The sequence below is a fragment of the Phyllostomus hastatus genome, unplaced genomic scaffold (assembly GCF_019186645.2).
Source record: "Phyllostomus hastatus isolate PE091 unplaced genomic scaffold, TTU_PhHast_1.1 phas_contig_308, whole genome shotgun sequence".
In the NCBI taxonomy this organism is placed as follows: domain Eukaryota; kingdom Metazoa; phylum Chordata; class Mammalia; order Chiroptera; family Phyllostomidae; genus Phyllostomus; species Phyllostomus hastatus.
In genome coordinates this window covers 1325630-1578414 of record NW_025333848.1, presented here as the reverse complement: position 1 = coordinate 1578414, position 252785 = coordinate 1325630, and the positions used below count along the sequence as shown (strand labels likewise).

The window sequence follows — 252785 nt, the reverse complement described above, 5'->3', positions numbered from 1 at the left end:
AGTGGCATAATCTGATTTAAATTGTGCATAACTTTTTTACAAGGTTCACTATGTGACTAGATTATTAGAATCTAATACTACTTCCTATTATTCTTTCAATTTTACTAGTCTAATGTTTTTCTTTTTACACACTTAATGTACTTTAACTATACCACATTACAAAGGCCTCTTTACATTTGTAGGGTAGAAGTTTATGTTTCCTTTTCTTTCCCCTGTTTTAAGAGCTAACTTGGAACTCAGTGAGATGACTCAAGATACCCAATTTATTTATTGGTGGGACTAAGGTATAGAACTGGTTATGCCGGTGTGAAGGCTCAGTCTCTTTCCATTGCTTTGAAAAAGCCCTTGATAATCTGGGCCAAAAGCAACCTGCAGGAAAAACATCTTCCACCCGTAACACCTGTGTGGAGAGCACTGTCGTCACTGAGGCAATGTGAAGGAGATACTGCCAGCTGCAGTGCAGATAAAATTCTGACTTGTAAATACTGCAGCGCATACTGGAAGGATGACATCAGCTGAAGGATGTTTGCCTTTTTGCTTCATTGTACTTTTTCTAACCAGAGTTATTAAATGCTTCCTATGATTTCTCTAAACATAGCTCCATGACAATACTTTGAAGAATCTTGAAGACAAACAGCCTTCACTACTAAAAATTGTTATTGTTCCCCCTTTACTCCAGGTTATTGTATCCAGCTGCCCGCTGCCAGCTGTGAAAACTGAAAGCATGGTGTTTTCTTTGCTTGTCTCTTTTCCTAGGTTCAATGGGAAAGTAGAGAAAATCCCTCATATTGAAATCCCCACCATTTAAACTGCAGGTCAGGGGAAAATAAATTAAAAAACAAAAAAACATCCCTTCCCATCCTTACAGGACCTTTTCCTTCAGAAGTCACCTTTTTCTTTCTTTTTTTTTTTTAAAGATTTTATTTATTTATTTTTAGAGAGGGAAGGGAGGGAGATAGAGAGAGAGAGAAACATCAATGTGCGGTTGCTGGGGGTTATGGCCTGCAACCCAGGCATGTACCCTGGCTGGGAATCGAATCTGCGACACTTTGGTTTACAGCCCACGCTCAATCCACTGAGCTACGCCAGCCAGGGCTAGAAGTCACCTTTTTCAATAGACTTCTAGGTTCACTTACGGGATTTGTACTGTTTCAGTGAATTAGTTTATTTTACTTTATTCATTTAAATGGCGTCTTTATTATAAAGAAAGATGAGAATCTACTGTAGCTCAACTACTCCTTGTGCAAATGAAAGATTTAATAAAATTATGCTGACTTTAGTGAGTATTTTATGAATATCTACTGTGTAGTAAGTTGTAGGGATGGTAAATGGAGAGTAACATAATAATAGTGATTTTTTTCTTATAGATCATAACATACTTTCATATCCACTGTCTCTTGGGAACAAGCTAACCCATGTTCAAGAAGGCTGCAGACCTAGGACACAGATTGCCTATAGATGTATTTGAAGAGATTCATTCACTTTAAAAAAGATAACCTCTCCAGATAGTTGCTGGTGTTTTACATATAAACTTTGTCTTATCAACATTCCTGGGACATGAAGAGAAAAGGGGTCATTTTTACCTGGAATGCACACATACGGTTGATATGGTTGATAGAGATGATTAGTAATTTACTCCAGGTAATAATAGCAAGCACCAATACAATGTCAAATTCTATGTGAGGTACTATTATCAGCAATTTACATATATTAATGATTTTGGCCTCAAAAATATTTTGAAATAAGTTCTATTATTATTTTATAATAAAGAAATTGAGGCACAGAGAGGTTAAAAGTGCTGGAGTGCTAAGCTTCTGGGATCCAGACTGTGAGTTCCCTGATTTGTGAGTGGTGGGATGGTCAGTGAGAAAGGAGCGAGGCTCACACACAGCTGTCGTTCACTGGAACCACGCTGGTGTCGGCAGCCTGACTTTCCCTTCCACTTTTGTGAAGGGTTCGTATTTCATCTCTCTAGTAGAAATCTATAGTCCTAAAAAAGGTATTGTCTTATAGGCAGCAGACATCAGCCTCTCTTCCTTCCAATTTGAAAATCCATGTTCCTGTATTCACATCCTCCCAGTCTGATAATGATGCCTTGGAAACCTAGCAAATGAATAAAAGATCTGGCAGACAGGGAGCTTAAAAGTCCACATTTATTTACTTTAAAAAATCAGTCAGCTAGAACTGCATCATTTCCCTAGTGACTTATAGATTTCTGTATGTTTATGGTCACTCTAGATTTTTTAAAAAAGCATGGCAAATCACAATGATTTTTCTTCAGTTTGTTCTCAACCCTTCAGGGTTTTGTCCTCTAGATCAATTTTATTCTTGGCAACTTGAACATTATCAAAATAATGCCTGGGATATACTGAAGAATATTACCCAGTGTAAATGCAAAAATAAGTTTTGAGTCCCAGTTTTGCTAGTTAAGCTCACATATAACTTTACTTCTGCACTTGCTCCTTGGCATTCTGCAACAGGCTTTCCAATGGCCTGTTCCAAATACTATGGCAATAGATCACTTCAAACTCAACTTCTTTCATGTAGAGGATGTTAACACATACTTCTCACAGATAGAGTATTTCCAACGTCCGCAGTCAGTGGAAGAAAGGTTCTTGTTTCTGAGGTATCCACAGAGCTGGAGAGTTGATGGGGGTGTCTTTGTTGGGAACCTGGAGAGGCAAGTCAGGGTATCTGAGGTTAGGTATGGAGCTTACAGTGGTGCTGTTGTGGGTAACTCATGAGAGGTGTGAGTTTTATTTTATTCTATTTTGTTTGAATGTGACACTCTTCTGGAGTAGTCTTGCAGAGCTGTTTTCTCTCAATAAAAATATGTTAATATAACTTGAACAAACTGCATATAAAAACATAAAGACAGTCTCTGAATTAGAATCTTTCCTGACTCTTAATTATCAAAATACGAAAGCATCTAACTCTGTTCACCAATTTTCCCTAGGTCTATCTGAAAACCTGAATTACGGAATTGCTTAATAATTTCTATAATCTCTTTTCTTTAGCACTCTCTAGTCATTAAATTATACAAAGGAAATATACTTGATAATTAAATAATACTGTTCATTCAGACTCTCAGATTTAATGTAAATGTTCTGGAGGATAATGGCAGTGAGGATGAAAAGGAAGAAGATTTAGAAGCCATAAAGCTATGCATAAATTACCTCAGCTTTGATTCTAATCAGAAAGCTATGAATTATGATGCTGGTTGTGTTTCCTGGAGGAAACCTAATATATAAAATAAAAGGAGCATTTGAATTCCCTCACGTGTTTTTTTTTTCTTGTAACTTTGTGATCTTTTCCCCCTTAAACACTTACAGGTCAGGGGAAGGAGAGGAGCCATCTTGCCAAAGCCAAGGTTGGGTGGGTCCAACCTGAACGAGTCCCACCCAGTAATCATGGTCATTTTTGATCTTCCCCAGGCTGCCAATGATAAAGTCCTATAAGAAACAAGACCTGGATGGTGAATGGGGTGGGGAAAACCCCAACAATAAACTACCATGACCTATTGGGTGTGCCATTTTTCCTAGACAGAAATTAATGGGAACTTGGTGGGAGCTTGGTGGGAGGTGGGAGGGATGGGTGGGATGTTGGGGAGTGGGTGGGGGAACAATGGAGACAACTGTACTTGAACAACAATTTAAAAACTATGTATATATAATATAAAAGAAGAAATACATTTTATGGATTTTTTTTTCTGTTGCCATATGATCAATGTAGTGTTGAAGACCACGGGAAAATAAGCATCTGGTCTTAAAATAGTTTTAACAGATTTAGAGTTTGGCAGATATATGTGTCAAAAAAGGTAAATGTCATACTGAACTCTCATTATCAGAAGAAGAGATAAAATATCCTTGACAACACAGAGCACATAGATCATTCCTTCCCAGTAGACTTCTATATGAAAAATAGTTTAAAAGATTCCAGAAGCAACTTAACTAAAGGCATATTGTATTAGAAGAAACATGGCTAACATTTGTCAACAAATTCACACAGAAAACATAGTGAAAACCCAATATTGTAATAAGTTAGTTCGAGTTGCCTTCTTTACTGCATATACTTAATGAATTTCTCTCCCATTATTCTTGTAAAAATGAACTTTGACTAATTACTGAACATAGTTGCATAGCTTTTAATAAGGCCAGTAATGTGTAACCATGCATTCTGTTTCACACATATATATAGGTAAAATGATTTTAGAAAAACATCTTAGTGTTTGCTTGTTAAAATATTAGTAAATTGGGTTAAATGTCAATTAAACAATTCATTTAGTAAATGCTTATTTTCACACACCTTTCCATTTCATGACATCACCTCACTTTTTATACTTCTGATTTTCCATAATAATTGAAAAAATTTAATAGGTTATTATACTTCTTTACATCATTAAACATAATTATTTAAAACACATATACAATCATAATGTATGTGTATCTTACAGTAGATTAGCATGTCACAAAATGGCACTTCTTTTACTCCTTCCCATTTTTGATTAACAAAGGACAGAACTAACATATGCTCCTTGATTTTGGGATAGTATCCTGCTTTCTTGTTGGTTTATCCAATTAAAAGGAACACAAACCATACTAATTTTTACTTTGTTTCTTTTAAACTTTTATTAAATTACCGTTATAAAATATTAAGAAATTCTATTTTATTACAATCATTCCTTTCTTTTAATGGGTAACACGCTATTTTCAGAATGACATGAAACCATAAGACAGTGTTTACCATTTCTTCTTTGCTCTCTATTTGTAGAAGATCAGAGCCCTCCTTCCAACAATCCTCTTTGCTGTTTTGCCAAATTTTCCAATTTTCAAAGACATGGTAACAACTTTTTCCATTCTGAATCCAGTTTTTTGGACAACAGCTGCAGACAGAAGCTTTGAATAAAATATTTTGAGTAATACTGAGTAATTTGGAACAACACTTAAAGAAACACATACATTTAAATGATTGGATAAGACTCTACCTACTAATATCACAAATTTCACTTTGAAATTTGAGTGAATGTTTTTTTTATCTGCGTTTCTTGGAACCTCTGTATTTTCTACATACTGCTGACATACATAAATAAGATTGAACTGAAGAGTGGATCATAGTTATGTCTCTTCTATTATACAATGCTGACTATGATTTTCTAGAGAATGAAATGTGTGTCACTGCTGGGTTGTTATTGTTTTGTTTTTTTTTTAAAAAGATTTGGTGCATACATTCGCACCTGCAAAATAGAAACTTATTTCCAATATCAGTTACCTGAACTGGAACGGCTTTGCATCAAGGTTTGGTAATACTTTATCTGGAGGTCATGGCTTCTCTTCCACTGTGTGAAGTTCGACAGTGCTATGTCCTGCTGGGTGAGCTTCTCTTCCTGCTTCTTTGCAATAGTGGACAGCTGGAACCCTTCAAACAAGAAGAACCAAGAACCATTTCTAATACATTCCTGACAAGTTATGAGTCATTCTTCAACACAGTCTAAAGGTAACCACCCATTACTAATGATTTTTTGTGACTTTATTTGCATGATATTTATTTAAAAATTGCATTATTTAAGAATTATCTACTGTACTGTGCTGTACACATGAAACTAATACAAAATAATGTTGAATTTAAATTGTAATTGAAAAATAAAATTAAAAATACAGATCTATATTAGGGTGCATAGGTTCTTTTGGATTGGTGTTTCAGGGTTCTTAGGATATAATCCCAGCAGTGGAATTGCTGGGTCAAAAGGCAGATTCATTTCTAGTGTTCTGAGAAAATTCCATATTGTTTTCCATAGTGATTGTACCAGTATGCAATCCCACCAACAGTGAGCTAGGGTTCCCTTTTTTCCGCAACCTCTCCAACACTTGTTTGTTGCTTTGTTTATGATGTCCATTCTGACTGGTGTGAAGTGGTATCTCATTGTGGTTTCAATTTTCATCTCTCTGATAGCTAGCAATATTGAGCATCTTTTCATGTGTCTCTGGATCCTCTGTGTGTTCATAGCAGCACAATTTACAATAGCCAAGTGCTGGAAGCAACCTAGGTGTCAATCAGTAAATGAATGGATCAAAAAACTATGGTACATTTACACAATGAAATTCTATGCAGCAGAAAGAAAGAAGAAGCTCCTACCCTTTGCAAAGCATGAATGGAACTGGAAAGCATTATGCTAAGTGAAATAAGCCAGGCAGTGAAAGATAAATACCATATGATCTCACCTTTAACAGGAACCTAAACAACAAAACAAAGAAACAAGCAAAATATAACCGAAGACACTGAACTAGAGAACAGGCTGACAGTGACCAGAGAGAGGGGAGGGAATTTCAGGGTAATTTCAGGGGAGAATGGGAAGGGTTTATAGGAACAAATATAAAGGACACATGGACAAAAACTAGGGAGGGGTCAAAATGGGAGGGAAGTGGGGAGGGATGGGTGGGTGGGTGATGGGAGTAAAAGGCAGAAAACTGTACTTGAACAATGATTAAAATAAAATTTTAAAAAATACATATCTAAAGGAAATGTGGTGATATGGACCCAGCTCATGGGGTCCGAGTCATTATGGATGAAATGAGACATTCATACGGATTATCAAATCCAGTGAAGGAAAATGGATGGCATGGCTTTTCTCTCAAGGGGAGCAAAAGCCTCAGCCCTTCCTCCAACGAGCTTTTATTGTCTTACTGGGCACATTACAAGAAGGTCCTCATTAACTATGCACAGGCTCGCCTTAGGTGGTTACTTTTTACAGAAAACAAAGGAGCCAATGCTGCTAATCACATCACAGAAGAAGGATATTTGCAAATGAAAAGGCAAAAGTAGTTGGACTGTTACACTCATCCTTGGAAGGTTTAGCATGGATTGTAGGAAGTTGCTTTGGAGTAAATGTCCTTAATTCAGGGTGAGGGAGTTTTAGCAAGAAGCAAGACTAGGTTCATCGCAGGCCTGATTTTCCACAGGAGAACCTATTCATGGGCATGGGTCCTGTGTATCTCCAAGTGGGTGCTGGGCCCACACCATGCAGAACAGTCTACTACAATGTGGGAAAGGCTTTATTAGTAAAATTGATACTTATTTGAAAACAAAAACAATTTATATAGTTCAAGAATAAAAAACTAAAAAGGGTACACAGAAAAAAGTGTCTTTGCTGCCCCTGTCTTCTTAGTCACCCAGCTCTATTCCTCCAAAGCAGCCAGGCTTACCAGTTTTATTTTCATTCTTCTAGAGGAATTTTGAATTTTGAAAATGAACATTAAATGCCCTTACTCACATTTACACAAATGGTAGCAATTGGGTTACTTGGTTTTGTACCTTTTATTTTATCCCTTAAAATTTATTTTGGACATAATATTATGCCAGTATATAAAGAGCTTTCTGATCATTTCACTATAACTGTATAGCATACCCTTGTATGGATCTGTCATGTATGGAATGTATCACAATTTAGTTGAGCGATTTTTCATTGACTTTTGTAATCTTTTGGTATTGTAGAGATAAATACTGTAATAAGTAACCTTAATTATACAGAATTTTACATGTGTGCAAGTACATTTTTAAGATAAATTGCTAGAACAGTTTATGTGCGCTTATTTAAGCCATATTAGATACTTCTGAGTGTATCTAATGTGGAGGGCCATATATGCTGACAATGATACCTCAATATCATTTAAATTTGCATTTATCTTATGTTTGATGTTGAATTTTTTGTGTATATGTAAATAAAAGTCAGCTGTATTTCTTTTTTATGCAGTGTGTAATTATATCCTATGTAATTTTTTTCATTGGGTTTCTCGTCTTTTCCTTTCTGTTTCATATGAGGCCCTTATTGTGCCATAAGGGTCAATTCAGGCAGGCCTAGAACCTGCCTGGGCAGGGCTTCTAAAGTTCCCGCATGTAACTGACCTCTGGACAAAGTATCAAGCATACTAATAGCATAGCTTAGTAATCATCAGTCTGAGATTTTGGGGGACAGATTATACTAGCTTGTCAGCACCGTTTCTTGATGACATATGATTGATGATTTGCCCCTGGTTACAAGGAGACCCTGAGAAATCTTTGCTGTTGAGAGTGGTTACTTTGCAGGAATATGCATGTGTGGTCAGGAAAATGTAAATATTCCCAGCAAGACTCCGTTTGGGGCTCCCTGGTACCACGGTGCTCTGTGTATACCACGGTGCTTTTTCTGATTGAAAGAAATTGTGTTCTGAAAGGACATTACAAGGGGAGGAAAGGGTGCCTGCCTATACCTGGTCTCCCCAGACCTCTTACTGTAATCTTTATCCTTACTTTATTGCTGTTGTTAAATTATATCGTCTTCTTGTAGTGAACTGTAGAATTGTAAGCACTGTGACTTAGGGCCTCATGGTTCCACAAGTCCTCTGTAACAGCCAGTCCTGTTTAACTGATTCTAGTAGTGTAACTTATATTTTGATAGAGTTCGCTTCATGTGTGATATAAGCTACAGCGACATTTTCCCGGTTTGTCTTTTGACCTGGCTTGTTGTAGTTTACCCCACATTGATCAGATTTTTTTGGTCACTTTTAGTAAAATTGTTATGCTAGAGATTAAACTTTGATGTTTATTTTATATTTACTTTTTGATGTTGCTGGAATTTTTTGTTGTAAATTGTAAGATATGACTTCAACTTCTTCCCCCTAAATGGCTACATATTTTCTCATATCATTTATTGAATCTTTCCTCTCCATACTCTTTAGTTGCCATCTTTAACTTGTTGTGAATTTCTAATGAAGTACTTCATTAGGCAATATTTCTATTGTTCTAAGTATATTCAATTCACCTACTTATCTTACATGTCAGCACCACACAGCCCTAGTTATTTTAGGGTTTTAATTTATTTTAATATCTGATAAGCCCAATCCTCCTATTTTCATATTACATTTACATGAATTTTAGGTGGTTGTCATCTGAGAAGTCTGGCTAACTTATTGAGCCAGTTCTTTTGAAAAATCATGTTATAAAGCATCTATTCCTATTTTGTTAAATATTTTTCTCAATATTGATATTGATTTTTTTTATCCTACTTGATTTTTGTAGAATTTCTAGAACTGGTGGCTCAGTGTTTTTAGTTAATTATAGAAAATACTTATCCACTGCATCTTACAATATTACTTTTGCCCAGCTGTCCCTGACTTTTTTTGGGTTTATAATGGCACACATGCCGGTCAGCTCTGTCTCAGGGCAGACTTGGCTACAGTTTTGCTCTGTTCCTAATAGAGATTATTGTCATGAAGGGGAAGTTTGCGGGTAAAAAAAGCAATTTGCACCTGCATGTTGTTCGTCTCCCAATTAACTGGTCAAGCCAACATTCGTAATCAAATATTTAATTGCACATCTGCATATTCTGATCTATTTTAGTCATCAACATTGCCACTGACATGAAAACGCTAAAACCCCAGAGCCATGGACTAGAAAAACAGGTGCCCGTGCCCTGTCCATCTGTTGGCAGTGCAAGTGGCCCAGGCTGTCCGTGGCTTTTGTCCTTCCTAACAAAAGGCTGCATCTAACCAGAGCAGCGAGTAGGACAGTGGTGTTATGCATTTTATCTCATCAATAATTTTGCTTGTGTAGACAATGAAAAATAATAATCTTCCTTTTAGGAATTTGAAGTATTATTCTAAAAATTTTAATTTAGTTGAATATCTTAGATTAGCTATATTTTTAAGGTTATTGTTGCTTTGTTTATTAATACTTGAAAGGCTCATATTACATAAAACTGTAATAAAACTGAGAAAGGGAAATGAGACTTTTCTTTAGTTCTTCCCAAGTGAGAAGGAACGTACTGCACCTTTATTACTATTGCGGTTATAGTTAATTTGCATTAAGTAATGAAGATTAAACAATATGATTACCTGGGAAAATATAATACAACATATTTTTATGAAGAAAGAGAAAGACAGTAACAGCATTTGTTTTAAGATGTTATATGTTGTACCTAATTGATGAATCAGGAAAATGAAAAAGAATATTTAAAAACAAATGAAAAAATCTGAATTCTTAGGCAATATTTTGCACTATAGAGTTTTTAAAATAGTAAGACAATTAACTTAAGTAATATGGTAGAGAAAAACAGAAAATACAACAGTAAGATGAAAACAAGAAATTACTTCAATTCACCTTTAAATTTACCACTCCTACTTCTCCCCTCCCTCTTCCTTTTCCTCTTTGCTTTATCATATTCCGTAATGTGTACATGTCATGAATTTAAATGGTCCCTTAAGGATAAGCATTTGAGTTCCATCTAATCTTTTGTCCCCCTTATTGCTACACATGCAGGTTTATCTACAGAAAATAACATTCAAAAGTGGGATTTCTGGGTCAAAATCAATTAATACTATTTAAGATAACCAGAGTTTGTTAAGAACATGATTATCTTGATTATCTAAATAGGTTTTATGAACTATGCAGAAAAGAAAAATTAAGTATCCACTATACAGCAAATTTGTTGAGAACATGAAAAATGCACAGTATTTTTATTAGCATCTTTAGTATGTACTGTATACTTTTAGATTAGGTAATAATTGCTGATTAGATATTAATTTATTTTCATATTAAAAGTTCTATATTTTAGTCATTTGACAATGTTGCTTGAAAATGTTGCATTTTCAGTTAATTTTTTTCATTGAAAGTGTTTTTTGTAGTTTCTTTTATCTTCTTATCCCAAGTAGTTTAAACACTAACATTTATTATGCATAGTTGATACTTAAACCATATCTTTTGATATTTGTAAAGTCAGTTAAATATGAATTCATTTTTAAAATATGGCTTGTTTTAGTTAGAATAAAACTTGGCACAATATTCTATTAAAAGTTCCCAGTTTTTACAGAAGAAACTAAATTATTATATGTCAATTCACTTATCTGCTAGTTCTCTTTCAACTTTGCAGATATGATTCCAGTATATTTCTTGGTAAACAGATATTTAAATGTGAATTTCTTTAAAAACAAGCTGGCATTTGTGATGATATACACACACACATACATATATGTATACACACACTTTTTTTTTTTCATAAAGCACAGACAGAAGATTGGGTGAGATAAGGAAATCTTTCTGGAATCTCTAACACTTAGGATAGCCTGCAAATTTTATTTGGGGAGATAACCAAGGTTATAATTACTTTTTGAGCTTCAACAAATTATTAAATCATTCCTTTCAGTACCATCAGGAAAATGAATTCATAACTAACATGAACAAGGTCAAGTTTCTTATACCTTATGGAAGCAAATCTGAACCCTTTGCTTCCTCATTTCAGGACTCATAATTCTCCCTCACCAGCTAATGCCTGCTAGGTAGAAAATGATTTGCTAAAGCACACAAGAAAGAAAAATTATCTTGACAATAACCTTCATCTCTGTCTCAGCAAATTTCTTAGTGCTACCATGAGTGATGATAAAGGTCTTAGTCATTTTTCTGGAAACCACAGCTTTATAATTACTGTATTTCATAAAAAATTTACTTGCTAGAGGTAAAAGACATATCAAATTTGGACTAAAAGGAATAAATAAATGTGATTGAATATTAGTCAAATAAAGTTCTCAGGCTTGCAGTAAACATTAAATTGTACCTTATCTAATATAAAGTAAAAAATGAACTCATATTAAAATAATTTACACAAGTCAAGTTTAGAATAAATGCATATTAGCAAAGGTAGAGCATTTACTAAAATGTTTCACCTTGCATACTTTGGCGTGCTAACACAATTCACAGACTGAATCATAATATGGGTAAATATTTACATGACTGTTCCCAAAGAGACTTATGGAGTTAGATTTGAGTTAAAAAACAAACAATTGAACATTAAAAGTTATAACAGCATTCAAGTATTCCAAGTGTTAGAGCAAATCAATGTTCCATTAATTAAATTAGGAAGTCATTATTTTGCCATTTATATGCATTTAAATATTTGTAATTGATTTATGTATCCATTTATAAATCATGAAGTTTTATTTATTATAATGTACATATATAATTTTCTGTGAAACTAGATGCCTTGTATAATATATGTAGATTATTTTGAAAGTAGTTTTTATACTTACACTTAATAGCCAAGAAAATGGAGGCTGCTACTGAGCCCACACAGATAATACATGATATCACCATCACAAGACACCGTGTTCCTAAATAAGGAGCAGGAACAATAAAACTGAGTTAGAAAATGTAGGTGAAAGGCTGGGCCAGGAAGAGACTATACTGTGTGAAAGAAGGAATCAATCATAGGCATTTCAACCACAGAATGGTCGAGGGTATGTAACTGTAACAGGAAAAGGAGAACTCAAACTTTTTGAAATTCAAGTTATAACTTGGATTACATTTGATTGCAAGAAATGTTAAATTGAACAGATTCAATAACATACTTCTCTTACCCTCATATGACACCACAACCTTACTAACTAGTTATGTTTGCTGTGTTGTATCTCCTCATCTCTCTTAAGTGTCACTTGAACATGATTGATTCCAAGATATTTCTCTCTAAACATATAGTGTTAGATGAGGAACATTTTTTTCCAGGTAATTTTGCAACTGTTCTGGAAGGATAAATGAAGCTTGTGTAATTGGTTATATTCTAAAATGTATCTTTAAATGGTGTGGTTAGCAGAATAATAGACCAGCCCTAGATACCCAGGTCCTAATCCCTGGAACATGTAATATTACCTAATTTGGCAAAAGAGACTTTGAAGAAGTAAAGTAATGATTTTAGGATGGGGAGATTATTCTGTTCTATCTGGGCCCTTATAAGTGAGAGGTGAGAGATCAGAGGGACAGAGTGTGATACAATGATGGAAGAAGACATGATACTGCTTCTTTGAATATAGAGGAAGAAGCCGTGAGCCTTGAGAAGCAGAAAATGCAGCGCTAGAACTGGAAACAAACAAGGGAATGGGCTCTTTCCTAGAGCCTCTAGAGGGTACGCAGCCCCGTCAACACCTAGATCGCAGCCCAGTGAGACCCTTGTCAGACTTCTCATCTCTAGACCTGTAAGGCAATACGTCTGTGTTGTACTAAGCTCCTGAGTCTGTAGTAATTTGTTACCTCAACGATAGGAAACTAATACAAATATTAAACTTAATAAAGACAGACAGAACTGATTACTATAGCAGACAGTTCCAGGCTGACAAGAGCTTGCCAGTTTTTCACTGTCTGTTTTCTCTTTATTTCTTAATATTTATCAGATAATTTGTGAAGGAGTATTTTATGCAAAAACTGAAGCAATAAAAATATGATTTCTTTCACTTTCCCCCCCAAATCCAGGAATTCTTTCTCTTTGAGAGTAAGTAGTACATATTTGCCAAGTCTTTTTGCCTTTTCATCTTTACTTACCCTTCTCACTGTTTATTTTTTTAATGTTAGCATATCATGCATATTACCATACTCTAACATGGGTTGCCTCATTAGAAAAATCACCTGGGTTCAAAATATAACAGGAAATAAAACATAAATTGCAAAGTCTTGGATTAAATAGAGTGGTTACCTGAACATTTGGTGGAAGACAGATGTTTCTGATACGGGCTTGGCCCCGGAGTATCCCACTGAAGGGAAGTATAGATTTCTTCACCCTGCATGTCTGAGGTGCTTTGATAGGTGAGGCGGTCCATACGAGAAGCTAAGACAAGTAACTCCTTTTGCAGTCGGGAACAGATTGGTGAAAGAACTGAAATTGGCTATTTTTACATAAAATGTGAGGGTTTAAGGAATAGAATAAATGCATCTTCATCCAGAAAGTAGAAGTTTATAAAGTTTAAGCCAAAGCACAACCTGCTAAAGAAGGAAATGAGAAGGGAACTGAATCCAAGCGGCCAATGATCAAACATGTTATTAGTCTGGTTTCTAAGACGTGGCAGATCCTGAAGGTAATCACACTGTATCACTGTTAACATGAAAATAAGTACAAAAAATGCACTTATATTTGGTATAGAACACAAAGTATGGGACTAATCTAAATAGCAAAGATACAAGAACATGGGCAACCCAGGGTGTAAGATGTAGATCACTTTGTATCCTTAAGTAAGAAAGCAGGGAAGGGATTGCATCCCTAAAATAAATTGATAAACTGTATTGCTTAGGCTAATGCAGTTGCTGTGACAAGTAAAGAGCAAAATGTCTGTCATTTGACACAATGGAAGTTAATTTCTTGTTCACATAACATTCTAGCTCTAGTAATCCTGGTTAGTGGGTAGTTTTCATCCAATGGAACCCAGGCTCTTTCTGTCTTGTGAAACATTCAAGTCCTCTACTTCTAGCCATTGGAACAGAAGAGAAGGTGGAAAATCCACATCGGCTGCTTCAAAGCCGTAACCTAGAAGTAACATGTATTACCTTCACATGCACTAATGTAATGCCCTTGGATCTAAAGGTTGGTTCTGATAATATAACTTTTGCCTAGCTAGCAAACTTTCTATGTCAACTTCACTCTAGACAGGGAATATGAATTATTTAGTAGACAAATGGCCGTTTCTGCCACATCCTGTGACTATTGCTCTGGTATTGAGAAATTCAATACTTTGTCATTGGTTATTTGTCTATATGGCCAAAGGTCATATTTCAATAATTTACAGCCTGCCAATCCCAACAGTCTGCAAAATTGCAATGTTCTGTTTTGTTTCAGTGTTTCACTAGATCAGTCATTGATCGCTGTAGCAGAAGGAAACAAATGGCACTCAAGGGTAATATAAGGGCAATGATACAGATGCTGTTTATAAAGTTTTGGGAAAGATTAACAGAAGCAAAGGGGGAAGGTGATATACATTTTGGAATGCTGTTATTACCTTTAGTCCTGAAGGGTTAAGAAAAGAGTGTTTAATGGAACTTTGTGACCTGACAGGGGCCATGGTCCAAGACAGAAAACACCAGCCTTTGCCAAACCAAGACATAGTAGAAAGAGAGCCTGGGGAATGAGTCCCCTGACCACTCTCTCCCTCCACCCTCTGATCACTGACAGCACCTCCCTGCAGCTGGCTTAGCTGGAAGCCAGAGGCCAATGCTGCCCAAGTGAAGCTGTTCTGTTCATTTGTGTTCTGCCTCCCAAGGCACAGTGTGGGGATAAGAAGATCTCTTTAAGCAAATAAAGAATGTTCAGAAAATTCTCCAAATATTTGATGTGACTTTCATGTGACCTGAGATTCTGATCTGAAAACTAATTGTGACTTAATCAGTGAAATGATTCTTATCTTCAAGCGAAAAAAGAAAGAAACCAAAAGTATATCAAATATATATTAGGACTAAAGTCAGGAACAGAGTTTGAAGTGTTGTCAGTAATTTCCAGATTCTCTCAGAATTTATCAGCACCAACTATGAAGCTGAAAAAGATCTGGTTTTTCCAAATACAGTGTATTCTCTATAAATTTCTTTGGGAACCACTGGGCTCTCGCAGTAAAAGATTAATATGTTACTTGTGTCACATTTGATGGTTTTAATCATACTATTTCTTATTTCTTATTCATTATACTCCAAACACTGTTTCAAAGGGCTTTGAGATGAATTATTCTGATTATCACAACAACTCTATAAAATAGGTACTACTATTAGTATTGTAACTTCATTGTAAACTGAGGCACAGAGAAGTCAAGTTATTTACTGAAGTCAAAGAGTTAGTATTTAAAACTAGGTTGTCTGATCACAGTACCTGTACTATTCTGACTTCATATATAAAATGCTTTTGATATGAGTATAAATAATAAAAATAAAAAAGACTCTGGCTACATTTTTTATATTGCATTTTTGCCATGCACTACGATATTGTATTTGAAATTTTGCTCTGCCATAGTGATGTATAAATCTGTTTATTTGATTTAGAAGAGATAAGACATTAGAGTCCAGAGATATGACTGCTTTTTAAGCAGTTTTTAGAATTATAATTTCCTATTTGGTTTCTCTAAAAAACAAGTAAAAATATAAAAATAATGATACTAACCTCCCAAAGCCAAGATCTTAAGACATTTAAAGTAGAAACAGAATCTGAGGTATTTTTTAAAGTGTCTTTAAATGTTAGTATACAAAGCTATAAAATTAGTACATATTTATTACATTCATTACATGCTTGGTACTCTGCTTAATACTTTATATAATTACATTAATAATCCTCACAATTACCTTATGAGTAAGGTAGTAATAGTAAACTCATTTTATAAATGAAGTAACTGAATTTGAATGAGACTAAGTAACATACCAAAAGCCACATAGTGTTTAAGTTCTAAAGTAATGTTTCTTGAAATATATCAAAGATGGCTTGTAGGGGAGCTTATTAAAAGATAGGGCTGTCTCCTCAGCCTTTTAATTGAGTACCATAACTATTTGTATTTGAATATCTAATGTTTTAACAAACATCTCAGCTTAGATGTTTGAGAATCATGTTTATAAATTTTATCATCACTAATTTAAGAAGAAAGATTACATTCAGAAAAACTGTGGCAAGGAAATGCAATTTTTGCCTGTTATCCTGTTAAAGGGTGACTTTCCACATATTTATAAATATTTCATGAGCTACTCAGCAAAAACCAAGTATAGAACTCTCAGGAAAAGAACTAGATAAAGTATTTTGACTGGCTGTTCTGTCTCTTAGCCTATGGCTTTGTTAAGAACCATTTACTCATTTTAAACCCCCATCAGGCTTCTTGCAAACTTTATATTCCTTCTTTGCACACAAAAAAATCACTGCTGTTGAGTCTTACAAGGGTTACACTTGTAATAGAAATTATATTTGTATAGTGTTTTACTGATTGTGGTGCTTTATAATGAATTATCTCACACCATGAAAATCAAATATTTCTGTTCCTTGTGAGGCAGAAACTGTTCTTGGTGTTGGGCATAGGAGAGCAGATAGGAAAGTCATGGTGTCTGCCTTCATGGAGTTTCTGATACAGTTGATGCTCTGAAGTTTTATGTGGTAGAACTGTGAGGTATATCGGCTAGGTATTATCTTATTTTAAATATAAGGAAAAGGAAGTTAAAGACACTACATGGTTGCACTTTAAGTAAGTGATCACACCATCTAAATTATTCTACAGATTACAAGTTTCATATTCTTTCCACTGCCTTATGCTTTCAAACTTAGATATTTTATATAGTTTTCAAACCTGAATCTTTTTTACCGCTTAAGTCAACTAAGCCCTAACTTTTCTTGTTCCAACTTAAAATGTATGTGTTTATGTCTGAAGATGTAGTGAGTCATAAAACCTTGAGATAATTAGAAATGGAAGGCAAGAAGAAAATTAATAAAAAGAGAGAGGAATTTGGAATCTTTTGGACGTATAAAAAGGAGACTTAGTAATCCTTCAGTATAATGGGTTGCATAAAGAAAGGACTAACTGGTACTGGTAAAAAATATAATGTAAAGATGACTACAAGGGGAATAAAGGGAAAAATAAGTAATTTTATGGCTAGTGATGCTTTCATCCAGAACTTTTATTACACAATCAAACACTTGTCTGTGACATCGGACCCATCTTTCTGCATTAAAGTTGTTTGCCCGCCTTTGCCATGCCTGCCTTTCTCTCACACATTAAATAATGTTTGTTCTGGCAGAAGGTAGGATGAATTTTCCCACTATGAAAATAAGCACAATTCATGTTTTCTCCTGCGTTTTCAGAAAATTTAGACCTGTGAATGGAAAAGGTAGAGTGAGTTCTTTGAAAGCCAAACAACAAACAATCAAACTGTATGTGTAATTTTGTTACATAAAATGGAGGCAAAAATACGGGAAAAATAAAGTTAGAGACAACATTCAGATGGCTGAGAGACTACCAACCTTCTTCTAAGTATAAACTATGTACATTTGAATTGCTCAGTGCTATGTACATTTAAATTCCTAATTTCATGTGAAATAAGATTAAGCTGCAAGTGAACAGTAGTACAACTGAATAGTGCAAGTAGTTGCAAGTGAATAGTAGTCTACAGGACGAGATGGATGGGGAGCTGAAGCGATTGGAAAGACTTTATCATTTTATATTGTTATAGATGATAATCCTTGAGTCTGTCTTGAAGAAAGGGTAGGATTTAGATGAGCAGGGAGGAGACAGGAGAGCCTCGTAGGGCAAGTGGCTGCACAGGATGGAAATGAGTTCATGGAAAAATAAGTTGATTAAATATTTTTTAAATAAAAGTTTATGTTATAAGGTAGCAAATATAAGGCTGCACACTATATTGTGGTTGTTTGTTGTTTATTCTCTCTACTACATTGTTTATGATAAGAAAATAAAACATGTGCATTTATTAACTCATTTGCCAAATATCTATGGGATACCTAGCATGTACCAAAGTTGTTTTCTGTGGTGGTGATAAAGTGGTTAAGACAAGGTCCCTTCTGTTGGGGAACTTACATTATAGTTGGGGGATACTGATTTTGTTGAAAGAACAGAGGGAATACCAATTTGCTTGCAATATTGTGAATGAGGCAGCAAGTGCTGAGAGATAAAGTCCAAGGTCCATGAAAAGTCTCGCTGTAGTTGTAGGACCTTCATCTCCTATGCATAATAAATACTTAATAAATATTTGTAAATAAATTAACTAAAGATTTCTGTAATAATCAGATTGTACAAATTTTGGTTAATCAATTTAACTTTTAATGAGAGAGATACTGCAGTTATGATATACTAGATGAACAAAAGGTATTGAGACTGAAGATTGAAAAAACACATTAAATAACTCAACATAATTGGCCCCTTTGCTTGGATTATTTGTGGAACAATGGAGCTTTCTGACGTGGACATTAGAACCACTTTGTGAATGATGATATGCCTGATTCTTGGAGACCCCTAGGGTGGAAGATTAGGTCACTGTTACTAAAAAGTCAAAAAAATCCACAAGTAACTTTCAACCATAAAATTTTGTTCTAAAAATATGTGAAGAGAATTAGATTGAGTTAAAAAATATAATATATTCCATAGTAAAGACTAAAGTAGTTAATAGAAATACATGAGAAAAAATATTGGGAATTAGGGGTGTATGTGATAAACAACAGAGGACTGGGAGAATAGAAAAAGTAGAATTGTCTTACTACCAGTGTTCCTTTGTTAGGATTATGGTGTAAATTGTCCACCTTCTGCTTATGTAACTCACAGTAGGGCATAGAGCCTACCTCCCAACTTTAAGTAACTTGTACTCAAAAGGATAAAGTATCTCAAGAATAAAACTTGGTAGTTGTGCCTTGTACTCTGAGATTCCAATGACTTACACATTTTTGGAGAGAACTGAACCATCTTCCCACTTCCAGTCTTCATTGGAGTTCTGGCGGGACAATCCAACCCAACGAATTAATGAAGTCCTGGATTTGATGTATCCCTGTTGTAGACACAGATAAATATAATGGTCAGAATGCATATACAGTTCTTGGAATTCATAAAGACAAAGCCTCTCATTATAATACTCTGGAACCAAAAAAGTTATATTATATGTCTATGTTAATTAATTTTATTTGATATTTAGAATTGTAGCAAGCTCACTTGTAGAATGAAAAGTACTCAGTAAAAAAAAAATGTAATTTTTACCAAACTTGATAAGTTTCTCAGATCATCACAAACTGGAAAGCATGTTTCACTTCAGGTTTTTTTCTTATGATTTCAAAATATTTGCCATAGGAATTTCCTTACCAGTATGCTCTGGCTGTCAATCTTCAACAGAGTGGCACTCCTATTGATACAGTACTGCTTACTCTCTTCCCAGGTTAAGTTCTGCCTGAAAAACCCATAGCACCTATCTCCATAGAGTCTCCAGTTTGGGGCACATGTGATGTTCTTATGCCCTTAAAGAGAAATCAAGGATAGGAATCTTTTTATTCTAAATAGGGTTTACTTTTCCCCCAAATTCAATGTTTCCTATCAATCTCAAGATTTCCCAGAGATACCATCACAGAAAAACTTCAGGAGTAGGGGAAATAAAGAGGTTACAAAATGATACTTACTGAAATCATCCTTTTCTTTTGATTGTTTTCTTAAACCTTGGGAGGACGGCTTTGTTAACTGTTGTGGAATTCCTGAGAGACTTTTATTCACAATTTGTATGCAGTTTTGCTGCGTGGCAACTACATGTAAAAATTGGTTAATGATTTGTAATAAAGGATATTAAGGGTAATTCAAAGACCATCTAATGAAGTAATTTCACTAGGATTAACAGTGTATAAAGTATTTACAAATGCACATGAGTAAATGAGCGCTGCAAGGGTGGTCAGGGAAAAGAGAGGCATAAAAAAATGACAGCTAAGGATTATCCAAAAGAATAAGTGAACTATTGGAAGGAGATAATCACACATAAGAAAATGTCATGATCAAATCACATGCCCACAGCGGTTGTTTTGAACGTTTCCTTAAATACAGATTTCTAGGTGGATTTCACAAAGGTGAAGAAACTCTGCTATTTTATTTTTCATGTAATGCCAAAATACCCATTTAATTAAAAAAAAACATATTGAAGGCGTAGGAACAAGGAACCAACTGACAGGGGCCAGAGAAGAAGGGGGAGGGGGATAAGGGAAGGACGAGAGGAAGGGTCTAGTTAAAGAACCAAGGATAAATGGACTTGGACAACAGGGTGGGGGTTGACTGTGGTGAGCAGGGCAGGGGAGAACAACAGGGGAAATTGGGACAACTGTAAAAGAACAACAATAAAAAAAGAAATCTTGAGGTAATTTGTTGTATATATGTATATATGTATATGTTTGGAAACTAAGTAAATTTGGGTACTAAAAATACATATTGATTTTTTTAATGCAGAAAGTACTCAGATGTGCAGATAAATAAAAATGGTGAATGTATAATTCTAAAATATCACCAAAATAAACAAGATCACAAGCAACAGCAACACAGATGATATATATGACACTGAAGGGCTTTTAGGAAAAATATTTATAAATTAGGTGGTATATAACTTATCTCTCAGTGGAAGTAAATCCACTTACTAAACAAAATGGGAAGGAGGAAATTTTAGAAAGAGGGAATGGAATGAGCCAAATCTCAGGCAGAGGGACAGAATTTATTTGTGAAACTGAGAAAATTCCATGTTGGCTGGATCTTAAGATATACAGGATAAGGGGAAGAAGTTTCAAATGATTATGTGGGTCTATGCTGAGGAGAAACTCAAGGACTAGTTTAAAGTCATTACAAATAATGTTTAACTAATAAAAAATTAAAAATATGATTTTAATCTAAAGGAAAAAGAGTTTCCCTTTAGTGAAAGGATCTTGGCAGTCATGTATAGGAAGATTGGAGTAGTGACAAATAAACAGTGACAAATTAGCTTAGTGGCATACACCAGGATCCTTAGAAGTTGCCTTTCTCAGATGTAATCTTTGGCAATGAGTCAATACTTACACATCACCCCTAGAGCCACAAGCCCAACAACCAGTGCAATGCACAAGAACAGCAGCACCAAAGCCATCACACGCCACAATGATGAAGAAGCAGGGTCCACTGTGGGCAAACAATAAAGAAGTCAGGGGGCAGGCAGTGTGGCATAGTTCTGGGACAGCCATACTCCCAACCCACCCTCTGAGGCTTCTCTGAGAGATGCGAACATCACTGGCAGACCATGCCAGTGTCCTCCTGGTGATCCTCAACAGCAAGCACAACCCATGCCCCCTCAACATACATTCCCATCCTCAGAGGACTTCTCTCTGAGTCAAAATTTAACTAGCTGTTAAGATCTTGGGTGTTTGTCTTTGTTTTGTTTTGTGGTCATAACCTTAAATAATTGCTTTAATAAGCAAGACATAGAGAATCATAATCATTTGCTGACATCTTTAAAAAATAGGCTTTTCAAACATTTTCTCCCTTTATCCCCATGGTTTCTATTCCCTCTGGCATTAAACTCTATAAGCCTAAAGTAGTGTTCCCTGCTTGTATGTTTTCTTGTTTATAGTCTAAACAAGTCTACCTGATCCTATGTAGATATTATTCAAATGCTGTAGAAAAAGAAGGTTATTCAGGAAAATAAAACCATATGTGCTATATTATTAGTTAAAAAAAGATGGGGGGAACTAGGGTTGACCTTTTCAATAATTAATTTTCAAATCACTGGCTTGGGGCATTCTTACCTGTTGGGAGACCTGGTTTTCGAGTTTTGAAATTTAAGGTCATGTATCCGTCTTCATCCTGCATGGCGTTCTTTGCACTGCAAGTGAGCTCAGGGCCCAATGACTTGGCAAAATGTAGTATCCACTTTTATGATTTCAATATCTGTCAGTCTGTGGTCTTTTTCTCTCATGAGGTGGAGCCATGAGGGTTGGGTTTTGTTTTTTGTTTTTTTTTTTTGTTTTATTTTTCATTTCAGGAAGCCCTTCCTTAGCTTCTTACAGATACATGAACCTTGAACATAAGAACACAAAAATATTAATAACTTGTGGGAAGGAATAGATAACAGCATTTGTTTTGTTTCCTTTTCTTCAACTCTAAATGTGTATCCTTTCAGAGGAAAAAAAGTTCATGTTTGATCTTAACCCTAAGAGAGTCTAAATCATATTGTTTAAATGAACTAATTTCTGATGATAATTCAGGGGTAAAACACCAACAAACATATAGTCTATGCCATTGTGAGGAGAAAATCCAATATTATTTGCCCTAATATGGGCTAAATTGATGTTAGAAAGGACCATTCCTAAGCATGACTTAAAATTCGATCAAATGTGTTCACCTTTCTCAAATCAAATTCTTCAGAAATTCAAGGACTCCACATGAGGCAAATTTCATATTGCTTAGGTTTCAGTGTCAAAGGAAAACAATCAAATAAAGTGAAATAATGCAGAATTAGTGACTTGATGTATTGCCGTTCAGTAATGTTTTTATTTTAAGTGAATTTCTAGGAATAGAAAAATTCCTAATTTGATAAAAATCATGTAATTTCAAGTACAGTGGTGCTATACTTGAAAAACTATTTTAGAAGAAGGGATGGTTTCCTAACACGCTTTACAACATAATAATATATTTATTCCACACATTTAATTTTATAAAATGATTTTTTAATTGTTATTTTAGCTTATATTGAAAGTGTTTATAAGAACAGCCATAGAAAGCTAGTTGTTGTACTTACTATAGGAATATTGGTCAGAGTGCTACTACTTTGCCCTTAGTGAGTTCTTATATTTCTTTTATTAAACCTTCATGGCCACAAAAGCTTCCCTTCTTCTGAAACTATTGGGAACTTTTCTAAGTGATCTTATTTCAACTTCGGTTAGTAGAGCGTTAGGCTTTACTTTTCAGTGTAGTAATTATATAGGATCTCATGGCAGATACTTTGCTTACTTTCCATTAGCATATCTTGTACACATATTTTTTTCTTCCTGTTGTCTCCTTCATTCTGAATTTTTGGTTGATTCTCTTACAATAATCTTTTATTTTAAAATTTCTTTTTATATACACCTCAAATTATTTGCAGGATGGGGTAAAGAATAAACCGAATAAGCATGAAAGGTATTTTTTATTTCAAAAACCTAAACTTAGCATGATTTGAGTATTTTCACCAGAAAATCTTTAATCAAAAATCCAAGCTACTTTAAATAGAAGTTAAATTTGATAATGTCTAAAAATTAAGTAATCAACATTTTTTAAATTCCTAAACCCAATTTTCTCACTGAGTTTCTTATCTCAGTTACAATACTCAATGATTCCCAATGATAAGCACAGTAAATTTAGACCATTCTGCCAATATCTGACACTGCTTCTGTTCGAGTAATTTCTGTTTCAGCCAAAGTAGACTCTTCACTCTTTCTAACAGAGCTGATCACCCTCTCTTCCACTGCCCACATCTACTCACAGACCAAGTCCTGAGCTTTTCCTCTCATCTAACTCCTCTCTTTTTAGTTTTTTTTCTGACACTGCCTCATTTTAGTGTTTTTCCCCCCTAAGATATACAGAAATGCCAAAAAACAATTGTGCCTAAATGACAGAGAGAAGAGTGTGGAGGTTATATTCAAGTGGCATCTTTTCAATGAAGCCTGACTCTGTTCTCTTAGTAAGTAAAAATGTCTGATAATTTACAGTTAAATTAAATCAAATATGTGAATGAGAGATACACAAGTATTTGGAAGCCCTTATGTTTATTGTAAATATTTTCTTGTTCAATTAACAGACAATTTAAGAAGATATTAAATATAACAATTACCTTGCTTTGTTGGAGTTTCCATATTCTCTAGGTCTTGGGCAATTGGTTTAATTATACAAATATTTCCTTCATGCTTTTTATAAACCATCAGGAATATGCTAGACTTGTTTCTTGATCCATGAATGCTTAAAATTGTGCACCACCAGAAGTAGGTAAAACTAAAATGGGTAACACTAAATCTCAGATGATATTAATTTGCTAAGCTCAGCTTCTGTACTGTAATTCATATTGGTTTTGTGGTCTTTGGTAATTCTTTGATAAGTCTAGCCACAGACTGGGAGTCTTATGTCTAGATCTAACTTTCATAAAAATATATTTGCTTTTATTTGTATTTTCCAAGCACGGCTTTGTGGTGTTAAATGTATGCTAGTTGAGTACAGAGACTCAGGCTCAACGGAGTTCCTGACAACATTAAATCTCTATTCTGCTTTCTTCCTCCCCATCTCCTATAAATACAAGCTGAGTTTCTCAGCAACAATGAATCAGAGAACTTCAGGAAAAACAGATAGATATAACAAATTTATTTTCCTTTTTTCAAAATCCAGGGGCTTTCCTAGCTAACTCCTAATCACACTGCAGGGCATGCTATTGATGTATTTTATTGCTCCCTCTTTTCCTAGTTCAGGAAACTGAAAAAAGTTCTTTTTTCCAAACAGCCTTATAAGTTGGAGTTTGGAATAAAAACCTTTATTTAATGTTTTAGAGATTAAGAAGCACTTTTACATAAATTGCTTCTTTTATCTAAAGCAAATAGTTAAGTAATATTTATTGCTTTTCAGACATTCAACTTAACAGTGTTCATAGAGAAAATCATGGTACTAGTCCTGTGGAGCATAAAATCTTAGATTTTTTGTACCTGATGTTTATTTTTCAATATTCATTATTTTCCTCACCTCACCACATACCAGTCCACAATCTTGTCCCTCTGCCTTGCATCACTCTTTTTTGTAGCCCGTATAACTATCTGATGCACATAAACTCTTTTGTGATTTGTCCCCTCAAGAGTGTATTCTGTAACTCTGAATTAGCAACTGGCATACAATTATATCCAGTGGATATTGGTGAATGAATACATACATACATGTATAAGGACATGTTCACTCTACAGAGAAATTGAAGGAACCTTGGGACTTTTCTATTATCACACTTATAAAAAGTAGTACCATCTACTCCAAGTTCTTTCCACTACAGCATAATGTCCTTTAAACATAGGCATTGTCCAGACTTCATAATCTATGCTGATAGCTGAAGAATGAGTGAAAGACAATGGGATCACAATGACACGTTGTAGATGCAATAAGAAAGGTTATTAGTGGAATGCATAACATAGTGAATTAAGACTAATCATATATACTGCATAGCATTCCATTGTGTAAATGTACCATAATTTTCTGATACATTCATTTACAGAAGGGTGTTTAGGTTACTTCCAACACTTGGCTTTTGTAAATTATGCTCCTATGAACATTAGGATGCATAGGTTCTTTTGAATTGGTGCTTCAGGTTTCTTAGTGTGTAATCCCAGTGGTGGAATTGCTGGGTCAAAAGGCAGTTCCATTTTCAGTTTTTTGAGGAACTCCCACACTGTTTTCCACAGTGGCTGCACTAGTCTGCATTCCCACCAACAGAGGACTACGGTTCCCTTTTCTCCACAACCTTGACAGCATTTATTTGTTGATTTGGTTATGATGGCCGTCTGACCTGTGTGGACTGGTATCTCATTGTGGTTTTAATTTGCACCTCTCTGATGGCTAGTGATGCTGAGCATCCTTTCATATGTCTCTGGGCCCTCTGCATGTCCTCCTTGGAGAAGTGTATGGTCATGTCCTTTGCCCACTGTGGAGTCATGAGAGTTCTTTATATATTTTGGACATTAAACCCTTGTCTGAGGTATCATTTGCAAATTTATTTTTCCATATGGTTTGTTTCCTTTTCATTTTGCTGATGTCTTTGCTGATGACAGCATGGATGGATCTGGAGAGCATTATGCTAAGTGAAATAAGCCAGGATGTGAAAGACAAATACCATGTGATCTCACCTGTAAATGGAACCTGATCAACAAAACAAACAAGTGAGGAAAATATAACCAGAGACATTGAAATAAAGAAAAGACTTATGGTACCCAGAGGAGAGGAGGGAGAGAAATAATGTGGGAAATAAGGGAGGGGTTGTCAAAGAACATGTATAAGGACACATGGACAAAGACAAAGGGGGTAGGATCAAGGGTGGGAAGCAATGATGGATGCACGCAGGGGGGGCAGTGGAGACAACTATACTTAAAAAACAAAAAAAAGTAAAATAAAAAGTAGATTTTGAACAAAAAAGACTAATCAATAAATAATGGTGGTTAGTTGATATGTAAAATAGAAAGACAAAAAGAAAATAATCTTGACTAATATGAGTGCTATAAGGGTCTTGAAACTGAAAAAAAAATATGGATAAATTGAGGATTTTGCCATTGGTGATATCTTTTTATAGACTATTTAATGTATACTACCTTTAAGATAATCCTTTGGTGCATTTATTGATGATAGCCTATTCCCTTTCTCAGTCTTCCTCACTAAAATTGTTGGTTCACCTTTTACTTCCTAACCTCTTGCACACATTGAATACTATTTATTTCTTGGAAAAAGCTGGAATTTCCTGTTATAAAAAAGGCATAATTAATGTTTTTTTTTATTTTCAGAAGGCTTAAATGTGTGGATGCATGTGATAAACCTAAAATTAGCTTTATTGCCTGTTAATGAATAAAACAATCAATAACTACCAGACAGCAACTGTGGCAGAGCATTTTGTTACACAGGGTGGAGTGAATAAAGGAAAAACATGTGTGAGAGCACATCCGTACCACTGAGTTTTTCACACAAGCACACACAACATCTGTAAGTAAACAAGTTATATAGTAACCAAATGGAATATATAAAACTTGAAGAAAAGGCAAAGCTTATGTAGAAGAGAGAAAAAAGGGAATGCTTGTCAGGCAGGGCAAACATCTGAATAAAACAATGAAGTTTGAATAAGTATAAGGTGATCAAGGGCAAATGAACTGATCAAACATATTTAAACTGAGAATTCATGTCACAACGTATTTGAGTATAAGGTGTCATGTTAAATTCATTATAAAACATACATGACTGGTACAATTAATAAATCATTTGAACATATGTTTATTAGTTATTGTGTATGTCCTAAGCACTGTTCTATTTTTTTTTTGAGATCAAGTGATAAACAAAACATACAGAGTTGTGTTCTTATTGAGCTTTTGTTCTAGTGGAAGGTTGTGAACACAGATAGCAAATAAGCAAAGAAATAAAAGAGCAACATAACTTCAGAGCATGATAAATTCTATGAAAAAAAAATGGATATAAAGAACCTCTAGTGGTCAGGCTTAGAGCAGACCATGGTTGTGCTCATTTCAATTGTTTTTAAGTTTTACTAGAAATGCTTGGGCAATTGTACAGGTTTATTCTATTTTTAAGGTCACCCAAAACAGTCTAAGCTTCCTTCTGATATAATAATAGTGATAGCTACCATTTATTATTGTTTCTATATGCTTATATTAGTCACCTTTATTGTGGGTATTATGTTCATGCCAGTTTTACTAATTAAAAAAGTAGAGCACAAAAGTTAAGTGACTTGTCGAAAGTCGTAAGGCAAACAAATGTTGATTCCAGGATTTGAATCCATGTCTTCTTAGCCCTTATTTTAATCACTGTATTTTATTAACCCTGATGGGAGGAATAGCCATTTCAAAAGAAATTCCATCCAGTACTCATCCTCTGGCTCCTCCTTGTGGTCGTTTGTTTCTTTCTGCTTTTATTTTTATTTTCTTTAGGTCTTTGAAGCCTCCAATTTTAATTTTCACTTTTCTTCATTTTTTCTTGTAAATAATTTTGAATTAATTCTTGTGGCCATTCTTTGGGTACTAACGGATTCTTCCTTAAAAGTGTTCTCTGACATAGGCAAAATATGTGGGAATGGAATGGTCATTAAAGAACAGAATGAGAATATAACTTTCTATGGTGTGAATTTAGTATTTCTTCTAAGTATCCCAACTCAAAACTATTTCTATATTAAACACTTATGCTTTCCAGGTTTTTCTGTTTGTTTGTTTGTTTTTCAATAAGCAATATTTTCTGATTTTTTAAACACATGAAAGCAACAAGAAAAGTAATTCTAAATTTTTGGCTCAGAAGCTTTAAGTATGAAGTGTTTACTTACTGAGATGCGGAAGCATACAATGAAATACACTGGGAAAGAGTTGTTCATTTTTTATGTGTTAAGTTTGAAAATCCTATAACACATCAAAATAAATATGCCAAGTTTCCAGTCAGTTATATGAGCTTGGAGGTCAATAGAGATGTATATTTGGAGACCATCAATATATGGCTTACTTCAAACCATGAAGCTGGAACAACTCCCCCCTCCCAGAGGTGAGTATAAACGGGAGAGAGAGTCCACAAACTGGAATGTGGGGCACAGGAACATTTTGAAGTCAGATAAAGAGGAATCAGCAAATTTTATGAAGAATTAGGTGGTGAAGTGAGAGAGAGAGAGACAGAGAGAGAGAGAAAGAGGAATGGTATGCTGGAAAACAAAGTAAATTTTTTTTGGAAAATAATTTTAAGAAAAGGAGATAATCAGTTATGTCAAATGCTGCTTGTAAGCTAAAATGAATCCTTAGAAATAGCCTTTGGATGTGTTACTATGGAAGTTAATGGTGGCGTGGACAGAAATGTTTTCATAGAAGTAGTGAGAGAAAACCCCTGATTAGAGTGGATTCAGGAACACTAGGAAGAGACAGCTGGCACAAACAGCATTTTGAACCATTTTGATGTTAAAAGAATTAGAGAAAGGAGGTGATAGTGTTCATGTGTGTGTGAGGAGATGAGCCAGACCTTATTTTTTACTGATTATTTTTAAAATAGAAGAGGGTGGGAACCCACAGGCCACACCATGGCACAGCCTATACTCCCTGCCTGGGCCACCAAGGCTTGGAACATCTTCAAGATAAATGTTCCCTCCTGCCTCACAATGACACTTAAAACCTCAATAAATTTTCATTTTTTAAAGAAAATAAATAAAATAAATGAATAAATAAAATAGAAGATATTATATCACATATTTGTAAGTTGAGTGAACCAGTAGAAAACATTAATGATTCCTGAGACAGATTGAGATAGAAAATTACAAGTTAAATTCTGAGTAGGTAGATGGAACAGATTTCAACATATAGGTGGAATTGACCATCAATAAAAGTTTATACAATGTAACCATTGAAAATAGTTGAAAATGACATTGCTGTACATACAGATGTAAATGTTTTGTATGTTTGGTAGGTGAAACAGAAAATGCTCTTCCAATTGTTTTTATGTCTTCAAGATAATAGAAATCCAAATCACTCACTGATTTTGAAGAAAGAAAAAAAATTGAGAGTTAAAGAATGAAGAAAAACCGGAAGTAATCTTCCAGGAGATTAACAAGATAGACTGATTAGCGAGAGCGCTGTCAAGTTAATTGAAAATATAACATAAGACCAGTTAAAACAATCACATCCAGCTACTCGTATGCAAGTGTAAAGTAGGTCGAGTTGGATTTAATCAGGCTGCATTTTCCAGATGTGTATAATGGATGAAGAGATAAGCAATAAAGCTGTGGCTGTATGTAAGAAAACGATCATTATAATTGACCCTGGTAAATGGTTTAAATCAAGTAAAATAGGAAATGAGGCATGAAGGATTTATAGTAATAAAATGGTGATGTCATTAAATTTGATATCTTAATGGGCATCAAAGTACTGTCAATCATAGAATCACTATAAGGAGTGGGCTGGAAACATCGGAGCAGAGGTTGGAGAGTGGAGCATCTGAAATTGAAGGAAGAGAGGAGGTACTTATATTGGTAATGAAGTTGTCTAGACTCTAGCACAGCACTGTAGAGTAGAATTTCCCGTGATGATGGAGATGTTATATATTTGTGCCATGCGAGTCCATAGCCAGTAGCCTCCTGGGCTATAGAGCACTTGAAGTATGATTAGTATGACTGAGGAAATGCATTTTTAATTTTAATTAATTTAAGTTTAAATAGTTACATGTGGCTAGAAACTACAACATTGCAGAGCATACTTTAAAATATGATTACCATAGTAGGTGGCTGATATATGCATGTGATTAAGGTTATTGCAGCTAATTCCAGCAACTGGCAGCCCAGGGTGAATTATCACCTACACAAGATGTTGAAATTGCTGATAATCATGACAGACATACAGATGAACAAAGAGATTTAAGACAGTTGAAAAATGGTAAAGAAATAAGAAAAAAAAGTCCTAGAATTTGGTATACGTCTGCAACAAGGTATGCTGTTTGACAGTGTAGTCTGATAAAATGAGCTGGAGATGCTGGAAATGCTTAAGGAAGAAAAGAATAGACAATACTTTCTAAATCAATAAAATTATAAAATACTAAATTATAAATTATTATCTTAGTAATAAGTAATATAGTCTTTTAGGAAAATAATAGTAGATAAAGGATCATTCTCAGCCAATAGTAATAAAGTGTATAGAAAGTGTGATCAATCATCTTCTTTATAGAAATAATTAGGAACCAGATGAGAATTTTCATTGTTATTTTATCCAAGCATTATTTCATAAAATAATAAGAGGTTGAATACTTTCTTAGGGAACTGAAGGTATGTGAAAAAAATAAGGAAAATGAAAATGAAAACTCAGTCTTTGCAAATTTTGGTGAAAGTGAAAGACCAGAACAGAGACTGAAAGCCTTGCCAGTGTTCATTTCTATAACTGCCTACTTGAGTTAACTTATTTCAAGGGTCTCCGCCTTTACCTGATTCACCTAGAGTAGTAAACATAAACATAGGTTAATCATTCATTTCCACATTTTTGGCTGTGGAGTTCAGTTGAGTATGACTCAAAGCCTTCAAACCTGTCTTTCCTGATTGATCATGCCATCAGATTAAAAAAAATGAACATGAACAAGAAATATATGTACATTTATGTATTCAGAGAACATGTACAAATGTCACTGAATTATTATTATTATTTCATTGTATTTCTGCAACTCATTGGGTATTTTTTCTCAACCCTAAGGTGGGTACAGCTCATTCTGGAGTTCTTTGACTAAGATAACCTTTACACAGAGGTGAAACCTAGCAGGTTTTGGATCATTCTCAGCCATTTGAAAGCAAAAACCCACACCATGTCCCTGAGTATAGTTATCTAATCTTCTTTCTATCATTCAAAAGGAAACTCTTACAATAGCCAGGATTTGGAAGCAGCCCAACTGTGCATCAGTAGATGAATGGACAAAACAACTATACTACATTTACACAAGGGAATACTACTGGGCCATAAAAAAGAAGAAAATTTTACCCTTTGCAACAGCATGGGTGGACCTGGGGAACATTATGTTAAGTGAAATAAGCCAGTCAGAGAAATACAGCTACCACATGATTTCACTCATATGTGGAATCTAATGAACAAGCTGAACTAATAAACAAAATAGAGACAGACTCATAGATGGAGAGCAGGCTGACATCTCAGTGGCAGGTCGTTGGGTGGTGGGGGGATGGAATGGAAAAGAAAAAGGACTCATGGACACAGACAACAGTGTGTTGATTGCAGGGGATGGGGAGAAGAGGGGGTAAGGGGGATAAACGGTAATGGAAAAATACTATAAAAATAAATAAAATATCCCAGGAATAACAAAAACAGAAACAAAACAAAAAATATTCCGTGGTTTCCTAATGTTCATGGCTAGCTGCCAAGTATATTTTGAGTTCTGTGTTTCCTATTTCTGTTGTACCAAATAGCACAAATCGAGCAACTTAAACAACACATATTAATTATCTCATACTCTGTAGATTACAAGTCTCATGTGGGGGCTCACTGGGGTCTCATGTGGGCTGTGGGCTGGGCTGTGTTCCTTTCTGAAGGCTAGATGGGAGAATCAGTTTTGTTAACTTTCCATCTTCCAGCTGTATTTCTTGGTTCCTGGACCCCTTCCTCCATCTTCAGCCAGCAGCGTTGTATTTCCCCAACACTTCTGTGTCATCACATCTCTCTGTGACTACATCAGAGAAAGGTACCCCACCTGTATGGGCTCATGTGATTTAATTGGTCCACTCAGATAAGGCAGGTCTGTAATCTTAATCATATCTACAGTGTACCTTCTGCCATATAAAATACCATATTCAGAGATTCTGAGAATTAGGACATCTTTGGGGAGCTACTATTCTGCATACCACGAATTAACAGCAGTTGACTTTCTTATATAAATGAGTAAACTTTATGGAAAGTTACAGTGAGATTATACAGTCCTTTAAGAGCTCTGACTCTGATGCCTTTTGTGACTAAATGAGCAACCACATGCATGTGCTGTTTTTCTTGTGTTCTTCCAAACAGTAACCAGAACTCTTTCTATACAACCTGTCAACTCGCTATTGCTCATGTGATGGTGAAACTTAGAATATCAAAGCGGCAATCCTTGTGCAGTGAGCTCACTTTAGTTTTATTGGAAACATCTTTTCAGGGCCTTATTAGGCCTAAGACAGAGAAGTAGTTGTTTCTTTTTTATGAAGTTATTTATTAATAAAATATAAATAAATTTCAGCTTAAAGAGACATCAAGGCACAAAGACACACTAGAGATTCTCTTGTGTCCAGTGTTCTGAATGAATATCTAGCACTATTCATGTCTGTGGTTGCCCCAAATTCTATCTCTTGATTTTTCAGACCTGAAAGACTACCTGTTCTCTATGGGAGTTTTAGTTACCTTACAACAGTGCCTGTGGGCTGCCCTCAGGCCAACACCAACCAAACAAACAAATTAAAGACAAAAATAAAAGCACCATGTGCCACTCTCATTCTCTCCAGAATCTGCCTGCTGTTTTTCACTCTCTTGGAAGTTCAGATAGTTATTATTTCACATCTCATTCTGAATATTAGTTCTTATTTGCAGGAAGATTATTCTATTAGGAGCTTAGCCATGCCAGACGGGAACTCCTTTCATACACAGTTTTAATAGCTTTCAACGTCTTCTCCATGCCCTATTGCCAACACTGCACATACCTCTCTCTCCCTTCTCTCTCTTCCTTTCTCTCCACAACCTCTCACCACACACAGTTGGATATCTTAAAATGCCAGCCACATGTGGGTAGTTTTTAACTATACAGCTCTCAGTACATGTGACTACACACTCCTTCCTGTCTTAGGATATGTGTCTGCTTTATACCTAATATAGGTGAGTATAAACCACATCTAATGTGTCCATACAGAATAGCTGACTTTTAACACGTGTAAAGAGGACAACCTGACCCTCTATAGAAACATTGACAATCGTGGGATTTCCTGCAGGAAATCACCATTCCTGCACTGACTCCAAGTACCACCTCTTTGTTTCATAGCAACAAACAATGAAAAAGAGCAGATAGTTTGAAATCTGTAATGCACTAGTTCTGAGGAGAATATTTGGCTTTCTCTGCAGAATAACTGATGGTCATTGTCCTTATGAAGGTTGTAGTGGGATGTGTCTTGGGTCAGTTCAGCGTCTATGTAAAAGCTCCCAGCCTTGGAAAAAACATCTTGTTCCAGGCCTGAAGATATTGAAACATTAATTAACAATTGATAGTAGTGCTTTCTTCTACAATGTCTGAAGAAGTGACCTATGCGACACTCACATTTCAGGATTCCTTGGGAGCAGGAAATAGAAATAATCTAAGAAAAAGAGGTAAGGATTCAGAGAAAGCAAGATTTGACCTCAGGTGATGGATAGATTTTTAATGCTTTGAGGTTCTGGTTTTTATATCGATGCTAAAGAGACGGGTGCTGTGGAAGCCTTGAAATGGAGACAAAGTTGTGGAATATGTTAATAGAACGAGTGTTCCCAACATTGAGGAAAAATGTGTGATATCACTGTTTCATGAAGTCCTGTATTAGTGAAAAATGTTTATTAGACATGCTGAAAATTGAGTTTGGGGGTTAAGAGATTTCTTTTCATAAATGTAGTCCTTTATGCTTATACCTCATGAAAGATGCCGGAACAGTTTTCTTTGGAAAGCAGATTGGAGGCCTGTAAAATAGGGAAGGTAGGAGGAATTTTTCTTTTCAAGGGTACAAATAACTGAAGAGGAAAACTAGAGGGTTAGCAAGTCAGAAATAAAAAAGATAGCTTCTGTTTTATAGCATTTAAAAAAATTAGGGAGTTGAAATTCCCAGTATAATTAGTAGTGTTTAATCAACAATAATGTCATTTTTAGTATTTTATATGTAGTGTATTACTTCTTTATTAAGATGTAGTTGCAAAGCAAATGAAATACTATTAGTACTTTTTAACATGTATTAATGAGAAAACTGAGGGTGAAAAAATTTGAATGATTTAAACAAGTTTATACAACTGTTATATGATGGAGTTCAGACTCAGTTCCAGCCTTTCACTCATTGCCTTATACCTAATTGGAAGAAATAGTGGTCTTTGTGGTCAGGAATATGATTTAATATATCAGGCTACATCCCTCACCTTCAAGAATCTATTGACTATTCAAGTTGTTGTCCTTAATCATCTAAAACAGATGAACAACGTTCTTAAGAACCCTTTAGATTTATTTTTAGTGTGTGTGTGTGTGTGTTTTGAGAGGGGGTGCTACATAAAAAAGGGTGGGGATAGACTTTGCATGTGTCTAACAAAGATGACTATACATTATTTTTTAGAAAAATTTAACTTTAACCTTTAAGAAAGAGGGAGTAGTGAATGTGATGTATATAGTAGTGCACCTAGAGATTACACCCATCATTCTGAAATATTAGGTTAGATGCCATTAGATCCTGAATAAAGAAGAGGAAAGTGAGGCAAGTGAGAGAACCATTTGTGGTACATACAGAGTTGGGCAAAATAGGTTTACGGTTGTGAGTATATGAAACACAGAGTTTATACTTGTATTATTATTTACTAATTATTCTGTTATTTTTCATACAATTGTAAACTTACTATTTCCCTAACCTGTATATATAATATTAAGTTTTGAAGAGTAACCACTGGTTTTCTGGGTTTTTTTTCCCCTGTGGTTTGTAGGTGAGATTGCACATTGATTTCTTCTTTCATTCAGTATTGATTCATAATCTACTAGGTGATAAATAAAATGCATAATGGGTAAAAATTGTGGAGGTTTGTAATTTCAAAAACTTGGGATCTCTTCTATTGTTAGGGACATCAGGGGAACCACTTTCCATTATGGCTTGTTCGTGAATTCAGGAAACTTGGAGAAGGAAGGTGTGTGATCATGTAAAACAAAAACCTAAAACTTAGAAGACATTTACTTTAAAGGAAAGGAGAATGGTAAAAGAAAAGAGGAAGGAAGGAAGGGAGGAAGGAAGGAAGGAAGGAAGGAAGGAAGGAAGGAAGGAAGGAAGGAAGGAAGGAAGGAAGGAAGGAAGGAAGGAAGGAAGGGAAAGAAATGGAGGAGAGCTGATGACGGGGCCCTTATAAGCACATTGGTTTAGGTATTTTCTAGATAAGGGCATTAAAGAACATTAGGAAGCTTCCTAATTGTGAAAAATGAACAATCACATGTTAACCACAGGCAGCTCTGTTGGCTCATTCCTCTGTCGACATTCTTCAGGGTATCCAGCTTCATCCCCCACATGGCGGTGGGCAGCCCTGAGTCTGCTAACTCTTTGTCTGTTGCTGCTGTTGGGGCTGGTGACCTTGGGGATTATGTGTAAGTATACTTGTATCAAACCCAAGAAAACTGCTTAGGAAACATATTTGTACATTATGAAATTCCAGGTTGGATTTTGTGATAGGTGCTACATTCTGAATGCTCTAATACTTTCTGCTACTTCCTATCTCTCATTCCCCATGTCTCCAAGGCAAACCAACAAGGAAAATATTATTATGAGGATTGTATCCCAAATCACTCTCTTGCTAACCTAGACTAGGCTATGAAGACAATTTTTATTTTTCAGTTATTGGTTAGAATAAGGAGTCTCTTTTTTTGCACAGAAACACATCCACTTACTATCCCAATAGTGAGAAACAGAAAGCCAAGGAGAGTGGATTCAAGAAACAGCATGCCCTGGCTGGTGTGGCTCAGTGGATTGAGCACCAAACTGTGAATCAAAGGGTTGCTGGTTTGATTCCTAGTCAGGGCACATACCTGGGTTGTGTGCCAGGTGCCCACTAGGGAGCACACGAGAAGCAAACACACATTGATATTTCTCTGTCTCTCTCTATGCCTTCCCTTCTCTAAAAATAAATAAATAAAGTCTTTTAAAAAAAAAGAAAGAGCATGGCATTTTATTTACCCTTAAGACTTTGTACAAGACTGGCTTAATCTGCTCACCTAAGACTTTCCTAGAATAGAGACTACTTCTAAACTGCAGCAGCAGCCTGCCTGCTATAAATGAAACAGAGGTACAGACAAGAAGGAAGAATTGCCTGATATACCTTATCCAGTAGACAGAAATCTTTACCACCTCCAGCAATGGAAGCTCCACTTCTAAGCACAATAGTGAAAAAAAGAATATTTTCTTTATTCTGACCCATCACTGGGCAGTCAGAGCTGGACAGAATAGGGAATCCTGAACTACCAATTACAAAACATCCTGAGGATACACAGTCTGTAGGATGTTGTTAAGTATGTGATGTACAGAAGAGTGATTTAGCACAGTGTTCAATTCCAGAGCATTCATAGTCAAATTTGCAGTCATTATTTGTTGAATGATACCAACAGCTCCTCTGCTACTTTCACTTCTTTTTATGTATGTAAAATTTCATGGATAATTAGGATTTAGACATACCTGTTTGGACATATAAATCAAAGCTAATGTTGTAACTTGCTCTTTTAAAAAGAAATATAATGTTCTAACAGCCCTAACAAATATTCAGTAGCTAATCATAGAGATTAACAGGTGATCTGCAGTGATATATGTTTTAAAAAATGAAGATACCATGTGTTTTCATTGGTTGTCCATAGAAGAATGAATGTTTTCCCCCTAGTGCCGTGCTTTGAGTGCAATGGTTCTTAAACTTCTTTTATTGGTCAATTATCTAAAGTGCTTATTATAATGCAGATTTTATGGACCTAAGACCAGAAATGATTAGGTGTGGCATTAAAATCTGCTAGTTTTTTTTTAACAAATATCCTAGGTGATTCTGATACAAGTGGTCTGCAGACCATACTTTGAGATACCCATTGCCCCCAAAGGATCCTGCTCCTATTAAAACAATTACACAAACCAACTCCAAATGAATGGCAAAATGACTGGCACTTCCTTAGGTGAAATGTCAGAAATATATGTTGTAATTCATTATTTTACTACAAGAATGATAATAATTAAAATAACCATGAAATTATAAGGATGAACTCTAAACAATTTTAAATAGAAATGCATCTGGTGCATTTCTTCTATGATATCTCTATTATTAAGACCTACTAATAAATCTTAAAGAATGTCAAGAAATATTTCTGTGTTAAGAGAATTATCTAGGGCTATCATGAGAATAGAAGGATGTATAAACTTGTCTCCTGTTATGTCTTGGAGTTTTGCAGACTTCTAATGAAATTAACTCAGATTCAGAGAAATTGAGTCAACTTCAGGAAACTATCCACCAACGGCAGGATAATTTATCCCAGCAGCTGGGCAACTACAGAAACTTTTCCATGGAGGAGGAATTTCTCAAATCACAGATCTCCAGCCTATTGGAGAAGCAGGGACAAATGGCCATCAAACTCTGTCAAGAGCTGGTCATTCGCACTTCAGGTAATCAGGACTTGCTGACCAGCCAGATCAAGTCTGTTGTCCCGGTTTAGGTTAACTGTGTGCACTGCCTCTGGGAGCCTGAGGGAGTCACACTATCCAATGGCCCCTAATGATGTCATGTTAATTTTACAGAAGGCGAGGGAAGATATAAGTTTATATTTTATGTTTTTGAAAACACAGAGGCAAGTTTGGGGAAGCGTTGTGGAATGACAGCAATCTGGATACTTCAACCCCTTGCTTTATAAATTATTTTTAGGGAAGCCTGTTGTTATAACAAGTTAAAGATATAACTGATGATTCTAAGGCCAGAAGACTGAGCCCTGTAAAGAGAATTTCAATCACATAATTGGAGTGACCTCGTTTTCAGAGGCTCCCAAAGCAGCATGTTTTCAGGGTCCTGGGTCTCAAACCCTATTATCAAATTAAATAATTTAGTTTCCAAAACCTTCCCCAATCACTCCAAGGTTGTTTAGTTTGTATTTTTTGGTATAATTTCTTTTTCAGACCACAAATGTAATCCTTGTCCTAAGATGTGGCAGTGGCACCAAAACAGTTGCTATTATTTTGCAACAAATGAAGAGAAAACCTGGGCTAACAGTAGAAAACACTGCATGGACAAGAACTCCACCTTGGTGAAGATAGACAGCTCAGAAGAAAAGGTCCGAATAGCATTTCCTAATTACAGAAATTATCCATATGATGGAAAATAAATAAATGGAATTTCTGACTCACACAGTAGGAATTCAGTGCATTTTGAATGAGAATTAACTAGTGAATTTAATGTATGTTCCCATTTATCTTACTTCTGCAAATGAAAATGTGGCTTTCACAAAATATTTTTTTTCTTTTCTCTCCCTCAGGATTTTCTGAAAATGCAACCCTTACCTAAGTTTCCTTTCTTCTGGTTGGGATTATCGTGGGATCCATCTGGCAGAAGTTGGCTTTGGGAGGATGGCTCTGACCCCTCTCCATCCTTGTGAGTCTCTGTTTGGAAAAAATCCAAGCTAAAAACACAAAGAAATGGAATAGTGAACAGATAAGTGATCTGATTTGTATTTCATAATGATAGGGACGTGGAACATCTTTTCCTTTGCTTGTTGTCTCTTTGTGTATGTCATCCTTGGAGAAATGTCTATTCAAACCCTTTGTCCATTTTTTAAAATTTTGGTAATGAGAATGCTATAGTGTATACAGTTACCAAATTATAAATATATCTGCAATTTGTTATTAATTAATATTATCCCAGTAAGAAAGTTAATTGTAAAAGTTATGAATCAAGATACAAAATAATACAGCCTACAAAGAAAATAGAGCTTCAGAATCAATACTGAAAGGAGGAGTACCAACTTTCATGTGTGTGACAAACTCATGGCAAGACATTGAACTTCATCTATTAGTTTAAATTATTATTTAACAAACACAAATAACACTATGTTCAAAATGCTTTATAAATGTTAGCCCTATGATTAAAGCATATAATACTCCAATTTTATAGATGAAAAATTGTCATAGAGAGCTTAAATAACTTGCCCATGGTCACTCAGGTCATAAGTGGCAAAATCAGGACTAAGTCTGTGATCATGAGCTCAGCTTCTCAGCTTCTCTGGCTCCCCAGTGCTTACAGCCCAGAAGGGTAATGTTTATTATAAGAACACACATTCAACATTGAACAATTGTCAGCTATTTTCTAACAAAAAGAAAATCTACATTGGTTGATTAGTTAAAATTTTGGTAATGAGAATGCTATAGTGTATACAGTTACCAAATTATAAATATATCTGAAATTTGTATTAATTGGTTGTTCAATTACAGGAACACCTGTAATTGACAATTAATTTTTTTAAATGATGGGGACTTGGCAACTAAATTATATGACAACTGTTTCTCACATATTAACATGAGGCTCTTCATGGTTTTGATGAAAATATTTAAAGTACTTATAGAATGTATAATATTTTTAAAATTGTATTTTTGATAACTAGAGATATGAAAAAAGTAGGTGTCAACATAAAAATATGTCAAGGAGCACATAGTTTTGCAACATTCTTTTAATGATTGACTACAAAACCAAATTTTTTGTGGGACAAATATAAAGAACAAACTGACAATGACCAGAGGAGAGGGGGGAGAGAGATAAAGGGGGAAAGAAGAGGAAGGGTCAAGTCAAGGAACATGTATAAAGGACCCACGGACAAGGACAACAAGGGGAAAGGACTGAATGTGAGAGGGCGGATGGGAAGGGCAGGGGAGAGTAATGGGGGGAATGGGAACACCTGTAATTGAACGATCAAAAAAAAGGAACACTAAAAATAAAAAATAAAACATAAATTCTACCTGGGATTATAATTAACTTGAAAAAAAGAACTTACATATACCACCTTTAGAGATTTTGTTGTGTTGTGAAGCAGAAGTCTCTCAACATTCAGATATATGATATTTGGTAACTGTGAACACTGAATTGTGATCAAATTTTAATATTTGATATATAAATTAATTTTTTACATTTATAATTAATTTTGAATTGATTAATTTTCAGATTTAGTACTAAGGAATATGCCCAAATCAATGGATCCAAAGGATGTGCCTATTTTCAAAATGGAAATATTTATACTTCCCGCTGCAGTGCTGAAATTTCTTGGATTTGTGAGAAGACAGCAGCATTAGTGAAGATTGAAGATTTGGATTAATAAAGCTTTGTACAAATTCAGCAAAAAGTAAGACACTTGTGATTAAGTTCATGTGAGGAGGGAGACAGCATCCTACCAGAACCAAAACAGATTAAGAAGCGACTGTGTGTTGAAACTATCAGTCAAATAAACTTGCTTCACAGAACATTCTCCACCTCATTGCCTGGTGCTTTCTGATCTGATGTTCTGGGTATTGCAGAAGACCTAAAGGAACAACTGTTCTAGGTCCCTATCGTTCTGTCTCTGAATCACTTTATTGACCTATCTCTCAGATAAAACTCTTTTCTTGCTTTGTTGTTACATATGCACAAGTGCCCTGGGGTGTTATGTAAATATTTCATCAGCCAGAACTGACATAGGCCACAGCCCTGGAATGAGGGCCAGGAGACCTTGCTGTAGGAGCTGCTGGACCATGTAGAGGTTGGGGGGTCCTGTTAGGGGTCCTAGTTGTTGGGCACCAGCACTACACCAAACGATTTGGAAATATCTCAGTCGATGATTTGCCTGTACCTCTGTATACCAGGTAGGCATCAGCCTGAACATACAAGATACCTTGTCCTCTTCCATCTCCCTATGGAAATACATTTCAGTTAATCATTAAAATTTAAATAATTTGTAATCTAGGTGAAGTGGCACATCATTTAACATTTATATTCTCTTTTATTTAAATTAACAATGTTGAGGTTATTCATGTGGTAATCTGGGTATTATTATTTGAAGTTTAGTCTCTTATAATTGACACTTTATTTCATTTAGAAAAGTTTTAATAAATTAAAGAGATTAAGATATTAGAGTAATTATTTTTAACTTTTCGGAATTTTCCTTTGACATTGTTTGCCAGTGTCCTTGCACACTAGATGATAAACATTGTAAATTTAGAGGTCAGGTGTTTTTCTGGGGCAAAATGACTGATTTGAGGATATCAACTAAAAAATATTATTCTTATGTTCTCATATAGTTGTATTGCTATGCACAAGCTAAAGAGAATGGGAAACTAATCTGTGATGCTGATTTTGCTAGAACAAAGATCTAAAATTTACTAGAACAACTGATATGATCTGAATTCAAAGCTAGTTGCATTTTAGAATACTGTGACAGTTTTTTGGAAGAATATCTCCATACATACCACCTAGTAGCCTGCTATTCTCTAAATATTTGAAATTATGAGCTTATCAACACTTTATTTCTGAACCAACAGAAAGTCTAGAACAAAGGAATTAAAATCTAATGTGAAAATTTATCAAGAATTTTAAATAAAATGTATTTAAGCACAACTTAAATACAATTATTTCATCGTTGTTCACATAAACAAGCTTTATCAATTTCCATACAGGACTGATATTTATAAAACAACTTTGCTTCATTTCTCTTTAGTAGCTTACTGCCATTGTCATTCTCACAAAGATAAAGTTATTTACTAAAGGTCAAGAACTCTGCCCTTGACTCCCACACATCTGAGTTTTTCTTCATTCCTGTAGTAAAGATAATTCCTTCTTTTAGTCTTCTATTTGTAACCATAGAAATATCTGATCTTAATAGTTAAAATATCTGCTTTGGTTATTTTGTTCCTATAAAGAAGTTACAAGTTTTTTTTTCTCCTGGTATGTGGTATCTTTTAATTCATACCTCACGTACGCTCTGACTTTCACACTCAGTGGAAAAAAAAAACAAAACAACACTTCTGTCTCTGACCTTCGAGTGGCCCTGGAATTTGAAGAGATCTCATTGCTCATAGACGTTTCCACTGCCCTGCCACCATCATGGCGTCCCTGGCGTAGATGAGTAGATGAGTAAATCCAAAGCTTGGGACACCTCATGTCACGGTAATTAATCTCTTATTGCTTACTGATAATGGCTTATGAAACATGGTGTGTCTCAGGAATTTCAATCTCTTTCTTTCTCTCTCTCTTTCTCTTGCTTTCCTCCTAGTCAAAATTCCTGAGAGATATTCACTAACATACACACACATAGTTAAATTTCTTGGCGAAAGGCTGTGTTGTTTTTATTTTGAATGCCTTTTCTTCCCTCATTGAGTAGTTATGTGGTTTCCAAACCAGCCTTCACATTAGATTGACATCAATAGTGTCTTAAAGGTTCATGTCTAAGATCTAGAGACTCAGAATGGCTGGAGTGGGGGGGGGCAGGACTAAGACACTTGTGAATTTAACAGTCTTCATAGGTGATTCTTAACTCAGCTAATGTAATGTTTGGGTAAATGACCTCAACTTCCTGAGCATGCAGAAGCAAATGCTGGAACCATCCTTAAATTGGATGGCTCTTTCTTTCCTCTCCCTTTTTTTTTTTATATTTTGTTTTTTCCAAGTTTATTGAGGTAATTGACATATAACATATTGCATAAGTCTGAGGTGTACAGCATAGTAACTTGATATATGTATAGACTGTGACATGATTTCCACAGTAAGTTCAGTTACCACTTCTATTACACCACTGGAAAGGCTCTTTTTTGCAATGATAGCAAAATTAGTTTGGCCTGTAGAGGTCAGAGCAGATCAAAACTGGGAGAGAAGTAACTGCAAATATCAGATATTTTATTGACGTAGCTTTGATCAACAACTCCTTAAAGAAGGGATATTATTGCATGGTCAGAATAGATGGGCAGTATGTAATTGGTCTATCTGATCTTTGTAGAAGTAAAGCAATTCTCAATTTAGCTGCACACTGAAATTATACTGAGGAACTTTGAAAACACATGATGCCTGAGATTATCCCATCTCTTACAATTCTCATTTGTTTCCTCAGTGGTGTGGTTAGATTACTGAAAAAAAATTGAATTTCCTATGTGATTCTAATGTGTAGCTAAGGTTGAAAAACCTCTTCAGAGAGATCATTCTAGTGACCCTTATGTTGGTGTGGGGGTAACATACTGGTAAAATAGCTGATCCTCACTTATGTACAAGGGACTGTCCCCCCCAAAACCATAATTATGTTCTGGAGGGTGGGCCCCCTTGTAGTACTGGCTTTCACCACTATGTGAGTATTCTAGGAACCCATCTATATCAGTGTACCAGCTGGCACCATTGTGAGAGGCTGCATTTGGCTTCTATGAATTTTTTGGAAGACTCTTTCAATGCATTTTTCTATTTCATGATGGGTGATTTATGAGTGTATCTGCCCACACTGCAGTGAGTGTTCAGCAGTTTTTGACCAAAAACAGCATGACTCCTGTGTCACATCCTCCCTATTCACCCCATCTCACTCTGAGTAACTTTTTTTTGTTTCTCTGGATGAAAAAGTCCTCAAAGGGAAAACTTTTACTGATGTGAAAGAGGTGAAACAAAAAAACAACAGAAGCACTTAAAGGTATCAATATTTATGAGTTCAAAAACTGTTCTGAGCAGTGGAAAAAAAGTCTCAATAGGTGTATTACATCAAATGGACAGTACTTTGAAGGGGACTGAAGTTTAAACATGTAAGAATAAATACACAATTTTTTATAAATAAATTCCAGGGTTTTGGGGTACCAAGTTTTGGGGGTATTAAGAACTTAGGTGAGCTAGTCCCATTGGCAGGTCCCATTCTATGGTGTTGGGACAGTGAGCACAATGACTGTTATCTCAAGCTAAGGTTGATGATATATTCAAAGCAGGATGAGGACTGATTTACAGGTAATCATGCATGTGTATGTTTGACCAGGTATGGAGAAAGATGTGATGAACGCATGGTTTACATTGTTTTCCTCAAGGTAGGTATGATGGTAGCAAAATGAGACAGGAAGAAGAAATGATTGACTTTGTAAGTTGAGAATTTATTGTGAAGCTGAAGACTGAAAGTAAGACACAGATTCTGCACAGGTGGCCAAAATTAGCAAGGTGGTCTTACTAATTTTGAAGCAACTGTAACTCTTTATTCTTCAGATATGTTAGTCTTTCTGAACAAGCAACTTCAAGTAATAGCATGGGTTTTTCACTCTCCTTCAACATATATAATAATATAAATATGATAAAGTGCATCTTCCCTGAGTTTTCTCAAACTATGTATTAGCTTCCAAGATTTAAATGTGCCCTAGCCTTTTATTGGGGGATCATATCACTTGGTGCTTAAGACAACATATTTTCAAAGTCAGACAGTTGCAGGTTTATGTTCTTACTCTGCATTTAAGAGCTATATAAGCTTAGATAAGATTCATAAACTCTCAACAGCACAGGGTCACAGAAGTAGTACCTGTTCCCCATGGATTTTGTGAAGAAAAACCATGCCACATGAAACGTGTGGTACAGGGAGCAGCCTATGCAGTTTAGCCATTATTACTGTTACACTCCCAGCTTCCCCTTGAAGAACGGATTCTTGTGACCCTTCCAGGCCTGTGCACACTGCTGCATGGTGTTCCGTGATTTTCACCACCAGAGCCTGTTTTTGCATGCAGGTGCTGAATATTTACTTCTGTACCTCCAGGGTTTTTAAGAAATTCATCTTGGTGTAACAGAAAGGCAACCTTTTGTCTTACAAATGTAGTAAAAGCTAGTGCATGCAACTAAACATCAGTTCATCAGAGTACAAAGGGCGGGGGCAAAAGGGCAAATTGTAGGTGGGAGACAGCCCTAAGTAATGCCCTGAGATCGGTGCTGTTTCCCGTGGACTATTTTTGTGCTTTCTGTGCTGCCTGTCATGTTTCCAGTCAGAAATGAAGTAGGCAAAGGGAGGGTCCAGGCCCTTTGATTTTTTAAATTACTTAACACTGACATTGTTAGGAAACACTCATTTTTATTGTACCAAATGAAATTGTTAGGTAACACCCATTTTATTGTACCATCATTTTCAGTTCTCCAACTTTCTTTGATTATAGGCAGAATTTGTTCATGTAAACAGTTACTTTCTATGGGTGATCTTGAGGTTGCAAATTCCTTCCAACTCAGGTTTTATTTCACAAATTACCTTGGATACGGTAGTCACATGACCTTGAGCAGGCCAGTCAGCATATTTCATCTCACTGGCTACAATGACTGGCTCAGGGCAGGGCATGTGACCAATCAGCTCCCATGGGTCAGCCGGTAGTGTTGGAATCCTGGGGGAAGAAAAGCTCTTTTTCCGTTGGAGAGCTGAGGGATGGTGATATCATTCTGTGGCAGTTGGTGGCCATCTTGCTTTCATAAAAGGAAAGCCTCCATGAGAATGACAGCAGCAGAAAGGGAAGTAAGCTAGGCCAAGGGGCCAAGAGAGATGGTTCCTGCTGAGGTCCTCAAGCACCCAGGTACAGTTTGCCTGAAGTTATCTGCCTTTAGACTTCTTAGTTACATAAACTATGTTTTTCTGCTTTGATTGTTTGCTTGTTTTTGCCACTTTTGGATTTTTGCCATTGGCTAGTGCAACAATTCTGACTGTTCCTTCTAGCTTGCTAAATAGAATACCTTGGAACTTCAACTCTATGGATTTAGGCTATCTTTAAGGAAGATTTTCCAGATAACACTGCAAGGCTCTAGTCCAGTCTAGGATCCGAATGGATTTGAGCACTATCTGTTGAGGGCTGGCCACGGGCTGGACCATTCACATTACCCCAATTAATCCTCATGTGCTTAAGCTTGTTAAGGTAGCAGTTGTGTCCTAATTTTTGAGGGCAAGACAGAGGTTCAGAGAACGGAAGTAACTAGACCATACTGAGGAAGTGGGGAGCCATACTGCAAACCCAGAGTCTGCACCCTGTGATCTGGGAAGACATATGGTATGCTTTGTCCATGTGACAGGTGCTAAGGCACCCAGCCCCACACCCAGTGGGCTCCTGAGACGTGGCTACTACCATGTGGCCATTAGGACACTCACAAAAGCAATTTGCATTTAATGGAGGAAGGTGACCTTCCTCCATCAGCACCACCATACCCTCCCAGATCCACGACATCCAACATCCCTTTCTCATTCTTTGCTTGGCAATTACAGAGCCATGTTCATTTGACCCCTGGGCAGTCCCCCATTCACAGGCTGGCATCTGGAGCTGCTACAGGATAGGCCAAGAGCCTTCAGCCCCGCCATACCTGGGGACATCTCCTTCCTTTGGACCTTGGGAGACCCTACTCTCCACTTGCACACAAGAGGTCTTTTCCAAAATATGCAGAGAATCTCACTCAGTGTGGAATGGGATATATCCATCATTGGTCTTTCCATATCTCACTTAAAACTCAGCGGATACACTCTTTTCTTTTTACTGTGGTCTCTGATGACTGCTGCAAGAGAGTCAGATGACCAAAAATCAGCAGCACCTGAAGGTATGCTTGAGGTGGGATCTGACAGCTCTGACCTCACACAGGCCACATGCGGACAAGCCAGACAGATCACTGTAGCTGATGAGCTGATTTCATAGGTGGAGGTCCAGAAGACAGGGGTCAGAGAGCCAAGTCTGCTGGGGAACTAGTTTTCAGCAGCCCATATCCCCAGGAGACCAGTCATCCCCAGCAATTAGAATCACATGGGATAAGTACAAAGAGGGTTGAGTGTGCCATGGTGGGGGTGGGGACACTGGACAGGAGAGTCAGGAACAAATTTTCTAGAATGAGGGCCTGGATAAAGAGGCCAAAGATGTGACAGAGGGCCATGTTCTGAGATTAAGATCCAGACAAGAAGGGGCAGGGGTGCAGTGAAGAAGGCTTGAGTACATCTAGACCTTCATTAACTTGGGTTGGCAGGATGGACTGTGGTATTCATTTCACAGCCTGCTAGTGCTCAACACACTGCTGAGTCCATGGAGGCCACCCAATAAACATGTGCTGACTTGACCCACATTCACCCACTTTTACATTAAATCACTGGGATAGAATCTGCTGAATTTAATAGATAGATGACCCAGATGACCCAGGTTGGGTTAATTAGCTAACATAAAACTAAGGATTACAAATGGAAGCAAAATACAGACTTGAGACAGAACTAAGAATCCACACTAATAACTAAGACTTTCAACATGCAGCCCACCATGACCTCAGGGCCTTTGCACTTGTTGTTCCCAGCTTGGAACACTCAGCCCTCTACATTGCTTGCTCCCTAAACACCTTCAGGAATGTCCTCAAATATTCTTCCTGACTTCACTTTTCTTCGTGGTACATATAACTGCCAAATTTGCCTATATTTTAATTATTTTTTTCTCTATTTCCCCCACTAGTCTGTCAGATGCACGAGAATGGAGACCTCTGCCTTCACGACCCACTGCGGTGTCTCAGTGCCAGAAACTGGCCCAGCATGTAGTAGGGCCTCAGTGAATGGGTTCTGGGTGAGTGAACACTGTCGACTAAGACAGGAATGTTTCAGGTAGTGATAACTTGTTTATTCACTATTTGCCGAGCCTCAGTTAAATGGCTGACACTGACCTAGGCTGTAGACACAGAAGTGAATGAGGAAAAAAAAACTGTACTGCTCCTGTGGAGCTGACATTGTGGAAGGGAGACAGTGAAGACAGTATGTTAGAAGGGATAAGTGCTATGGAGAAAAGCAGAGCTCAAGGAAATCTGCAGGGCTGAAGTGGGCCAAGAAGGGAAAGAGGGGTGGGAGAAGAGATGAGAGAGGTCAGGGGTCTCAGATCATGCAGGGTCTGGTGCGCCCTGTGAGGACTTTCCCTCTGGCTGGAGGTTGCTGCAGCTGGGTGCTAAGTGGGGGAACAAACCCTGAATGCTGTGAAGGGAGTGAAGTGGGTAATGGCTACAGAGACTGTCACTGTGGTTTGCACAGGCAGGGAAGGCTCCTCTAAGGAGCTGATATCTGAGCTGTGCCTTTGTACGGACTACGATTCATGCTTCTCTAAAGTCATCTGCCGTGCATGTACCAGTATATGCTGGACATACCTTATTCTAAGTCACCTTCACTTGGCCTCATGCCTCTGTTTTTGGCCACCTACCCTCTGCCCCCGTGGAGGAATTCTCTCTCTAGGGGCCCACTTTTCAAATACAAACAACCAATCCAGTGTCCACAGCCCAACCACCTCCTCTTTGGACTATCATATTCCTGACATTATCCCCCTGCCCTAACCACCCAAAGACATTAGCAGACAACCTGCGGACAGCAATAACCCTAGAGCTCATGAAATCAAAAAACCTGCCAATCCACCTGCTTACCGCCCTTTATTCCCTCCATCTCACAGAAACAATAGTAATAGCTCCTGCCCACAGCTCCCTCTGCTCCTGACCTACCCTGGGGCTTCTCTGTGTGGCATGACTTGCCCTCTACTTTGGAACTGTGAGTAACGAGCTATCTTTTCAATGATAGTCACCTCCTGATCTATTGACCTCACTTAACTTGACATTCAATTAATGCATTCTATTTTAAACCAGTCATACAACACAGTACATACTTTTTAATAATATCCTCATTTAATATATATTAAGATTCCTTTTCCCCTTAAAAATCTCAGGCACTATAAGAGTGGAGGGCAAATACAAAATTACAGGGACAAGACCAGACACTGACAATGAAGAAGTTCAAAATATCTTTCTCTCCAAACTGAGATCTCAGGCCAAGGTTGACCAAGTCCCCAGTCTATGCCTTTATACAACAAGTGGGATTTGGTTGGTTTTCCAAATTAAGCTTTTAAACTCATCAGCTTAGCAGGGAACTTGTCAATTCTGAACTCATCTTTCTAACAATAACCAAGTTACACCAGACATGAGACAGTCTGTTCCCTAAGTTATTTCATTAGAATCTGCATATATTAGCATGGAAAAGTTAGCATAGCATATTTCAAAACAAGCAGTATCTTTGGGAGAGAGTGTGTGGTGCACTCATGTGGGAGGAAAGAACAAGATGACGCCCCTAGAAGAAGTTTGCTCCAGACTAGTTTAGTGGGAGCATTGGTCTTTACAGGTTAGATCTCCAGAGAAAAGCCAGGAGAGGAGGGTAGGTCAGAGCTGAACTTGTCTGTCACCCCATGAAATGCAGGGTTCAACATTTTTACACAAATGTGGTTCTTCAAGCAACCTGACCCTCCAGAACTGCTGCCCTGGTTAGGATAAGGTTTACTTGTTGTAAAAAACGACACCCACTTGAGAGTGGAAAATAGAAGATTCCATCCCTTTCCTCTTCAGTCTGGCTGGGCCACCCCAGGAAGCTCTCTCCCACAATGCCCTGTCATACTAGAGTACTCGCCCTCATCCACACAAACCAGGAAGAGGCTCCAGCCTCAAAACTCACCTTTCCAACAGCAGGAAGAGGAAGAAGCAAAAAGAAGGGCCTGATTCTCTCCCCTAGGCAACATCCTAAAAGCTGTACAAATTGTTTTCCTTCCTATCCTGGAGAGGGGCTTGGTCACACACCCAACCTAGCTGCAAAGGAGGCTGGGAACTGTGCCCCATTATAAATCAGGTGTTTGGTTGTTCTCAGAGGGAGGTGGACAGGGCTTTTGGGAGACACCTGGACATATCTTCCATACCCCCTTTTAATGTTTCCTTCCATCACCTGACCACTTCATACCTTGGGTTCTTGTTTTATGAAAGATTGTATATCAGACAAGTTGCAAATAGTTCATAATTCAGGAACCAGCTGAAAATCATGGGCTGGTGGGTACTTTTCACTAGATTTTCTGGCAAATCTCTGGTAGGATTCCATTACTGATGCTGAGTCCCTCTCCCACTGAAGCCCATTATGCACATGCAGCCAGAAGTGTCTCATCCAGTGGAAGTTGATAATGTCAGTATCCCTGCTCATGGATCCCCTGCTCTGTGGAACAACACCCAAAGCCTGTCTTATATTACTGAGCTGGGAGTAATGAAGGACATCAGAGGCAGCCACTGGCTCAATCAGTCAAGGTCAAAGTTCATAGGAAGAGAAAGTCTCCTTAGCAGACCATTTGGTCATCAAAGGTAACTGTTTTCCATACCCTGAGCTGGGGATATTTCATTATGGAGACACAGAGCAAAATGCACCAGTGAGGGTGGTCCTGGAAGCAAGGGGTGCTGTCCTACTCCTTACTGCCAGCCCCACTTCCCATCTGTGTCCTTTATGTGCCTAATACTTCAGCTTCCTCCTGACACCAAGCCTCCTCTCCATTTTCTGTGGTAAAATGTGGATGGATACCGGCCAGCAGGATCCATCTCGGCTGCGGATGTTCATCAACACGCGAGAAAAACATACACAGAGACAACCAGGTCCTGTGGGGGAATAGGAACAGCAGGGCCACTCCTCACATGGGGAGAGCCTTAGCCACCCTCTCTCCTGGAGGGCACCATGGCCACTCCTCACGTGGGGAGAGCACCGCTTGGCCACGCTCCCAGGTGGGGAGAGCACCCCATTCCCCCTCCGGAGAGGCTTTTTATTGGTTTTGTTTGAATAATAATTCAGATAAAAGCTTATTACTCATTGCTAGGAAGTAAGGATCAAACAATAGATAACAAGGAACTCTGAGGATCTATTTTGAGTCAGGGTCAAAGAGCTGTAAGACTTTAAGGAACAAACTAACTTCCTCCTTGGACCCTTCTCATTCAACTGAGAGCATTCTAAACAAAGCAGGTTTCACAGGACTTTACATGTTCTTTCTTAGGCCTGATCACCCGGGGAACCCGTCCTTTTCAGCACAGAGCTGCACCACCCTGTCATTGTTACAGGCTTAGGTGGAGCAAGGGAACTAAGGCAACCAAGCGATAAGGAGATTTTCTCCCAGACGAGGAGGACTCAGGCCTTGTCAAAGCCAAGGAGCAAGGGTCCATTACCCCCTTTTGCTGTAGCCCCCAAAGTCCTTTCTTGGGGGCCTTCCATGTGATCGTGCCTGTCTTAGATTGTCCACCCCTTGGGGAATCTTACCATCATTGGCTAACCGACCAAGCTTTGGGGTTCAGTTATGAATGAAGCAGCAGAAGCAGCCCTCCTGCCAGGGAGATAAGCTTTTGTCTCCTTGCTGGCTTATGGTCCAAGGCCACGCCCTCAGCCTTAGCCTTAGTGGGGGTTACAACTTCTGATACCAGGCAGGGCAGTTCCCAACAGTAAAACCCAGGCTGCACGGCCCCTTCCCAGGGGGAATGGTAAAAGGCCTGAATCCTGCATTGTAGTCAGGAAACTTAGCTGCACAGGTCAGTGACCCCTAAGCTGCTTGGAGGCCCACACCTCCACCACTTCTCTGACTCCCCAAATAGACTGGTTCATGGGACTGTGTTATCTTATTTGGACATCTTTGTCATAATTAACATAGACAAGTTCCCCTTAGTCCTTCTGCAAATGTTAGGTAATGTGAGTGTAGGAAAGGAACAAACACAGTCCTGCATGAGGTTCACAGCCTTTTCCCACACCTGTTGCTACTGGAAGTTACCATGATAATTCTCTTTTTTTCCCCATTTAGTTGTTCTGATTAAGTCCAAGTACTACATCACTACGTGCTTCTCAAACTGGAGGCTGCGTGGGCCCAATTCTGTGCTGGGAGGATGCAAAACAGAGCTTTTCATACGTCTTCCTGAAACATCAAGTTTATTACAAGATTTGGTAAAACCAAGTACTTGAATAAGAACTGTCCCTTTCCGACCCATGGAAGAAAAAAAGAGAGCATGGGAGGCAAGAAGGGCCTCGGGAAGAACAGTCCAGTCTCTGAAGTTTCACCCAGGTTGGAGCCGAGTGGAGAACCTGTAGTGAGAGTGTCTCCTCTTGTCGCCTATGGGCTCCAGGCCATCCTCCAAGGTCACCAGGTATTTGGATATAATGTTTCAGAAGGCCATGAAGGTGACAGTTAACCTCCTCATTTTACTCCCACACAGAAACTGTTGTGGCTGTTTGCACACCTCCATTGTCCGCTGGATCAAGTCCTCTTGCCCAGGGTCCTTGTACACACAGTGTACACTCCTTGCACCTCTCCAACCCTGTTTGGGTCCAGTCTCTGGCTAATCTCTCACACCACATGCCTGTGGCCAACATCTCCAAAGCTCAGCATCTTCAAGTTGATCCTTTAAAATCCAGGGAGCCCAGCTTAACCTCCCAGGAGTCCTTATGGCTCTGCTTTGGTTGTCCACAATTTACATTGGTTCTAACCTGTTTTTTGACATCTGCCTCTTGTAGGATGGCCTAAAGAAGAACTTTTTAAACATAAAGTTTAAGAACCTCCCAGCAACACCCCTTCCTTGTTCCTCATCTGGCTAACCCTGGCTATGACAGAGTGAAGAGCTGGGGTCATACCATCAGACTACCCATCACAGATGGAGATTTTCTTGTAGGCCATGGCTTGGGGGCATTTGGTTCTTACTGGGAAACCCCCAGATCCTCTTGGGGGTCTGGGCTTTGGGTGTCGATCCTCAACTCCTAGGTGGTCAGAGGAATGGAAGGTTCTATAATCTTCTGCCCTGAATCCTGGCATTCAGGCTGCTGATCTGTCTTGCAGATTCCGATAGAAATAGTTGACTCACTCCAGTTTTCTTTTATTGGTGGGGAGGAGTAACAGAGACCTGCTGAACCTCCCTGGTTGGGAAGGAACTACATCTGTTGGGTTGATGAAAAGACAAGGGTCTTAACCTTGATGGTGTAGACCTCCATATTGATTTCTTTGTGCTTAGGATACGGTATGTGCCCTTCATGCTGTCATACCTCCTGCTTCTTAAAGAGTCATTCACCTGGTCCCACTAGAACCTCATGTTCCTCAGGACCTCTGTTATATGGGTGTCCATGCTCTCACAAAGTCGCTCACTGTAAAGCTTAAGTTCTTCCTCTTGGCCCATGCTTAGTCATGGGTCTGTCACAATTTCTTTTAAAGTCCCTGTCTTATGTTACTGAGCTGGGAGTAATGAGGGACAACAAAGGCAGCCACTGGCCCAATCAGTCAAGGTCAAAGTTCATAGGAAGAGAAAGTCTCTGTTGTTGGGGTTAAAGGATCCTCAATGTTTAAACAGTTTATTTCATTGAAAAGCTATAAAAAATGGTGTGTCATATTGTCAGCTCAGTGTTCCGTGGCAAAACCCCCATAGGTCCTCCTCACAAAAGGACAGGTTCCCAGTGAACAGCTCACACAGCGCCACTTCCAAGCTCCATACATCTACTTCGGGGGAGTCACGGATTTGGCCCTGAGAGCAGTTCTGTGGCGAAATAAGAGAGTCTGCCACAGAAAGTGCTCAGCATATGGATGTTACATCATTGCTGAAGTTAAAGTTATGTCATATCAAATATTTTTTATTGCCTCATGGCAAAGTGCATTCCCTGACTTCAGGTCCCTGTGCACAAAGCCTTTTTGGTGGCAGTACTGCCCAGTGAATTCCAGCAGCTGGAATTTGTGTCAAGCTACCTTTTAGGTAATGCTACAGTGGTCCTGTAATTATCTACACGTCCCCTCCAGTCACATTCTCCATAAAAAGGAAGTGTTGTTCTCAAGGCAATCACCTTGAATAACTTCGTAATATCAGGGTGATTTATAGGTATATTTTATATGTATCATCTGTGTGCATTATCCACAACTTTTAAAATGGAAGAAAAAGCACATTTTTAAAAGAAAATAATGAATTTTCATTTAAAAAAAGGGAGACAGAGTCCATGCTTTGCTCCTCCAACCTCCAGCCATGACGTCACAGACAGATGAACCAAAGCCTCCCGTGGCCGTGCCCAAACACCACATGCTATCAACTGTAACAAATGAGAAAAGAGGCAGGTAACTGCCCAACACCCTATATTCCTCTTCTATTTATGTTTGGATGGGAGTGAAAATTTTCAGGCTCTCTATTTAAGGGTGAAGAAAGAAACATTGGGTAAAAGGAGAAGTTATCCATCCATGCAGTGCCATTGCAACAGAGGCCTCCGTTGATCTATGGGGACAGCTGGCTCTGAACTGACAGTAATTCCAGGAGACCCAAAACGTCACTGTGGCCGACCAGTCAGAGTAGGGGCTTATGGAGGTGAGGTGACCAATAGAGTTATAGCTCAGATCCTTCTCACTGTGAGTCCCAGGGGTCCTCCAAACCCATCCTGGTATTTTCCTTTTCTGGAATGCACAATTAGAATAGATAGCCTCAGCAACTGGCAGAATCTATACATAGTTTCCCTGATCTGTGCAGTGAGTGCTATTGTGCTGGGAACATCAGTCCAAGTGGAAGCTCCTTTGCTGATCTGACTTACAGATCCAGGTTGGAATAGCAGACTCACTATAGCTTCCTTTTACTGGGGGGCAGAGATGTCCCACTAAATCCCCCCGGTTGGGGAAGGACAATGACTGACCGGTTAAGAAGAAAGGAAGGACCTTAACTTGATGGTATAGACCTCCAACTTGGGTTTCTTGGTTCTTAAGATACTGTATGTGCCATTCATGCTGTCATACCTCCTGCTTCTTAAAGAGTCATTCACCTGGTACCACTGAAACCTCATGTTCCTCAGGACCTCTGTTATACGGGTGTCCATGATCTCACAGAGCTGCTCACTGTAAGGCTTAAGTTCTTCCTCTTGGCCCATGCTTAGTCATGGGTCCATCACAATTTCTTTTAAAGTTTCTCTGTTGTTGGGGTTCAAGGATCCTCAGTGTTTAAACAGTTTATTTCATTGAAAAGTTATAAAAACAGTATGTCATATTGTCAGCTCAGTGTCCCATGGCAAAGCTGCCATAGGTCCTCCTCACAAAAAAAGTTCCCAGTGAGGGAACAGCTCATACAGCACCACTTCCAAGCTCCATACATCTACTTTGGGGAAGTCATGGTTTTGGCCCTGGGAGGAGCTCTGTGATGAAGTAAGATAGTCTGCCACAGAAGGTGCTCGGCTTATGGATGGTCACTCATTGGTGAGGTCAAAGTAATGTATTTTTCATGGCTTTATGACATAGCACCATCCCTGACTTCAGGTCCCTGTGGACAAAGCCCTTCTGGTGGTAGTACTGCCCAGTGAATCCCAGCAGCTGGAATTTGCCTCAAGCTTCACTCTCGGTAATGCCACTGTGGTCCTGTAATTATCTACATGTCCCCTCCATTCACATGCTCCATGAAGAGGGAGTGCTGTTCTCGAGGCAATCACCTTAAATAACTTTGCAATGTTAAGGTGATTCATAGGTACACACATATATTTTATATGTATTATCTGTGTGCATTACCCACAACTTTTAAAATGGAAGAAAATGCACATTTTTAAAAGAAAATAATGAATTTTCATTTAAAAAAGAGAGAAGCCCCCACTTCGCTCCCACAACTCTTCCCTGTTGTCAGAGGCAGATGAATTGGTCTCCTGTGGCCATGCCCATCTTCCCCCATGCTATTAACTGTCACAAATGAGAAGAGAGGCAGGTACCTGCCAAACACGCTGTATTGCCTATTATTATATATGTTTGGAATGGAATGAGAAATTTCAAGCTCTTTATTTGAGGGTGAAGGAAGCGATATGGGCAAAGGGAAAATCCATGTTGTTTCGTTGATCCATCCACATGGTTCGGATGCAACGGAGGCCTCAGCTAATCTATGGGGACTCCTGCATCTGAACTGGCAGTAATTCCAGGAGACCCAAAACGTCACTGTGGCCAACCAGTCAGAGTAAGGGCTTATGGAGGTAAGGTGACCAAAAGAGTTTTAGCTCAGATCCTTCTCACTGTGAGCCCAGTGAGTCTCCAAACCCATCCTGGTAGTCACCTTTCCTGGAATGTACAGTTAGAGTTGATATACTCAGCAGCTCAGTGCTGTCAGTGAGAAAGTCCAAGTGGAAGCTATTCAATTGGCCAAAAAGTTCATTGGTATTAAAGTGAACATAATAGGCACATTTTTCATTTTCATCAATAACTTAGTTGAACATATGCACTGTTTTGTTCTACTACCCGCTGCTTTCAAGCAACTTTGTAATTCCAACTTTCCAACAACTTTTTATCTTTTTGAGTAAAGAATTCTTCCAGGTACATTTTGCAGTCTTCCAGGGAACTGGAATTTTTTCCCATTAAGAGAATTTTAAAAAGACAGAAATAACTAGCAATTTAATGGTGCAATGTCTTGTAAATACAGTAGATAAATGAGAACTCCCCAGCCAAGTTGTAACAGTTTTTGCCTAGTCATCAAAGACACATGTGGTTTTACATTATCTTGATAGAAGATTTGCATTTTCTATTAACTAATTCTAGTCAACTGCTGCTTCCAGTTGATATAGTTGGGAGCAGCATTTGTTAGAATTAATTGTTTGGTTTTCTGGAAAGAGTTCATAATAGGGGACTCCCTTCCAATCCCACCACATGCACAATATCACTTTCTTTGGGTGAAGACGGCCTTTGGTGTGGTTGGTGGTGGTTCGTTTTACTTGCCCAATGATCCCTTCTGTTCCACATTATTGTAAAGTATCTACTTCTCATCGCACATTACAATTTGCTTTAAAAACAGAACATTTTTGTTACATTTAAGTAGAGAATCCCATGCAGAAATATGGTAAGGAAGGGTTTTTTTTTTTGCTTCATTTATGTAGAACCCAAACATCAAAGTGATTAACATAATCAAGGTGGCATGAAGGATTTCCGATGTTTGATTTGGGTTATTTGGGTATGTCGGCTATCTCCCACGTGATATAACATTGATTGTTTTCAATGTCTATTTAATCGCCATCAACTAATGTCCCTCTGTGACCATGGAGCATTGTCCAGCAAGAAATCTCCAGCATGAAATTTTGCAAAACACTTTTGATACATTCAGTCAGTCACAGCATCTTCCCCACACACTGCACAAATCTTCTGTGTGTGTGTGTGTTTCAGTTGCATTTTTGCCTTTCTTGAAATAATAAAGCACAATATGCCAAAAATGTTGCTTATTTTCTTCCATCTTCAACATTAAAATGGCTACACAAAAATTTACCAATTTTAATGATTTTTTAAAGAATGCACACTGATATGACATCTGTCACATTACAATCTAACAAAATTGTTTCAAATGAAGTCGAAAATAACTAAGTGCTACTACAGCCATCTTACAGGAAAAAAAATGAACAAACTTTTTGGCCACCCTACTTTGCTAATCTGACTTGTAGATCTAGGTTAGACTAGCAGACTCACCATAGCTTCCTCCTATTAGGGAACAGAGATCTTGGTTGGGCAAGGACTATGACTGTGTGGTTGAGAAGAAGGGAAGGGCCTTACCATGATGGTGTAGACCTCCACCTTGGGTTTTTCAGTGTTCAGTATAAGTTATGTGGCCATGCTGCTGTCATAACTCTTGCCTCATAATTAGTCATGGATGTGGTTTTATTCAAACCGCATGAACTACAGTAATAGTAAATCAGAAGCAGTACTATATTTCTACAGGATTTGTAGAGATTAGTGCCACCTACCATCAAGGTCTGAAAAATGCAGGGATGGTGATTCTTACCCCATCTCTGTCTAACTTGCCTATTCGATCTGTGAAGGAGGCAGATGGATCTTGGAGGATTATAATACATTATTGTAATATTTATCAGCTGGTCATTCTAAGTGAAGCTTCTCTACCAGCTCTGGTTGTTTTGCTAACCAAGTTAATGCATTTCCTGGTATTTGGTATGAAGCTATCAATCCAGCAAATGCCTTTTTCTTCATTCTTATCAATAAAACAAATGATGCTTACATCATAATTTAGTTCACAGAAATTGTGGTCACCTTTTCCTTCCACAGATTTCATGCTGGCCCATTGCATTGATGACGTTATTCCAATTGGACCTTATAAGAAAGAAGCAGCAACCCCTCTCAATTTATTAGTAACATATTTGTGTGTCAGAGGGTGGGAAATAAATTTGCCAAATAGGGGTATTCTTTTTCAGTGAAATCTCTAAGGGTACATCGGTGCAGGGCATATCAAGAAATCTAAGATAAAACTATTTATTGTATGTTGGCTCTTCTACAACCAAAAATGAGATGCAATGCCTACTGGGCCTCTTTGAATTTTGGAGGCAACACATTTTTCATTTGGGTATTATTTAGGTCTATTTATTTTTAGCTAGAAATAAAGATTTAAGTATTGTCCATATTTTCTATTTAAAGCCATGTACAAAGGTGAGGCTTTCCAGAGTATATGTATTCAACAAAAAGATTAAATACAAGGTGGGGCAAAAGTAGGTTTACAGTTGTGAGTACACAAAACAGAGTTTATTCTTGTGTAATTGTTTATTGATTATTGTATTATTTTCCATATGGACAACAGGGGTTTGCCAATCTGGAAATCACTGATGCTCTTTGAAAGTACAGTTCTGGTGTAGTGACAAAGGCTGAAGACAAAATATGGTGGCAAATGTTTTTGAGAAATAGGGAAAGCTAAGAGACGCTTTCCAGATTCTTGACTCTAAGACTTCACCTCCCTTTATTTGAAATATCTTTGCAACCAATCTTGTATTTCCATGTAATTCACTTGTATTAGATTACTGAGGTTTTAAATTTTTATGTTAACTTCTATTGTCATAATTTTCATCTTTCCAGTAAATAAAGATAATTGTAACCAATTGATAAAAAAACAGAGATAAATTAATTTACTAAGGACATGAACTGAATGTGTCCTAGAACTTCTTAATCAATATCTTCTTAACACTTTTTTTGATTTCATATCTACTTTTATTGAGTAACTTCAATCATGGAATGATATATAGTCATAATGTTCCATTTATTCCTGTTCTGTAAATTCTGTAGTAATGTAATAATGTGGGAAAAGACAGAACACTGAGTATAATAATGTCTTGGTTTCACCATGTGTTAAATACAATCTTAGGCATAAAACCTATATTCTAAAGTTCAATTTCTTTTTAATTGTGATATTCATAATGACAACTTATGTAAATCACAAAATGAGACAAGAAGAAAATATCTGATAAGTTGTTTTTAATGTCAAGTGTCCTACAAATAAAATTTTTTCATTAGCATCACTTTCTTCTTCATTCTTTAATATATTGTTTCAAAAGTATAACATGTAGATTGCAATAATATAAGTGTAGAATTAGAGGTAGATCCTGGTTTCACATTACACATGAAATTAAACTTCAAATTCAAATATAAATGTAAAATAAAAATAGCAATACTTTGAGAAAGCCTGTAACATGGAACATTTTATCACAAAGAACACCATCAAACATGACACATGATAAACAAACTGAGGGGTCGTAAGTTCAACATCTAAGCATACAGGGAACAGAAGCTGTTGTGCTGCAGAAGTTGTCCACGTTCTGTTTCTTCTCTGTGAAGTCCTTAGCAAAGTTTAGGAACTTGACTTTTATGCTGCCATCCTTATTTCTGGTTTGAACTTCAGATTGACCTTATCTTCTTCTTCCTCATCAGTCACTCTTCAGACTTTTTCCTCTACCTTTTTCTGTTATTCTATGCCTTATGAAAGTAGGAAGAATATCTTGATTTCAGCACCAAAGACTAGGCTTTAAAATTAAAACTAACAATGGAAAATACATTTTTTCTACATCCTCCCAGATTAGTTTTATTCCGCTATTTCACTAAAACTTGGCATCATTTAACAAAATCTGTTTTCACCCAATTCCTTGAAAAGGACTCTTGTGCTGAATAATTCTTCCAACTTGCAGTAGAGCAGTCACAAGTATGGTAGAATGTTTAGATTTGTGTCTCTGTGAAGGCCTCCAACACAGGACTAAAAGGTATAAAGAAGAGGATGTGACTTAAGAATCTGAGAGTAAAATTTGTTAATTGCAATAGATATAAAGAACGAAATGAAGGTTATGGATATAGTTTTCAGGGAAAAGCTGCATTTTTTCTGTAAAACATATCCATTGTAGAATACTTGAACTATTGACAATAAAGCTCTCCATGGAAAACTTAAGTGCACACCTTTCTAAATCATAAAAAGGGGAAAGTAAACTAACCTTTTTCTCATTTCTTATGTTAAAATTTTGCATTTTTAACACCAAGAAGAAATTTTGTTTGCTTACTATAGTAGAAAGCAATAAAAATTTGCAAAAAAAAATTGTTTGCATGTTCCCCTTTAATCTATTCTTAATATTCTTTATTTCCTCTAATTACTCTAAATTGCATGCATATTCTAAGGGGAAAATTCCCTTAAAGGACATTGGCTTGAGAAAAAGATTGAATTACCAAAGACATCCTCTGTGCTAATCTCACAAAAGGTAACAACACTTGAGCAAGTATGTCTAGTCTATCTTCAACACGTCATTCTTTGATAAACCAGAAGTATTTCCAAAGGACTCTAGTAGGTTGGAGTGAGGAAAGTATATAGTAAACATGTCTAGACTGAGCTGAAACTCATGCTCTATATTCATCCTAAGAGTTCAATATTAGCAACCATAATTGTGTCTAAATGTTTGTTCATAATCAGTAAACAGCTTGCCATAACTGATTGGAAGATAAATAGGTAAAATTAAAATACAAAAAATACTTAGAAATTAACAATGAAGTACAGGGAAGGTTTTCATTTTGTTTGTTCTGCTGCTACTTCTGTAAGAAGTCACCACTCTATCTTTTCTCAAACATTGGTGTTGCGCGTGGGTCACTGGCCAGCAGTGACCACGGAACGCTGAGGATGGCTCGACGATAAACACGCGAGAAAAAACACACAAGCACAGAGACAGACTAGTTTCTGTGGGGAAGTAGGGACGAAATGGCCACCCCCCCTAGTGGGGAGTGCGCTGATTTACCGTCCATACCTGCTTTTATTGGGCTCACTCTGCATAATAATTCAGGTAAAGTACAGTACTCATTAGGGGGAAGTAAGGAACCATAGAAAACAATGAACTCTGCCGGTCTATTGAGTTGGGGGTCAAAGAGCTGTAAGACTGAGGAACAAAATAACTTCCTCCTAAGACCCTTCTCATTCAACTGAGAGCATTCTAAACAAAGAAGGTTTCACAGTAATTTACATGTTCTTTCTTAGGCTTGATCACCCTGGGGAATCCACACTTCTCAGTACAGAGCTGCACCACTCTGTCATTGTTTCAGGCTTAGGTGGAGCAAGGGAACTAAGGCAACTGGGAGACAAGGAGGTTTTTTTTTCCCAGATGCTGAGAACTCAGGCTATGTCAAAGCCGAGGAGCGAGGGTCCATCACCCCCTTTTTGCTGCAGCCCCCCAAGTCCTTCTTTTGGGGGGGCCTCCCAAAAGTGATCGTGCCTGTCTTAGGTCATTCCCCCCGTGGGGAATCTTACCCGTCTTTGGCTAACCGACCAAGCTTTTTGGGGTTCAGTCATGAATAAAGCATCAGAAGCAGCATTCCTGCCATGGAGATAAGCTTTTGTCTCCTTGCTGGCTTACGGTTCCAAGGGCATTCCCTTAGCTTTAGCCTAGGTGGGGGTTTCAGCTTCTGATACCAGTCAGGGCGGTTCCCAACAATTGGCCAATTAATAATGTGACTAAAATTTATTTATTTATTTACTAACTTACCTACTTACTTCCTCATTTTTAGAGAGAGGGGAAGGAAGGGAGAAAAAGGGGGAAAGAAACATCAATGTGTTGTTGCTTCCCGTGGGCCCCAACTGTGGACCAGGCCTGCAGCCCAGGCATGTGCCCTGACCGGGAATTGAATGGGTGACCCTTTGGTTCACAGGCTGTCACCCAATCCACTGAGCCACACTAGCCAAAGCTGGAGTTGATTTTAATGGGTTAAATGTTTTTTGATATGTTCCACAAATATGAAGTCACCTGCACTAGGTGTGAAAGAATGATTAGGAATTAATATGGTAAATATAAAATATAATATTAAATTTTCAAGGAGAAATAGTCAAAGGCTTTAATGTAAGATATGTACTTTCTGGGTTTTAGGAAAGTAAACACTATAGATACTTGTTTTATGAAGAAATGTGGTACATAATAACATTGGAGATATGTTTTTTTTTTCCATATGATTGAGAACTTTATATGGCAGATAAGAACAGACTATTCTGGGAGAAGAAATGAAAGAATGGAAGATACCAAAATTATTTTATACTAGAATTATATATAGAATGGAAAGTAAGGAATAAATAAAAAAGTTACAGGGCTGTGGGTTATCTCAGACTGATGGTTTACTATACAAATGGCATAAATATATTGAGTATAGAGATCATGTATTTAGAAAATATACATTCACATAACATAATATAATTGGTCATAAGTTCTATGTAATGATGTCATAGTACATAATTAAGACTTTATAAAATGTGCTAAAAATTTGGTTATATCTAATGAAATACATGAATTAGGGATTGGATGTTTTCTGATTTTTTTAATGAAACCTAATAAATGGATATTAGAATGGAGGAGATGCAGAAAATGGCATTTCCACATAGGACATGGAATGAGCTAAATTGGAGAATGTGGAAGATACAAAAGAATAGAATAAAGTTTCTAGATTAGACATTATTTGACTTTGGTAGGAGGGGGTAAAACTGTGGTAGGAAATATTTCCCATATTTCTCCACTGAAAAATTAAAAGTTGGTATAATAACCTTGTCTTTATTGAGTTTGATGTTATTTTGAATTAATAAAAAAAGCTGCTCAATTGGGAAGATAAAACGTTTAGAGTTTAAGAGAGAGGACTACTTGAAAAAATGATTTGGACATTATCAACATTTCAGTTAAGTGTTAATACTTGGGCATATGAAGAAAACAGCAAATGTAAAGAGAAGAAGGTCTCATGTAGAACCTCAAGAAATGACAGTGGAAAGGAAAAGCCTGAAGAAGCAGATAAGTAGCCAAAGAGGCAATAGGAGCACCATGAGTGAGGTTAAAGATGAGAGAATTTCAGAGGCATGTGTTATCTATAATATGAAATTTTCTGAAACTGGAAATTGCCTGTTTATCAATTTTATGATCAACAGTGTTCTTAAGTGTGACTAAAGTCCTCTTAAAGTGTATTGAGAAGTAATCTAAAGGTGAGGAAGTACATAAAAATTACCCATTAAGAAGATTCTCTTAAAATGAAAGTTTTCCATATTTGTGATAAGAAAACATGTAATTGCCTGTACGTTTCACATTATGACTCCTAGAATATGTTATTCAGTGTCATTTTATCCACTACTATGACTTTGGTTAAAGTTGCTGAAAACAGCTATTAACTTATTATCATCTCCACCCAAGTTTTTTTTCTTCCTTTACTTCCACTTATTCCCTTTTGACAATGCGACTTTCTAAATATATCACTTATTCTTTCCTAGACTGATTGTGATAGTTAATTTTATGTATCATTTTGCCTGGGCTAAGGGATGAACAGATAGCTAATACAAAATTATTTCTGGATATATCTGTGAGGTTGTTTCCAGAAGAAATTAGCATTTAAATCAGTTGACTGAGTAAAGAAAATCCACCTTCAACAACAGTCAGGCCTCATCCAATTTGCTGAAGGCCCAAATAGACCAAGAGGAATGGCAAATCTCTCTTCATGAGCTGGGACATTCATCTTATGCCATTACACATCAGAGCTACTGATTCTTGGGCCTTCAGAATCTGTCACTAACACCAGCCTTTGTCCTGTGACTAGGGCTTATATTGTACTATTGACTTCTTTGGTATTCAGATTTGGACTGAAGTGATTTATAATATTGGCTTCCTGGATCTCCAGTTTGCACATGGCAGATTGTGGCATATCTATGCCAATCCCATAATAAATCTCTCTTTTTTTTTTTTAATGGAGAAGGGAAGGGAAGGAGAAAGAGAGGGAGAGAACATCAATGTATGGTTGGTTCTCATACTGGGAACATGGCCCACAACCCAGGCACATGCCCTGACCAGGAATCCAACCAGTGACCCATGACTCACAGGCTGGCACTCAATCCATTGAGCCACACCAGCCAGGATGAATCTCTTATTTTCTTATATCCTCTTGGTTCAATTTCTCTGCAGAACCTTGACTAATACATGGATTTTTATCGACCCAATTTTAATAGCTTGTGTTCTCTTACACTCTTGACCATTTTTTTCTAATTCTTCACTCATTATTTTAACTAGCACCCATTTTTCTCTAATAATTCTAACATCCTTTAAAAGGAGGCTATAACTTACCTTTGCATTCAAAGTGGCTTCTGCAAAATTGCTGCTTAACACATTTTCTCAAATATTTAATAAATGTATGCATTGATGGCCCAAAATTCATACCTCCAGATTCTTCTCTTCTTCTTTCTCTTTCTCCTATCATCCTCTCTGTTCTGAGCTCTAAACTTATATGTTTACATTCATGTACTAAAAACTGAACCCAATAGAGTTCACACTACAAATTCACCTGTTTTTATATTACATTTTAATGAAATGTATTAATATCCAATCATTGAAATATAAAGTTGATTTTATTTTGAATTTCTTCTCCTACCCCCTCTAAGAAAATTGGATTATATAAGATTGAGAAGAGAGGGATTAACACTATACAATGATGGGCCCATTTGCAACAACAACAAAAAATAACAACAAAAATGACAGGAATGGTGAAAAGGTTATTTCTAGGGCATGATGTGTATACTAGAAAAAGAAATTAGATGTGACCAAAATAATAGAATGGAGTAGAATAGTACAGAACAGTATAGAATAGATGTAGAAATAGTGACTGAAGAGACATTCATGATATGGCAAACAGATAGGACTAAATTTTTTAAGTAATTGAGAGACAAAAGAGATTTCTAAACAAGAAGTTTACTAGGTCATATTTGTTTTTCCTGACAGTGACTTTAGAAATTCTATATCATCCACTGATAGGCTCCTTCAATTAGAGTTTTATTTGAGTCACTGAATTTGCTCCATATTTTTTGATATTGCACAACTACTATTTATCTCCTTGAAGCCTGTATTAACCTCAGTTCTTGTTGTTTCTGTCAGAGTTATTAGAAAAGAATTTGGTGTTATGGTAGAAAACTTGGTTAATGTTAGTTGAGGAAAGAATAACCAAAGAAGAATTAAAGGTAGCATGTATTCTCAAATCTAGAATTTTTTTTTTAAATGGTAGAAAAGAAATGATGCAATAGCCACAGAAGACATACATGTTTGTATGTACTGGGGAATGATTTAATAAAGAGGGACATTTGATGATACAGGACAGAGAAGAAAGCTGCTATAATGATGCCTTGAGTAGATAAAGGAGGGGGAGAATGTGGAAACCTTGGTTAAGATCAGGGATAGTCTATTCATAGTAATACTGTATGAATGAGGGCACAATATGTGGACAATGATATATGCAGCTTAACAGCTATGGTGGTGGGACTTTGTGGAAGTTATTTTTTTCTATTTTTCAATAATATAGGAAGTAATGTTATTAGATGAGAGTGAGGATAAGGCATAAAGAGTTTGAGTTTTGAATGGAAAATGTATGGAAAAATTGGCCCTAGGCAAGTTTGTGAGTAAATGCACTAGTGAGATTAAATATAGATTTTGAGCTGCATTAAGGCCTATGTGAGATTAGTGGATATATCTTTGTCTAGTCACTATTAACTGAAAGGGTGTACGTGTGGGCTAGTCTAAGATTCAGTGTGATTCTTGGTGTTTTTTCAGTATAAGGAAGTAAGCAAAGGAGTTAAAGTATATTTGAGGGGATGATTAAGAACTGTTTACTATTTAAGTGGTCAATAAAGAGAGTGAGAATATGAGGAAAGCAAATGGCAATGAAGAAGGTAAAGGGTCATTAGATAATAAGATCTGACTCCAACAACATTTCTTGGAGTCAGAATAATGGAGGACATGATTTGGGAATGTAGGAGGCTGAATTTAGACCATAGGTCACTTCAAATTGAGATTATGGAAGGGTTCCAGGTATTAACAATAATAAAATTTTAGAGTATGACCGAAAGGGTTAGCAGAATAGGTAAGAAAACATGCAAGATCACTGGAAGTCAAGGAACTGAGTGTCTAGAATGTCGGAAGGATCACTAAACATTAGCAGAGTACTAGTGCTAGCGATATTAACAGTGAGCTGAAATCCTCAAGGAATAAGGAATATGATCAAGGGTTGGAAGGTGACTGAAATAGTCAGTGTTGTGGAGTGACTGTAGTAGCCTGCAGTCAAGGGAGTCAACACTAGAATCTTTTTAAATTATTTTATTGCTGTTCAATTACGGTTGTCTGCATTTTCCCCTCACCACGCCTCCCCCCACAGCCAAACCCACTTCCCTCCCTTGCTTCCACCCTCCCCCTTGGTTTTGTCCATGTGTCCTTTATAGTAGTTCCTGAAAACCCTTCCCACCATTGTCCCCTCCCCCTTCCCCTCTGGCTATTGTTAGATTGTTCTTAATTTCAGTGTCTCTGGTTGTATTTTGTTTGCTTTTTTCTTTTGTTGATTATGTTCCAGTTAAAAACACTGGAAATTTTTAGAGATGGAGGGAGGAAAGATGTTCTGGAAACTGTAAACAAGAGCAAAAAGAACTTTCAGGCTTAGTTGTACAAGGAATGTGGGGGAAAAAAGCCACCAACAAATGTTTGTGAAAGCTGCAGAAAACCTAACAGAGAAGTGGATTTCAATTAAAGCAAGAAGGTAAAGAGATGTTCAGTGAGTATTTGAGTTTACACAGATTTTGGTGGTGAATGAGAATGCCTTTCAGATGATGGAAAAGCTAGATTTTTAGACACCCACAAGGTTTTCAGAGTCAGAATAGATGTTCAGAGCCATATATATACCATTGAAAACTGTAGGGCAGCCACTACGGAATTTTAAAAAGAGGTGTAATAGATATTCTAAGAAAGGAGAGAAATAAAATTATATAAAATGCTCAAATAGAACCAAAGAAGGTGAAGGCAAGGGAGGAGGGAGAGAGGGAGGGTGGGGGAAGAGAGAGAGAGAGAGAGAGAGAAAATAACCCACCTGGTTCAAAGAGTAGAAAAAGATACAAACATGGCAGATATTAATTCAACTATATCAACAAACACTTTAAATGTGAATGGTCTAAGCACATCAATTAAAAGCCAGAGCTTTTTAGAGTGGATTAATAAAAGATACAACTATATGTTGTCTACAAAAAAACACTTTAATTGTAAAGACACTGGTTATATATAAAGGGTGGAGAAAGATGCATCATTCTAACACCAATCAAAATAAAACTGAAGTAGCTATATTAATTTCAGACAAAGCAGACTTAAGAACAAGAAAAATTATCAGATATAAAGAGGGGTATTACATAATGATAAAGTGGTCAATTCTCTAGTAAGGTATAATAATTTAAGAGTGTCTATACCTATCAAAGTAACATCAAATTATAAGAAGTGAAAACTGGTAGAACTAAAAGGAGAAATATTTTATGCCCCTAAAGGTGAAGTGAATTTCTTATTATTCATAACAAGTCCCTTACAACCAATTGCCTGAGTTCACATTAATAAGATGACTTTTGGACATCTAAGAGGGTAGAGGCTGGTTGCCAGCAACTACGTCAAGGGTACATTGAGACTATAAACACTGAAAGTGTGTGAGGACTATCTGAGAGTTTTGATTTGAGAGAGGTGACTCTTTCCTAACCTAAAAACTCTCTGAAGGCCCTTTTGATATTTGCTCCTACTGTGGCCAAGATGACTCCTTCATTGGCAGTGGTGTTGAAACCAAGCAGAAGTCTCAAGAGAGACAAGCTTTGGAGCATCTCAGCTTGCCTGCTAACACTGGTGTCACTGTTACCTTACAACATGATCTAGCTACGAAACTTTTGCTTTGTGCAGGAAGCTGCAAGTCAGCTCTTGATTAGTCCCTGACTCTCTCAAGTGTGCCTCCTCCTTGAGCAAAAAGGCACACCTCATGTCAAAATTTTTACTTTATTCTTCTCATCTCCCCTTGCCTAAAACAATAGTGTGATGAATTTGTCATAGGTTTGGAGTATGTTATTTCTTTATTTGGCTTATTAAGAGATATTACCTTGTATGTTTTGGCTTATAAAATTATTGTATTTCTCACAGTGAACCTGTGCTAAATAAATTGCTGGCAGGCAAAATCAATTTCTGGAGCCTAATTTTGCTGCCTCCACAAAATAAAACAAAAAGGTCACACTGATTCTCTTAGGGCCTAGAGTGAAAATATGTTTCTTACCACCAGACTCTAAATCTTATTCTTTAAGGACATTTGGATAGGCTATTGACTCTACATCATGCAATTTCTTTAGCTGAATTAAAAAAATAATATCAAGCATACCACTGAAAATATTCAAGCATCCTAACAGGAAGTAATAGTGAAAGAGGTATGGCAGGAACTTTTACCACACTGTGCAAATGAGAATCTAAATACAATTAAAGAAGGGATCGCTAACTGGATTAACGGTGACACTGCCATCATTTCAGTCTTGATACGCATTCGGAGGACCTTAATGAAGGAAATGTATTGACATAAATAAGAAAGGTAGTTGCAATGAAGAAGACTCAGACACCTGGAGGAAACGATGCCAGCCAAAAACATCACATGAAAGGAACTGTTGAAAATATTTCTTGTCTTTAAGACCACAGAGGATAAAAATGTTAAAAGCTGATCCCAGCCTAGAAAAGAGCATGGCAATTTGCTAAGGCATGGAAAGGATATTCAATCTGCTTAGTAAGTTGGACCACAGAAGAAGTTGCACCATTGTTCATGCTACTCTTAAAAAAATAAAATAAACCACTTTAATTCTCAATGTTTCTAATATACTAATATTATTTTTATTCCCATATTTACTTATAATCAAAAGTAATAGAGTTTTAATGTCTTGAGAAAAAGATTTTAAGGTCACAAAACAATAAAATTTTTTCCTTTGATTCTGAGATTTTTTTTTTTGCATAGTTTCAGCTTACCTGTGATATTTATATTTTGTAACATAATAAGCTATAAATTTGTGTTTACCTAGGACTAAAAATGTGGCATATCTACTTTGTTTTCACAAATATTAACTACTAGAGTCATTCAATTTTCCATTTCCATTGCTTCAATTGCTTCATTTCCATTGAATACTTCATGCTTCATTGTTTCAGCACTTGACACATTTAAAAAGATGCCAAACCTGTAACAAAAAATAAATAAAAATGAGTTGTATGCTTTATTTATTTTTTTTAAAAAAGAGACAGTTACCTCACAGATCCAATCTGCTATATCCAAAACATATTATTCTTTCCTTGATAAAAGAAAACAAAGTGACAATAGCTATGGTGATTCTCTACCCTCCTGTGAGAATTCACAGGAGACCTCAACTGTCTAGGATCCCGAGCTACCCTCTTGGCCTTGTGTTCTCAGTTTCACCTAAGAAGTTACTGAGTAACCTTGGCTTGCCCAGGACACTTCTGATTTATGCCCAGTGTCTTGATGTAATTATTAACAGTATCTCCTTTCACTCTCAAAAGTGTCCTAGTTTGGACAGTAAGTCATATGGTTACCCTGATTATAACTCTCTTAAAATACTTGCATAATCTTCATTTAATGAAGTGTGTAAACATATTATTTTATACAACATGTAAAGTAGTAGAATCAAAGCAGAGTTTTCTTGGTTCCACAGGGGCACTTTATTTTATATCATACAGGGTAATACCCTTGACTGTGATTTGATTTTGTGTTTATACTTTAGTGCCTTAGAAAATCAAGGGATGGTAATGTGAAAGGAAAGGCAGAGAAATATAGCAAAGCTTCTGACTTTCTACCTCCTGTGTTCTTAATTCCAAGGACTCCTTTTACACAGGTGATAGTCAGAGAAACATTCAAAATTAGTATACCAGGCATTCCTTCATTATTGACAAGATAGAAGGAACAGATTAACTCACAGGTCAAATTATATAATTTTGAAACATTATCTGCCATGCCATCTTTTTCTATCTTGGTGGATGTACAATTCAGATCCTTCAAGGAGACAGGTGATTGAAGACATGTAATGAACAGCTAAATACAAAAGAAACATCAGCTACTGCTCCTTTATACCTCTGGGAGCTAATTCGAGTACAATAAAACTGGATTCATATCATCAAAATTCCACTCAACAATCATTTCACTTATTCTTGGTTCCTTGTCCCCTTTCGCCTAGTGAAATTTTAAAACTTTCTTTCTTTATTTTCAAGTTTCCTATTTAATATCACTGCACTCTTAACATTCATCAGATGATAGGCAAAAGCAGAAAGTATCAGATGAGCTAAGTTCCTAGTCCCCCAAATACCACCATATCTACATCTGTAGGGGTTGTAATTTTCTTTTTTGCATTCACTGCAGAATGGTTCCCATTCATTCAAGACTAGACTTTCCAATGAGTACCCCCACAAATTTCCAACTTACTACCTCTCTCCTACTCCTTCAATCTTTCTCACTTCATTGGGGCCTACCCTGAAGTAAGTAATAATGTCTTTAAAGCTCTCCTGTTCTCATTTCTTTAGTGATATAAAACATAACTTCTCTTCCATTAACTTAAAAGACTCGAAAGAGAAAATCTGGAGTTTAAGCTTTATTTTACTGCTTCTTCCTCATTCCGATTTAAAGCCATCTCTATTCTCTCTGAGCACTGTACTTTTCATTTTAATATATGAAAGACCATTATTGAGTAAAATAACCATTTGCATGATTTACTGTTTTGATTCACCTTAGATAAAAGCTTCTGTAAGATGTATAAAGGTAGGGCTTATTATTACATCCCCAGAATTTAGCCTATGTTGCAGACCTTAGTAAACACAGGAGATATTTGTTTGAAAATAATCAAATGTTATCAATATTTAACCCACATTATTTTATTTATAACACTCTTGCCTGAGTCATCTTTTAATTAACTAACACTTTATTTTGAGTCATATGCTGGGCTTCAAAAATGGGTAGACTATAATTTGAGCCCACATTCTGGTACTTATTACTCATGTGACCTTAAGAAAATTTATTTATTCTCTATGAACTTCAATTTCCTCATCTGAAATTTAGAGTTAATGATAGGTATATCATAAATTGTTTTAAGGCTAAATAACATATTAGATAGAAAGGACTTTTCCAGTCTGTGGCTCATTATAAGCATATAACACGTAGTATTTGTCATCACTTGTGCATTATGTAACATTTTTTAGGTATTTTCACTGTTTTTTACAGTATTCTTGAAACTCCTTTTTTCCCATCAGCTTCTGTTCTTTCTCCCTTTTTCTTTAATCATTTATTCTTAAACAGTTGTGCTAGTTTCCTATTTATCTGACCCACATATAGTGTGGATATGTAGGTTTTTATCCTGTGGCTTCTCCTTTTTTCAATTTACCAAGTCATTTTGGATAGTTTTTAATTTACCAAAGCTTCCTTACCAAGCTCAAATTCCCCTTGATGGTGATGACTCATGTGTTATTCCCAAAAATATGGTAAACATTGATAAATGTTTGATAAGTAATTAATGTTTAATAAAATCATTGGTGGATATGTTTTAAAAAAATTTCTCCATTACTGTCATCTCCCATTCACCCCCAGGCTTGCATTTTATGTTCACATGATTCTCACAAGTACCATAAATTTGACATATTAATGTTTACATTCAATATCAGTTCCAAACATAAAAATGCTATACATATACTTGATAATTTTTTCTTTTTTATTTCTTGTTGTTCAGTTACAGTTGTCCTGCCTTTTTCCCCATTGCTATCCCCTACTCCATAACCCCCCACTCCAACAGTCAATCCCCGCACTTGCATTGTCCTTGTCCATAGGTCCTTTATACGTGTTCCTTGACTTGACCCTTCCCCTTCTTTCTCCCTGCTATGCTCCTCTCCCCTCACCTTTGGTCACTGTCAGTTTGTTCTTTATTTCCAAGTCTCTGATTCTACTTTGCTCATTTGTTTGTTTTGTTGATACATTCCACTTATTGATGAGATCATATGGTATTTGTCTTTCACCACTTGGTTTATTTCATTTAGCATAATACTCCCCAGTTCCATCCATGTTGTAATGAGGGATAAGCATTTTTTTTCTTTTTGCTGTGTAGTATTGCATTGTGTAAATGTACCAGAGTTTTTTGATCCACTCATTTACTGATGGGCACTTAGGCTGTTACAAGCACTTGGCTATTGTAAATTGTGCTGCTATGAACATTGGGCTGCATAGGTTCTTTTGAACTGGTAATTCAGGATTGTTAAGGTATAATCCCATCAGTGGGATCACTGGATTGAAAGGCAGTCCATCTTTAGTTTTTTGAGGAAATTCCCCGCTGTTTTCCACAATGGCTGCACCAGCCTGCATTCCCACCAACAGTGTACTAGGGTTCCCTTTTCTCTACAACCTCGCTAGCACTTGTTTGTTGATTTATTAATGATAACCATTCTGACCAGTGTGAAGTGGTATCTCTTCATGGTTTTAATTTGCATCTCTCTAATGCCTAGTGATGCTAAGCATTTTTTCATGTGTCTCTGGACCCTCTGTATGTATTCCTTGGAGAAATGTCTGTTCAGGTCCTTTTTGCATTTTTCAGCTGGATTGTTTGTCTTCCTGGTGTGGAGTCATGTGAGTTCTTTATATATTTTGGAGATCAAACACTTGTCTGAGACATCATTGGCAAATATGTTTTCCCATACGGTTGGTTCCCTTTCCACTTTGTTGATCTTTTCTTAGCTGTGCAGAAGCTTTTTAATTTGATGTAGTCCCATTTGTTTATTTTTTTTCCTTTATATCCCTTGCCCTAGAGGATGTATCAGTGAAAATATTGCTGCATGAAATATCTGAATTTTTTTGCCTATGTTTTCCTCCAAGACTTTTACAGTGTCATGACTTATAGTTAAGTCTTTTATCCATCTTGAGTTTATTTTTGTGTGTGGTTTAAATTGGTAGCCTAATCTCATTTTTTGCATGTACTTGTCCAGATGATAATTTTTTCTTATGTGTAAATTCAAGATAGAAAACTTAAAATTATCATAATCTGCTCTCTTTTCTTCATACCTCATACCTAATTAGGTTTAGCCTAAAACAATTTTATTTCAAGTTTTCTATTTTAATTTTTTATTGTTATTCTATTACAGTTGTCCCAATTTCCCCCTTTGACTGTTAATCCTATCTCTTAATTTTTCTCAATTTCTTAACTATTTTTTAATTTTTTTCTCGATTGAGGTGTTTCTATCCTTAATAAATTATCAAAATAATGCGTTAAACCAATAAAAAATCTTTCCTTTGACGTTCTAAGTACTCATTTTCTTATAGAAATAAGACCACAATTTTTAAAAATCAAACATGTGAAGAAGCCTTGTATATACTTCAGCTAGATTTAAAGTATTCTCAGTATCACAAATGGATATACAATAATGAATAAGACACATTTTCTGTCTTCAAGAAGCTAAAATCTAGCAGAACCCATTCAAAGCTATTGACTAAAAATATAATGATGAAAGAGAAAGCCCTGTATTGACAATAATATTTGCAAAGAAGCAACAAAATTGACACCTGAAAACTGAGTTGGATTAATCAATTCAAAAGGAACAAAATAATAAGGTAATAAAATCATAAAGGGCAAAAATCACAGAGACATGAAACTCATTCAAATTAATTATGATAACAAGATCAGTTGGGTTGGAGCATGTTATTACAGCAAATTAAACAACTAGATATTGATGGATAGTAAGCATTTGAGCATTCCACAGTTAAGAATTTGGCATTTTTTTCACTCAAATATTAATAAAAACAGTAACAGCAAAATAATCATGAACATTGCAGTAACTTTATCTGATTTCTTTGTATTTTAACTTTAATAATGCTAAGTAGGGCTGTAACATGTAAAAATAAGACAAATTATTTATATGATTGTACAAAGTGGACTATAGTCAAAACTATAATTTTTCATCAGTGTACAATCACCATAAGAGGGAGGAGAATTCCATGCTTTAGTTTTTATCTAATGTCTATTAATATATGCCTCAAAAGTAATTACAGGGGACAAGAAATGCCACAGATGTGTGTGTGTGTGTGTGTGTGTGTGTATACTTCAATAACTTACCTGTTGTGTCATGGACTGGTTACTCTAACAATTGTATATTCTTGCTATTTGAACCTGTGATATAAGAATTCTCCAATGACTCCCCTCAGAGGGAGGGGTCACTCATAAAAGGCATAAAGGCCATTTTTTAGTAACAGCCAAGGATTAATATTTGTCTTACCTGTACCCTTAACAATACCAAAATATTTCTGTGGACAGACTACAAATCATAACACAGACCTGAGTTATATTCCCAAATATTTCACTGTCACATCTCAGGGAGGAGGAATTACTTTTGCTCTCATTCTGACATTCGCATGCCTTTGAGCATGAGCAACATCTGAGGTCTGAAAAGCAAACAAGGAAAGTCTTTCACACTGTTACACACATATGCACAATATGCATGCAGAGATATACAATCAGTAAGCATATATATCAGAATTTCCAAACACCTGCATTATATATTGAAATGATTAACAAAGCATATGTTAAATGAGGTGATTGTTTAACATATGAGAGAAGGAAGAGAATATGATATGAAGTTAAATGGGATATGGATCTGAAACAATCTGAGATAGAAGAATTATAGATACGGAGGAAGAAAAATGATGAAGGGATTATAAAAAGCACTCAGAGAAAACTTCAGTGTGTTTAGATCATTGCAACAAGACCCTAGTCCATCTCTATTATACTAAATTCTCTACAGAAACCTCATCACTTTGCTATTTCCAGTAATGTTGCTTTAAATTATTTAGTGTTCTGCCATTGCTTTCAGGTTAAAATCCAAACCCTCCACATTATTTCCATGAACCTTAATGTCATTCTAATTTTATTCCTTATCAGTCTACACATATTTTGAATACCTTGAACTTTTCCTGAGAGTGTCAGGCTATTGCCCATCACTGTTATTTAATATGCTTTCACTTCCAGCATTGAATATTATACCCTAATCCAGTCTTGACTATCCATTCCAACTATATTTTTTTTGCATTATATATTTATGATTAGGTGCATTTCTTACACTGAGTTATAGTTATCTGTTCACTCCTCTGCTTTTCCTATCATATCACAAGATCTTCAAGATGAAGAATTGTTGAACTGTTATGCTGAAAACTGTATATTATCAAGGTCTCTTCTCAAGTGCTTGACACTTTTTTTCATAATGAAAGAAGGTAAGAAAGGAAAGAGTAAAGAGTGAAAGGAAGACAAATTAGTGAGATGGTATAGGATTTTCAGCAGGGGAAATGATGTGGTTCCTCCCTGAAGAAACTGAATAATCTAGTAAAGCCTAAGTGTATGCCATGATTGTTAGTGCCACACTTTATAACCATCTTCATTTGGGAAGTTTTCTGTTCATACATTCCACCCTGGTTTCCACTCTGAAAATATCCAGGTAGATTTCTCATCTCCAGAGAAATCTAAGAGAAAACCTATCCTGTTTTAATAGCAATAGTGTCAACCCAAACCAACCATTCATTTCTTTCTTAAATGTGAACAGAGAAGCAAGAATTATAACATATATTAGAGCACCAGCACATGACAGAGAATTCCAATTATAAAAGAAAAAGAAAAAACCCTATCTATCCTCACCCCCTGAAAAATATAGGAAAGACAAGAGTCATATTTTAAATGACTCCTCTAATTAGCATACTTAGATGATTCCCAAAGTAAAAACAAGATGCTACAAAAAACAACTCTCAAGAATCACATAAGATTTTATCGGGTTAAAAAATATGATTGTCAAAATAATAATCAATATAAATATTGATAAATAAAGTTTAGAAAATCCCCCATAGTCTAAAACCAAAAAGAGACGACAATTTGCAAATTTTAACATTTTAAGCAGAGATGTTATGAAAACAAAAGAAGAAAAAAAGTAGAAAACATAAATTTATTAGTAATAGCACATATTTTCCCTAAATTTGACATAAACTTTCAGATTGAGAAGGCCCACAAAAGGCACTCCAAATAAATGATTAAAAAATACTCATACCCAGAACATCCTAAGATTTCAACTCCTAAAAAGTGAAGAAAGTATTTAAAAGCTAAAATCAGGTCATTTTTATGGAATGAAAATCACACTGGGAACAGACATTAAAAACATTATTTGCTAGAGACAATGATGCAATCTTTTCAATATCCTCAAAGAAATTAATTTTTAACCTTCAAATTTTTATCCAGCCAAAAATAAAGACCTTCTCAGACATGCATATATACAGAATACTTATTTCCCATATACCCAACAAAATTACATTAAAATGGGAATTTAAATTAAGAAAAAAAGAAGAAAGAAGGGATTTAAGAGAATCCCTTTAATGAGATTTACTGAATTTAATGAGAGAGAGAAGGAAATTAGTTTGATAAAAGTAATGGTTAAATAACATACAAGGAAACTTAGTCAAGAAAGACAAAAAAAGGTTTTTTATAAATGGGTAACATATTCATAAATGGGTAGCATATTTCCATGTTTTTTTTTTAAATTTCAGAAATTGTTCAAGATTTTGAATCCAGTGAAAAGGCTGGAGAAAATTAGAGAACCCTAAATTACTGATGAGACTATATGAAACAAATAGATGATTTCACTCACCTTTGTCCGTCTGGTTTACTCTCTCATGCCATTTTGAGGTATACTCTTTCAACTCTTTTAATGTGCTTTCTAACGTCTCTTTGAAAGAAATGTGCTCACTTGAGATATTTTTATACATATCCAGATATAATGTTATACTTTTCTCCAACTGTTCTGTTATGTTTTGTTCCTTGTCATGTGCTGTTCCATTGCTGAAGGAGAGTTTTTGGTAATCTATAATTCATGGCAAGAGATTAGGCTTTAACACAAAATTTTGCAATAAATTATAATAATATTATAGTAGTTATTTAACAGTTTAATAGAAAACATATTAAAAGATAGCTACATGCATGTAGAACACCAACCTTACATACTTTTAAGATTAAAATTAATTGAGCTAAAAATGATTTATTACTCAATGGTGCACTAGTTCCTTGTTTATGGAAATGCCCAGATAAGTTTAAATGCAAAATGGAAAAAATCTACATGAAGCAGAAATTTCAAAATTAAAGACAGTGTAATTCAGTGTATTCCTGAGCCCATGTGTTGTGAATTTGAGTTTTTTGAAAAGTTATAACCATAATTTAAGGAGAGTTTGTAAGCACATGCCTCAGAATTAAAGAAAAAAATCAAAAGGCAGGGATCATGTCTCTAAGAACTTCAAAAGATTCATCCTTGCTTCGTGTGGCTCGGTGGATTGAGTGCTGGCCTACAAACCAAAGAGTCACCAGTTCAATTCCCAGTCAGGATACATGCCTGGGTTGCAGGACAGGTCCCATGTATGGGACACTCAAGAGGCAACCACCCATCAATGTTTCTCTCCTTCTCTCCTTCCTTTCCTCTTTCTCTAAAAATAAACAAAATCTTAAAAAAAAAAGAACTTCAGAAGATCCAGAAAGTTTCATAAGCTATCTATTCTGTGAATCATTACAACATAACCTGGCTTTTCTTGATAGATAGATGTTAATTACCTGGCAGCCCTGCAAATTAATAGAAACTTTAATTTTTAATTTAAGTTCTATAAAGATTGAATGAGATAAAAATCACCAAGATAAGCATTCAAGAAATGTTAGCAATTATAGTGGTAATCAGTTTCTATTTCCTCAGGATGCCTTTCTTCTTACTGTTGGGGGAAGGAATGAATGGGGAAGGGCACTTCCCACCAGCATCCAGGCTCGGGCAGACTCATGCCAAAATATGGAGTGTTTAAAAAAGTCTTTTAATTCTCAAATAAATAATTAATGGATATTTAAAGAAACAAATTATGGCAGAGGTTGGGGGAGTATTCAAGGAAAAGAAAAAATATGATCAATGTAGCAAAAGATAGAAACATGAAAGGCAAAAGGGTATTACAACTATAAAGTGTAAAATAAAAGGACACATATATGATCAAAGATTTTCCACTGATCATTTATTAATCATACAGAATTTAAAAAGTACTTTGGATACTCTGAACTGGAAATTGAGGAAAAACGTACCTATAGGTTATGGTTTGGGTGAACATTAAGTGAGACTGTGTGTGAAGAGCTTGAGAAAACATTAGTACTTAAAATATTAAGTAATACAATATCAAAATAATGTGATGTACGTGATAAAATGAAGGAACAGCCTCAGAGAAAAGGGGAAACTTACCCATTAACATCAGGGTTCCCAGTCCAGCCATCACTGCTAAATTAAGCATCAGCACAGTGAAAGCCACAAGGCCCCACACTTTCCATGGATTACAATGTCCTATGAGGAAGCACAAATTCAGAAGAATGAGATGAAAAACACCCTTGATGCTACTCTCTCTTTCCCTAATTCCTCTGCACCTCTGTGTATAAGACCATTTAACTCTACTTTATTTTAATGAAAAAAATAATTTGCAAAGTCAAGCAGTCCCCATTTATGTGAATTCTCTAGATTCACATCTAACACTAAAAGCACAATTTCACATAAATGTAATAGTCATATTCTGAGTATTTTTATGGACACTGCCTGGTTTATAATTTATCAGTCTTCCCCCTACCCCATCTTCCTAATCTTGCTTTCCTTGGTCTATCTTCCATCTCCATGTAATCAGTGTTGACCACCTGCAGTATATTCTTCCTTACTTGTCCACACTAGTATTGAAGTGTATTACTTAATCCAATTTCCTGCTCATTCTCTGATGATTGATCTTTTCAGGTGTTCTCTTTAATATCAGCTTCCTAGGAAATCATCCATTTCCTTTAGATTTTCAAATTTGTTGCCATTATTTGCATAGACTATAGTAATATGTATTTATTCTCTCCGAGTTTATGGGTATACTTTAAACTATTCCTAATATCTGATAATTTTGCTTTTGTCATTTTTCCTTAATTTGGTATTGGGTTCCTTTAAATGAAACCAGTGTTCAGATTACATTCTGTCTTCAAAATTATTCTATTTTTAACTTAAACTTTTAAATTTGTTGATTCTCTCTTATTTTACTTTTATTAAAATATGTGTTAATATTCTCCAGGTCCAGCCCTGGCTGGCGTAGCTCAGTGGATTGAGCACGGGCTGCAAACCAAAGTGTTGCAGGTTCCATTCCCAGTCAGGGTACATGCCTGGGTTGCAGGGCATGACCCCCAGCAACCGCACATTGATGTTTCTCTCTCTCTCTCCCCGCTTCCCTCTCTAAAAATAAATAAATAAAGTCTTTAAAAATATATATATATTCTCCAGGTCCATCCAGAAAATTATGTAAGTGAATTAAGCCACTCAGTGAAAGAAAAATACCACATATTTCACTTATACATGGAATCTAATGAACACAATATACTAACAAACAAAACAGCAGCAGGAAGTAGGGGGATGGGAGAAAGATGGGATGAAAGATGGTGAAAGGATTAACCAAAGAATATTTATGTACATCCCATGGACATGGACAACAATGTGGAGATTGAAAGTGGACAAAGGGAGAGAAAGCAGGAACTCTAACAGCATAAACAATAAAAATAAAATTAAAAAATAAATATATATATAAGATAATAAATATATATATAAATAAATATATGTAATATTTATATATAAATATTATATATAATATTTTATATATATAAAATATTTATTAAGTTTGGCTAGTCTTTCTTCTCTGATAATGAAATATTTGAGGTGATAAATCTTTCTCTTTGATAGCGTTAGCTGTTTTCAAAAAGATATTTTTGTGTTACTTTTTTAAAATATATTTTATTGATTATGCTATTACAGTTGTCCCATTTTCCCCCTTCATTCCCCTCCACCCTGTACACCCTCTCCCACCCATATCCCCCCCTTTAGTCTTGTCCATGTGTCATACTTATAAGTTCTTTAGCTTCTACATTTCCCATACTATTCTTACCCTCCCCCTATCTATTTTCAACCTACATTCTATGCTACTGATTCTCTGTACCTTTTCCCCCTCTCTCCTCCTCCCATTCCCCTGTTGCTAACCCTCCATGTGATCCCCATTTCTGTGGTTCTGTTCCTGTTCTGGTTGTTTGCTAAGTTTCTTTTGGTTTTGCTTTAGGTGTGGTTGTTAATAATTGTGAGTTTGCTGTCCTTTTACTATACATGTTTTTTCTTTATCTTCTTTTCTTAGATAAGTCCCTTTAACATTTCATAAAATAAGGGCTTGGTGATGATGAACTCCTTTAACTTGACCTTATCTGAGAAGCACTTTATCTGCCCTTCCATTCTAAATGAGAGCTTTGCTGGATAGAACAATCTGGGATGTAGGTCCTTGTCTTTCATGACTTGGAATATTTCTTTCCAGCCCCTTCTTGCCTGTAAGGTCTCTTTTGAGAAATCAGCTGGTAGTCTGATGGGAACTCCTTTGTAGGTGACTGTCCCCTTATCTCTTGCTGCTTCTGGGATTCTCTCCATTTTTACCTTGGCTAATGTAATTATGATGTGCCTTGGTGTGTTTCTTCTTGGGTCCAACTTCTTTGGGGTTCTCTGAGCTTCCTGGATTTCCTGGAAGTCGATTTCCTTTGCCAGAATGGGGAAGTTCTCCTTTATTATTTGTTCAAATACATGCTCAATCTGTTGCTTTTCCTCTTCCCCTTCTGGTACCCCTATAATTCGGATGTTGGAACATTTAAAGATGTCCTGGAGGTTCCTAAGCTTCTCCTCGTTTTTTTTGAATTCTTATTTCTTCATTCTTTCCTGCTTGGTTGTTTCTTGCTTCCTTCTGGTCCACTCTAATGTTTTGAGTCCCAGTTTCTTTCCCTTCACTATTGGTTCTCCGAGCATTTTCCTTCATCTCTTTTATGGTAACCTGCATTTTTTCATGTAATTTGCGCCCAAAATCAACCAATTCCATAAGCTTCCTGATCACCAGTGTTTTGAACTGTGCATCTGATAGATTGGCTATTTCTTGGTCGCTCAAAAGGATGAGTCCTGGGGGACTGATCTGTTTGTCTGTTGGAGACATGTCTCTCTCTTTCTCTCTTTTATTTTTCCGGTCTGGTCACTCTTGTTACAGTGAGGGGCGGAGCCTTAGGTGTTCATCGGAGCTGGGCACCCCAGTCGCTAGATTGTGACGTTGTATGTGGGGGCAGGGGCGGGAGGGAACAATGGCGGTAGCTCCGCTCTCCTGGGATCTCAGTCCCTTCCCTGAGATCCTGGGTTGCACACTCTACCCTGGTCCACAATGCCACCTCACTGGGTCCACCAGCCGCCATTGGCAAACTCAGGGTCCATCGCTGCAATCTTGTGCATCCCAGAAGGCTTACGCACTCCCAGTTGCCTTATGCGCCCAGTTCTCCCTGATCTCCTCGCACCCGCTCCTCCTCTCTGTCCCTCCTACCGGTCTGGATGAACAGGTCTACTTCAACTTCTTGGCTGTCCAACTTCCATTCAGATAAATTCTCTATCACTTCTGAGTGTTATTCTGCCTCTAAATTGTTGTTGTTCTAATCTTGGTTGTGCATGGAGGTACGGTGCGTCCACCTATGCCTCCATCTTGCTGGAAGTCCTGTTACATTTTAAATATCTGTAATTTCATTTGTTTTGTTTTTTAATCAAAATATTATTAGAAATATATCTTTTCCCAAGTATTTAAGATTATTTGGATTATTCTAATATTATAGCTCTTTTATTGTATTATAATCAGGAAGATAGAGGTCTATTAATTTCTAAAATTTCAATATTTAGTAGCTTTTTAAAAAGTAAATTACTCTTTGCTCTAAAGATACACTATCTGAAGAATTTACAATTATATAAAATATGTGTATTTTATCTATTAAGTAAGTGTAATAATTTAATTATTGAATCACTTATTTCATATTTATCAGATTTTTGTTAGGTATTCTATAGTAACAAAAGTAGTATATAAAAGCCCTGAGTCAGATTTACTTCAAATAAAACCTCCTTTTATAATTTTTGTTTTATATATTTACCTCAATCTTTTTGGTGTATATGGGTTTATGGTTTTTAGATTTAGTTCATGAATTATAAATTTGATCATTACTAAACATGCATTTTCCTGATGTAATCCAGACTTAATTTTTTTTACTTTTTCTTAGTACTTGAGAAGTTCCACTTGTATATCTTTCTTCTTCTATTAGTTACTAGCCCTTAGACAACAACCTTACTGCCTCCACCAAAGTACTCTAATAATTTACAGTTTGAGTTACAATAATATAATATTATATATAATTATCAATCCCACTGCCCAACCTGAGCTTTTATAATATCTTCCTCACCCTTTCTCTCCCTGATCTTAGGTTTTAATGTGAGAATTTTGTAAAATTTGTCCTAGATTATTAAAAACTCTCTCTTGGAATACATTTATTTCATTGCAAAAATAATTTAACACTTACTATTATAATTTTTATTGTAGTCATCCATCATCAGCTATTACTTTTTTACATTCCTCTAAAGTTTCCCTTATTAATTCTGTGTTTAGAAAATTTCTTGAGTATGTTTCTCACTTGAAATATATGATGATTTTCTATTTTATTAGAATGGATGAATTTAGGATGAGTAAATGGTAATAATTTCTCTCCATTTTTACTTAGTATTAGAAGGTATCTAATTGTCCTTTCATTATTCCCTTGTTTATATCTGTTATTTTTGCTGTTTACAGAATCTTAGTATTTACCTATTAAATCACTTGGCTTTATTACTCAAGTCTATCATGATTTTAATATCTCTTTAATTTTGAATAATTTCTTCCATATGATCTTCCAGGATATGCATGGGGCCTTAAGGATCTTTACTTTTTCTTTCAATTCATCCACTAAATTTATTACAGTGAAAGTCATATTATTTCAGTTTAAATTTTTGTGAGGCTATAACTTAATATCTTAAATGATGTTATTATGTTGGGTGCTTATTGTGCTTGTCTTTCTCTTCCAGGAATTGTTTGGAGTCTTTGGCTTTTTGTTCCTCTTCTGGCCTCTGAGTCCCCTAAGACTAGTAGCTATTTTTAATTGTTTTGTCTTAATTTTATTTACTCTTGTGTTTGACAATAAGCTTTGGAGTACTTTGAGAACCATTAAACCTTTGCATGATGGAAAGCACATATTTCTTTCACTATGTGTCAAGGGAATACCAGATGACAAGCTGTTAATTCTATGATCCATGAAAAATGATACCCGGTCCAGTATTTTCTCAGATGCAAAGGTTAGCATGCTCTATGATTTAGAATTACAGAGGACTGGTTCTGCATGCCTGTTCAGTTTGGATGCTAATCCTCTGAGGCCAGAAAGATAAGTAAGTCCTCTTGAGACGACACAAGAAGACTGGCACCACTTTTCCTATATGGAGTCCAATAATCTCAAGAGACTAGGCCCTTTTCTTTTCTGGGAATCTCTTAACTAACACAGAAATAAACAAATCCACTACCCCTTCATCTCATTGGAATTTCGAGTTTTGGACATATACTGTACATACCTTCAATGCTCTGTCTATGCTAGCTCCATTCAGGAGAGGTATTTGATAATAGAAAATGAGGAAAAAAGAAGAATAAAAGTACATTTAAGTTAACTGAAATGTTGATTGATCAGTTTTGAATTAATTGTTATACATAGATCTCATTCTTCTCTCCTGGTTTTCTCTAAAAACTCCAATAAAATGTAGAAAGAGGATTAAAGAAGGCATAGATTCATGATTAAAAAAAGAGGAACAAAACCAAAGAAATGAAATTTTGGAAGGTAGACTAGTAACTTTGTGAGCCCTGAGAAACTGAAACAAAGTCAGCATAGGAGAAACAAAAGAAGCAAGATAATTCTCATTTAAGAACCCAAAACAGCTCCAGGAATTGATGATATCAGGTACTTTCCATGTGGAGGTATAAGTGATCTGAAAACTGATCACTTATGTGCCTAAATATCCATGTAAGATACAAGCAGACTCCCCTTATCAGTATTTTTCTTCCATTCCATAAAACTGAGTTACCCTCTCTCATCCATTCTCCTAGGAGACTGCCTGGGGCAGTATATTGGAGGATTCATCTCCAGAGCAATTAACTGGCCAAAGACAGTGAAAAAAATCTACCAACATTGACAATGGAGTTTTTCAGTGAATTGCCCCAGTCCATGTAGGCTATATTTAATAAGCCAATGACATGTACACATGGGACCAACAAAACTGATTTGTTATCACACTCTTACAGGTAACCAAACATCACCAGATATTTGAAGAAAACTGACAACATGAAAGACTGAGGGAAAAATAAAACACAGATGAGCAATTTAGAAAAAGCAAAGCTAACACAATGATGAAATTTCAAAATTTCTGTAAATACACTTCCTGGTGGAATTGTAAATGTGGAAAATGGTTTTGACAATTTATTATAAAGTTAAACATACTCCAATCAAATCTAGAATTCTACTCCTAGGTAGATAGTTACCTAATATAATTTCTAAAAAATATTTCTACAAAAAGACATGCACATAAAAGCAGCTTTATTTATACTAGTCCCAAACTGGAAGCAACTAAAACATCTACCTACAGGTGAATGGATAAATATTGTGGTGTATCCATGCAATGGACTGCTACTCAGCAAAAAAGGAATTAGCTACTAATCTGCACAACATGGGTGAATTTCAAAAACACTATGCTAATGAGGACTTCCAGCCAAGACAGAGGCATAGCCAGATATGCTTTGCTTCCTTGCACAACCAAAAGAAGGACAACAATCAATTTAAAAACAAAAACAACCAGAATTGCCAAAAAATCAAACTGCATGGAAGTCTGACAACCAGAGAGTTAAAGAAGAAACATTCATCCAGACTGCGCCACAACACAGTGAAGTGGGTTGTCCTTTAAATATAGTGAATACTTAAAGCTCTGCCCCTTACATTGCAACAGGTGCACCACGACAAATAAATGCAGCCCAAATAAAAGAACAGATCAAAACTTCAGAAATAGAACTAAGTGATGAGGAAATAGCCAACCTATCAGATGCAGAGTTCAAAATACTGGTAATTAGAATGATCACAGAAATTATTAAGTATAGCCATAAAATAAAGGAAGAAGTGAAGGCTACACAAAGTGAAATAAAGAAAAATATACAGGAAACCAACAGTGAAGGGAAGGAAACTAGGACTCACATCAATGATTTGAAACAAAAGGAAAAAATAAACATTCAGCAGGAACAGAATGAAGAAACAAGAATTCAAAAAAAATGAGGAGAGCTTAGGAACCTCTGGGACAACTTTAAATGTTCCAACAAATGAATCATAGGGGTGCCAGAAGGAGAAGAGGAAGACCAAGAAGTTGAAATCTTACTTGAAAATATAATGAAAGAAAACTTCCCCAATCTGGTGAAGGAAATAAACATGCAAGTCCAGTAAGCTCAGAGTCCCAAAGAAGCTGGACCCAAGGAGGAACACACCAAGACACATCATAATTAAGTTACCCAAAGTTAAAGATAAGGAGACAATTTTAAAAGCAGCAAGATAAAAGGAGACAGGTACCTTCAAAAGAGTTCCTATAAGACTGTCAGTTGATTTCTCAGAAGAAACCTTACAGACAGAAGGAGCTGGAAAGAAGTATTCAAAGTCATGAAAAGCAAGGGCTGACATCCAAGATTACTCTATCCAGCAAAATTATCATTTAGAATGGAAGGGCAGATAACGTGCTTCCCAGATAAGATCAAGTTAAAGGAGTTCATCATCACCAAGCCCTTATTATATGAAATGTTAAAGGGACTTATCTCTGAAAAAGAAGAAGATCAAAACTGAACAGTAAAATGACAACAAACTCACAAATATCAGTGACCAAACCTAAAAAAACAAAAACAAAAACAAACTAAGTAAACAACTAAACAGGAACACAATCACAGAAATGGAGATTACATGGAGGGTTATCAGCAGGGAGGGGGTGGAGTGAGAATGGGAGGAAAAGGTACAGGGAATAAGAAGCATAATTGGTACAAAATAGACGGGGGAAGGTTAAGAATAGTATAGAAAATGGAGAACCTAAAGAACTTATATGTATGACCCATGAACATGATCTAAGGGTGGAGGAATGCTGAAGGGAAAGAGGGTACAGGGTGGAGGAGGATAAAGGGGAGAAAGAAAATGGGACAACTGTAATAGCATAATCAATAAAATATACTTGAAAAAAATTTGAGTTATGCTGATGAAAGAAGATAGTCATGAAGACTATATGTTATTCAAATTAATTTTTATTAAATTCTAGACCCGGCCGAATAGTCCAGTATGATGGAAAACAGGTCAATGATTATCTGCAGCTAAGACTGTTGATAATGCAATGATGGTAGCTTGGAAGTCACACAAGTGTCTTTTGAAGGTGACAAATATATGGTGTATATTAATTTTGGTGGTACATAGATATGTATTTGTTAAGTACAATAAACTATACAGTAAATATGAGAATATTATTTTGTATTTAAATTATACTTCAATAAGGTTGACTCGAAAATATAATTTTTAAAAAACTATCAGAGAAGTTAAGATTTTTCTATATACATAAGAATAAAATATTATAAAGAGCCTTTAGAAAACAAGAATTTGATGAAATAAAATAATACTAAGAACATATTTTCTGATGGGAAAATTAAAAGACAATTTAAGAAAAATCACCCATAAAATATAAGAAAAGGACATAATCATAAAAATTGGTTTGTTTAGTGTTATAAAAATAAGAAAAATCCAGAAAAGGATATGAAAACTCTGGGGGTAGATGGAGAAAATAATAAAAAAAGAGATGGCTTCCCATATAGGGCATGAGTGCATCCCCTTGTGTTTACCCTCCTTATTTCATTTCTCAAAATTTTTCTACCTTTTACTTTTAAAAGTAATCTCTAATTTTTATGCCACAACATCTCACATAATGTCTCTTTTTAAATTTCCTTTTGACCCAGTGGCTCTATTTATTCCAATAGTTCTTGCCTTTCATGGCTCTGCTCTCTGCCACCTCAATTGCGCTCTCAGCTGCCTCTGGTCTGTTTTCAGCTGCACCATTCAGCTCCAATTCTGGCATTTCATGATTATCTTTACGGGGAGAAAAATGTAAAAACATTTAAAAAATTTAAAAATCATTCTTTGTTCTAGTCCTCTTTTTACTTTCTAACTATTCAGATATCCCCACTATTTTTGACTTGATTTTGATAACAGATATTTTTCTTAATACACAAACTCTTTGTGACCCTTTACAAAAGTGAAATTCAAGCAACCTACCCAGATCAATAAACAATAAAACAATAAAAATATTATGAAAAATTTAATAACAATTGTTTAGGATTGGGAAATATGTGACTGAACATAAATGGCTTCTCCAGTTTTATAACCTCCTGAGATCAGTTGTCTATGATATTAATTGGATGGTAATGATATAATACCTCTATACACACATATCCTTCATCAAACATCATAAAAAGGATGACTCTATTTGGGAAATTTGTCTCTAAAACGTAATCTACTAACCCGATGCCTAAAATTCTATAATCAGATTTGTTTATATGGACTGCTTTTTCTTCATCATTTGAATATGAAATACTTTGGGGTAAATAAGCAAATTAAAAGTTCCACATATCTATAAATGTAATTTTATATTAAAACCTAAAGGACTTAAAAACAAATTTAAAAACATACAAAAATATTAAAATATATAAATAAAAAGTTATAAAGAACAAAAATAATCTCAGGAATGCACAAGAAACCATATATCTCATTGCAATAACAATATTTCAGTAAATATGATTTTGATGTTTTCAAAAGTTATCTTCCTACTGTTTCAGTGTTATATCTAACTTTCTAGGGGTTGAATTGTTGGATACAACAAACTGCAATTATGTGGACTGGAATTATGTTGGAATACGGAGGCTTCAGTCTATTCCATTTTAGAAAGAAATGTTTGCATCACTGAGTAGAGTGTGATGGTCCTTTGAATTTCATAGCATATGTCTATTTAATATCTTTTAGCAGTTAAATTAAAACCCTAGAGAATTATTTTCATGCTGTTACTGTTTTTCCTTCCCCTAATAGCCTATAATCTCTAAAAAATACAAGAAATGCTATTGTGGTGACACCAGGAATCTGGATTTCCAGAAGCTTTGACTACAGTCTTCTTTTATACTCTATAATGATCTTACAAACTAAATAAGATAGATAAATTTAGGGTCTGGCATAGCAACTTTATTATGAACTAGCACTCCATAATGGAATCTCAGAAGAGTCTAACAGCCTTGAGTTGAAGCCAGGAGGACCCACCAGTAGTATAGCTGAATAGTCTTTGATCTGTCTGATCCTGCATAGAGGATCTTACCTGTTCTCTTGAGACTGCAGCTTTCCTGGAGTTTCTTTGACTTAGAAGGATTCGGAAATTGGAGAGTAGCATAGGTCACTTCTTCAGACATTACTGAACAAAGAAAGCACAATTCAATCACTCTGTGCGCTGTGCTATCACCCCGAAGTTGTTCTTGCTGTTGTTGGGTGATTCGTGCATATGGGGACTAGGTTGAGTGAACTGCCTTTGTAAAACACAAGGAAAAAATAGTGTGTCAAAAACAGAACTGTTACTTCTGCACACGTCTTATCTCCCTTTTCTAACTTCCTTCAGTAAAGCGTCAAGTTGAAGAAATGATCTTAAGAGAAAAATGTGGGTTTTAAGCATAAATATATATTTTTTAATTTGTGGAAAAACCATACAGATACCCAGACTCAAGACTACCCTGTGAAAATACAAATTCAAGTATATTTATTCCTGCATATATGAAATTGTTAATCACATTGTGCCTGTGAAAACACTGTTACAATTTCACGTAGTACTTAACCCACTACTAACTCCCAGAAAACCACAGGTGAGTTAATTCTGAACAAAATGTTTTTCTTTTCCTTTTTTACTTCCTATTTTTTTTTAATTAAAGAAAGTCCTGAGAAGTTAGTTACAAACAGTATATTAATGGACAAGAAAAAAGGCTGGTATAGTTTAAAGTGGCAGTTCTTTCTTTAGAGTGCACTCATCAAGATAGGATCTGGTTTCTGATTATTTGAGTTTTGGGAGGAAAGTAGTATATATATTTATATTAACCTATTTTAAAGATTGCAGAATTGAAATTCAGGGAGACCGAGTGCCCTGCTTGTGATCCAGCACAAGATTAGTCAGTGGACAGCATGCTCACTGTGTCCTGATTATCTGGCATATTGACAACCATATGATACATCTTCAATTGGTATCTCTAAATGGATAAAGTATTAATTCATTAATAAATAATCCCAGTATTGCTCAGTGTAAAGAAACTGTTAAATGTTCTCATTAATAAAGACACCTGTATTGACTTTCAAGAGAGATTAAGCATTGTGCAATAGGCTTACAGAGGAAAATCACACGTAAACAATCTAACCTTACACATAGAGGAACTAGAAAAAGAAAAACAAACACAGTCTGAAGTGAGTAAAAGGAAGGAAATGATAAAGATCAGAGCAGAGAGAAATTAAATTGAGTCTAATAAACAATAAAAAAGATCAATATACCAAGAGCTTGTTCTTTAAAAGGATAAACAAAATTGATCACATTTTAACTAGACACATCAAGAAAAAAAAGATGAAGAGCCTAACCAAATAAAATGAGAAAAAATCCAAGATGAGGTTGGAGTAGGTGGAAGTTACACTCACTTCCTGTCAAGACCCATTTGGAATTGCTGCTGAAATATAGAGCAAGTAACCTGAATAACCAACTGAAGACTACCTCAAGAGAAGTGTTACAGCCAAGGATTTCTGAAAGAAGCCATATTGATACTACTAAGAAGGATAGAAATGTTCAAAGGACTGGTCCCACTCTTTGGAGTCAGCTGCCTGGATGGGGTGTAGAGGTCTGGGAAAATTCAGGGTGTGTCTGTGACTAAGCTGTGTGGTTTTGGGGTGAGAGGCCATCGCCTCACTTTCCCATGAACCTGACTGACAACTTCCCCTCATAAGTGATTCCCTAGCCCAAGTATCCCAGTGGCCCCTCCTCCTGACTCCTGGTGGCCCCACCATGCCAAGATCAAGACAGAATCTAGGACAGACTAAGTTGTGTGGCTCTGGCACAGGGACCGTTTCCCCCACCATTCCTCCAAGCCAGACCAGCACCTCCCACTCACAAGTGATTTACTAGTCCCATCCTCCCAAATCCTGGCGGCCCATCCCTCCTGAGATCAGGCTCCTGACAAAATCTGGAACAGACTGAGTTATATGGTTTTAGGACAGGGGTCATTTTACCCTTGCGTGCCCAAGCAGTGCAGAGCACTCCCTTCATAGGATCATATTTGGTCTGTTTTGGCTTGATAAACTCTGCTGGCCTGACGTTGATGACTCCCTAAAACCCTGCCCCGTCACAAAAGTGTGGGAGCAACTCAATAGGCAGCAGCTAGATATGGTATCCTTGGGACATTTGAGGAGCGGACCAACCACCAGCACCGAGTTTGAATCTGTATCAGTCTAGTGATACACGCCCTTACTTGGTGACTCACTGAGAACATACATCATGCAGAGCCAATACTGACAAAAGCTCTTTCAGTAACTGAACCTAACAGGAAAACAACAGGTACAGGCAAGCAGAGGAGGATCTCAAGGTGTTTTAGGAATTTTGCTCAATTTCCCCCAGGCCTAGTGCTGGTAAAAGCCAGCTTTTGAAGGGCAAATAGCTTTGCTTTTCAAAATGCAGCATTTCAAAACTTGGGTCATTCATTCCCAAGTAAAAATATGTTCCTTTACATATTGGGATTACAATGAAAATGGGGTTACAATGAAATTCCTTAAAAATTCCCCCACGAGAATACAGTAGTCTCTGCCAGACTGCACTGTGGATAGACCTATGGTTACTGTGGGTTGGCAAGCCAAAAAGCCAGCAAGAAGAACTGGATGTGGCAACGGAGGAAATGATAACCTGAGGCCTCCCAGGCACTTCAGCTTTCACCTGCATACTGTTTGACTAGAGCAACCCTTTGAAAATAATGATTTCTGCTTCCATGTTGCCTTCTAGTCATTCTATGAGTTCTCTTCATTGCCTAATTCTAACCAGTACCTAAAGAGGTCAAGGGATTCTGGGAAAAGTGTTTCCTGGATTTAAGAATACTGATAATAGTGTGACCACAGAAAATCCAGTGCATTATACATTTTGCTAACTTTTAGTATTGACAGACTTTAATTTTACTCATTCTGGAGAGTACCCCACTATATTTTTATTTTCAATTACTTTCTAATTAACAGTGATATTGAGCAACTTTTATATGTATTTAGGCTCTTTGAATATCCTTCTTGATAAGTACCTCTTTAACTTTCTACCCATTTTTAATTAGTTATTTTTAATCATTAATTTATAGGCATTAATTACATCTTTATTATGAGCCCTATGGATATGGGCTCATAACATATATTTATGGATATGTATATGTTATATTAATACAACATTCAGCACATATCAAAAAATTTGGCACGTGTCTGAAAATTCAGCACATGTAAAGACACGTAAGGTTATGACTTGCATTTTCACTCTCTAATAGTGTTTGTATTTATACAATCTAATTTTTCTATCTTTTTCATTATTGGTATTTATTTAGTCCTGTTAAAAAAAAATCTTGTTCCCTTTCCATTTATTGGTGTTTTCTTTAGCTGTGCAGAAACTTTTTAGTTTGATGTAGGCCCATTCGTTTATTTTTTCCTTTATATCCCTTGCAGGGACGTCAAACTCATTTTCACCAGGGGCCACATCAGCCTCTCAGTTGCCTTCAAAAAGGCCAACTGTAATTTTAGGACTGTATAAATGTAACTACTCCTTACCTAGAGGCAAGGAACTCAGCACTGCCGCCAGGTGGAAACAAGGTGCTGGGCAAGATAAAACAAGATGGAGGGCGAGATTCGACCTGAGAGCCTTGTGTTTACCACCTGTGCCCTAGGGGATGTATCATTGAAAATATTGCTGCGTGGGATATGAGATTTTCCTGCCTATGTTCTCCTCTAGGACTTTTATGGTGTCATGACCTAGATTTAAGTTTTTTATCCATCTCGAGTTTATTCTGGTATATGGTGTAAGTTGGTGGTCGAGTGTCATTTTTTCGCATGTACTTGTCCAGATCTCCCAAAAAACATTTTTTAAAAAGGTTGTTTTTACTCCAGTTTATGTCCCTGCCCCCTTTGTCAAACATTAACTGACCATGTTGACATGGGCTTATTTCTGGGCTCTCTATTCTGTTCCATTGGTCTATGTGTCTGTTGTTATGGCAGTAGCAGACCACTTTGGTTACAGTGGCCTTATAATCAAAATAGTTTGATATCAGGTATTGGGTTCCCTCCTACTTTGTTCTTCTTTCTGAAAATTACTCAGGCTATTCTGGGTTGTTTATGGTTCCATATAAGTTTTTGAAATAATTTGTTCTATATCTGTGAAATAGGTCATTGGTATTTTGATAGGGATTGCATTGAATCTATAAATTGCTTTGGAAAGTATTGGACAATTCCATTTTCTATCTTTCTCTTTTTCTCAAAGTGTAAATCAGGCTGTATTACTAGAATAAGCCCCAATTGGTCATGATTTATTACACTTCTATATATTCCCAGACTCAGTTTTTTTCTGATTCTTCATAAGGTTGGTATTTACCTTGTTTATGTCTGGAAAAACAAGAAAAAAGTACTTTCCTTTTTGGTATTCTCACCCAAATCACTGTGTTGATGCTTAATAATATCTGACTATATCTAAATGATATGATTTCATTTTAGGTATGACTTTGGTTTCTTTTACTTGGAAACTAAGGAGAAAGAAGAAATTTGAAAATATAAATTGTTAGGCAAGAAGCAGAAATTTGGTTTCACAGCATCTTTATTCCATTTGTGTGGTCCACAAGATGTATGTTTTTTAAAGCGGCCTTTACTTGAGGACGCTATCTAAGGCAAAATAATTACACTAACTATATCCTTCCATCTAGTTCTTCATCCATGAGTGTACTCTCAATCTTCACTGGATTAGCTAACTTTTCACATACAGAATGTTTTGGGGAAGTGCAGGAAGCATAATAAACATATTCTATACTTCCTATAAATCCACAATATTTTCCATCATTTAAGTCACTTGTGTTTCTTGTAAACCTGAAAGAGAAAATATAGAATTACACCTGGCTAGTCAAACATTTGAAGCATATTCACACAAAAATTACTTTTCTAATATATCATTGCTCCTAGGCTCTGCATTGTCTAAAAAAAATAATTATCATTCAGAATATCACGAGTGTCCTCATTTTTATTGACATATATAATGTCAAAGACTGCCTTATTTTTCCCTTTTTCCCATCTGGAATATTTGCTGTTCTTTCAAACATGATACTTCCCTTCCCTAATACCTAATATGATTAGAATGATACCATTCCATTAGATCCTCTAGTGTAACTGGCTCAGTAGTAAATGATCGACACAGTCCTCCTTAAATGTTTTTCAGAATCATCAAAATCAGGAATTAACCTAATGCATGATACCTTAAGCTTGACATCATTTCCAAGTGACATATCCCTCTAGCCATGTTTTTAGAGATTCTACACTGAAATTCTGAATTTTACCAGCTCCTTATCCAAGATTATTGGTTAGGGATTATGCATTAAGGCAAACTTGTAAATTGAAAATATTATCTTTTGGGAAAAATTAGTATTAATACTTGAGCTTATAAATAATGATTATTAGTCAATAAATAAGTTCATCAAATTTCCAAAAGTAAAAATTTCTATTTGAGGTGACATACTACAAATGTCATTGATCACACCCCTTTTCGGAAACAAGCTCCAAAATAACATTTAGGATAAAAAACAAAAGGGAATTATATGTATATATGTAATTACATATTATATACAAATATAATGTGTTATATATATACATACATTATTATATAACTTTTATTTTAGTGCTATTTCTTTATCATTAGAAACATCTATTATATTTTGGTCCATTATAGAGTATCTTCCCATTAGTAAAAATTATAAACACATGGAAATTCTACTTTTTCAAAACAAGTTTCCATCTGTACTCTCCTCTGACACACACACTACCTTTATCCTTAGTGCTTTACTCTAAATGAGATTTTTTAACTATATATCCTTTAATCCTCTGTTTGTACTTATTGCCTATTCTGGCCTATCATTGCAAACTGCCAAAGATAGAGCTGTCTTGTCTTTTTGACCCATACGCCTTTAAAAAAAAAAAAAACCTCACCTACTATTTTTATTAGAAGAAAAACACAACCAAAACAAAAAAGCAAAGCTCCTACGTGCTGTCTGGCCAATGTGGTGAGTGTACAGGAATCACAGAGCTCAGAGTCAGTGTGGCAGCACCGCACCACAATCGCCCTGAGTTCACTCCTGCTTCATGTGTCCTCAACCCACACACATGTGTAAATTCGTGGGCTTGTGGCAGTATGCAGCAGGTAACACTCTGGCTTCTTTCTTTAATCTAATCTGCTTCCCAGATTGAACATATTATAAACTGCAGATAAAATTTTGACATTATTTTTATGTAAGTCTTGGGTTTTTTTCCCATTACATGCAGAACAAATACAACATACGAATGCATTTATAATCACATTTTAATTTATTACACAACAAAATATTCTATATATGGCCTATATGCAACATATACATTCGGGAGCATTTTATACTCTTTATCAGAAATGCTAGTCTATCTCTAAAATTTTCATTCAAAAATGGCCATTTCAAGTGTCAGTTATAATACAAATTTCAAAGCTAAAATTTATTTTTTGTTATTCTGACTGAAGCATTATCATGTTCTATCCTTTTTTATCTGCAGATTTTTAAATTTAGTCTGATTATACCATGAATAGTGAAGTAACTAAGGGCAGAATTACTCTTTTGTTCATCTATGAATCCCAGCACTTAGCATCATTTTAGACATGTTCAAACCCAATAAATTGTTTTGGCTTCTATAATGCTCCTAGATAAAAACACTATTTACAGAAATTCTCCTTTATTTGACTACTATAAATTTGTTAGTGGCTTGTCAAGATAGTGAGAAGACATTTTTGACAACTTCTTGCATTATTAGATACATAAAAATACTTATAGAAAAGAATTCTTTATGAATGCAATTTTAATTGAAGCCACTTTTAATAGTAATCTACAATGCTCCTGAGGAAAACTCCTTTACTCTTATCAACCAGAAACATTCAAGGAAAACTAAAGACTTACCAATCAGAGGAGATTAATGTCTCATCCAAGTTTTTGTATGTTGCGTAACCTTTCCTGGGAGATAATCCTAGCCAATAGTTATATAACTTCTGGGACTTTATAAATTCCTATGGGAAATAGATACGGTTTATTAAAATAACCACCTCCTGTTTCTGTATATTGACTCACATATAAATTCTTATAAATAACTATCTGAATGTAGCATTTTCTAACACTATAATACTATTTTTCAATGTTATTAAAGAAAACTGAGACTTTTTTACTATAAGACTTCTTCTAGCATTTATACATCAGTTACTGTAGAAGGATCTACTTATTCACACAAAACCTTAATTTAGGGTCAACGTAGTTCACAGGATTCAAATACTGAGCAGTCTGGGGGCAAAGAGGTGGCTACTCACTATAAACATATGTTAATAGAAACAGAGAGTAGGGGAAAAACATAGCAAAGTGAGATGATAGGGATTATAGAATAAAATTTAAAAACAGTCCAGATTTTTGTAGCCATAATAATAACATTTTTTTTGAGTAAATAACTGTGAATGGATCATTTGAGGAAGAGCTATGGATTGATTTTTGCCCTTTTTATACAGAAGGCAAAGTTGCTTGACTAAGGAAGCTGAGTTTTTTGAGAAAATGAATTTTTGGCTTAAAAAGTAAATATGACTATTATCTGAGAGACCAAAAATTTTGAGTGATAAGTAAAATATGGAGATACTAATTAGATATTAGAAAAATAAATATATAAATAAGTCTTCCAGGGAACTCACTTTTTCTTGGATTCAGGGACTCCGTGCAATATATCTACCTTTGTCATTCCAACTTAATTCTGCTTTTTATATTTTACCCAAACTGTCTTCTTATTTTAGTATGTGTTGGCTTTCTCTCTTAGTTAAACAAATGCAAAACGGTGGAAATAAAGAATCTCCTCCTATGTACATTTTACGGAATTGGTAACCCTCAGGAATAATTTCCATATTTTCTATTATTAGATAAATGCTCATAAATTGTGTTCTGCAAGTTGATCCTTGCATTTGGAAATGTTTACAGACCTGATTCTCAGTGCCCCATTACTACACATCTGCCCAGTCTCTCAGATTCCACTGATGCTAAAGTTCTAAGCTTAAGGTTTTATATGTTATACCTTAGCTATCTGAGATAAGTGTGCTAAGTCTCAGTCACTTCATACCCCAACTAGAATAAGTCACAGTCATGTCTGGATTAATACATATCTTCCCTAGCATGCATCACTCTTCCTTATTCTATCTTGAGAAAAGTGACTTCCTCCCTCCCAAGCAGAGATCCATAAAACCTTACCAATATACTTTTGTTCCTAATCTTCAACAGGCTGGCATTGTGAGCAGAACATGTCATGCCACTATTTTGCCATGTGTCATAATTGTGAAATAATTTATAACAGCTGTCCTCATGCCACATCCATTCTTTTGGACAAGGTTTACATTTATGCTCTGGAAGAAGAATGCAGTTTCATTTGGTGTGTGTTGATAGTCTTCATTATTCTCATGATTCTGATTGTCCTCTATGTTGAATTAACCAAATTTACTTGTCTTTCTTCATCTTACAACAAAGACAAAGAAAATCCATCTTGTATATTAACCCCATATATATATATTAACCCCATAAAATATATTGGGTTACCCAAAAAGTCCATTTATTTTTTTCCATAAAGTGAAAGACACATGTTTTCATTTTCACCAATAACTTTTTGATTTGGATATTTTGCATATGTCAGCTATCTCCTGTTATTGGCGTCTAGTGGGTAGAGTCCAGGAGTGCTGCTAAACATCTTCCAATGTTTAAGACAACACCACAACAAATAATTATTTGACAAAAATGTCAATAGTACCAAGAAACTTTGTAAACCACTTTTGACATGTTCGATCAGTCACAGCATGTTTTCCATATACTGCACAAGTCTTTTTTGTTTTGCATTTTTGCCTTTCTTGAAATAATAAAGCATAATACACTGACAATGTTGCATATTCTTTTATCTTCAATATTAAAATGACTGCACAAATACACCAATTTAGATAGGTTTTATTTTAAAATGCATGTTGATATGACAGTTGTTACAATACAATCTCACAAAGTTTAAATAAAATTAAAGACAACTAAGTACTACTAGAGCCATCATATGGAAAAAAAACTAAATGAACTGTCTGGGTAACCTAATAATTTGAACAACATATTTCAAATTAAAAACTTGGACTCCATTATATTTTCCCACCTCAGGAGCCCTGGATAATGATTAATTTGATTCTCTTTTTGTCATTCTTTAAAATTCCTACATGGTAATAAAGGCTAATCACAAGAAACACTGGGTGGTAAGAATCAGCCCCACAAACATCAATCCTGCCTTCTCCAACTATGCCATTTCTAGCTCTGACTTGTTGAATATTTGGGTGACTTTGCAAGGGCACAAAGAACATACTTTAGTTATTACAGTGATAGAAAGTGTTAGAGATATTGAAAGACAAATGTCTTCCAATTCCAAGGGTAAGGCTTAACTTTATTTTCTCCCAACTCTCATTAAAAATTCACTGAGGTGAGCAAAAGGGGAAAGGTGGGGCAACTCTTAATTGAACAATGGTAAAATAAGATAAAATAAATACATAAACAAAAGTGAACAATTCACTGAAATTTAGGGTGCTTATAAAAAGATACCCTTTTCTATCAATTGTTGACCTCAGTAACCCCCAAAATCTAGTGAATGTCAGATTAGAGAAACTGTACATTGTTTAAAGTCTCATTAAGTTATTGCCATCCCCTGTAATTTTGGAGCCTATGCTATTATTACTTTTTCTGTTTTTCTTCTAACTGCATAGAACTATCAATTCCTCTGTCAACTACACTTAATTCCCTTTCCCCAAAAATGACTTCCTAGGAAAAGACTGATTCTCAAATGACACCTAGGTTTAGTTCATTGTCTACTAAATAACTTAGAGATGAATATGGGATTACCTGGTTCTCTTCTATATAGCTCATAACATAATTTGGTGGCCAGTTCTTGCAGTGTGGTAGAGATGTTCCTGATCTTCTTGCAAAGATCCATATTATACATCAGTTGTAGAGAAACATTTTTCTGAAGTTCTTCTTTGAAATTTTGTAGTTTTTTTAATTTTCCCATTTCTCTCTTTGAAGTTAGGTGAACTCCAGATGAGAAAAAGAAAATTATTTAAAAATTTTAATCCTTTAGTAGAACCATAACTTCCTTTTTGTTGAAATAGGAGTAAGAGTATTAGGAGGATCCAAGGTGGTGGAGGAGTGAGTAGAAGTTACACTAACTTCCTCCCAGAACCAATCTGGAATTACAGCAAAATTATGGAGAAATCATCTGCAATAAACAACTGAATAATAGTGGGAGAGAGGTCTTATAACCACAGACAGACAGAAGAAACAGCTTCAACACAACGTGACTGGTAAGGATTGTGGAAAAGATGTGAGAGGGATGGCATGGCTGGGCCTGCATGAGTGGCAGTTAAAGTACTGGAGGGATATCTCCGCAGCCAGGGGGATTCCCCCTGAGAAGTGCAGAGTCTAAACCCTAGGCTGTGCTCCCCAGCTTACATCACTAGAGCTTGAAAAGTATACAGATAACATCAAGCTGCAAAAAGTGGCAGGGTTTCTCTCTGACAAAGATGGATGGCTGGAGAAGCAGAGAAGCATTTAAAGGGCCAATGCATAAATTTTTCACATGCAGCCACTTACTCTGGGTGCTGGTAAACAAGGGGAGATGCAGAGTGGACTAGAGATGCTTGAGGAAAGACTAGAGATGGTAGCCTTGGGGAAAGAACTGAGACAGGAGCCACCAGGATTCCAGTGCTAAGTCATCCCCCAGACTGCAGGAGCCATTTTGCTCAGCCACACCATGCCCCTCTGAGTGGCATCAGCCTGAGGGGAAGCAATAGCCCTGCCCCATGGGAGATACTCTGCCTGACCCTGTGGTGCTTAAGCCTGACTGCTGAGTGGAGAATGGCTAGGTTAACAACTGAAGGACTCAGCCACAGAGGGTAGATCTCTGGTAGTCCTGAACAGGCTGCCAAAGTCCAGACTGGGATACCATCTGACATTACCAGAGATGCATCCAGAAAGAAAAAAAAACAATGGTAAATACTAGATGCTACTGAGATGAATTCCACCCTGGTTTTTTCCATAATGTGCAATATTTTCTTTCTCGTATAGTTTGTTAACATTCATTTCTGGTCCTTAAAGAGAGTGCATATTAAGTCACTAGATTTTATATTATAGTTTATTTCAACATTTCTTACATTTTGCTCCTGCCTTCTCTTACTGCATTTTACCTTCCCCTTTCCTCTTATTATTTTCAATTTAATTTTGTTTTCTCTCTTGCTATAACTTGTTTCCATTCTGCACTCTTACTATTTCTGTCCTGTCCAGTCTCTCAAAACCAATTGTCTTATAAATAGTCATCTCAGTCTTTTTCTTGCTCTTAAAATACCCACTTTCTTTCTCCACCTTTAGCAATATTTGCTCATTGTCTGTGGATAGGGTAGTTGTTGTTGCATTTTTTTCAATTTTATCTCCAGATCTTAATTATTCTTATGTTTCAAATCTCAAATTTTACCATTCCTCTCTCCTACTCTATTCTGCCTTCATCCAGCCCATTTTTTTTTCATCTCAAAGTTTAACTTTTCTCTGTCTTAGCCTGGTTTTCATTCTTCACTCTGAGTATTCTTTCATCTATCATCTCAAAATCAATTCCCTTTCCTCTAGCAATCTCTTAAACATTTTTCTTTCTTTTTCCTCTCTTATTCCCATCCCACTTATATTAATCTTAGCTCATGTGTTGGTGATATTTACTGTGGTGGATTTTTTCTCCAATTTGTTTCCTATTTTTTATGATTTATTTACTTTTTTCCTTTTTCTTTCTCTGTCTCACTTTATTTTTTATTTTCTGTTTAAACTTAATACTACACAATTCCCTTCTCCCCAACTCCACTCTGCCTTCATCATTCCCTTTTTTACTTATGGTGTAAATTTTACTTTCTCTCTTTGCATTGTTCCAATCCCCTACCCTTATTAGTGCACTTCCCACTACCCTCTCAAACCCATTTTTCTTTCAGTAAGTCACCTGAAAGAAAATATTTGCTTCTCCTTTATTATATTAGTCTTAATTTCTTTACACCCTTATTAACACTAACTCATTTGCTCTTGATAGTGTAATTGTAGGTGGGTATTATTTTTGCAGGTGTGGGTTTGTTTCCTGGGCTTTGTGGTTTTGTTCTGGCAGCACCTACACAGCAGCATACAAGACATGGTGGGTGGAATGACCCTCAGTCAGCCAGCTGGAGGGGAAGAGCCAACAAAGAATGACCCAACAACAATCAAAACCCTATTACATCCAGAGAGCTAACATAAAGAGCACATAGAACATTCCAAGAGCATCCAGTTCAGGAGATCAAGGAGACTGCAGCACTGAATCTCACAGGTCTCTTACCATAGCAGTTCATACCACAAAGACAGGCAGTCAAAGCAGATCAATTTGAGAAGCAGAAACAAACAAGAAGAGTCTCCCCTAGAATGGGGGACAAAGAAACAACCCCTAATTGAAAGGAAAGGAGGAATCCCCAGAAAGTTGCTAAATGAAATAGAGGCAAGTAAACTATTAGATATTGAGTTCAAAACAACCATTATAAGGCAACTCAATGAGCTCAGTGAGAATTACAAAGAGCTACAGGAAAGCTACAAGGAACTTACTGCAAACTACATCAGCATGAAAAAGGACATAGAAACTATGAGTAAGAGCCAGGAGGAAGTAAAGAATAAAATTTCTGAATTGAAGAACACAGTAGAAGGGATTAAAAACAGGCTAGATGAAGCAAACAATTGAAACAGCGATCCTTTTTTATGCCTTGGAGGACAAGGTATAAAAAATTCCCAGAAAGGGCAAGAAAATGAGAAGACTGAAAAAGAATAAAGAAGGGTTAAGAAAGCTGCAAGATAACATGAAATATAATAATATCCATATAATAAGGATACCAGAGGAAGAAAAAGAGGAGCAAGGGGTAGAAAACTTGTTTCAAAAGGTAATGACAGAAAACTTCCCTAATTTGTTGAGAGAAAAAGTCATAAAAGTCCAGGAAACAGAGAGGGTCTCCCAAACAAGATGAACCAAAGAGGACCAGTCCAAGACACATCATAATTAAGATTGCAAAATTCAAAGATAAAGAGAGGATCTTTGTCAAAGAGAGACAAAGGCAGCAAGGAGAAATAGGAAGTAACATACAAGGGATCTCCCATAAGAATATGAGCTGATTTCTCAACAGAAACACTATAAGCCAGAACGGAATGGCAAGAAATATTACAAGTAGTGAAAAGCAAAGACCTGCAACCAAGACTCCTCTACCCAACAAAGTTCTCAGTTAAAATGGAAGGTGAATTAAAGTGTTTCCCAGATAAGAGAAGGCTAAAGGAGTATACCCCCACCAAACCAGCATTGCAAGACATGCTGAAGGGATGCTTTAAGAAGATAAAGAAAAAGAGTGTGAGAGTGAGACACACAGCACAAAGGGGGAAAATGACAATGAATAAGAGCCTATCAATAATAACCTTTAATGTGAATGGATTAAATGCTTTGATCAAAAGACGGACGGTAGCTGAATGGGTAAGAAAACATGACCTGCATATATGCTGTCTACAAGAGACCTACCTGAGAACAAAAGACCTACAAAGATTGGAAGTGAAAGTCTGGGAGAAAATATACCAATCAAAAGGACAGTAAAAAAAATGTCAGCATTGCAATAACTTGCAATAGACTAGATAAAATAGACTTCTAAACAAAGGCCATAAAGAACATGAAAGGACACTTCATAATACCCAATGGTAAAATCCATCAAGAAGAAGACACAAATATCATAAACATATATGCACCCAACATAGGAGCACCCAAATACATAAAGAAAATCTTGGAGAACTTCAACAAACATATAGACAGAAACGCACTTATAGTAGGAGATTTTAACAACCTACTGTCAATAATGGATAGATCTTCCAAACAAAGAATCAACAAGGATATTGTGGCACTGAATGACACACTAGATCAAATAGACTTAATTGATATATACAGAACCTTTCACCCCGAAGAAGCAAAATACACATTTTTTTCAATGCACGTGGAATACTTTTAAAGATAGACCATATGGTATGTCACAAAACAAGCCTCAACAAATTCAAGAAAATTGAAATGATACCAAGCATCTTCTCAGATCATAATGGCTTTAAAATAAAAACCAAGCTAGAGAAAAAAACTCAAAAACAGTCAAATTCATGGATACCGAATAGCACATTATTAAACAATGAATGGATTAACAAGATCTACAAGATAGATCTACAAGAACTGGAAGAACAACAACAAACAAAGCCTAGAGCAAGTAGAAAGGAAATAATCAAGATCACAGCAGAATTAAATGACATAGAGGCTAAAAGAACAATTCAAAGGATCAATAATACAGGAGCTAGTTCTTTGAAAAGATAAACAAAATTGACAAGCCTTTAACCAGCTCATCAAGAAAAAGAGGATGAGGACACAAATAAATAAAAATCAGAAAAGAGGAGATATTACAACTGATACCACAGAAATACAAAGGATTATAAGAAATTACTATGAACACTATACACCAAGAAATTTAAAAACCTAGTTGAAATGGACAAATTTCTAGAAACATATAATCTTCCAAAAATGAATCAAGAAGAAGCAGAAATCCTGAACAGACAATAACAGCTAATGAAATTAAAGCAGTAATCAAAAACTCCCAGCACTCAAAAGCCCTGGACCAGACAGTTTCACAGAAGAATTTTACAAAACTATTAGGAAGAGCTAACTGCTATCCTTCTCAAATTATTCCAAAAAATCCAAGAGGAGGGAAGACCACTGAACTCTTTTTATGAGGCCAGCATCATCCTAACCCCAAAATCAGATACAGACACAACAAAGAAGGAAAACTACAGGCCAATATCATTGCTGAACATAGATGCTAAAATCCTCAACAAAATATATTGGCAAACCAGATCCAGAAATACAGTAAAAAGATCATACATTATGACCAAGTGGGATTCATCTCAGAAATGCAAGGATGGTACAATATTTGCAAATCAATAAATGTAATCCATCACATAAAAAAGGACAAAAATCACATGATCATATCAATAGATGCAGAAAAAGCATTTGATAAGGTACAGCACCTGTTTATGATAAAAATACTCAGCAAAGTGGGAGTAAAGTAAGCATTCCTCAACATAATAAAGGACATATACAAGAAACCTACAGCCAGTATCATACTCAACAGGCAAAAACTAAAAGCTTTTCCCCTAAGATCAGCAACAAAACAAGAGTGTCATCTTTCACCACTTCTTTTCAGCATAGATTGGAAGTTGTAGCCACAGTGAACAGACAAGAAAAATAAATAAAAGGCATCCAAATTGGAAAGGAGGAAATAAAACTGTCATTGTTTGCAGGTGACATGACAGTATACATAGAAAACCCTATAAATTCCAGCAAAAACTATTCAACTTAGTAAGTGAACTTGGCAAAACAGCAGGATACAAAGTCAATATAGAGAAATTGAATGCATTTTTATATACCACAATGAAATATCATAAACAGAAACTAGGAAAAAATCCCATTTACTATAGCAACAAGAAAAACAAAGTACCTAGGAATAAACCTAACCAAGAAGGTGAAAGACCTGTACTCAGAAAACTACACACTAAAGAAAGAAATTAAGGAAGACACAAATAAATGGAAGCAAATACCATGTTCATACATTAGAAGAATTAACATCATTAAAATGTCTATACTATCCAAAGCAACTTATAGATTCAATGCAATGCCTATTAAAATACCATGATGTATTTCACAGATATAGAACAAATATATCAAAAATTTATATGGAACTATAAACAACCCAGAATAACCTCAGCAATTTTGAGAAAGAACAAAGTAGTAGGGATCACAATAGCTGATATCAAACTATTTTGATTAGATGACCTCTATAATCAAAACAGTCTGGTACTGGCATAAGAATAGACACACAGACCAATGGAACAGAATAGAGAGCCCAGAAATAAACCCATATCTCTATGGCCAATTAATATTCAACAAAGGAGCCCGGGTATAAAATTGAGTAAAAATAGCACTTCAGTAAATGGTATTGGAAGATCTGGACAGCTACTTGCAAAAAATGAAACTAGACCTCCAAGTTACACCATATACAAAAATAAACTCAAAACAGATAAAAGATTTAAATGTAAGTTGCGACACCATAAAAGTCCTAGAATAGAACATAGGGAGGAAAATCTCAGATATTCCATGCTGCAATATTTTCACCAATATGTCCCCTAGAGCAAGGGATATAAAGGAAAGAATATACAAATGGAACTACATCAAACTAAAAAGATTCTGCATGGCTAAAGAAGCCATCTGCAAAATGAAAAAGGAACCAACCAAATGGGAAAAAATATTTTCCAATGAACTTCAGACAGGGGTTTGATCGTGAAAATTTATAAAGAACTCACATGACTCCATTCCAGGAAGACAAACAATCCAATTAAAATATAAGCAAAGACCTGAACAGACACTTCTCCAAGTAAGACATACAGAGGGCCCAGAGACATATGAAAGGATGTTCAGCATCTCCAGCCATCAGAGAAATGCAAATTAAAACTATGAGATACCACTTCACACCAGTCCAAATGGCCACCATTAATAAATCAACAAATAACAAGTGCCATTGAGAATAAAGAGAAAATGGAACCCTAGCATACTGTTGCTGGGAATGCAGACCGGTGCAGCCACTGTGGAAAACAGTATGGAATTTCCTCAAAAAACTGAAAATGGAACTACCTTTTGACCCGGCAGTTCCACTGTTGGGAATATATCCTAAGAATCCTGAATCATCAATTCAAAAGAACCTAGGTACCCCAATATTCATTGCAGGATTATTTATAATAGCCAAGTGCTGGAAACTGCCTAAGTGCCCACCAGTAAATGAGTGGGTCAAAAAACTCTGGTACGTTTACACAATGGAATACTATGCAGCAGAAAGAAAGAAGGAATTCCTACCCTTTGTCACAACATGGATAGAACTGGACAGCATTATGCTAAGTGAAATAAACCAGGTAAAAGACAAATACCATATGATTTCACCAAAAAGTGGAACTTAACAAAACAAAAAGCAAACAAAATAGAACCAGAGACTTGGAAATAATGAACAGTAACCAGAGGGGTGGGGAGAGGAGGGTATTGTGGGAAGAAAGGGTAAGATCAAGACAAGGAACATGTATAAAGGACCCATGGACAAGGACAATGGAGGGGAAATTGATTGTGGGAGGTGGCATTGGACAGGGCAGGGGAGAGCAATGGGGAAAAAATGGGGCCAATATAACTGAAAAACAATTAAAAAATTTTTAAGAATATTAAAGGTCTAGCGCATTCATTTCACAGGAGGGGAAAAAGACTATCATACTGCAAAGACTTAGGTATAAGTCCTCTTTTTGTTTATATATAACTTGTAATCACTCCAAAGCCTCTGTTCAAATAGTGAACTTCCTTGTAAAACTCGTATAATTCTGGGTGTCTTTCTTTCCAATCAAAACTTGGGTAATACATACACATGCTTCCTAAGATTCCCAATCCAGTCATCAGCAGAAGGCACAGAAGAATAAGAGCCAACTCTCTTTTATGCAACCCATGGGAAGGAGCAGAAGGTGCTGTGGAAAGCAAAATTGGCAAAGAGAACAGGAAATGACATACATCTGCATTTGATTGATTGATTGATCCATTCATTCAGGTTGCATTTTCTTTCTTAATATATACATGGTAAAGTAATGAAACTCAAGGACATGTTAAATACTTTTTAAAAAATATGTCAAGAAGTAGTCAAAAACATTTTTTAGCTTTTTTGCATTAAACTGGTTTTCAAGAAGAGTTGTTAATTGGTAGGCTGATTTAAGAAACACAGGCAAAAAAAGAGTTTAAACAAGAAAAGTAAGTAACCCAATCAATCTGGACACAGTACATCTTTTCCATAAAAACTGGAGGAACTGAGTACGAGGCAGGTAACAGAAGTCAATTTGAGTATTCCCTTGTCTGAGTGGACAATTGTGGGATGTCAAAGATGTCAAAGAAAATAACTTCAGTTACTTATGTTTTCCCCAGAAAATCATGTCTGTGGAACATAAGTGATAGGCTGTCCCTTTCAATGTCTCTGAATGTCCATATGAAGCTATATAATTTCCTCCTTAAATTTAGTTTATTGTTTTTTAACAACAAACTTCTGTTGATTATTTTCTTTTTACTAAAGAGTAAAGCCCAAAGCAATTTCCTTATTTCAAAAAACATGATTTACGATATTACAATTGAAACCACAGAAGTACAAGATCATAAGAGACTGCTATGAACAATTAATTATATGCAAACAATATTGGATAACCAAAAAAAGAATAAATTCCTAAAAGTGTATAGCTCACCAAGATTTAATCATAATTAAGTAGAAAATTTGAACAGATTTATTACTTGTAAGAAGATTGAATCAGTGATCAAAAATCTCTTAACAAACAAAAGTCCAGGACTAGACAACTTTACTGGAAAATTTTACCAATATTTAAAGAAAAATTAACACCAATATTTCTCAAAATCTTCCAAAAAATAAATTTTAAAATTTTGAAATTTTTATTTCAAAAAATAAAATAAGAGTGAACACTTCCAAACTCACTTAAAGGGCCAAAAGCAGACAAGGATACTGAAAGAAAAGAAAATTATAGACTAATATTCCTTATGAATGTAGATGAAAAAATCATGAACAAAATACTAGCAAACTGAGTTAAACAATAATTTTAAAAATTATATACCCTGATCAAGTGGAGTTTATTCCAGGTATGCAACATCCTGGGTCAACAGCCACACATCAGTCAGTGTGATACACCACATTAACAGAAGAAGGATACAAATCATATGATCTTCCCAAAAGATGCAGAAAAAGCATACTACAAAATTTAACCTCAATTTATAATAAAACTCAACAAGGTGTGTATAGAAATAATATACCTCAACATAATAAAGACCGTATATGTTAAGCCCATAGCTAACGTCATACTCACTGGTGAAAAGCTAAATGCTTTCCCTCTAAAATCAGGAACAAGATAAGGATGCTCAGTTTTGCCACTTTTTATTCAACATAGGTTTGGAAGCCCTAGCCATCCAAATTGGGAAAGAAAAACTAGAACTGTCTCTATTTGCAGATGATATGATATTATGTATAGAAAATCCTAAACCCTAAAAAACTGTTAGAACTAGTAAACAAATTCAGTGAAGTTGCAGAATACAAATTGAATACACAGAAATCTGTTGCATTTCTATACACTAATAATGAACTATCTGAAAGACATATTAAGATAAAAATCCCACTTACCATGGCATCAACAAAGAATAAAACACCTGAAAATAAATTTAACCAAGGAGGTGAAAACCTGTATATTGGAGACCACAGTACATTAAGGAAAGAACTGATGAGAACACAAATAAATGGAAAAATTTCATGCTCATGGGTTGAAATAATAATTATTAAAACATCTGTACTACTCAAGCAATATACAGAATCAGTGCAATTTTTAATTAAAATTCTAATTGCATTTTTCCCAGAAATATATCAAACTGTGCTAAAATTTGTATAGAACCATAAAAGACCATGAATAGCCAAAACAATCAATCTTTGGAAAGAAGAACAAAGCTAGAGATGTCACATTCTCTGATTTCAAAGTACAGCTGAAGTTTTTCAAAGGAAAAAACACAGTACATTGAAAGTACAAATACAAGATAGTAAGGATAGATATTACATAATATAAAATTCACATTATACAATATAGACTTTAAGTTAGATAATGAGAAAAGTAGACAAAACTCAGTAGTGAATAAGGCATGATTTCAAGTTTTCTGGAGAGGCAAAGAATTTCCAAAGTGGAAATTAAGGATAAGACAGATTAGTAGAACAGGAGATGAGAATGAATGTATTATAAAATAAAAAAGATAATTGTATATTAAATTAATGTTATATGCATCTTCTTATACTATAAAATGGAGAAATACAAACAAGGAAATTAAGATAGAAAATATTGCAAAAATTTTAATTGCTCCTTCTTTAAAAGAAATCTGTATTAAAGGACAATCTCACAAAATTGAACTGTTTTTCTACCTCAACTTTTACCATGCTGATGATAAACAGATCTAATATCTAACAACAAAATTGTACTCAGAGTAATGTTAGCATTTAAAAGAATGTTACATTTTGTAGGGAAATAACTTAATAAAATATGAAAATTCTTCTATTACTCCTCTCTCATAATTTCACTATTTCTATAAACTTCTTGAGTACTCTGTAACTACTTTTATGTTATTCCTAACCTAAATACATTGGGTTCAAATATGGATATGCTTGGGCAGATTTTATCCAAAAGGCCAGGAACCAGGAGGTAGGAACTGTGTATATTAAGAGGAATATGGGATAATAAGAGGAGTAAGTAGGATGGAAATTAAAGTATTTTTTATTGAAGTATAAACTGGTAGTCATCATAGTTATTCCATTTATATCATGATTTAAATTAGAATGGAAGAATACAAAACTTCCAGATATAGTGTAGTTTTGAATGTTTCATCTTCAAACATTTCTTTGTCTTTTTTCTTCCTTAATCCTTTAATGTGTCCTTTATTTAACTTAAGCTCTTCTATATTTTATTAACTTAGGGAAAGATTGCCAGAAAAGGAGAAGTATTAGAACAATATATGCTTGACTTGGTAGAATATCAAATAAAATCAGGTATCTCTGACTGTCTCTGTCTCTCTCTTGTACATACACACACATATACACACACACAAGCATTTTCTTATAAAAAGAGATATACAAAACTGACTTTTCTTGGCTTCCTTTCATGGGGAAAAGGAACATTTCACAATCTAGCCACATAAAAAATAGTATCCTATTTATTATCTTGAGTATGATATTAAAAAAATAGAACATTTTTGAAATTTTGAAAGATTGGATTTTCAAGATGCTGATCAATGTCTTTAAAAAACCCCTATAATAATTTTTATGAACACTTCTGGTGCCTTTGATAAAAATGAGAAGTTTAATTAAAATTTCAGGTTGAAGGGTCATTGTCAATTTATTACTATCTGCAGTGCAGGACTCCTACCTGTACCCTCCTATCACCTTCTATACTCCACTTGTACCAGCTTACGAACCACCCATAGTTCAAAATCTTACCTTTTATACCAACTTGGTCAAACTTCTGCACATGTTCTATCTTGCTGGAGTCCTGGAATTTTAGATCTGCATAAGTAACTTCTTCAGACATTGATGGTTATAAAAAGAAAGCTTAACAAACTTTAAAAAATGAAGGTAACCTAGCAGTTGGATACTAAACAGCAGTTGTGATTTTGAATTCAGTTTATAGACTGAAGCTGACACTTACAAGCTTAAAGTTCTGGTTTTGTTTTTAAATCCACTGTACCAACCACCCATACGTGTTCAAATGAGGGGCTGCCCTATTGTGGCCTCAGATAAGAATAGAGAGCTGGTACAGGAGAGAAACCCTTCCTCTTGTCTCTTCCCTTTTCTTATTTCTCTGTGTCTACCAACTGCAGAGTAGTTTTCAAAATTGTGTCTGGGTATTACGAGTGTTGTGCAAGGTGTATGAATCACTAGCGCAACATGATGCAGATATAACAGAATTTATTGGAGACAAACTTTGAAGCAGAGAAGTAATGAAAGGGGCACAATCCTCAAACACTCACTACTCTACAGAAATGGCCTGGCACCATGTTCTGCACGTGTGATGGCAAAGGTTCTGATAGGCGGGGTTTGCCATAGCCAGGAAGCTGCACACACACACACAAAGAGCACTGCTAGAGAAAGGAGGAGTGTAAGTTCCACCTTACCACCTTGTTACAAAGGCGTAGGCTAGCTGAAAGGAGATAAGGAACACCTAGTTTCTTAGCATCAAGAAATATACTAAGGAACCCCAAGGCCCTGGAACCACGCTAGGGAATGTGCATACCAAGGTTGGCATGTCAAAGGTCCTAAAAATAGCTAGCTGTGCAGGCCAGGAAAGCTGAAGTCAGCCTTGCTGTCTTTCTGCAGACTGGCTCAGTCATTTTCAGCCAGCTCTCAGCTAAGCTACCAAAAGGAGGAAGGAAATGAGTTTCCAGAGTTACGCAGGCAGCTGTTGGGTAAATATCATGTAGCATGCTCAAGGGGCAGAGGTTCATTCATTTCTTCATCAATATGCAAGGTGGAGGTGGGGGTTGTGGGATGATTGTTTTTGAGTACAGTAATTTCTTTCTAATTTTCATTAGTAACTCTAACCTTAAAATTCATATTAGTATTGCCACACATAAATACCATAAAATAGATAGGCAGGTTTTTCTTTTGCTAAAGAGAATGTATACAGATTTTTTAAAGTATTTAATAAAAATTAACTGTTTTGTTATATATTAGAATAGACAGTAAAAATAAAATTTAAAATGTCTCTTTCACAAGAGGTACTAAAGAAAAAACACAGATTCAAAATAATTAAGAATATATACAACCAAAATGAAGAAAACTTTAAAACTGTTAAACAAAGGAAAAAAATTAAAAATAAGAAAACATGCTTCTGGATTACAAGCATCAATATTATAAGAAAAAGACACTTCTCCTAAATGTATCTAAACATGAATGTCAACTAAATTAAAATGCTAATAGATTTTTCCCCTGGTACACAACTCAGGCACATGCTCTGACTGGGAATAAAACCAGCAACCATTTGGTTTGCAGGCTGGCATTCAATCTACTGAGCTATACCAGCCTGGACCCAATTATTTTTTAAAACTCAGTTTTCTCCTGTTTTTCAACTATCACATACACATACACACATGCACACACACCCAGTCTCCCTCTAGCTAGGTAGGGTCTCATCATCAATTCAGTCCACTCTTAATTCTTCTCTTTCATTGAACAAAATGAGTCTAACCAAATTCAACAAAGATTATATTTTCACTATATCCATTAACTATTTCTTGTCTTTTAACTTACAGGTAAGTAGTTTTTCTAGGATATTTACTTCAAAACAGTATCACAGATACAGAAGCAACAATATTTGCTTAGCTGTTCTCCCTTAGAAGCATTTGATGCCGATGGCTCCTCCTGCCTTCTTAAACATGTTTACCTCTTGGATTCCATCTTGCTGTCACTTGATGCTTGACAAAATTATTTTTAACTTCAATTATGATTTATCTCAGTTCTAGAACTTTTATTTGGCTCTTGAATTATTTCCATGTTGTTGAAATTCTTTATACTTTTCTCTCTTTATTTGAACACACAAATCATTTTTATTTTAAATCTCTTGTCTGATATTATCTGTGTCTGAAACATTTGGGTTATCAACCAGTGTTTTGCTGTTTGTTCTCTTTCATTTTTCTAAGGCTTCCTCATATTTTTTTTATTAAATGCCAGATATTTTATACAAAAACATATCTTTCTACAAAGAAGTTATTTTTTTCTTCCAGGAGGTAAAATATAAACAGTAAGTCATGACCAACTGGAGTCCCTCAAGTTCTATCTTCTTAGTTGTTTTAGAATTTTTATCCAGCTTTTACAATAATTATCTTTGGTGGAGGTTTCATGCGATATATGTCACAGGTCAACGGCTAAAACTTGAGATCTCCCTATTGCTCATTTTATAAAACCTATTGAGCATATAAGAGCTAATGGTCAAACAATACATTCACATCAGTTTTTCTAGGACAACGTTTAGTAGGTGACAATAGCATAGATGCAGAAGCAACAGCAGCTGTCTAGCTGCCCTTTCCCCTATCCCACCCTAGGACGATGCCCAGCAATCTGGTAGGTCTGAATGTCAGATGCCAGGGAGGAATTCTAATGTTGTACATGGGTGTTTTAAATGCATGGCTGGGGGAATCAGCCGCTTCTCTGCTGGAAGGTTTAAGGGTTACATTCTAAGCATTTCGGTGATGGCATTATAGCATGGGAAAATCTTTCATTTCCCTTATTCTGCTGCCTCAGCATTTTCACCACAAAAACCACCAGCTTCACTTCTTACGTCTATAACTGTAATAAGCGTCAGAACCTATCAGCTGAGACCTCCGTGAAGCACACTATCCACATTGACTGTTTTAGGCACTCAGCTGTAGTCAGTTACTTTGGAAACTTACAGGAGCTAACCCTGCTGCAAATCCTTTTTGATGAGTTAGTTCTTTCCTCTTATTTTAGTCTTGACTCCAAAATGTGGCTGACATTTATTCCTCTCCAGTTGAACCCCTGCTTCAGTGTGTAAGGGCTGCATGCCTGCATCTCTGGAGCACACAGCCCCTGAAGGGGAAGACTCGAGTTCACTCAGTGTATAGAAAACTGGAAAGAGTGTCATTCCTGTTTTCATGACAACTAAATGCTAGGTAATTTGAAACTTAAAAACTTCTCTTACACTCAGAAATCTGAGGTCACAGGGCAGTTAACTAAACTGAAAACTAAGGAAAGAAAGGCACCTTCAAGGAGAGACAGACCATGAAAATTTGTTTATCTGGGATGATAAATAACAACTCGTAAAAACTGTTATAAAAAACTCAGCCAAAGTTTTTAACCAGTTGCTAAAGGTAGAGTGTGGATTCGCATGAGAGCACAGAACTCTCAGAGCTGCAGATCCAACAGCAAATCTCGCTTACTTGAAGGGACTTTACAGACCTCACCGGATGTGGAAGTTTGAGAGCAAGTTTGGAGACTTTAGAAAGTTTCCCTTCTGTTGCAAGCCTGGGGGAGGGGAAGAGCAGTCTTTGCACAAAAGACACATAGCCGGGACTGGAAATTTCTCCCCTGTGGAACAAAAGCCTGAAGCCACTGGGGGCAAAGCAGCAAACTCACCCTCTCAGGCCACAGGTGAGGGACATGTCAGCTGGAAATGAAGTAGAAACTTCACATTCCTGAGGGAAAGACAGAAAAACACCATGATAGCATTCACACTGGTTTCTAGAAGACCTCTGCTAAATTCAGCTCTAGCTGCTCTCAGTGGTTACTTGCTTGCTCTCTGGATTCCTCAGGGCCTGCTTCCAGGCATCTCATGCTGTCCTTTGTTCCTTCCCTTTTCCAGGTCCTTTGCACCCTTGCAGGGCCAATGATCTGTGTGTCCTTTGCTGGCTGCTCCTGTCCTGGGCCCAGCCCCTGGGCTATATCACTAATTTGGGGTTCACAGAGAGGTATAAACAGAAAATTGAGAAAAAAACACACCAGGCTGTGGAACACCTAACAATTTAAAAGATAAAAAAATTTCCTATGACCTGAGCAGGGCTGTCATGTAAAACAAAAAATATCCAGTTAAATTTCGGATAAAAAATGGTTTATTTTTAGTGTATTTCTCATGCAAAGTTTGTATTTATTATATTTGCAATGTTTTCAGTTGATCTGAAATTCAAATTCAACTGGACATTCTGTATTTTAATTTGTTAAATCTGGCCACCCTATGCATACATTGAGTGAATTGGCTAAAAAAAAATGAAGACAAATTTGTATAGGTGGCAAAAAATTCTTTTAGTGAGAAGAAAAGTTTACTCTGACCACTAACTCAAAAGTATACTTTGCGTATACATATTAGCCAATCTATCCATTACCCAATTCCATGCTTTTCATAGAATTTATCAAGTAGTAAGGCCCAGTTAATATTTTTCAAAGGACTGAAGGGCATCAGAAATTCACTGTGGTTGGCTGGTGATTGATCGATTGATTGATTGATTGATTGATGTCAGGCTCTGGCCTTTACAAGTCACAGAAAGCTTACTAAATAAAACAGGGACACAGCTACTAAGATTTCTGCAGTCAATTAGCTAGTAATGGGAACTGCATAGCACAAACCTTCTAAACCCAGGCTGTCACAATAAATGAAAAGAAATAGTAAAAAAACAAGGCCGACGTACTTACACAACAGAAAGTTTGGTCCAGTACTGACCAGCCCTACCTTTGCTTACTTCTAAATGCCACTGGAGATCCAGTGGGAAACAGCACCGCACATGCTCCGTGCAGCAGTCGTGGGAGTGAGATGAATGAAGTGAATGTTGCCAGGCAACCAGCTCAACCCCAGCCCATCAGATCCTTGCACACAGGACACTGCAGGCTGCGATGGCTATCTTCCGTATTCTCGGTTATTGCGCTCAAGGCAGTTGGATTCCAAATTTCATAAAATATAGCTATCAATAATATCATATCAACAATAATTTTTTTCATTTTCTGCTTTGGGTCTAAAACATTCAAAACTGTTTCTGCAATAGCTCATCTCAAGATCCAATCCTGGAAAACCTGAGCAAAATGTAGGGGGGAAAGACTAGGTCTGTGTAGTGATTTGAAGGTTTAAAAGAAGCAATACATTCTGAGAGATCAGAGGAAACATTTCCTTATGAAACAGTAAATGAAATAAATACGGGAAAACTTCAACACAATCATGAAATTCCAGGACATACTGTAATTATTTCAAAAGTAATTTGTATGATTGGGATACTTCTTAAGGCTCTGACTCCCTTCCTACCCACCTACCAGTAACTGACATCACCAAGCTTATGGTCAAGGAAGCACCATTAACCCACAACACTCAGCCACATTAGAAGGGAAGAATGGGTAGACAGGCATCAAAGGATAGGGGAATAGAAGTGAATGATCAAATGTTTTGAAAGGACTGTGGCTCTGCATGTGCACACAGAAATTAACTTGATTCTTTTGTTGCATTAAACTCACTCTGAGACATCTTCACACATCTGGATAGTTTGGAGTCACTACCATCATTTTTGTGGTCCCTTATAGTAACAAGAACAGTTATTAGTTCAGAAATTTTATGTCTAGCATAATATCAAAACTGCAAGCTCTTCTATGCAAACTGACACTTTAATTTAAAGCCTCTTTTCTCCTCTGACCCAAAGTATTTCAGCCCTGGAGGCATTCAGAGGACAGGATGTTCTGCTTGCTTCCTCTTTTCTCCTTACATCAGGACCCCTACTTAATAGCTGCTGTTTCTGATCTCACTTGAGGAAGAGAAAGCTGTAGGAAGAAAAGCACAGATGTGTACTGTTGATGGCTTTCTTACTGAGTCATTTGGGGGTTTTTCAGAAATCACCTTATCTGACTGCTCTTAGCTCCTGTCAGTGATACTTCTCTTCAGCTAATTCCACCTCAGCTTTGAAGATGGTATCAATACTTACTGTATTACAGTTTCATTGCCTAGAATCCTCTAGGTTACATTTCCTTTTTTAAAAATTGTGGTAAAATATACATAACAAACTTTACCATCTTAATCATTTTAGAGGAGCAATTCAGTAGTGTTATATACTTTCACATTATTGTACATCCAATCTCCAGAACTCTTTTCATGTTTTAAAACCAAAATTCTATACATGTTAAATAGTCCCCCCACCCCCATACCCTGCTAACCACCATTCTACTTTCTGTCTTTATTATATGACTAGTCCTGGTACCTCATGAAAGTGAGATAATACAGTATTTGTTCTTTTGTGACTGGCTTATTTCATTCACTTAGGGTAATGTCTCTAAGGTTCATCTATGTTGTAACATGTGTCAGAATTTTCTTCCTTTTAATTCTTAATAATATCCTGTTGCATGTATATACCACATTTTGTTTATCCATTCATCAATCGATGGATACTTGGGTTGCTTCCATTGCTTAGCTTTGTGAACAGAGTTGTTATGAACATAGGTTTACAAAGATTTCTTCAAAACCTGCTTTTAATTCTTTGAGGGTATATCCTTACAAGTAGATTTGGTAGTTCATATAGTAATTCCATGTTTAATTGTTTGAGGAACACAATACTATTTTCCATGCAGCTGTACCATTTTACATTCCCACCAACAGTGCACAAGGTTTGTGTTTTATGCACATCCTCATAACATTTCTTATTTTCTGTATTTTGAAAGTAGCCGTCCTAATGCTTATGCTAATGATATTTTACCTCATTGTGGTTTTGATTGTGTTTTCCTAATGATTACTAATATTGAGCATATTTTCATATATGTCTTCTTTGGAGAAATGTATGTTCAAGTCCTTTCACATTTTTTTAAATTGGGTTATTTAAATATTTTTTTCTGCTGTTGATATGTAGGAGTTCTTTATATATTCTGAATTTTAATCCCATATCAGATATGATTTTCAAATATTCTCTCCCATTCTGTACATTACCTTTTCACTCTGTTGATATGCTGTTTGATGCACAGGATTTAAAAAAAATTTGATGTAATTTTTATTATTGTTATTTTTACTTCACTATTATTTTTATTTTCGTTGCCTGTGATTCTGGTGGCATACCCAAGAAATCATTGCAAAATTCAGCTTCCTGAAGCTTTCCCCCTAAGTGTTTTATAGTTGTAGCTCTTACTTTAGGTCTTCGATCTATCTTAAATTAACTTTTGTATACAGTGTAGGGTAAGAGTTCAATTGACTTTTTGGCATATAGTTTCCTCAACACTGTTATCCGAAAAGAGTGTCCTTTCCCTGGTGAATGGTCTTGACCCTATTGTTGAAAACGCTGGAGCATATATTTGAGAACTGATTTCTGGGCTATCTGTCTTGTTCTATCAGTCTATATATCTGTCTCGATACCAGTACTACACTGTTTTGATTACTGTAGCTTTGTTATAAGTTTTGAAATCAGGAAATGTAAACCATCCAACTTTGTAATTCTTATTCAAAATTGTTTGGGCTATTTGGGATCTCAAGTTTCCATATGAATTTTAGAATGGATTTTTATATTTCTGCAAAAAACACTGGTGGTGTTTAATAAGGACTGCATTAAATCTGTACTGGATACATTTTTTATAGTCACCTCAACCCAGTTTCCCAAAGTGAGATGCACATTGGGGTTCACTTTGTGATTGGTGGGAGTGAGTTAACTCCCTTGTAGCCCTTTATCACTATTCTCTGTCAGCTTCAGGTTACTCCACAAGTAGTCTTCAGACTTCCGTAGGTAGGGTCAGATAATGGTCACTTACTCCATTCAAACTCTGGGGAACACATTTGTTATCCATCCAGTGGCCCCTTTGGAGCTCTTAACACTTATTTAGAGATAAGTATGAAACGGTTTTCCTCCCTCACTGTGGGTCATTGAAGTGATACACAGCATAATGAAACTCTTTCCAAATACATTTCCCTTTTGTACGTTTTTACTTAAATATCTTTGTACTCATAAGGAGAATCATGATTTCATGAAAGTCAACTTGATTTTATACATCTTAGCCACTCCTGCATAGGTGATAGAGCACCTGGGTGCAAAGGTGCTTAGTATTTATGAATTACTAACCTTTGATACCTCAGCTGAAACTGAACTTTATGATTTTGTTATAGTGTGTATGAGGAGAATTGGTACTACCTCTTTCTTTTTGTCTTGAAATTAGTAAGTAACCACTGACATACACACATATTTTTTAAGGCTTTTGGCAGTAATACCACATCAAACACTATTGGTTTCATATCCCAATACATTCTTCTTTTCCATATTTAAATAGAGTCCCATCTTGGGTTGGGGGGGTGTGTTGTATATTCTCCCTTCTATGAATTAATATAATGATTGATTTGATTCAGTAATGGATATTTATTTAACTTGAATTACATACAGAAAGTCTGCACTTGTATTCCTCTTCTACCACTTTGCATTCTTGTATTCAAAGTTGCTGCTTTTCATATTGTGTATCCATTTACACAAAAACAGGTACTGCATGATCTCATTTCTGATCGCAAGCAGAAAGCAGAATGGAGCTTCTCAGGGTCTAGGGGGAGGAGAAAATGGGGAGATGTCAAAGGGTACAAGGTTTCAGTTATTCAAGATAAGTTCTGGAGATCTAATGTATGGTAATATGTTGACAAAACCATACTATATACTTAAAATTTGCTAAAGGGTAAATCTTAAGTGTTATTACCACAAAAATATAAAATTAGATAAAATAGAATGGTAACTATGTAAGGTGATGGATATATTATTAATTAGTATAGTGAGTATTCCACATATATCAAAACATCAGGTTGTATTCTTTAAATAGATACAATTTTTATTTGTCAATTGTATCTCAATAAATCTGGAAGAAAATCTATGGCAGTCAAGTCTTTTTTTTCTACCAAATTATCCGCTAGACTGACTTCAAATGTCCCCTAGTCTACTCTAATCCACACATTAATTCTTATTACAGCAAATGAAAGAAAATACTCCAGCAATAGTCTGGCATCATACTTGAACATTTATCTGTATTTAAGTCTTGCTGTTTCCTTTCCTTTTATCGTAGATGATCCTACTAGTGAGGTTGTATGGGTATTTCTGAAAACAAACCAACTCAGATCTCTGAATAATCAGCATAGTGCATGCATTAGAATAATGTCTTTAATTTGTCCTAATTACCAGATTGAGTAGAAAAAAATTAATGTAGATACAATGCACACACATGCACACACACATTATGGAGACTCTACCTTCATCACTTCATTAAACTTAATTACCACTCAAAGTCCTCATTTTCTAAAACCATCACATTGGGAGGAAGGGTTTCAACCATGAATTTTGGGGTATAAAAATACTTAGTACATAATACATGTGTACAATAAGACATATATATTGAATGTATGTTTATATGTGTATAAATTTTTTAGGTACATTAGCAAGAGAATGTATGTATGTGTGGGGGTGATTGTGAATTGTTTTGCATGATTCTGATAATGAACAAATTTTATTTACCATGATTAAATTAAATAACAGCACTCTCAAACTACATTTTTACATGTACATTTACATTTCAGTTTATAGTATGCTTATGAATATTTACAATATTTTTATAATATATTTATTATAAGTAATTATATATTATAACTTAAAAATTTCACTGTTAGTTTTTATTTATAATTTTTTTACATTTAGACTTCAAATCAGTGTGTGTGTATATATATATATATATATATATATATATATATATATACACACACACATATATGTGTGTGTATAATATATATGAGGCCTGCCCGGAAAGTATCTAGCTATATAGTATAAATAATAGAGATTGAAGAATTGAGAATAGAAATTGAATAATTGAAGAAGATACAAGATACAAAAAAACATTGTACACAGGACAATGATACCTGAGTCCTCTTCAAAGTAGGCACCCTGGGACCTCACACAGTTCTCTCAATCACCATCAGCAGCCCCATTGTATTTTCCTGAATTTCATCAACAGTCTAAAATCTCTTCCTTTTCAAAGGTGATTTTAGCTTTGGGAAGACCCAGAAGTCACAGAGCACCAAATTTGGGCTGTAGGGGGGCTGAGTCACCTGGGTATTTTGATTATTCATCAAAATACTCTGCACAAGGTGTGGTGCATGAATGGGCACATTATCATGATGAAGCTGCCAATCACCAGTTACCCAGAGCTGTGGCCTTCCTAATCATCCAAATAATTTTTGCAGAGGAATGGTCAAGTTTAATGCAAAATTTGATGCAGATTCGTTGCTCTACTAGCTCAGTCATTTGCAATGTGATGGCTACACAGTACACATGCTCACTCAATTATGTCTATCACCACCACTGACCAGTATAGTGAAGTGGTCATTGATCATGCAATCAATGCATGCACATTCCAATTCATTCTCCTTGGCTTCCAGGTTACATAAATGTTGTATAAACCATTCTTGTTATATTAACAATGGTTGGACTTTTTCCAGACAGACTATATATATTCAGATGTACAGGGTGATCAATGATCCGCAATGTCACTTCTTTCTAAATCTGTCAATGAATGATTAATGTGCATCTGTTATCAGTTGACACACAGTCAAGTGTAGTGTGTTACCACTTTGTCTTGCAGTGATAGATTCATGTAACTCGTTGCAAAAATAGATAACCAAAAGGAGGAATTCCTCAAAAATAATCAAAATGCAGCACAGAAACAGAAAGTCATAACTCTAAAAGTGAAAATAAATAGGAGGTAAACAGACTTATAAAAGAAATAGCTCATCAGGAGGACATTGACACTTCCACTTTTGGAGAGACTCTATATGTGCAGCCAGAGGAATTTAGTGAAATTTTGACAAAAAAAAAAATAAGGAAAGTGTTTGCAATGAAAAAAGCATGGAGATATCCCAGAAAAGTTACAACCCACAAAAAATATTTACATCAAAGGAATTCTCAAAAATATTTCATAACATTTCAAAAGCAAAAAATCCAGTGTTGGAGGCCATTTCTGACTTAGAAGTACAAAAGTTTGAGAGAGCATAGGGAAGATGCTTTCCCAGTACTATAGGTTATATACCAAGAAGTCAACCTATTCCAAGTACCCTTGATCGGATTTTTCTTTTACAAAATAAAATGAAATACTTGAACTCTCAATATTTCTAATGTTTTAAATTACAGTGTTCTAAAAAAACATTAGTTATACTGGTTTTCTATTCCCTATATATTTTTGAGGGAGAGTAGAAGAGTTTTCAATGTTTCAACAAAAATTTTTAAAGGCTAAGGAACAACCATAGTTTTTCCCTTTGATTATTAAAATAACATGGCATGGTTTTAGCTTGTACAGTCATTTTTATCATCCTGCTTTATTTTGCAAAGTGAGAACTCCCTGTGTATGAAATGAACCCTCTTCATTCAAGTACTGTGGAAACATGCAGGAACAATGAGTTTGATTCCCCCAAATATCCCTAAGCAGTCCACAGGTAACATTAGAACTCAAAAGTTAACAACAGAAAAACTTATTTTAAGAAAATGTAGGGGGAAATTGGCAGAGTCATTTTGTGGTGCTGGAGTCTTCACGGTACACAAGCCAATACTCATATGTTGTAAAATCGTCTCCGTGTGAGATTTTAAGGAGACTACATAAAGGCATTAACTGTGGAGAGTTTGGGCCTCTCCGTTCTCTGCTTTGAGTAGTTCCCAGGTGGGAGGCTAGCAGAAGCCAATCAGAGGTTGAATTCTAAGAGTCCTCAAGGTGCTCCCGCCAATCTCAGGCCACAGAGCTATAACCACTGGGGCAAGGGAACGACTGTTGCTTGCTTGGTAGCCGTTACTGCCCCAGCCTGTTAAAAATGTCAGAGGAAATGGCAGTTGACATCTACTGTCCGCGGGCGCTTCTGGCCCAAGTCCAGCCGCGGGCCTGAGTGGAGGGTGCTAGATTCATGCGCCATTTCTACTTCAGTCTTGGGAGCATTGCCTCCTGAAAAACTGCCGTCTCTGTTTCCTGCAGTGCGTACCAAATACAATTAGCAATTTGCAATTCAGCCCCAGGATTATCTCAGTGGCTGTGACCACAGATGAACTTCTCTGTGAGTGCAAAAGAGATGGAGAAAACAAGGACTAAAAATCCAGATGGGTCAGAGGCTGTGGAGCAGGAGGCCAAGAGGCCAGGTAAAGGAGAAACAGAACTTGACCATGAAGACAGGAACTAAGCCTCATATTATCATCCTAGCATCTTTCCTTGATCCCAGTTTGCCCCTTCAACATTATTTTAAATTATAAAACATTCATAATATAGCCCTTAAATACACCTCCACCCCTACCCCTACCCCCATTTGGACAAGGCAGTCTTTTATTAAAAAGTCCCAGGGCGACACTGGTTTTCCGTTCTGAAAGCAGAGCAGAAGACAGAGTAACTTAGTTCGCAGAAGTGGCACCAAAAAGTGGAGCCAATGGGATTTGAGGCTGCTGCTGCTGAAAATGTAACCCTTCATACCCTCTCTTCCTTTCCTAAAATATTAATTACTGGGTTGTGAACAGAACATGGAGAAGACAGAGGAAAATATAAACATTACTTGGGTTTTTGGTTGGTGTGCTTTTCCGTAGAAGGTAAACAATGACGTGTCTTTTCCCTAGGTATAGTATCAAAGAAAATGCTAGTCATAGCAAGTATAGTATGTGGAGGCATCGCCTTTCTTCTTTGGGCAATGTTAGGATTTCCTAGAAAATGTAAGTAAACAATTTCTGCTACAAATATTAATGATATTATTACTGATTCTGACTTATACCAACAACTAGACTTTTCATCCCTTGCACTGAACATTGGAACAGAAAATATTCTCCCATCCAGAGTGTTAATGTCTCTTCAAGTTTTGTCTCTTGCTTTGCCTTCTAGAATGATTATTCTTTCAATAAATATCTACCGAACTTCAGGCAAGTATTATATTAGGTGATGATGATACCAAAACAAAAAAAATGGGGTATCTGGCCTCAAGGTAATTCATCTATATCTAAGAAGCAAGCATATCAGCAAATAGTAATGACACAATCAAATAAGTACAAATACAAATGTGTCCAAATTGAAGTAAAAGAGGAGATTATAAGTTTGCTCATGGTAGTCAGGTAACGCTTTATGAAGAGAAAAGTATTTTTGTTGGATCTTAACATCAAGTAGGCATTTTTCTGAGTATTTCAAATGAGAGAAAGAACATGAGTATTGGAGGATCACACCAGTTGTAGTCACGATAATTACGATAGGGTTAAAAAGAAGTGGGGTGGGGACTAACAATTGTATTATATTTCCCTAGTACATTAACACTCGCACTCTCATAGATAATTATTTTACACTTTCTCTTTTCTCTCCAAAACTTTAATGCCTCTATCCTCATCTTCACTCTCAAATCTATACCTTTGCTTCCAATTTTACTTCAGAAATTATGGCAATTAGTAGAAAACTTTTAAATACTTTCATTATCACACCTACTTACTTACCTCCACTTCTGTCTGTTTAGACTCCTCATACTATTGATGAAGTGTTCATGTTCTACACTAAATCCTATAGCCTTTCACCTAACAATCCTAAAGGAATGTTACTTTAGCAATTCTCTTTTCTTTGTCCTATATAATCAGTTTGTGTGTGTGTGTGTGTGTGTGTGTGTTTAATGAAAACATCCCTTCAGCCATACAATATGGTAGTATATATCCTACCTAAAAATAATTAGAGCTCTTTTAGTTTCCAATATATTTATTTTCTACTCTACAGCAACTACCTTGAAAATTTTTCTTTGCTGTTTTTTTTCCTAATTTTTATCTTTCCATTTTTTGTTATGTCTACTCTGATCAAGCTGTCACTTCCTCTTTTTCCACCCAATTTGTCTTTTAAGTTCATTAGTAACTTCCATGTTGCTAAATACAGCGATCCTCTCCCAATCTTCATTTTACTGGACCTATTTGCATCAATCAACCCTCCCTCTTCCTGGAAATAATTTGTTCATTTGGCTTCCAAAACACCGTTTTCTCATGGCTTGCTTCCTGTCTAACTTGTCGCTCTTTCCAGGTTTCCTTTGCTTATTCTTTCTTTTCTCCCTGATCTCTTAATGTTGGTGTGCTTCAGGGGTTAATCCCTGAAAAACTTACCTCTTTATCTACTCTTGCTTCCTTGGCCCTCTGAACCAGACTTACAACTTTAAATGCCATATAAACACTGATGACCTCCAAATACCCATTTCCAAATATACATCTCCAATCTGGGTCTCATCCATGAATTCCAAATTTCTACTTGATTGTCAAATATCTCAAACTTAACCACCCAAGGTGAAATCCTAATATACCTCTTTCCCATAACCTTTTATCTGTGGTTCGCCTCATCTCAGGAAATAGCAGCTTTATGGTTTCAATTTTTAGGCCCAAAACATTACGGTCATGTTTTGATTCTTTTCACCCCCATCAAACCCAAATATAATCAGCAAATTCTGCCTAGTCTTTCCAAATATAACCAGAATCCAAGTACTTTTCACCACCTCTATTACCACTCTGTTCCTAGCCAACATCCTTTCCTTACTAAATGTTTCTCCCTTTTCCACCCTTGAGCTTCTAGAGCAACATTTTCCAGTAAAAATATAATTTAGCCATAAATGTCATTCATATTTTAGAAACCACATTTAAAAAGTAAAGAGAAACTAATGAAAAGTTTTATTGTATTTTTAATTGACCCAGTATAGTCAATATAGTATTTCACCACATAACAAATATAAAATTATTATTGAGATTTTTACATTCATTTTTGGTACTATGTTTTTGATATTTAGAATATACTTTATACTTATAGGACATCTAGATTTGAACTAGCTATATTTCAAGTGCTCAACAGCTGTATGTGGCTAGTGGTTACCATACTGGACAGTAGAGTTCTAGAATATATTTCTTAAAATGTTTTTAAAACAAATCAGATCTATTCACAATGCTGCCATGTTTTATTTACTTGGAATAATACCAAAAGCCTGCAAATAGCCTACAAGGCAGTATTGGATCCAGTCACCCAATTACCTTTGTGATGCCATCTTCTACTATTTGCCTCATCTTCAGTCATATAGGCATCTTCACTATTTTGTGAATAAGCCAGACACATTCACCTTGGTCCTTATCTCTTCTCTTTGCTTGCAAAGAGCTTCCCCTGGGTGTGCTAATGCCTCATTAGCTCACTGACTTCAAGACGTTAGTGCATTTCACCTCTTCATTACACCCTGTCCTGACTATATCTTTAAAATTGCAACTCTCTCCACAAACAATCCCAGTCCTCTTTACTCTGATATATTTTATGATCAACTAATAATTTCCTAGACATATAAGTCCCATAAAACAAAGATTTTTGTACATTATGTACACTGTTGTATTCCTAGAGTTACAGAAGTATCTGGCACATGAAAACTCATCTAATAGTTGACAAATGAATAAGAGAACTTGGCTTTCTAGTAACTCAAGTTCTAAACCAAATACTTGATTTTTGTGTGAGCTATTTATTTAAACTTGACATTTTTTAATCACTTTGAACTTGATACTTTTAATTAATTTTGCTGGCCTGATTGTTTCACATGGTTTTTATACCAGTCCCACACTGCTGATTTATTGACCATCTGAAGGTTTTCCCCTTCATAGGCTTAACTATGAGCCAGTAATTTATTTCAGCTGTGGGTAGGAGGCATTCTTTTGGTAAACCTTGTTTTTCTCAGGGTTGTACATTAACAAGTAACTTCATTTATGTAGTTGCAGAAGTAGGAGAGTAAAAAGTAGAGAGTAAAAGCTAGTAAAATTTCAACATTTATTTGTTCCATTGTCTTGTGTTTAAAGACAAAAAAAACAACAACAACTTCAACTTCTGGGGAAATGCAGTTCTAGAAGCACAGTCCGGTCTCAGTTAAGTCAGTGAAAGGGAATCAGCCCCCTGCAGTTATGCATATAGAATATTGGTCTATTTACAGCGAGACATGTCCCAGATGCCATAATAAGTTATAAGCAGAGAAGTAGATAAATAGACAAAATGACAGTAATGCGAAGAAACTGGGAAGGAAAGTGGCTAGAAAAGTTTGTGTTTCTGGAAATTTGTTTATTTGTTTATTATTGCTATCTTTAATTATGCAAAGATATGAAGCTTTCAATTATGATTTTAATGCTTTATTCTTGATCTTTAATTTTTTTAGTGATGTTTAAAGTTAAACCATTTGAATTGAATATGGAAAAATACATTTTTTCAATCTGAAATATATGATAATCTTTTCCCTTAAAGGTTAAACTCTGTTTTTTCTCTTATACGTAATTCATTTTTTTCTCTATCACTGTTAATTTTAGTTAAATATTCAAAGAAATTGAAAGAAACCAAATGCGCTGTGGACACAATCATATGTCCAAAAGGCTGGCACCGAGTCTATAATAGATGCTTCTTTGAATCTGAACAACAAGCAACTTGGAAAAATGGCCAGGCAAACTGTATGGCCCAACATGGATCTCTGCTCATATTCAACACCCAGAATGAAGTGGTTAGATTTTTTTCTTTGCAATATAAGCTTCATTTAATTTATTGAGGTACTGTATATCAGGTATACTTCAAGGGTATGATATATCATTCAGCAAAACAAAGACCTTTGCATGTATGGAGCTTACATCCCAAGGGAAGCACAGGGAATAAAAAAATAATCACAATAAATCAGTAAATTATATAGTATATTAGAAGTTAGTAAATTTTATGCAAAAATATGTATTTATACTTTAAGTGGTATGGTGAATGTTCCACATGGGTAGACTGCAAGAAATAGAGTCTTTTTTAATTGAGATGATGACACTTGAGCAAAAGTGTGAAGCCTGTGAGGGAGTTAGTCAAGGGAGTCTAGGGGATAAATGTCTCAGGAAGAGGAAGCAGCAACAACACAGGCATTAAGGTAAGTCTATGCCTCCAAGGAATAGAACAGAGACAGCCCGTCAGTGTGCCTAAAATAAGGAAGCGAGGGAGGGATATGGATCATTAAGATTTTGTAGACAGTTATAACGATTGGGTTTTACTCCAAGTAAAGTAGAGAGATAATGCAGAATTATGAGCAGAAGTATGACCTGATCTGACTTAAGTTTTCAAAAGTTGTTTTCTTTGCTCTGGCGGACTTAGTCAGTGGCAAATATAAAAGCATAGTGTTGTTACAAGACTTGCAATAACCGTAATGAGAAAATAATGTGCTCAAAGAAAGATCATAGCTTTGGAAATAGTGAGAGTGAGAAAATGAGAAGAGATCCATCACAGCACTCTGTATTTTGTAAAAGGATTTTTTGAAGTACTATCTGGGGACCTCTTCATATTGGATTGGACTAAAAAAGCACAATGTAAGTGAACGCTGGATGTGGGCAAATGGAGATGCACTAAGTGATAGGTAAGCCTTAAAACATTTATTTGTTATTAAACATATTAAGCGTGGTAAAGATTCTGACTCTATAATCAGCTACTTCCACAGTTTCCTCCATGTCCCACTTTCCTTGTCCCAAAAGGCCCTCAACAAATAGATGCCAGAGAATTTTCAGACAAATATATGATCTTTAGTGAGGGTTTAGCATCAGATACCAATATTTACTTCCATATGGTAAGTTGGACTATACCACGTGTGAGCCATGGGTATTCCTTTCATCCTAGACTACACCAAAGTGTAAGTAGTTTGATCCTTGCCTCTTTCCATCTGTACTCTGCCTTTTGTTTTTTGCTGCTTTAGACTCTCATTGACAGGGGAGTCAGAAAATATTTTCAAGCCTACACTTACTCCACCCACTGGTGGCCTGAAATGGAAGAGAATAAGTGAGAAATAGAAAATGTTTGTTTCTCTTGATTTTTATTTAAAATTTGAGAACTTCTCTATGTTCCTTAGCTTGAGGAACTGATTGTATCTTCAGACTGAACTTTTGTTCTCGAGACTTAAAATGTTCCCTGACTTTAGGGAGGAAAAAGAAACAAGAAGGATATTGTGTTCCCTGCAGGAGGGCCACTAGCTACCCTTTATGGAACACATACTGTAGACAGGCACTGTCCTAGATCTATGGCAATCTGTGCTAGGTATTATATGACGTATAGATGACATAAAAAGAGCAGCAAGGTGTTTTATGATATTTCCTGGATTATAAAACAGCATAAATTTAGAGAAACTTCTGTCACCATTGTGTTTATGATGAATTTGGAGTGAAAATACGCGATGATTTGAAGGTAAAAATATAGTTGGTAATTAAATTTTCAACTTGGAAAATGTAAGAAAAAGTACAACAAAGTTTCTGACTACAAAACCTAACACACGGTATTTTCTTGAGAGAAAATGTTGACAGCTTAACATAGTATATATTACATGTAGTTCACTTAAAAATTGGGGAGGGAGATGGGGAGGGATGGGTGGGTGGACTGGGGTGGGAATAAAGGACAGAAAACTGTACTTGAACAACAATTCAAATAAAATTTTAAAAAACTGAGAGAGATGTAAAAGAGCTTTAAGTTGCTTAAAGTTGGTGTGTTAGTCTGCTTGGGCTACTGTAACACCACAGACTAGGTATCTTAAACAACAGTTCTGGAGATTAGAGGTCCCAGACCAAGGTGTTGGTTGGGTTGATTTCTTCTAGTGCCTCTCTCCTTGGCTTGTAAATGGCCATCTTTTCTCTTTGTGTCTTCACATGGTCTTCCTTCCAGATATGCCTATTTGTGTTGAATTTTTTTTCTTACAACGACACCAGTCATATTGAATTGACATCATTTAACTTAATCACCTTTGCAAACACTCAGTCTTCTAATAGAGTTACATTCTGAGCTACTGGGGCTTAGGTCTATAACATAATAAATTTTGGGGGGTCATAATTCAGTCAATAAGAGCTAGTGAGTTCTCAGTTGGCACTAAAGAATATATAGGCACAGAAATACACATACAATTTGAAAACAGGAATCATAAAATTTTGAAGTGAAAAAACTACACTAAGTGCTACAAATTTCCCCCCAAAAGAAGTGCTGAAAACATTTTAATGACCATATAATCAGAAATTCATAATTCGCCATTCTATTTTTCTCTTCCTCATTTTGAATATTTAATTTCCTATGCTTCTATATGACTTGAAATATGAGTGTAAAAATTCTTTCTAGATATTTCATTTATAATTATTTATGTGTATCATAGGCACTCAAGTCCAAAATATGTATTTTACCATGGTGATGGTTGCAAAGAGTGGACAAGTGGGCACCTGTTTCAGCCTTAACATAGACCAATATTTTTAGTGTGTGATGGGTGATCAATGAAATATCAGTTATACTCTCCCTCAATATAACCTTTAAACAGCAAAATTAATCTATTACTTTTTATTTGAAAGTATAAAGAGAAGAATATAATCAACAAAATGATGCAATGTTTAAAACAGCATAAAGTTCCAGGACTGTCTCGGGTGTGGAAGCAGTGAAGTTCCCTAGTACTTGTTCCTTCCCACCACTGCGGTCCGAGTTAGAGTTCGAAGACTGATATGAGAGCAGCTCATTTCACTTCCTCTATGCTCTCCACTTTGCTCATTTAGAAACATGGTCACCAAAGTTTACAGTATGTATGTTAGGCTGTGTCTAGTTATTTTTCATGAGGTTCAGCAAAAAAATCTGTTTTGTTCCAGGTTCACCATTGAAGGAAGTGGAGAGTGTGCCTTCGTTTTTAAGGATGGCATAAGTACTGCCAACTGTGGTGATGAAAAAATGTATATATGCAGCAGAAAAGGCCTTTGTCCCTAGATAAAGAGTCTCTCCGTAGAAGAAACAAATTAAAGAAAACCTTCCTTTTATGTATTATAAATTCATATACATTGTCCCTCCTATCAAACATATGTTTTAAGTTCACCAATAAAATTTTAAATGATTTTTATCTTTATTTAAATACATAACTAACAAACCAAAAAACTAACCTGAGATTTGAATCTTTCTAGAATGAGGACAAGGACTTCTGTTTTGTCAATGAATATCTCTCAGGCACCCAGAACAATGTCCAGCACATGTTAGACACTCTATACATGGTAAAATAAAAAAAAAAAAGAAAGAAAAAAAAACAAGAAATGAATGTGTGCATATATGTTTTTACAATTTATACTAGACCACATCAGTTGGTGCATCTAAGCCTATGGGCGTAATGGTGCTCTTGATCATAACTGATAATAAATCAGCATGTCTTGGTGGAACAGATTGGAGGGTAAAAAGAGGGAGGGAAAGATACCTCTACTTATCCAAAATTCAATTAAGTCTGCCTAAAGGAGATAAAGATGAAACATGAGTGAGCATTAATGGTCCACTCAGCCTTGGGTGGATATGTAACATATTTAAGATATGGAAAGAAGGCCTTGGGAGAAATATTCAGAGATTAATTATGATTTTTTAAAATTTTGCATCATGATCAAAATGGTAAATTTGGCTTTATTAAAATGAAATATTTTTACCATTCCACATAAACTATAAGAAAAATGAGAAGTTAAGCCACAGGCTGAAAGACAATGTTTGTAAAACATATGTAGGATGAGGTATTTGTATCTAAAATACATAATAACCTCATACAACTAAATAAGAGATTAATAACTCAGTTAAAAATGGGCAAATATTAAACATTTCATCAAAAGAGATATCTAAATGACAAATAAGAACATAAAAGATGCATAACACAATTAATCATTAGAGAAATGTAAACTAAAACCATATGAGAGATCAACATATTTCTATTAAAATAGCTAAAAAAGAGTCTAACTAAGTGTTGTAAAGTTGTAGAGCACCTGAAACATTACACACATTGCTGATGGGAACTGGAAATTATATGCCCATTTTGGAAACCAGTTTGACAATATGAATAGACACTTGCCTCATGATGCAGAAATCCCATTTCTGAGAATTTAAGAGAAATGAAACATATGCCATGGAAAGGCTTGTTATGAAATGTGCAAAGCAGATTCATAATAGTCAAATACAGAAAATAGAAGTCTATCATCAGATTGGTGGATAAAATGTGATATAAATAAAAAATGAGAATACAATGGGAGGGAAGTGGGGAGGGTTGGGTGGGTGGGCTGGATTGGGAGTAAAAGGGAGAAAACTGTACTTGAACAATGGTTAAAATAAAATAAAAAAAAAGAAACAAAAAAAATGAGAATACTACTCAGTAAAAAAATAGAAAGCACTTGTACTTATGCACAACTTGGATGAATTTCAAAAACATTATTGAAAGTGAAATAAGCCAGACACAAACACTATGTATTATTCCATTAATATAAAATTTTAGGAAAGGTAGAACTATATTGGTATAAAGCAAGTGAATTTTTGCTAACAACCAGGTAAAATATAATATTTTACACATACAGAAGAACTTATAGCCTTAGATATGTGTTATATGAGAAATCTTTAAGGTACATTATTTAAAAAATGAGTTACAAAATGATGTGCATGTGTTAACATTTAAATAATAAAAATGTATATACCTCTATGTGAGCATATATATAATTTTATTTTTATTTATTTCATTTAATGTTCTGAAATATATGTGATTATATATAACTTCCTTTAAAATTTACAGAGCCCAAACCCAAAATACAAATTGAGGCCCACATCTCCTGTGTTTAAATATTCATGTTGATAATTAAAATAATAATAATTTTATACTCTCTTCTACACAGATAAATATAACTCCATAACCATAATATTAAAAATAGGTAAAAAGAGCATAGGAATATTGAAGGGAAATGTCTTCTTTCTTTTTAACTAAGCAGGAAATCAAGATATGCTTTCTGCATAAAACAAGAATTAGACTTTCAGTGTGCTGTGTAAAATTATAGAGGTGACCATTTGGAAAACATGTATATATATGAATTGTATGGAATTGGATAAGGAGAAGAAGGGTTGCTGTTTCCACTCATCTTCAGTTATCAATAAGGAATTTTAACAGTCAATATATGATGACTAACATAGTGTATTGTTACTTTATTAATCACTAGAAAAACTAAGAAGCATAAGTTCAGTCTTCATTCTATTTTTGATTGTTTATTTTATTTTAAACGCATTTTATTTCATGGACAATTTTTTGAAACAAAGCTTTCAAAAAAATAAAGCAAAACAAATTGCCAGTTTTTTAGATACACTATCGGTTAATAAAAGACGGCCTTCCTGTTGGTGCATTTTGTGATAAAAGGTTGGTAGACTTCTGTTCCAGTATGAGCCCAACCCAGACAGCATTCCATCAGATTACTACTAACCAATAATAAAGCATAGAGCAAAATACCTACAAAGTCAGCCAAGAAAAACCACAAGTAGGCTAAACATTTAAATTCAACAGATGGGAGTATAAGCAAAATTACATGTATGGATTACTGAAGAAAAAATAATGTATTTATAAACAAGTTTTGATATATGTATTAAATCAATGTTTATTGAGAATCTGGAATATAGAAAATATCCTAAACATCTTTGTTTCTGGACATGCCATGACTATTCTTCCCTGAAGTTAGAGTGGGGAGTCTGATTTGATGTTATTTCAGAAACTGAAGTGGACCAAATAATCCATGTTTTTGAAGTGTAAAACAAGTAATTCACAGCATTCTGAAAAGTCCAGGCCCTAGGAATACAATGTGAGTAGTCAGTTACCTCTGTCATGCTTGGGGAAAAACAAACAGCAACAACAAAAGCAGTCAGTAGTTGCAATGCAAAATGCAAGGTGACTTAATAGATGTGTATGAGAGATTATCAGGGAGCCTGTGGGGGAGAAAAGTTTCTAAAGCTCACTGAAGACCTGCAAAGCCCTTTCTGTTTCCAGTGTACATTTTATGTTATCTCATTTAAGAGCCTTCCGAATAGAATGGGCAACCAAGAATATTCAATAAAGAGAATTCATGTAACTTTCCAGAAGTTAAAAAAAAACAACTAGCAGATTATAGACCCAAGATTAGTATCAGGTCATCCCATTCCAAAAGTGGCTCTTTCCAAAAGTCCACAACGCATGAACCAACCATACTGAAGGTACCCAGACCTTTACCATGACTGAGCAAAATTTAGGGGATGTTCTCTATTCTCCGTATATAATTTTACAGAAATAAATGGATGAAGGGCTCTGCACACACAGCAAACACAAAGTCTGCAGAGATTTTTGGTTGTCAGATTTGGGCATGTTTATATATATTCAAATCCAGAGAGAAATTCTGACTCTCACCAGAAAGGTAGGTCAGTGATCTAACTAATTTCTGAATTCAAAATATAAAATGTTTAAAACATAATACAGCTTCATACACAAAATGATCTGTGAGGGATGTAAAATAGAACTCTGTTTTAGATTACATATATGCTGTAATTTGTAAGCAGATTTTAAAGTGATAAAGTGTCCCTGATTATGTGGATAGAGAGACAGACAGACAGGCAAGCAGATGGAGATACATTTGACATAAATGCCAGGCATCATCATTCTAAGCATTTTCCATGTGGTATCATATTTGATCATTAACATTCCTACAAGGGAAGGACAGTTTTGCTCTCAGTATTACAGAAAAAAACAACAACTGAGCAACAGAGAGTTTAGGCAACTTTCTGAAAGTCACACAATCAATTCATTTGAACCTGTACAGAGTGAATATGTGCATGTATAATTATTATTTAGGATTTGTGTATGCACTTTCTATAGAAATGAGAAATGAGAGAATTCCAAAAAACAGTATGGAGTGCTACAATAACATGAATTCTACACTCCACGTGGTAGCACACGATACGCAATGTAACATGTTTTTTCTTGTCTAAGGATAAAAATATTTTGCTAATTTCATGATACTCCTTTTATGGATGAGTCAACTTTCCTTTCCTTTCCCTAAACAAGTCTGTCTAGTATTATCTCTTACCAAAGCAAGTGTGAATTTGTTCATACTCTGTATGGTTTATCACATTTTCCATGATCATCCCAGAACCACGCGACACCAGGCATGAGAGTAAGTTTCAGTGGGTGAGTGAGAATAAGGGAGAAGAAATTAAAAAAAAAACAACCACCACCACCAGAGGACAGCTTGAGAATGCAGACTTACTTACTTACAGAGGAAAACTAGTAAAGTAAGTGAGGTGGGGGGGAGCATTTCTGTAAAGTACTAAAAGATTTAGGGGAAATGTGGAGTATTGTATCTGCAAGACAGGGCACGAGCTTGTGCATGTGAAGACATTTGGTGTAAATTTTATGGTATGTGTATTATATCCCCATATAAATGCTTTTTAATGTACTTCTATAGAAAAGAAAGAAGCTGGTGGCCACAGTTTTGCCCCGTCCTGTAACGATGAATGTTTTCCCTGTCTCAGCCTGCGCAGCCCAAGGATGGGTAGAAATAGCTAACATCTGGCCAACATGAATGAAGATATATCTAAATAATCGAGAACATGCCCTCTCTGGCAGAATTTTTGGAGAGTACAAGCATTAGCTGTTGCCAGAGGCTGTGGTGATTCTGTGGTGCCACAGCAAAAGTAGTTTAGAGACACTGGCAAAGAGGAGTTTAGCAACAGTGACAAGATTCGAGAGAAAAGTGACAAGTGATACTACACCCTCGGAGAGGCAGAGAGCGGGCTGGCTGCAGGGTCTTTGCTAGGACTGCATATATTTCCTTGGGTCTGAGAGAAGGAGAAGGCTTTCTTTCAAACTCTCCGATCTCCTTCTTGGCTTGTCCTGGGTCTGTGCTGGTGCCTTCCCTCTCTCCAGTCTGTTTCCTAGCCTTTCCCAGGTTAGTGCCCTTCCCCTTTTCGTGGTCGCCATCTTGGCTCCTGCTGCTCTTGCTTCATAGTTCTGAGTCATCTTTCTGGGCTTCTCCTGTGCGTGTGCTCAGCGGGAGGTATTTCAGGTAACTTTTTCTTTCTCTCCCAGGTAATCTGGAGCAGCAATTTGCGTTACCCCCTGGGCGGCCGTAAGGTTGTCTTTCCTGCCAAGTTGACGAAGTAGGATGTAGTCCGGAACAATGGGTGAGTGTGAAGCTGCTGTTTCTCAACGCAGTCAGACCTTGCCTGCTCCCTTCTCTGTGGTGAACAACCGACTGCCTACTCTGACATTACCATCTCATTGTCTATAATATTCATTTCAATCATTTCGTCGTTCTCATTAGATATATGGCATCGTAGACCTTTCAAAATTCTATTTTCTTTTATCTTAGTTTATAAATGCTTTGGTGTTTTAGTTTACTGGAACTGCCACAACAAAGCATGACAAACTGGGTAGCTTAAACATCAATTATTTATTGTGCCACAGTCCTGGAAGCCAGATGTCTGAAACTGAGGCGTTGGTAAGATTGGTTCCTTGTGAGGGCTGTTAGGAAAGGAAGGGCCCGGTCCAGCCACTCTCCTTGGCTTCTAGATGGTCACCATCATGTCAATGTGACATTTCTTGCCTGCATGCAAGCCTGTCTCCAAAATTTTCCCTTTCTAACCATCATTTAAACATTTCTAAAATTATAGTTGATACACTGTTGTGCCAATATTATGTTAGTTCCAGGTATACAACATAGCGATTCAACATTTATATGTCCTATGAAGTGGTCACCACAATAAGTCTAGTAACCATCTGTCACCCTACATAGTTGTTATGATGTCATTGATGTTATTCCCTGTGCTGTACTTTATTATTTTATAACTGGTGGTTTGTACTTCTTAATCCCCTTCCCTTTTGACACCCAATCCCCCACCCTTTGAGAAACCATCAGAAATATTTAAAAATCGGGGTGATCACTTCCTGAGATATTTTAATGCCTAATCACTATGTTGTTGGAAGGAACAAAACTCTGCCACTCTGAAGCTGCTTTGGGGGATATTGATTTTAAGCTGTTTATTAAGAAACAAAAGACGCAGAAAGAGCCTTTGACCCTCCTTACCTTCTTGCCAAAGAGATTCAGGCACAGAAAGCTACTTCAGGAAGGAGAATTTAGGATGTCGTTTTAGCCTAATTTTAATTAATTGTAATAAACAAAAGGGCTTCGGGCAGGTTAGCTAGTTACCCACCCGTGTCTCATTGTTTCTGATTTTCCCAGGAAGGATTTTCCTGCCTTGTGCTTTCTGCTCTTTCTCACCTGCCTGTAAATGTCTATTCTCATTTCTGATATCTGATACCCTGTTCCTTTCTCCTTTGTCCAAAATGTTTTGTATACCCAGTGTTGCCCCACTATCTAGTGCCACCTCATTAATAGACTTCAAAAGTAAAACTACAGGATTATTCAATAAATACATATAAAACATTTGGTAACATTCAGTGTCTAAGATACACCCTCTTAGGAAACTAAGAATAAGAGAATACTTCCTTTAATTGCTAATGTCTTATGTTAAATTTATACAGCATTTTATGTTGTTTAGCAATGAAATTTTATGCAGATTTTTAAAAGATTAACAGCAAACAATAGACAATTGCTCACGGGCACTATTTAACATAGCATAGCATTAGCAGTTGTAAGGAGTGATACAAGAAAAGTAAAGGAAATAAAAGTTGCTTCTGTTGTAACATCTTTTTATATAATCAAATTGTTTGAAACTTTTGCAGATATATTTCTTTTATAAGAATCCTTTTCCCTTTTAGTGTGATCATAAAATGGAAGGAAACCAGAATATGTTACCCCAATGTATGCTTTTTGACATAGAAATTATTTTGAGCTAAAGGTTATTAGCAAGCAGTAAATGCAGGAGAAACTCGCCCTACCTTTTCCCCCCTTTTCTGCCTAAAGACAGAATATAAATTCTCCCTTTATTGGAGACAGACTTCTGTCAGCCCAGAGACAGTATACTTCATTCTATTTAGTTCCCTCCTGAAAATTTACCTTCCTGGAGTTGCCACCTTTGGCAGCCTGAAACTGCTTTTTCTTTGTCCTGTCATTTCTCTACAGATTTATGTATTTATTTTTGTTGAAAATGCTATAGAAGCCAGAGTTCTAAGCTACCGCTTTGAATTTCTCTTCCTTTAGGTTTCTCTCTGATAACGTGTCCCACACCAGTTAATGAATTGTTTTACTCTTGTCAATCTGTTTTTTCTTTTTGTTCATGCCAGCTGAAAATCTAAGAAAGGTGGGTAAAGGTAAAGATTTGCCTCCCCTACAAAACCTAGTAAATTTTCTCAGCTTTCACTCACTAGGTCTGCTGTGCTCTTTTTAATTTTTTCTTCAAATCTTTTTCTTCTGATATTGAAATATGTTTGTGTGTGTACACACTATACACTCACATTCTTCCCATATTATTTCTACATCTGCTAATACTGTATCAGAAATGATTATCTTAACCAGTAGTAAAACTATTACTGTTTGTTCCTAACCTCCTAACATTTCCATGAGTACCAAATCCTATCTCCTTTCTAATTCATTCTCTTCCCCACAAAATACTGCTGTTACTGACATCCTCTTGCTCAAACGCATTAAACTTCTTCCCCTTATTGCTTACAGTATAAAGAAAACAACTTACCCTACACTTACATTCTTCTGTCATATGATGACTTTCCCTTTTTCCCTATCTTTTGTTTTTATAAACTGATGTATGTGTTATAACCATTTGTCTGATCATAATCCTTTTTTAAATGAAACTTTTTATCCTCACCCGAGGACATTTTTGTATTGTTTGTAGAGAGAGAGGAAGGGAGAGAGAGAAACATCGATGTGAGAGAGAAACATCAATTGCTTGCTTCCCCTATGCTCCTGGGGCAGGGATCGGATGCACTTGGACCAGAGGTCAGACATGCCTGGACCCCGGACCAGATCCAGAACCGAGGTATGTGCCCTGACCGGGAGTGGAACCCACAATGCTTAGGTTACAGGATGACACTCCAACCAACTGAGCCACAATGGCCAGGGCCAATCATAGACCTTTTGATGACCCTTGTACTTTCTTGATTATAATTCCCACTCATACTGTTTCCACCTTTTGACATAACTTTGCCTTACCTCCAGCCCTGCATCGTATCTAAGTGATCTCCTCATCCCACACCACCCTTCTGAACAGCTATACTAATCATTGCCACTTACCTTCTTTGCACTTTGTAAGGTCATTGTATCTTTTATTACTTCAAGAGATTGATGCTTTTAATCAGAGTTTCTTGAGTGATTATTATGAAAGAATAAATGAATAATAAATATCCAGTCAGAGTTTCTCTGGAAATTTTATTATAAATGTTTTATTTTGCAGCTCACAAGTCAAAATGCAACTGGGTGACTTATGCACTCATCGTTTTTATTATTATTCCAATATCCTTTATAATAATAGGTGAGTGGATTCATTCATAAACTTTCTATGGTTATTTATGGTTAGCAAGCCTAAACATTTATATCTCAAGCTCTATGTGGAATCTCTCAGTTCTGGAGTAATAAATAGGTTTGTACAGATTTCTCCTTGGGTTCTTATCAGTTCAGCAGGTTTTATAGTCATCTTCTCAACTTTATAGGAGCTCTTGATCTTGGAGTAAAATAATCATAAATTCTCAGATGATAAGATAGCAACATCAATAACTATTTTTTAATTGAGAGTATTTTGTGTGAGTTAAAGAGCCTAATGTCAAAAACATTACATTTAATATTTATATTTAATTCTTATAAGACTATGGAATAGGTATAATTATGAAATCCATTTACAGACAGAGAAATAGAGATCAGAGTGAGTAAGTTGTGTCTCACAAATAACTTCCAGAGCCAAAATTGTGACTCCCTTGTAATTCCTGATATTTTAACCACCATGCAACACTCCCTCTGTAATTACAGTATGTCTTTACTCTCATTTCTTTTGGAGCAAGAGTAAGTAATATTACTAATAGTGGTTATATGAAATATTTGTTTGTTTCTATCCTCTTTTGATGAAAGAAAAAGATAATAACATAAGTGATATTTTGCAAGATTTTCTCTGCTGCAGTAGATTTGTAAAAAGGAAGATGTTTACTTTCCCTTCTGGGTGTTCTGGATTCATTTTGTGGAAAGAATTCAAAGATCAAATTTAGTTCCTAAGCTAAGGCTAATAGTCTTCAGTACTTGATTGCCCGTGTGCATGCTTTGCTTAATTTAGCACTTAAACTAGCACTTAAAGTAATACTTTACACTCTTGATTTTTGTCTCCTTTGTCATTTGCAAGAGTACTGGATACACTTTCTGCTCACAGTTTCCTCTGTCACTGTAGAATCCTAGGAGCTCAGTATTGTCAATATTTAAACATCTGCAATTTAAACATTTGTAGAGAAGGGTCTCTATAAGAAGTCTTTATATATATTGATTAATTTTTAAAAGTGTTGAAACAATATATTTTATTACTCATGGGTAGTAGCCTGGATCTACTTCTGAGTATTACAAAAACAAACAAACAAACAAATAAACAAGCATTGCAGAGTGAGGCAAGAAGGCTTTGGAGTTATCTCTACATTTGAACATTTACTTGGCTCTTTTTTGAAGATTTTATTTATTTATTTTTAGAGAGGGGGAAGGGAGGTAAAAAGAGAGGGAGAGAAACATCAATGTGAGAGAGAAACATTGATTGATTGCCTTTCACATGGCCCCATCCGGGGAGCTGGCCCACAAACCACGCATGTGCCCTGACCAGGAATTGAACCAGTGACCTTTTGGTTTTCAGGATGATGCTCAGTACACTGAGCCATACCACTCAGGGCTACTTTGAACTTTCTTGGTCACATTAACTTACTTAAACATTTGGAGGGCAGACACTTTATCTTATTCTCATTACTCAACACCTAACTAAAAAACCTGAACGAGTGAATTCTCAAAACAGTGTACATATACTCATTATTATTCCAGTTCCTTTGGCACCGGATGTTGTGGAAGTAGGACAGATGTTTCGCTAACTCATATTTCAGTGACTTGTTATAACTGATGGAGAGTTTCACTTCTGTAGCTTTTATATCCTCCTCTGTCTATGATCTTCTCATTTCTTCATGGTAAAATGTAACCTTCATTTGTTACCTAAATCCTTGAGGCTTAAATTATATTCAGGTTTCTAGGTCCTTCCTTGATTGCTAACTTTTATGCATTCTTTTTGGTAGCATGCCAGTAGAGACCATGAGTGTCTAGTGGTTCCATTTCTCAAAATAGAAGCCAGGAAAAGAGGCTAAAGTATAGACTACTTGGCCACTAAGTGTTTTCCTTGCAGACAGAGGCATTGAATTCATTCACCACGTGAATGAAGTTAATTTTACAGGCCTCAAACCATGGGAGTAAAAAGTAAAACTGATTCACCAGAATGAGTAGAAACACATTTTAACTTTTTAAAAATTTGATCATTTCTTTCTTTTTTTTTTTCCAGTAATCATGGTAGTACCTTCAAGAAACTCCCAAACTATAATAAATCCCCAAACTATAAAATGTCCGGGAAAATGGATTGAAGTAAGATCTAAGTGTTTCTATTTTTCTGATGGTACCAGAAACTGGACAGCCAGTAAAACATTTTGCAGGTCACAAAGATCAGAACTTGCTCAGATTGACACACGTCAAGATCTGGTAAGAAAAAGGGAAGTTTTCAATCATTTCAGAGTTTAAGCTTGTAAGAGAATAAAAGAGAGTAAAAATGGCAAAAGTTAATACTGAATAATGTAAGTCAGACTATGTTTTAAGCACTGAAACTATAAAAACTCATGTAATCTTCAAACAATAGTTTATATGTTACAACTAGAAGGATAAGATGTCAAATGTTCTCATCAGTATCCCAGTGGAGACATTGTAGTTACCTTTAAAGACAATTTAAATCAGGGTAGCTCAGAGAGTGTAAGAAGTAAAAGAGAAAAGTAAAAATCTTCCAGGTAAAACTAAGCTGAGCATTTGTGCTGTTTGTTGTCATAGAAGCACTGGGGCGTGCAAATTAATATGTAAATCCTAAAATCTGACTGGGACAAGAAGCCCTTTTAGCAATGTGCTCTAAACTGTTAAATAGAACACGCTGTGATTTTTTGAAAGGAATTTTTGAAAAAGTACACAGGAACATTTATGCACTGGATTGGGCTGAGCAGAAAAGAAGGAGAGCCTTGGAAATGGACAAATGGCAAAATATTCAACCCCTGGTGAGTTTCAAATGTGGAAGGGAAGATTTATTCTGGTTGTGAAAAATATTAAACCATTTTGAACTGTGAAATGTGCCTTTTCACACTGAAACATACTTTCGAACATCCCATCTTCTTTCTTGCTAAATAACACAGTGGAATTTTCCATTTTATTTTTATTTGCTTCCTATTTTATTTTTTCATTGTCAAACTTTTGCTAATCAGCACTCATATTGCTAATTCAAATTCAACTATTTTGCCAATTTCAAGCCAAAGCACAAACATTTCTTGAACCTTTTCTAACTAACTGATTTTATACAAAATCTCTCTTATTTAAACAGAGAACATACAGTTGTCTTTAACTTTCCAAATGTCCATCAAAATCAATATTATTTAGTTAGTTAAGAGTTTCTTGAGTGAATATGGTTTCCTCACTTACATACCATTTACCGACAAGAACTGTACTTCTTTCCTTTTGCACACATGTATCCCTGCCTTAATATTTCATTAAGTGCTAGATAAAAATTAAATAAATATTGAAATATGTACAATAGGAAAAATTATGTTTATGGGAAAAAAGGGAAATTTCAGTCACCAAACAGAACAAATTAATAAAAACAATATTATAAGTAGTCTTTCTAGTTTTTATCTGAATATGCTGCAAAAGCACCAAATAAATAGAAATCTTATTACTTTCAAAAAGGAACACTGGCTAAAAATAGACCCAGGGAACTGGTTTTATTTATTTATTTATTATTTATTTATTTATACTCTCAATTACAGTTTATTTTTAATGTTATTCTATATTAGTTTTAGATGTATAGCATAGTGGATAGACAACCATGTGCTTTACTGAGTGGGCCCGCGATGTTTCCAGTGCCCACTGGGTCCTATACATAGTTATTACAATAGTATCCACTATGTTCCCTATGGTAGGATTTACAGCTCTATGACTATTGTGTAACTACCAGTTCCTATTTTTAACCCGTTAACCCTTTTTACCCACACCTCTGGCCCTTGCCCCTTGTCAACCATCAGTCTATGCTCTGTATCTATGAGTCTGAGAAAACTGTTCTTTAAAAAAATTCCAGAGATCTATGGATTTAACAACTCTAGATAGATAGATAGATAGATAGATAGATAAAAGTAGATATAGGTAAATGTATATAGATGTAGAGATATAATTATAGCACTGATTTATCTATGCCCCCCCAAATCAATCTTTCTTCCTATTGTTCTGAATAAGGTTACACATTACACTAATAATAAATACCTACATTCAGTCTTACAGTCCTTTAATGTACCAGATATTTCTGTGTGGCATATGGTGATGGGTGAGTATCATGCTCAGTGTTTTATATGAAAGATTTTAAGTCACTCTATTTTTTATTTTATTTTTGATTACAGCTGAAAATGGTTTCCAAACTGATTTTGGTTATTCCTTTTTTAGGTTTGAAATTAGTGGGAATGGATATTTTGCTTTTCTGAGTGCTGATGGAGTCAATAGTTCCAGGGGGTTTGATGACATGAAGTGGATTTGCAGCAAACCTCAAATTTAATAGAGGAAAACATTGGGAAATTGTTACTGAACCCAGCCAGCAGAAGTCCCACCACTCGCCATCATACAGGCAAAACTTTGGAAATAAAGTTCGACAGAAAAAAAAGGAAACTTTTATTTAATGACCATACAATTTGAAATAAAGGCAGGTTTCTGTCCCAAAACCCATTCCTTCGTAAAAAAAATATATATCTGAAGAAAAATAACACTGCCACCCACTGCCAGGCCAGACCAGTCCTAGGCCACACCTAGAATTCCCTTTCCCTTTAAAAGTGCCGTCCTTGGGAAAATACAGGTGGCTGAAACATGCTTCTGGTCGTGGTCTGTTCCAGGTGTCCCTTGGAACCTGTGCAAGCTGCTCCTTGTTTGGCGTCTGCCCATTGGTCCAGCCCTTGCTGCCTGTCTCTTTTGTGTCATCTCACCAGTGCAGCTGTGCTCCTAGCCAGGCAGTTTCCAGACCCCGCTGGGGCAGCTGCTGACCAATACAGCAAATGTGCAGTGCAGTGCTTTGGGGACCCGGTGCCAGCTGCCTAGCCACATGGCTTCCAGAGCCAGCCAAGGCACAAAGCACCAACTGGCTAAGCACCTTCCCACATGTCTGTGCAGTGGGTCCAAGGCCCTGCCCAGGCTGTAGCAGGTGGAGCACCAATGGCAGCTCCACTGCTCACTGGGTCTGTGCTGGAGGAACACATGTGGGCAGCATGCCAGAGGCTGCCAGGCACAGCGGGGCTTGCTGCCCAGTGGGGCTTGCTGCCCAGCTGCACAGCACCCAGAGCCCACTGACCTGGGCCTCCTCTCCTCTCTAGTGCCCACTGCACTCCAGGAAGGCTCTGTAGTGCTGGCGAAGGGGTGCTGAGAATGTCTCTGGACCACATGATCTCCTTCTCCTGCCAGCCTGGACAACTGAGCCCCTAGTGAATGACTGGGCCACTAGGGGAGGGGACTGCAAATTATGCAGTGTTTCTACACACTCTGCTTTTAAAGACTGCCCTCAGAATCCCCCATGTAGTGGAAGTAGTCATATGTGCTTTGCTCTGGTTGCCATGGCAACATATACTCACATACACTGGTGGTGTCCTTGGCACTTCCCAACCCCTCCCCCATTTCTGGCAGATGCCCTTCCCCTTACAAAATGATTATGAGGATTTAGAAGATAAAGTGAAAAACTAAAGTTGTTTTTTACTTCGTCTGTGAAAGTGAGGCAAGATAGGAAGAATTAGGGAAAACTAACAAGTAGAATGAGGAAGTTGGTGGGACAGCAGAGGCAGATAAGCCCCTAGGTTCTCTCATCAGAGCCCCCTCTGCCAGGTATGATCAAAGGGCAACAGTTAGGGCAGGAAAAACTCCTTTGGTGGTCACGGAAGTCAACCACAACAAGGACTGGCTACAAACAGATGGATCCAAGATGAAGGAGACATTGACCAGCGAGAAGGTAAAGGGAGGTAAATGGTGATGTAGGAGACTTGACTTGGGGTGGTAAACCCCAAGTGGGGTTTACCCCACGTGTGTACCCACGTGGGGTACACACAATGCAATACATAGATGATGTACTGCAGAATTGTACACCTGAAACCTGTAAAATTTTGTTAACCAATGTTACCCAATTTAAGAAAAGAAAAAGAAAAAGAAAAGAAAATGGCATTGTTATAATGAAAACTCGTACCACAAGTAGGAGAGGAATGGGGGTGGGAGAATGCCATGACTCTTCCAGAGCAAACCATTTTAGGAACAAGACCCTCCTCCCAATTAGAAGAGAGAGTCAGAATTAGGTGCCACCAAGTTCAGAAACAACCCACCCTCGTAAACACACAAAATCCCAAGAACTGACCCCATCTCACGTGTTCACTGGAACCCACTCTGGGAAAGCCAGTCCTAGGCTCAACCTTTGACCCTGTCCCAGGAGCCTGAGTTCACCCTAAATAAAAGTTGCTTTTCTTCCAACTCAAACTAGTTTTTGAATTCTTTTTGGCCTGAGTCAAGTGCTTTCAGGTCGCGGATGGTGCCAAAGCAAGGCCACATCAGCTCAGAACTGGTCTGGTGACAAAAGGGGCTAAAAATTGTTGAATAAATGAATGAATGGTTATAGGCAAAGTCTCATCAATTCAAGACACATAATTGCCCATTATGAGCACAAGTCAGGAAACTTCTGTTAAACAGGACCGAACAAAGTAAACAAATAGATGCTCTGTGCCTGCAATGATGGTTATTAAAAAACTAATCTAAATGGATCTATATTGATAGGTCAGCCAAGACTTAGGACTTAAAAGTTAGAGAAATATAAGTGCTCTATATGTGTAAATATGTCTTCGACTTTATCCTGAAAACAAGGGAAAACCCACCAGGAAGGATCCTAACTCTATAAATAACAATCACTAATACATAATTAGAATTAACACATTAAAATTACAAAACTTAGACTGTAGAACATAAACTAGAAGAACATCAAAAGTGACAAAACTATAGGTTGTAAACATTTAATTGTACAAACAAGGACAAGGAAGGATAGGCTTATGACACATGCCTGAGTGTGTCATAAAATTCAAATTGTGCAGAGCATGTGAAATATTATATCAAAACTGCATTTGTTATATTAGCTTGAGTTCACTTTCCTTCCTAAATAACTGTAATCATGAGCACAAGAAAGAATGAGAGCATAAATGAAGAGAGAGACATTAATCAGGATAGAGAATCTGGAGAAAAAGGGTGTACCTACTTTACCGGGCCAACACACACACACACAAGTTCTTCTATATCTTTAATGAAGGCTTAATTTCTTAATTGCAGGTGAAATGTGTGATAAATGATAAAAGGAGAATTTTATGTGCCCCACCCATCATTGCTTTTACTTGGCATTTTCATGGGACTGCAAATGACTTAGTAATCCTGGCAAATGTCAGCATGTAATCAAGTACAGACATTCTCATCTGTGCATCATGTTGTAACTGACAAAACCTGAAAATGATCATTTTTAGACACCACTGCATATTACAGGTCAATATATTAGATTTTGATTCATAATATAGGTTTTATTTTTATTGTTGGTTCATGACTACAAGTTAATTCATGTTAAATGCTTAGAAATGTAGAATAACTCATCCCTTTTAAAAAAAATGCTTCACAGTTACTAGGATATAAATTCCTGATAATTTAGAATGAACTGCATGCAACTTCTTCAAATTAAATAACTACCCCATTTACATAGTAGATGCAAACTGCTGCATTTATTTTAAAATATGAATGTGTTTTGATTAAATGAAAGAAAAAATAAGAAACTTTACTTTTATAAAATTCCAGTTAGAAGACTAAGGAACTAGAAAAGTTCTCAATATAATATTTAAAATAAATTTTATTAAAGGAGAATAAATAGTAAAAGCACATAAAAAACAAGACTATATATTATCTGAAATAAACATCTTATGCTTATAACATCTAAACACATTACCATTTGAAATTTGATTTGTCTTTGGTAAAAAAATTGAAAATAATCAACTTGGGGTAAAGGCCCATGGTAAAGAAGAAATGGCATATATGTATGTATGTGCCTGGTTTATTACTTCTCCAAATGCTCAGGAAGAGTTAAAACTCAAGGAATAGAACACACATGGGGAATAGATAGGATTAGGAAAAGATTAAATTTATTTTTTTAGACATTCAAACAATAGGGAATTATGTGTTCTTGTTTTTTTAAAAAATTATATTTTTCATTTGAGTCTTATTCCTGTATAAAATATTTGAAAATTTTATATTCAAATAAAAAACATAAATTTGCATTCCTCTAAAAAAATGGACAACCATTTATAACCTCCATCCATACATACACATTTCTTCCACTTTCTTATTCAAATGCACAGATTTTCTTTTATTCAGACAATGTTTCTCTGGCAAATGCCATAAAATTTAGAGTCACAGTCTTCAGAACTCACTTGATTTCCTGTTGTGACAGCACAGTTCATACTATCAGTTAGTCCAATAATTGAAAAGCTAGGAGATAAAGGGCAGACTTTAGAAAATTTATCTTAAATTTTCTTAAATTTCTTAATTTTTCTTAAATTTATCTTAAATTTTCTAAACATCAAAGTGTGGTGGAAAAAAATTTCAGAGGGATATCTCAGGAGTGAGGAGTCCCACCTCACACCAGGCCCACCAGTCCAGGGTTCCAGTGCCAGGAAGATAAGTTCCCACAACTTCTGATTACAAAAAACTGTGGGGATTAGGTTGGTGGGAGAAACTCCTGGAGTCCCAAGAAGTTCCTCTTAAAGAATCCACACAGAGACTTCTCAGACTCACTCCTTATGAGCTCCAGCACCAGGGTAGCAGCTTGAAAGTCACCAGTGGCATACAGAGAGAAACTGAAGTGTGGGTCATCAAGGTGAGCAGAGGCCATTGTCCCATTTCCAAACCCTCCCCACCCAGAACCACAGAGCCAGCAAGCTGGTGCCATTATCTGGGATTCCATCAAACTATCTAACACTGTTTGACCCACCTTGGAGATCCCCAGAAATTCCACTCCACCTGACTTCAGGACCCACCCAAGCTGCTTTTCCATATAAATGGCTGATGTTGGCTCATGCTTCACAACACCTAAATCTTCTCAAACAAGCAACAGCCAGCCTCAATAAGCCTCTAGCACCTGTACCTCTTGTTAAGTGGCCTGAGGCCCTGAGCTAGCAGCAGCCGGCCTACCTTCAAAGCTTGGCTTTGCCTGGGAATCTCCAAGCCCAGCACAAGCAGCAGCTGTCTCAGATTGCTTATGACGCAGACAGGGTGATCCTGGGCAAAACATAGGTGGGGGTGGACCTTGCTTGCACCACCCAGGAAACCACAGAGACAGTGCACCCAATGGACAGCTACAGAACATGTTGGAGCACTTCCAACCTGCCCCCACACAGCTCATCCTCCTTGTAGGGTGGAGGTTGGTGGTAAGTGGTCACAGCCAATCATTACAGTTGACTGTGCTCATTAAATCCTACCCATTGACCTGCCAACAGTAATCAAGGCTCAACTACAAGAGGAGGGTGCACTCAGTGCACACAAAAGATGCACCTCTAGTACCCACCTTAGGTGCTAGGGGAGGTTGTGCCACTGGACCCAATAGGACACCTACTACATTAGGCCACACTACCAAATCAGGGAGGGAGTCTAGCAGCTCTACCTAATACACAGAAACAAACTCACAGAGGCTTCCAATATGAAGAGATGAAGAAACATGGCTCTAATAAAAGAGAAGAACAAAACTCCAGAAAAAAAACTAAGCAAAATTGAGATTAAGTGATCTACCGGATGCAGAGTTCAACACACTGGTTATAAGGATGCGAAGGAGGAAAAATTAGGACAACCGTAATAGCATGATAAATAAAATAACTTTTTTAAAAAACAAGAGATATCTTGCCCTAACAATACCCTGGTTTCCAAATTAAAAAATAAAAAGTGGGGAGGGGGCAGCCTACACATTTCTTACTAAGTTTTTCAAAGACTACCATCAAAATAGGTATAAAAACTGAGTAGTATTTCATGCTTAAGCTTTATATTCATGAAAGATGATGGATATTAGAAGCATAAATATCTAGATTGAAATGAACTATCAGTCCATGGCTTTTGCTTTAACTTGCAAGGTTTCCAGTGTTCTTTGCCCAGTCTCAGCTACTCTAGTCATGTAAGGTGAAAAGAAAATGGGAGCGCAGAGGAATACAGGTAAATGTACATGACACTTAAGAATTTTAAAGCACTCTTCCACTCATTACCTCCTGTTGTTCACACAAGAACATTGTGAGAGAAGCTTCATTCTCATATCAACAAGCTTGAGAGAATTTTTAAGGGCAAAAGTTTAAATTTAAACCTTCTTTTTGAAAAAATAAGTTAGCATTTATTGAGTGCCTCTTCAAAAAGTACAATTTATTGTAATTTGTTTAATCCTTTTTCATCAAATATTTTTATTGTTCTGTTAGAGTTGTCCTAATTTTCCCCCATTCATCTCCCCTGCTCTGCCCAACCCTTGCTCCCACAGTCAATCCGCACCCTGTTGTCCATGTCCATGGGTCATTTATACTTGTTCTTTAACTAAGCCCTTCCCGTTCTTTCTTCCTTTATCCTCCTCCCACCCCCCTCTGGTCACTGTCACTTTGTTCCTTGTTTCCATGCCTCCAGCTCTATGTTCCCTCATTTGTTTCTTTTGTTCATTAGGTTCCTGTTATAGGTGAGATCATATGGTATTTGTCTTTCACTGACTGGCTTATTTCACTTAGCATAATGCTCTCCATTTCCATCCATGCTGTCACAAAAGGTAGGAGTTCCTTCTTTCTGCTGCCTAGTATTCCATTAGGTAAATGCACCACAGTTTTTTGATCCACTCATTTACTGATGGACACTTAGGCTGTTCCCAGCACTTGTTATTGTAAATAATGTTATTATGCACATAGGGGTGCATAGGTTCTTTTAAATTGGTATTTCAGGGTTCTTGGGGTATAACCTCAGCAGTGGAATGGCTGGGTCAAAAGGCAGTTACATATTTGATTTTTTGAGGAAATTCCATACTGGTTTCCACAGAGGCTGCACCAATCTGCATTCCGACCAGCAGTGCACTAGTGTTTTCTTTTCCACACATCATCACCAGCACTTGTTGTTTGTTGATTTATTCTGCTGTTTGTTATTTGTTGTTTGGCTATTCTGATCAGTGTGAAGTGGTATCTCATTGTGGTTTTAATTTGCATGTCTCTCATGGTTAGTGATGCTGAGCATCCTTTCATATGTCCCTGGGCAATCTGTATGTCCTCCATGGAGAAGTGCTTGCTCAGGTCCTTTGTCCATTTTTTAAATTGGATTGTTTATCTCCCTGGCACTGAGTTGTATATGTTCTTTATATATTTTAGGGATCAAATTCTTGTCCGAGGTATTGTTGGCAAATATGTTTTCCCATACAGTTGTTTTCCTTTTCATTTTGAAGATGTTCTCTTTAGATGTGTAGAGGCTGTTAATTTGATGTAGTCCCATTTGTTTATTCTTTCCTCCATTTTTCTGGCCCTAGAGGATGTATAGGTGCAAATATTGCTGCATAGGATATCTGAAATTTTACTGCCTATGTTTTCCTCTAGAACTTTTATGGTGTCATGGCTTATGTTTAAGTCTTTCATCCATTTTAAATTTATTGTGGTGTATGATGTAAGTTGGTGGTCAACTAACTTTCTTTCTTTCTTTCTCCCTTCCTTCCTTCCTTCCTTCTTCCTTCCTTCCTTCCTTCCTTCCTTCCTTCCTTCCTTCCTTCCTTCCTTCCTTCCTTCCTTCCTTCCTTTCTTTCTCATTCCAGATCTCACAGCACCATTTTTTGAAGAGGCTAATTTTACTCAATTTTATGTTTCTTCTCCCTACTCAAATATTAATCAAACATACAAACATGAGTTAATTTCTTGGCTCTCTATTCTGTTGCATTGATCTATGTGGCTGTTCTTATGTTGGCACCAAACTGTTTTGATTACTGTGGCCTTGTAGTATAATTTGATATCACATATTGTGATCCCTCCTAGTGCATTCTTCTTTCTCAATATTGCTGTAGCTATTTATGGTTATTTTAGGTTCCATATAATGTTTGAAATATTTGTCCATAATCTGTTAAATATGTCACTGGTATTTTAATAGGGATTGCTTTACATCTATAGATTGCTTTGGGTTGTATGGATATTTTAAATATGTTGATTATTTCAATCCATGAGCACAGTATGTACTTCCATTTGTTTGGTTCTCCTTACTTTCTTTCTCCAGTGTTTTGTAGTGTCTGAGTACAGGTCTTTAACTCCTTGGTTAAGTTTATTCCTTGTTACTTAATTTTTCTTGTTGCTATAGTAAATGGGACTTTTCCTCTAGTTTCTGTTTTTGATATTTCATTTTTGGTATACAAAAATGCACTCATTTCTGTATATTGACTTTATATCCTGCTGTTTGCACAAATTCACTTATTAGGTTGAGTAGTTTTTTGGTGGAGCCTATATAGTTTGCTCTATATACTATTATGTCATCTGCAAGTAATGACAGTTTTATTTCCTCCTTTCCAGTTTGGATGCATTTCATTTCTTCTTCTTCTCTGATCACCATGGATAGAACTTCCAACACTATTTTGAATAAAATGGGGAAAGTGGACCTCTTTGTCTTGTACCTGATCTTAGGGAGAAGGCTTTTTTTTTTAAGATTCTTTTTTAGAATTTTTAATTCTCTTTAAATTCTATTTTTTTTAGATTTTATTTATTTATTTTTAGAGAGGGAAGGGAGGGAGAAAGAGAAAGAGAGAAACATCAATGTGCAGTTGCTTGGGGCCATGGCCTACAACCCAGGCATGTGCCCTGACTGGGAATCAAACCTGCGATGCTTTGGTTTGCAGCCCACTGAGCTACGCCAGCCAGGGCTGGAGAAAGCTTTTAATATTTGCCCATTGAGTATGATGTTGGCTTAGGTTTCTCATATATGGCCTTTATTATTTGAGGTATGCTTCCTCTACTCCCACTTTGCTGGGCATTTTTATCATGAAATGAGAACTGTACTTTATCAAATGCTTTTTCAGCATCTATGGATGTGATCATGTGATTTTTGTCATTCATTTTATTTATGTGGTGTACTACGCTTCTTGATTTGCAAGATTTGACCATCCTTTCATTCCTGGGATGAATCTCAATTGACCAAGGAGTATGATCTTTCTGAAGTACTGCTGGATCTGGGTTGCCAATATTTTGTTGAAGATTTTAGCTTCTATGTCCAGTAGCTACATTGGCCTGTAGTTTTCTTTCCTGGTTGTGTCTTCATATGGTTTTGGAATTCGTTTAACAATGACTTTTTAAAAAGAGTTTGGGAGTCCTCCCTCTTCTTGAATTTTTTGGAATCGTTTGAGAAGGGTAGGAGTTAGCTCTTCCTTAACTGGTAAAATTCACCTGTGAAGCCATTTGGTCCAGGGCTCTTTGTGTGCCAGGAGTTTTTTGATTACTGCTTCAGTTTAACAATTGTTATCAGTCTATTCAGGCTTTCAGCTTCTTCTTGATTCAGTTTTGGGAGATTGTATTTTCTAGATATTTGACAATTTCTCCCAGGTTGTCAAATTTCTTGGCATATAGTTGTTACAATTCTTTGTATTTCTGTGGTATTTGTTGTTATTTCTCCATTTTCTTTTCTTATTTTATTTATTCTAGTTCTCTCTCTCTCTCTCTCTCTCTCTCTCTCTCTCTCTTTCTCTTTCAGTGAGTCTGGCTAAAGGCTTGTCAATTTTATTTATTTTTTTCAAAAAGCCAGCTCCAGGACTTACTGGTCTTTAGAATTGCTATTTTAGTCTCTACATCATTTAAGTCTCCTCTGATCTTGATTATTTCCTTCTTTCTACTCACTCTGGGCTTTCTTTGCTGTTGTTCCTCCATTTCTTATGGATACAGACTTAGGTTATTTATTGGAAAATTTTCTATCTGTCTGCAGTAAGCCTATATGGCTATGCGCTTCCCTCTCTAGACTGTCTTTGCTGTGTCCCATAGGTTTGGGGCTGTTGTGTGTTAATTTTCATTTCTTTAATGAAACTTTTTGTTTTCTTCCTTGATCTCATTGTTAACCCATTCATTATTTAATAGCATACTATTCAGTCTCCATCAATTTCAATGTTTTGAGTTTTTTCTTTGAGGTTGGTCTCTAGTTGCAAGCCTGAGTGATCCAAGAAGATGGTTGATATCATTTAAAGTTTTTTGAGCTAGCTGAGGCTTGTTTTGTGATGTATATGTGGTCTATCTTTGAAAATCTTCCATGTGCATTTGTAAAAATGTATATTTTGCTTATTTGCAGGTAAAAGGTTCTGTATAAATCAATTAAGTCCATTTGATCTAGAGTGTTGTTCAACAACACAATATCCTTGTTGATTCTTTGCTTGGAAGATCTATCCACTGTTAACAATGGTCTATTAAAATCCCCTACTATGAGTGTGTGGCTGTCGACATCTTTCTTGAAGTCCTCCAAGATTTTCCTTATATATTTTGGTGTTCATATGTTAAGCATATATATATTTACAAGGGTTATCACTTCTTGATGAATTCTTTCCTTAAGTATTATATAGTGTCCTCCTTTGCCCCTTTTTAATTAATTAATTACATTACTTTTCTATAAATAAAACAGCATCATTATACCATTCCTCTCCCTCAAATAATGACTTACTCTTTTTGTTCCACAAAAGGGTGTTCATTTATCCACATCCATTGGTTTTCTGGGGGCATAATGTATAGTCCAGTCCAACTAGGATGTCCAGGTTTTAAACTCTTCTGCATGAATTCCTACAAAAAGAATAGTTCATTCATTTATTCACTTATTCATTTATTCAAAAACATACCAATGCCTTCTACAGAGTAAGGCACTGTGCCAGGCATTAATGAGGACGTAAATAATTATTTCTTTCCTAAATAGTAGGCTTCTTATCATAAACAACAGTAATTATATTAGGGATCATGAATGTTCAGATCGATGACCATAAACTACCCACACTTATTAGAACTGCACCTAACAATTCTTCCTGGAGCACTTAGATTCCATGTTTGATTCCTCACCAGCTCTTTCAAAGTGTGAATCACTGGCAAATGTGCCTGGAGCTTTGTGCAATCACGTTGACTCTCATTCCAAGTTTTAGAAGTCATCAAAAACTTGTAACACTTCCCTTGGTTCAACAGCCAGGCATTTGGGCACATATAATTGTCTCCTAAAAGAAAATGCAAGAAAAAGTTAATAAAACTCTACAAAATTAATATACTTTGTACCAGGCCAAAAGTTGTCAGTCCTGAATAGTTACATTTTTGCCAAAACATAATTTAAAGACTCAGGATAACTGGATTCTAATTTCAGCTGTACCAGTACATAACTAAAAGGTATAAAATAACCTCAAATATCCCTCACAGTTTAAATTTGAGGGGAGTTATTCACTTACTATTATTAGTGAGAAGGAATCATTTGGATCAAGTGATTCCATTAGGTGAATATTGATAGAAGGTGAATGAAGTACAGTTTGGAGCTGCAAAATATATTAAAAGTAGTCCAAATAATCAGTGTAAGATGTTAAAACACCTACCCATGATTCAAAATGTGGACACCAATTGTCCAAAGAGCTACTGGTGTTAACTTAGCTTCCAGTCTTATCTTCTATACAAAGAAATATTATGGGGATGAGGGTGGAGAAAAGAAATTTATTTAGCTATTTGGTATCAATTCTTGTCTCAATTTTTTACATAATAATAACAAACGTATTTACAAAATACATCTATTATATATTTTTACGTGATAACACATATAACCATTATTGTGGGTTTCTAAGCACCTAGCATATATTTATGTTTTAAAATAATTATAAAATAGCAGAACATGTTAAATGACAAGATTGATATATAAGCAGTATGAGATATTATACAGAATCTTGACCCATTTTTTCCAACAATAAATGGCAAAGAAAAAATAAATAAGTAATGAGGACCTGAAGATTAGGAGATTCAAGAGACACCAAGGTGTTTTAAACATATGCAATTGTGGTTTTCCTTTTGATTATGATTTTAACAAATCAGAGGAAAATAAGAAGACATTTTAATGGTGACTAGGTAATATATATATTAATAAGTTAGGCATTGTGGTAGACAGAACTCTAAAGTGGTTCCCACGATTCCTGCCCCTGGGGTACATGGCTCATGTAATTCCCTCGTGTAATGAATCTGAGTTGGGCCTGTGACTATGATGGGATATCACTTCCATGGTTAAGTTTTATTTTATTACAAGGTAAAGGGATTTTGAAGACAAAAAAAGAGTCCCCAGTCAGTTAATTTTGAGTTCATGAAAAGAGAGATTATAACAGAAGGGCATGAGTTAGGTATAAGACCTTATAAAGGAGACTGGGCCTTCTTTGAAAAGAGAGAGAAGTCCTATTGGCTCTGAAGAATTAAACTTTCATGTCCTGAGAGTCTGTGCAAGAGTACATGATGGCAAGAAAATGCAGGAGCTTAGAGTAGCCCTGGGTGAAAACCAGCAGTAAAGCAATGACCTCAGTCCTACAACCATAAGTAACTGAATTGTACCAACAACAACGTAAGTTCACAGGAAGAACCTTAGCTCCAGAAATGTGTGTGGTCTGGAAAACACCTAAACTACATGCTGTGAGACCCTGAAGAGGAGACCTAGTTAAGCTGTGCCCATGCTCTCAACCCATGAAGGTTGAGTATTAAATAATTTTTTATTTAAACTGGTAAATGTATGATAATCTGTTGCACATCAAGAGAAAACTAACACAGGAGTTATAATAATGTTGTGATTGAGTTAAGCACAAGGAGCCTTTAACTGTAAGAATCATGTACTGAAATATTTAAATATTAAATGGCATGATATCTGGTAACTGCTTTAATACAATCTAGTTTGGGAGTGTGTTAATGGAAGAGATATAGATGAAATAATACTGACTATGTACTAACAATTTTTGAAGCTATTTGAAAGGTACTTAGTTTTACTTCTACTTTTCATAATAAAAATCTAAGAATATAACAAAAAAACTTTCTAAAATAGATGTTATTGTCACCCCCAATTTATAGAGGAGAAATTGAGTGATATATTGAATAATTTTCTCAAAGTCATACAACATAAATATCGGATCTAAAGTTCCAATCTAGTTGTTTGTCTCCATAGGCTATCTGGTCAACTGAAGCATTATTATATTGCCTTATAATATAATATGCCTGCATATTATATTACTTGGTGTATTAGTCAGGGAAATAGAACAGAGAGAGAGAGAGAGAGAGAGAGAGAGAGAGAGAGAGAGAGAGAGAGAGAGAGGAACTTATTTCAAGGAATTGGCTCACATGAAGAGCAGGTTGGCAGGCTAGAGACCCAGGGAAGAGCTGATGTTGCAACTGGAGTCTGGAGTGTGGAGGCTGATTCCCTCTTCCTTTGCAGAACCTCAGTATTTTTTCTCTTAAGCTTTTCAGCTGATTGAATGAGGCCCAGTCACATCATGGAAGACAATCTGCTCTCCTTAAATCTACTGGTTTAATTGTTAATCTCATCTAAAATGTACTTTAACAGCAACATCTAGGTTAGTGTTTGACCAAATATCTGGGTACCATGATATTTTGGTCAAGTTGACAAATAAAATGAACCATCACAGCTGGTTTAAACTACATTAAATATTTACTATGATGCGATTATTATATACCCATTTTAAAGTATTAAAAACCTGATATTTAATCTGTGTAACCAGTTGGTTGAATTTTTTTTATTCAACACATATCAGACAAAAACATTACCTGCTAGACTGTTGGTATTTACATTCTTTGAGAAATCCATTTTTTTATCTGTATTCAGTGCAAAGAAAAAATACAATGAGTAACATGAAGAGCAACTTAGGTATATGAGAATAAAAAAGTGAATGCACTTCTCTTCTACCAGGCTTCTACTCCTCTCCTTCGCCAGAATTTGCCACCTTTTCTAATATTTTTATTCCTTTGAGAGCTAAACACAATTCTAAATATTGTATGCATTCTTAAACCTCATACTTATTACTCCTTTATATATTATTTTTGATGTTATCTTTTTTTGTTCCAGACTCACCCTTTGTATCACACCAAGCATCTTCAGCTTCTTGGTTTCAGTATTCATAAATTGTTTTCATGCAGACTGAATTAATTACTTTCCTGCAACACAGAAGAGCTGATAACCTGCAATGTACATTTCATTACATTCTTGGGCTAGCTTTACTCCATCTAATATCAGCCCCCCTCTTCCTTTATTTGTTCCAAAAGAGTACATAAGAAATTATATTCAACTTAAGTTATATCATGTTCAGAACTACTGCAGTGGTGTCGTTTTATATACATTTAAAAATGTGATGCCAATTTGTTTCTTTTTGCTTTGGCAAAGAACTAATTCTTTATGTAAACAATTAGGATTGTATATTTACTGATTGTGCCCTGAAATATAATGAGGATTTATCTGTCTGTCTATCAGTCTATTTTACCTATTTATCATCTATTTATTATATCTATTTTTGCATTTTCTTCTAAATTTGATGGGCTGTTATAAATTGAAAACTTCTGTTTTTTGTTTGTTTGTTTTTTCTCCTGAAAAATTTTAAACATTTATTTTATTATTTCCCATGTACTTTTTCCCCTCTTCTCTTCTGGAAATTTGTCAGCGATGCTGTCCTTCTGTAACAGGGTGCAGCCAAGAGGGGGGCCCCAAATAGGGATTCGAAATGGGGTCCAGAACTCAAGGTGTTCAGGAAATATTAGGATGTTCTTACCCCCTCCACCCCCCACAGGTGTGGGTTCAGGGAAGGGACAAATGGAGCAGGGCCATTAAGAGCTGTTTCACGTAGCAACAGTTTTGCAGCTAACCTCTGGCATGGTCATTTAACATATCTATAACCTTTAACTGGTTACATAGATATGTTAAATAGCTGTGGCCATGATCTGAGCCAGGAGGATGGAAGTAACTTCCCCACCAAGATGTAACTGGGGGGCTGGTCCCCCATGTTACAGCGCCTGTGTGGGAAGTTGGAGAAGATTGGCTTCATGACATGGGGCCATCCCTACCCAGATTCACGAAGGCAGCCCAGTGAAGCTGGAAGGATATGAGAATGCTGGCAAGTGTAGCCAATTGTGGGAGAAGTGTGGGAGGAGTCAGAAATGGGGCTGCAGAGCAAGATTGGCATGGGGATTTAAATCGAGCCACAGCAGCCAGTGGGAGGAGAACCATGCAGCTTTGCCAGACTGGGGACTCCCACAGTGATTGTGCAGAGAGAACCACATGGCTTTGCCAGAGTGGGAACTTCCGAAGCCCTGAGAGAGAATCACCATGCTGCTTTATCAGAGAATCGCCACTTGACTTTGGCAGAGTGGCAACCCCACTTCCTCGCAGCCCTGGGAGGGAGAACCATGCGGTTTTGCCAGAGTGGGGACCCCTGCAGCTTTAGAAGAGGGAACCACCACCCGACTTTAGCAGAGATCCCGGCGACACGGCTGATGGTGCTGGGAACCAAAGGAGGCCTACCAGATGAGGTGGATTACTGGGAAGAACCGGGGGCTGCCTGAGCCACTGACTTCTATTTCTTTTCCTGAGATACGGTACCCCAGACTGGGCAAAGGGGGAAGGAAGGACTGTGTGGGTTTGTGGGTATTTTAAGGGACTTTGGGATTTTGATGAAGACATTAGGTCACTACTTTAAGTTTGTATAGCATTAAATAAACATTTCCTTTCCTTTTCATGAGTCTCTGGCATTGAGAGACGTCTTTCCTCTGGTGGCAGACATAACAAACCTGGGCAGTTCCTTTCAGTAATAGTATATCGCCCTTGGCCACCCCAGGCTCCCCTTTGTTCTGTAACACTTCTGGGATAATATGTTGAGATTTTATCTCAGATAATCTCGATTTATTTATACTTACTAATATTTTCTGACATTTTTCTCTGTACTCTGAGATATTTGGATAGATTTCATGAATGTTTAGATAGAATGGGCCCAGGATATAACCAAACTATTCAGTAAACCAACATTGCATGTTCCCTGGTTCTCTCCAGAACCAAGACAAGGGGGCCGATACCTACCACCACTCCATAAAAGAGGAGCCCCAGCTCATTTAGTTATACAGCTGATTGTTTGAAAGGGATTTTTGTTGGACTTTTTTGTTTTGTTTCTTTTTTTTGCCATGATATGGTACCAAATACCACTGCATGAGAGGAGCAAGAAGTTGTCAAGAGAGCAATCAAAAAGAACATTCTTTAGAAAGTCTTTTAGTTAACTACATTGCTTTCAACCTTTGTTTCTACCCTACCCATCTCTGAAAAGGAGGTTTTCCCTGGGTTTTGCCGTGAGGAAGACCTTTCATCCCCATTATTACCCTTTGTTCTTTGAACTGTGGTTCTGTCCATTGATTAATTTGATAGCATTATCAATAGCATTATCCCATCTGTTTTTCATTTTTACAAGTTTTTCTTCCTTTTCTACTTCTGTGCTTTTAATTTATGCTGTTATCTTTTACTGTTCTGATATAGAATCTTAGGAAATAGCAGATGTAAATATTTTATGATCAATAATTTGTTTTGAACTGAAAGCCATGAAAAATATTTCAAACTGGTCAAAGTATAAGCACAAATTTACTAGAAACACAAATCTTAAAATTGTCACTAATTTATAAGAATTAAAACCTGCTAAGAAAAAGTATTGTCCCTACTTATATTTCATCAATTTTTCAAGTTTTACTGATTTCTTGTAAAAAGTATCTTTCTCTGAAAGAATGATGATGGCACCAACTATGTAATTTTACTATTTACATTTTACAGAGGAGGAAACTGAGTCACAGGAGAGTGGTGCTGGCCTGTAAATATCACACCTGGTGCCCGAAAGAAACCATTTGCTCCTGAATTTAGGATCTTTTAAAAAAGTTTTAATATTACGGTGTAGTCCATATCCTAGAATTACTGGTTAAATGATTCTTACTTAGATAAACTCATGAAAATGAATAGTCATCTAATATTGAATGTTAAAGAAGTGGACAATTTCATATGATCAGTAATTGATTTCAATATAAGGACTGAATATATTAAGGGATATGATTGGTTGACAACTTCTCAGCCAAAATGCTGTTACAAGTACAGAAGGATTACCTAAAGAAGACTGTTTAGTCTTAGAAAAATCTGACATTTTCTGTTGCTGGAACAGGAAAAACATAAGAACAGATATAATTGCCCAATATAAAATAGATGTTTCACTTCTTTGCCTCCCACAGAGAACTAGCTTTAGGGTTCCTCTACATTTAGATATCTCATTCATGTTCATGTTCCAGGTCGACATTATATATGATAATCCCCATTTTAGCCCTGCATTTTCAAGAATCACAGTTTCAAGAGAAACACAGAAAACTACAGAATCATGCAATGGTCTGGCTATTTCAGAAGAATGAACACAGATTAAACACATTAAATACAACTTCAGGGAGAAAAATCAGGTGCAGGAGTCCATCTAAAATGACTTTCAAACAGGTCATTTTTTTAAAACTAGCACATTCATACATTTAAATTATTATTTTTCAAAGTGATGAGCACATAATAGCCTGTAAACACACATCACTAATTTTTAAATAATATAAGTCAATCTTTAACTATAAGTCTTTAAAAATATGCAGAATAAATATGTTTTATACTTGAATGTTTCTTAATTTTTCTTAAATTGAAAATAATTGTGTAACATGACATGTGAGTGGAAAGTTTAATTTACCAACTTTGGACTACAGTGTGGATCTGATTTTAATATTAAGAGGAATTAAAGATCAATTTATCTTCAGAAAATGCAAAAACAAGTAAGAGCTGCATACTCACTTGAAAAGTTCAGGCCAATCACTGTCATCACAAAAATGAGGATCCCAATGCATCCAACTACCAGAAAAATGCAGTAATAATATCGATACAAGGCGAAATCTGAAAGGTTGAGATTTTTTTCATGAATTTTAGAACTCTTGTGATGATTCACTTTAAAAACATTTTCCTGCCTTGCTTTGTTATTCAGTGATTTTTGATTACTTAAAATTAGTTCTTAAATTAAATATATATTAGGCCTTGGCTGGTGTCACTCAGTAGATTGAGAGCCAACCTGTGAAGCAAAGGGTCGTATATTCAATTCCCAGCCAGGGCACATTCCTGGGTTGCAGGTCAGGTCCCCAGTAGGAGGCACATAAAAGACAACTACACACTGGTGTTTCTCTCCCTCTCCTTCTCCCTTCCTCCCCCACCCTATAAAAGTAATTAAGTTAAATTAAATATATATTATATAGATATATAATTTATAATGCATAGTATTATATGTGTTACATACTAATATATAAATATAATATAAACATATAAGATTTATTTTATATATTACATATGCAATAATACACAATAATTCATAATATATAAATGTGTACATATAATATATTTTATATATCACATATATTACCATATTTTTCAAACCATAAGATACACCAAGGTTTTAGAGGAGGAAAATAGGGAAAAAAATTTCTAGGCAAAAAATGTCGTATTTAATAACATAAATAACATATTTCACCAATGTAAATGTAAACAGAACTCAACAGCGGCATTAACAACCATTATTCCTCCCAAATATGTTGGGGGAAAGGTGTGTCTTATAGTCCAAAAAACATGGTTTATATATAAAATAGAAATTATACATAATATATGATAATACTATATAATGATACTATAAATGGAATTATTTTTCTTTTTTTTAAAGAATATGCACATTTTCTTTTTTTTTTAAGATTTTATTCATCCATTTTTAGGGAGGGAAGGGCGGGGAGAGAGAGAGAGAGAGAGAGAAACATCAATGTGCGGTTGCTGGGGGTTATGGCCTGCAACCCAGGAATGTACCCTGGCTGGGAATCGAACCTGGGACACTTTAGTTCGCAGCCCGCGCTCAATCCACTGAGGTACGCCAGCCAGGGAATTATTTTTCTTAATTTCATTTTGGGTTGTTCAGTGTCAAGTGTATATGTGTTGTGTGTATTATTTATTTTAATGACCCACTAAAAAACAAAAAAAAGGAAAGGAACATTTATTGAAGTCCTGTTATGTATCAGTCATGGTACTGGGAATATTCACCTGTTATCTCACCTTCAGATATGATATATAGTGTACCCCTGACTTTGACTTTTTGGACAAGAATCAGTGCCAGCTTAAGTAGCATAGATCTCCAATTAATGCTGTTTGAACTGAACTTTTGCCATAGTACTACTTTGGATCAGAGTTGGCAGGAATGGCCTCTTTAAAGAGGAATAAATGGGGGAAGTGCCAGCGACATAGGAATATATTTAATGTAATCATAGGAATATTATTTAAATCTAGAAACATTCAAGTCAATTTGTTTTGCTAGTGCCCAAAGAGAAAATCAAGTAATTTGATGCTCAGATTATTATTCCCCAGTTTTTATTGGTTTATAACAAGCACTTAACAAGCACTTAATTCTTCACTGTAGTTATATATCTCACAAATAGTTCTAAGTTGGCAATTTTCAACTGGATTGCCACAAAAATGTTTAAAATATGCAATACCTGACTACTTAGTCAGGGGCACTGACCCCTTTTCCCTTAGGAAAAATTAAAAAAATGACAACAGCCAACACAACAATAACCATTCGCTGTGAATGAATTAAATTATACCTATTTGTGGTCAAATGAGGAAAAACTATATTTTTGGTGTTCTGCAGAATTTTAGTAATTATTTTATGTTTTCTATGAGATGAAAAAGGTTTAAAATTACTGTTCTCAGTCATAATGAAAGAGAGGTCCTTCTCAAATTTGGATATTTTATTTCAATTGATTTTCATCGATTTTTATGGACTTAGTGCATCTCTTTATAACACATAGTTCTAGGGTATGCTGTATATTGTAAAAGTTTTGAAATTTACCCAGTTGTCTTTATTACAAAATAAATCCAAAATGCATTTCTATTTTTTTCTTGCCTGTGGATATTTCTTTACTCAAACAAAAGTGAAAAGACCTCTATTTAGCTAAAAACTCTCAAAATGTACTTCTGCAAGTTATGAGGGAATACCTATTCCAGGCATATTTATCGGAAGTTAACTGATCCCATATGTACATACCAAGAAGAAAAAGTTTTAACTCATTGCCAAATCATATTATAGCTATAAATTAACAATTAATATTCTTTTACCTAAGCTACAATGGGTGAGACCCTTGTGTCCCAAAACTTCTGGACTCCATGTCATTGGCGTCCATGGGGCAATACTACAAGATTACTCTGTGAAACTTATCATCATCACTGCTGCCAGAACACTACTTATGTTGTGATTGTATTTGTTTTATGATGGAAATTTTTTCTTTCTGGACTTAGTAACAAGATTACTTATATCGACCTTTTTTCTATAATTATATTTTATTATATTGAGGAAATATATAATTGTGATAAGTACTAGTGAGAAAAATAACATGTACTATGAGCATAGCAGTCCCTATTTTGCTCTCTAAATAATGCTCAAGTTGCTAATCTCACCTCATGGTTTTACATGTTTTACACAGATCAAATCTACAAATTCATCTCTAAAATCTTAGCTCTCTTTTCAACTTCCACTCTCCAACCTCCTATGAACATCTCCTTTTGCATATTCCATTAATGCTGAAAATATTTTTGCAAATACTTGCACAAGCCAGCAATTTCATGCATCCAGGAACTACCAGTATTTGTTTGGTTTACTCAAGGCTGTAGGTTTTATTGCCCCTTTTCTCTATCCTCAACTTTGACCTCAGACTTGCTAGTTTTCTCTGACATTTTCCCTGATCTAGGTGTTGGTTTTTACTTTAGTTCTTATGCTTTTCTAATCTTGCTTCACTTCTACTCTTATGTGGCTAACACTTTTAGTCTATTCCCATGGTAAGTTTCATATCCATCTTAAAGAATAGGTGTAACTGTCTTACAGTGTGTGCCCAATAACTGGTTGGATTATCTTTACTCATAATTACAAAGAAGCTTAGCAACAAATTTGTGGCAGGCAAAAGCATGTTTACAGAAATGTAATTGTTGCTTAATTGCAGGCCTAATTCATGTTCCTAACCCTATTCTTCTTTCACTAGTAACTTAAAGGACTGTTAACCTCTACTTTATGTACTTACCTTCAAATTTTATATATCTTTACTCACCTGTGTATTACACGGTGGTTTATAAACTTTTTAAAAAGTTAATAATTTAGTTTAACCACTACATCTATGGGGTTTAGAGTCCAATTCAATTAAAGTCCAATGGTCCTAGTTTTCACTAAATAAGTTACTAGTGAAAAAGGAAGTATTAGTTTTCTATTATTGAGACTATGAAAAAGACCTTGGGTCTGCAGATGATGACAATAGTATCATGTTTATGGAAAAAATTTGAATTTGATGGATTGAAACTGGGATAATACATGAACATGTATAGCAATAGTGCATATGGCAGAGCTGTGGTTTTTCCCAGCAATTCTAAAATTTCTGGGCCATGTCATCCCAGTTTTGATCCTGACTATTTTAACATAATTATCTAAAAAATGAATTGTAAACCTACTGGATTTAGAAAACACATGTTGTATATCAAACTTGCCTATAAAACCTGTTACAGCTTGAAAACAAAACAATCTTGACCCTATACAACAGTCTGAAACAGCAAAGATTGATGTCCTCTTTTATTTTCCCCTTTCTCATCCCCAATAGACTGTTCTGTCATTCCATAGCTCCTTTCAGAAGATTAATGAAATACCATATGTATATACAAAAATGCTTTTGTAAGTTGTAAAATGCCATGGGACCATTGCTACTCCCACCATCCTCACTAGATCTTTACTTCTGAGTATCACAGGCATCTTCAACAGATACCATACCCATATAGTTGCTTTGAAGAATCTTGTGTTTTGTAGGAGGAATAATTTTTTGTAAGAATGCTAACTTTGACTCTTTACTTGAAAATTATTTTTATATTCTTATTATACCACATCGAGGAGATTATACACTATCTTATTAGCATTTCCCTGGCCCCATGACTGTAAAAGCACTACTGTTGCGGGGGCGGGGGTTGATTATTGATGCTTATATGAGTCTAAATAAACTTAGCTTATGACCATTTTTTTAAAATCTCAAAATAAAGTTAAATTTAACATTGCAAAATTATTCAAAGATCATTGTTTTTTCCTGAGAGAATAATGCAATTTTAAACTGGAGCCTGGTTGAGGGATAACAATATTCCTACCTTTAGATCTCTGCTGGGATTTGACCTGAGTTTTGCCCATCAGCACCATGTAGCCATCTTCAGCCTTCATCTGCTCAAACGTTTCCCTGGACACTACCTGGAAAATAGCACAAGAAAGTGGAGAAGAGTTTCAGACTTGGATATTTCTCCTAGTACAGTGTACCAAAGGCTAAAAGGAAGTCCAAAAATAGTCTAAAACCACACAGGATGTGTTGGTGAATGAAAATGGGTGGACATGTTAATTTCTACCTAAAATTCTCTATGCTGCAAGATGAAAGTGGCTCTTCTGTTTCATCCTTTTCAACAAATATGTATTGGGTACTTACAGTGTACCAGCCACTTGTGTGCAGTGTACCAGGAACATAAAAGTGAAGAGGACAAACATATTTTCTATCTTTTATATTCTACTGAAACAAAAGAAAACATACATAAATACCAATAAACAAGTAAAACAGGTGCTTGGCTGGATAAGAATAAAGATTTTAAAGGATATTGTCTTTATCATACTTCACTGTTATGCATGCATACACACAGAGGAAAATGTCACTTTTTAGTAAGTCACAGGCCAGTGGCATGGAGCATATAATGAAGGCACAAAGAAAGGTAACATCAGACCTGCATTAAGCCAATTATCATAACAGTAATTTAAATAACTGTCCAAACCTCCCAAGAGAAGTATGGCTATGGTGGTTTAGAAGTATGGCTGAGGTGACTCAAGAAATGATTAGTGCAGAGACAATGGTAAGTTGAATCCAGGAGAGATGAATCCAGCACACTGAGTCCTTGTGTCTATGCATGAAGGTGCTGAAGAAGAACTGTGGGCAGGAAATCAAATTCATTATTTGATTAAGAGTCTACCTTGTTAAAGCCTAGTATTGCCTTCTTCAATGTGACAGTGCCAGTGTAATCCTGTCACCTAGCCATCCTGCTGTCCCACCCAGAATTGGTATCTCATCTGGTACCCAGATTTGCCTATGGCATTTGGCAGATTGAGCGCTCGTTAGTTCCAGGGTGGCCTCGGGTATTGCAAGACAACTTCGTTGATCCCATGCGTAAGATTCATTTTAGCTGCATGAACTGGTTCTGTATTGGTTCATTAATCAAACATCAGAGTGCCTGGAAAAAGAAGCTTCCTGATGCACACAGCACATATCATTTTATCCACTTGATTATTGAAAGTCTCCTCTTCAACTGTGGTTAAAAATTGTGGGTATTTATATGGGAATTAACTTCTTCACAAACCCCTATACATACTTCTCCCCCAAATCTCTCTGTCACTAGTTTTCTAATTTTGTTCTTTTTGAGTTCTTGACCAGTCACTGAACCTATTAATCTCTGACTGTGAGTCATTTTAGATTTGCATCTCTGGGTACTCATCTTTCCTGCCAGATGGACGACCAGATATATCACCCAAGTTTCTGTTTAATGCAAAGATTTAACTCCACTTCTGTCTTTCAAGGCCACCCCCTGAATGAGACTATAATGCAGCATCTACTTCTACCTGTCATACATTTCATATCTGTTGCAGATTCGAACCTGCAGAGTCTGGGTGTTGTGGCTGATGAACAAATGCACACAGACTACAGAAGTCCTGTGGAGAAAAAGGAATGACACAGGTACTCTCTACAGATGAGAGTCCTATGGCTGCTTCTCTCAAGGAGAGGCTTTTGCCTGGACAGGCTTTTATTGTTTCTCTCGGGTCTTCCTATCTATTCCACGGAATGTTGTCCACATTTTAGGTACAATCAAGGCAACAAAAATAACAAATGCAGAAGGGAAATGTGGAGAGCTGATTATGCTCCATTCTTGAGAATATTCATACAGGCTTTGGAAATTACCTTGAAGATAGGCAATAAACATCTACTGTTTCAGACCAGGGCGAGAGATGTTTAGCAAGAACAAGCCCCAACAGTCTAGATACATTTTCTAGGCCTGGTTCCCACTGGAAAGCCTGTCTGAGGTTTCTGGCTCCTGCCCACCACTTCGCTCCTGTCGGCTTTCTGATGCAGGGTTGAGTCACATTCGCCATTTTCAAACAAACCAATTCCTTACACATATCCAGTGATAAAACTTTTCTTTTTATTTCTCCACTGTGTGATCATAAGGAACCCTTTCCAACACTTCCCTCTCCTGCCTCAAGGCCATATACATGGTTGAGGTGAAGAGAGAAAATTAAAAAAGAAATACACCTTGTGAGTCTGAGCCATCTGCTCATGTAGCTTACTGTGCCTTTTTGGAAATGCTCAGGCTTAGCCTACTACATGCCCCTTTTGAGTTTATGGTAGAATGTTGCTGTTCATGTCAAATCTTAGGGTTTACTGGGTCAAATTGGCCACAGAAGATCTGGTTCTTGCTGGTAAACAAATATACTAAAGTTGCAGAATGTTTACTGCTTATTCTTTACCAGGTACAATTAGCATAATGTCATCAATGTAATGAATCTATTCTGCATAATAAAGCCTAAACTATATCATATTTTGAGATATGTCAAGATGATCTAGTTCTCAGTAAAATATGGCAGAGATCAAGAGAACTGACATATGCCTGGACAAGCCTAAAGAGATAGGCTCTTGTTTTATGGAATTTTATGAAAAGACACACTGCAAATGATGGAAAGTATTTATAATACATATATCTGACAACAGGATTGTTTCCAAATTATTTATATATTATCTTATAACTCACCATATACATATATAGATATAACTATGTGTCTACATATCTTATAACTCAAGAAGACAAATAATCCTATGAAGTGGCAAAATATTTAAATAAAGAGTTCAAAAAATACATATATTAATTGCCATAAGCACATGAGAAAATGTTCAACAGATTGTTATAAATATGTAAATTAACACTACACTTACACATCATCATATACCTATTTGAATAGTTGAAATTTAAGACTTCCCATATCAAATACCGTGGTTGAAGTGGAGCAACTGGAACTCTTCTACATTAATGATGGGAATGGTACAACCTCTTTGGAAATGTTGTCCGTTTATAAAATTAAACGTATACTTTCTTTTAAAATGTAGCTTTATTTAAATATAATTTATATATAAAACACAGAGCACATTTAATGTGTGCAATTTAATGAGTTTGGACATATGCAAATACCCATGATACTAACACCACCATCAAGACAATAGACACACCCATTACTAGATTCATGTTAAGTGTTGTTATCACAAAAAGAGAGGGAGAGACACAAACATAAATTTTCTATATGACCTAATAATTCCACCCCTAGGTATTTCTTCAAAGATTAGAAAATAAATGTCCAGAGAAAGGCTTCAACATAAATATTTTTGCTGGTTTTATTTATGATGGCCAAAAATCGGAAACAACCCACTGGGGTAATGAGTAAAGATATTATTTTATACCCATATAATAAAATACTACTAATTAATAAAATGAATGAACTGTTGGTCTCTGCAAGAAGATGGGTCAAAAACATTGATCCATCTCAAAAACATTATGCTGAGCAAAAGCCACCAGACTCACAAAAGTGCATGTTATGTGGCTTCATTTATGTAAAATTCTAAAACCAGCAAAACACATCTATCTATATGATAGTGGGTTAATGGCTGGCTGGTTCCAAAGGTAGGCGAAGGAACTGCAAAGGTACATCAGGGAACATTTTTAAGTGATGGATATCTTTTATATCTCCAGTCAATATTTTAATATCTTCCCTTAGCAACAAAAACAAATTTCACTCAACCATGGTAATGAAATCTCTATATTTTCCTAATTATTCATCCTTAGTAGTTAGTTCTATGAATAGAATTTTTTTGGTGATGACACAGGTAGAATATGTTTTATTTTTCCCCAGACATTTAGTCTTCTTTCTTTCTCCAGACAGGAGTAACAATTTTGTAACTTGTCTTTTCCTTCTGTATTTTACCTTGCATAATTTTGTTCTGGGTGATGACAGAATTGACCAGAGAAATATATTTGCAGCCACCCAAAAGAGTTTAATCCTGAACTTTTCTTTGTCTTTGCATTTTCTTTCTTTCTTTTTTTATTGTTTTGTGTTCCCCTTTCTTCTTTTCTCATTTCCTTTTCCCCTCAGAGCATTCCAGTCAGGACAAATGCTGTATTACTCTTGAAGCAGTTTGTGAGAATCAGCTATATCCTTTAGCTTTCTCCCTTTGACATATATGAGGTCTGTCTAGAAAAAGTCCAACCATTGTTAATATAACAAGAATTATTTGCATGACATAAATGTAACCTGGCAGCCAAGGACAATAATGATTTCATTGTACTAGTCAGTATGGGCTGTAGATGCTGTTGAGTGAATGTGATGCTGCCCATCACATTCAAAATGACTGAGCAAGTAGAGCAACAAATTTGCATCAAATTTGTGTTAAGCTTAAACATTACTCCATGGAAACTATTCAGATGATTGAGAAGGCAGTAGCTATGGGGAACTAGTGATTGGCAGCTTCATCACCATAACATGCCCACTCATGCATCACATCTTGTGCAACTGCACAAGATGTATTTTTGGTGAAACATCAAATCACTCAGGTGACTCAGAACCCTTACAGCCCAGATTTAGCACCCTGAGGCTTATGACTTTTCCCCAAACTAAAATCACCTTTGAAAGGGAAGAGATTTCAGACCATCAGGGAAATATGATAGGGTAGCTGATGGTGACTGAAAGAATTGTGTGAGGTCCTGAGGCTTGAATCTTCTTCAGTAAGTGTCTCTATTTTTCATATTACATGGGCGGCTGCTTTCTCATAAGAAATAATTTGAAAATTCTGATGAGGACAGATTTGAAAAGGAAATTGTGTCCTGATAACACTAGCATAACATTACCATCCTGAATATTCATGCTAACGTTCTGAATATTTTTAACTACCTTTTTCTTTTCCTCTCTTTGTGATGTGAGTGTGTGCATACGTGTGTGTTCATATGATGTTTATGTTTGAAAGAAAAAGTTATTTTTGTCCTTGTTTCAGTAGCCAGTTTAAAGCATAGCTTTCTGTTTTTTGCTTTAAACACTTTTTAGATGGACTTTCTTAACACATGATGATGAAGCAATAAAGTCCTAAAACATGCCTTTTAATTAATTCACATTTTTATCTCCTGTGGTTCTGGAAAAACAGTAGTTATGTACCACTCCTGGGGGAATTGAAAATTTTTCTGCTTGAATATGTTTTGCTCTGTGGTTCAGATGTGGATTCTTTATTGAGAGATAAGAATATATAAGTTCCAGTAGCTGCCTGGGAGCACATGGACTCCCTGCAATGTCCAGGCTCTTCTGGCTGGTGGGAGGCTTCATTACATCTGTGGTCAGGCTGCTGCTAAGTCTGTAAGACACCTGTTCCAATAAATGGTATGGAAGGTCACTATGCCACTGCACATTATTCTGCTGCATCTAAAAAGAATAAGCTGGAACAAGTAGGAACGGAATTATTGACACTATAGTACAGATCTTGAAAGAACCCAAAATGGCTGTTTCAATTATGAATCCTGATGTAAAGCATTCCAATTGAGTGAAAATCCAAAATGACATGACCACACAAGAGAGGTTATCTCCCCTCATGTCCAATGTTTAGACATGACATTCCAGTCAAAGTCTTGATTATAAAAACCACAATTGGAAACTAATCTGATTGGATTCATGTGAAGAAATTTATTGCCATGACTCACTCATTAAAAACTGCAAAATCTGGAGGGATCAGCTAGGATGAAAAATAAAAAGCAAAAGAAAAAAAACTGACCCTTTAACAGAGTGAAAAAGACCAAACTCTAACTCTGTATTAGACTTCTAAAAGTAGGCAATTAGCATTCTTTAGATTGGCAAACACATTTCATAATTTTTAAACATATATACTCCTCTACTCGTAAATACATTCACACTTTTGAGAGACGAATTTTCATGACATAGGTATTATAGCACAAAGTTCACTGGTTTAGAAGGTTATAGGTGAACTAAGTTAAATTGATTTTCTCAGATGGCTAAGCTTTTTTCACTCTTGATAAAATTTATCTTCCAAGAAATTGCATTTTAAAAAGATGACTCAGATAAGAGTTTTTGGAGACTAGTTATTTGCATTTTAAAGTCAGACTTTGGTTTCACAAAGCCAATTATGCAAGAGCCCTTTCAGGTGGAGAGCACTCTAGAAGGGGTCCCTTGAGGCATTGTAGATAGAGATTATATTGCTTACTGTCTTTGAGGAGAGAAAACTTTATTCTCGTAAATGGGGGGGGGCTTTTATTCTCATAAAAGAGGGAGATACTGTTTTTTTGAGGGAGACATGAGCATTCTCCATGCTCCCTGGCCTTGGTCAGACAAAAGCTAGGGATGGCCTGTGACCTGTTTGCTGGCTATGGCTGTTCCACAGCCTGATCCCGCCTGTGCCAGCTGTTGGGTCCCTCCCATAGCCTCTGCCTTGCCCCTCCCACACTGGAAGTAGGGGCCTTCCCCAAGTGGCAATACAATTGTCTAGGTATTGCCATATGTAGAGCCTTATTAAAAGTCAGTGGTGAGCAAGCACTGTTTAATTGGATTTATTTATTTAACTCCACATGAGTGATTCTGACGGCCTCTGACATTTTTGGAGGTGTCTACCCTAGTAGCAGTAAGGGGTGCCTAGTACCTCCACTGCCTTGGGTAGAAATCTCTTCTCCTAACTGACCTTAAGCAGTTGGGCAAATTCTAGCAGCCTCTGTCCTGTAGGAGGCTTGGTAAGGTGAGGTAGCCATTTTCTGTGAGTAACTGCATCCAAGGCTTTTTACTTATTGTATATCTGTAGAAGCATTAGTGAGGACTAAGAATTTGGTGCCCCAGAGGCACAGACAGGCAGCTACATTTGCAGGAGAAGCTGAGATTTACCAGGCTCCATACTACATGGCCGTGGTGACCAATGAGCAGAACACAGCTATGGCTACAGCTGCCTTAGCAACACGTGGCTGCTAGTTGCTGGACCATAGGTCTTGGCTAGCTTTCTTTGCCACCTCTCCCTCCATGGTGCGCAGACCCAGGTTCCATAGAAGCTGGGACCCACAGAGCTTTGGCCTAAGCCTGTGGGACAAGGGGCACCAGTAACTGACACTGTCGAAAGACAAGGAATTCCGAAAAAAAGGAAAGGAATTCTCAAGTCTCATTCTGAAGAGTGGACCCCAGAGCTGAGGAGAGGGCGGGGCTGGGGTGCTGAGCCTCAGGAGGCATGGAGCCTGTGCAATCTGAAGGGCAGGGAGATGGCATTCAGAAGCAAAGGAGGAACTGAGCTATGTGTCTGTGGTGCTCACAGCTTGACTGGACTCAGCATTGACTGAAGGAAGTCCCCCATTCTGTGAGCTAGGCTAAAGCTGCCACAGAGGATGGGGATGGAACAGCTGGGCATGCTTGGGTTTTGGTACACCAGGAGTAAAATCCAAGGCAGCAGTGGGTGTGTGCTCACTCCCCACATTCTGGGGTCTCCTGAAACCCATCTGCCCATTACCCTGCAGGGACTCACAGCACTGGGGCCATTTTGCGCGCAGGACAGGGCATTCCTAAGACACAGTCTGGGCTGTGCAGGTTAGAACAGAGAGAATATAACATGGAGAAAAGCAGGTTTTCTTATGATCAGCCACAGCTTCTCTTACTCCTGTTGTCCCACCAAATGTTGTTGGTAGAAATAAAGTTCTGCCACGGGATTTCCAGGAAAGCATTCCAAGGACACATGCATGGGATATTGTGGTATGGCAAGAAGGTTTTTTCAAGTGAAGGCTGTCCTTGTGTCCTCTTTCTGTCCATCCTCCCCCCAAGGAAAAAGTTCAACCATGTCCTCAGCAAGGCCAACACAAAAACCAGTGTCCAGAGTTTTTGCTCCACATTGAAGCTTAATCTTTCTGAAGCTCACACTGTCTGCTGTGGGCCCCAAAAGCTACTTGAGCCACATGGTTACGAGTTCCAGGGTGAGAGAGAACCTGCCAACACATGGGGCAAGTTGGCTATCTGGTGGGTGAGAGAAACAGAGAGAGATTCTTTGTTTCCCTAGCTTGGGTTTGGAACGTACCAGGTGCTTTTTCAAAATAACCAGTGAAATTCCCAGTTTTCTAAGGGTTTTGATATAGGTCCACAACCCGTAGTTAGACTGACAGACATCTATGTTTAAGCACCTACCTTTGCACAGTCCAACAATCTGACACTGAAGAGGGTGAAGATAGGAGTGTTAAATCCTCTTGGCCAATCAATGCTATGATTCCCTGGGGTGTGATGCTATAGCCACCCGGTGAAGCAAGCAGGCTTATGTCCCCAGTTCACGATGTTCAATGTCCAGTTCCCTTTGCTTCCCGTTCTTATTAATGATCAGCCAACTACCTACGATAATGTTAGGACTATCCGTACTGGAGAAAAATATGTTGAAAAGTAGCAAAAACTAAGATTTAGAAGCCGAGCAAGGTTATGGAGGATGTTTTCTGCAAGTGTTGATTTTCTGTCTGTGAAAATTCTTAAACCTAGAGCAACAATAGAATGCTTCCTGAAAAGCATAAGAAAGAATATATGATTTTCCTATTATTCTTTTTTTAGTTTTTTTTTTAATTTAATGTATTGGGGTGACCCTGGTCGGTAGAGTCCCATGGATTTCAGGTGTGCATTTCTATGATACGTGATCTGCATATTGCATTGTGTACCCACCACTGAAAGAAAAATCATGTTGTCACTATATATTTGGCTCCCTTTACCCTTTACTAACCCCTTAACCCATTCCCCCTGGTAACCAGTGTACTGCTGTCTGTGTCTATGAGTTTCAGTTTTAAATCCCACATATGACTGAAGTCGTGTGGTGCTTAGCTCTTTCTCACCAACTTATTTTCTTTAGCATAATATTCTCAAGGTCCATCCACGCTGTTGCCAATGGCAGTATTTCATTTTATGGCTCAGTAGTTTTCCATAGTACGCAGGTATCATTACTTTCTTTTTCTAATCCTCTACAGAAGGACATTCGGGTTTTCTGCAAGTTTCTTTTTTATTTTCAAAATTATTATTTTTAAATTGAACTTATTGGGATGACATTGATTAATAAAATGTATAGGTTTCATGTATACAGTTCTATCATACATTATCATTATACTGTGTTGTGTGTTCTGCCACGCCCAGTCAAGTCTCCATCCATCACCATTTATCCCCCTTTTACCCTCTCCTACCTTTCTCTACCTATCTATCCCTCTTGTTATCATCATACTGTTTGTATCTATGAGTTTTCTTTTCTAAGAAAGAAGAAGCAGATGGCTTGATTTTTTTAAGTAAATTTCCTGTTTTTTTTTCCACGGCAGTACAATAGTATGACTCAGTCATAGTCATGTGATTGGTTACTTTCGTTTTAAGAAACAGCATTTAAAAGTTTATTTTCCTTTATAAAAGTAGTGTGACTATAGTTTGAAACTGTGATGTAAAAACAACTATAACATCTTTGCTTTAAAGTGAAAACTTTGAAGAAAAGTTCTGGAAGCTATGGCACAAAGTATATCCTTCTATGACCTACCGGGGCCAGAAAATGCTGTCAGCAGCCAAGAGACTGGTGCAAATATGCAAGGTAAGACTGCTTTGCAGTTTCATCATTCAAGGGGAAAAAATCTTATTTTTAGATAACAAGTCCATAAAAGAAAATAATTTTCTTTTTTTCTTTTTAATACTTCACAATTAAGATTTGTAATTGAGTATTTTGTGCTTTTAATTCAGATTCACTTTATCTTATCTTAATTAATAATGGAGAAAGATTAACCACAGCTTAAACCTTTTCAAGATTTAGTTTCACTTTTAGCATTGCTGGCTATGTAACACCAACATTACTGGAGGAGATGTTAGATATAATCTGTATCTAACAGATTAGATACAGATATAATCTGTATCTAGTCATTCAGGGCAAAGAATGCACTCAAGATATGAAAAAATTGTCCAATATTTATAATTTCTTAAAAGATTGTTTATGGACTGTGAAGAAGTAAAAATAAACTGGATGTCAGAGGTAGTTTATAGCAGAAAAATTTTCTCCCTCCCTTACCTTTATTTAAATAATTGCCAGTACCCTGATATATTTTAGGATGTCTCTGGCAACATTAAAAAGGGTGAGTAAAGATAATGTACCAAAAAAATCTTAGAAAACAATGTGGTATTATTGGGTGTATTAAATTACAACCTCAGAATATATAAGATCCCAATTGTAAATCTACAGGAAAATCTTTTAAAATTACTTCAACAAGGTTATTTATAGTCAAACTTTTGTGAAGAAGGCAAGGAATGAAGCTAAAATGATTTAAATACACCAATCCATGATTTAGGGACTGCAGTGAGTCTTAAACACTCGCCACTTTATTTTATTTGAACTGATCAGTACGTTCAAGTCAGAAATTATTGTTGCAGTTCATATTAGAACACATACATACTTTACTCTTGTTTTACAATTTAATAATTCTTTCTAAGGTTAGATCAAAGAGAATTGGAAACAATGTGATTAAATATTTTATGGTAACATGAAAATATCTAAACCAAAATTTCAAGAATGCTTTCTCGCCACACATAAAATCTGTGTAAGTTTGACCTTACATATCAATCAACACTGAGAATTCTTTCTTTGTCATTAATTTTTGACAGTTTTTTAAAATTTTTTAATGATTTTATTTATTTATTTTCAGAGAGGGAAGGGAGGGAGAACTAGAGAGAGAGAGAGAGAAACATTAATGTGCAGTTGCTGGGGGTCATGGTCTGCAACCCAGGCATGTACCCTGACTGGGAATCGAACCTGCAACACTTTGGTTCACAGCCCGTGCTCAATCCACTGAGCTACGCCAGCCAGGGCAATTTTTGACAGTTTTAATACAGTGTGCCTTGAAGAAGACCTCTTTATATTCAGGTAATAGTGTTCTGTTTTCTTCTTGGGTTTGAGGATCGACCTCTTTCCATAGGTTTGATAAGTTCTTGTCAATTGTTTGAATAGGGTCTCCATTCCCTTCTCCCTCTCTTCTTCTGATATGCTTATTATTCTTATACTGTTTTTCTCTAAGGTAGTCAAGTAGTTCTCATAGAGCTCTTTCATTTTTTGTGCTTAACTAAATCTCTTCTTTCCTCTGCATCATTTCTAGATTTCTATCTTTCATTACACCAATTATTTCCTCCATCTGGTTGCCTCTATTTCCTGTGCTTGCTAGTTCATTTCTAATCTCTTGTATTGAATTCTTCATCTCCAAAATTTCTATTTGATTCTTTTTTAAAGTTTCAATCTCCTTGGTAAAGTGCTCATTTTGTTTATAAATTTGATTTCTCAGCAGATTAAATTGTCCCTCTCAGCAGATTAAATTACATCTCATTGTATATTTTGCCCTAATTAGATTCCACTTATAGGTGAAATCATATGGTATTTGTCTTTTACCACCTGGCTTGTTTAACTTAGCATAATGATCTCCAGTTCCATCCATGCTGTCATGAAGTACAGGAGTTCCTTCTTTCTTTTTGCTGTGTAGTATTCCATTGAGTAAATGTACCACTGTTTTTTGATCCATTCATTTACTGGTGGGCACTTAGGCTGTTTCCAGCACTTGGCTATTGTAAATTCTGCTGTTATGAACATTGTGGTGTATAGGTTCTTTTGAATTTGTGTTTCAGGATTCTTAGGGTATAATCTCAGCAGTGGGATTTCTGGGTCAAAAGGCAATTCCATTTTTAATTTTCTGAGGAAATTTTGTACTGTTTTCCCCAGTGGCTACACCAGTCTGCATTTCCCACCAACAGTGTACTAAGGTTCCCTTTTCTCCACAACCTCTCCAGCACTTGTTGTTTGTTGATGTGTTTATGATGGCTATTCTGACCAGTGTGAAGTGATATCTCATTGTGGTTTTAATTTGCATCTTTCTGATGCCTAGTGATTCTGGACATCCTCTCATATGTCTCTGGGCCCTCTGTATGTTCTCCTTGGAGAAGTGTCTGTTCAGATACTTTGCCCACTTTTTAATTGAATTGTCTGTCCTCCTAGTGTGGAGTTGTGTGGGTTCTTTATATGTTTTGGAGATCAAACCTTTGTCTGAAGTATCACTGGTAAATATATCTTCCCATATGGTTGGTTCCCTTTCATTTCGGTTATTTTTTTTTAGCTGTGCAGAAAGAAGCTTTTTATTTTGATGAAGTTCATATTTGTTTATTCTTTCCTTCATTTCCCTTGCTCTACAGGACATATTGGTGAAAATATTGCTGATATATATATATCAGCAATACATATATATATATAATCTTTTCATCCTAAAGAAGCTAAAACACACATTATTTTCAAATGCACATGGAAGTCAAATACTTATGTTACTATATAGCACTTAATGTTCCAGGATGTTGTAAGTCAGTCTTGAGCTGTATTTTGCAACAGGTTAACAACCTAATAGAATCTCTAAGAACTAATGCGCAAGATGTGCATAGCCTCCTCTTTTCCTAAATGGCCTTCAGACTGTATTTAAGTAACTCTCTTAGCCATGATTATCCCATTTTTTTCTCTGTTATCAGTTGTTAGCTAAATGGTTTTTTTGTTGAGCTGCCCTCAGATATTATGTTTTTCACATTCCTTTGTTGAACACAACTTCTTTGAAATTCATCTTTTTAAACAATAAAGTACAGTTGACATACCATATTATATTAGTTTCAAGTATACGATGTAGTGATTTGACATTGTCTCATATTTATCTTACCATGTACTCACCACACTAAGTCTAGTAACCATCTGTTAATACTAAATTTATAGTGGGACACCAATATTTTCTGTTTGTTTTTTTTTTATGAGAATAGCAAGAAGGGCCTTATAAAATGAAAGATATTTGTACTGAGTTTAGAAAACTAGATTTTAGTGCTCAAGCGGAAAATATTCCAAAAGAGCCTGACTGCCCTACTTAAAATAATGAAATGCATTTAAAATTTCTACTTAATATGGCTGTAAATAATCTTTTGTCCCTCCTCATACATAAAGATTAAAATATGGAAAGATGGGGCAGGTAACATAAGAAAAAATAATAAGAAAATTTTCCTTTTATATGATTTCTCTTAAAAGACCTTCTGAAAACAGCATATATATATATATATATATATATACACACACACACACACACACACAATTACATGTACATATATATGTACTATTTATATATACTATATATATACTATTACTAGTATATATATATGTACTATTTAATGCATGAGGAGATATATGCTAAAATGGGGTAATAAAATAAAATTGTGCATAGTAAATATTTAATCAAGATTTTGAACCTATAGTATTGATAACAATAAAACTCTTTGTCCACTATACTAATTCACCGATAGACAGTGCCATAATGACATATCAAGCTGACCGATGGCAAAGGATATGGAAAACAAGTATTTGTTTTCTGGATACCTCATATTTGAAGAAAATTGATAAAGAAAAAAATTAATAAGGTAATATTTGAAAAGAGATTAAAAGCTTGAACTTAAATTGTCACCTGAGCCATATGACAGCCCCAAAAATGGCTGAAAAGACAGATGTACTCATCAAGAACTTTTAAAAACATGAATCTGCTAATGCCAAAGAACCACTAAAAAAAATTCAGTGGCCTCCCACTATATTTACAAAAAGATCAAGTGTTTTTCCAGCACCTTCAAAGCTTATATCATCTATCTCCTGTATTATCTCTTACCTAGTCACTGTTGTACTTCGCTGCATTCTTTTCTTTTCTTTCCTGATTCAAGGCAACTGCATTTGCTGTTCTCTCTGCTTGAAAAGCTCTTTTTTGTTTATTTGGTATGGTTAATGTCCAGTATGTCCATGGAAACATTTGGTCCATGCTTAACAGAACTCCTGCTCACCTATAAGATTGGAACCCAGACCCATCCATCTGAGGCTCTCGGACATGAAGGGTTATTTTGGCAATACAGCTGCAACACAACTATTGGACCAAGAAAACATGATAATATTTTTAATGTATGAATTCTATAAACCCAAAGTAGAAATAAAGGTTATGGGCTCTTTGAACGCAGGCATATTTGCTTAAATGTGGACATTTTGGACCAACGTAAAGGACCATTTGTGGATTTAGTGAATACCAAATATTTTTATGGACATTTTGGACAAGACCAACTACTAAGGACCTTTAGGCATAAACTAAAGTGTCTTCGTGAACATTTTGGGCAGGACCAAATGTCCTGCAGGATTTGATGTAGATGGCTACTGCTCAGATTTTAGATCTTGGTTTTAATGTAGTTTCCCCAGAGTGAGCCTCCTGCCTACCGTTTTTAGGCTCTTCCCCTTCTTAAATGAGAGCACTTTGCTTATTGCCTTTCTCACTCTTGTTGCAATTTTATAATTTTAAATTCATTTTTACCAGTTTCTCAGTCTTGTTCAAATGTATGTTCCAAGGGATTATGCATTGTGTCTTTTTGTTTACTATTATATTAATGGAAAGTAGCACACAGTAGGTGATTAACAAACATTTGGTAAAGGATGAAAGAATAAATAAACACAGTGCTGTGTCAATGGTGAGGCACTGCAGTTACTAGACATTATGCTTATTGTGTAGCTTTGAAATTCCAGATAAGCAGAAGAAATGCACAGCTAAGGACAAGGCTTTTCAAAAATTTGGAAGAAATACACAAAACTAGACACAACTCCATAATTACATTTCTCAGATAGATGAAATAATAAAAGCTGAATGACTCCAAAGCAATGTTGATATTCTTTTCTTCATTTCCTTTCCTTCTTTACAATATTCTTTAAAAATTACTTTACTGTGAATTCTCACCAGTACTAGTATTTCCATGTATTACTCCTGATAGTTTAGATTAGTACTATATGTTTAGAAAAGCATTTAACTGATATATATCAATACTTGTTTTTCAAAATTGTCTAATCAGATAGATAAGTGTGCAAAAACATTTAACTATATTTATTCTAGTTCTAATTTAAAAAAGAAATAAAACAGCTTAAATATCCATCAGAAGAGAATTAATGTTTATTTTAATGGTATAGCCATATAAAAGAGTATTGTCAGCCATGGGGTTGGGGAGGAGAATAATGGTGCAAAGAAGGGGCAGAGACTAGACAAAGAACACGTATGAGTGACCCACAGACATGGACAGCAGTGTGGGGATTGACTGTAGGAGTAGAGGGGTGTGATGGGTAGAGAAGGGCAAAGGGTGAAAAATTGGGACAACTGTAATACAATAACAACAAAATGTGATTTAATAAAAAGTGAAAAAAATAAAATATCTGATACTAATTTTTAAAGAAAAAGTTGTGATGTAAAGTTACATTTTTACATGATGGATAACTTTATCTGTTGCTCTGAATAGCCACTCTAAAGTTTTAGTGGCTTAAAACAACAATCATGACATTGCTGGCACTTTTATGGGTTAGGAGTGTAGACAAGAATCAGTGGGAATGGCTGGTCTCTTCCACATTATGTCAGCAGGTATATTTGGGCAGGGACTGGAGATCCAAATATCACCACTCACAGATTTAAGCCTTAATGGTGGTTGTATTCAGCTATTTATCCACCATATTTCCTTTCTCTCTTTGTTTCTGTCTCTGTCTCTGTCTCTCTCTGTCTCACTGTCTTTCTCTCTGTTTCTTTCTCTCTCTCTCTGTCACTCTCTCTCCCCACTTCTTTAGATGTGGCTGATCTCCAGATGAGTAAAAGCAGAAATTGCAATTGCAGTATCTCTTCAGGTCTGGGCTTGAAAGTCCCAGACTATCACTTCTACCATATTTTATTGGTCAAAGCAAGGCACAAAATCAATTCAAATTTGGGTGTCAAGAAATGCAATAAACCTCTTGATGGGAGTAGTAGCAATATTCTGTGTGCAAGGGATGGTGGACAGAGGGACGCATGATTCATTAAAGGCCATTTTTCATTGTGTGCCACACATGGGAAGAACAGACTGTCAACTGAAAACATTGGGTTATGCAACAATGGGTACAAGGTAATTGTACTCATTTAAACTTATGGTTCTTTTGGGTGAAAGGCTGTATGTGTGAAAATAGGATTAGAGAACCACATAAGATGTAAGAATGTTAATACAAATGGAATGCTGGTCATCTCTAAGTAGTGTAAATTTGGATGCATTTTAAATATCATTTCTTTAATATATATACTATGGAATAAAGTATTCAACAAAAGAATAGTTATTTATTAGGGGAAAAGGATAGGAATGATAAACACTCATAAATTTATAGTCTAACTTAAAGTAACTTCTATATTTTTAAAAATTTTACAAAGTTTTGCAATAAGAACAAATACTTGATAATCTTATAAAATAAAAAAATATTTCATTTCAAAAAACTTATGTACTGTGTTTTCCAAAATGGGCACTAATGAAAGAAAACCAATTTCTGATCAGAAATGAATTCTGTTCTGTGACTTTGCAGATAAGGAAATACAGGACCAGAAACAAATAAAATGACTTATCCAAGTTCCCAATGTTTGTTTGTGGCAAAGATCTTAATCTCAAATCTTTTGATTGATTATTCTATGATCTTTCAAATATGCTATGCCATCAATCATTTAACATGCACTTTTCATTAGTTAGGAAGTATATTTTCTTAGAAACATTCAAAGAACATCAAGATGTGCTGATACGTCACCACAGAGCAGAGATTTTCAAACTGTGCCATGGTGTGAACATGCAGGACCTGACTATTTAGTCAGGGGCACTGACTTCTTTGTCCTTAGATTGTCAAATTTAAAAGAAAAATGACATCAGGCAGCACAACACAAGCTCTCTGGTGTGAATAAATCAAAATTATGCCTATTTTTGGTCAGATCGGCAAAAAGTATAATATATATTTTGGTGTGCCACAGAATTTTACTAATTAGTTTGTGTGTGCCAAAAATGAAAAAGGTTGAAAGCTGCCACCATAAACGACGGTAGTGAAGGCTGGGGGGTGGCCCCAGGCCTGAGGAAATTCTGCCTTCTTTAATGGTGCATATTTAATTCCTCAGACTGTGCCAGTAAAGTTCATGGTAACACTTGGATCAGATATAAGGATGTCCTGAGAAATTTCAACCAAAAATTATCAGATTTTCTTCCTACAACAAACAGGAAAAGTTTGATTTGTGTCATGTCCTTGTGAAATATCAGAATAAAATTGCCTAGAGGTTTGTTAGATGTAGTTAAGAATGCAAATTTTAGTGCTTTTAGCTGTTTTTTAAAAATATATATAGATTCATATATTTATATGTATATATTAATTCCAGAGAAAGAGAAAAGGGGAGACAGAGAGAAACATCAACATGAGATAAACATCAGTGGGTTGCTCCCCACAGGCACCACAACAGGGAATCAAACCTGCAACCCAAGTAAGTATCCAGATCAGAAACTGAACTCATGACCTTTCAGTGCACAAGACTGCACTCTGTCCAACAGACCAGACTGTTTCTTAATCTAAATGTATTTGTCTTTTTGTTTTTCAGATGTTGTCAAGAAGACTGCACTATCTGTATTATTTATAATACCATGTATTGCTTTAGTTGTTGTATTAAGTGAGTAAACTACATATTTTATTTCTCCAATTTTTTTCCTTGTTCAGGGCTTTCTATTGCATGATTATTTTTCTTTCTGTCTCATTCATGATTTTTTCTTATTATTCCCACTCCCTTCCCATTAGTCATGATATACTTAATGGGTATCAATAAATGAATTATTATAAAGTATGTGACCTATGTAAGGCACTGGGAGATGCAAAAATGAAGTCAAAATTATTTACCCTGATAATAGTAATCACTATTTTGACTTCTGTTTCATAAGCTAGTTTTTCCCACTTAAAACTTTTAACATGAAATCATGTAATTTGCGTGCAAACTTTGCATCTCATTTTTTAAAATTGTTCCACATTATGCTGTGTTATTCTTCCATGTCATAGCATGCAAGAAAATTTCATTGATTCATTAATGTAGAAGGGGGTCGGAAATTTTTTTATACAAATACATTTTTATTTAAAAACATAGTAAATAACTTAGGGTTTCTTAGCATTACAATCTCTGTTGCAACTTCTCAACTCTGTAGCAGTGCAAGAAGCAGCTGCAGAAGATACATAAACAATCAATTATAGCTGCGTCAAAGCAAAATTGATCATGGAAATTGGAATGTTATATAAATTTCATGTATCACAAAATATTCCTCATTTTATTATTTTGGCTAATTATTTTATTGTTTTTATCATTTTAAAATACAAAAAGATTTTTAGCTCTGAATGTGGCATCAGGTTGTAGATTACAAATTCTTGCCATAGAATATTTCATGCTATATATTATTACTAATTTTACTTTTAATGACATTTGGATTATGTCACATTTTGACTATTGAAAATTGTATTGCTTCGAATGTTTTCATTCTTTTAGTCTTTTAGTGAATAGTAGGTATCATTTGGAATATACTTAAAAAATATTAAGCCATAGGGTGTACCTATGTCAGATTTAGTAGATAATGCATAGATAGTAATCCAACCAAAAGTGTATGAGAGTGTGAGCTTGTGAACATACTTGTCAAAACTTTATTATCAGTTTTGCCTGTTGTTGTTATTCTGACATGGAATGTACGTATTGCTACCTTTTCATGATCTTAATCAGAATTTTCTTGATGACTCATACTATATTAAGCTTCTTTTTATATTTATTTTTCATTTAGCCACAATATTTTGTGATGGGCATGTTCACATACTTTTCCATATTTTTACTGAGTTAGCTCTCAGGACTTGTAGAGTTTTGTGTTTTAAACTAGGTGTTTGGACTATTTTTAGTTAAAAGTCTGTGTCCAGATTTATTTTCTTGCATGTAGATGCCCAGTACCATTTGCTGAGAAAACTACCTTTTATTCCATTGTATTGGCTTAGTTTTTTGTTTGTTCATTTGTTTGTTTGTTTTGGTTTGGTTTGTTTTTATCGAGGATCAGTTGACTGTATTTATGGCTGTTTATTTCTGAGTTCTCTATTTTGCTCTATTGGTCATTTTGTCTATTGTTTAACCAATACTATACTCTCATGATTATTATACCTTTAAAGTAAGTCTTGAAGTTGAGTAGTGTCAGTCTTCCAATTTTTACCTTTTCCTTCCATATTGGGTTTACTCTTCTATCTTTGTTGTCTCTTCATATAAATTTTAGAATCAGTTTATTGCTATCTACAAAACAACTCGCTGAGATTTTGATTGGGATTTCATTGGATCTATAGATCAAGTTGGGCAAGAACTAACATAGTGAAAATATTAAAGTTTACTATCCTTGAACATGGATTACCTCTCCATTTATTTAGTTCTTTAATTTTTTTCATCAGTTTTGTATTTTTTCTCATATATATCCTGTTCATATTTTATTAGATCTATACATAGTCATATCATTGGGGGAGGGTTCTAATATAAATGATACTGTGTTTTTAACTTCAAATACCACTTGTTCATTACTGGTACGTAGGAAAATGATTGACTTTTGTATATCTACCTATACCCTTCAGTCTTGCTATGATCACTTACAAGTTTCCAGGTTTTTTATCCAGTTTTATCAGACTTTCCACAAAATAATAATACCATCTTCAAAGATTATTCCTTCCTTCATAATTTGTATGCCTTTTTCTTTCTTTTCTTATTGCATTAGGTAGATATTCCAGTATGATATTTAAAAGAAGTGGTAAGAAAGGACATCCTTGCCTAGTACCTAATACATACTGAGAAAGCATACAGTTTCTCACCATTAAACATGATATTAGGTGTAGTTTTTTTATGAGAGTTTTTGTCATGAATGTCAGATTTAAGCAAATTCTTATATTGATATGATTGTATGATTTCTTTTTTAACTTTTTGATATAATGGACATCATTAATTGATTTCCAAATGTTGAACCACTCTTGCAGATCTGGAATAAATCCCATTTTTTCATGGTGCATAATTGTTTTTATACTTTGTTGGATTTGATTTGCTAATCTTTTGTTGAGAATGTTTGCATTTATGTTCATAAGAGATACCTCACAGATTTTTTAAATGTTAAATTAACATTTCATGTTTGAAATAAACTCAATTTAACTCCAAAATATTAACTTCTAACACTCTAAAATGAAAAAAAAAACACTCTTGAATTAAACTGGCTAATATTTTAAAATATATGCACATATGTTTCTAAAAGACTGAACTGTAATTCCCTTTTCTTATAATACTATTGTCAGGTATTGATATTGAGATTACCTTGGCCTCAAAATTTGAATTGGAAGGTAATTCCTCCTATTCTATTGTATTTTCTGAAAGAGGCTGTGCAATATTGTTGTTATGTCTTTCTTAGAAGAGTAGAAGGATTACCAGCTGAAGCCATCTGGCCTGAATGGTTTCTTTGGTGAAATTTTTAAAATTAAAGATTTAGTATCTTCACTAAAAAGTATTATTCACATTTACTATTTTTCCTTTTCAGTTGTGATAAGTTGGGTTTTTCAGAAATTCCTCTTTTTTAAAAATCCATGGTATTGCTAGTCCTTCTTTTAAATTTAAATTTTAAATCAGTTTTTCTACTGTTCTATATCATTTTAATTACTGAAAAAGCCAAGTTATGATTTTAACTTTTTCTATGCCTGTTAATTTTTTCTTCAACTGATTTCTGCTCTTATTTTTTAAAAGGTTTTATGTATTTATTTTTAGAGAGGGGAAGGGAGGAAGAAAGAAAAGGAGAGAAACATCAATGTGTGGTTGCCTCTGGCATGCCCCCCACTAAGGACCTGGCCTACAACCCAGTCATGTGCCCTGACTGGGAATGGAACTAGTGAAACTTTGATTGACAAACCAGCATTCAATCCACTTAGCTACACCAAACTGGGTGATTTCTGCTGTTATTTTTAATTGTGTTTTTCTGTTTTTTAATTCACCGCTCTTACTGAGATAGATAATTATCTTTTTAAAAAGACTTTCTTCTTTCTTATTTTTAAATTACATTTTATTGATGGTGCTACAACAATTGTCCTGATTTTTCCCCCTTTGTCCCTCTGCACCCAGCACTGCCCTCTCCCTCAGGCAATTACCCCACCATTGTTCAGGTCCATGGGTCATACATATAAGTTCTTTGGCTACTCCCTTTCCTTTACTGTACTTTACATCCTCATGGCTATTTTGTAACTATCTATTTTACTTCTTAGTCCCCTCACTTCTTCACTCATTTCCCTATGACCCCCTTACCATCTGGCAACCCAAAAATGTTCTCCATATCCATAATTCTGTCCCTGTTTTTCTTGTTTGCTTAGTTTGTTTTTTAGATTCAATTATTGACAGATATGTATTTTTGCCATTTTATTGTTCATAGTTTTGATCTTCTTTTTCTAAAATAAGTCCCTTTAACATTTCATATAATAATGGTTTGATGCTGATGAACTCCTTTAGTTTTTCCTTGTCTGGGAAGCTATTTATCTGCCCTTTCATTGCAAATGATAGCTTTGCTGGGTAGAGCAATCTTGGCCTATAGGCCTGCCTTTCATGACTTTGAATATTTCTTGCTAATCCCATCTAGCCTGCAAAGTTTCTTTTGAGAAAAAAGCTGACAATCTCATGGGAACTACCCTGTAGGTAATTAACTGCTTTTCTCTTGCTACTTTTAAGATTCTCTCTTTATCTTTAACTTCTGGCACTTTAATTATGATGTGTCTTGAGGTGAACCTTTTTGCATCCATATTGTTTGGGACCCTGTGTGCTTCCTGGACTTGCATGTCTATTTTCTTTCACCAAACTAGGGAAGTTTTCTTTCATTATTTTTTCAAATAGATTTCCAATTTCTTGCTCTTTTTCTTCTCTTCCTGGTATTCCTATGATATGAATGTTGAATCTCTTGAAGTTGTTTCAGGGCTGCTTATACTACCCTCATTTTTTTCTATTATTTTTTCTTGTCATTCTGATTGGTTGTTTTTTTTTTCTTCTTTATGTTCCAAACCACTAATCTGATTCTCAGCTTCATCCACTCTACTATTGTTTCCCTGTAAATTGTTATTAATTTCAATTAGTGAATCCTTCATTTCTGACTGGATCTCTTTTATGCTGATGAAGTACTCACTGAGTTCCTTGAGTATCCTTATAACCAGTATTTTGACCTCTGCATCTGATAGATTGCCTATCTCCATTTCATTTAGCTCTTTTTCTGCAGTTTTTATCTATTCTTTTATTTGGGCCATGTTTCTTTGTCTCTTCCTTTTGGCAGCCTCCCTGTGTTTGTTTCTATGTATTAGGTAGAGCTACATTGAGTCTGTGTCTTGATAGTGTGGCCTAATGTAGTAGGTATCCTATAAGGTCCAGTGGTACAAACTTTCCTATCACCCAAGCTGGGTACTCTAGATGCATCCTTTGTTTGGGCCGAGTACACCCTCCTCTTGTAGTTGAGCCTTGGCTACTCTTGGCACATCAGTGGGAGGGATTTATCCAGGCCAGTCAGCTGCAAGGTTTGGCAGTGACCACTTATGACCAACTGCTGCCCCCTGTGGAGAATCAACTGTCCAAGAGCAGGGTGGTGGTACTCTGATGTGGTCTGTAGCTGTCCACTAGGAGCACTGGCCCTGGAGTGTCCTGGGTGGTATAGGCTAAAAGTTCCATGCCCACCTGTTTTACCCAGGACCACCCTGCCTGAGCTATAAAGCAATCTGAAATGGCTGCTACTTGTGGTGGGCTTGGAGATTCCCAGGCAGAGCCAAGCTATGAATGTACGCTGGTGGCTGCTAGTGCCAGACCTGGGGCTCACTAAGTCTGGATGTTGCTTATTTGAGAGGATTTAGGAAGTGGTGAAGCATGAGCCAAGATGAGCCATTCATATGGAAAAGCTGCTTGGGTGGACCCATAAATTGGGTGGGACAGAGTCTCTGGGTATCTCCAAAGCAGGTCAAACAGTGTTAGCTGGTTTGATGGAATCTCAGATATGGCACCAGCTTGCTGGCTCTGTGGCTCTGTGGGGGGAGGGTTTAGAAAAGGGACAATGGCCTCTGCTCACCTTTATGCCAGACATTTCTGTTCTGTATGCCACCGGTGCTTTTCAAGCTGCTATTCTGGTGATGGAGCTCAGAGGAAGTGAGTCTGAGTAGGTGAGTCTTTGTGTAGGTTCGTTAAGAGGAACTATTTGGGGTTCCTGCGGTTTCTTCCATCACCTCAATCCCCACTGGTTTTCGCAGCCAGAAGTTGTGGGGACTTATATTTTCTGGCACTGGAACCCTGGAATGGACTGCCTGGTGTGGGGTTGGGACTCCTCATTTCTGAGATATCCCACCTGAATTTTTATTCACCACACGTGTATGTGGGACCAACCTATTGCACATCTGTGCCCCTCCTACCAGTCTGGATAGATGTGGTCCCTTTAATTTTGTAGTTGTCAGGCTTCCATTCAATTTTATTTCTGGTGGTTCTGAGTGATGATTGTTCTATATTTTAGTTGTAATTTTGATGTGGTTGTGCCAAGAGGCGAGCCACATCTGCCAACACTGCAATCTTGACTGGAAGTCAAAAAGTCTTTCTTCTTTTTTAAAATAGTTATTTAAACCAATAAATTTTCCTCCAACTTTTAAGATAATGTTCTGTTTTCTACAAGTTTAGTTTTATATCATAAGTTTTGATATAATATATATAATACATATCAAAATATATGTAACTTTCTTATACTTCAACATATTTTTTACTTTCCATGTTTCTTCTTTGATTCATGAGCTATTTAGCCTTGCTTTATTTAATTTACACACTTTGGTGATTTTTTAATTTTGATTTTTGTTATTAATATATGACTCAGTTTTACTGTATTCAGGTTGCATACTGTAAATGTGTTCAGTTTTTTTAATTTGGTTATTACCACATTATTGCCATTCATTTTGGTAAATGTTTCATGTGCATTTTAAAGAATGCATATTCTGTACTTGTTTCATGTGGCTCTCTCTGTTTGGCTTACTTTTGTTAATCATGCTGTTCTGATGTCATCTTTTTTACACTTTTTGCTCATTATTATATCCGTGGTTAGGACAAGGGTGTTATAGGTACTTGGCATCCAGTGACTGTAAATGATGATTTAACCAAGTGTTTTACCTCTGTTCACTGTTAATCACCAGCATCCCATTTACAGCTGGTGATTAGACTAATGCCTTTAAAGCAAATGACATGGGAAAACCAATATGATGATATCTCATCCTTATGGTTGTTTCTTCAGAACCACTTTTGGTACCAAAAATTGATTCAGCCTGTGTGTGTTCAGAAAAGTTGACACTGCAAATGTTTGAAGACTGACTTTGATATAGAACTTCGGGACAACATGTTTGTGAGAGGAGCTGGGGAGTGATGGTCTGAAAGGCTATGTCGCTAAAGGAGTAATAGCAACTAAAACTTTTGGCACATCACTCATTTGCTAATGTGTTTGGAGAACCCAGAGATTAGAGGAAAATCTAAGAAGCTAAGACATCTAGCTGCAGAGACTACAAAAGGGAAAAGGCCTGTGAACTTCCTGTGCCCAAGGTCTCTAAGAACAAAGGCTCCTGCTTCACTTCCACCTTCCAAATTTACGTGGGTCTGCACTGGTTTACCCAGGACTGTGCAATGAGGGTGATACCTACTTGACAACAGGCAATCCAACACATATCTTCTTAGTCACACATTCTGTTTTATTATTTTCATTGTTTCCTTAGAGTTTAACGCCTTTCCTAGATTTTTAGCAGTCTAGTATAAGTTTGTGATTTCATTACTTGCAGAAAATGCTAGGATTTTGTTGTATTTCATTTACCCAGAAATGACAAGGGCGACGGAACATGAGTGAAAGTAATACAAATTCCACTGGTTACTCTGGAATGCCAGTGTGTTACAGTTACAATGAATTTAAGTATCTGTTAAAATCCTGAGCTGCTGTCATTTAACATAACATGAAATTTTTAAGCACTTGTTAAGTGATTGACACACAATTCTAACCATAATCATAATCCTTTACATCACAATCTTGTCTTTCCCTAACAATTGCAAATACAGAAGCGTATTATTTCATCTGGTTCTTAAAATATGTATTTGTCTCATTTCCAGCTTTTCTATATCAATGTAATCAGTGTGTTTGCCCAGATGAATGGATTGGTTTTCAAGATAATTGCCATTATTTCTCTAATGATGAAAAGAATTGGACTTCAAGTAGAAATTACTGTCTCACTAAACATGCTGATCTAACTGTGGTCGACAACACTACACATGTGATGGTTAGTAATCTAATATACATTTCTTATGAATGTTATTGCACAGGGACTCTGGAAATATTCAAATTTTATTATGATTTTTACAATTTTTACATATGCCTGTCTATCTACACAGAATATTGAAGATGTTCAAAACATGCCATGGAACACACCTGGTGATATTTTTGTTTGGATGCTGTAATACTTATATCAAGTCGTAAACCTGAGAGTTATCTTTATCTTTTGAAAAGTATGAATAGAAGAGCTTGAAATATTTGGAAACATTAAAAGCCAATAGTCCACAAAGACAAAATTGCCTCAGGATGGACGGGATTCTTTATTCCTTCTTCCTCCAGAGTCTCAGCCTTGCTGTGCCGTCTGTCTCCAAGGTCCCGTAGCAGCCTGCACCGCCTTACTCACTACTAGTCATGCAATGGGTGTGTAATCAAAAGTTCTGCCCTAGACAAGAATATGACCTTCCAGTGAGCAGACATTATGTTTTTCTTGAAATAGCATCTTTTGCTGTAGCATAATGGCAGATATCAATAAAAGCTTAATGGATCTTTCTTGAATAAATATTAATTTATATGGCAAAAACTTTATGAGTGAAGAAAATGTCCAACAACTTTAATGACAGAATGACTCTGCAGTTCTGCATTTGTGAAATTTGTTATTTTCACAATCATTTCTGCAGTAAGCGTGTGGTGGGTTTTTTGTTTTGTTTGTTTTGTTTTGTTTTGTTTAACCTCATTAAAAGGGTCATTATAAGAAATAATGTAACTTGATTTAAATATTTCTATGAATAATGTACAATGAAGAAGTGTTTAAAATGTGAAGAGTACAGCCCAGCAGTCAACATTGTTAGAACTGTGTGTTATTTCTGTGGTGAATGAAGTTTATTTATGTAATCAACCTAAAGACTGGTTCAAATTCAAATGGATGTGAACCAGGCTGGGACAATTCATAGATCAGTGCAAGGAAACTAAACTATTTTGGAAGCAAGAAAAGGTATGGAAGCCTGAATCAAATGAGAAAAACTAGATATGATAAGACAAACAGAAAATCAAATACTCAGGCTCCTTTACATGGGAAGAACCTCTTTGCCAGAATCAGTAGTTTCACTTGTGAATTTTGCAACACTTTTGCAATGAGCATTCTGAGAAATCTTTAAGCAGCCTTTTATAGTTCTTCTTGGGAGGAAAGAGGCTAGATTAGCGGCAGAATGAAAAAATACAGAGTGTTAATAAAATGTTTGAGAGACCAAAAATTAACAAGACAAGCTTTTTAAACTCTTCACTTAAAAGAATCATGTTGACAGTAACTGAAAAAGTGGTGAATATCACAGAACACAAGGAATAGAAGTACACAAAAATAATTAATTAGTTTTGAGTTTAAGAGAAATCATTAAACATATAGAATGATGATATTGTTTGGATAAAAGAAGACATTGTACAATATCCTAATATATTTTGAAGATCATAGAAGCCTATTATGTACTACATAATCTGGGCAAAATTTAAGTGACAATCAGAAAGAGGTAAACCTGTCTGTCAAGGAGTGATAAAAGTAATACATTTTGAAAGACGGTTTATTTTTAAACAGTTAAAAATAATATGTATTTGTTTAAATTACAAAATGTTACTCTTAGTTAAATGAGATAAAACTTGTTTCATGAAAAATTTGTTGTATGCATTTCTACCTACTTAAAATTATCTTGCATCTTTAACAAGAGGCTACATAGGCACCCCTGTGTAGAACAAATAATGATTAATACTTACCACAGGACCGGCTCTAGAAAATATGCCTCCTAGTGGCCTGTCACCAAGACCACAGCTACTAAACGTCATCCAGTTTTCATTATCCAGTAATAATTCGTGTGACTTTTTCCGGTCAGTTTCCAATACATTTATTCTTTCTTACATATTTTTTCCTGCATTTAAAGAAGTCCTTCACTAAGTCTAGACCATGAATGTCCTTTTCTCTCCCCCGCCCCCACCCCCGTGTTCATCGTGCGTAGTACCTTCGCTCCCAGGTCTACCTTTTTGATGGAGCACATCCGGTGTGGAAGTCTCCCATAAAGACCAGACACTTCTTCGGGGAAACTCAAATTTTAATTTGTTTTTATTATATTCATCATGTTCTCCTTAACAGTAGGGTATTTTCTAACTCTATCTTCACATAATTTGAAATCCAGGGAGAATGTTGTATTAATCTGTTCCTTTGTAATCCCACAGTTTAGCTCAATGAATTGAATATCTAAACAATAAGCTCATAAAATACTGCAGAAGATTAAGATGCCAAAGGTTATTAAATGTCACTGTTATTAGATAGAAATGAACCATAAATGTGCAATATCATGATTCCCTTATATTTACCATAAAATTGAAACCTGGAGTGATATAATGTAAAATTTATGGTTTTTCAGGCAGCAGAGGAGACTCAGTGACTTTTTACATACAATATAATTCTATGGTAAAATGAGCTCTAAGGTAGCAAGAAATTTTAACATTAAATTAATAAGAAGAAAAGGAGAAATATCAGGAAAATTATACTTTCCTTTATGATGGCTTTAAAAATTGAGATATTTGCAAAAAGCACAATTTGAAAATTAGATTTTGAAAGAACTAGTTATATGGGGGGGCACGTATGTATGCTTGTGAGCAAGCCTGGATGTGCGTGCATCTGTGATAATTTTGGAAGAGAAGTTGAAATAAAATACAGCATTGAGCTTAATACACTAGTTGGAAGAGGAAAACCATGATAGTAAATGGCTAATGATTAAAAATGGACAAACTCTGACTTTCCATAAATTTATTATTTAAAAATCCTGGAGGAAATTATTTCCATACTGTATAGTTATCTATTTGGAATCAGAATGTATCTTAAAGAAAAGGTGTCTCATATCAAAAAAGAAAGCAGGATTAGAGAGTAAAAAAATGTTTTTTCAAAATGCCATAGGTATTTTTCTGTATAGCTAGGACTTGAACGCTAGTGAAAACTGAGAAGTAAAATTATGAAATCTATGTTGTTTTGAAGGGTTTTCTAAGACGATTCAAAGGCACTTCTGATCACTGGATTGGTTTGGAGATGGAAGGAAATCAAAAGGGAAAATGGGTAAATGGAACAACACTTAACGAATCGTAAGTTTTTTCTTTCTTTCTGGGGTTATTTAAATTTAGACAGTGCAACCAAAAGAACTTGTGCATTAGCTACATTTCTCTAGAGCCCAAGATTTGAGAGAATGTTGCAGAGATGAAATGGGAAGATTGTATCATGTACTGAGTTAGTTGCACAAGTCAACCAGAGAATCTGGGAATCCAGATATAAGGGAAAGATCTCCTAGTTGGTTATTTGGAAAATAAAGACCAACTATTCAGAAGCACAGTCCAAAAACATTAAATGTTCCTCTTATTCTAACTTATCTTCTCCAATTCTATATCTATTTTTCAAGCTTTATGCTACATGTTTACAGTTCATGAAAAGTTTAGTGTTTATTATAACCTGATTGTATTTGCATTGAAGCATGATTTATCCTGGCCTTTGTATTTTCTATTTTATAGTAAGAAAAATTGGACCTAAAGACCTGAGTTCATGTGCACATGATCTCAGCATGACCACCACCCCAGATGATGAGTGCCGGCCACTTTACCCCTTAGTTTGTATTAGATCTCTCACTGACCCAGTAGGCTAAACCATTCTTTGTTGTTAGGAGAGGGCATTTTTTTGTGCATTGTAGGATGTTAACAGTATCTCTGGCTTCTACTCCCTTCATCTGTGACAACCAAAAATGTCTCCAGTTTTTGCCAAATGTCCCTTGTGAAGGCAAAATTGCCCCAGGTTTAAAACCTTTGGTGGGTATGAAGTGCTAGCTCCACCGATTACATGTAACTAACTTAGTATCATTTCAACAAATATAAATTCTTGAAGACAGACTTTTATGGTCCAGTTTACTACAAATATCTTAACTGTAGCCAGAAAGTACATTGTCACAGTACACTTTTTTTGGACTCAGATATTTTTAAAAGGTATTATTAAGCACGGTAGAAATCACGGAACTCCCTGGTACATAGTGTTTAGTCTACTCTTTCTGTTGTAGATTTATAGTGAGTGGAAATGAAACATGTGCTTACCTCAATGATGATGGCGTAGCAACAGCTAGATGCTACACAGAAAGAAAATTCATTTGCAGAAAGGAAAAAGGCACTAGGTAAATATTTCTAATGATGGACTTCTAAACATGAATAATATAGTTTTATTTGTATGTTTCAATTTTATTTATTTATTTTTAGAAAGAAGGGAAAGGAGGGAGAAAGGGAGGGAAAGAAACATCAATGTGTGTGAGAGACATTGATTGGTTTCCTCTTGCATGCCCTCAACTGGGGACCTGGCCCACAACCCAGGCATGTGCCCTGACTGGGAATTGACCTGGCAACCTTTTGGTCCACAGGCCAGCACTCAATCCCCTGAGCCACATAAGCCAGGGCATGGGTAATATAGTTTTGATATCTGTAACCTTTTATTCTTTTCTTCTGTACAACTTCATTTTTGTTAAAGTAAATTTCAACTTAGTTTTTATTTACTTTACAGATGGCTTGGATCTTTGTTTTTCTATATCAATTTTAGAAGAATCCCATAATTTCACAGATTCTATAGGTCAATGTTGAGAGTGTTGTATTTATAAGATCATTTTCTTATTAATTTACAATATGTATCTTGTATTGATTTTTATATTCTTATATAACTTACAATTTTTATAAATAGTTACTGAAAAATATTTACTATGTTCATCCCTATTTTTTGCTATTGACATTATATAATCTTATTATCTTTTAAAATAGTTGTTTCTATGTAGAAATATTTTTTGCATATATTTATGCAAAATATAGTACATGATAAGTTTTACTTTTCTTTGTCTTACAACTATTACTTCTTGTCAAATTAAAAAATGTAAGACTGCCAAGAAAATATTGTTGGTAACATTCTTGACTTGCTGCACATTTTAAGGAAAATTTTTCTAACATTTCAACACTAGTAGTGTTTTATCTAGTTTTTGATAATATAAATTTTAACTTAGTTAATTTCTATTTCTCTTTTGTTAGGTGGAAGAATTGTCCCCTGGAGCCATTTGGAAGAACATAGACCAGCAGACAACTTGATCTGGGTCTTCTAGGTTCCAGAAATACGGACAATAAATTTCTATTTTTAATTACTTGATTTGTGATATTTTGTTACGTACATCATTGCTACCAAGCTAAGACATTTTATTTTCAAGATCTGCTTATTTTACTTCTGTGTTCCACCTTTCTCAGATATATGTCTCAGCTACAGTGTCCCCTTCTTGTTTCAAGGTTCTTCTTTCAGTTAAGGAAACTATATCCCCCATGCATATCAGTCCAGCCCAACCTAGTTTTACCCAGCACACCGCAGATGTGGACAAGAGCCATGCTCATTGCATATCTCTGGTGTCCTCTCAAGAAGGATTGAACATTTACCTTTTGTTTCCTTCTTCAAATGCTATCTTCCAAAATTTCTGTGTTACCATTTTCCCCTGAGATTCCTCCTTGCTCCCTGAATTCTCTGCTCTTTATGACTTCAGGACACTTTTCTTTGTCTCTGCCATACATACTAGCCTTTCTATTGTTTTAGGACTTCTTTTCTTCTCCATTGGCACTCCTCCCTAGGCCATCTAATTTATATATTCAGGGTCAATATCTTCTCTAAAGGGTCCTAAACTTCCATATTAACAATGAAACTCTCTCTGAGTTCCAGATTTAATATCTAACTTCATACTCCACTTCAATGTCTAAATTATATCTTAATCTGAGTGTCTAAAATTTAATTTATAATCCCCTCACCCAATAAGGCCCTCCTCAGTGCGTTAAATGGAACCACTATCCAACTAGTTGCATAAAAACAGAAACCTGGTATTTTCCTTAACATTGATTTCTTCTTTATCTACCATTCAGTCAATCAAAAAATGTTAATATGTATATTTCAATTCCTTCTTTTTATCTTCAAAGTTCTCATACTAGTACATCATCTCTTGTCTAATAATGAAGACTCTTAAGTATGCACTTCCTCATATTTCTTTTTCCACACTGTAGCCAGAGTAATGGTTTTGAAACTCAAAACTGACCAAGCTACTCTGCTAACTGGTTTCCCATTGCTGTTCAGACAGAAGTGAAAATACATGGCCTGGTTGACTCCTATTTTTCACCCATGTTTCACACCCAGCTTATACTGTTATGGCTTTCAGTAACACTAACTCTCTTTGCCTTTTTTTTTAAAAAAAGCACAACATACTCACTAAACTCAAAAGGCTTTTTTCTTTTTTAACCTGTTGGTGCTTTATCTGGAGCCACTTAGTAGATTTCTTCCTTCTTCTGCTTAATTCTACTCACTACAGATACAAGTTTATCAATAACATATTTAACAAAGGGTTAACTAAATTCAGTGGCAACATCAGATCCCCCTACTTCATATTATCATAAGTATCATGATAATATTATTTATAGCACCTAACAGATTCCATTCAACTAATACTTATTGAGCACCTATTATGTGTCAGTCACTGCTTTAAATAATAAAGACATGACAGATATCCAAACAGGACACAACATGGAGCTTAAATACTACATGAGGAGACAGAAAATAAAATAAATTTTGAAAGATACAAAGAAAAACAGATTATTTGGAAAAAGAGAAAGTTATTTTTTTATTTCTCTGGCTAATTATTTAATTAATTATATGAATCAGGCTAAACAGTGATTTTCAAACTTTCTCACTGCATGGCACACATAAACCACTAAAATTCTGCAACAAGCAAAAAAATATTTTTTGCTAATCTGACAAAAAATAGATATAATTTTTTATTCATTTACACCAGAGAATTATTGTGTTGGCTGCTGTCGTTTTTTATTTCAAAGTCTAAGGGAAAAGAGGTCAGTGTCCCTGACTTGGGAGGTTAGGAGGGTGGCACCTTCAGAGAGGAGAGGTGAGATGAGGTGTCAAGGGAGAAAAGAGAACTCGGTCCACTCTTTTCAAGGGTGTTGTAACACAAACAGGCCACAGGAGAAAAGCTGTGAACACCCATGAGTCCCAGGTCTTGATGTGGATTCCTTTTACTTCTATCACTGTGGAGGTGTTCAGCACAAACATACGGTTGTCTCAGCCTCAGACACGGGGGACAGCTGATTACATGCAGAGCTGGTAAAACAAAAAGAGGTCAGTGCCCCAGACTAAATAGTCCAGTATGGCATGTGTTGATAATTGTTACTGCACACCAGTTGAAAATAGCTGGTCTAGAACATAAAGGCCAGTTCCAACATTGGCAACAATGTTACTGGTATTTGTGGAAGGCTATTACCATTAAAAAAAAATAAAACTACAAGCCAGCAAAAAATTATGGTAATCAGATAGATATACAGATGTCACTTTGAAGGATAACTCCCATGATTATATTTGGAACAATTTTATCATTAAAATAGAAGATTATGAGCCATTGAACAAAATGTGAAAATGGAACTCCACAAAGGTGCAAATACAAAACTGAACAAATTGAAATTTTAATGATGAATGGAATATTTATAAAATTTGGAAGTACTTCCTGTCAAAGCAAAAATTGCATGGGCCAGTCTTACAAAGGGAATAAAGGCCTTATTCAAAGCTATTGAAATAGAGGAGATTGGCCAGAACTCAGTCTGAACTACAATTTGCTAATATAAAGGGCAGCAAGAATTTTTAAGAGCTGGGTAAGGGAGGAGAACATACGCCTCTGTGTTTGTTACTTGGTTTTACTTAAAGGAAAATTGAACTCTCTCAGATCTTCATAATACAAGGCCGTTTTACAAGTTGGAGCTAGATACCCACTTACGTTAGGCTCCTACCCCTCCAGAAGAGAGAAATAAGGGTTCTGTCCTTTTTGATGATTACATTTCAAAGGGATGACTTCCAGCCCCTTGAGAAAGAGATTTCTGGGTTACAAAACCTTCAAAAGGCTTAAAAACTTTTTCACATCTCAAAGGGACAGAGAAAGAACTTACAATTATAAGTTTCTAAGGTAAAATCTCTTTCAAAAAAAAAAAAGGAAGCCAGAGGTGCACAGTCAGGCAGAATGAGACTTATCTAAAGTTTAGTCAAGCTGAGGAGAATGTTAAGGCTTAGTCACTCCCCACAAATATTAATCAATTACAAAGGGAAAGAGTGACTTTACAGTTAAGTGTGTTAAACAGCACATTAATCATGTAAATAAGGTGAAGAGGATCAATTATGGAACAAATAAATGTCTGTAGCATCTGAAAGGATGCATTGAGAACAGTTTTTGTTGTTTTTGTTGGTGGTGGTGGTGGTGGTGGGAATTAGGATCTACATGAAATTACAAGCCAAGCATTCCAAGGACCCACACACAGGAGACTGTGGTGTGGCAAGGTTTATTTGGGTGGAAATAGAAGTTGCCTCATGGGTATCCAATGTCCCATCTCTTTCCATCTTACCATGGAAAAAGTCTAACTGTGTCCTCAGCAAGGCCAAAACAAAAGCCAAGGTGCAGAGATTCTGCTTCAAGTTAAAGCTTAACCTTTTGGAGCCCATGCAGTCTGCCACAAGCCCTAGTAGCTGCCAGACCCACATGGTCATGTGCTACTGGGTGAGAGAGTATGGAGATGCGCGGGGCAAAGGAATTACTGTGTGGGAGAGAGAAAGAGGGAGAGAGTGTGTGTGTGTGTTTCCTTGTTCCCTTGGAATTATGGGGAACCCAAAAGAAAAACTGGAATTATCTTCTGGAGGGTGGGCCCCTTGTAGTACAGGCTTCCCCCTCTAGTTGGGAGTTCTAGGAACCCATCCATATCAGTGCACCAGCTGGCATTGTGGCAAGAGTCTGTGTTCGGCTTCAGTGAATTTTTATGTAGACTCTTTCAATGCGTTTGCTTATTTCATGATTTACCAGTCCACCTGCCCATACCACGCTGAGTGTTTGGCAATTTTTGACCAAAAATGCCATGACCCCATGCCCTAATCTTCCAATCCACCGAATCTCTCCCTGAGAGACTTTTTCTGTTTCTCCAGTTAAAAAAAAAAAAAGTCCTCAAAGGGAAACATTTTGCTAAAATGGAAAAGGTATAACAAAAAAATGGCAGAAGCACTAAAGGGATCAAAATTGATGAGTTCAAAAACTGTTTTGAGCAGTGGAAACAGTGTCTCAATAGGTGTACTGTGTCAAATTGAGAGAACTTTGAAGCTGATTGAAGTTTAAACATATAAGACTAAAGACACAATTTTTAATAAATACATTCTGGGGTTTTTGGGTCTCCCCTCATGTATTAGCTTGGGTTTAGGATAGACCAAGTGCTTTCTCAAAATAACCAATGAGTTCCCAAGCTTTTGCAGGCTTTTTGATGGATCTACCCCCTAGCTAGACTGACAAGCCTCTTTGGTCCAGCACTTCTCCCTGCACCTTCCAACAATCCGGTACCAGAGCAGGGAAAGAAGGAGTGCTAACCCCTTGCTGGAGCAATGCTGTAACACCCTGGGGGGTAAAGCTATACCTTCCTGGTAAAGCAAACAGGCTCATAGTCCTCAGTTTATTAAGCTCAATGTCGAATCCCCTTTTCTCTTTGTCTTTTATTAATAACTAGTTAACTATAGTACCTACAGAAACAGCTTCACTACATCACTTCTCTGCTATTCCTGTCAAGGAGGTATAACTTGAAAACAACCATGAGAAATAATCACACAGATTCTCATAAGTATCATGCAACTTTTATTTATAGCAAGTATCAAAATCAATTAATAATTATTGAGTACCTATTATGTGTCAGGCATTGTAATCAGGCAGATTCTCATAAATGTTATTCCACTTTTATTTTATTTATTCAAATTGAAGAAAATTTTACAGAATAATCAGCTTGTAGTTTTGAAATGTCAACATCTTAAGTGTCAAGGAAGGCTAGGGAATTCTAGGTAGAAGGAGATTAACTAGACCCCTTGAACTGGGTGTTTTACTCTAAAGAACATTACTTTGACAATTGGCAAACCCTGAAGGTAACCTGAGAATTAGTTGGTAGTACTGTGGCAATGTTAATGTTGATTTTAATCACTGTATTGATTAAGAAGAATATTTTATGTAGGAAGTATAACATCATTCAATGATACTTGAAATTTCATAATAAAATGCATCAGTTTGACAACTAAATCTCAAGACATTCATTAAAAGGTTTAAGTTCCTTTTTTTCTGTACCCATAATCTTCTTAAAAGTTTGTAATAAATTCTAAGTGTATATAAAATTTTTATAACATTTTTACCCAGAATTTCCAGTTTTAAGGTTCATATCATAAAAATAAAAATGCTATTATCTAAGAAAAGAGTTAGAATATTTATTGAAGCATAGATTATATTAACAAACTTGAAAAAAAAGTTGCTGCTCATCACTTAAGGAGTAAAGAATCTATAATTCCACACTATAATGCAATTCAGATCTACATAAAATTTCACAGGGCATTGTTAATAATAAAAAGCAAAATACAAAAAGCAGACATCATTAATAACATTTGTTATAAATGAAAAAATGAATAAAAATCCTTAATATAAATGCATAGGCTTACACTTAATATTAAAAATTGAAAAGGTATAGTTTAGATTAACAGGGGTTATTCTAAGGCTAGGTCAATGTAGGTGATGAAGGGAAAATAGAGAAAAAATTTTGGTGTTTAATTGCAGTTTTAAATTCTTACTCATCAAGATGAATATTAGAACCTAATAGGCAAAAAAGTTGATCATTGATTACTCCACTCTTAATATTTTAAAATTCTAACATTGACAAATCCATTTGAAAACACCGCTGCAGGTTTCAGAGTAAATTTTGTTTCCTTTGATGGCAGCACAGCTGTTTTCCATAGCTGTTCCTTGTATGAAGATTCTGCAGAAGGGAGGATAAATACATTGTTAATCCTTGTTGCTGAAGAAATCCATTTGTATTTGCAGCTAATACACTCTCTTCACACCAGTCAGAATGGCCATTATAAACAAATCAACAAACAATAATGCTGGAGCAGTTGTAGAGAAAAGAGAACCCTAGTACACTCTTGGTGGGAATGCAGAATGGTACAGCCACTGTGGAAAACAGTATGTAATTTCCTCAAAAACCTAAAGTGGAACTGCCTTTTGGCTCAGCAATTCCACTGCTGGGACTGTACCCTAAGAATCCTGAAACACCAATTCAAAAGAACCTACACACCCAAATGTTCATAGTAGCACAACTGATAATAGCCTAGTACTGGAAGCAACCTAAGTGCCCATCAGTAAATGAGTGGATCAAAAAACAATGGTACATTTACACAATGGAATACTACACAGCAGAAAGAAAGAGGGAGCTCCTACCTGTGATGACACATGGGGCCTCCTACCTTTGATGACACATGGGAGAGCAGTATGCTAAGTGAAATAAGCCAGGAAAAAATAAAATAAAATAAAACAACAAACACACTAACAAAGGTTAAAAAATGGAAATTTGCACCAAAAACAATATTATTACTCTGGGGAAATGGGAGAGGATATGATAGCACTGGGGATGAAGATCAGAGTTTTAAAGTTTCAGGTCTAACCTTTTTGAAGATGTAAAGGATTTTGGAATTATGTATTAGTTGTGCAATTAAAAATGAATTAAGAGTCTCATGAACATTTTACTTATATATGCAAACTTTGATGGTGTTCATTTAAAGGGTACAACTACAAAAAAATAGTAAGAAGAAATAAGCCATGAGATGAAAGACAACTACCATATGATCTCACCTAATTAAGTGGAACCTATAAAATGAATGAGCAAGCAAAATACAACCAAAGATATGGAAATAAAGAACAAATTCTAACAGTAACCAGAGAGGAGGGAAGAGGGCAATAATAGGGCAAAGAAAGGGAAGGGTCATCAAGGAATGTACATACAAGACCCATGGACAAAGCCAAAGGGGGGAAGGAATGAGGGTGTGAGGTAGGAGTGGGTGGGGGGGGGGGAAGTGGTGGCAGGAAAATGGAGACAACTGTATTCAAACAACAATAAAAATGATAATGCAAAAATTTCAAGGCATTTTCAAATACCTTTACTTACTAAACTTTACAGTTATCTCTGTAACTTATCATTACTGTTCCTCATTGGCAGAAAGTTCTCACAGAGTTTGTTTGCAAATGACAGCTAAGAATAAATGTGTACCCACATTCCCATTTTAGTATTCTTTGCATTGTTCCATGTGGCCCCTTAGATTTAAAAAAAAAAGGAAAACTAAGTCACATGGACAGCTTACTTAATATTTATTGGCTTCTCATATCAAATTGTACAATGGTTTTAGTAATATTTATCTCATGATACTATTACTAGGTTAAATGAATTGATGTTTGTAAAGATTCAGTACACAAACTCATTCATGTAAACTCTAAATAAATTATTCATTTATTGTATTATTTATCCATAAAGAAGAAGGATAAATACAATAATAAAGTTATCTACAAAATGCTGTAATTTTAGCACTTTTATTCTGTCAGGAATTTATTTAAACTGAGTAAAAAGTTTAAGAAATATTATGGGAAAGATGCACAAGGTCACCAAAACTTCCACGTGAATAAAGGGCAAATAGGTATTGGAGTCTCACATTAGAAATGCACCATGCCCACATTCATGTTTGACTTCTGTGCCGAATGTGTTTTTAACAAAAATGCCAATGCATGTTCTAAAGTTAAAACTAAACCTGACAGGGTTTGGCCTGGGAAACACCTAGGCTAGCACCTTCGTAAGTGATCTATTAGGTAATGCTGAGTGATGCAACTCTACCCTCAGATGGCGCCCACTCGTAATTTTAGTTTCCATTCCAATATTGTCTTCAGTGGAACTGCTTAGATGGATTCATTTAGTGCAGTGAAATAGAAAATAAGTAATATTTCATGACAAAGTAAGGGTGAGTGGAAAGTAACACAACAGTTTTATTAATTGATTACTTGGTTATATAGTGTATCAGTTTATCACTGCTATGATGAATTACCACAGACTTCGTGGCTTAAAACAACAAAAATTTGTTATCTTGAAGTTCTCGATGGGAGTAAAATCAAATGTCTACAGAGCTGCCTTCCGCAGGCACTAGGGGGAAAATTTGTTCATTGCCTTTTGCAGCTTCAGAGCTTGCGTGTAATCCTTGGGCCTTGGTTTTATTACTTGGACCTCCATGTTTATCTTTACATCCCCTTCTTTGACTCTGCCTCGATTTTCTCCCTCACATCAGGACTTGAGTTTACATACCTGGATAATCCAGCGTAATGTTCCTGTCTCAAGATTATTAGCTTAATCATACCTTTGAAGTCGTTTTTGCCTTGGAAGGTAATACGTTCATAGGATTTGGGGATTAAGATATGGACGTCTTTGGAACCATAATTTTGTCTACCAACATCAGGATAAAATTTGAATTTACTGGTTTTACTATTTCATTATAAAATATAAACACAAAAATATTGATAAAATTTTTAAAATCCTCAACAATCTCATGGAAATGTTGAAAATATTTCTGTATTATTTTGTTTTGTCTTACATTTCTCATTTGTCTTTCAGTGATATGATAATCAAGCATATAATACAAAAAAAAGTACAGATTTTTTAAATTATTAAAGATGGCTAAAGTAAACACTGGGAATTTTGAAAACACAGGAGTACATTTGTTCAGTCCACCTTTCCATATAAGTTATGAATAGTTTTTAAACAATAATAGTCCAACCATTATCATTTTTGAGTCCTTTTGCTTTGAAAACCAAACCAATATATTTTTTGTCTTCACTTTCTTTAGTACCAAGAACTATTTCACAGTTGACTTTGGTGAATTTAGAGATGTTTTTGAAGGTAAGTTTTACAACAGACAATAAATCAGATTGCTTTAGAGTAAAGACTCACATCTCTGAAGCTAATGGAGAACCATCCACCCAGTTCCACGTCCTCTTCTGAGCCATAAAGTTCAGCCCAATCCACACGTAGTTTGATTGTTTTAGGTTTTTTTGTATAAAAGCCTGAAATGTAAGTAATGAATAACTAAATGAACAAAACATTTTAATAATTCATATATGCTAAATAAGATTTTAGAATTTATTGGAATATTGGACTGCTAGCACTCCAGATAGGAATTTTTATATTAATTAATTCATATATTATTTAGACACATTACATTATATACATACACATATTCTACTTGAAAATTGAATACAAGTATTGAGATCAGGACTAGCATGAGGCAAAGGGAGGCACAGGCTTTGAGCACAAAACTTAAGAAGGCCTCCACAACTCAGTTATGAAGATAAGTGATAATTTAATAGAAGAGTGATAACAAAGTTCAGGAAGGCCATTTTGAACTAGCAAGAGGCCAATGCCGTAACCATGATACTAAACCACTTACCATTTCAAGTTGGTCTTGAATGATTAATAGATGAGATTTTCTCCCCAAACAATACCTATAACTGTCACGCCAACTTTTTAACTCATTAGAGAACCAATAACACTTTTCTTGATATTTGAGCCATTCTGATGGGCATGATCCTATTGGGAAATGGAGAAAACAAAAAGAAATTAAATCACATGTATATCTCTGAAAATTGACAGTGAAAATATTTGTGTTATATAAATAAGAGTGTAGCTATAATAACATTACTCATCACAAAGTGTTCAGACTCACAGTGTTAAAAATACATATAATAATTCTTGGGACTTAAGAAAATTAATTTAGTAAGATAAAGCAAAACTGAGACATAAAGAAATTTTTTTCATGCTATGACCTAATATCATTAAATAACATGAACCAATTAAGATATAGATTGTATTAATACATTTGAGAGATTAAATAGAATATCATCTATACCATTTGCTTGGAATTTATCCATGTAAAGTTTTAGAATCTCTATCCTTGTTTTTTTTGTGTGTAATCTCTTTTATTATCTTCCTTTTGTTATTAAATAACATCGAGATTAATTTTTTCAACTGCTTTGTAATTTCAACTTCACCAAGACTTATGATTTTCTCAAGTTAAAATTAAATTGAAGTCTCAAATTGAAAATCCTTGAGACTTTTGGCATAATAATGAGGGAAAGTGAAGTATATATAAAAATATAACTACAGGCCAATATAACTATCCAAACTTGTAGCCATTATAATCCCCTCTTTTAACTGAGGTAAAATTCATGTAAAATAAAGTTCAATATTTACTCTTTAAAAATGTAAATGCCATGGGTTTTAGTACATCCACAGTGTTGTTCAAACATGACTGGTAGATCACTCCAAAATATTTTCATGACCCAAAAATAAAACCCCATAAGCATTAAGCAGCAACTAACTACCCATTCCTCCAATTCCCAGACTTGGCAATCACTAATCTATTCTCTATTTTTATAGATTTGACTATAATGGACATTCATAGATATGGGATAATATGTAACTTTTTGTGTATAGTTTTTTTCTCTTAGCATAAAGCTTTCAAGGTTCTTTCAAATGAAGCACACATCAGTACTTCACTCCTTTTATGGCTGTATAGTATTCCACCACATGGAGGTGGCATATTTTGTTTATCCATTTATCAATTGATGGACATTTTGGACTGTGCTTAATTGTTATGAATATTCTTTCTACAAACATTCATGTATAAAGTTTTGTGTGAACATATTTTCTTTTGGGTATATACCTCAAATTTTAGTTGTTAGGTTATATGATAATTCTGTTTAACTTTCTGAGGAACTGGCAAATTATTTATCACAGTGCTACATCATTTACCATTTATATGCCTACCAACAATGTATAAACAATTTCTCCACAACACCAATACTTGTTATGTTTGTTTGATTATAGCTTCTCTAGAGGGTGTGAAGTGGTTTCTCACTGTGGTTTTGATTTCTTGTTTTCTAAATAATTAATCAAGTTAAACAACTTCTCATGTGCTTATTGTCCTTCTGTTTAGGTTCTTTGGAGAAGTGTCTTTTTGTATCTTTTGCCCATTTTTTATTGAGTTGTTTTTGTTTTGTAGTTAGAGTTTTTTATATTTTATAAATATATATGAGTTTTTTGGATACTACATACCTATTAGATACATAATTTGCAAGTATTTTTCCCATTTGATGTGCTGTCTTTAATTCCTTGATAATATCTTTTGATGAACTAAGGTCTTTTGATTATATTGATTTTATCTATTTTTGATGATATTGATTTTATCTATTTTTTGTTTTGTCACTGGTCCTTTTGATGTCATATTTGAAATTATTGTCTAACCAAAGGTTCTGAAGATTTATATCTATTTTCCCTTATAAAAAAAATTTATAGTTTAGCTCTCACATTTAGGTCTTTGATCTATTTTAAATTTATTTTTCTATATTGTATGAGCTAGGTGTCCAAGTTCAGTCTTTGTATCTGGCTGTCCCGGTGACCTGGCCCCATTTGTTAAAAAGATTGTTCTTCCCACATTGAATGGCTGGCATCCGAGGCAAAAGTCACTTGGCCAGAGGTGTATCTGGACCCTCGACTCCATTGCATTGATCTGTATGTCTGTGTTAAAGCCAGTATTTGATTGCTGCAGATTTGTAGTAAGTTTTGACACTGGAAAATTTGAATCTTCCAAATTAGTTCTTTTTTAAGATTGATCTTGCTATTCAAGATTCCTTGCAATTCCATGTGAATTTCAAGATCACCTCATTTATTTCTTTAGAAAAAAAGTTCATTAGAAATTTGATAAGGATTTCTTTGAATCTGTAGCTCACTTTGGTTAGTATTGCCACCATAAACAAGTTGTACTATATAAATACATAGGAAGATTTTCTCAGTGATAACAAGGAATAGCATGCTGACACATGCTATAACATGGATGAACATGAAACTGTCATAAGTAAAAAAACAAGACACAGAAGGTCAAATATCATGATTCCATTATATGAAAATCTATAATTGGTCAATCCATAGCAACAGAAAGGATATTAGTTATTTCCAGAGGACAAAGGGCAAAGAAATGGGGATGAATTGCTTATTGGATGTGAGATTTCTTTTTTGGCTGATGAAAATGTTTTGGAACTAGACAGATGTGGTGGTTGCACATTTGAATGTCCTAACACCAATGAAGTGTTTAGTTTTAAATGGCTTACTTTATGTTTGTGAACATTTCCTCAATTAAACAAGAAGAAAAAAGTAATAAGAAATTACTATCTTATAGTAATTTAGTGTATAGTATTTAGACTGACTTGAATGGAATTTTTAGTGGTGATTATATGATTCCATGTTTACCTATGAAAGCTTCCTTACCTCTGAAAAGGTTTCATTATGATACACAACATAATGAGGATTTAGCTAGTCAGAATGTGAAATATGTGATAAAGATACAATGTTTTAATTCATTTGGGACTTGTACATATAAAACACACAGATAAGTCAAAAGAAAATAGTAAATCATAACATTTTATATGTGACATTTTCACAATTCACATGTGATAAAGAGGACTACAGAAATTAGAGATCAAAAAATATTTTTGATAAAGTTATAAAATAAGTTAATCTGCTGCTCCATAACATACTATAAAATAAATGTCCAACTCTTAAAGAGTTAAGTGTTAAAAAGTTAAAATAAAAAATGAAATTTGATATAACAGCTTTTATCTATTTTATATTTCATAAAAGGATATTAAGAAAAAAAAATATTTATTTACATATTACCTTAGCCTATAATGAAGACTTTTTAAAACATTTTTTAATTGTTGTTCGAGTACAGTTTTCTGCCTTCTCCCCCACCCCAGCCCAACACCCCAGGCCTTCCCACCTCCCTCCCCTGTTTTCACCCCCTCTCTTGTGTCCTTTATAGTTGTTCCTGCAAACCCTTCACCCTTTTCCCCTGTAATCCCCTCTCCTCTCCCCTCTGGTCACTGTCAGCCTGTTCCCAGTTTTATATTTATATGTCTCAACTTGCTTTTATATTTTGGAGGGAAGAACCTAATTTTTACATTTTGTTTTACAGCTCTCCTCCCACTGCAAAAATATATGTATATGTAAATCAAGTTTTTAGTGAAAAGAAGACATATCAAATATTTATTTGTTTATTTAATTTATGTGCTCAGTAAGATATTCCACACTTGGAAGGTTCAGAACATTAGGACAAGAGCATGAGAGAGACCTGAACGATACCTCTACGGCCTGCAGCACTTGAAACACAGTGGCCCACGTCTACATGTTTTATATTTCCTCCTGTGTCATTATTCATTTTCAGTTTTCCAACATCTTCCTGGGTGTTATTTGAATTATTTCCTTTTTGACAATTTAGCAACACTCCTTGAGAAACTTGAAAACAGGATTATTTTAAGGTTGGTTAAATATCTTCTCTGTGCAATGTCTCAGAGACCAATTCTTTAGAATGATTCTGATGGTTGGAACAAGAAATCACTGAAGGGGTAAGTAGAAAGTGGTTTTTATTTTCATGCCTAATAAAAACTATTTCAAATATTATACAATGAATTCATTTATATAGTATATGTATGTTAAAGATCTATTCAGTGCTAGGCATTGTTCTAAAAATTGACAAATAAAACAAAGTTCTTGCTCTAGGGCACACACATGCTCTTTCCATGCTTTCTTAACATTTTGCTGAAACTTATGATATTATGTTTAGCCCATTCTACTGTAATTTTAATATAAAATCTGTTTTTTTTTCTGGTAGAATATGAGCTTCCTTAGTATGATTATTCCTTTCTTCAACTTTGGGAACTTGTAGTAATTTTTGTGGTATAGTAGTTCCTCAGTAAATATTTATAGAAAAAAAGCAAGAGTAAACTAAATAAAATCTTACATAAATATATAAGAAAAATTATGGATATTTATCTATTTCCAAAATGCTGACAAATTAAAAAACAAGCTCTCCAAATATTCACCTCAACCATAGACACACACATACACGTACGCTTTCCTCTTATCAGATTGTATGCTACTTAAGAACAAATACATATCTTATTTGATGACATATTAAATACATTACTATGAAGTATATAACCTATGGCTTTATACATAGTAGCTCCTTATTAAATATTAGTTAATATAAGAAAGAATGAATATGAAATGAGATATAATATGGTAAAAGACATAAAAAGTACATATGTTCATATGTTTATTTATTAAAGAAATTTTAACTTACCCAACAATGCCAGGGAGATAAAAGTCAAAACCAGAATACCATTTACTGTTCCAGATATTCCCAATAAGATTTTATACCAGTGCAACATCACAGAACAATCTGAGAGATCAATCACATGAGTTAGCTTAGAAAAGTGCACTTCCAATAAGTGATAGCAATTATAATAATAGAATTTTATATATTTCATAATATTGATTTTGAAGTTCAAAGGATATTAGCCAATCAAAGGCATAAAAACTAAATAAATAGAAAAATATTTATTTAATAATGATAATATTCTGGGGGGTCAGAAGTTGTGACATTTTATATTAAATCTTTAAAATGCTAATGTTTGGCATAATTTACCATTGGAAAAAAGAATTTTAATGTGTATATGTAATAATTCCCTCCAGGTGTGTGTGCATGTGTACTTACAGATACACATATGTATTCACACAAATGAGAACTTTCTAATTAATCACTTGCTTTATATTTTTATGGTCATAGCAGTTTTATTTGTAATAACCATAAACTGGAAATAATCCAGATGCCCTTCAATGAATGGTTAAGAAAACTTTACATACATACCATGGAACATTACTCAGCGATATGAAAAATTAACTATTGATACATGAAACAAGGTAGATGAACCTAATAGCATTATGCTGAAAGAAAAACAAAGAAGGCCAATCCCAAAGTTAACAGAGTACTATGTAATTTCATTTATACAACATTATTTTTATCAACAATTATTTTTGAATATCTATTTATATAATTACTTTTCCCATCACCATTTATTCCCCTTATACCTTCCTCCACTTCCACCCACCCTCCCCTACCCCCAAAATCACCACACTGTTTTCCTTGAAATGACAATATTATAGGAATGGAAAACAGATTAGCAGTTGCAGAGATTAAGGAGAGAGTAAGGCTGAGAGGGAACTGGATGTGGCTATAAAAATGCAAAGTGAAGCAGGGAAGTATTCTGTATCTTAACTCCATCAATATATCTTTTCTATGATGTTGTACTATAATGCTGCAAGATGCTTACACTGGTGAAAAATGGGTAAACAGTGTACATGATATCTGTATAATATTCTTTTTTACAATTTTTATTATTATTAAAGTTGTTGGGATGACATGGTTAATAAAATTATGTAGGTTTCAGGTGCACAGTTCTATACTACAGCATCTATGTATTGTGTGTTCACCATGCAAAGTCAGTTCTCCCTCCATCACCATTTATCCCCCCTCACCCACCTCTTCCTCTCCCCACTTCCCTTTTCTCCAGTCACTGTACTGTTATCTATGTCTATAAGGGTTTCCTTTTTTGTTTAATCCCTTCACCTTTTCACCCAGCCCCCGACAACTATCAGTCTTTTCTCTGTATTTATGAGTCTGCTGCTATTTTGTTTATAAATTTATCTTACTCATTAGATTTTGTTCATATAAGTAAAATCGTATGGTATTTGTCTTTCTCCAACTGGCTTATTTCACTTAGCATAATACTCTCCAGGTCCATCAATGCAGTCACATAAGTTAAAATTTCTATTTTTTTATGGCCAAATAGTATTTATTGTGTAAATGTTCCATAGCTTTTTAACCCATTCATATACTCATGAGCACTTGGGCTGTTTCCAAATCTTGACTATTGTGAATAATGCTGCAGTGAACACAAGAGTGCATATATTCTTTCAAACTAGTGTTTTGAGTATTTTTAAATATATTCCCAGAAGTGGAATTGCTGGGTTATAAAGCATTCCCATTTTCAATACTTTGAGAAACCTCCATCCTGTTTTCCAAAGTGGCTATACCAATCTGCATTTGCACTAGTATTCCTTTTTCTCCACATCTTTGCCAACACTTGTTTGTTCACTTATTGATGATAGCCATTCTGACAAGTGTGAAGTGATATGTCATTGTGGTTTTAATTTGCATTTCTCTGATTATTAGTGACATTAATCATCTTTTCATATGTGTATTGGCCATCCATGCATCCTCTTTGGTCCTTTTGAAGGATCAAAGTGTCTATTTAGGTCCTTTACTCATTTTTTTAATTGCATAGTTTGCTTTTTGGTATTGAGTTTAATGAGTTCTTTATAAATTTTGGATATGAACCCCTTATCAGATGTATTCATGGCAAATATGTTCTTCCATTTAGTGGGTTGTTTTTATTTTGTTGATGGTTGCCTTTGCTGTGCAAAAACTTTTCAGTTTGTCGTAGTCCCACTTGGTTATTTTCTCTTTGTTTTCTTTGCCCAAGGAGATATATCAGAAAAAAATGTTGCTACAAGAAGTGTCTGGGATTTTATGCCTATGTTTTCTTTTGGTGTCTTTATAGTTTCAAGTCCAACATTTAAGTCTTTAATCCATTGTGAGTTTTTTCTTGTGTATGGTATAAGGTGGTAGTCTAATTTCATTTATTTGCACATATCTCTCTTTGGATATTTCTCTTGTGAAGCTTATTGCATTAGCTCATATGTTGTCTGAAACCAGCCACTGGGCGTGTTGGTTCTGAGGCCTCTTGGGAGGTACTCCTGTCCATAGCAATATCTGATGCTGCCTGTGACTTGCTCTGGGCAACCAGTTTAAAGTTACAAAACAATACACAGTTAGTGGCTACCTCTTCTGGGCCTGTGTGTGTGAGGAAGAGACCAAGCTGCATACCAAGGATAGTTTTTACCAACACAGGGCTGGGGGCAGGTCAGCAAAAGTCTAAGGCACCCAAAGATCTGCCTCCACCTGCCACCATCTGCTGGCAGTAACTAATAAGCCTCTGGCAGTACTCAAGTTGCATGAAGTAAATTCTCAGTGAGTCATCATGTAGGACTGAGTTGTGTTCATCAGACTGATAGAGGTTCCAACTCGATGGCAATGCTGGGTCTGAGGCCACTCAGCAAATGTCCCAGAGTATAATACCAAGTCTAGTTTTTACCCACTGGGTGTGTGCACACATCTGTTGTGGGGTCAGGTCTCAGGGAATCATCAGGGTGAGGCTAGAAGAGTTTATCAGGCCTAAACAGACCAAGATTTGGGCACATGAAGGGAAGGCTCTGAACTGGTTAGGAGTGCAAGGGAAAAATGGCCCTCATCCTAGAGTTACACAATTCAGTCTGGTCCAGATTCTGCCAGGAGCCCAATCTCAGCAGGGGGATGACATGGGCAAGATGAGGCTAGTGAATGTCCTGTAAGGGTGGTTGCCAGTCAGGCTTGAACTGAAGGTGGAGAAAGTGGTTCTTTCCCAGAGTCAACCATCTCAATTTTCCTGTGTTCTGCTTGGACCTCAGCACAGTGGAGCCATCAGGAGCCAGGAGGGTGGGGACTCTGGAGCCAGGCACATGGGGCTAGTGGATTTCCCTAGTGGATCGCCTGTGATGGAGGAGGTGCTAGTCAGGTTTACAAAAAGTGGGAGAAATGGCCCCCACCCCAAACCCACACAACTCTGTCACTGGCATCCCATAAGCCTCCCTAGACCTTTACACCTAGGCCCAGGCAGGTAATTCCTCAGCAGGACACATGCTCCACAGGTGGAGAAAGAAAGATTTCAGAGGGTGGGGTTATTGTTTCTCCCAGACTGATGCTATATGTAGGCGAGTGCTCCACCCAAGAAATATGGTGTCTGCTGTGTGGGAGAGTGATTCAGCACAGGGATCCTGGTGGCTGAGACTTCAGCTTTCTCCCCAGAGCCACAGACCCCAGTCCCCAACATGTGACTTTAGTCTGACCCACCCTCACTCTACTAGAGCCCAAGGTGAGTGACCATGAATGATATTTTGTGTGTTGATTCTTTAAGAGGGTGCCAGTTTCACTAGAGGACTTTCTTCTCTTCATGGCAGACAGAATTTATACTGATTTTCACAGCCAGATGTTATGTGGGAGGCCCTTCCTGTCTCTGGTGTTCTGGGCTCAGGATCCCAGCTTAGGGCTGAGACTCTACACTTCTCAGTGGAAAACTTTGCAGCTGAAATATCCATCTGGAATTTCAGCTCCTGCTTGTGAGATCAAAGCCGTCCCTTTTTGTGTCTCTGCCCTTCCTACCAGTCCCCATATGGCTTCTGTAAGTCCTTGGTCATAACACTTCTCTTCAGCTAGTCTTCAGTTGGTTATTCCAGTTTTTGCTCTATATTTTAGTTGATATTCTCATTTGTTCCTGGGAGACGTGAATGTAACATCTACCCATTCCACCACCATCTTGGTTCCCTCTTAACCATTTGCTTTAAATGTAGTATTCCCAAATCATTTCACCTGCTTCATTTGCCAAGGATGTAATATGAGTCAGGAATAAATAGGCAGCTTTCCAAAGAAGACACACAAATGGCCAAGCACCTGAAAAGATGTTCAACACCACTAATCATCAAGCAAAACAACAACGACTTACCTTTTCACAGTTGTTGGAGTGGCTTTCACCAAAATGACAAAAGATCGCAAGTGATGGTGAGAATGTGAAATGATGCCACCACTACAGAAAACAGTACGCAGCTTCCTCAAAAAATTAAAAATAGAACTACCATATGATTCACAAATCCCACATCTGGGTATAACCAAAACAACTGAAAGCAGTATTTCAAAGAGAGGTTTGCACTTTTGTCACCAGTGCAGCATTATTCACAAGAGTCAAGACATGGAAACATTCGATGTGTCTGTCTACAAAGGAAAGGATGAAGAAAATGTGGCATACATACAGACTGTTGGGACAACATGGATGGAACTTGAGGGCAGTATGCGAAGTAAAAAACAGACAAACACAAATACTGTATATGTCACTTACATATGGAACCTAAAAAGGTTAAAATTATAGAGGCAGAGAGTAGAATGATAATTTCTAAGCACTGTAGGCAGGGGTGATGGGCAGATGTCCAAGTGTATAAACTTCCAGTTATAAGGTGAATAGAATAAGTTCTGGGGAATCTACAGATACCAATTATAGTTAACAATGCTGTATTATATACTCTAAATTTGTTAAAAGAATAGATCTTAAATGTTCTTACTCCAAAAATGTTATAATTATGTGAGTTGGTGGAAGTGTTTACTAACTCTGCTGGGTAATCATTTTGCAATATATAAATGTATCAAATCAGCACACTATACACCTTAAATTTATACAATGTTATATATCAATTATATCTCAATGAAGTTTGGGGAAAATCCCAAATCTCCATTACTATTTCATATTTAGAAGGTTTTATTTAATGTAGTCACACAAGATAACCCAAACAAAAGTGAAAACAATAAAAAAGAGGTACAATTATTTAAAGATAATATCAGTATATGTCCTGCAAAACTAAAAGAATACCACAAAGAATAAAATAATTAGTAACTGCAGTCATACAATTAACATACTGAAATCAATTACCTTTTATATACAATATCATTTAAAAATATAAATAAAAAAAAGGCATTACTTTGGTTAACCAGTGAAAGACAAACAAGAAGGTTAGAAATAAAAAGTTCCCCCAAACTAATCAATCAATCAATAAAAATAAATTACCCCAAACCAATATGAGGAGAACTAGACAAACATATAAATAACTGAAAAGCATAAATGTGGACTTGAAGAAATAGAAACTCAACCATGTTTGAACTGTAGGCTAAGTGTCAAAGAGATAAATTTTGACCCAGCAATTCCACTCCTAGGATTATATCCTAAGAACCCTGAAACACCAATCCAAAAGAATCTATGCACCCCAATATTCATAGCAGCACAATTTACAATAGCCAAGTGTTGGAAGCAACCTAGGTGCCCATCAGCAAATGAATGGATCAAAAAACTATGGTACATTTACACAATGGAATTCTATGCAGCAGAAAGAAAGAAGGAGCTTCTACCCTTTGTGACAGCATGGATGGAACTGGAAAGCATTATGCTAAGTGAAATAAGCCAGGCAGTGAAAGACAAATACCACATGATCTCACCTTTAACAGGAACCTAAACAACAAAACAAACAAACAAGCAAAATATAACCAAAGACACTGAACTAGAGAACAGACTGACAGTGACCAGAGGGGAGAGGGGAGGGAATTTCAGGGGAATTTCGGGGGAAAAGGGGAAGGGTTTACAGGAACAAGTATCTTTAAAGGACACAAGGACAAAAACTAGGGGTGGGTGGAAAGGAGAGGGAGGTGGGGAGGGTTGGGTGGGTGGGCTGGGATGGGAATGGGAGTAAAAGATAGAAAATTGTACTTGAACAACAATTAAAGTAAATTTTTTTAAAAAAGAGATAAATTTTTCCTAAGTTAATTGATAAAGTAGGAAGGAATTTAGTACACTGAACTACACCAGTTTGTTTTGGTTTAGATGTTTGGGCTGAATGTCTGCAAAATTTATTGTAAAATTAATTGGAAAAACAAACAAGTGACCTAACCATGAGATTAAGCAATTAAGAGATTTAAAAGATGGAAATGTGAAATGGTACAATGCTAAAGAGAAATATTGAGGAAAAACAACTAGCAAAATTCTATAGGTATTTACATGGCTACGCAATAATATGCCTTCTAGAAATATGCTCCAGTGATATATTAGAAAAATATGAAAAAATATATGTGCAATGCCTTATAGTAGAAATATAATAAAAGATGCAAACATCATAAATGTCCAACAGCAGGGGTACTGGCTGAATACACATGTGGAATAAGATGAAAGGGACAAGATGGGAGCTGGAAATCTCTGCAATTACCTTGTCATACAGATTTGACTTTGAAAATACATGTTTTTACATAATTAAAAAATAATTATATTATACTGTTTGACATGCATAATATAATTATCATTTCAAAATGTTTACCTATACACAAATAAAAATAAGATAAGCCAAAAATTTTAAAGTGTTCCATAACTAAAATGAAATACAAAGTAAAGAACCCTAACTGGGCATTAGTTAGTAGAAATATTTCAAGTAATTTCATTTTTTAAAATATTTATTTAAAGATTATTTTGAGCAAAAAGGAGGGGAAAAGAGAGACAGAGATACCTATGTTCAAGAGAAACGTCGATTGGTTGTCTCTCTCATGTCCCCAACCAGGGACCTGGACCTCAACCCAGGCATGTGTCCTGACCAGGAATCAAACTGGCAACCTTTTGGTCTACAGGATAATGTCCAACCTGCTGAGCCACACCATTCAGGGCTTAAGTAATTTCAAAAGATAATTTGACTGTGAAAGTATAATGGAGTATATACAAACGATTAGAAAACCCTCGGGTACATTTTAATCTGTTTTAAATTATTATATTATTAGTAATACTACCTATAATTATTCTGAAACTTTATATATATGACAAAATATAACTTTTTATTATCATTATTGCCATGATTTGAAAAATGGTATACAAATATACAATTACAAAGTTAGGTAAAACACTATGTATAATAACAAGGGTTAAATCGTCAATTAGATTCAAATGTAATGTTTTACCCCAGCTTTACTAAATTTTACCAAGCTTTATTAAATATTAACAAAGGATACATTAGTAAAACATAAATATTAGCTCATACTACTTAATTAACTAAAAGTTGCAAATTTATTATTTGTAGCTTGCTGAGCTCCTTTTTTGCACAAAACACATTTGGTTTCTGAGTGATATCTACAAAATGAATGTGAAAAGGTTTGTACAGAGGAGCCACTACATTCTGTGACCTTTCAGGCTAATATCTCTATTTCTGAAAAACAAAATTATTCACCTGGTGCAAAACATATTTTAAAGTCTTGGCAGGCTGAATTAAAAATTGGTATTAAAAATACCATATTTTATGAATAATAAGCAGATGAATGACCGACAGCAAATAATAACTTTAATTATTTATTTTAATTTAATGCATATATTTTTCTGAGAGTCTCCTAAGAATAGAGAGACCAGAAATAAATCTGTGTCTTTATGGTCAATTAATATTCGACCAACAGGGCAGAAGCATAACATGGCATAAAAATAGCATCTTCAATAAATGGTGTTGGGAGAGCTAGACAGATATATGCAAAGAAATGAAATTCAACCACCAATTTATACCATACACAAAAATGAACTCAAGATGGATAAAAGACTTAAAGTCCCAGAGGAGAACATAGGCAAGAAAATCTCAGATATTCCATGCAGCAATATTTTCAGTTACGTCCCCTAGTCAAGGGACATAAAGAAAAGAATAAACATATATTTTATGTTTATTATTTTATATTTTATGAGATGAGACCTCATCAAAATAAAAACCTTCTGCATGGCTGAAGAAAACATCAGCAAAATGAAAAGGGAAACAACCTTATGGTAAAATATATTTACCAATGATACCTCAGACAAGGGTTTAATATCCAAAATATATAAAAAACTCATGTGACTTAACTACAGAGAGACAAACAATTCAATTAAAAAATGGACAAAACCTGAACAGACATTCTCCAAGTAGTACATACAGAGGGTCCAGAGACATATGAAAGGATGCTCAGCATCACTAGCCATCAGAGAGATACAAATTAAAGCCACAATAAGATATCACTTCATACTGGTCAGAATGGCCATCATAAACAAATCAACAAACAACAAGTGCTGACGAGGTTGTGGAGAAAAGGGAACCCTAGTGCACTGTTGGTTGGAATGCAGAGTGGTGCAGCCACTGTGGAAAACAGTATGGAATTTTTTCAGAAAACTAAAAAATGGAGCTCCCTTTTGACCTGGCAATTCCACTGCTGGGATTGTACCCTAAGAATCCTGAAACATCAGTTCAAAAGAACCTATGCAGTCCATTGTTTATAGCAACACGATTTACAACAGCCAAGTGCTAGAAGCAACCTAAGTGCCCACCGGTAAATGAATGGATCAAAAAACTCTAGTACATTTACACAATAAAATACTACACAGTAGAAAGAAAGAAGGAACTCCTACTTTTCACCACAGCATGAATAGAACTGGAGAGCATTATGCTAAGTGAAATAAGCCCGGCAGTGAGGAACAAATACCATATGATCTCATCTTTAACTGGAACCTAATCAATAAAACAAACAAGCAAAATATTACCAGAGACATTGAAATTAAGAACAAACTGACAGTAACTAGAGAGAAGGTGGGGAGAGATAATGGGGAAAGTCAGGGGAAGGGTCGTCAAGAAACATGTATAAAGGACACATGGACAAAGTCAAAGGGGAGTAAAATTGAGGGTGGGAGGTGAGGATCGGCGGGGAGGGGGAGAGTGGTGGCAGGAAATGGAAACAGCTGTACAGTAATTTTTATTGAACAACAATAAAAATTAAAAAGTAAAAGTCATTATATGAGAAAAAATATTATTTTAAACACAAATGTTAGTCCCACATTGATAAATGAAAGAGGCAGATAAGAGACAAGATGAAGACAAACAGAAAAAACATCAAAAAAATAAAACAAAACAATTCAAGAACAGATATTAGAAATCCCTAACCACATTAATATTCATGTTAATATTAACCTATATTATATCCACACCCATATTAATCTGCACCACCTGGAAAAACTGAATTCCGTACCTTTATATGTAAGTTCAGATGTTTGGATCGACCTCCTTCTTTTCAAATGCATGTTCAATGTCATGTATCTTTCTTCATCTCGCATCTTCAGTGTGATAAGCGTGTGTGTATGTGTATATTTTGTTTTTTAATATGATGTATATTAAGAAAATAATAAACCTGATGCCAGTCAGAGAATTGTCTTCAAACTACTGACTTGTCCTCACATTGTCCACCCAGGATACATACAAGGTTTCACAGTTTCATCTCTGGTGAAAACCTCAGAGGAAATGTTTTGCTTTATTTTTCTCATGACCTAGATACCACAATTTCTCAAATTTACACTATATATTAAATTTAATATTATATTTGTCCTTTTAAAAATTTCTTCTGATAATTTGTAAAGTCAGGGGAATGGAAAATATGTGAGTATTTTCGATTATGTTCCCTAATACATTAACATGTCAATATGAGAAACATCCAAACCAGTGAGAATTTTTATGAGTTTTTTTGAGCCAAACTGACAATTGCTGAGAAGCCAAACCTCAACAGACTGAGAAATCACTCTGGAAAATGGCTGTTTCGCACCTTATTTTATACGTTAAAATTAAAAGAGGAGGCATAATTGGGTTACATGAAATCTATCAATGATAGATTAAAGATACAGGAGAAAGCAAACTGGTGCTTGAATAAAAAGTAAAATGATGAACACATACTTCTTTCACACAGGTGGTACATGATAGTTAACACTCAACAATTAACAATAACAATGAGGAGGTGTGCAGTGTTTCTCTGGTGCAGTGCCTATGCTTTGGGGGATCCAGAAAAAGGAAATTTGACACTCCAAATGTGTGTTATCATAGGTACAAAAAGACAGTAGGCACAACTGACGTAAAGGTTAACTTTTGTCATGGAAGATTCCAGCGTAAGACATTACCGCCCGCCACGACCCGCTTTTAGTTAGAAAGTTTTTCACTTCACACCATCCGGTGTGGCTACTTTAGGCTTCCGAGTCTGCAAGGCCATCACACAGGCCTCCCCTGAGTTTGTCAGGCTTAGCATTTTCATCCACAAATATTTAATTCAACATACTACCTTGCAATTACCTAACAGTTAAATTATTTTCTGATCCTAAATCAACATTGCAAATTATAATAATGATATAATTAGATAACTTGAACAGAAATTAACTGACAATTTTTGGTTTTCTAAAGACATTCAAAATATACAGTGGTTGGCAAAACCAGGATTACAACTTCAATGATGTGAAATGCAGAGTTTATTCTTATATTATTTTTCATTAATTATTATATTATTTTCCACATGAACAACTGTAAGCCTACTTTTGCCCACCCCTGTATTTAAAATATTGGGGAGAATTTAGTAAAGAAACCATGTTTTACAATGATCCTTTTTGATATTTGAAAAGAATGCCCAATATTTATGAAGCAGGGCAGAAATATGAATTTTTTTCACTTAGCTTTAGTGAGGTCTAATTTAAAAACCAAGTGCATTTATTATATGTACATGATTGGATGAATTTTAGCCAATATATAAATATTCATAATCATCACCAAATCTAGTTTGCAATTTTTCTATCAATGTAAAATATTCACTTTGGCCCAAACTAAAAAGAGTAACACAGTTCTAGAAAAACTAACTTCTTTCATTAAGATAAAGTAGTTTAAAATTTAAACAACTAGATCCCAAATCTCTGGCAATTGTAGCAAATCTAGAATGGAAACCCAAAGACTGGAGCAAGGAGGCTTCATTAGTGTTTGGCTAAAGATCAAATAAGAAGGTAGAACTTGGTAAATGTATTCAGTTGGGGGAAGGAAATATTTGCGGGAAGAGCAGCATGAGAGTTTTGAACTTCATTCTCCACAGGTTTGTCCATCTCACAGTGACAAAGAAGCTGGCTCTTTCCTTAAGGCCTCACACAACCACTAGAGAGCACCAGTTCACAAGTGGATCTGAAGGTTTTGCTCATGTGAGTCCCTGCTGGAATACAGAAAAAGAAGGTTGAGCACTGTGGTAAAGATATGAAATTTCCCCAAAAAACTAAAAATGGAACTGCTTTTTGATCCAGCAACCCCTCTGCTGGGACTATACCCTAAGAATCCTGAAACACCCATTCAGAATAACCTATGCAGCCCTATTTTCATAGCAGCACAATTTATAATAGGAAGCAACTTAAGTGCCCATCAGTAAATGAGTGGATAAAAAAAACTGTGGGACATTTACACAATGGAATACTATGCAGCAGAAAGAAAGAACACCTACCCTTTACAACACCATGGATGGATCTAGAGAGTATTATGCTAAGTGAAATGAGCCAGGCAATAAAAGACAAACACCATGTAACCTCACCTAAAAGCAAATGAGCAAAATAGAATCAGATACATGGAAATAAAGAACAAACTGACAGTGACCAGTGGGGAGGCAGGTGGGGCATAATATGGGAAAGAAGAGGAAGGGTCAAGTCAAGGAACATGTACAAAGGACCCATGGACAAGGACAATGGGGTGGGGAATGTCTTTGGGTGTGGGGGTTGGATGGGGCAGGGTAGAGCAACTGGGGGAAAATGGGGACAACTGTAACTGAACAACAATAAAAAAAAAGAAAAAAAAGAAAGTTGAAAGGTACTTGTGTCAGAAATCAGCCTGCCAATTTCCTTTACACTAAGCTGTAGTCAGAACACCAAATCATCAAGTGGTGTGTTTTAACTCACTGATATTCACTTATATTATTTCACTTATATTAACATTTGCTTTTATTAATTAACCTAATTATATTTGTGAAACATGCAAAAACAATCTATCTAGTTATGTTTGCTTAATGTTTAATAATCATCTATGCTGATCTGGTCATTGTGCTCAGTGCTGCCACACACTTGCTATTAATATCTGCCTTTACTCACCAAGTCTGTTTTGTTGGGATAATGAATGAATCATTCTTTTTACAATTTAGATTTTCATTACCATCCCTACCAAAAAAATAAAATTCTTAAAATAAAATGAATTCAAGTAATTTCAATTTAGAATTTTTTGTTATTGAATATTATATGATATAACAGAATTCTTATTTCTGTTATTATGAAAGTAATAGATATCTATGCTATAATTTATACTTTTATTATATTAAAGTCAACTCCCCTGAAACTGATAATAAATCTAGGTTTTTAATTGATTTTCATATGAAAAAATACATATGTCAAAAGTAATTTTTTGCTTTATAAACTTATTTCCTCTTATGAATGCTAAGTAAAAAAAATCACAAAATTTAAGTTCAAATACTCTCAATGCTAATCAGTTTTGAAGTCCCTGTGTCAGCAGGCCTAAAAACTCCAATAATACTGCAAAGTTCATTTCTTTTCTTTTTAAGGAATGAAAATGTAATCAATGAATCATGTGTTAGGTATTATGTCAAAGTAAGTTGCATTAAGATCTGTGTAAAGCTTTGTTAAAAAGTGCACTTTGAAATTGCAACAAATAAAAATGTGGTTTTCTTCTGATAAATCATGGTCTTAAATGATTCTGACTTCCTATTTATAACCCACTGAAAAAATAAAGGGTAATGTGAGCCAGCATAGATAATGCCTGCACACTTTATATTGTTCTGAATTGAAATAAAAGGAACAGTGAAAAAAAACTAATTTATTTCTAGTTCTAATCTATTCAGTATCTTGGAATTTGAAATTTTGATCTCTTTGTTTTAAACAAAATAAAAATTAGACTATCTTAGTGAATGAAGACATAATTCTGGCAATGAATATGTATGTGAAATTTCACCAGTAAGTATGCAATTTCAATACAGGCTCATAAAAATAACATTCTGCATAAATCCTCCACTATCAAATCAGATCACATAGGATGCTCCATATTATAGTTACAAATATGGCTAATTTAAAAAAAACCCAAGAACATTAATATGAGACAAAAATCATTGTTATGTATATTTCACAGGAGAAGATTAATAGTGGTGGAGTCTGTGGAAGCCCTCTAGAGGTAGTGAAGATGGGAATTTTAATATTAATGGTATTGCTAGCAATATTTCTTTAGCAGCCACAAGAAGAATGTTTATAAAGGAAAGGAAAATATCAATCGTGTCAAATTATTCTTATAAGTCCATTAAGAAGAAAATGGAGTTATGAATATAGAATATAGAAGATAGCAATAGGTCAATAATGACCTTGACAATATTCAAAACAATGATTTTAAGATTTATCCAGAAAAATACAGCAGAAAAACCAAGATTTCTTTCCCACTAAAGAAAGAATATTATGATATCTTCAACTCTCAGATATTAAATAAAAACAATAATAATATTAATGTTTTTCCAAACTAAAAAACAATTAGTCTCAGCTCAATTTTGAGTCCTTGAATGGTTCCACTGGATGTGAAGTCTAAGGTGGATCTCCCTAAAACCCACATAAGAACCAACATGTTCATCATTACATCGTTGCAGCAATCTGCGTTCCACTGCTCCTTGGGTTTTAATCATTCTCCTATGGCAAAGATAGGAAAAGTCTTGAGGCTATAAACTTAAATTATGATAAACATTTGGTGATTAATTGACCCAAGGAAAGGAATCAATGCAATACAAACTATAAAAAAAACGTAGATTGTTTAGACTAGGTTCCCTACAAACATACTACCAATATCATCTGCCCAGAAAACAAACAAACAAACAACAAACTGATTTTTCAGCAAACTCAAGCTGGGTATCTAAGAGACTATTGGTAATGAAGTTTTTTGAGAGCTAGTCTCATGGCACCTTTCAAAGCAGAGTACAGCTGAAAAAGGTACATGGTACCTGAAGTTACAAGAAATCTGTGTTCTATTTTTTGTAATTCATATTTGTGCATCACTTCTACAGTGTCTTATTATTTCCTGGGCATGATTGTAGCTACAAATGCAAAGCCTAGAATAAATCTGAATTATTCATAGAATTCCTTTCTGACCACCTTTTCTAATACTACCACCTGGATCTACTCATTGTCCCACTCACTGTCATATGCACACATTGATTTATTCATTATATCAATCAAAAATTATTATCTGTCTGGCAATGCTCTGAGGACTGGAGACATAGTAGTGAATTCAACAAAACTGTTGCTTTCATGCTGCTTACAAATAGAGACAGGCAAAAACAAAACAAAACAAAACAAACAAAACTATATAACAATTCAGTTGGTAAGTGGCCTGAAGAAAAATAAAGCAAGGCCAAGGTAAAAAAAGGAGGATGCTTTGCAATTTCTGTAAGAACAGAAGCAGAAAAATCATAAGACCCTACAATAATGGAAGGCAAGAGTTGGTGTTAGATTAGTTTTAAACATTTGAAGGTTAAGATGCCTATTTGACATTGAAGTAGTTTGTAGTTTATAGGTAGTATTCCTATAGGTTATATGAATATGGGTAGTATTAGTGCCATAGGGCTGGATGGGGTCATCTGAGAAGCTCAGAGAGTATGTAGAAGAAACAAAAGAGGAAAGAAAGATTCTGCAGAGGAGACAGAAGGAATGTCCAGTGACTTAGAAGGAGAGACAGTTTCATGCAAAACCAAATTGAGGGAGGGGGGTGGGGAAGGATGAGAGAGAGTTATGAAGAGAGGGAAATATATATTTAGAGCTGTGTATACTTTTATAATGAGACATTTCAACATGGTTTTGTGTTATACCCCAGCTAGATAAATTTGTTAAGGTGCAGATGTGGTGTAGGCAGAAAAGTAGATTTGACAGCAGAGGAATGGCCATGTTACGTTAGTCAAATCATGTGGCTGTGATGAGACACTATCATTATGATGCAAATGTGATGCTATTGTTACTGAAAGGATTTTGCATTTCCAGCCCACTTGTTGCTCAGATAGACACAAACATTTTAAGAAAAATAATTGTTTTCCTTCTGTAGATTTTAAGATGCACTGGGTTCTACATTTATGCTTATTGTAAAGCTAATTTTATCTTCTTTTAAATTAACTCAGTCATTTGCTAGTTTGACTTATATTTTGTTTTTATTTTTTTACTTTATTTTTTGAAAATCCCCCATATCTCATCTTTTATTCTTTTTTCTTTACATAAGATGCTTCCATTATTGTATTTTTCCATTACCATTTAACCCTCCTTACACCTCTCTGCCCCCAGCAGTCACCACAGTGTTGCCCATGTCCATGCGTCCCTCCTCTTTTCTGCTCCATCTCTCCACCCACTAACCCTGCCCCCGCCCAATAGCTGTCAGCCTGCTTTCTATGAGTCTGTCTCTATTTTGCTTGTTAGTTCAGTTTATTCATTAAATTTCACATATAAGTGCAATCATATGACATCTGTGTTTCTCTGGCTGGCTTATTTCACTTAGCATAATGTTCTGCAGGTCCATCTGTGCTGTACCAAAGGGTAAAATTTTCTTCATTTTTATTAGGGTTTTTTATGCTAATCAGAATTACAAATGATGACCTAATTAAGTGACCCTTCTTCTTAAGCGTTAAACTTTCAGTACTCCTGAAAATACCCTTGAAATTTACTTCTTGTTCTAACTAAACTGACTTCCTATAAATTACGTAGCTTTTGTGGTCTAATCAAGAGACACGTGTAAAGGAAACAGATGTATAAGTGTTACATGCTTATTTGGTTACAAATGATTTCTGAGACTTTAACAAAAAGTGAAAGGTGTTTTCCTAGAACCTGGCCAGCTTGAAAAATTGTTTCAGCATAAAAAGTAATATTGTGAAATATATTTTCTACAACAGGTTTATCATACAGTTAGAGCTTACTATTACTTTTTTACTTTTTATTATCAAGTATAATTATGTACTTAATTAATTTTATAATTACATTTTTGCAGGTAAAATGATTTATTTATGATGCTTGTATCAAGACTTAGACTGTAGACATCCAGGGCAGGGGTCATGCCATTCATTTTTTCACTTTGATGGGTCTTACCTTTCTGATATTCATTGAAAAGAAGGGGACAGTAGTAGTTTGTATGTTGAAACTCTGGATAAAGGCATTTCTTATTTTATTCATCAATTTAATACTGAGTATGCTCTGTTATACTTCTGGATATTAGGTGCCCAAAGATTTTATCATTTCATCACATTCAAGTCAGTACACCTACCATTCAAGCCAATTATTTAATCAGTGAAACACAGCATCAGCCATGATGGTCATAATTATAAAATGTGCCTTCCCAGCACCTGTTATTCTATTTCTTTGGAAAAAAATCATCTGTTCACATACTATGGTCTTGGGAGATTGTCAGCCAGACTCTACCATTCCCCTGGTTAAAGTAACAATTTTAAATATGGATACATGAGGCTGCTGATGAAATAGAATATGGATCTATATACTCTGACATCAGTAAGAAGAACCACGTCTGCTTTTCTTTTGTATGAGTCATTTGATGGTTTCTAAAAATGTAACAGGTTTTATGCAAAATATAAATATCAAGTCCTTACTGGAGTGTTAAACATTCATTATAATCATCCTCCAAAAATGTTAAATGAAAAAAGGAGTTGGAGAAGCAGCTATTGTTAAGATACAAGCTGCAGAGAAATTTCACATTTGCTCATTCCTTTGTAGTATTGCTCCTCGGGGGTAAAGATTACATGGATTATCCAGAAAATACCTAGATCAAGGATAAAAATTCACTTTTGGGTAAGATATATCCCAGTATTTTTTAGGCTATGTTGCAGGTCAGGTTCTTCAGGGAACAGATTCTGACATAGAGGTTTCCATACAGGATTTTGATAAGGGAGGTATCTCAAAATCTACCTCTGTGGATGAGAAAGACAGAAAGTTCTGTCTGGGCAAAGGAAAACTTGGAACTGTGCTTCCGTCCCAACAAACGCTTTAGCTGAAACCATAGAAAGCTCTGTAGATCAGTGGCCCTTTAAGTTTGTCCTGATATAAGCCAAGTGGTTAGGTTTTTGTAGTCTCACATCAAATAATAATTTGCCTCAGTTCATCCAGAGAGACTGACTTTGAGAAGGTGGTATATTTTGGCTGAAAGCCATTCTGTAGATATTCAGCTGTAAACCTTGAGATGTCAATTCTGTCAGCTGAAAGAATGAACACTTTAGTCCAGTGTGACACACTACTGCCTTCACAGCAGATGAAAAATCACATTTTAAATCAAAAGATTAAAATGTCTATCCAAATGTCTATCCAAATGTATATCCAAATGTCTATTAAAAATATTTACTTAAATTCCCTCACAGTTTCCAGAAACTGACTTCATCATTTTGATTTTCTCCTAAATTTAATCTTTACTCTCTATTTTATTTAAGGAGCACTGCCCACAGTTGTCTGACTCAAAACATGAAGACCGTCTCTGACTTACTCTGTCTCTGCATCTCATCTCCTTGAATTCCCTCATCTAATCAATCGCATTGTGTTTACTAATCATGTATTTAATTCAACAACTTTTCTTTATCTGTACTTCTACCCCACTAGTCTTGAATACAATCAACTGTCTATGCTAACAGCCCCAGTCCATCTTGCATTAGTCAGCTTGAGTGATATTTCTTAAAATGAATATCCAGTCCAAGTTATACATAATTTTTAATGCTTTAGAGATTTTTCACTGCACTTAGAATAATTCTAAACTACTTAACAGCACTTATTTGGTGCTTTGTTGTTGGGAGCCATCCTGCCTGGTTTCAGGGACTGTAGCCTCATTAACAAACAAGACACCCATGGCTAGGGCTGAGTGAACAGGCCTTGGGGCCATGAGCCACTGAAGATACAGAACATTTCCTCCTGGCAGGAGCACAGTCCCTGCCTGCTTCAATTCCCCTTGGTTAGCCCAGGTGGATGACTGGTTAGCCAATGACAGGTAAGACTCCTCAAGGAGAGGCAACCTAAGACAGGCACAGTCACTAAGGGCCATCAAGGATGGACTTAGGGGTCTACAGAGAAGGGGCAGAAGGAACCTCACCCCTCGGCTTTGTCATAACCTGAGTCCTCATTCTTTCTGTAAAAGTCTCCTAATCTCTTGCCTGCTTTGCTCTCCCACCTGACTCAGCCTGAAAACAATGCCAGGGGCAGCTGTGGCCTTGTACTGGAACAGATGGCTCCCAGGGGGGGAATCTGGCCAGAGAAAGAATATACATTGTTTCCTTTGAGTGTTGCTCTGCCCTGTTGCTATGAAACAGACACTTGAGCTAAAGCCTACCCTGACAAGAGACAATCCCTGTGTTTCTTCAACTATTATCTGTAAATGACGTCAGTTTTTCATGACTGTAGCTTTTTAGACATTGGTTAATAAGCTTTAATGCATACTGTATATCTCCGTATGAGCTGAATTCAATAAAGACTCAGGGAAGGAGGTGTTCAGGACCCTTTTCTGAGAGATTGGTCACCTTTCTTCTCCAAGCAGAACATGTCTTGGTAGATTTATTCTCATCTGGGATGGGGAGGAGCTCTGCAGGCAGAGCCCTCCTACACTTTGTAATTGGTCCTTATCTACTGTTTTGCTCTCTAGTCTCACTTTATTTCAGCTTACTGAATTTCCTTCAGTTTCTAAAATTGGCCATGCCCACTCTCATCTCTGAGACTTGTACTATTCGTCAATATCTAAAAAGCTCTTCTGCCTTATTCATCTAAAAAAATTCTGTTCATTTTTACTTCTTATAACATAGTATATGTTACTTTTTACACAAGGCTATTTTCATACCAAAGTAAAATCCCCAATATGTTTCTTTAATTCCTTTTACTTTTCCTATTAAAATAATAAATATATGTCATTATAATACATTTTTGTCTGGCTAGACATCAATAGGAATGGTGGCATTAGGACCTATGAATTGCTATTTCTTTATAAAATGAACAAGAATATTGACAAAAGGTCAAAAACAACTTTCTTAGCATGCTGAAACATAATCAAAGATTTGCTAAAACCTGCAAGGGTTTGTTCAACAAAATAGTAAGTCTCAGTAAGAACAGTAACAGTTGTGGAATTTTGAGTTGCTTTATTCCTTTCCCCTTCTTTTCACCTTCACAGTAACCTTGAAAGTCAACTGCCTTGCAACTACAGTAGCTGTGGAAATCAGTAGCATAACAGGAACTGGAGGAGGCAAGAAGAATTTAGAAGTCCTCAAAAGATGAATCTCAGAGTAGTCATTATTTGAACTATCTGGCATTTACCTGGAAATTCCCACCTGTAGGGCATGTCTTCATTGGAACCAAAACAGTCATACAGAGCTAGATCAGTACAAACAGCCATTTCCCCTGGGGCATTTTTCAAAAACAGTTAACATCAATTGCCTAATATTTTAGCTGCCTGTAGTGGCAATAAAAGATGGGGCAAATAAATAGCTGATAAAAAATCTTAAAAGGGAAATGGGGGATAATATGTTCATAAAGGGGTTTCAAAAGGACTAACCTATTGCAAGGAATATAGGAGGCTCTATGTGCATGGGGAGGGCTGTGCACGTGCCCACAAAAAGCCTGAGAAGGCCCTTAATTTTCCCTTCTGACTGATTTTAAGACTCTACACAAACAGAGATTAAGGCAAAGATTTTCATTTGGCTATTTTAATTTTTTCAAACAACGAAAGTAACCATGTTTAAAGAAATAAAATAATATATGAGAATGATGTGTCACCAAGTAGAAAATATCAACAAAGATGCAGAAATCGTTAAAAAATATAAATTTTGGAGCTGAAAAAGTACAATAAATAGAAGAAAAAAATTACTAGAAGGGTTCAATAACTGCTCTGAGTTGGCGGAAAACAGAATCAATGAACTTGAATATAAATTAATTGAGATGATCAAGGCTGGGGACAAAAAAAGAATAAGAAAAATAAACAAAGCCTCAGAAAGCTATGGAACACTAACAATCACATCAATCAATGCATAGTAGGATTCCCAGAGCAGAGAGAGGGAATAAAGTAGAAAAATTATTTGAAGAAGTAATGGTCACAAATTCCCAAACTTGATGAAAACATTAATCTATATAATCAATAAGCTCAATGAATAAATTCAAAGAAATCTCCTACTAGATAATGCAGCCAGAGAGAACTGACTCTTAACGTACAAGTAATCCTCATAAAATTAACAGCTGATTTCTCATTAGAAAGTATGTAAACCAGAAGGCAGTGGAATAACATATTCAAAATCTAAAGTGCTGAAAAGACTGTCAACCAAGAATTCTATATCCATAAAAACTATCTTTCAAAAAATAAAAGAAAAGCTAAGACATTCCCTGATAAATAAAAACTAAGAGAATTAATTGCTATAAGACCTACCCTATGAGAATTCTAAAGAGAGTTCTATAGACCAAAATGAAAGGCTACTATACAGTAACTTGAATACACATTAAAAAATAAAGAGAAAAGTAAACTATATGGGCAAATATAACAGTATAATTTTATTTCTGTTTATAATTCTATTTTCTCCTATCTTATATATTTAAAACATAATTATATAAAGCAATTACAAATTTGTGTAGATGTGTAATTCATAAATTTTTGTAGATATTTAATGTATATAGGTATAATATGTATAATAACAACAGCACAAAGGATGGAAGAAACAACAGGGCTATGTAAGGGTAAAGTCTATGGATACAACTGAAAGTAAGTTTATATTCATCTGAACTGGATTGTTATAAATTAGGACTTTAATTATATTTCCCTGAACAACCACTAAGAAAATAACTATATATTTATAGTTATGTATTTATTATTTAACTATATATATAGTTATTACATATATATGTGTTACACATATATATGTAATACATTTATATATAACTATACATGATATATACATATAGTTGTATATATACATACATACTACATATACATATATAAATATAGATATTGATGTGTAGATAGTAAAGTGAAACAAGATAATTAAGTTGTACACTGGAAAGTTTCTAACACAAAGAAAGGCAATAATAAAATTATGGAGGAGTGACAAGACATAGACATATGGAAAACACATAAAATGAAAGACCTAAATCCTAAGAAACCAGTTTATAACATTAAATGTAAATGGATTAAACACTCCAATCAAAAGGCAGAGATTGAAAGAATGGATAGAATATAAACCAATGATAGATATGAGATACTTTTAGTTACATGAAAGTAAGTGTGTATATGAGACATATTTTAGATTAAAATATAAAAACTTAAAAAGCATGCAATATAAATAGTAACCAAAGAGAGATGGGATGGTACACTAATATTAGATAAAATAGAGTTAAAACACTATTAGAGACAAAAAAAAAGACACTTTACAATGATGTGAGATCAACCCATCAAAAAGACACAACAATTTTAAACATAAATGCATCTAAAACATATAGCTCAAAATACATGAAGCAAAGACTGACAGAATTAAAGGGAGAAAATAATCAATTTATCCATAATAGTTGAAGATTCAGTATCCTACTTTTAATAATGAATAAAATTAAACACAGCAACAGAACAACAAGCAAACAGAAAACTTGCAAAGCACAGTAAGCCAACTAGACTTAACAGATACCCATAGAACACTGAACAACGTAACAATTCTTTTCAAGTGAACATGAAACATTTTCCATATTGGCCACATATTAGGTCAAAACAAGTTAAACAAGTCTTAATCAATTTAAAATAACTAGTATTACATAAGGTCTGCTCTCTGATCATGATGGGATAAAATTAAAAACACTGACAAAAAGAAATTTGGAAAATTCATAAAGATATAGAAATTAAACAATAAACACCTAAATAACAATAAGCATTAAAAAATCATGTGAATTAGAAAATACTTTGAGATGTATGAAAATTAACACACAACATAGAAAAAAAATTGAGATGTGGTAAAAGCAGTATTTAGGGGGGACATATTGCCATAAACACCATATAAAAAATGATAGATATCTAAATCAATAAGCTAACCTTGTAAGAAACTAGACTTCAAGAGCAAATTAAGCTAAATAAGATGAAAGGAAATAAAATGTGAGAGAAAATAAAGGATAGAAAAACAATATAGAAAGTCAGTGATAGCAGAAGGGTTTTTTTAAATCAATGAAATATTAAAATTTTGACTAGAATGACTAAAAGAAGAAGGAAGATTAAATTAATAGTTGTATGGATACTTGCTATACCGCACACTCTTTAAAAGCACAGATATCATAGTGGTTTTGTCCAGTTCTGTTTGTATAGTATCTAATCCGTGTTTTGCACAAAGTATTATATGTTTCTTAAATAAATAAATGAATGAATAAATGAATGAGTGCAATTCAGTAATATACGGCAACTTCTCTAAGATAATGATAGTAGTCAGTCTTTAAACTGCATCTATTTATGATTTCCAGCCCAAGGCCCAACCGCTTTCCTTACATAGTATAGTATAGCCATTCCACTTCAAGCTTTTACTACTGGTGGGAACTAGCTGTCTTTTGTTTCCTTTTTATCTGATCTCACTACTCCTCACCCACTCTCTAAATTCTATGTCATAAAAAATGTCTACGTGTTTGGATAGTAGCACTTTAAATTTTTTTTCAAGTTACTCATGTGGTTTTAAAATTTCCTGTTAGGGGACTAAGATAAGCGTTAGCTTGGGACATAAAGTCCCAGAACTTAAATATAAAGATCAGTAACAAAGATTTCTTTCTAGCAAATCTTGTTTAGGAACTGTTTCAGGTTGTTATGATTTCCTACCCAGTAGGCAATTCCTGCCTTCATCCTTCCTAATAGAAATTAGAGTATATTCAGGCATTCACTCTTTTCCCTGCAGCCATGGTGTTTCAGAAGGCAGGAGATACTACCCTTTAACTCAGTAGATAAATCCTAATTGGTCTTGATAATCATGGTGGTTCCACTTTTTGGCAGCAATTGAGTTATGAAACACCAATGAGGTATGACAGCTAACATTTGTTTAGTACCAACTTTCAGCCATGCACTGCTGTGTTTTACATGTATTAGCTCATTAAATTTTTAATTTTTATTCCAACTAATAAACAAAAATAGCAAAACAGAGAGACAGACAGTTCTTGAGTCCTTGAACTACTGAAATTACCAGCTTTGAATCTACCACTAGTTAGTAATGTTTAAACCATCACGAGTTGTACATCCAAACGATTGTAATTGATACAGACACTTTACCTCTAAATTTCTTATTTCAGAAGACAATGAGTCTTTACTGTTTTAGTCAACTGACACATTTTATTGTCTCTTATACAGTTATCCTATTTATAGATAGAAATACAAGGAAAAATGCAAAGACATTATAGGTGAAAAGTGAAAATGTAGGGAATCATCCTGAAGAAGAATTTCAATGTCTCAGAAGTAACAGATTGAACATTAAGAAACAATGAGTAAGTTTTTGTTTTTATTATGGTAGTGTTACTCACTGCCCCCACTACAAACACACACCCGGCCCCTATGCAGGGAGGCAAACACATATTCACAATTATAGTAAACGATGTTAATACTCCTCTCTCAACAAGTGGTAGAATAGACTTAAATTAAACACTAACATTAAAAAACTCAATAACACCATCAACCAACAAGTTTAATAGATATTATATAAACCTAAAAGGAGCAAATACACCTTATTTTCAAGAGCTTTATAAACATATGTTAAGGTAGACCATATCCTGGGCAATAAAAGAAACTTCTTCAATAAATTGAAAAGTATGGAAAGAATACAGAGACTCGCTGTGGCTGAAATGGATTCAAACTAGAAATTGGTAAAACAAAGAGAGTACAAAAAATCTCCAAATACTTGAAAATGAGATAACACATTTCTAAACCATCCATGGATCAATAGAGGATCAAATGAGAAACTTAAAAAAAATGTTGAACTGAATGAAAATGAAAATACAACATGTCAGTATGTGCAGGATAAAACTAGGCAATAGTATGAAGAAAAATTATAACCCAAAATGCTGTATTATAAAAAAGGGAAAGTATGAAATCAGTGATCTAAGCTTCCACCTCAAGAAATTAGAAGAACAAAATAAACTTACAACAAGCAGAAGACAGAATGTTATGTAAGTGTAGAAAGCAATGCAATTGAAAATGGAAAAACAATAAATGTGTGACAAAAAGAGAAGTTAAAAACTTTGCTCTGTAAAAGACTTTACAAACAGTATGAAAAGGCAAGCTGCAGACTGGGCTTAAATATTTGCACACACACATCATACAATCCAATGAGGTTTGGGAAAAAGACACAGTGCTTCCATTGCAGAGGACATATAGGTGGCACCTAAGCACATGAAAAGATGTTGAACATCATTAGCCATTAGGGAAATACAATTAAAGCTGCTATGAGATGTCACTGTACACCTGTCAGTACGGAAAATATGAAAACAACTTTTTAGTCCTCACCCAAGGATGTATTTGATAGAGAGAAAGAGAGAGAGAGGTCAATGTGAAAGAGAAACATCAATCAGTTGCCTCCCATACCTGCCACAAACAGGGATCAAAATACTCAGCCTTTTGGTGTAAGGAACAATGTTCCAACCAACTGAGCCACCGAGCCAGGGCTGGATAAAATAAAGAACAATAAAGAGTGGCAACATCAATATTGGCAAAGATGTAGAGATACTGAATCATCCATACATTGCTGATGGAAACGTGAAATGGTACAGTCACTGTAGAAGAGTTAGCCAATTTCTTAATAAACCAAATATGCAGCTACCAAACAAACCATTAATTGCATGCCTGGACATTCATTCCAGAGAAATAAAAATTTATTTTCACAGAAGGATGTACACATACATGTTCATAGCAACCCCTTTTATCCATAACAGCCTCAAACCGGAAACAACCCAATGTCCTTCAAGGCATGAATGGCTAAACAATTTGTGGAATATCCTTAGGGTGGAGTATTTTAAGCAATAAAGAACAAACTATTGGTGTCCACTTGAATCTATCTACACAGAATTATGCTGAGAGGGAAAAAACCAACCCCCAAAGGTATAAAACCATTTATGTAACATTCTTAACATGACAAAATCATAATAAAGAACAGGTTAATTGTTGTCAGAGCTTAAGGACAGGGGGCAGGGCAGATAAGGGTGAGGGAGAGGCAGAAGAGAAGTGGATTTATCTACAAAAACACAACCGAAAAGATTCATTTAGTAGTGGTTTCGCCCTGTACCTGAGCAGTATCAGTTTCCACATCCTGGCTGTGACATTGCACAATAGTTTTGTAGAATGTTGCCTTTGGGATAAATTGGTTAATGTTTTAAAAGATCCTTTACAACTCCATTGCAATCTACAATTACCTCAAAATATTAAAAAGCTATTTTAAATTGTTTGACTCTCTATTCAATCCTTATCTGCTTGTTTTTTTTATGGTTATTCATTTATTGAACCTCCCTGCATTACTACATCATGTCTCATTTCTGATTTCACAGGAAAACTTTCTCAATTATCTGTCCTTAAGTATGACATATTTTGTAAATATCCTTTTCTAAAATCTATAAAGATGTTCATATGATTATTAATAATGTGTGGTATTAAAATAATAGTGTGTTATAGGTTTTCATTGTGAATTTATAGTTACATTTATCAAGTGCTGTATTTTACACATTTTGAGTTAATTTTTCCCTTTAATTTGGTAATATGACATATTGCATTAATTGCTTTTTTGTTAAATTTAATGGGGTAACATTGCTTAATAAAATTATATAGGTTTCAAGTGTACAATCTTATGATGCATCACATTGCATTGTGTTTGTCACCCAAAGTGAAATCTCCTTCCATAACCATATACTTGACCCCTTTTACTCTACTACCACACCCCACCCTTTCTCCCCTCTGGTAACCACCATACTGTTGCCTGTGTCTGTGAATGTTGGTTTGTCTGTCTTGTTTATTTACTTGTTGCTTTCAGCTTTATGCCCTCCATATGAATGAAATCCTATGGTTCTTAACATTTTTTGTCTGACTAACTTGGTACGATATTCTCAAGATCCATCCATGTTATCGCAAATGGCAGTATTTCATCTTTTCTTATGTCTTAGTAGTATTCCATTGTATATTTGCACCACACTTTCTCTATCCAATCATCTGTCAGAGAACACTGCTTGTTTCCACGTCTTTGCCACCATGAATAATGTTGCAATGAATGTAAGGATACATATAACTTTATAAATAAATGTTTTCAAATTTTGGGATATAAACCTAAAGAGAGGTGCTGGGTTATATGGTACCTCTATTCTTAATATTTTGAGGAACCCCATATGTTTTCCATAGTGGCTGTACCAGTTGACATTCCCACCAGTAGTGAATGAGGGTTCCTTTTCCTCCACAACCTCTCCCATATTTATTGTTACTTGTCTTGGAGAAGTGTGTGTTTAGGTTCTCTGTCCATTTTTTAATTGGATTGATTTTTTTTTCTAGTAAAGAAAAAGCAATATTGTATTCTTAGTACAAGCCCAATATTATGTTTTATTATTTGTTACATATTGCTGAGTTCAGTTTTCTCAACTTATTTTTAGCAGTTCCTCTATGTTCATGGGTGAAATTGGCTGGGCAGGTTCTGATTGCAGTGTTTTTCTGACCTGACTTTTTTTTATATTCTCTGGAAGAATTTACACTTTCTTGTTTCTTTCTGAAATGTTTGGTAGGTTGGAACATAAAATGACCCACAGATGGAGTGTTTGCTGGTCTTGATTTCCATATTTTCTTTCTTTCCCAAGAAAATGTATTTCATTTTGGATTCAATTTATTTCACATGCAGAGAACTATTAGAGATTTTTGAAATTTATTTTTGTTTCAGTTTTGGAAGAGGTGTTTGTCTGGAATGTGTTTGGTTTAGTTAGAATGTATTCGTTTTATTTAAATTGTCAAGTGTGCTTGCTTAAAATTATTCGTAATACACAACCATAATTTGTCATGATTGTTTCAGCCTCTCCTGCTTTCCGAAGAATTCCTTTTCATGGGATCCTAGTATCTTGCCTCAGTAAAAGACAATCTGATCCATCATAAACAGTTTAACATATTTAAACTTCAAACTGATTGGGCAGAATAATAACAATCCCTGAATATCTTCATCAAGGCTTTTTTCATCAAGGCTTTTTAAAGTAAGTAGAGACTTAGAGATGTACAGGAGGTGGAATAAACAGTTCTCTTTAAATTCACTGTACATCTATAAGATTCAAATACAAATGTATACATTTTAAATCACTTACTTGCACAGGCTCTGGCCTACCTAAAATGTCCATAGGTTACATTTTCAATTTCCATACCACAGTGTTGGGGAATGTTCCTCCAAAATATTTTCCACATGTAATAAGCCTGGGATTAATTTACATAAAGTTCTATGGTATAAGCATTGTATCTCATCTTTGATGTAGTTATTTTAGGTCTTTTACTATTAAACGTCAAAATTTTTAGATTCCATATTTCTGTATATGTGAATGCTATATTTCACCTTCCCCATCTGAATCAGGAAGAAGAAATAGACTGGTTCATATTTTCCAAACCAACCAATTTCTGTTTTTTTAGGAGATTTTTCACTCAAGGGGAAAATTAGAAAGTTCAAAGATTCATTGAGAAGGTTGGAAAGTGCTTAGAGCTGGAAATTCCCCCACTTACTCACAGTTACCTTAATGAGCCCTTTATGATAAACACCTGAAAGCACACATGCCTTTTGGTTTAAAACTAAATTTTACCAATTTTCATAATTTGCCTTAAATGAATAGAAGATAAAAGGTTATAAATTAAAGTTTTGGTCTCCAAGAAGATTAAGAGGCATTCAGAAACCTAATTCAGTCACTGAAAAAGAAAGGAAATTGAAAAAAAACTGATGAACAGGTTGTGTCAGGAAACCGTCTTAGGTCGGAAGTTTGCGGTCCCTGTGAACAGGTGCCACTGAAAGCATCCTGCTGAGCTGCCGCTGCCTGATAAGGACTGTGCATCCTGTCTTCTCAGCATCACTTTGCATCTAGCTCACATTACTTCATTTCCTTCCTGGGACCTTCCCCCGGATTCTTCATATAAGGTCAAACTTAAAGAGCTACCTTGAGTTCTGGTCCCCTCAGTGGCTTCTTCTAGCTTTGTCCAAGAACTAATTTCTCTAAGCCTCAGCTTTCTCAACTGAATTATGAAATGTCAGTGATAATCTATACCCATGGATGTCCTTAATTTTTTATATATTTATGAAATAAGACATAAAATATCTGTGGAGAACTGTTGAAAGTGATGTTATTGTCATATGTTTTATAAAGAGATTGGAAAAAAGAGCTTATTTGCACGAGTTTTTTCTTCAGTTTTCATTATGTGTTTCTTTGCTTTGGAGAATCAAATCCCTCAGGGCTGACCACACAGGAAGCTTGCTTCCACATTTAGATGAATAGGGACAATTGAAAAACCCTCTAACCTCAAAATTTCTCCCACACTACATCCTGACCTTCTAAACTTCGCTTTGTCCTATTTGCTGTCATTTCTCATGTATAGATACCATTCTTTCATTTAACAAATACTAATTAATGATATGAGCATATAAATGGTTGTACAGAGGAAGACACTCATGCAAGTGAAATGACGTGCTTCTATAGTTACGTCAGAGCAGCAGGTGTCAACAAGGGCCATGCTGGGCAACCCCTAGTCAGTGTTCACTTCTTTACAGGAATTGAAGTTGATTGCTTCCTCACATCTAAGGGAGAATTACACTTAAAAAATGACTGTAGGAGGGAAAGGGTAATTAATGAAGGACTTACTCACTTTGCATTGAAGTTTAGACTGTCAAAGAGGACTCAAAACAGCATGAGGGCCAATGGATACTCAGGAGGCCTATTGATAACATGTGCTGGGTACTTTGGCTGGATTTTATGTTTGCAGTGGCTACTTACTCCCACCCATGCAAGTGCTGATTTCAACAAAATACTTTGTTCCCAAAGACAGAGAAATGATTTCAGAACACAGGTAATAGATTGTAATCAGTGTGATGTTTATTTATTTTTTATCCTTACACAGAATAATTTTCATTGCTTTTAGAGAAAGAAGAGGGTGGGAGAGTGAGAGAGAGAAACATCCACATGAGAGACAAACATCAATCAGTTGCCTTCTGGTTCATACCCCAGCAGGGTATTGAACCTTGCAACCTGCTTTGTGCTTTGACTGGGAATAGAACCTGCAATCCTTCAATCTATGGGATAATGCTCCAACCAACTGAGCCAGGGCTCAATGTGGTCATGTTTAAAGATATTTATTTTCTTCCAATAAGATCTCTATCATTTTTCTGTTCCCAAGTGCATATAGAATATATGTAGCATATACATGTGTGGGTTTATAAATGTAAACATATATAAATATATGTAAAAATGTATCCTCCTGACTAGGGCTAAAGAAGCAAAAAACCCTGAGCACGTACACAAGTTTCTAGCATCAGGAAAGCGGTCAGAGGCGACTGTGGGATGTGCAGCTTCCTCTGTCAGTGTGTGGGCTGCACAGACAAGAGCTCTATATCAGCAATTATGCTGCAAATTCTGTTTTAATTCTTGGTGCCTTACATCAAATAAGAAACTTTCCCTTTTCATGACTTATATCAAACTGTTATTCATTTATATATCATTAAATGGCTAATATATTGTAGTATAAAACTATTTTTCTAATTTATAATATTTGTTCACAAAAGTGTAAGTTGGATGTTAATATTTTTATTTCACAGATAAAGCCAAAGGTGCACAGTTAACAAACGCTTAGGTCAATATTCGCACATGTTCTTTCATGTATCTACCCAACAGTCTCGTTGAACTCCTATGTTTTGGGCCCTATTACCAGTTGAATAATCCAGAGGTGTTCCTGTTCATAAAGACCATACACTTTAGTTATGGAAATAAATAATATTTAAAACTATATGTATTACTTTCCATAAGTCACCATTTATTACCTCATTCTCTTAGTTTAGATAATTTATCATCAGAACTGTTCTATAAACTAAACTAAGAAAGTGAGATAATAAATGGTGACTAATGGGAAGTAATTTATACAGGTGGTCAGGGAATGTCTGGTGAGGAGGTACGTGTGAGGTAAATATTAATGAGAAGAGCTTTCCATGAAAAATCTGAGAACAGAAAGAGCAAAAGCAAGAATTCACCCTATAAAGTAAAAATAAATTTAGCTTTTTCAAAGAATAGAATAAAACATAGCTGGCCTAGAGGGAGTTGAGGGAAAATTGTGGAAAATGATTTATCTATCTGGACAGCATACACTATTTTCATTATGTTAACGTGTCTAACTGTTGGAATATTCCAAATTCAAAGACATAATAGTTGGTGTCCAGCTCAAAAAATTGTATTTTCGTACTTATGCAGGACTCATCTGGGGGGAAAGGTACATTAGTAAATGGTATAACTGGACCAGATTTTTGTTAGCCTAATCAGCTGTTGAAAAGTCCTGCTTTTCATGTGGAAAAGACACATGGCAAGGATTATCAGTGTGTGTAAGGATATATTCTTTCTCTTTCTTTATACTTCAGACTGAGAAGAGATCAAATAATGTTGCAGATTTCTAACAGTAATATTTTTTATACATTTATCACAATATAGTATGTATAGCTGGTGTCAGATACGGACATGAAACCAGATCTCCCAACTCTAGAAGGACAAATACACATTTAAAAGGTCTAAGCTGTTTGGCCCTGCCCAGGTAGCTCAGTTGATTAGAGCATTGTCCTGATATGCTTAGGTGGTGGGTTCAATCCCTAGTCAGGGCACATAATAGCATAATATCAGATATCCAAAAATTATACAGAGAAAGAGAAGGTTTTACAGAATCTTAGAGTATGACATTTTATTTTACATGCAAAAGGCCAGTGAAGACCTCTCTGGGCTGATGAAAATTGAACAATGAGTGAATTGAATTAAAGGGAGAGCAAGGCATTCAAGCAGATAGAGGAGGAACATCCAGAGAAAAGCCAAAGACCAGAGTGTGGAAGTAGGCTTGACAATTTTGTGGAAGAGTGAAGAGATTACTGTCAGAGAGAACAGTGGCTAGTAGGAACAACAGGAGGACAGGTAGCCAGGTTCAGAACATGGACCTTCTAAACATTAAAAAGCTGATTCAGTTTTACATAAGCTTGATAAGAAGTCATTGAGGGTGGAAACAAGGAAAAACTTGATCGCCTCACCAAAACGATATCATATATTTACAAGACAAACTGTTCAACTGCTATCTGGAAAACGTACTAGGATACTGGCAAAAAATTAGAATGGAAGCAAAGAGAGCCTTTAGGGCCAACGTGTACCTCTTCATGTCTTAGATAAACAGATAAATATCATGCCCTAACTCACCTATAGTAGATGATAATTTCCAACCCACTTAAGCTTGACATTTTCACAAAGGCTTTATTGTAAAAACAGAATTTCTCTACTCTATAGAAGTGATATTAATGATCAAACTTTTGGCACCATTGTTAACCATGATGTATTTTGATCTCCTCCTTAAATCACCACACGTGGACATTCTGCATTCATTTTGTGCTGAGCTTAATAAGTTATCTGTATAATATTCATACTATGGCCACATGTCTTTATAGTGATCATATTCCAAATGTCTTAATACTCAGGACATAAGAAAAATAACCCAGCAGATAGGGGAAAATCTATTACTGAGGAAAAACAAGAGTGGTTTAAATGACAGTAAAATTTAACAAAAAAATTAAAAGAAGATAAATGAAACAGATAGCTCAAGATAAATAATTTTAGAACACAGAAAGGAAGTTCCAGACCACAGGTTTCTATTTCCTGCATTAAAGCAACTACTTACCAAATGATACCTTTAGAAAAAAACTCCTTCAGAAAGGAGTGAATGACAGACTTCTGAAAGCCAATTTATAGCTCCCTAAGGAAATTTTTCCATGCTGAAGAAAGATCCATGAGGATAGAGATCTTAAAATTCTTATTCAACAATAAGTTATCTAGCTTTAAATAGTGTTAAGTTCATAGTGAATGTTCAATAAATATTAGTGAAATAAATGAATGAATGGGATTCCAGAGAAATATTACTCTCCAAATTATTTCCATCTCAAAGTTGGAATCCCTAACTTTGAATTCTTTACTTAGATACGCTGTCTCCTAAATTATTGTTTATTTTCTACAAATTTAAGGGGATGTCACAAATTTGGGGAAAACCCCAACTGCCTCTTGATGCTACACCTACAGTTGTGAGAAAGCACATTTCAGACAGCAGGGAAAACCCATAACTCACAACAACACATTATACACTGTCTGGGCCACTGGAGCATAAATTAAAGTGAACTGGAGTAGTTAAGTGATTAGAAGGCAAGAGGAAGGGGGTGGAGCCGCATATGCGACTATAAATGCAACTATAAAAGCTCAGAGACTCAGACTGAACTAGAGCTCCAGCGAAGACTCGCTGTAGACTGTCTTGAGCTGAGATTAACCAGAGAATCAAACCAGAGTAAAGATGATTGCTGAAGATTCTTCCCTAACAGAACACAACATCTTGGAGAGAGGACAACAAAGTAAGTCAGATCTTATTTTTATGTACTGGTAATAACTATATATGTAGATGACATGTACTGGGTGTGGCAAAAGTAGGTTTATAACTGTGAGTACATGAAACACAAAGTATATTCATGTATCATTATTGATTCTTGTATTATTTTTCATACAAACAACTCTAATCCTACTTTTTCCCCACCCTGTAACAGTACTTAGGGAAGAAAATGAGACTTTGTTTTTTGAAGAACTTGGTTAGATACTATTTCACTCAGGATAAAGGAGAAAATGGGAAGAAGTAAACATGTCTTTATCTATGAGAAGATAGGATTCCTGAGACAAGAGGAAACACAAAGGTGAATGGCAGATCTTCGAGGATCTGTTTCTCTATTTCAGTTTATATTATCTCAATTTTTAGATGCAACTAGAAAAACCTCTGTACTAGCTAGGAGCACTCTCCCCTTTTCCATATCCATCTGACCATATTCCAGGAAACACTGACTTTCGATACAAAGCTTCTATTGTCCACATAAACCATTACATTCTTGATTGCCTTCACTTTGCATCTTTCTGTGCTCCCTGTGTGCCTCATTTTGTGTTCTTATGATAGCATTTCCCACTTGTTGAAAGTGAGCGTTTCTAATCTCTGAAAGGGCAACCATGTAAACATCTGAACTTCAAGCTGTCCAACAGTAATTTATGAAGAGAATGTCATAAAAGAATTCTCGAAAATGCCATCTTCTGCTTCTATATTCTTTTTCAAGATTTTATTTATTTATTTTTAGACAGAGGAGAAGAGAGGGAGAGAAACATCAATGTGTGATTGCCTCTCACATGCCCCTGACCGGGGACCTCGCCTGGAACCCAGGCATGTGCCTTGTCTGGAAATCAAACCAGCCACCCTTTGGTTCACAGGGTGGTGTTCAATCCACTAAGCCACACTAGCCAGAGCTGCTTCTATATTCTTTATGGGACTCTTTTCATAGATTTCATCCTTCAATTTTACCATCTAATTATTGACTTCAAATTCTGCATGAATCAGGCATTTTTTTCTTTTTTCTTTTCATCAAAATATGATAATCATAACTATATACTATTTTCCCTCTTCCATTGGTCTATTCTGTCCGTGGATCCATTCTATTTATTATTACTAAAATTTTACATTGTTTTCCTATAACTTGTTTCAATGAGACTTTCTTGATTTTTTTCATTTATCTCTCTTCCTTCTTTAATCATTGAGGTACCCCAAAACCTAGCGTGTAGGAAGTAGAGTTTATTTGTAAGCAGCAATAGAGGGATGTGTTATGAACAGCAGAGCTCAAACAATCTAGAGGAAGGGATTGTTTTCTGAGAATATGTCTACTCAACTGTTTTGTGTTAAAAAAAGTTTTATCTGCCCTGGCTGGCGTAGCTCAGTGGATTGAGCTTGGGCTGGGAACCAAAGTGTCCCAGGTTCAATTCCCAGCCAGGGTACATTCCTGGGTTGCAGGCCATAACCCCCAGCAACCGCACATTGATGTTTCTCTCTCTCTCTCTCTCTCTCCCCCTCCCTTCCCTCCCTAAAAATAAATAAATAAAATCTTAAAAAAAAAAAGTTTTATCTACCACAAACCCATCTTTCACTTAAGAACACAAAATGCAGCATGGATAACAAGTGCAAGCTATCCAAAATTTTTGGTAACCACATAACCATAAGGCTATAGCCCAGTTGAGGTGCCAAAAAGTAAAACTAGTATAATAATAAAACTACTCAATAAACAGAGGTCACAGTTCAAAAAGGTCCTAATTCAGAAACTCTTAACTTTTCCTGAGATCATCCCAAATTTCCATTGAACATTTAGTTTCTGCTCACCTTAAAGTTGCTTTATTAGTATGAACAACCAAACCATCAAGCATCAGCTTTCTGTGGGTCACTATGTAAAGGTGGATTTGTTTTCAATTTCTCCTTTAATAAGAAGAGCCTATAATCAGAGTGGAAGTATTGGGGGAGTGTTTTGTCATCTAGGTGATAAATCAAACTGAGTAACAATAGTCCTCACTAATGAACAGAAAGTGCAATCTGAAAAGCATCTGTACAGTTTACCCGCTGGATAAGCCAACAGACTGAGGTGGACTTTGCGGTCCCTGAGCTATTTGGATGTGTTAGTACTGGCTCAGGAACAAGGGCTGTTGCTGCACTGAGTCCAGGCAGCATGATGAGAAGTGAAACTAGACAGAGAGCTCTGAACTTGCTAGCCTGCCTGCCCTGGGCTTCTGGTAAACAACTGGATGCCGGTAAAAAGAGAAAGAATTACTTTGAGAAGCTGAAAGCAACAGAACTAGGCACAGGAGAAGCAAAGGCATCTCTTGAAAAATCCGAATCCAGATCTATGGTGGAAAAGACAACCCCGGAAGCAGAAGCTGATGTTGACATTCATGTGGTACATGACTGTTAGAGAAAGCAGCATCTCTTTGCCCAGTTTAACCTTAGATAAATGTTTTAAGACAAAAATACATGCATTTCAAGATATGTGCTTTTAATTGTAAAAGTCTTCTTATTGAAAAACAAGACATTTTCATATTTTGAGACTTTTTATCATAGATTTTAATATTAATCAAGTAGCAATTTTACATTTTACTTTCTCAGGATGTAGAAGGGAACTATGTGTTACTTGTGAAGCCAAATTTTAAAAAAAGAAACTGATAGCTTTTTCTAGCAAAATCCACTTGAAACTTTGAGTCGCAAAATCCCCTTTTCTCTTTTCTCAATTATTTTTTTATATTTTAGAACAGATGTTCCTCTGGGTTTGTGTGTGTATGTTTGTGTAACTAAGAATCATCATTCACATTATATTTACATTCTAAATCTTTCAACAAGTAATTTTATTGATGAAATCAAATTTTTACTTTGTTCCATCATTATACAAAGGGTAAATGAAAAAACTTCTGCCAAATATTCTGTCTTTAACACTGTTTTGTTTCCTCTATTACTGTTTATTCACATATCATTTTAGTCGAGGTATTATTAGCATACATTGGATGCACAGATTATAAGCATACAGTTTAATCAATTATAACACCAACTCCAATAAACATTTGAAATTTTCATCAACCTAGAAAATTGCCCTGTATTTCTTTTCATTCAAATTACCTTTCCTACATAGATAGAAGCAATCACTTTTCTGAATTCTGTCACTGTAGTTTAATTCAGCTATTCTTGAATGATATATTAATTGAAATAAACAGAATATAACTATAGATGGATTTTTCACTCCAATTATTTTTAAATTCATCCATTTTGTTACATGTATCAGTTTTTCTTTTTCAATTGCAGAGTAGAATTTCTTTGTATGGATAATAGCATAATTTGTTTATCCATTTTCCTGTTGATGTGTGTTTGGGTTATTGTTAGGATTTGGATCTTAAGAATAAAATTTCTATGAACATTCTTGCACAAAGCATTTTAAAAACATATTTTCATTTCTTTTGAGAAAATACATAGGAATAGAATGGCTGGATTATAGTGTAGGTATACAATTAATTATGTAAGAAAGTTTTCCAAAGTATTTTTCATTTTACTCTCTTATCAGTAACATATGAAAATTTTAATTGCTTCACATCTGCACAAACTTCACCAAAAACTACTATCATTCTTTTTTATTTTCAGTCATTCTAGTTGTATATATTTATTTATACATATATATCAATTCCAGAGTTTTGTTATATTATCTCCCTTTTACCCTCATTTGCATCATCTCTCTTAAGCAGTAAATGCAGAGAGGTTAGAGATTATGCTTAGGACTTTTTGATATGTCATCTAGACTAATCAGGTATTTAATAAATGTTTTTATAGTGACTAAAGTAATAAAACTATGCTAGACACAATTTTCATAGCTATTAAGTATATATATATATATATATATATACACACACATTCGAGAGATATTGTATGATCTCATTATTATACCTAGATTGTTTCATTTTTATCCAAAGTGAAACTAGCCAAATTCACTCAAAAACTGGGGAAAGTTAAGTTATAAATTTTATACGCTTACAGGATAGGGAGACACATACCTCCTTTTTAAATTAAACGTATCAAGAAAATATCTAATGTTGTTATTGTACTTCTGCGGTCTGCCTGAATTCACCAACAACTCTCTCTCTCTTCAGGAAGTACCTCCAGCCCTGTCTTTGTATCAAATAATGAAGGGTCCCTTCCGGTTCCTATTCCATGCGCTGTACTGAATGTGGTCTTCATCACCGTTCTGGTCATAACTCTCATTGCTCTATCAGGTGGGTCTGTACTGTATGAATTCATAGAATTCCTTTTCTGTGAGCATTTGTTGTAAGCCCAGCTGAAATCAACAGGGATTACTTAGTCCAATTAATCAGAAATTTTGAGTAATTTAGGATTATCCCATACATCATACATGGTGGATTTCCTAAAAAATACTAGGTATAATCCCATGTTTCTTCAATGATTAGTATAATACCATTCTGAGTTTTCAGTATGAAAATTGCCTATGATTTATACATTATTATGGAAAAAATTACTTTAATATAGGTTTAAATATGGAATGAAAGGAGCTGATTCACATTCTAAATAAATCAACATTTACTTAGGAAAAATGTGGGCTGCACACTTATTGTTGACAGAAAAAATAAGCCATAGATGAATCAGGACTTGGTTAGGCATTTGCCTTTCACCTTGAAGACCACTGCCCATGGTTATGAAAATTAAGAATAGATAGATCTAGACACTCTCATAGTCAATGTCATATAGTATTCAAAACACTGTTATACCAGGATACATTTGTGTCTTTTACATGCATGAGTTGTTATAATTTTGTGAAACAACTCAAGTCATAGACCCTTTTGTATCCTGAATGACTGATTCCCCTGCGAGTTTTCTTCCATCTCCCTACACAGTGTTCTACTGTCTACTGCAAGTTTGTTCCTCCACCCCTGCATTCAGACCCAGAATCTTACTTGAAATGTTTAATGCACTTTGCCCTTTCTAGTCCAAGGCTATTTACAAGATTTTTCTATTTTTTCTACCGCTTTTGGACATTATAGCCAAAGAGCCACCCTCTTTTTCTTTCTTATACCCTATACGATGATCATTAGGCACAATGGGAGATGTGGTAAAGTGGGAACCTGCTTTCTTAAGCTTTTTAAAATTTGCCTCTCTTGCCTTTCATTTTTTATTTTATCACTTAGTACAGAACCGCATTCCCTGAGCTAGGTTTGTGTGCTGTGGGTATTCAGTTCCTTTTGTAACTAAAACAATTTTCCTGTCTACAGTGGGCCAGTACAATTGTCCAGCCCAGTATGTGCCTTTAGAACCATCGAGCAGCCCTATTTCTTCATGCTCAGATGACTGGATTGGATACCAGGGGAAATGCTACTTCATTTCCAACACAACAAGGAATTGGACCTTGGCCCAAAACTCTTGCTTGAAGCATGGTGCTACTCTTGCTCTCATTGATTCTGAAAAGGACATGGTAAGATAGTATTCAAAAACAATTTCATAAAATATTGCAATTTTCTTTTATATGGCTCATCTGTGATTTCATTCTGTTTCCTGATTTATGAAGAAGACATTGTACCTGTCTCCCATGTAGGAAAATTTTGTCTCAGGTCAAAATCAGGGCTCTATTTAACCCTGTAAATTTGATTTGAATGCTTAGCTTCAAAGGCCAGAAATCCAAATGAGTTGATTCTATACAGAGCTAACAAATGACCAGCTTAACTACTGTACCTCAGAATCAGCTTTTGAGAAATTGCTTTCGAGAATTATAGACCTACCTACCCAGAGGGGTTGTTTAATATGCACCCTCTTTGTGCTTTCTTCCAGATCTTTTTAAAGCGATATGTGGGTCGAGCTGAACACTGGATCGGGCTGAAAAATGAAGCTGGTCAGACTTGGAAATGGTCAAATGGCAAAGAATTTAACAACTGGTAAGTTTCAAGATGTTTCTTTATCCTTTTCAGGCTTGTAGCTCAGGAAAACCATTTTCCTTTTTTCCACTGTTCTATATGAAGGTTGTGCTCTTTCTAAATAGAGCTTTAACTATCTCTTTTGTATACTTATACTGTTTGGAATTCTTTAAAGAAAGGCTTTGATGTTATCATTTTGTTCTTTTCATCTACCTGGAATTCATACAACAAATGCTTCTAGTAATTTGATCTCAGAAAAAAATGTGGTGTGAATAAGTGTAAGTTAGAAATATGCCAGGAATAGTTATGATGATGCAAACATGATCTAACATTTTCAATCTCATATTAATATTTTAGTGATAAACCAGTCTTTGGACAATAACTCCCTTTTACTACGTCCCAGTTCTCATCTCCACAGGGGTAAAGAACAATATTTTCATACCTAATTAGAAGCTTCTGTGGACCTGAAAAAAAACTTACTCCAGAATTAAAGAAGCTGACTTTATTTTCTTTACGTGTAATTAAACTACATTTTAAAGTTTGAAGGACACTTTATAAGTTTACTGTTGATATTCCTTATATGAAAACTCAGAGTTGAATGAATTTCTAGTTATCTATATAGTTTTATTATACCCTTATTTTGCAACGTGTGATGTGCATCCACATTTTTGGCCCACATTTTCAGGGAAAAGACCTTTCATTTTAATTTTCTAATTTATTTATTTATTTATTTATATTTAGATACTTGGGTTTTTTGTATTATAAGGGAATTTTAGCGTTTATTTTCAACATATTATGGTACAAGAAATTTTATATAAGAAATAATTACAAAACACAAGAGCAGATACGAGGTATTTCAGGTATTACCCATGTATAATGCACATCCTTATTTTTCCATCAAAAATTTGGGCAAAAAAGTGCACATTGTATGTGGCAAAATACAATAATTAACTGGTACAGAGAATAAATTCAAATTTCTAGAAAAAGAATTCCTAATAGGAGTCTAATGGTACCATATCCACAGATGAGCTTCAAGGGCCATAAACCCCTACAATTGTATGCACTGACATGTAGCCTTGTTGAATGTATATACTTTCGGGGAATTGTTTCTTGAAGGGTTTGTGAATTCAAAAATGGTCAAGAGTCACTCCTCTGGTGGCATGCCAGCCAAATAAAGGGAACTCTTAACTCTTCTCAGCTTTGTACCTTCTTTCCACATGCTCTTCCTTTGAATAACTGTCTGCTATCTCGTCTATGGTCATTTGACTGGCAGACTTGCCTCATGCATTCCTACTCAGCAAAAACAAAAAAGTTTTTATTCTCATGTAACTGAACAGAAATGACAATCTGAAAATAACTCTTAGTTTCTTTATTGTTCAACAGGTTCAATCTTACAGGATCAGGGAACTGTGCCTTTCTGAGTAGCACAGAGGTCAGCAGCACAGAATGTGGACAGAATTTGCACTGGATATGTAGCAAAGCCTTCAAATAATGAGAAAGCATATTTGTTTATAGACTCTTATTTCATGGAACCCAGGAAATTTGTGTCAATGGATGCTGCTCTCTGGTCAGACTTTTTCCATAAAAATTTTGTGAAAAACATTGTATTATTTTGGAATCCTCCTTCCAAACAAGACTGCATAGAAAAGGAAGAGAAATTCCAAGAATATCTGTGTTATCTGCACTGTGGAATAAATACCCTGGTCATAAGCTGAAAACATCACAGATTGACGGATATTTACATCCAAAGAATGAGAAGAATGACTTTAAACCTTTTGACTGCACTTTACACTTTATCAACTCAGAAATAATAAAATAGCTAGGTTTAGAGCCATTATTTATTGTTGGATGACTACCAACGATGAGCGTCCTTCATGCCTTTGCACTATTTGAAGGAGTTAGATGGCAGTGTTAAAAACCGAATGTAAACAAAGGAAATTTCAACTGGTAACACAGACATTGTCTAAACGCATTTGTTAAACTCAGAGAACATTTGTAAGTGGACAAATGCTTATGAAACTAAGCTTTGTAATATTTCTCTCTTTTTGGAGAAGTTTTCCAGGTTACTTTGTCACTTTTTCCCCCAAAAAGAATGAGATGACCTTGTACTTAAGTCATTGTTCTTTACCTTACTTCTTTAACGACTTTTTCAATGGTATGTAGTTCTTTGCCTTTAAAACCGTCTACGCCCTGTTTTACAAAGATAAAAACAAAACCAAAGAACATTAGAATATTTGTAAACAGATAAGTGCTGGAAAGTGTGCAATATACAGTGTCGCAGATTCCTATCAGAAAAAAATCTGTACTGCTCAAACCCACAATATCTGATTATAGACTTATGCCTCTCCTAATCAATTCTGTCATGTGCAGTACTTCATGTGAAGTATTTTTAGTGCAATAAACTGTTTGTTTGTTTGTTTGTCTTTTGTATTCAGTGCAGTTATAAGCTGATTTTGTGTATGTGAAAATAAAAACAGAATGAACAAAATGATTTATAGGAAGTGTTTGCTCCTTTAAAATGTACTGAAAATTGTCATACCATATAGGTAAGGAAAAAATGCTACATTAAAAAACACTTTTCTAGTGTAAAACTTTAGCTTTATCACATGGTATCGACATTTTGAATTGTTTTCATATGTATGTTTCTAAAAGGGCTGTATTCATTTTTTAACAATAGCAGACAGTAAATATTTTAATTGACTTGAAAAGAATTTATGTCATTTAAAATCTTTTTCCTCTCTTATTTTCTTCTGCTTTATTGTTTATCACACTCATACAAAAGAAGCACAGAGAAAGTAAGAGACACCAAAATTTATTTTGTGAGTACCTGCTTATAAGCTCATTCTGTCTCCAGTAAGACAGTAATTGGTCTTCATAAGCAATGTACTGAAAGCATCTTATTCTAAAATGTTATAGATATTTTAGTTATTTACATAAAATAATTCATTAGATAGAAATGAGGTGCTACATAATCTTGGTATATTTCAGTCAGGAGAAAATCTATTACTTTCAAAATTGTTTTATGAATATATTTTGTAATATACTTCTCTGAAAGTTGGAATGTGTGCTATATGTGGTATCTTTATTTTTTTAAGATTTTATTTATTTATTTTTATTTTTTATTGTTGTTCAAGTACAGTTGTCTCCACTTCTCCCCACCATTCCCCCAGACCTTGGGCTCCACCACCTCCCACCCTGATCCCACCCCACCTTGGTTTCACACATGTGTCCTTTATAGATGTTCCTGAAAACCCTCCACCTTTCCCCCCATTATCCCCTACCACTCCCTCACCCTTATATGTGGTATCTTTAAACTGTTGTCATTAGTATGGCGTATTGAAAGGAAAGGTGGATTCCTGGCGCTGATCAGTGATAAATAATATAGAAATTTTTTAATCTCAGTGTCCTTTAGTTCTCATAGCAGTGAAATAAAACAAATGGCCTCCAAGCTCTAATAAACTATCATTAATAATATCAATGTACTCCCCCTGAGTAATGTTAGAAAAAAAACTCTTATGATTCATGTACTATTAAAATATCTAAGTAAAAAGCATTGCTGTTTGGAGCCAAAGCACAGAAGAAATATTGCCAGAGTTTCATCTCTACCACTCACTAATTGACTAGCTGTTTAAATTAGAATTAGTTAAAACTTTAGTTAAAAGTAGCTGGAAACTTAATTAGTTAATATATAAAAAAGGATGTAGGACAGTACCTGGATGATGATAACTATTGTTACCTGTGTTTTATTTTGTTTTTTTCAACATGATTTCAACTTCTTCCTCTGGGAAGGGAAATAATTGCTCACCTGCTTATTTCACATAATTTTAAGAACTGAATAAATTTAAAAGTGTTTTTAAAATAATAAGATGCCATTAAAATGTTATACACTATAGTCAGTCTTCAATAGACTCAAAATTTTTATCATATGAATACAGAAATTACTTTTCTAATCTTGTTCTCAATTTTTATAATTTTTTAAATTTTATTTTAGTCATTGTTCAAGTACAGTTTTCTCCCTTTTACTCCCAATCCAGCCCACCCTCCCATCCCTCCCCACTTCCCTCCCATTACCATCCTACCCCTAGTTTTTGTCCATGTGTCCTTTAAATTTGTTCCCTTGAACCCTTCCCATTGTCCCCTGAAATTCCCTCTTCTCTCCCCTCTGGTCACTGTCAGTCAGCCTGTTCTCTATTTCAGTGTCTTTGGTTATATTTTGCTTGTTTCTTTGTTTTGTTGTTTAGGTTCCTGTTAGTGAGATCATATGGTATTTGTCTTTCACTGCCTGGCTTGTTTCGCTTAGCATAATGTTTTCCAGCCCCATCCACGCTGTTGCAAAGGGTAGGAGCTCCTTCTTTCTTTCCGCTGCATAGAATTCCATTGTGTAAATGTACCATAGTTTTTTGATCCATTCATTTACTGATGGGCGTCTTGGTTGCTTCCAGCATCTAGCTATTGTAAATTGTGCTGCTATGAACATCGGGGTGCACAGGTTCTTTTGGATTGGTGTTTTAGTGTTCTTAGGATATAGTCCCAGCAGTGGAATTGCAGGGTCAAAAGGAAGATCCATTTTTAGTTTTCTGAGGAAGTTCCATACTGCTTTCCATAGTGGTTGTACCAGTCTGCAGTCCCACCAACAGTGCACTAGGGACCCCTTTTCTCCACAACCTCTCCAACACTTGTTGTTTGTTGCTTTGTTTATGATGGCCATTCTGACTGGTGTGAAGTGGTATCTCATTGTGGTTTTAATTTGCATCTCTCTGATAGCTAGCAATATTGAACATCGTTTCATGTGTCTTTGGATTTTCTGTATGTCCTCCTTGGGGAAGTGTCTGTTCAAGTCCTATGCCCATTTTTTAATTGGATTCGTTGTCTTCTTAGAGTGCGGTCATGTAAATTCTTTATATATTTTGGAGATTAAGCCCTTGTCTGAGGTATCATTGGCAAATATGTTTTCCCATACAGTTGGTTCTCTTTTAATTTTGATACTGTTTTCTTTAGCTGTGCAGAAGCTTTTAATTTTGATGAGGTCCCATTTGTTTATTATTTCCTTTATGTCCCTTGCTCTAGGAGACAAGTCACTAAAAAAGTTTCTTCGTGAAATATCTGAGATTTTCCTACCTATGTTCTCCTCTAGGACTTTAATGGTGTCACGTTTTATATTTAAGTCTTTTATTCACCTTGAATTTATTTTTGTATATGGTAAGTTGGTGCTCGAGTTTCATTTTTTTGCACGTGGCTGTCCAGTTCTCCCAACACCATTTGTTGAAGAGGCTATTTTTACTCCATTTTATGTTGCTGCCACCTTTGTCAAATATTAATTGACCATAGAGACTTGGGTTTCTTTCTGGGCTCTCTGATCTGTTCCATTGGTCTATGTGCCTGTTTTTATGCCAGTACCAGGCTGTTTTGATTACAGTGGCTTGTAGTATAGTTTAGTGTCAGGTATTATGATCCCTCTTACTTGACTCTTCTTTCTCAAAATTGCAGCAGCTATTCGGGGTCATTTATGGTTCCATATAAATTTTTGAAGTGTTTGTTCTATGTCTGTGAAATATGCCATTGGTACTAAATAAGAATTGCATTGAATGTGTAAATTGCTTTGGGTAGTATGGACATTTTGATTATATTATTTCTTCCAATCCATGCACACGGTATATGTTTCCATTTGTTTGTGTCTTCCTTGATTTCTTTCCTGAGTGTTATGTAGTTTTCTAAATGCAGGTCTTTTACCTTTTTGGTTAGGTTTATTCCTAGATATTTTATTTTT

General features: G+C 35.7%; 9 protein-coding genes across 14 annotated transcripts; 3 read left to right on the top strand and 6 right to left on the bottom strand.

Annotated features, from left to right (window-relative positions):
- Positions 1-2133: 2133 nt before the first annotated feature.
- Positions 2134-13679, bottom strand: CLEC9A (C-type lectin domain containing 9A). The gene is made up of 6 exons (XM_045839746.1): positions 13487-13679; positions 12054-12134; positions 5269-5415; positions 4744-4895; positions 3331-3452; positions 2134-2672 (listed from the first exon to the last, which is right to left on the bottom strand). The coding sequence occupies exons 1-6, from the start codon at positions 13608-13610 to the stop codon at positions 2540-2542; spliced, it is 759 nt and encodes a 252-aa protein (XP_045695702.1). The 5' UTR covers positions 13611-13679; the 3' UTR covers positions 2134-2539.
- Positions 13680-17397: 3718 nt separating this feature from the next.
- Positions 17398-22177, bottom strand: CLEC1B (C-type lectin domain family 1 member B). The gene is made up of 6 exons (XM_045839752.1): positions 22037-22177; positions 21315-21413; positions 19910-20029; positions 19599-19750; positions 19184-19290; positions 17398-17610 (listed from the first exon to the last, which is right to left on the bottom strand). The coding sequence occupies exons 1-6, from the start codon at positions 22098-22100 to the stop codon at positions 17466-17468; spliced, it is 687 nt and encodes a 228-aa protein (XP_045695708.1). The 5' UTR covers positions 22101-22177; the 3' UTR covers positions 17398-17465.
- An 11582-nt stretch (positions 22178-33759) lies between these two features.
- On the top strand, positions 33760-40559 carry CLEC12B (C-type lectin domain family 12 member B). Of its 2 annotated transcripts, none has more exons than XM_045839768.1 (6): positions 33760-33841; positions 35730-35828; positions 37654-37872; positions 38377-38531; positions 38733-38848; positions 40496-40559. In XM_045839768.1, the coding sequence occupies exons 1-6, from the start codon at positions 33760-33762 to the stop codon at positions 40557-40559; spliced, it is 735 nt and encodes a 244-aa protein (XP_045695724.1). The 2 variants fall into 2 exon arrangements, with proteins under 2 accessions (XP_045695724.1, XP_045695723.1); XM_045839767.1 differs by having other exon boundaries at positions 40409-40559.
- A 26714-nt stretch (positions 40560-67273) lies between these two features.
- LOC123819383 lies at positions 67274-88659 on the bottom strand. The gene is made up of 6 exons (XM_045839706.1): positions 88458-88659; positions 87083-87184; positions 78366-78464; positions 76755-76967; positions 74408-74514; positions 67274-69274 (listed from the first exon to the last, which is right to left on the bottom strand). The coding sequence occupies exons 1-6, from the start codon at positions 88546-88548 to the stop codon at positions 69242-69244; spliced, it is 645 nt and encodes a 214-aa protein (XP_045695662.1). The 5' UTR covers positions 88549-88659; the 3' UTR covers positions 67274-69241.
- Positions 88660-92969: 4310 nt separating this feature from the next.
- On the bottom strand, positions 92970-110520 carry CLEC12A (C-type lectin domain family 12 member A). Of its 5 annotated transcripts, XM_045839725.1 has the most exons (8): positions 109858-109940; positions 109650-109701; positions 107802-107827; positions 106003-106101; positions 98335-98523; positions 96670-96821; positions 95353-95459; positions 92970-93253 (listed from the first exon to the last, which is right to left on the bottom strand). In XM_045839725.1, the coding sequence occupies exons 4-8, from the start codon at positions 106031-106033 to the stop codon at positions 93076-93078; spliced, it is 657 nt and encodes a 218-aa protein (XP_045695681.1). In that variant the 5' UTR covers positions 106034-106101; positions 107802-107827; positions 109650-109701; positions 109858-109940; the 3' UTR covers positions 92970-93075. The 5 variants fall into 5 exon arrangements, with proteins under 5 accessions (XP_045695681.1, XP_045695677.1, XP_045695680.1 ...); XM_045839721.1 differs by lacking the exons at positions 107802-107827; positions 109858-109940 and adding an exon at positions 110443-110520; XM_045839724.1 differs by lacking the exon at positions 107802-107827 and having other exon boundaries at positions 109858-109929.
- A 23944-nt stretch (positions 110521-134464) lies between these two features.
- Positions 134465-194299, top strand: LOC123819361. The gene is made up of 13 exons (XM_045839691.1): positions 134465-134618; positions 137247-137390; positions 137805-137882; positions 139917-140110; positions 140564-140667; positions 142097-142201; positions 173390-173487; positions 181157-181258; positions 181373-181441; positions 188948-189114; positions 192127-192230; positions 193187-193297; positions 194190-194299. Exons 1-13 carry the CDS (start codon positions 134615-134617, stop codon positions 194227-194229), a joined length of 1320 nt encoding a protein of 439 aa, XP_045695647.1. The 5' UTR covers positions 134465-134614; the 3' UTR covers positions 194230-194299.
- Positions 146068-164027, bottom strand: LOC123819387 (killer cell lectin-like receptor subfamily F member 2). Its single transcript, XM_045839718.1, has 6 exons — positions 163949-164027; positions 159545-159643; positions 155479-155526; positions 152755-152903; positions 152369-152484; positions 146068-146185 (listed from the first exon to the last, which is right to left on the bottom strand). The coding sequence occupies exons 1-6, from the start codon at positions 164016-164018 to the stop codon at positions 146068-146070; spliced, it is 600 nt and encodes a 199-aa protein (XP_045695674.1). The 5' UTR covers positions 164019-164027.
- A 5211-nt stretch (positions 194300-199510) lies between the features above and the next one.
- LOC123819410 (killer cell lectin-like receptor subfamily F member 1) lies at positions 199511-217885 on the bottom strand. The gene is made up of 6 exons (XM_045839754.1): positions 217714-217885; positions 208255-208353; positions 207255-207407; positions 203506-203645; positions 203010-203122; positions 199511-200003 (listed from the first exon to the last, which is right to left on the bottom strand). Exons 1-6 carry the CDS (start codon positions 217796-217798, stop codon positions 199895-199897), a joined length of 699 nt encoding a protein of 232 aa, XP_045695710.1. The 5' UTR covers positions 217799-217885; the 3' UTR covers positions 199511-199894.
- A 23108-nt stretch (positions 217886-240993) lies between these two features.
- On the top strand, positions 240994-249438 carry LOC123819391 (early activation antigen CD69-like). The gene is made up of 5 exons (XM_045839728.1): positions 240994-241122; positions 245249-245371; positions 246383-246582; positions 246936-247039; positions 248402-249438. The coding sequence occupies exons 1-5, from the start codon at positions 241065-241067 to the stop codon at positions 248508-248510; spliced, it is 594 nt and encodes a 197-aa protein (XP_045695684.1). The 5' UTR covers positions 240994-241064; the 3' UTR covers positions 248511-249438.
- The last annotated feature ends 3347 nt before the right edge of the window (positions 249439-252785 follow it).

Excerpts from the sequence above, each read along its gene's own strand:
- CLEC9A (XM_045839746.1), bottom strand. The coding sequence starts at position 13,610 with ATGGACCGCCTCACCTATCAAAGCACCTCAGACATGCAGGGTGAAGAA. Across the intron at positions 4,896-5,268 it reads GCAAAGCCGTTCCAGTTCAG|CTTCTGTCTGCAGCTGTTGT; the intron begins GTAACTGATATT and ends TTTTATTCAAAG. Across the intron at positions 3,453-4,743 it reads TAGAGAGCAAAGAAGAAATG|GACTTTATCATTGGCAGCCT; the intron begins GTAAACACTGTC and ends TGTTTCTTATAG.
- CLEC1B (XM_045839752.1), bottom strand. The coding sequence starts at position 22,100 with ATGCAGGATGAAGACGGATACATGACCTTAAATTTCAAAACTCGAAAA. Across the intron at positions 21,414-22,036 it reads AAAACCAGGTCTCCCAACAG|TGGACCCTGCTTCTTCATCA; the intron begins GTAAGAATGCCC and ends GTTTGCCCACAG. Across the intron at positions 17,611-19,183 it reads TCAGTTCTCTCCAAAAATGT|GTCTAAATTTTCTGAAAACG; the intron begins GTAAGTCATTGG and ends TTCCATTCACAG.
- CLEC12B (XM_045839767.1), top strand. The coding sequence starts at position 33,760 with ATGTCTGAAGAAGTGACCTATGCGACACTCACATTTCAGGATTCCTTG. Across the intron at positions 33,842-35,729 it reads AAATAATCTAAGAAAAAGAG|GGTATCCAGCTTCATCCCCC; the intron begins GTAAGGATTCAG and ends GACATTCTTCAG. Across the intron at positions 38,532-38,732 it reads TAGACAGCTCAGAAGAAAAG|GATTTTCTGAAAATGCAACC; the intron begins GTCCGAATAGCA and ends TCTCTCCCTCAG.
- LOC123819383 (XM_045839706.1), bottom strand. The coding sequence starts at position 88,548 with ATGTCTGAAGAAGTGACCTATGCTACTCTCCAATTTCCGAATCCTTCT. Across the intron at positions 87,185-88,457 it reads CTGCAGTCTCAAGAGAACAG|ATAATCATGAAATGCCAGAA; the intron begins GTAAGATCCTCT and ends CTCCCCGTAAAG. Across the intron at positions 69,275-74,407 it reads TATTTGGGAATATAACTCAG|GTTTGGCATCTTTTTAAATG; the intron begins GTCTGTGTTATG and ends TTTTTGTTACAG.
- CLEC12A (XM_045839720.1), bottom strand. The coding sequence starts at position 109,740 with ATGTCTGAAGAAGTTACTTATGCAGATCTAAAATTCCAGGACTCCAGC. Across the intron at positions 96,822-98,334 it reads GCTATATAGAAGAGAACCAG|AGCATAAATGTAAACCTTGT; the intron begins GTAATCCCATAT and ends TTCTTCTTCCAG. Across the intron at positions 93,254-95,352 it reads ACATTAATCTCCTCTGATTG|GTTTACAAGAAACACAAGTG; the intron begins GTAAGTCTTTAG and ends TTTCTCTTTCAG.
- LOC123819361 (XM_045839691.1), top strand. Across the intron at positions 189,115-192,126 it reads ACAACACTACACATGTGATG|GGTTTTCTAAGACGATTCAA; the intron begins GTTAGTAATCTA and ends GTTGTTTTGAAG. Across the intron at positions 192,231-193,186 it reads GGAACAACACTTAACGAATC|ATTTATAGTGAGTGGAAATG; the intron begins GTAAGTTTTTTC and ends TTTCTGTTGTAG.
- LOC123819387 (XM_045839718.1), bottom strand. The coding sequence starts at position 164,018 with ATGAAGGCTGAAGATGGCTACATGGTGCTGATGGGCAAAACTCAGGTC. Across the intron at positions 159,644-163,948 it reads ATCCCAGCAGAGATCTAAAG|ATTTCGCCTTGTATCGATAT; the intron begins GTAGGAATATTG and ends TCAACCTTTCAG. Across the intron at positions 155,527-159,544 it reads GATTGGCCTGAACTTTTCAA|ATAAAAAAATGGATTTCTCA; the intron begins GTGAGTATGCAG and ends CACTGAATACAG.
- LOC123819410 (XM_045839754.1), bottom strand. The coding sequence starts at position 217,798 with ATGCGAGATGAAGAAAGATACATGACATTGAACATGCATTTGAAAAGA. Across the intron at positions 207,408-208,254 it reads TATCTCCCTGGCATTGTTGG|TTTCTCAAGGAGTGTTGCTA; the intron begins GTAAGTTAAAAT and ends CCTGTTTTCAAG. Across the intron at positions 200,004-203,009 it reads TCTCCATTAGCTTCAGAGAT|AATCTTCATACAAGGAACAG; the intron begins GTGAGTCTTTAC and ends TCCCTTCTGCAG.
- LOC123819391 (XM_045839728.1), top strand. The coding sequence starts at position 241,065 with ATGATTGCTGAAGATTCTTCCCTAACAGAACACAACATCTTGGAGAGA. Across the intron at positions 246,583-246,935 it reads TTGATTCTGAAAAGGACATG|ATCTTTTTAAAGCGATATGT; the intron begins GTAAGATAGTAT and ends GCTTTCTTCCAG. Across the intron at positions 247,040-248,401 it reads GGCAAAGAATTTAACAACTG|GTTCAATCTTACAGGATCAG; the intron begins GTAAGTTTCAAG and ends ATTGTTCAACAG.